The 284,719-nt window shown below is 42.9% G+C and overlaps 3 protein-coding genes across 4 annotated transcripts; all 3 read right to left on the reverse strand.

Moving 5' to 3' along the window:
* Nucleotides 1-1,232: 1,232 nt before the first annotated feature.
* On the reverse strand, nt 1,233-155,309 carry KIAA1549. Of its 2 annotated transcripts, none has more exons than XM_081286368.1 (20): nt 154,910-155,309; nt 88,224-90,899; nt 84,604-84,692; nt 83,411-83,588; nt 74,758-74,888; nt 72,528-72,711; nt 70,281-70,340; nt 68,985-69,133; nt 64,901-65,078; nt 60,780-60,964; nt 52,076-52,272; nt 49,958-50,073; nt 44,096-44,301; nt 42,707-42,930; nt 41,563-41,716; nt 30,142-30,462; nt 20,032-20,078; nt 15,583-15,740; nt 9,530-9,675; nt 1,233-7,686 (listed from the first exon to the last, which is right to left on the reverse strand). In XM_081286368.1, exons 1-20 carry the CDS (start codon nt 155,058-155,060, stop codon nt 7,432-7,434), a joined length of 5,805 nt encoding a protein of 1,934 aa, XP_081142494.1. In that variant the 5' UTR covers nt 155,061-155,309; the 3' UTR covers nt 1,233-7,431. The 2 variants fall into 2 exon arrangements, with proteins under 2 accessions (XP_081142494.1, XP_081142493.1); XM_081286367.1 differs by having other exon boundaries at nt 1,233-7,638; nt 154,910-155,196.
* A 31,945-nt stretch (nt 155,310-187,254) lies between these two features.
* ZC3HAV1L (ZC3HAV1 like) lies at nt 187,255-201,114 on the reverse strand. The gene is made up of 4 exons (XM_081284555.1): nt 200,328-201,114; nt 199,330-199,465; nt 193,307-193,568; nt 187,255-192,006 (listed from the first exon to the last, which is right to left on the reverse strand). The coding sequence occupies exons 1-4, from the start codon at nt 200,699-200,701 to the stop codon at nt 191,876-191,878; spliced, it is 903 nt and encodes a 300-aa protein (XP_081140681.1). The 5' UTR covers nt 200,702-201,114; the 3' UTR covers nt 187,255-191,875.
* A 6,754-nt stretch (nt 201,115-207,868) lies between these two features.
* On the reverse strand, nt 207,869-261,073 carry ZC3HAV1 (zinc finger CCCH-type containing, antiviral 1). The gene is made up of 13 exons (XM_081285435.1): nt 259,700-261,073; nt 240,979-241,114; nt 237,640-237,892; nt 234,519-235,274; nt 233,695-233,793; nt 230,180-230,303; nt 227,347-227,521; nt 220,433-220,553; nt 219,084-219,186; nt 213,032-213,128; nt 212,163-212,293; nt 211,677-211,807; nt 207,869-210,802 (listed from the first exon to the last, which is right to left on the reverse strand). Exons 1-13 carry the CDS (start codon nt 260,005-260,007, stop codon nt 210,540-210,542), a joined length of 2,697 nt encoding a protein of 898 aa, XP_081141561.1. The 5' UTR covers nt 260,008-261,073; the 3' UTR covers nt 207,869-210,539.
* Nucleotides 261,074-284,719: the final 23,646 nt, after the last annotated feature.

A 284,719-nucleotide genomic window follows, 5' to 3' on the forward strand; every position in this document is an offset into this window, starting at 1 on the left:
GTCTTCAAAGATTTATTTTTGGTTTTGTCAAATTTGCTTAAACTTCCATCACATCCTATTCTTGTTAGTTTTTCTTGAGCTCTTTTAACATCTCAAACATTCTTTAAGGTCTTTCTCATATTGCTTTATTTGCTCTAATTTTTTTCTGGTTCAATTTTCCTTTGGGTCGATCCCATGAGGGCTTATCTTATGCAAGACTCAAAACTGTTCATTGTGGTTTCAGTGATAGCAGGAGCTGTGTGTCCTGAGAGGTGCCAGACATTCTGGCTGTGGACAAGACCATATTATCCTGCAGCAGCCACATGGGATTTAGCAGGGACACATCAGTGAGAGAGAGAGAGAGAGAGAGAGAGAGAGAGAGAGAGAACGCATGCAAATGCACACTAAAGACCAAACACAGGGCTTTGTGATGCTGGGGGTCAAACTGAGGGCCCCTTGAATGCTAGGCACATACTATACCACTGAGCTACACCACCCAAACTGTTTTTATATTTTAAAATCACTTTAGGTTTGGAGAAAAGCTGCAAAAGTTATGTACAGAGTTTCTGTACACCTCCATAGTTTCCTCTAATATTAAAGTCTTAATAACCATAAACAGAACAAACCCAGTAAAATTCCCTTTCTTCAACTGTTTAAATTACAGACGTCCTTGGATCTCCCTAGGGCGCCCCCTCTGTTGGTGCCACTGTCCCAGGATCCTGTCCAGGGTTCCACAGTTCATTTCATTGCTGTGTTCTCCTGTGATCTGAGTTCCTTCTGCTTTTCTAAGTTGCCAAGGGTTCTCATTTTCTCAGGTTTCATCAACAACTCCAGGTTTACCCTATTACCTTTTGAGATTGCACGGACTTTAACCTTCTCCTTTCTTTCTAAATCTTTTAATTCCAAAATAAATCAGCTCTTAGCAGATGCATCAATTCCATCACTGGGTAACAGGAAAACAGCACAGAGTAGAAAGGCGTGGCACTAGCAACATGAGTGGAAACCGATCTGTCAAACTCCATGATGAATGGAATATGTTCAACTTAATTCCTTGGAAAACAAAGGCAGCACTAGGTGTTCTCACCAGGGACACGGAATTAGAGAACCAAAAGGTCATCTCACCCAATTTTTCATGTTTTACAAATGAGAAAACTATCGTGTTGCAAAGGAAATAAACAGAAAATATCACTTTGACACCAATTCATAGCATTTATTGACATTTCCATTTAAAATGCTAGGAAAGCTGTAAAAATTGTAAACATGGAAACCAAACACTTGCATAAATTATTTCAAAAAATCTACAGCACATTAGAAAAACAGTGCAGCTAATTGAAGGGTAGAAACATAACCGACAAATAGAAGGGAGGGTTCAGTTACTAAATCATATACCCATACTGAGATTTAAGTGCCGTTTGAGACCAGCAAACCATGATTGTCAAGTTCAAGTTGCAGTATTGATGCCACCGATGGCCCCAATTTTCTCTGCACAGTTTCATACAATAATATTCATGATCTAGGAAAGAGGGTGCAGGAAGAATCAGAACAGACCTTCACCGAGGAGACAAGTGGGCACCCCAGAGCAACTCTACGGGGTGACCCCTCCTGTTAATTCTAGCCTAAGCTCCAGGTCCCCAGGTGAAGCTCCAGAGGAGGGCCAAGTGGAGAGCATTCCTACCCCGACCCTCTTTTCTGAACTGATTTCCTGGAACTTAGAGCAACTGAGCTAAGGCGTAAGCCGCAGTTCCCCTAGTACCCCCCTCCTCTTTCCCCACATTTGCCAGAGGAGCAGAACCTGCACAGTTTGGAGTCAAGTTGTGAACACTTGAAATCTGGTGGACACAAGAAAAGCGCATCCATGATGCTCCAAGTAGTCCGGGAAGGTGGTTCTGGGCCATCAGGGACAGCGAGATTAGAATCATTCCCTCCCTTCTCAGTCCCTACTACCTTTTAAACACAATGTGGAGCCAGAGCAGAAAAACCCAGAGTCAGATGGCAAAGCAAGGAGCCTGGACCATTATCTACCCTGTGGGACCTTGAATTGAACTAAAGTGTTCCAGACGAAGACACCGATTGCTTCTCTGTTTCCTAATTGCTTGTTTCCAAAGACACTTACTATTTTTACCCTATACTTCAATGCTACTGTGTCCCCCACCCCTCATGGGGATTAACCCAGGAGTGTTCTATCACCGAGATACATCCCCAGCCTTTTTATTCTCTTTCTTTATTTTTGAGACAGGGTCTCACTGAGTTGCTGAGGCTGCCCTCAAACTTGTGATCCTCTGGCCTCAGCTTCCCGAGTCACTGGAATTACAGGCGCGCATCCCGGCGCCCGGCTCTGCTATACATTCTTGAGATAAATGATCAAGTGTGCTGTCACACACACAGCATGGAATGAGTGCCGTACCGTGTCACCATCATTCTTCAAGTCTTCTCAACAGTGGACAAAGGAGTTCTAGTTCAAACATCAACAATTCCCTCCAAAAATATCAAAAGAAACCTGAAACATGGGCCCTCCTTGCTCATTAGGTGACAAGTGTGAAGTCTATACATTTTGTGAGAACGTCACAGCAGTGGCTCATAGAAACCCCTCTCACCAGTTCAAAAAATTCTGCAGCATGTTGGAGTACATGTGAAAACAAAGTTCAACGGACTGACCCACAGGAATGTGTTGTGCTCACGCGGACTCTCTGTGGGCACCGAGGCAGACGTCCTTGTGCTCCTGCCTGGCGACCAGCTTTGGAGCCTTGCTCTGGAGGTAGAAATGACACGGTAAGAACTCCATGAGAGAACTCAAGTTAGCATGGGACTCTAGACCAGGAGTGCCTCTCCTCAAGCCCAGAACCTAACCAGCTGTCCTTCCAAGCGTCAAATTCATTCATGTCTAAGACTCCAGGGTGCGAGGGCCAAGAGAGGGGCGCTTAATGATTAACTCATGGGGTGCCGCCCACGCAGACAGCCTCTGGGGACTGGTTTGGTTACTGGAGTGCTCTCGAAGACGTCGCGCTAATGCAGTCAACACTGACCCTGAACATGAGAGACGGGAGACTCAGAGGGCGCAGTTACTCATTTCAGCCCAACCCCTCCCCAGTAGACCTTCCCCTGTGCCCTGCCCCACAGGTCTCATGCCCTGGAAAATCTGGTTAGCAACAACCCACTCCTTAAAAACCATGTGCCACCAAAATCAACACACACTCTGGCATTAAATAAAATTTGAGGAAAACGTGTAGCTATAAAAAAGGCAAATACATTTATTTAAAACCTGCTGTGCCCCACAAAGGATTAATGTTACTAAATGGCTAGCCATCAAGATCTGCTCTGAATCATTCTTATCACTATTTGCACACTTTACATTGGATCTTTAGCAGTTCTTGATATACTCCACTTCCTCCCCCCAACTGGAGATCTTCATCAGTAAATCTCCATCGGCTTGATCATTTGCTCACTGTGTGACAGAAAATGTATCCTCTAGCACCATTTCCTCCTCTTCTGAATCACCCTAAAGAGTGCGGTTTGCCATACTGCAGCTGATCAGGATCAAGTTCATTTTTGACGACAGCATACACTAATTTCTATATCCCTCCCCACTCGGGGCTCAGCCCACACATCTCACCCTTGGTTGGACAATTCCACTGTCTTCATCAAAGTGGGTTCTGCAGATGGTCTCTCCCCAAGATCTTATTGCTTCCAAATATGCAACTTCTATGACTTCAAGTACCCAAAGCACTTGTATACTCTGAATTTTATGGATCTTTAATCCATGTTATTTTTCCCCCTCTTCCATCTTTTATACCCATCTGTACTATCTGACTTAGATTCTAAGATTTCAGAAGATCGGGCTCCATGGCTGCTGACCTATTTGGTACCGGAAACAGCAGAAAGTCAGTAGCAGAAAGATGATTAATAGATGCCCTTTAAAAGTTGGTGGGAGCAGGGAGGGGGGGTGAGTTTAAAACAAATCAAGAGTGAGGAACACGAGTCACACTGGGTTTCCAGTTTTGTCTCTGGATACATACACGTGAACCCACCCACTGGCAGATCATGGCAGGTCACGTCATCCATCCCGGGGCATTCACACAGGTAACAGTTTACATTTTCACAGTGCTTTATGCTTGCTCCTCAGGGGATGCCTGCACACAGGAACACATCATTTCCTTACAATTTGAGATCCTGGGAGGAGGGCAGGGGAGGCGTGTTCTTGTGGATTAAGAGGAAAATGAAGTTCAGAGAAGGAACCTGATACAGGGAGTTAGTTATAAAGTAGACTGCAAAAAAAAAAAATCACTTCTCTAACAATCTCCTCTAAAATGCTGACTCCAATTTATAGTTTGTTACCACTAGAATTTCTAAAATAGGAAAAAAATTACAGACATAAAATTTAAATTTTAGGGTGCTCCAATAAATGGAACTCCAAAGTTATGCATGATCAACAGAAGGACTTTTTTTTTTAAAGTAGAAAAACACTAACCCAGTGTCTGAAGACCCACTGGGCGTGGTGCACCCCACAAGAGCCAGTACAGTGAACTTGGTGCCTGGTAAACTACTGCAGCAGGTGTTTAGAGGAAACAGGTGCAGACCAAGGGCGCTTCCCAACAATGACCGAGTGCTGGCAGCCCGCAGGACCCATCCATGCCACGCCACACACCACCAGCTCTTCGTTACGTGTCATCTTTGGTCTTGACTTCTGTTCAAAGGTGTATCAGTTTTAAGAATTCAGGCAGAATCCCCTTGTGGTAGCTGAAAGACATCCATTCTGCTCTTGCAGTCACACCCTTGAAGCAGAGACCCGTTTTTGCAACGCACAGAGGAGGTAACCATTTTTAGGACACATTATATGTAAAACACTTATGACACCAAGCAGAACCGTGAGAGAAAAGGTCATTTATTCCACCTGCTGTCACAAGATTTGAACTTACTATCAAGTGTCTACCACAAAACTCTGCTTGGGTATCTAAGTCTGGATATTCTGAGTGGCATGAAAAGAGGATCCATTTTAGGGACAGTCGGGTATTAAGCCAGGACCAAGAGGTTAAGAAATCAAGCCCAGAAGGGGGCCTTCTTTCCTACACTATTGGGAGCCTTTGGGGACTGTCTGACAAGAGGCTGCCAGTCCTTTATTGAATCAACTTACTGTTATGGTTTGGATATGAGGTGTTCCCTGAAAAGCTCATGTGTTAGGCAATGCAGGAATGTTCCGAGGTGGAATGATTAGATAGATCATGAGCTGTAACCTCATCAGTGGATTAATCCATTTGATGGATTAATACTTTGAGTTTGGCAATACTGCAGATTGAACACAGGGGGATTCTACCACTGAGCTATATCCCCAGCCCTTTTTATTTTGAGACAAGTTCTCATTAAGTAGTCCAGACTGGCCTTGAACTAAGGATCCTCCTGCCTCAGCCCTCCAAGTAGCTGGGATTGCAGGTGTGCACCTCCAAGCTCAGCATGAATTAATAACTGATGGGACTACTAGTTGGTAACTGTAGGCAAGTGGGGTGTGGCTGGAGGAAATAGGCGCTGGGGACATGCCCTTGAGGATTATATTCTGTCCCTGGCTCCTTGCTCTCTGCTTCCTGCCTGCCTTGAGCTGAGAAGCCTCCCTTCACCACACCCATCCATCATGATGTTCTGCATCATCTTGAGCCCAGAGCAATGAAGTCAGATGGCCATGGACTGAAACTGATGACTCCAAATAAACTTTTCCTCTAAATTGTTCTCATCAGATATTTTAGTCACAGGAACAAAAACCTGACTCACCTACTTACCTTCCTGCACCGTAGTCTTTCAGTGGCAGGCAGGTAAACAATGGCTATGCTTGAACTCCGCAGAATTGACTTTCCCTGTGTCCCCAAACTCTAACTCCATACCACAAGCTTAGCCAAGGATGGAGTAAAGCATGATTATGGAACCAATGACTGTACTCTGGAAGCTTGTTCTAGCTGTTTCCAGGTTCTTAAAACTTGATGCAGGTACACAGGTTTTGATTAAAACACAGCCCCAAATTCTACCTTGTTATCTGTTGTTTAATCAAAAGTATTAATTTATCTGATCAAAAGAGGCTCAGAGTGGGAATCTCTTCTGTAAGCCTGCATTTCCTCTGAGTTTCACTCAGGCACCAGAAAACAGAACAAGTCACTCCCTTTCTGACTCTAATGTGGGACATGGGGAAACTTCAGGAGCATGTTCTAAGAGAGATGACCCCCTCTCTCTGGCCCACAGTGCATGAGACAGTTTTAATAGTCACTCAACAAAGTAATAACACAATAAAATCAGAAATGAGGGGAAACTCTCTCCTTTCCCTTGTGGTCTCAAAACTCTTCTTGACTCTTCAGGGTCTGAATCGGACTCTGTTCCACTTCCAGGTCTTGAACACAGGGAACGGATTACTAGGGATGGATTCACAATAATTTGGTGGTCCTAGGAATTGTTTTCAATAATGTCTGCTTACAGAAGACTTCTCATTCAAACATAATTTGTGAGCAGATCATGAGCAAAGTGCAAGGATCTACCAGTTAGGACTTCCTGAAAGCCTCACTCTGTAGGACTGGTCTCCATGGCATGTGCTGAAATGGGATGCCATCAGGAGTTGCACCTGCCCAATTAAACAGCAAATACAATTAAGAAGGTAAATCTAAATTTTGATATGTATTTTGAATAACCAAATAAATATTAAGCTTTCTCCCACCACTTGGGAGTTGCTTTTCTTTTCTTTTTTTTTTTTCCCTCTAGAACAGAATGAAACCTTCAACCCATTCTTCCATTGCAAAGCCAGCGTTGCATTTCACAGACACAAAGGCGAAGGGGCCCTTGGGGCTGTAGCACCAGAAAAAGGAGGAAGAACGCAGGCGATGGCTTCGTTTGGAGTCTTCAGGCTCTTAAACTATCATTTGGTTTCTCACTAGTAGCTTTTTTTTTTTTTTAAAAAAAAATCTCCCAACAGTCTTAGTACTCTTTGTTGTTAATATTCCTATTAAAATAAGTTCCTATGGAGAAAAAAAGGGGAAATCAAGCTGTTAATAAAATGTCTTCAAATCTCTTCTTAGAAAACAAAGCAGCAGGTACATCGTACATGTCAATCTGAATCCCTTGGAATCGCTGGGTTCCTTCCAACCCGACACCACCTACACATTTGCATCTTTTGCCTTTAAAAAGGAGACTTAAACAAAATTGTTAGCTTAGGTTTCTGTTTTGTTTTTGTGAAGTGCTGCTGGCTTTTGGCCAAAAGTACATACATTTCAACTGAACCCAAGTGGCCACCAAATTGCCAATCTAAGAAAAGTGTCATGGGTGTTGTATGACTTATGGCATCTTCTAAAATTGTCACTTGCTCCCTCACTCAGGCAGCTTGCCCAGGAGATGCTCATTCTGCTTACAAACACCCGCTCAGTTGATTTCCTTTTGGTCTTGCTTCCACGGGAAGCAGATACTTGGCCAACCTGCGGGCGAGGCCCATCAGCTGTGGAAGTTCTGCACGGCGCTCTGTTTCTGGGAGAGCCGGAGGAGCTCCTCGCGGATCGCTTTGATGAGGGAGGCTGAGGAGTGGCTGGGCTGGAGGTCTTCCGTGGAGCTGGTGGGGTAACCCAGCCCAGGGCCTTGCAGTCCCCGGTGAGGAAGGTTCCCGGGAGGAGCTGAGGGCTCCCTGCCCGAAGTCCTTGGCACCTGAAACAGCGGTGAAGAAGAATAATCTTGATGTCCAAGAACGTGAGGCTGAAAAACATGGCAAACGTTACTGCACTTCCCACGCAGCAACCAAAGGGAACATCAAGTTCAAGTTGGCATTGGGAAAGCTCACAGGCTTCCTCGCCCACCTCCCAGGGTCACTCAGCCCTCCAGCAGGGCCCTTGTGGCCTGATCGCCTGTGCACAGGGTGTGGAGTGAGTGGGTGAAGCGGGTGTTGGTGTGGGACTCGCCACCACAGGACAACAGGCAGGGACCTGGGGAGCTGGAAAGGGAGAGCAGGCAAGTACCCCATGAAGGTGAGAGGTCAGAAGGCGACACTTGAGAGCAGAGGGAGGTAAGACTGGGGCAAAGGGGATGGAAAGAACTGCCTTAGCCTGGTCAGGAGTCCCAAGAGCATGTACCTGAGAACTCAGGCGGGACCATGGAGCCTGGGCCAGATCACAAGATGATCTTGTGCCTTATCAATCTGTGGTCTTGTTGTAGGGCTGAGGTTCAAACCTAAGGCATGGGGCCTGCTAGGCAAGCACTCGGCCGCTGAGCTGTGTCGCCTGCCTATCTATCAACAATCACCTACCAATCTCTCCATCCATCATCTATCTTCAGGTACTGGGTATTGAACCCAGGAGTGCCACTGAGCTATTTCCTAAGCCCTTCTCATTTTTTATTTTGAGATAGGGTTTAGGTCACCAAGACCAGCCTGCAATTTGTGATCCTACTGCCTCAGTCTCTTGAGTGGCTAGTATTACAGGTATGTGGCCCCAGGCCCAGTGTCTGTCCATATCTTTTCAAGTGCAATTTAAAGTTAAGTTATACACACAAAAGTAGACAATTGTTCTGCTGATGTCTGCAGAACATGGATTAATTTGGCATTCATTTGACAAGAACAATTATGCTTTTCAGTGATTTTTTTTCATTTTTAAAATATCCTTCATAATTTTCTCAAGTGGAAAAAAAAAAACTTCACATCCATGCACTAAATTAGTGTATAGGTCAGTGTGGTATATCTGTGTACTAAAAACCTTAATGCTAAAAGCAAGAGAAATGTGGCCTCCTAGTCCTGAATTATTTCTTTCTACATTTCATTCCTCCATAGAGCAATAAAGAAATCCTTCAAAGTGAACATTATTGGATTTGACTGGAAAACCTGAATCTCAGTAGAATACAATGAAGGCAGAAGAAAAAAATGTGTCAATAACTTTAAGCAAAGACCTGCAATTGTAAGTTTAACAAATGTCTTTTGGGGAAAAACATACTCTAATGTGAATTTACTTTCACTACATAAAGCATCTAACCATGACTGGGATCTAGCATAGCTGTTAGGAAGGTTAAGAAATTCAATAAAAGCTGGAGCATAAAGATAAGGATAAAACCTAAAGTGATAGTTTGGTTTGTATTTTCAAACTTCATTAATTTATCCCTCGAGGATATAAAATTCTTGAGAAAAAAACAGAGAAGGGCACTTGTAGAAATTAGCTGTTCCCACACTGAGGGAGGTCTATGCCTTGAAACCCTGCTACCTCTGAGCTCACTCCAAGACCATCTAGCACAGGGGGCATGGTGGAAATGACATCAGCAAGCCCCATAAAGCATATGGTGAGATCAGGGATGTTCATATAGTGATCACACCAAGACCACGTCCAGATTTTAGCTACCTTCAGGTTCAGACTTGCTACTTAAAGCCATCGAAATTTGCCTCAAGAAAGTACGTATGCTTTCCAAAAGTGGGAGAGAGTTTGCTACAAGCTACAGGCAAACACACAGCAAGGTGAAAACAGGGAGGGAGATTAAAAATGGATGCCCCAAGCAGCAGCAGTTAAATTTAAAGATTGTGTGAGAATTTTAACTGATGGCCCAAGTCCCAGATACTCACGGCCTCCCTTCGCCCTGCTTCCTCCTCCCCATATGCAGACCAGCCCGGTCCTCCATACTGGCCACCTCTGCTGGGCGGGATTTCCACGGGCTGGGCCCCGATTCTGCTAGCAATGCCCACCTGCGTCAGGTGCTGGATCTGGGAGCCTGGGAGGAACATGGTGCAGTCACTGGTCAGCATTTATAGGAGAGGAAGGTTACAGAGAAAGATACCGTCCGCTCTGACCACTGGCCCCTTTAAGGACAGGGATGATGAGCAAGGTTCAAACAGTGCCAGCGCTATCTCCAGAAATGGCCTGTCCCACGAGAACAGCCCAGGAACTGCTCTAATTCCCTTTCAATACAGGGGCTAATGGTGACACATCAAAGGTCTGAGGATGAAGGATCACAGAGGGCACTTCTGCTCTTTTCTGTAGGGTGACACCCAGGGTGGCCCTGCTGATTTTTTAATTATGCTGAATCAAAGGTTCTAGAACCATAAAGAAGTTGACACCTGGTTCTTGTTGCTTATAGCTTTGAGATTCACAAGGAGCAGAATATCCAATATGCCTTTTTTTTTCCCTGTTATTGGGGATTGAACCCAGAGGTACTTAACCACTAAGTCATATCCCAGCCCTTTTAATTTTGAGACAGGGTTTCACTACATTGTTTAGGGCCTATGCTTTTTTTTTTTTTTTTTTTTTTTGATACCAGGGATTGAACCCAGGGGACTAAACCACTGAGCCACTTCCCCAGCCCTTTTCATTCTTTGAGACAGGGCCTCTCTAAGTTTCTGAGGCTGGCTTTGAACTTGCGATCCTCCTGCCTCAGCATCCCAAGCCTCTGGGATTACAGGCGTGTGCCACTGAGCCCAGCTGCTTTTTTCTTAAAAGGTGGAAATGTGTTTGAATTCAGAATGTTGAGGCCCTTTTACTCACAGTGTTCCCATAACTCAGCCATAGTACAACCAACACCTCACACCTCACCAGTGAGGGACACTGAGGTAGACCAGCTGACTCTGTGGCACTAACTCCCATACACGGGAAACCTGTAGCCTTGTGTGGCTCGGATGGTCAGGTGTTAAATAACCTATTTCCTCGGCCACCAACTTTTGGTATTTGGAAATATCCCTACACTGCAAATTAAAGGAGGAAAAAAGCCATCTTTATTTATTTTATCTTATTTTACTTCACTTTTTATAGCATTTGGAATGGAATCCAGGGCCTCGTGAATGCTAGGCACGTGCTCTACCACTGAACTACACTCCTGGTCCTAGAATATGATCTTTATGTGCTGTGAAATGAAATACTTATTTCCAAATGCTCCCAGGATCATCAAGTTCATCCTTGATGCTCAGGTTCCAAGAGTTCACAGAGGGGAAGGTCCCTCCATCTGTAAGCCCACCCCTACCCACGTTATCTAGTTATCAGACCTTAACTCATCAGCTGCTTTTAAGAAAAGAATTCCCCTGGTTTTATCTGGATACACATATTGGTAATTGAGAGTCAGGAAAAATTGTCCAGGCCTCTGGCGGAGCAATGAACTCCACTGGAGCACTCATCCTTTACTGAGAACTCACAGCGGTATTGACATTATCTGGACTATCGGCACTGTCCACTTAGCAGGCACTGCCTGAGCAAATCTCGTGAGGAGCTGTGAATCTAGCCAGGTGTTCACAGTGGTTTCCAAGGTCCAAACAAGTGTGCAGGGGGAAAGCACACAGTGGCTGCCATCTTAATCCAGACATGATTCTGCTCCCTGCTTTGATCACTCAACAATACAGCACAGGCTCTCACCTGACTCTGCGTGGAGCTCAGAGTCTGTGCTGATTCCAGCTCAGCCTCTGACAAGCCCGCTCCTGTGGGCCTGGCTTTCCAACATCTCCAATGCTGTGAAAAACCCAATCAGACTTATTTCAAGGATTGGAAGATATGAAATTGATCAAGCACAAATGTGGGCAAGGCAGCAACTGGTGATTCCTAAACTCCTCTTTTCTTTCTTTTTCTTTTTTCTTTTTTTGGAAACAGGCTGGTCTCAAAGGATCCTCTGGCCTCAGTCTCCTGAGTACTGGGACTATGGAACCTGCCACCTTGGCTAGCACTTCTTTTCTGGCTTTTTATATTTTCATCTTAAATAGCTGTGCAGTTTACTCAGTGATGCACTTACTGGGAATCCTAAAAGCGAATACTTTTTTTGCTGTTATGAATAATGCTGTGATAAACATCTTGACACACATAATTTCCACCCAATGTTTTGAATTTAGGGGATTTCCTTTCACTTTCTAGAAGTGAAAACACCAAATCAAAGATTCATGAGTCCTATTATCAAACTGTTTTCCAAATGTTTTAATGATTTACACCACCACTGAAATAACATAATAGTAATAATAATAAAGGCAGCTAGTATTTATTGAAAATGTATGATATGCTAAGCACTATCTGGGGCACTTTACATCTTTTATTTTATTTAATCAGCAAAATTTTATCATACCACCATCTTCAGAAAATGATTCATGATTGTAGTTATGCCTCACTGTGGTTTTAATCTGTATTTCTTAAGCTGTTTTCAAGACTGGAACCTTTTCCAAGTTTTCTTTTATAAGGTACACATATACACACACATGCATATTTTTCTTTGTGTGTCTTTGTGTGTGTGTGTCTTTGTGTGTGTGTGTGTGTGTGTGTGTGTGTGTGTGTGTTTTTTACTGGAATTGAATCCAAGGCCTCATGCATGCTAGGCAAGTGCTCTACCACTGAGCTACAACTTCAACCCTTTTTATTTGAGGCAGAGTCTTGCTAAGTTGCCCAGGCTGCCCTTGAACTTGCAATCTTCCTGCCTCAACCCACGGAGCTGGGATTATAGGTATACACCACTACATGTGGTCTACACACATCTTTAATTTTTTTTGTATACCTGCCTTTATTTTATTTATTTATGTGGTACTGAGGATTGAACCCAGTGCCTCACACATGCTAGGCAAGGGCTCTGCCACTGAGCTACAGCCCACCCCCACACATATTTCTCTTATGAATTCTTTCTTTCAATATTTTGTCTATTCGTCTTTTGAGGCTTGCCCATTTGTCAATTTATAGGAGCTATTCTCTATAATAAAAATGACTTTGGGTTATAATATACCACAAACTTTCCCTAGGTAGTATTTCATTTTTGGTTATATTCAGAAATATACATGTTTGATAATTTTTTATAGCCAGAAAGATAATTATACTAGATCCTAACATTTTCTATTGTAAATTTTAATACAATTTCTTCTCTTACTAGAAATTGTTAGAATAAAACTCCCTCTGGAAATGAGTGACACATAGAATTTCTATATCCATCTAGATTTTTAATAAACAATTAATAAATCTGAATTTTGTTTAGTATTTATACTGTGCAGCAAGGCTCACATACTCAACATTTCACAAGAGAAATAAGACTCAGCACAAAGCCTAGCATCTGTAAAGGATGAGAAGTCCCATATCATAGCAGGATACTTTTTTTTTTCTTTTCTTTTCTTTGTGGTGCTGGAAATTGAAACTAAGTGTGCTCTACCACTGAACTATATACCCTTTTATTTCTTATTTTGAGACAAGGTTACCAAAGCCAGCCTCAAGCTTGTGATCTTCCTGCCTCAATCTCCTGAGTCACTGAGATTAGAGGCATAGACCACTGTGCCAAGCCATTATTTGTTTTGAGGACTAGCAGACAATGCAAGATATAAAAACATCCTGGAAGACTAAAATGGAAAAGCATCTCGCAATTATTGCGAATTTGGAATTGGCCTAAACTACTTTCTTCTTCTTTTTTTTAATCTTGATTTTGTTTATTGATTTTTATGTGGTGCTGAGGATTGAACCCAGTGCCTCACACGCAAGCGCTCTGCTACTGAGCCACAATCCAGCCCCCTAAACTACTTCCTTGATAACATTAGAATGATGTATGTTCAGAAAATAAGAAAATAAATTATTTAACACATCATGGCCTCTCATTGAAGCCTCAATCTTCCAAAAGGAGGGTGAAGAAATGAATGGAAAAAATAAAAGTGTGACTTTGAGGTTTTGTAATAGAACACAGTAAGATGATATTGAACTTAAAAAATTCTCAAAGAATAGAGAGCTGTGTAAGTAATAGGGAGAGCTCAGATCTTATACTACAGATGTTCTAGAACACAGAACAGCAGTAGAACACAGAACAGCATTCACAAAGAGAGCTTACACAGTATCAACCACTCAGAAGTTCAAGTTCTATTAAATAGAATGTTCATCTGTCATTTGGGGACAAGTCTGAACCACAGGTGAACTGATGGGGCAACCCTTCCAACTGCCATGAGGAAATTCCACTCAGCCCTGCTGGACACAGTCCACTACCAGCAGGTGCCCCCTAGGGGTCTGAAGGTGTTTTCTCAGGTGTTCCACTTGTACTTCTATTGGACCAGTTAGGGACATTGATCATAAAGTAGAGCTGTCTTTGAAAACTGGGAGATTTACAAAGAGTTCCGAACAAATTCTTCCCAAATATCAAGCATCTGCTGAACCTGAGGATGGGATCTGGGTTTGAAAATTAACATAAAACTTCCAGGAGGCTCTGAGACAAATGTATTTTTCTGTTTTTGCTTCTTAACTTACTTTCTGAAGATAAATTTGTTCCTTATCTAACTGTGATTATTGAGGTCTCTCAATTCAGAAATCATTTTTCATTCCTTTCTTTCTTTACTAAAATTCAGAAAGCTCCTCCTTTCTGAAACATTTACATGTGTCTCAAAACAGATAAAACCCAAGAACAGTTGGCCTATTAAAATACAGATGCTTATAATTCTTTCCAAAAAAGCAAAAATTAATACATAAAAGGAAATTTAATCACACTTCAATTGTGGTCTTTAAAAAAAAAACAATCTGTACTAAGTAAACCATATTGTGCAAAATGCTTCTCAAATCAATGAAATAAATATATTTTAGAAGGTTTTACAGTTTATTTTCTCTCTGGTTTCAAAATCTCCAGAAATTGAACACTTTAGCATATATTCGTTTAAGAACAGAAGTTGGAAGCTTAACTTCCTATGTGGAGATATCCTGGCATAGATTTTTATTTTAATTTCATCGGGTAGTTAAAACAGATGCTGTTTTCAGGGATTTAAACTGTAATAATGGTAGAATGAGAAAACAGGACTTCCACCACTGAATGAGGGTAGAAGTGGTACTGGTTACCCAGGAACAGCATTAGGAGAACTCTCTAAATGAGGACTTAAAGAGGGGCGGGCAGGTGTCCACACAGGGCTACGGTGGCTCCGACTTCCACAGGTGCTCTATCTTGTCTGAGACAGCTGAGGGAGGGCTTAGTCATAGGGTCACAAAAGTGACAATAAGAAAAGGGAAGGAGATAACAGGGTTTGCATTCTAATCTGAAGTCCAAAATGCTCCAAAGTCCAAAACTTTGACATGTCATTCAAGCAGTTTCCGATTTGGGAGCATTTTGGATTGGGGATTTTCTGACCAAGGATACTCAACTAGTAAAGTCTATTAAATTATTAAAACACACACACACAGAAACACTTCTGGTCCCAAGTATTTTGGATAAGGGATACTCAACCTGTACTTAAAAAGGCAGAAGGGAAAATGCTTTAGTTTCCGGGGACAGGGAGACTTGAGGAGAAAACGGTGGCTGAATGCTCTCCAAAAGTGACCCAATAAAACGAAATCTCCCTCTAGCCACTGTCCAGCAACCTGAGGGTTGTTCACTACAAGGCACAAATGCCCCTTCTTTTAAACTCAGTTTGATGCCGTCCTAGGGCTGCCACAGACCTCCCGTTCACTGGAGAATTTAGCCGTGCCTTCCTGGAGGGTGTGTGCCGCAGTTTCACTGATTCAGGAATCGGCAGACAGCAGCCTTGGAGGGGCTCTGCCACAGCCCTTCCCCTCCCCTGTCCTCATCTCTACCAGAACCTGAGAGAAAGGAGCTCTGGCCAGAGAAGAGACTGCTCAACACCAAGACACTGACCCTCTGGGAAGCCAAACTATAGCCTTTAAATTTATTCCCAAAGTAATTCCCCCAGAAATGTAAGCTCAATCGCCACATTACCTGTGGTGCCCCCAACAGGCCGGGGCCGGGCCACCGATGGCATCTCTTCTGAATAGATCCCTCGGGCAGCAAATGGAGCTTCCACTGACGACTGTGGCTGCTGGGGCTCAGGGGGTGCCAGCTCTGAAGATGGCAGCAATCCAGGGCCAAAACCCGGTCTGAAGGCAAAGCACAGGCATCAGGACTACGTTTCCCCTGCGCTGGCCTCTCCCTAGTCCACCCCACCCTGCAGAAAATGCAGACTTCTCTGTCTACTTGCTTATCCTCCTCCAGCTCCTGGAAGGTGGGAGAAGGAAACCGCTCCCTGAGGTGGATTTTATTATTCCATGGCCCTCTCTCAGTACTAAGCTGATGTTCACCAGTTTATGCTGGGTGATTTGGTATATATATATATTTCTTCTATTTAAAAAAAAAAAAAAGATGCTTTAGTTTCCAGACCAAAGAAAGACATAGATTTCCAATAAAGCTGTGATCCTCAGCCGTGGGTACCCATCAGCATCGCTGGGGGAGACGAAATCCTGGTGCCCACGCTGCACCCCAGACACGGTGTAACCAAGACAAGGGCTTTGAAAACACTCCACAGGTGTGTCTATCGAGGGCAAAAACCCATGTTCTAAGGCAATTTGATCTATTTTGTTCTCTGGATGTCTTTAAACTCATAAAAAGTATTGAGAAACTCACAAGAGTTTCTATTTATATGATTACATCTACCCACACTGATGGTATTATTAGAAATTAAAACTAAGAAAATGTTTCAATATTTTAAAAACTCATTTACAAAAACTACAAACCTATCACATGCTAACATAACAATTTTATGAATTTAATTACATTCTCCCATCCCTCCCCCTCAGATTAGTGAAAAGAGTGGCACTCTTATTTTATTCAGACTTCCTTAACATGGGACACCTGGATTCTCAAATATTTTATAATCAGTTGACACATGTTATTTTAGGAAGAAAATCTGCCCTCACAAAACATTTCTTAGAAAAGAAGAGTATTTTAATAGCCTTTTTAGAAAGTACTTAAATAATACTTCAGATATTCTTCTTGAGACCACACCAAAACTTAAGTGGTAATTCCTTAAGGATTAGTTGCAATGCAGGATCTGAAACAATATCAGATGGCTCTATCTTGACTTTGAGTGGATCTTCAACCCATGCATTTACCATTTGGAGAATACTAGTTCACTGAATTACAAAGACATTATGGACACTCACATGCCTAATTCTACAGTATCAAAAATTCCCCTGCTTCACTGGCACCACCAAGCTCATCCAGAAGATGAGGATGCTCTCAAGTTCAACATGGCAGACAAAAGGTTCTAGTCTTAAATTTTCACTTGAAAACTCAATTTTATCATTGACAAAAAGACTGTCAGTTGTTTTTCTTGAAGTAAGAAGTTCATTTCATTCATGTTCAACACAGTGATAAACTCCCAAGTCTGAACATGATGTTCATCAGTTGTTTAAATAGAAAGCGAGGAGGCAGTTGGTTCCATTCAGTCGCAAACAGCAGAGCAAGCGCTCTCCTCCAAGATCCCATATTCAGCACAAGGGCTTTATTTGTCCAGTCAGTACCTCCACTTTTGTCACACAGACTATGAAAGACTCAAGGGCCTAGTTTGAATAAAATTAATTTTTACTACTTCATCAAGAACATACTAACATAAAACTGGCTTTTAAAAAATAAACTGCATTTTTTCTGCAGCTACCGACATGAGATTTTTCTCCTTAGTTCCCTTTAAAGCAATGTGTTACATGATTTTTTTTAAATGCTAAATCACTTTCACATTGCTGGAATAACTCCAATTTGGCTGTAAATGATATTCTTCTGTACATGTTGCTGGATGTGTTTGCAAGTATTTGGTTTCATGTTCTTTCATGTCTATATTCAAGAGTGAAACTGGCCCTTAATGTTTCCAGTCTTGCAATGACCTTGTTCTTATGTCCTTGACCTTGAGGTCCAATGACCCTGGTCTCATTAAGTGATTTGAGGGTAGTCTTTCTTTTTTTTTAAACACAGACACCACCTTTTTTTTTTTTTTTTTTTTTTTTTAGTTTTCAGTAGACACAACATCTTTGTTTGTATGTGGTGCTGAGGATCAAACCCAGGCCGCACGCATGCCAGGCGAGCACGCTACCGCTTTTTCTACTTTAGTTTGTACAACATTGGCCTTTCCCTCCATCATGTTTGGCAGAGTTCACTGTTGCAGCCATCTGGACCTGGAGTTTCCTTTATGGGAAGAATTTTAATTATGATTTCCATTTTTTAATAATCATATGATGATTCAGATTTCCTCTTTCTAGAAATTTTTCCATTTCAAATTTATTAACAAAAATGTGTTTGTAAAATCTTTTAAGATTATGTTAATGTGTCTTTTTCATTCCTATTGTTGATTTGTTACACAGGTTACTTTATCAAGTTTGCCAGGAGATTTGTTTTCTATTTTACAGTCTATATTATTTCCTTCCTTCAATTGGATATTCTTTTTTAACTTCTTGAGATGTGTAGTTAGATTGCTGATTTCCAGCTATTTTTTCCTTCCAAATACATGTGTTAAGGGTAACAATTCCCTCCCCCAAACATTACCATAGCTGATCCTACAACTTTTAATATATTGTACTTTACTATTCATTTTAGAATGTTTTAAAATTTCTATTGTGATTTATAAGTGTATTATATGTTATTTAGCAGAGTACTGAATAATTTTTAAATGTATAAGGGTTTTCTAATTATCTTTTATTATTTCTTAATTTTACTAGAATGAACACATATATTTTTATTTAATTTTTTTGAAATTTAAGATTGGTTATGGCCCAAGATATAGTAAATTTTTCATTATTTTTGTGTGTATGTTGTACTGAGGATTGAATGCAAGACCATACATGTTAGGTAAGTGCTATGCCACTGAGCTATATGTCTCCCAGCTCGTAAAAAAAAAAAAAATGTGTTTTAAAGAGATATGCTGGGCATGGAGGCACATGCCTATAATCCTGGCTACTCAGAAATCTAAGGCAGGAGGATCACAAGTTTGAGGCCAGCCTCAGCAATTAAACAAAGCTCTGTTTCAAAACAAAATACAAAAGTCCAGGAATATAGCTCAGAGGTAGAGCACTTACCAAGAATGTGGGAGGCCCTGGGTTCAATCCCCAGTACTACCCACCCCTTAAAAAAATGGTGTGTTGTGCAGTATTGAACATTCCATGTTTTATGTATATCAATTAGCTCAAACTGATTAATCATGTTCAAATCTTCTATATCCTTTCCATATCTTTATATTTTTGACATGTCTTTCATAAGTCAAATACCCCTTTTTAAAAATCCAATATAATGATATTGGTCTTTTAATTAGAATATATAGCCATTATCATTTAGTGAAACCACACACACACACACACCCTTGAATTTAGATCTCTACCAGCTTATATTGGTTTGCTGTAAGTTCTGCCAATTTCATGTTCTTTTTTCTCCTATTTCCTATCTTCTTTTGGATTATTTTAAAATTGTTTTCTTTCTCCTTATTATATTTAAGCATTTTTCACACTGTTTTAGTTAACCTAAAAATTACACTAGAATCCTTGACTTATAATAGTCTAACACAAAGTGGTACTTTTATATATCTTCTCAGACAATAAAACTGAACTCCATATTAAGCATATTAAGTATAATTGTAAAATCTATGTTTGACAGCTCCAATATCTGGATCCCCTGTGGTTCTGCTTTGTCTGTTGCTCCTGATTTTATTTTCAACTGTGTTTTCTTTTCTTCTCATATGCCTGGTTGTGTGCATGTCCATGGGTACATGTTCTGTAGAAACAGTATAAGGCCTGGAGCGTATTAACCATTCTGAGGGGGGGACTCACATGTGTTCTGCCAGAGAGCAATCCCTCATTAAAATTCAAAGCTGAACATCAATCTCTGAAGGGACCAATCTGCCTATGACCCACCCTTTCTCCCAGGGCCTAAGGATTAGAACTCAAAACCTTGGGTGTTTATCAAGGTCCTCTCCTCCTCCCCCCAGCCCTGTACGCAGTCTCTTAGAGCTTCATCCACTTTCTCAGCATCTCAGCTGCCTCTTCTGGAATCAGCAGATGCCACTGGGAGAAAAGTGACCCCAAAGCAGGGCTCACTTCTCTGGGTTCCCAGATCTTGGTCCCACACTGCTGCACAGCTCTGTTAGCCCTTGGAGTTTAAAAAACAATTAATAGCTCATCTAGCTTTTCCAGGTGTTCCCAGCAGAAGGACCAGTTCAAACTCTCTAGCCCGTCATTACTGGAAGCAGAACTTAAATCCTAACTTTCCCCCCTCCTCTTCTGGTTAGATCAAGGGAACATATAAATCACTTTGACATCTCTGCTCATATTAGCTAAAAGACATGGGTTTACAGAGTTTAAAAAGAGCAGCCTACAAAACAAAGTCATAATACATTCTGTTCTGAAACCTTACCTTGGCAATGGGCCAGAAGGGGGAGTCATCCCATAGTCTTCATATCTCTGGAAGAAATTCAAAAGGACATGAAGACTAACATTCAGTACTTATTATAAAGTGACAACAGCAAACTTATAAACTTGGGCTTGCAGGATCAACTTTCAGGAGAATTATTTTCTCATTAAAGCTTAGCATGCTCCTGGGGCATTCTGCCATCCAGCAAGGGTTTCAGTTTGGGGAACAGGGCTACCAGGCTTTAGAGAAGACATAACTAATTTCTAGGTCTTTTCTATATCAAAAACTAAGACTGTGAACAATAGACAGGTTTTCTGTGCCTGTTCACCCCTAGTCTCCTTCTCTGTGAACTTTATCTTCTGCTAGAAGGTAGCTTAACTGGTCACAGTTAGTATGAAGCACACGTTCCCCGCCCCCAAATCCAGGGAGCAACCAGCAGCAATTCAAATATCTCCAAAACTAAACCATCAAATGCTGTACCACATTTAGGATACTGTAAAAATAGAAAACCAGAAATTAGAAGGAAACCCAAAATTAGAGACTAGAAGATGAAGGTGGCCCCTCTGTTTCTGACCATTTCCTGGGCCACTGTGAACAACTGCTTGCCTGAAATCAGGAACTCCCAGGCGTGGCTCCTGGGGCTATACTGATTCTAGATCTTTCTTTTTTAGGCTATAATTTTAGTTTTTCTCCAAAGTCCACGCTTTTCCCCCACTACGCTGTGCTGCCCAGATTTTCCCAACGGGTCTTTCCCCATTGGACAAATCTCTCCTCTTAAGAGGGAAAATAGAGGCCAGAAGGTCCTACGACATAAGGATGTCTATGATGGTTCTGGGGGGATTTGGAGATGGGAAACCGTGGTGGAACTGCGTCCCCTTCTGATCTTCTCTGACTCAATCCCCTGGGCAGCGGGAGGGAGATTAGAACCTTGTAGGTTCCCAGCTGAGGAAGATAAACTAGAGGGGGTGACAGAGAAAACGGAAAGATGGCAGAAGAGCAGTTTTGATTCCTTTTTCTGAATGACTGAAGAAAAAGCTGAGACTGGATGAAGATTAGCCATGGTGCCCACCCACCTCCAGCATGGCTCAGAGTTTTAAGACACATTTATATGCATGTTTGTTTTTTTTTTTTTTAAATCAAGGCTCATCACTCTACCTATCAGGATTTCAGGAGATCTGAGTGGTAAACCAACAGAAAAACTGTGGGGAAAAAGCTGCCCGTTTTTATCCATGGTACTAATTGTGGGTGAGGCATTTTAACCTACTGTCTTCAGAAAGAGGATGTTCTGTGCTGAGAGACAGGGCAAGTTAAAAAAAAAAAAAAATCCCTGACAGAATTACTGTGATTGGGTGTCAGTTATTTACTTTAAATGAGTCACCCTTATATAAAAGGCTTGGAGGACAAAACTGAATTTTAAAGTTTTAATCAGCTATGACAATACAAGTCTCATTTTCATTTCATTCTTAATCCATATAAAACACAGTCCAGTCAAATATGAAAGGCGAGTCAAGTGGCTGGGACAGGCCTGAGGTGGAGCCACCAGGCAGCAGAGTCAGCTTGTAAAAGACCTTAGCTGGCCCCAAGGCCTGCACAGTGGGTGACTCCATGAGTGGAACTCCACTCAGGGCAGCAGGAACACCACATCCCAGCTGCCTGACTCACTGCTGCCTAACCCACACCGCCCTGCTGGTAAAAAGGAGCAGAATGTCATCCGGCGGAACACAGAGGCTCACGAGGTGACTGAAGGCACCTTGAAACCCACATTCCTCTGGTTTTCAGAAGAAGCAAATAAAGGGTGGCTAGGTTCATCCTGGCAACAAACCAGTAACTTCACCACCAGTTTATCAACATGCTGAAATTTATATGATCCTGGTTTTCCACTAGATTAAATCAATACCACTCCCATTGAAAAAACATCAGGGTGACGTCAAAAAGTCCACAATTTATTTTATTTTTTTTTAAATCCACAATAAGAGATACTAGAATGCATTTGAATTCCTGGTTGAGATAGTAGGTTAAGGCATCATCATGGAATCTTTCATCTCTAACACCTAAGAGCCAGGAACAAATAATAAAAGTAGTAACACAAATCTGTCAAAAATTACTGCTAAAAATTCGTGCAAGTGAAGGAGAAGAATCATGCTATAAATGGAGAAAAGCAGTGGCCAAGGGAAAAAATGATTCTCACAGCACGGTGTGGCTCTTGACCCCACCCAAGAGCAAGCAGAGGTGTACCTCCACTCAGACAGGGGCTGGCTGGGGGGCGACCTGGCAGTCTGGGGCTGGGAGCAGTAGGATCAAGGAAAAGCCTGGGGGCAAGGAGACACGGTCAGCAGTGACCAAGTTCAGGTCAGAAAGTGAGACAAGAGCTTTCGTCTTGGAAATCTCAAGACTAAGCAAACAGGCTCTTAGCAGATCTTCCTCCTCATCCTAGGTCCCCTCCTCATCCCACAAATGTCTCCGAGGTGTTAAGTCCTGCAGCAGCTTGGTCTTCTCAACACCCCAAAACTACATTTCACTTGTCACCTGCAGGTGGAGCTGTCTGGGCACCTTCCAGACAGAGGCTGGGAAAGGATCAGGAAGCTCCTGAGATGATCCTGAGGACGTGGCGCCCACTAGTGGAAAGATTGGAGAGGAAGCACCGCTGGTTCTGTGTGCTCCCCAGGCCGGTTCTCTCTCACTCCTTGTTAGTGGGAGGGCTATCACATTTCAACTGCATCTCTCACCGCACAGCGCCTGCCAGGTGTCCCCTTGTCCCCTGATAGAGCCTTAATTCTGGATCAACCCCACTGTCTGCCTTCTCAGCCTCACACCTGGGTGTCCGATGTTGAACCACAAAGCCAGATGGAGAACTCTCACTTACACCACTATAATTCCCTGAGGGTCAACCTTAACAGGGACCTCAGGCTGTGTCTCCAATCTGTGATCTCAAATTCTCCACAACAGGCATTTCGAATCCCGACTCTCCCCCAAAACCATCAAGCCAGCCACACTTCTTCCCTCCTTCTCAACAGATGGCTCTGCCTTCCCCATGGGGAACACAGAAGCCTTGAGATGTGGCTCCTCAGCTTCATGCCACCCAACCTCTCCTTCCAGCCTCTGTTGAGTTGGCAGGAATACATCCCGTCGTTTCTAAACACAGTTCCTCCCCGGGTGCCCTCAACCCATGGCACCCTCTTTCCTGTGTCATCAATCTTCTTCCATGCTGGCTCAATGGGGCCAGCAATTAAACAGGTGGAACCTTCTGGATTCTTCCTCTCAACTCCATCCACACCAGTCTACTGGCTGGAGCCACTGACAATCACAAAGATTGCTCCACCAGCTTCCCAATGGTCCCCCTGCCTCTACTCTTGTACTGACATCACCCTGCAGCCCAACGTGGGACAAATCTTTCACAGTGGCTTACCTAGTTACGTCTCCCATCTGCTCAGAGCCCTTCAACGTGAAGGTGTCACTCTTGGGATGAGGTGGGCACTATGACTGTGGGCTTCTTGCTTTCTCTCTCCTGCCTCATGAACCACCCCTTCACTGCCCCTTCTGTATGAAATGCTAGAACCAATTCCACTGTTAAGAACACACGGTGACAGGGCTACAGGGTGCCCAGATACCTGGTTAAACACTATTTCTGTGTTTACTGGGTAGACCCAGTAAAGAAGGTGGCTTCCCCAGTGCAGCTGACCTCAGCCACTCCACTGACGGCCTCAGTAGAACAAAAAGGGGGAGGAAGGTGGGGTGGTGCTCCCTCTGCCTCCTGATTCCTGCTCTTGAAGATCCTGTTTTGCAGGCTTTCAGATTCAGCTCAGGCCTCAGAACACCCCTGGTTCTCCTGGTCCTCCAGCCTGCAGACAGCAGATCATGAGCTTCTCAGCTTCCATAATCAAGCGAGCCAATTCCTCATAATCAGTCACTCTTTTTATTTTTTTATATCGGGGATTGAACCCAAGGTCTTAACCACTGAGCCACATCCCCAGCCCTTTTTTATATTCTATGTAGAGATTGGGTGTCACTGAGTTGCTCTGGCTTTGAACTCATGATCCTCCTGCCTTAGCCTCCTGAGCTGCCAGGATTACAGGTGTGCATCACTGTGCCCGGCTATAATCAATAAATCTTAATCTCTCTCTCCACACACATGTCATAGGCTCTGTTTCTCTGGAGAATCCTAGCTAATATACATATCAAGCACACTTGGGGGAAGAAGTTTTTAACACCTTTATTGAGTTGTAACTGACATACAATAAACTTCACATATTTAAAGAATGCACTTCTATAAGCTTTGATGTATGACTGTAAGTGTACATTACCACCACAATCAAGATAATGAACATAGCCCTCACCCCCAAAGTTTCTGGGTGCCCCTTTATAATCCTTCCCACTGATGTCCCCACCTGACCCATCCCTGGGCAACCACTGATTGTTTTCTGTCACTACAGATTTGTATGCATTTTTTAAACTTGTATTTCAATGGAATTGTATAGTATATATTCATTTTCTTTGGTCTGGCTTCCTCTACTTAGCATAATTATTTATGAGAGTCAATTATGTTTTTGTCTGATTCAATATTTATTTTTTGGGGATGGTTCTGGGGATTGAACTCAGGGACACTCAACCACTGAGCCACATCCCCAGCGTCTCATTGAGTTGCTAAGTACCTTGCCGCCGGTGCTGAGGCTGGCTTTGAACTCAAGAGCTCCTGACTCAGGCTCCCAGGCTACTGGGATTACAGGCTTGAGCCATCATGCGTGGCTAATAGTTTATTTTTATTACTGAGTAGTACTCCATTATATGGACATACCACATTTGTTTTTCCATTTCTATATCTTCTTTAATGAAGTTTTTTATTGGGTTGTCTGTATAATTTGAATCTTTTCTATTTATTGAGATTAGCTTTGTGGCCCAGAATATGTTCCATTTTGGTAAAAATTCCACGATTGAAAGACCGTATATTGCGCTTTTGTTAGCTGCCCTGTTCTCTATATGTCATTTATTTCAAGTTGGTAGTGTTATTCAATTCACCTCTATCTTAGTGATTTTCTGTATACTTGTCCTACCAGTTATTGAAAGAAGAGTATTGGAAATCTCCAATTTTAATTGTGGATTTATATTTATGTGTAATTCTATCTGTTTTTGCTTCATGCAAATAAACATTTAAAATTTTGTCTTCATTTTTTGTTCTGTTTTTTTTTGTTTGTTTGTTTGTTTTTGTTTAATGGTACTAGGGATTGAATCCAGAGGCACTTAAACACTGAGCCACATCCCCAGCCCTGTTTTGTTGTTGTTGTTTTTCTTATTTAGAGACAAGAGTCTCACTAAATTGCTGAGGCTGGCTTTGAATTTTCAATCCTCCTGCCTCAGCCTCCCAAACTGCTGGGATTATAGGTGTGTGCCACTGTGCCTGGCTGAGAGTTTTTCTTCTTGATGAAAAGTGATGGGCTGGGGATGTGGCTCAAGCGGTAGCGCGCTCGCCTGGCATGCATGCGGCCCGGGTTCGATCCTCAGCACCACATACCAACAAAGATGTTGTGTTCGCCGAGAACTAAAAAATAAATATTAAAAATTCTCTCTCTCTCTCTCTCTCCCTCTCCCCGCCCCTCTCACTCTCTCTTAAAAAAAAAAAAAAAAGAAAAGTGACCACCTTGTTATTATGAAATGGTCCTCTATGCTGGATAATATTCTTTACTATAAGATCTCTTTTGGCTGATAGTAATAAATCCACTCCAACTTTTCATTAGTGTGGCATACCTTTTCCATACTTTCAACCAAGTTTGTACTTCTGTATTTAATGTGGTGTCTCGTCGCCAAGCAATTGTTTGGATCTTGCTTTTTATCCACTCTGACAAGCTCTGCCCTTTCAGAGGGATGTTTAGACCACCTATGTTTAATGTGACTATTAATAAGGCTGGACTGAAACCAACCTTGCTGGTTTCTGTTTTCTCTTTTCCCCACCTGTTCTTTGTTCCTTTTTTCTTCTTCTTCTGCCTTCCAGGGACTATATTTTATGATTTCTTTTAATTCATTTGTTGGCTGACAATAGGTTGTAGTAGGGTGCGTACTACACACCCTCTGTCCCTGTCTACTGGTCAGTGCTTTAGTCTACTCACATACAGCATAAGGCCATTAAAAGAGCAAACATCAATCTCTCCCTATTGGCCTTTGTGCTATTTTTATATATTTTCCTTCTATATAGGTTACAAACCCCACAATATATTGTCATTACTTTTGTTTTAAAGAGTCAATTGTCTTTTTAATATCTTTAAATAATGAAGTTTTTAAAAATAATTAACCACATATTAACATTTCCAGAGCTTTTCATTCATTTGCATTTTATTCATTCAAATATTCACCTGGCATCACTGTGCTTCTTCTACCTGAAGGACTTCCTGGAACATTTCCTACAAGGCAGAAGAGGGACTGCGGGGTCACATTGTAGTTCTGGTTTTAATTTGTTTAGGATCCGCCATCTTGTTTTCCATAATGGCTGTATTGATCTTTATTCCCACCAACGGTGCACTGGGATTCCCTTTCTCAACACTGTCATCACATTAACATAGGTGAGATCTCATGATGATTTTAATTTTAATTTGCATTTTCCTGATGATTTTTGAGGTTGAACACATTTTCTTATACCTGCTATTGATTTTTATGTCTTCTTTGGAGAAATTAAGTTTGTCTGAGAAATTAAATTCAATTGGTTTTTTGCTACCGAGCTATTAAGAGTTCTTCATAAATTTTGAATACTAACCCCTTCCCTATCAGATATGTAACTTGTAAATACCTTTTCCTAGTCTGTAGATTAACTTTTCATTTTTTTTAATTTTTATTTTAGAGAGAGAGAGAGAGAGGAGAGAGAATTATTTAGTATTTATTTTTCAGTTTTTGGCGGACACAACATGGTTGTTTGTATGTGGTGCTGAGGATTAAACCTGGGCCGCACACATGCCAGGCGAGCGTGCTACCGCTTGAGCCACACCCCCAGCCCCAACTTTTCATTTTGTTGACTGTTTTCCTGTTTAGGAGCTTTTTAGTTTGATGTGATCCCCTTTATTTATTTTGCTTTTGTAGCCTGATTTTTTCAATGTGATATTTTAAAAAAAAGTCATTGCCAAGGTCAACATCAAGGAGATTTTCCCCATGTTCTCTTTTAGGAATTTTATGGCTTAAGTCTTAATATTTTAAGTCTTTTATCCATTTTCAGTTGATTTTTGTGTATGATATAAAGCAAGGGTCCAATTTCTTTCTTCTGTATTTGGAAATTCAATTTTCTCAGCATCATTTATCGAGGAGACTATCCTTTCCCCACTGTGTCCTCCTGATGTCCTTGCTGAAAATCAATTGACCACATGTGTAAGGATTTATCTGGGCTTTCTGTTCTATTCCATTGATTTGTGTTTCTGTCTTCATACAGTATCATACTGCTTGGGTTACTGTAGTTTTGTAATATAACTTTAAAACAGGAGTGTGATAACTCCAGTCTTTTCTTTCTCAGTATTGATTTAGTCATTATTTCCTTAATAATTTTTTGTCTCTCCCACACTCTGAGAACTCCAAACGGCATGTGTATTTTTCCACTCGAAGCTACTGCACAGCTCATTAATCATGTTTGTGTTTTTCATTCCATTTCCTCTCTTTGTTTGACAGTATATAATTTTTATTACCATATATTCCAAGTCCACTAATCTTTTCTTCTGCAGTACCTAACCCGGCATTGATCTCACCCCATATATTCTTCCTCTCAGATGCAGAGTTTTCATCTCTAAGTTTAATTCATATCCTTTAATATCTTCAAGGTCTCTAATTAACATGCTTGATCTTTCCTCTAGCTTCTTAAATATATGAAACTACATTAAATTAATTCTTTAAATACCCTTGTTTGCTATTTTTATCATCCATGTCTTTTTCTTGTCTAGTTAGTTTTGATTGGATGCCAGACATTATTAATTTTACCTTATTGGATGCTGCATATTTTTGTTTCTATAAATACTCTTGAGCTTTGTTTGGATTCAAGTTTTATGTTTGTCTGCTTTGTTCAGTAGAACTAGAGCAGCTTTAATCTTTTCCCACTCATGAAGCAGAGAAAAACAATACAAAGGTGTGGACACCACAACTATGAGGTATCTCAACCTAAATTGCTCCCATACCCTTTAGAATATATGGAGTTGTTAAGTAGAAGAGCATTTACATAGAGTGTACTCCATAAGCCTCACTGTATACAAAACAACTGCCTGACCTACTAGAAGGACCCCACTCTTGTGAGACCTTCAGAGAAAGTGGGATCATGTCCTACAGGCACCTCTGTGAACTCTAGCTGCCTTTTCCTCCCTGGACTTTCAATCCATCTCCTCAGCTCAGGCAGTCCTCTGACTTCTGCCTGGTCCCCCTCCCTGTGTGGTGGTCAGAAACTCTCTCTAGGCATAAGCTGGAGCAACAGTAGGACTCAACTTGCTTCTTGGCAATCCCTGTCCTTTGTTGTCTACTATCCAGTGTCACAAAAACCCACATATTTCATTCAGTTTTTTAGTTGTTTCAGTAAGGAAGACATCCAGGACCCGTTCTTCCATCTATTCCAGAACAGGAAGTTTATTTACATGCCTTTATTTCTGTGTCTCTGCCATACTTCCCACTATGTGAAAAATTATTCTCTGACAACCACTAATTATCCTTTAGACAGCAAATCAGATGTCATTTTATCCACAAAAGTCTTCCTAAACTCCTCAAGATTCAGCTAGGTACTCTTCCACATTGCCTCCTCTCCATGGCACTGACAACAGTGTACTGGAATTACTGTTTTGGTCCCCACTGGAGTGCAAGAGCTAGAGAGGAGGGACCTGTGCTATACACCACGACATCCCCAACACCTAGCAGGGCCCCAGGCACAGAGGTACTCTGTAATGCACCTGAATGAAAATGCAAATGAGACCAGACAGCAACTGTACCCACACTTGTTTTATCACTGAGTTGTGTTCTGTATCAACCATTTCCTAAAAGATTATAACCACCAGATATAACCTTGAAGTAGTTTAACATCTATTATTAGAACAAGCTAGATTTTCATATTAAAAACAAAAACAATTACACTGAATGGTACCCTCCCCCTGCCCATGGTACCAGCTACCCATGCTGCAAGCACTATGTCTCCCAGACCTGGAAGGAAACAATCTATTACCAAAGGCCTGAAAATTCAAACCAATTTCAGAGTTAAATTTTTTTTTTATTGTCACTCAATGATGAGGGACCCATCACACCTGAATAAGGGAAACAAAACTAGAAGGAGCCAGGGCTGGGGCTGGGGCTCAGTGGCAGAGCACTTGCATAGCACATGTGAGTCACTGGGTTCCATCCTCAGAACCGCATGAAAAAATAAACAAATAAAACAAAGGCCTGCTGTCCATCTACAGCTAAAAAAAAAAAAAAAAAATAGAAGAACCCAGTATAACCTTTCCCAACTAATAAATTTAAGTTGTGGTCTATTAATTTCTCTCCAGAGTTAATGTCACCAATCCTCAGTCAAATCATTTCTTTTGAACTAAGCAAAAACTACATGAACATTACTTCCTTGAGTGTTACTCTTTCTCCAAGTCGTAAGAAGGCAAATTTGAAAGAACCAACCAAAAACGAAAAACATACACGAAGGGCGATGAAAAGGCAGAGGAAATGCTAAAACGTCAGCTCCCAAGATGGGCAGTTGACATTTGTGAACAGTGCCCATGCCTGGACCGCTGCCTATGCTTCCGGACCCTCAGGGGGCCTCTCCAGGTGTTTAACCTCATACAAGAGGTTAAACAATTTGGGTCCATTCCAAACTGCTCCAGTCTAAGCTGGAGACGTGAGTGCAAATATGTTTTGACAGTTAAACTACCTCCATTTCATAACACAGCAAGGAAGATGCTTCCACAAAATCCTCTGAACTGCTCCACAAAATATCAGAGCAGCATAAAAGAATGCTTCCAATATTAAGAATTAACTTAGCAGAAGATGATAAAAAGCAAGACCTATCATCCAAGTTTGAATTCTTATCAAATACAACTTGAGTTTTATGGGGAACCTGCAAGAGATGCAGTTAGGCAACAAAACTCCATTATCTTGCCCAGGAAAGAATTCTAGAAGGTCAGAACTTACACTGCAGGGATTGTTGGCTGTCTGGGCTGGGCTGTAGAAGGACCCCCACTGGGTGGCTCGCCTTTCCTCGCGGGAAGGGGTGCTGTTCACAGGCAGGCTGGCTGGGACCCCGGACACTGCACCTGCTGCACCGGCAGCCTGGCTGCTGGGGGCCACCAGGGCAAAGGCGTCGTCCAGGAGGGAGTGCATGGTCTGGCGGGCCTCCTCGATGGACGGCTGGGGTGGGATGTACTGAGAGGCCGGGGTGAAGGGCAGGCCCGGATACCTGCCCAGCTCAGCCGAGGATGGTGTCTGCACATCTGCTGGGAGATCAGGATCAGACTACAGTGGGGAAATAACACAGGGAAAAAAAACAAAACACAGACATGAGCTTTTGTGGTGGCCCTGGAACAAAACTACAAGGCCAAAACGGAATTTATCAATTCTCCTGAAATTGAGCAAAAGATTTATCATAAGAAAATGTTTTATTTTTTTTTAAAGAGAGAGTGAGAGAGGAGAGAGAGAGAGAATTTTTAATATTTATTTTTAGTTCTCGGCGGACACAACATCTTTGTTGGTATGTGGTGCTGAGGATCGAACCGGGCCACACGCATGCGAGGCGAGCGCGCTACCGCTTGAGCCACATCCCCTGCCCATAAGAAAATGTTTTAAATGACAGCCAAGGAATATGCATTACATTATATGAGGGATGCAGGGTTATATCAGAAAGAAAACAAAAATGTGGGAATATTCAACTCTTTTTCTTTCAACTAAACTATCTGAAATGTATTTTAGTACTTGAAAGTATACATTTTTACTGAAAGCCTAAACTGCCAATAAATATGATTCAAAGTGTACATTCTCTAAGAGACAGCACACCTGTACCACACACAACCTAATAGACTCAAACTTCATTAGTACATTAACATGAAGAACAGGAGAGACAAAAACCCCAAACCAGTGACCAGACTTTCAGTAGGAATAGTTATGAGGGGCCTCAGATCCCACTCATGGTATCCATTTCTATAGTAGTAGCAGGGAAAAATAATACAATATAATAATACAACAATAATACACTGCACCTACAAGGTATCTCCATCTAAATTGCTCTAATACCCCTTTAGAATATACACAGTTGTCAAGTCTAGAAGAGCAATTACATAGGCTACATAGGGTGTACTTCATATGCGTTGCTATATACAAAACAATTGCCTGACCTAATAGAAGGACCCCACTCTTGTAAGATCTACAGAGAAGATGGGATTATCACCCTCCAACACAGTAAACTCTGAATCAATGTACAATAAACATCACCAAAGAACCAGCAGGGAAACCATACTATGAAACACACTTGGACGACAACTCACAACAGATATCCCAGAACACTTTGCCAAGAGAAAGGACCATAAGGACCTGACATAAAAGTAGAGAGAAATCCATCCCAACAGATACACAAATCTCAACATAGGAATACAAAAAATATGAAAAAAAGGTAACATGATACCTAAAATTTGTAATTCAGCAGTAACTGACTCCAAAGATAGAGGAATGGATGAAAGAACAGATAAAGGATGATTACAAAATAGATCAATGAATTTCAAGAGAACACAGAAAACAACTGGATAATTTAAGGAAATCAATACAGGGTATAAATGGAATTCAAAAAAGAAATAGAGATATTAAAAAAAGAACTAAATAAAAACCTTAGAAATGACAGGCACAGTGAATCAAATGAAAATTCAGTTGAGAGTTTCTCTACATAATAGACCAAGTAGAAGACAGAATCTCAGAGCTGGAAAACAAAGTGGTTGGCCTTGAATATTCAAACAATAAAGCAGGAGTAGAAATTTTGATCAGAATATACAAGAATTCTGGGACATTAAGAGACTAAACTTGAGAATCATCAGCATCAAGGAAGGAATAGAAATACAGGTCAATGGCACTGACAAGTATTTTAGTGAAATGATAGCAGAAATTTTTCCAGACCTTGGGAAAGAAAAGAATGTCCATATACAAAAGGTGTTTATAATCCCAAATAGATAAGATCAAAAACATCCTCTCCATTATATGTTATAATTAAAATGCTAGATATACAGAGCAAAAATAGAATTTTTAAAGCCTCAAGAAAAAAAAGTCAGATTATATTTAGAGATGAACCAATCAAAATAACATCTAATTTCTCAAAACTCTAAAATTGAGGAGGGCATGGAAAGATGTGTTTTAAGCCCTGAAGGACAATAACTGCATAGCAAGATTACTATATCCAGCAAAGCTATCATTTGTAACAGAAGGTGAAGTAAAACCTTCGAAGATGAGCAAAAGCTTAAAGAATTCATGACTACTAAGCCAGTATTACAAAAGATACTTAAAGAATTCCTAAACACAAGAGAAGATTTCAGAAATAGCAGAGCTCAGGAAAGGATAAATCTCATTAGAAGACTATTTAAACAAATGAGACTTAGGATTGAATTAAACAATAGAAGTAAAGCAAAATGGCAGGAAATTCTAAACAGCTCTCTATAATAACACTGAATGTAAATGGTCTTAACTCTAATTAAAAGACACAGACTGGCAAATCGGATTTAAAAACAAGATCCAACAATATGTGTTGCACACAAGAGATATACACCTCTCAGGCAAAGACATCCACAGGTTGAAAGTTAAAGGATAAAAAGTGATATTCCCTGCAAATGGAGCCTGGAGCAAGCAGGAGTATCTACTCTTATATTGGGCAAAGCAGACTTCAGGGTAAAATTAATCAGAAGAGACAAAGATCACTTCATACTGGTAATGGGAACAGTCCAACAAGAAGACATAATGATAGTAAATATTGTGCCCCAAACATCACTGCACCTAATTACATAAAATAAACTCTACTCAACATGGGCTCAGATCCCAAAACAATAATATTGAATGATTTCAACACACCTCTCTTACCAATGGTAGGTCATCTGGATATAAAATCAACAAAGACACTTCAGATATAAAAAAAAATACTATAAATCAAATGGAATGGACTTAACCCACATTTATAGAATGTCATACCCAAAAGCTAAATACACTTTCTTCCCAGCCTCTCATAGAACTTTCTCCAAAATAGACCACATTTTAGGCCACAAATACACACACAAAAAAATTATTGACATAATTACTTGTATTTTATCAGATCATAATGGAATGAAATTAAGAATTAAGAGTAAGAAAAACTACATAATGAAATGAAATTAAAAATTAAGAGCAAGAAAAAGTATATAAACACATGGAGACTGAACAATGTATACTTTTTCGGGGTCAGGCAGTACTGGGAATTGAGCCCACAGGCACTCTACCACTAAACTACATCCCTGGCCCTTTTTAGTCTTCATTTTGAGACAGGGTCTCACTAGGTTGCCCAGGTTCACCTAGAACCTGTGAATCCTCCTCTCTCAGCCTCTTAAGTAGTTTGGATTTCAGGCATGCTCTACCACACCCAGCTGAACAATACACTTTTGAATGATGAATGGGTGATAGAAAAAAAAATCAGAGAAGAAATTTTTAAATTCTTAGAATCAAGTGAAAATGGAGATATGACATATTAGAATCCTAGGAACACTATAAAGGCAGTTCTAAGAGGAGAGTTTATAATTGAGTGTCAATATAAAAAAATTAAAAAGACCCCCACATAAACAGCCTAATGCTGCATATCAAAATCCTAGATAAACAAGAACAAACCAATCCAAAAGTAATGGAAGAAGGAAACAATTAAGAGCAGAGTCTAAATTAATGGCATAGAGAATTTAAAAACAATACAAAGGATCAGTGTAATAAAGAATTGGTCCTTTGAAAAGATAAATACAATTGATGAACCATTAGCCTAACTAGCCAAAAGAAGGAGAAAGGCCCAAATTAATAAAAATTAGAAATAAAAAAGGAGACATCACCACAGACATCACTGAAATTCATGGGATCTTCATTAGGGGCTATTTTGAAAACTTACACTCCAATAATTTGAAAAATTGAGAAGAAATGGGATAAATTTCTAGAAACATATGACCTACCCAAATTGAACCAAGAGGATCCCTAATGTAAATGGTCCAGCCAACATCAAGCAATGAGATTGAATCAGTAATAAAAGCCTTGCACCAAAGGAAAGCTCAGAACCAGATGGATTCTCAAATTCTACCAGACCTTTAAAGAAAAACTAATACCAACACTCTTCACCTTATTCCATGAAATAGAAAGGGGATGGGGGGGCACTTCCAAATTTATTCTATGAAGCCAGTATCACTTGAAACCTAAACCAGATAAGGACACATCAAGGAAAGAAAATTACATACCAATATCCTAGAAGAACATAGATGCAAAAATCTTTAATATTAACAAATTACATTCAACAACACATTAAGATTGAATAAAAAGATCAAGTGAGTTCATTCAGGAATATGATAGGTCAATATATGCAAATCAATAAATGTAATTCACCATGTAAATAGAATCGAGGACAAAAATCATGTAGCAATCTCAATAAATACAGAAAACTCAGCACAATTCAGTACCCATTCATGATAAAAATCACAAAAGAAACTGGGAATAGAAAAAAATGATCTCAAAATCATTTACGTTATACACAATAAATCCAAAGTCAACATCACACTTAAAGGGAAAAAAAAAAGAAAGAACTTCCTCTGAAATAAGGAACAAGACAAACATGTCCATTTCACCACCCCTATTCAATATAGTACTTTAAATGTTGGCCAGACTAATTAGTCAACAGGAGGAAATAAAAGATATGCCAATAGTAAAGGTAAAAGTCAAATTATCACTGTTTACAAAGGATCATATCTGATCCCATACTTAAACAATACAAAAAGCTCCATCAGAATACTTCTAGAGTTAATAAACAAATTCAACAAAGTAGAAGGATACAAAATCAACACAGAAAAAAATGGTAGCTTTTTATACAATAACCTGCTGAAAAAGAAATTAGGAAAATAATTCCATTCACAATAGCCTCAAAAAAAAAAAAAAAAAAGCCCCTGGGAATAAATCTAACCAAGGAGGTGAAAGACCTCTACAATGAAAATTATAGAACACAGAAGAAAACTAAAGAAGACACAAGAAGATGGAAAAACCTCCCTTGTTCATGTAAAAGGATTAAAATGGCCATATTACCAAAAGCAATCTTCAGATTAAATGCAATTTCCATCAAAATACTAAGAGTCTTTAGAGAACCAGAAAAAGCACCCCTAAAATTCATAGGATAGATTAAAAATCTCAGAATAACCAAAGCAATTTTAAGCAAAAAGAGAAATTCTGGAGGCATCACAATACCCAGTTTTAAATCATACTACACAACTGTCACAACAAAACAGCACAGTGCTGTCCTGTAAACAGACATGTAGACCAATAAAACAGAATAGAAGGCACAAAGACAAACCCACAGGATACAGTTATGTGATCTTTCACAAAGAAAGTAAAAACATACATTAGAGAAAACATAGTCTTGTTAACTAATGGTGCCAGGTAAGCGGGACATCCAAATGTAGCAGAATGAAACTAGGTTCTTATCTGTAACTCTGTACAAAAGTCAACTCAAAATGCATCAAAGACTGAGGAATCAGACCATAAACTTTACTACTGATAGAAGAAAACATAAGGTCAATACTCCAACATATACAAGCAGACAATAACCTCCTCAATAGAATCCCTAAAGCTCAGGAAATAATCTTAAAATAGGATGGAATGCAATTAAAAGCTTTTGCACAGCAAAGGAAACAATTAAGAGCATGAAGAGAGAGCCTACAGAACAGAAGAAAATCTTTGCCAGCTGCTCTTGTGACAGAGGGTTATATCCAGAACATAGAAAAAATAAGTTTAAAAAAACCTACACACACATACAAAAAAAAAAAAACACAATAAATGACCAAATGAACTAAACAGATCCTTCTCAAAAGAAGAAATATAGTCAACAAATATATGAAAAAATCTTCAACATCTTTAGCAATCAGGAAAATGCAAATCAAGACTACAGCGACATTTCATCTCAGTTCAGTTAGAAAAGTCACAATCAAGAATACAAACAATAATTAATGCTGATGAGGATGTGGGGAGAAAGGAAAACTTACTTACACACTGTTGGTGAGACTGTAAATTAGTACAAGCACTATGGAAATCAGAGATTGGAGATTTCTTAAAAGACTAGGAATGGAACTACCATATAACCCAGCTATACCAATCTTTGTATTCATACCAAAGAATGAAAAGTCAGCATATTATAGCAATACCTGCAGACTTATGTTCACAGCAGCACAATCCACAAGAGCCAAGTTACTGAACCTGCCTAGATGTCCACTGATAGATACAAGGATAAAGAAAATGTAGCATATTTATATAATGGAGCTTTATTCAGCCATAAAGGATGAAATCATGTCATTTGCAGGAAATTGGATGGATCTGAAGAGCATTACATGAAGTGAAATAAGCCAGACTCAGAAAGTCAAGGGTCATATTTTTTTCTCATATGTGGAAGCTAGAGAGGGGAAAAGGGTGGGGATCTCATGAAATAGAAGGTAGACCAGGGAAGTAGAAGAAGGAGACCAGAGAGAGGAAGGAGGAGAGGCCAAGGGGAGGTACTGGGGAATGAAATTCACCCAATTACGTCATATGACTGTCTGAACATGTACCAATGAATCCTACTATTATGTATAATTGTAATGCGTGAATAAAAATTTTAAAAACAATTAGCGTATATGCTCAAAAAACATAGTCAATCCTCCATAGGTATAGAAAACAAAAAGTGCAGCAGTCTATTGACTATTAACAGTAAGAAAAAATTGCTCTCTATAGTCCTTAAAAAAGGTCAAAGTCACCACCATTTTAAAACTATGTTCATGTTCATAAAAACAATTATGATACCTATTATAACTATTTGTAAAATAGCAATAATAAACAATTATTTAGAAGCCATTTGTCTTTAAATGGAGGCATCTCTGGATAACATGAGTCATTAAGAAAGGTTTAAATTATGTTCTATACCCTGGGTTAAGAGGCAGGAATCCAGGCAACAATTAAGATTTTTTGAAACTAAATTATTTCTCAGCATTGCACTATGAGCAAAACATGGTCATAGAAGACACTGCGAAAATTGTAAGAGACAAAACAGGAAACCTAAGGAGAGAGACTCCCCTTTGGTCTCAGAGGTTCCCAAGTCCAAACATCAGGGTTTGGCAGATGCATCGAGAGAGAAGAGGGTATGCCCCTGAGGCCGTGCGGAAGAGGGTCCACCTCCACCTAGAGTGCCACCTGGGCGGGTCGGATCACCCTCCTGAGGAGCCAAGGAAGACACTCCCCTGTGTGTCTGGGTCAGTGAGCCCATGACAAGGAAAAGCTCGACTCCACACACACCCTTCAGCTTGGCCAGCTGTCTGGATACTGCTTTCTAATGATCAAGCTCTGTCCCATGGAAGATCACAGGTCATTCCTACCAGCACCAAGGACAGCCACTGTTTAACTCCAAAACACAGAAAACTGAACTACAAGTTGGCAAACCCACAAATGGCCCTCAGACCTGCTCTGCTTGGCCTTTACTGTCTTTATGAAAATATATAATATTATAAAAATCTGAAAACTTCATGTGAATGCTCTAGTTTCTGGATTCAGACTCACACAGAAACAACCAACTACTGTTGAGAGCTCCGGCCCCCTTGAGATGGAGCAGATGCTCTTCTCTCCACAAAGTTCCATCGATGACCTCACTCTTATGCCCCTTACATGCCTGGTCTCATCTGTTTCTCTAAAACTACAATATCTCCATAAAGGCTCTACTAGGGATTCTAAGTAAGGCCCTAAAAGAGGCTTCTGGTTTATGATGGATCTGCCATTGGAGGGAACTGTGTTCTTTTCCTTATGAGGTGGGTGAAGGTCCACACTCACAGCTCCTCCACACTGGTCCATCACGATGTCCAGCCTCCTCTCCAGCCCAGACCAACAGAGTAGTCACCTCTGAAACTGTGAGCCCCAAAATAAAAATTTCCTCTTCTAAAATTGTTCTTGTTGGGCTTTTAGAAAGCCCTGTGAATCCTCCTGAGAAGGCCAAGAGTCACGGAACCATGACGCTGGAGCTTCTCTTCCTTGGTCACCTAGCTGTTTCCTCACATTTTCAGAACTGGAAAGCCAAGAGGGCGCATTCGTTTTTCTATACCCCAGCCCCTGGCACAGTGGTTCACATGGAGACGTTCCCTAGGAGATGAAAAGCTGGGACCTACACAAGTGGAGGCTCACCCAGAATCCCTAAGTCAGAATCCGAATTCCATTTCCCTGAATCCTGGTTTGATAATTGTATTAAGGTGCAATGTTGTTCCCTTTGAGCAGATACACATTTCTCTATCCTTCTTCAGAACTACACGCCAACCTGTTCACTTTTAGACTTCAAATATGATGGATTTGGGTTCCTATTTTGCAATCTTTGGTAGGCTATTCTAAGTGTGATCAGACACCCTGTTTTATTCAAGACAACCTTGGTTTACCCCTCTTGCCCCAGTTTAATAATTAACAGCATTCCCTTTTACCCAAAGCGTCTAGTTTGGATGATAAATAACATCAGGAGCCAAGAAGCATTTTTTTCTTCTTTTTATGAGATGGGGTAACATTTTTATGTTTCCCAGGCTGGCCTCAAACCCCTGGGCTCAAGTGATCCTCCTGCCTCAGCCTTCTGAGTAGCTGGGACTAGAGGTAAGTGGCACCACATCCGGCCCTGGCAAACATTTTCAGTAAAGCCAGATAATAAGTATGTTAGGGTTTGCAGGTCACAGAGTCTATCACAACTCTTCAACTCTGAAAAGGAGCCACAGATAGCACACAGACAAACAGGTGTGGCTGTCTTCCAATAAAACTTTACTGCACCTTCTAAAGTATGCATCTGTCTGGACTTGGCCTGAGGGCCACAATCCACCCGGCCTGGACTACACTGGCAGCCTTAGTTACAGGGAGTGAGGGGTATTTATTTCTCCAGTTTTAGGAGAAGAGAGACCTCAAGGGAAGATATTTTGAAGGGAAAGTGGAAAAGTCAAGATAACCCAAAGCCATGGAGGACCCGTATGGTTTTGAGGATGAAAAGCTACCTAAGAAAAGGTGAGTTCTGAGAGAGGCACTATCTTCCTAAGGATGCATTTCAGGATTTTTAGGGAGAGAAAGTAAAAAGTAAGCTCATCTGAGGAAGAGGAGTTTCCTTTGGGGAATTTTGAAAGAGGAGCCTCAGGGATACAGGCGAGCCGTGGTCTCCAGGCTGGTGTTCTCTCCAGCAGCTCCAGGAGGAACCTCTGCGCTTTCTGTGAAGGAAAAAAAATGAAGAAGAAAGGGAGGGTCCAAGCCAGGTGCGATGACATGAACGTGTGACATCCCAGTTCCTTGGGAGCCGGAGCAAGAGAACTGCATGAGCCCAGGAGTCTGAAGCCAGCCTGGGCAACATAAAAAGAGAAGCTGTTTCGAAAAATATTACTTATTTAATTAAAAGGAGGGTCCAGACCATCATGATGGAAGTTTCATTTGGGGGTCAATGAAGGTGAATGAAGAGATCAAGAGAAGAGGAACTCAGAAGGGCAGGGGAGCAAGGCTCTCCTGTGGGGGCCAAGCACCCCAGGCTGCCCAGGGAAGTGGAGGGGAAGGAGGAATGCCCCTGCTTCTCCTGTGGTCAGTTCCACACCTCAGGAAGTCCCTGCTTCAGACCGACAAAAGTTCCAGGTGGCTGGCAATCTTGGATCCCCAGGGGACGGTGAAGTCTAACACCACCAGCGTCCAGACACTTTCCAAAGCCCCTCTGCAACACAAGAGCACCATCTGCTGCAAGAAGGCCCGGGGATGGCTCCTGAGGAGCGCAGCATCCAGAAAGACCCAGAGACCAGGGGACTCAATCCCACCGAGGAGGAGAGTGGTCCAATTTACAGACCTTCCAACTCTAAAATCGCAGGATCCTCATGAGGAGGTTATGAAGGCCACAGTCAGTCGACTTAAAGGACACCAGAAACATAGTAAGCTTCCAAAGAAAACCCATTTCTTTCAGGGGATCAGGGTTCAATTACACTTGGGCTCCACGACAGTACAGTTCTCAAACATTTGTGGTATTCTATTGTCAAGTCAGTATTATTTGTGCAATTTAGGAGAAAAAAATAGAAACTTCAAGAAATGGCTGGTTGCATAAGTATCTAGACTGGTCATGTACATCACAAATGCCTTCCCCAAGGACAAGCCTTTTGCTAACTGCTCTCTAAACAAGGATGGCTCTGTCCTTTCGCCTGCAGAAGGAGGACAGGGCCTGGGGGGCAACACGGCAGGGCTGCTCCCTGGCACCAGGCTGAGGCCATTGTGTTTCCCGGCACTGCCAGAGTCAGCTGTGTCTGGCTGTCCCCCTCTTGTGTCTGTACTTCTCACAGCCCCTCAGGGAGGACGGCTGTCCTACTCAATGGAGCCTGTGTGCATGTGTCGTAATGCTAGCAATGTCTGCCTCCAACACTTTGAGCAATTCTGTGCCTCTTTCAGTAATTTGAGTGAATAAAGCACTGGAAAAAAAAAGTGTTCACTTCTTCGTTTCTTAATTTCTAAGTTCATTCTCCCATAAAAATAAGAAATGCATACATTACTGGTGTGAGGTGGAACACACCAATAATCCTCAGTTACTCAGGAGGCTGAGGCAGGAGGATTACAAGTTTGAAGCCAGCCTCAGCAAGTCAGTGAAACCCTGTCTCAAAATTTTTTTAAAAAGTCCTGGGGATGTAGCTCAGGGGCAGAACGCTTGCCTAGCACATGTGAGGCCCCGGCTTTGACCCTAATCCCCAGCACTGCAAAAACAAAAACAAGAAATGTATATAAAGGTTGAATATCCATAATTCAAAAATGTGAAATGTACCAGAATCTGTAACTTTGTCAGTTCTGCCCTGATGCTCAGTTTTGGATTTGGGGGCATGGCAGACTTTGGATTATCAGATTAGAGATACTCAACCAACAAAGTCCATGCAAATATTCCAAAACCTAAAAAATTCCAAAATCTGAAACACTTCAGAACATTTTGAATATGAGATACTGAAGTCAGCAAAGGCTCAACAAATACACCATCTTCTGAGCACTCTGAGAGCAGAAGGGGAGCACAACTCTATCACCAAGAAACCCAAACAACCATCTCACAGGGAGTGGAGGGGGAGACAAACCTGGACACATACTTCTCTCCCCCCCCCCCCAACCAGCTCCCATTCTGAAGCTTGAGGACAGGGCTAGTTTTTCAGGGGTATTACCCAGCAGCCTCAGGTTGACATGACAGGAGTGGCCTAGCCCCACCCATGTACTTCACGGCTCTGCTGCCCCCCTCCCCAACTATGTCCCATGGGGCAGCAGCCAGCACTGTTCATCATCCTTTCCTATCAGGGTCTTTTCCTTGAGCCCCACCCCATTTCCAGAGGGTTCGGCATTACGCACTGGGCATCCAGTGTAGGCTGAGTTATGCACGCCGGGAGGCCGTTTGTAGGTGCCATCGCTGTCTGTGGTGATGAGCCTGTCCTTCTCCGCATCAGCAGGGCACCCATTGACCTGGTGTTTCCGCCGGGGCTTAGGAGAGCGTTTTATTCGTGAGCTGCCAGAATAAACAGAAATTATCTTCATGGGAAATAAGCCTCCTGCCGCTGAGTTACCCCCTCCATACAATAAGTATCTTCTGAGGACCTACTATGTGCTAACCACGGTAAGATGCCCCGAGGAGACAGACAACATGGCAGCCCCAGTCCTACCAGACCCGACCTACCAACAATCATGTAATCAGGACACTATCTAGTGACACAGATGGTCAGAAAAGGGAGAGGTCAGGGGGAACTTAATACCACCATCAGCTACGGGGGCCTGAAGCAGATCTTGAAGAGTGAGATCTGAGGCTGGGCAGGGCCATGGGAAGCAAATGGGAGGCACAGAAACAGCCTCCAATCAACCAAGGCCAGAAAGGGGAAGCAGGGGAAGGTCTGAGGGAGCATGAGGGGCCATCTGCGGGGCAGCGGGAGGAGCTGCACAGAGAGGCAAGCCAAGCGCTCCAGAAAGATTCCACAAGGCAGGCGACAAAACCCGACTCCCATTGGGCACAGGAGACACAAATGAGAGCCGTACTTCAAGAACATATGTGAGCCAAGGGGCAGAGTTGGGAAGCCCAGGGGAAGGTGAGTCCCAACACTCTGCAGGAGGCTGTGGGAAAATAAGTGAGATCCACCTGGACAGCTCGACAGCAGTACCAAAGGGGAGGGGAGGGGAGGAAGGGCCAGGGAGGCCATGGAAGAGGCTGCTGGAGCTCAGTTTTGTGTGTGTTCTTAAGCCCAGAGGATCCGTGCAGAGGCAACCCGACATGCAGAGGAGAAAAACCACCGCAGCTTCCGCATGAAGCGCCCCAGGCTGACCTGGGCCTTCCTAGAAGCAGAAATAGCCCTCCTGGCACAACCCTCCTCAACTCATTCTCAGGAATTTCATGAAAAAATGGACAGGACCTTTTGTCCTGGGCCCTACAACACAGAGGGACATCCCAATCTGCCTGTGCTCTTAGGGCAAGTCCCCACGCCTCCTCCCAGGCAGGGCCCAGGCCCACCTCTTCCTGGGCTCTATGAACACCGAAGGCACGCTGGCCGTGGGGTCCAGGATCTTGTCGATCTGCATCTGTGCCCTGCGGTACACGCGGTGCCGTTCCTTGGTGTCGCCCGAGGACAGGTCGTCCACCACCGGGAACTCGTAGTGGCCGCGGCGCTTGGCGCGCAGCCGGATCTTGTTGCGATGGTGCTCGATCTCGGACTTGTGCCGCAGCGCCGTCTGAATCTGAGCAGGGGTGGCAGGGGGACGGCAGATGGGTGTTCTCAGAGGTCTCTGGACATGCTATCCACCTGGCCTTTTAGACATGCCATGCTCTCCCCAACCCTGGACTTGCTGTCTATGGGCTCCAGGCAGGCGCTAAGGGAGGTGACGGAGTGATGGTGAGACCCAACACTCTGAAAGAGGCTGGGGGAAAATAAATGAGATCCACCTGCAGGAAGGAGGGGCAGTGGCGTCCTCTACCCAAAGCAGGGGAAATGCCCAAACCTTGGAAATCGGCTTGTGACAACCCTTGAGCACACACTTGTCTGATCAAAAGTTAGGATATGCCCTGAGAACATAATAAATATTTTCCATACTCAATATTATCACTACTTTAGAGATTCTTAAAGTAAAACTGACATTCAAGGAAGGTATGTGCATTATACTGTAGAATATCCATTTATGGATAATTACCCAGTTTAGGGAAACACATTCCCTGACATGGGATCCCCTCCTCATAAAGAGTAACATCCTGAAAAATAGCAAAGGTCATCAGTGGCCATATGGGACCTGACCCAGAGCCAAAGCAGGATTTTCTGGGGGCAGCAGTCTCAGGGTTCCTGGGGTACTCCCTTCTGCACATCTGCCAATGTGTCTAAGAGTGTCCCTGATCAGCATCTGATCTTTAAAAAATAAGCATGTTTTAAATTGAGCACAGTTGTCAGCAGTTCATGCCTTTGTGACCTTTTGACACTGTATCTTTCACTCTTTTTAAAGCATTGACAAAAATCAGAATGTATTTTTTTATTAATATGCTTAAAGGGGGGGGGGCGGTATTAGCCAGATGGTGCATACCTGTAATCCCAGCTACTCGGAAGGGTGAGGCATAAGGATTCTAAGTTAGAGAGGCTGGTCTGGGCAGCTTAGTTAGACCTTGTCTCAAAATAAAATTTTAAAAGTGCTAAAGTGACTGGGCAGGGTGGCACATGCTTGTAATCTCAGCTACTCAGGAAGATGGGGCAGGAGAATCTCAAGTTCAAGACTAGCCTCTTCAGCAACTTAGTAAGGCCTCAAAATACATAAATAAAGAGGGGTTGAGGATGTAGCTCAGAGATAGAGTACCCCAAGGTTCAATCCCCAGTACCCCACCCAAAAAAGAAAGAAAATAGGGAGGGGGTGTTCATAATACCTCTTTGTTGATTTTGTTGGTTTCTGCCACTCGGTCAGCCAGGATGGGGTGCTGGACGGGGGGTGCTGGGATGGGCTGCATGGCAATCAGCTGGATCTTGTTGGGAACCCTCCGGCTGGCCTCTGAGGAGCGGGAAATCCTGTCCACGTGCTCAAAGATGGAGGCGGAGGAATGCTGCTCATTCCCTGAACTGGGCAAGGGGGGACCTAGCACAGAAAGAAAGAAAAACAAAGTCACCTTAAAGAAATTGAACACTCAAAATTATGGACCCTGCCTGAAACAATCCTCAGACAGGTCCTCTGGCTAAAACTATGTCCCCATGCTGATGGTGGCATACTTAAAACTTCTCTATTTGAACTTAAATGATATGGGTTAAACATTGTCTCTTTCAATTTCACTAAAAATTACAAACTCTTAAGAAAGATGTGATAAAATCATTATTATACTGTGTAAAAAAATTACTCTGTTTTGTCTAAATATGGTTCAAATCTTCAGTTTTAAAAAAAGGGTGGGGGAGGACAGAAGGATCCTCAAGTTGCTCAGCAGGTCAACAAGCAGTTTACAGACCTTCTAGGAAAAAAGCATTTATAGCAGTTCTGAGCTGACCTAGGAAGAAGCTTCCTAGAGTGATATTAAGTGAGTACCAACAGGGTATCAGTCCCAGGACCTCTATAGATATCAGAATCTGCAAACACTCAAGTCCCTTCCATAAAATGGCAGAGTGTTTGCATCGAATCTATGTACATCCTCCCGTATACTTTAAATGATCTCCACATTACCTAAAATACATAATACAATGTAAGTGCTGTGTAAATATTTGCTCTACTCTATCATTATTACTACTAATAATAAGAGTCTCTACATGCTAAATACAGATGTAATTTTTTTAAAAATATTTTCCATCTATGGTTGGTTGAATGTGGAACCCACGGATACAGAGGGCTGACTACACAATTGAGAAAATAAAAGACAAGGGGACTGTGAACGCTCAGGTATATACTATTAAAAATTGTCTCTCTTTCCCATCTTGATAAGAAAAGTTGAAGATGCTTGAGAAGAAAAACCTGCTGCACACAGGAAATCAAAAAAAGAGAGATTAAAAAGCACTTAAAAATGGCTAATAGGGTGCTGGGCATGGTGGTATATGTCTGTAATCCCAGCAGCTTGGGAGGCTGAGACAGGGAAGTGAGGTCAAAGCCAGCCTCAGCAATTTAGCAAGGCCCCTAAGCAACTTAATGAGACCCTGTCTCTAAATAAAATATTTTAGAAAGGGCTGGGGATGTGGCTCAGTGGTTGAGTGCACCTGAGTTCAATCCCTGGTACCCCCCAAAAAATGCTAAAAGGGTAAATTTTATACTATGATATTTTACTACAATAACTTTTACGAAAAGAATCTGTGAAATTGAAGAAATTTAAGTGTTCAAAAAAAGAAAAAAAAACATTTAAAGAGACTGGATCTTGGTAAAAATGGATGCCTTTCTTATATTTTCTGTAATGAGAGTTTTCTCTAATGAGTATTTTCTGAAGTAAGAATAATCCCAATAAATTTTCAAGTTTAAAAAGGAAAAGGGAGAGAGAGAAAGAGGAAGAGGAGCTGAGTAGATGGGAAGAGCTGGCTAATGACACTAAGATCAACTGATGCCTTCCTCTAACAGGCCAGGCTCACCTCTTGAAATTCAGACACTGCTTTAAAAATAAATGGCCAGTAGAAGGCATGAGAGCAGGGAGACTGTGTGTGTGTGTGTGTGTGTGTGTGTGTGTGTGTGTGTGTGTGTTTTAAGCCTAAGGTTTGAAACCTCAAGCAAAAGTGAAAAATGTAGAGGTTTCTCCAAGTGTAAAAAAAGATCAAGAGCAAAGCAGTGAGAAATAGAAGATGATTACATAAGGAATGTACATCGGTGGAGAGAGACTTTTGTACTTTCTCTCAATTTGAATTGTATTCACAGGTTATGCCAAGCAATTAGAAATCCTTTGTACACTCCGAGTGAGCAGTGTCTCTTGGTGAGGAGGCCCAGCTGTCTGACCCCAGCTGTTCTGGGGCATTCTTCCCTTACTGCACACCTTCAGGCAGCCAACAGTTTGTACTTCCTTTCATCCAGTAGCAGCTACTTCAGTTGCAGGCTTACTGCCTGAAAGGAGAGGATTACTTTGCCAGACATTCTAACCTTGCTGACCCAAACTTCTAAAGGGACAGCAACAAAGGGTAGTCCCTTAAGCTATTGATACCCAAAGGTGAGATCTCTCTACCCTAGGATGGTAGAGAGCTCAGAGATGCCTTTGAGCCTCAAGCCAAAGGTGACAGAAAGAAAAGGCCTCTCCCCTTTGTTCTGTGCTCCCTGCCCAGGTTCCATGGGCTCCTGCACAGGGCCCCAGCCCTCCCCTTCCCACTGCACTTGGAGATCCTTGCTTTGTCATCACCACCTGCAACCAGAGGAGCACAGGATGCACAGGCCGAGCTGAGGGGCTGTGCAGGAGAACAGAGTGGGAAGTAGAGAGAACCCTCCAGCTTCCACAGCTGGGTCCCAGCCTTTCAAATGGCCAAAAAGTGTTTTTTAAATTATGTGTAAAAAAAAAGTTGTTTGCTATGCATTACACAAATTAAAAAAACAAACTTCCTGGATAATATGACCCATGGGGAGTTCAATGAACACATAAGAGAATAATGCTAAGTGGCTTCCAGCCTGAGGGGACCCACACAGTAAGGACTCTGGATTAAAACACCATTTCTTCCAACATTTCTATCATTTTAAAAAACCATTTTTTTAATGATAGAAATTCAACTAGACAGATCATATATTATGGTGACTAAAATTAATTAATAACAATATGCTGTATATCTAAAAATAGCTACAAGATTAGATTTTAAGTATTCTCACCACAAAGTAAAAAGGTATATGTGAAATAAATCTTACCATCCTATAGTGTATGCAAATATTAAACATCATATTAAAGTTATATACATTTATAATTTTTAAAGGAAAGAAAAAATAAATTTCTTCATTTTAAGACAAAAAGAGAAAGAGCACAATCCTGGATCACATAGGATAAGGTCATCCAAGCAGAATGAGAGAGGAAAGGGCATTACTGAAATGCTGAAGCACCAGCAATTTGTATGGGAATACTACTCCACTATCTACAGATAAACACATGTACACTGCACCCTTACTACTGCTGGTGACCCTCAGTCACACACCACCAAGTGTGATCACACTTATCTCACCTTCTCCATTATACCCCAGCACCCAGCAAGCCCTGTTGCAAGCATGACCAAGTGAGTTGACAGGATGTTTCCTTGAAGAGGCCTCTGGGGATCTGCTTAGTGACAAGAGGAGAACTATATGATCTCAATCATTTCATAAATGGGCACTCTGATACTACTCAAAAAATCTCCATGTTATATGTAGTTGATCTGGTAAAGACTATTAATTTGCTTGGTGAATTCATTAGCATGTGCAAGAGTAAATATTGGCTTTGTTCCCACATAAGATTCCAAAACTTGGAGTTTGCGGAATTTAAATAATAAAGCTATGACTACTTAAAAGTCACACACTTACACAGCTGCAACCTAATAAGGACAGCATAAAAAAAAGCACTCAGCATTTCATAGTCCTTATCTACTTAATATAATTCTGACAATAAAGGGGCAGAGAGAGAAACTAGTCAGGCAGGGACACAGGACTGCAGCCCTGACCACACCCTGAGAATAGCTGCTGTCTCCCATACAGAATGCACAGTACCTCCTGCACCTTCACACCCTCAATAAAGGTGGCCTCCGTGCTAACGATACGGCTGATCTTAACTGCAGATCTGCCTGTACGTCATCTCTGAAAGGTCCCTGCATGGCAGTCCCCTTCCAAACAGCTGCACAGGAAATAGAGCACAACTCAAATTTACAAAAACCAAAGAGGTCTTCTCTGAGCTTCACTGCAAGTTGGGCCTCAAAATGCCAGATGACTTGGGATAGCCATCAAAAGCCTTGCCAAGAAGCCTAAAGAGAGCCAGTGGCTACTGAGGGGTGAGAGGCAATACTGGTCCCAGGACAGCAGTTCTCAAACAACCTCCCACCTTCATTACTTTTTAATTTCATTTGACTTACAAAAGGAGGATTTTTATGTGACACATAAGATAATTAAAAAGTTATGATATCAGCTCAGATTCTTTTTTATATTTAACAAATTTCTTTCTTTTTTTTTTTTTTTTTTTTTTTTTTTTTTTTTTTTTGGTACCAGGGATTGAATCCAGGGGCACTTAACCAGTGGGTCACAACCCCAGCCATTTTTTAAATATTTTTTTTTTAGAGACAGGGTGTCACTGAGTTGCTAAGTGCTTTACTAAGTCGCTGAGGTTGGCTTTGAACTTGTGATCCTCCTGCCTCAGCCTCCCAAGTCACTGGGATAACAGGTGTGCACCACTGTGTCCAACTTAGTTAACAAAATTCTATGCAAGCAAGACAATACCTCTGTAGAAAGCTATCTTATGATGCCTTTCAAGGAGAAACAAAGTTTTTAAAGTGAATTGCTATTGATAGTGAGAAAACCATCTTTCTAAAGCATGAAAATAATGCACAGACTGGTGTCCCTTCCAACTATGGCAGCAGCATCTGAGCATCTGCTGCTCACAGGGACATCTGATCCACCCCCTCCATCCAGCCAGCTCTCTGTCCCCCAGCTGAAGTGCTCTCCACTTGGATTCTGAATGCGTGATAAGAGTGGTGTCTGATTCTTATAGAATTCACTGGTTGTGACACTCTTGGAAGGAGTTAAGTGCAGGAACTAATAGCAAGATTTTCTGAGGTAAGCAATCAACAGAAATTGAGGAAATTTAGAGCTCTTTGATTTCTCCCCCCAAATGTTTCTTTCACAGAATCAAAACTAGATTTTAATCCCTTCTGAAATACAGCACATGTTACCATGGTGCTAAATAATTTTTAAGATTCTGAAAAACGGAATCCAAAGGAAAAAAAAATCTCTTCCCTTATTCTGGGGGCGGGGGGTGGTATTTCTTTAACATTATACGAAAACCAGCTGATAGGCATCTCAAGGATTGGCTGTTTTAGTCCCACAGGAGCCTCAGGGCCTAAGGGACCTGCAAAGTCACAGACATATCCGAGATAGCAGAGGCCCTTGGGCTTCCATCCAGAATCTGTTCATCTACCAATGCAGATCACTCTGTGCTACATTTTCATACAGAAAAACATGTGATTTTAAAAATATAAAAATTACTATTGAAAATAGTAGCCTGAGGCTTCCCAATCATCTCTGCATTTCTGAAACACAACAATAAAATATAAATAAATCTCCAGGCAAGACAGAAGCTGAATGGGCACATGTATTTAACAGAATCAATTAAACTAAAGTCAAGCTGCCTTGCCATCATTCCAAAAACTGCTCTCATGGCTGGGAAGGCCCTTGGGCACAGGTTCCAACAGGCATGAGTCTCATGGCACTGCCCCTTGGAATGGGAAGGAAATTCACTCCATCCCTGGTCTCCAAAGCTCTATCTGACTCCCAGTACAGGGACACTAAAACGGAGTCTGATCATACAAAAGGTCGAGGCACCGGACAAAGGAAACAGACAGGGACAGCTGTGAAATCCTCGAATCCTAAGAAAGTCACTGAATTCTGGGGATACTTTTTTGACTATGATTTCTGTGCAGTTCCTCCTTCTTGTCCTTCAGGCAGGAAAATTGCCTCCCTTGCCTCAAAGCAGACGCCACTGTAATGTTCAGAGGTGACAATGCTGAGAACTGCACCCCATTTCACGGGTCTTTTTTAAAGGCTCAGCATTTGAAGTAGGGTCACACCCTGGCCTACGGGAACCTCACGACTCCCTGTAACATGGAGGAGGAGGAGAGTCACAGACCGCTCTGTGGGGCTCTGTGGGCCTTGCTCTCGTGGACCGCCGCTGGCGTCTTGTCCCCCACATCCCTCTCACTGGACTCCTCGCTGACGGTGGAGTCGGCATCCGAGGGGGAGACTCTGCAGGCACAAAACAAATTGCAAACATCAGAAGCAAGAAGGAACAAAAGAAAAAGGTCACATTAATTCAGTCATGGAAATCAGGCTTCCAGGCAAAACCGGGAGAGATGAAACCGTCCAAGAACCGGGACAACACTATTCAGTCACCATGTGCTGAAGACGAGGGATATGTTTACTAACTGGCTTGGAGGTTGCAATTCAACAAAGGCTGGAAATAAGTGCCACAGTGGAGGACAGTCCCACAGCTACTGAGGCCTACGACTAGCTCCTGGCCCTGGCTCAGTTCTAGACAGGCAATGTGGGTCTAACACAAGTTGGATCAAAGAGCATCTGGGGTTTGGGCCTGCTTTAGGGTCCACTGGGGCTAAGAATCCCTAGGAGGCCAGGGTAGTTCTGCAGCTGCCTCAGTTGACTCTAGAGTATGTAAGACTCCTAAACTCACAACAGCAGGAATGACAAGCGCTACTGAGATTGGTTCTAAAAACAAACATCAAGGGTATCACAGCACCCAGGCTGCCCCAGGCTGGGGAAAATCCTTAACCAGTTAGCACACTGCCTCTGTGGGCTCCCTGGCTTCTACCACAACATGAAGTGTCAAGACATTCTGGTGCCCTGAGGGATGCTAAGGTATACTCTCGCCCCTCAGTATCATGGGGCGTTGCTTATAGAATCCCCACGGACACCAAAATCCATGGTACTCAAGTCCTTGACATCAAATGACACAAATCTATATCAAACCTATGCACATCCTAAGTTATCCATAATCCCTCTTACAATGTAAATGCTATATAAATAGTTGTCATACTAGATTTTTGGGGGGGAAATGATGATATGAAAGGAAAGCCTGTACAAGTTCAATACAGATGCAGTATTTTTTCCTGAGTATTTTTGATTCACAGTAGTTTGAATCCATGGCTATAAAGCAACTGAGATGATAGGACTAGAAGTTTATGAGGAGGCTACTGGGGAGAAAAAAATATCCTGCCAAGCTTTAATAGTATATTAAATCATTTTTAATAATTCAATTCATTCTTAGCCTGGAAAATAATTAAGCAAGTAGCATGTCTCTGCATAATTCATTTTCTTTCACAAAGATCATGCACTTACATCCGTTGCATTCTTATAACCAGGCCAGACACCTGGAGTGGGTTTTCTGATCAGATGGAAATGATGGCATTGTTTTGAATGTTGGTGTGCCACAGCTAATTGGGAGTTACAGTCCGAAGCTCAGAGGCCGGCTGGTAATCTGAGGCGTCAGTAGCCAAATCCTGGTGGTGCTATGACCTCAAGTCAGTCCCATAAAACCTGAGTGTGAACTTGGTCTCCTGCTACATGACTCCAGCCCATCTCACAGGATCAGAGGGCAGCCATGGACTTACTGGTAGTTTGGAAAATTAAGTAATGCTTCATATGCTTGATTGATTGATTGATTGATTGATAGGAGGTATCAGAAATAGGAATGGTGAGCTGGGAGGCTGTGGAGAGTCCTGTGCATTGTGCTAACAAAGGTGACAGCGTGGGGAGCTAGAGAAAAGCAAAACTCACTGGAGGACGTGATGAGGGTCACCTGCAGACAAAGCAGTGATGCAAGAGCAAAGAAGCCTGCGCTGGCCAAGTGTGTAGGATGGGCTGTGCACTTTGTGCTTTGTATCCATCCTTTGCTTATGATCACCAGAAATGCCTCCCACGCTCACCTAGAACAGACACGCTGGAGTTGGCCTGTCCCTAATCCAATCTGAGGCCACTACTGCCAAAGTGTCACAGGTGGTGATTCCTAACCTTGAATAACTTGAGGAAATAATTGCACATCCTCCTTTGGTAACCCTGCAGAGCAGGCGAGAACACTCCCAAGTCCGTGTGTGCCTCCGGGCAAGTCATCAGGATCCGAGGCTTCAGACACTGGGCGATACTCACCCTCAGCCCTGTTGAGACTGGCAATGGACAACCTGAGAACAGAAACACGCTCTGCAACAGAGAACAATCCAGAAAGCCCAATAATAACCTTCCTCTGTGGCGGACGTTCTTGGCAGGGATCTTCGACTTGGGGCTTGGCACGTCTCCATTTTCAGAGGGCGTGGTGTGGTCCTTCACAGGTCCTGGCAGTGGTGCTGGCTCATGAATAATCAAGATGTCATCTTTATTGTGCTGACCCAGATGCTGCTTAGCAAAATCGAAGCCCTTCACGCTAGGGATCTGCAGCTAAAACACACACACACATACAGGCAGACACACGATCAAGGTGGTTACTGTGAAATCTGAGCACTGTGAAGAGAGGTTACGAGGGCTTGACAAGACAGCACAACCCCAACCCAAGACTGTGCCACCCATGCCACCGACCCAACCCCACAAGCGTCTCTATGACATTGACTGGGTACAAGGTTCTGTTTATTCCTAGAATTTGTGACAGATGCCAGCAAAGGATTAAACAAGAGAACAAGGATTAAATAGCTAGACCGTAATAGAAAAGCCATTCCAACACAGCACCTGCCCCCTTGTCACAGTGGACTAGCGCGAGAGAAAGACAAGGTGACACACTCTTCATAGGGAAAGAGGGACTTAAGGCAGGCCCTGAGGACAGGCAAAACTACAAAGAGCATGTTCCTGATTATGTCAGGGCCAGAGAATCCTGAGGCCCAAAGAGGTGACATCAGCTGCTCTAGAGGGGCCAGGATGTAGAGCGGGGGAGAAGGAGAGAAGACAACCTGCGAACACACGTCCCCAAGTGCCAGCTCCTGGGCAATCAGGAGACCACTAAATGTTCTAAGATCCAAGCAGAAGGACCCAAGGGACTAGCAAGAGGGCCCCGTGATGCCAGTCTTGAGCCAAAATCTTTGCTAAGAAAATGGGAAGGGCTAGGTAGCAGCAGGATGCAGAAGGAAGGGGATGGAAACCAGACGGACACAAGAGACGAAGGGAGAGCAAACAGACCAGCGATGGCCGGAAGTTTCAGACAGGCCATCCCAAACGGCAGGGGCAAGCGGCGAGTCCTATGGGAATGACGACGGAGGGGATAAAACGACGCGCCTCAAACGGGCTAAGCGGAGATGGCAGGAAGGTCCCAGAGGGAAGCAGCTCAGTGCAGCTGGAGACAGAGGGCAGTGGCTTAGGGACCCGTGGGCTGAGAGGGAATACTGAACGCCACCTGTCTGGAGGTGGCATGCAGGGGAGCTGGGGCCTTTCAAAATGAATCCAGGCTCTACAGATACAGAGTTGGAGAACATCTCCTAGTGTGCAGCTAAGAAGAGAGAAGGAAGCAGGCAAGAAAACAGAAGGTGGCTTCCGAAAAAGAGAAGAATTTGGAAAGTTCAGTGGAATCGAAGCCAAAGAGTAAAGAATCTCCAGAAAGGAATGGTCGACAGAAGTAATGGGAGCACAAAGCTGAAGGAGGAGGGGGTCTTCAGGAAGAGTCCACACTCACACCAGTGGGGGCAGGAGCACCCCCCCCCCAGGCATATGATAACAACGGACCCAAAACCTACAACAGACCCATAAGCCCACACCTCAGATCCGGGCCTCAGTTTCCGGGCCTGTGATGAGGTAGGAAGGGCATCTGAGGTACCCAGAGATGCTTTCTTTTTCAGGGCTGCAGATGGAACTTAGCCTCGGGCAAGCTAGGCAAGAGCTCTACCACTGAGTCGCACCCCTAGGCCCAGGGCACCATTTTTGATGACCCTATTTTCATGATACTCAAAGAGCCACCAGGATTATAGGGAAACAAACTGCCTGAAGAGTCACCCTGAGCAGTGTCCTCAGCAGCAACACCACAGGAAAACCAAAGTCCTCCTGGGCAGACTATCCACACCTGCAGATAGTCCTAGCAATCAAACGACCGTCCAAGTCTCCGGAGTGATTTTAGACAACATACTACAAGTAGAAGCAAAAAGTTTTGTCATATTTGTGTTAACTTTAAGCACACCAGTGACTTAGGGGTGTCACCTAATGTCTTTGGTTCCTGGGGGTTGAACTCAGGGACACTTTTCTAGAGAGCTACATTCCCTGTTCTTGTTTTTATTTTGAGATAGGGTATTCCTAAGTTGCTGTGGTCTTACTAAATCTCTGAGGCCAACCTGCAACTTGTGACCCTCTTGTCTTAGCCTCTAGAGTGGCTGGGATTACAAGCATGCATGCACGGCTTCTAATGCTAGAAATCTAGGATCAACGGTAGAAAGAAAGCGGTCTGCAATAATGATCTCTGCCAGCAGAGGGTGACAAAACTTACTGTAAAGAGAGTTTACAAAGAGTTGCTTGGAAACAAAAGGCGCAAAGACTGACAGCCCGCATTCTATAATTCATAAGATCCTGTTACAAGACAGGCCCTGGGCACCACACGCCTAGGCTCAGGAGCACTGCTTTGCAAACCATGAACCCAGACCTACCACTCCACAGCCTCCTCCGCCCCCATAAATTATTTTCTTCATCCAGGAAACTGGGTTAGCACAGCAATCTTGAATTGGTCTACCAGGGGACCCCTGCAGTGGACAAATGTTTTCCTAGGAGCAGGATTCCCTTTTTTCCTACCTCACAGGAGAGACCCCCGCCTCTAACCCCCACAGGAGCTTCCTGGGGTGCTCTGTGTAGAGGTGAGGACATCAAATGAAAAGACAACAGGGTGCTTGGCAGATCCCTTTCACTGAATCACAATAAACCTGTGGCACGGCTGCCTCATCCCCATCTTGTATGTATTTCTTTAAGGGAGAAATGCAGACAAGAAACAGGATCATCAATCCATGTCCAGGATGCTCTGAATTCAGACATTCTGCAGAGGGGGCCACAGGTTGCTTCTATTTAACAGCGTCACCTCTAGCACCTCCCAACCATCAAAGATGCCTCCCTCCAGTGGAGGAATCAATGAGAACCAAAAGGACAGCAGGAAGAACTCCTGAGGCACTGTCTCATTTTGTCCCAGGGACAAGCTCACGGCCAGGCCCTGTGTTTTGTGTGTCTAGCTCAGAAGAGGATAGTCAAGATCTATTCAACCTTCTGCAGGGAAATACAGAAGCGCCCTGGGGTACATGCTGACCACAGCTCACGATCCTCAGCAACTAAAGAGCTCGCCAGCACCTGTGCACGGGCTTTCCGGGTCCTAATGCTGTGTTTTGCATCAAAAGACAAAGGAGTGAAAATTTCCACATTCATGTCTGAAAGATCAAAATTACAATTTCAAACTTAAAAAAAAAAATCAGTAGAGCTAAGATAAGGCTGTACACCTTCCTGAGCATTTATTCAGACTTGCAGGTTAAATTTTCATTACCTTCTTTCAAACAACTAGTGGATACTGTGTTCAGCTCACCAGTGCAAGTCTCTTGTTCACTGAGCCTCGTGATCCCTCCCTGCTTGTTTGACATGCCTGTGTGCTCATTTAGATTAACTACACAGCATTGTGTTTGGATTCATAAATAATGTACTTAGCAGCCATCAGCTACATGCCTTTTGGAAACCCAACAGTTACCACCAGTCTAATGCTTTTTCCTCACATGCTGTGAATTTCCATAAAGATTCAACTGTACTCTTAAAAGTGAAGCATCTATCTATGGGTGTATAGATACATAATAGATAAAGAGGAAAAATTAGGAAAGCCAGAAGTTAACTTCTAAACTTTAAAAAATCTAGTCCATTGATTAGGATGGAGTTCCCTCTCTTGGGCTTTGAAACATCCTAATTTATGAAATACATAATTATAAATATTGCTTTCATCTTGAAATGAAAGTACAAATCCACCTATATAATTCCTGAGCGTCCATCTGTCGAGCCTTTTTAAGATAGCCAGAAAATTGAAATTTGACACCGATTGCTCATAGCTGATGATAAAAATCCTAACGTGGGCTTGGGATTTTACGGGGTTGCTTTACTCCAGCTACACCTCCTTTTATCTTCTTAAACAAAGTGCTCCTAAGCAAAAGAGTAACAGCATCAGCAGTCATCCACCCGCCACTGCCATCATTTCATAAATCTTGCTAAAATCCTTTTTGATATATTTCCCAGTAAGAAAGTGCGTGCCTCTAAGAACTGGGCAACAATCTCTTTTACACATTCCGGGGTTTGCTGTAACAAAGCAAGGGCCTCCGAGGGGACTGATGTAAAACACAAACAGTGCTGGTCTCTGCGTGCTGCATGCACAGCCCCAGTGTAGGCTCTAAACGCCTTCCCTGAGAAACCGCCAGGCTCGTGCAAGGAGCAACCATGAAAATAGATGTGAAGATACTTCGTAAATGCCAAAGTGCCAGGCGAGTGAGACTGACAGCATTATTATAGCTGTTGGTTGATGAAACGTCAAGTAGTTAGGGTAAACAGTTGAGTCCTCAGGTACCAGATAGTTACAGACATAAATTTGGATATAATGTTTTGTTAGGTCAGCAACAGGACGTGACACAGGACAGACCCTCAATAAATATTTGATGACTTAATGAACTTTAGAAAGGACAGCTGAAGCACCAAACTTTCTGAATTTTATGAGGAATCAAGAAAAGGTTATATGTCATAAATGAAGTATACAAATCCCATTGGCTTACTGTCAAATCCAGCTGACATTTTTAAATATATCCGTTAGATCCTTGCACTTTTCACCAGCTGGGCAAGTCACCATCTTCAATGACAACAGAAATGGGACAACTAATCCATACTTATATACAAAAGCCATCCTCACACAGAAGGAAAAAATTAAGAGGAGACACACACACATACCCAGTATGGTACTCACTCCTTTTGTTTCAACCCTATTTTCTGGATCATTGTACCTAGTTTTTTCATTTCTTTTTTTTTTTTTTTAAAGAATCTGGAGTTCAGTCTGGCTGGCACTGCATGCCCAGCCTCACATACCAAACAGGCTCCACTCCATGTTTTATAAAAGAGGAGTGGAAATTAATTAGTCTTCAATATGCATGTTAGGGCTCGGCTCTTTCTGAAGAAGGAAGGCTCTTGTTCTTTCTTTCTTTCCTATTTTATGGAGGGAACAAGCCACATTGTCTGTGCCCCACTGGAACACATCACCAAGGAGTCAGGGAGGTCTGGTGGAGCAGGTCAGCCAAACAGCGAGACGCCTGATGAATCTCAAGACACGTGGGTCATAAATATAATAAGACCCAGATGTAACAAGACACAGTGAAGTCCCCAGTGCTTGGGTTAGCCTGTCCCCCTGGGAAGGGGCAGTTAAGATGACAATAGAAACCACAGAGCAAATCCCAAAAGTGTCTGAATAAAAATTTGCAATCATGTAGAGAGTGCCATTGCAAGCACTGGTTATTTGACTTATATAATTTGAAAAAAAAAAAAAAAAAAACCTAACCACCATGCTGTTTCCACTTAGAAGGCAAAGCTGTTGCCATCTGTTTGTCTTCAGCGTAGCCAGCATGGGGCCATGGAAACCCTGGGCCTAGGAATTGTTGGACAGCACCCAAGAGTCTCCCACCCAAGCCCAGGACAGGTCACACTCAGCTGGTGGGGTGAACTGAGTACCTGTGCACAGACTCCAGGCCGCCGTGGGGCACAGGCTGACCAGCAGGAGGGAAGCAGCCCTCAGCCAGCTCCTCCTCAGGTCACTCATTCTACACTGCTTTCCAAGAGACCTCAGCTAACGGGAGCTTGTCCAAGCTGCTGGTCCTGCTGAGAGCCCTGAAGTCACTGCCGACTGTCTACGGTACCTGGTACCTTTTAGAGTCCCTCCATGTCCTGAAGCCCCCCAGCCTTGACTGCACCACCTGGGTCTGAGTGGCTTTGGGCTGTGCCTTTCCTTACAACTTTGCTCCAGCTTGCCTGAGCTGCTCATATTCCTTCTGCAGCCATGTCACCTCTGTCACCTCTCAGCTGCAGCCCAGTGTCACCTGCTCACAAAGGCAGAGGCAGCCACCTGCTGGAGTGGTCCCTCTACAGGACCTGCTTGTACTGTCGTGTGTCAGCTTTTGGGAGACTGCTCCTCCCCCTCACCAAGGCCCTGGAATGCAGTGATGACATGTTATTTGTGTTTGTAACTTAGCCTGGCCCGCCTGGCCCAGAAGTTTGGTGAGTGTACAGTTATGGTCTGGGGCAGCTCCCTCTGGCGGCCCCCAGTGCAGACCTTAGGAGCAACCCAGGTGCCAATCACTCAGGAGCTAGGATCTGGGCAATAACTAGGATCTGAGCTAATAACTGGGTGTGGCTTGTCCCCATCAGAAGGAACAAGTTTCCCTGAGGCCCTGCAGCATCTAGCCAATGCCATTCAGGGTGGAGAGGATCTGAGCAGCAGCTTTTCAGGTGGTAGTGATAAATGATGACTTAGGACTACAGATTAAAGAGATTACAGATAAAGGACAGTTACATGCATTTTTCCCTTTATTATTAGAAATAAGAAAGGGCCCTGCCTCAAAACACGACAGAACAGCCTCTCCCTGTTATCATATTTCAAAAATAACCTACTCCCAGACAATCTGAAGAGGTCATCTTCTCATTATAGGGGAAGGGGGTGTGGATTGTAGATCAATGGATTTATTGTCTCCAGATGTTTGCAGTTCTGGGATTCGCTGGAAGACTCTGGAGAGCTGGAGCAATGGCCAGTGAGTAGAATGGAGAGAGAAAACAGAAGGCCACAGGAAAAGGAACTTGAAGTACCAGGGCAGGAGAGTGCCCCGCAGGTCACCCAAGAAACAGGCTATGGCCATACAGGCTTAGAAGGAGCACCAAGGAGGTAGACAGGTTTGTTTTTAAACTAAAGAAAGGTCATGGTTCCCTTCTTGCAAATCCATGACCACATCGGCAAGGTGGGTCCTTATGCCAGCAAAACAAGACCCACGGCCTGGCCTCCCGACAGCCTGTGCTGGCTGCGACGGTTCTCCCCAGCTCCTCCCTGCAGAGGACCCTTGTCACAACAAGGCTGGCGACATGGATTGCACGTCCTCACACCACCTTGAAGGGAAAGAGCAGCCCCCAGGGCCAGAAGTTCTATCTGAAACTCTGTCCACTTGATTCACAATGTGGTCTGACACATGAAAGTATTTCAGAAGTAAAATGATAGAAGGAGAAAGCTGGGGGACTATTCTTTTTTTAACCCAAGATGCAGTGACCTCTCAGTTTCTTGAAGTAACAGAGAACGGTGGGTTTCCACAAGGAGTACGTGCGTCAGGAGATATGGACCAGGAAAGACCTACACACACAGCTCTGCTGCTGAAACTTCCCCATTATAATCCTTTTATGAGAAGAACAACACCTCCCAAACCATTGCTGAACTTATTACAATGAAATTCACACTACGAATCATTCAGGTGTCGTGTGTTTTTTCCATGCCATTCACTGGTATAACAACAGAGCAACCCAAGCAGACCATGTAAATAATACATGGAGATGAGTGGAAATATAACATTTACATATGAAATGATTCTAACATAGCCATAAGCTTGATATCTAATTAAGATTTTGCATTTTTTGCTGAACTCATAAGGGAAAAAATGGACTATTTTCATTCACTTTTACAAAACTAAAATAAAATTTAAAATAAAACATGTTTTTTCTTTCAGCAGGTCAAGGTTTACAAGAGGCAGAACTACACTGAGATCATCAGAATGAAGTTAAAAGCTTCTCTAATTCCTTGTTCTTTTGCCTTTTGCTTGCCTGTTTTTAATAAGAAGAATAAGTACCATCAAAGTGGAGTGAGTCCTCTAAATTTGTGAGATCCACAGAGGGTAAAAGTTAATACAGTAGACTGACCACCACCTTCCACTCCCTAAACACACGGATATTCATGCTGAGGTGAATGTCTGTGGTGAGTTCTTCCCTAGGACTCTGGCATATGAACCAGACACTGACCCAAAGTCAATTTCTTTGCTCTGAAATCTGATGTGACTATGAAGATAGTATAGAACACCGCTGAAACATACATGTGAAAAGAGAATTGCTATTTCTATGAAAACTAAGTTGAGTGCTTTGGAAAAGACACATGTAAAATGGGCTGCTAAAAAAAAATTGCTGTCGAACTAGGTGTAGGCGAATCAACTTTAAAAAACTGCAAAGTGGGGTGGGGGGGTGGAGGGAGGCATAAAAAAAAAATCAAGAAATTCTGCACTTAGATTGCCTTGCTCTTCTCAAAGAAAACCAAATTGGAATCCACAGCATATACATTATGGGTATTGTTTATTGCAAGAAAAATCATATAGTATTACTCTCAGCAGACCAATACTCAGAACAACAACAAAAAGAACTGATAACACTGAAAGAATACCAAATAAATGTCTGCTCGTATATTTGAAGTTAGAAGTTTAAGGCATGTATTTACAATTCTGAATGATGGAGTGGATAGATGAGCATCCAACATGGCGGACAGAGAATGAAGGAGCTGTCTGGTGGAGTTGTGTATGAAAGAAAAGATACATCGATGTGAGAAAAATTTCCTTGGCCCCTCTTCTCTGAAAATATCCAAGGGTGAAAGAGATCCAAATTCATACAAAGGATGGACATGATCCTCAACTGAAAAGATCTTCAAATGACTCAGGATGAATATGATCTTCAACTGACTCTCAAAAATGAAACCACGGAGCTCACTTCACCTCTGAGCCTCTGCAGCCTCACCTTCCTGGAATGTGTCCACTACAGAAGAACTGGGCTTTCAGTTATTCAGACACGAAGGCAGAGGACACCACCCCTGAGCCAGAAGATGCCTTTAATAGCTCTCTCCCACCTTTCAGTATCTAGAGCCTGGACCCATCTCTGTGCCACAAGGTTGCCCAAGTGATCCCAACCCTTACCTTCTGCCGCTGCTGAATGTTGGCCACAGTGTCAGGCTGAAAGTCCAGCTTGTCCGTGCGGCAGAGCTTCCAGTAGAGGATGACAATGATCACCATCACCACCAGCACCGGGATGACCACGCCAACAGTGACCCACAGGTTGCTGCTCTGGGACTCCGGAGATGGCCTCTTCACCCTGTCCAGAGCTGTGGATAGGAAGACAGTCTCTCAATAATGCCTTCTTAGCCCATGCACCGGACTGAATGTGCCTTCCTCCACCAGGAACTCAGAAAGTCCCCAGACCTTCTACTCAAGACAGTAAGTTATAACTTCCCAATGACAGGAACCATGAGCAGGCAACATGGAATGCCCCCTGCAGGGGACATCAGCAATCACGATGACACATTGGAGGTTTCCAAAGGCCTGGGGCTAATTCAATGGCAAAGCTCAGTTGGTTCTAGGTCTCCTGACTTCTAGTTTATTAGCTCATCTCTGAATTCTCATGGCAGTACATTTCCACACCAAAAATGGTTCTGTAAAACTTTGATCAAAAGTGAAAAGCAGGGTTGAGGCTGTAGCTCAGTGGCAAGCGTTTGCCGTGCACATGTGAGGCACTGGGTTCGATCCTCAGCACCACATAAAAATAAATAAATCAATATTTTTTTAAAGAGAGTGAAAAGCAGCTGCTTATACAGAACACTGCTGTGCCCACAGAACTGGCACAGCTGGAATTCACACCCTCCCAGGTCTGAAGAGAGCACAGGAGCCCGACTAGGAGGCTCCCCATCTCTTGCTACTCAATAATTTTTCCACTTTTTCTCAAATTTTATTTATTTATTTATTTATTTAGTATGAGGGATTGAACCCAGGGACACTTCACCATTGAGCTACATCCCAGCACTATTTATTTATTATTTATTTACTTTGAGATAGGGTTTTGCTAAGTTACCCAGGCCAGCCTCAAACTTGCCATCCTCCTGCCTCAGCCTCCTGAGCCATCACAGGCATGCACCCCAGCATCTGGCTCCACAAGTGCTTATTACATGTGCCAGATGCAGTTCTAGAGGAGGACACAAGGATGGACAAGAAGACAAAGGCCCCAAGGAGCACAGGTTCAATCAAGTAAATGAATCTCGAAATAATGTCATGTACTAGGAGTGCCGTGTACCGAGAGAAATAACTCATGAGACCCAGCAAGAGCACACAGGCCCATGGTGATTTTTCCTTCAGCAACTGAAAGGTGATACAGACGGTGCTGTTCATAGTGGCATCAATCATGACAGCCACAGGAGGAAAGAACCCAAATACCCATCAACAGGTGAATGGATAAGCAAAATGTGGAACGTTGATACAGTGAATATCATCAACTGTTCAAAAGGAAGGGGAGCTGGCACACGCTACAACTGGATGAACCGTGAAGACACGCTAAGTGAAAGAAGTCAGGCCCCAAAAGCTGAGTGTCGTGATTCCACCCAAAATGAGGCTAGTTTATAGACAGAAGAACAGAGTTTGCCCGAGGATAGGGGTGGCAAATGAGGAGGGATTATTTAATGAGTAGAGTTTCTGTTTGGGATAATCAAAGAGCTCTGGAAACGGGTAATGGAGATGGTTGTGAACACTGTGAATCTAGTTAAAGTCATTGAATTATACACTTAAATATGGTGAAAATGCAGGACTGGGGAATGTGGCTCAGTGGTAAGGACTTGTCTAGCATGCACAGGGCCCTGGGCTCAATCCCCAGCACCAATAGAAAAAAAAAAAAATGGTAAATTTTATTCTACGTATATGTTACCATGATATTTTAAAAATGATAAAGATGATTCTCAAATTTTTCTAAGGTGTGCACCACTGTGTTTGGAAACTGAAGCCTCAACACATGGTTATGCTGCCGCCTTTACTTCCTCATCTGGGACGCTCCCTGAACCCTTGGGTCTTCATTAAAACTCTTTTATTTAAGCTATCAAGTGTCAATTTTTGAAATCATATTCAAGTAAATCTTACACTTTGAATGTGCCACTCCTCGACCATGTCGTGCCCACCCACCCTACCTCAGCCCCCTCTTCTTTCACACCTTGGACCATCACACTTCAATTCCCCTGGACCCCCAGTTTCCCTCAGTGGCTCCTTGCCTGACCCAGACTATGCTCAATGCTTCTTCCACTCAGATCCAGTCAGGGAAACCCAAATGCCCACCCCTCTCACCCCAGAGAGCTGCCTCATAGGGACCTCCCTATGAGGACACTAATCTCTCCCTGGTCTAAGTTCTTTTGTTCTTGTTGTCTTTGTTTTGCAAATGGTGCCTCATTATTCTTTTAAAATGCCTCTTATTATATAAATGTACCAGCTTAATACACTGCACACTCTGCTCTTCAATCTGGCCAGGATCTTGTCTTGTCTTTTCAAATCCATTTTAGTAGACATGGGCAGGGACTGAGTCCTAGGCTCCTTCATATCATATAACGGCTAATACCTGTGGTGGGATCTAAAAGTATCTGCTCAAAGATGTAATAACAAAAGATTCTTGGGTTAGGTTTATGTTTGGGTTAGACCCCTGACAGCAACAGGGAGGGAGCAAACATTCTAAATCAGATGGACTATGAAAAAGGCCCCGGCAAAGCAGACACTGCAGGTGACATGGGGAAAGTAACAATGGGTCAAAACTTTGGATTTTAAGATTTAATGTGAATATAATTTCTATACGTAGCTCACTTTGCATAAAAACAACTGACAACAGAGAAGCAATGTCAGCATCTACCAAGGAGCTGAGAGATCTGGACACTCCTCTGAGCTCCAGCCTGGTAAACCACTGGAGAGGCAGAGGCTGAGCAAAGCCACGTCGACACCAGTGTCCCAAGGCCCCTGGGCTGGCCCTGGCTTCAGCTGAGGCCTCCTTCACCAACTCTGAAATCCCAAGACTGGGGAAGGAGAGGCCCAAGACCAGACAGAGGAAGGCCTAAAAGGTGTGGTATCCTGCTGCACTCAACCTATTTTAAAATGCTAAGTGCGTGAGCTGCCCCTCCTGCCACCACAAATGTCACATGTAAAGCCACGTCAGCAAGTGCTTTTGCTCCCATTTTCTCACTGCCTTGAAACAGAGGGCACTAGCATGCAGTCACATCTCAGGTGTGCCAGCACAGCCTACCTGTGGTTACGGCTCACTCCGTCCCACCATCTTCCATCAAATGGAAAATGTGCATTCAGAGCCCTGTCCTGGTTAGTATCCAGGGACAAGATAGACTTCACAAAGAACCTGATGCTACCAAGGAAAATTTCAAAGCCATCACTTTTTGAAACTGCTCTGCCTCCCATCTACACTCTCTAAGGAGTTTTTCAGCATCCTCTGGTGCTAAAACACTTCCTGATGGCTTTAGTGCTGGAGCAAATCTCCCCAAGCTCTTAAAAGGACTCTCTGGATCACAGAGGAAAAACATCCCCATTAAAAGAGTCTGATTTGTAAAGGTCTATTTGGAAAACAGACCTCTCTTTTTTTTTGCCTCTCCTTTTCCTTCATTTTAAATATGTACCCAAAATCTGAGAGTTGGAAAAGGGACACCAAGAACAAGCACAGCCAGGGAGCAGGAGCCAAGGACTTTCCAACAAAAACAAAGATCAAAATACCTCTTTCTACACTGTGGAGTGGTGTGAGGATAGGGTGGGAGAGAGACAGGATTGAAAAGGGTAAGGATCAAGGACTTCTTTGTGTTGAAAGACCCTGAAAGGAGCCAACAAATCCAGAGGGCACCTCCCTGCTTCCTGCGTGACTCACGGTCCCCACCAACGTTCAGAACATGACATAGGAGATTTTGGAATAATAACAAAACAAGCACACGAATTTGCCTAAGACAAAATTTTTAAAAAGAGAAACAGCACAGGAGAAGGGAGAAGGACATGAGCATTGATGTAAGGTGCTGTAACCCACTCCAACACCAGGAAGAGGAAATAGGCAAAGCAGCGGTATCCGCCACAACTAGAAGACCCCAGAACCTAGAACAAAGGGGGTCTCGGCAAATGAGCTTTAACAACTGGCATCTTATATAAGTGTCAATTCATAATAAGGGCTTAAGACACAAAATCTACTGCCCCACATTGGAGCTTATATCGAGAGAAGCCTGGTCTGGGGCCCCAACACAGTTGGGACTTACGCTGGGCAATAGCGCCTTGGATTCGGTACCCCAAGATAATCGCAGCTCTCTGAAGGTCTATCTTGTTAATCAGATCTGAAGACTTGACGGCACTGAGTCTCTCCCCGTCTTGATCCTCCACAAAGTAGATGAGCTGCACGGGATTGTCATCTCCCTCCAGCCTGGACACATTGACCACCTGAGAGAACAGAACCCATCAGCATTGCAGAAGCTCACGTTTCCATCCTCAGGCCACCTACCCCTGACTGTGACCCAGGAATTTACTCCTCACAACAAGCCCCTGCCGCTGCCCAGAGCCCCACATCACCATGGTGCTCTCTCTTGATGGGAAGAGGGATTAAAATGTAAGTTCCTCCGTGCAGAATGTCAAGTGTACTTTGTTGTGCTCAATATCTCTGAGATGTCAGGGCCAGCAAGATACACAGGACTCAGGGCTTACAAACCCTGGCAGTCCAGAAGTGTTGCCAACAAGTTCCAACAGGCTCACCAAGCCATGGGGGCCACTCCTGACCTTCCTGTGAAGTCTCTTCTTGAGTCAACTAGCATTCCCTCCTCTCAACCTTAGCACTATCGACACTTGAGGCCAGTATTCTAGGTTGGTTAGCAACATCCCTGCCCTCTACCCACCAGATGCCAGTAGCAACTGACTCTTGGCCTCCACCACACAAAGTGACAATCAAAAATGTCTCCAGACATTGCCAAATGTGCCCTGGAGTGGGAGTGGGGCAAAAGCACCATCCACTGAGAACTGCTCATTTAAGAATAATAAACCTTGTAAATTTGTGATTTTCCATATCAAATAAAACCTGGACATGTCCCAAAACCTAACTTCCTCTGTGTCCTAGGACAGCCCCTTCCCATCCATACTTATGCATCTTGTCCACTTGAGGTATCAGGGTATTGCACTCATACAGGTTTGTTTCATTGCTATTTCTGTTAATAATGTGCAACTATTTTATTGCCCTCTTAGCCTTCAGCAAAGCACTAGGTTCCTATCCTGAGAAAAAGTTCAATGAGGGCCTTGTTTTACTCGTGCACTTTGAATTTTTGCTCTGTACTTTTGCCATTGCTAAAATGCAGCTGCTACTTCTCTATCCACGTGTGTGGCTTTGTGACATTGTCCTATGTTCTGGGTACCACAGCTGGACTCCTTCACCTTGGGAAACTTCTGAAAAACCAATGATTTCATGATTTCACTGAAAACTCCTTTCTCTAAATCATCTCCAAAGATCCTTAACAACCTGGGTCCAAACTCTCACCCTCTAAGAACATCTGTTAACGGCTGGGGCTGTAGCTTAGTGGCAAAGTGCTTGCCTAGCACATGTGAGGTCCTGGATTCAATCCTCAGCAACCACATAAAAATAAACAAATAAAATAAATAAAGGCATGCTGACCATCTACAACTAAAAAAAGAAATTTTAAAAAAAGAACATCCATCCTATTTGATCCTGAGAAGACTTGTCTGTCCTGCCCTCTGCCTGCTGTCTGGAGGCCTGCTGACTGAGCACATCTCCTCCCCTGTCACCTCCTCCTTCCCAATGACCATGCTGTGGTGATTGACTTTTTATTAGCCTGTAGTATGGAATGCTATCAAAGGGCTGCAGAAAACCATGCAGATTATGTCCACCTGTCCCTCTTCTCTATATGCATACATAACCTATATAAAAGTTTGATAAGGGGCCCGGGTTGTGGCTCAGTGGCAGAGCACTTGCCTAGCACATGTGAAGCACTGGGTTGGATCCCCAATACCACATAAAAATAAAAATAAATAAAATAAGAGTATTGTGTCCATCTACAACTAAAAAGAAAACTTAAAAAAAAAAGTTTGATAAATTTAGCATGATTTCTTCCTGTAGAAGAATGTCCAGGGATGTCCAAATGTCCAGTGATGCCACCCTGATTAAAGCCTCTCACCAGCTTGTCCAGTCTGAATGTAATGGTCAGAAGGTCTGGCTCCAGCATCCCTCATCCCCCAGCTGACGGCTACTTGGACTGGGTCTGGAACCATGATGAGCCTGGTACCAGAGACCATCACTTTGGGTAATATTTTCAACTTCATTTTAAAAATTAGTTTCTGATTAAAATCACATGTACACTATAAAAATCATATGGCCCGTTGGCAAAATTTCAAAATTCACATGTAAAAAAGGTAAAAAATAAAATTCAAATCTCCTGAAATTCAACCAATTGAAGAAAACCAGAGGAAACTTTTTTTTTTTTTTTGGTCCGGGGAGGATTACCAGGGATTGAACTCAGGGTCACTCGACAACTGAGCCACATCCCCAGCTCTTTTTTGTATCTTATTTAGAGATAGCGTCTCCCTGAGTCGCTTAGGACCTCACTAAGTTGCTGAGGCTGGGTTTGAATTCTTGATCCTCCTGCCTCAGCCTCCTGAGCCGCTGGAATTAGTGGGATGCACCATCGCACCTGGCTCCGAGTAAATTTGATATATTTCCTTCAATTCTTTTTTCCCTTGAATTCTATATTAATATTTGGATTATATCATATAGGTCTTTTTTAGTCTCTTTTCACTTAAACATCCTTCTGTATTTCTAATTTTAAAAAAATAATGGCAGCATAATATTCCAACAAATAAATATTTGCTATTTATCCCCAAATGCTGGACATTTAGGTTTGTTCAACTTTTTCACATTTACAAATTAAGTTCTGGTGAGGAGTTGTGTACTCCTGTCTACAAATCCTTGACTACATCCTCACTGTTTGGCCACTTGAAAGGGGAAGAGAAGCAGAACGCTTTATAAGCCACCTGTATCAGACAGCACCATTAACATTAGGTAGACCAGTTAACTTCCACAAATTAATATTCCTACTTCAGGACCTTGCGTATCCAATTTAGCACCTTATTTTTACAGTTTTATGGTGCTCCTAATTGCTTTGTGTGCATAAATCAACCCACACTCAAATCTTTTTTTTTTAATTTTTAATTTTTTTTAAAGAGAGAGAGAGAGAGATGAGAGAGAGAGAGGGAATTTTTTAATATTTATTTTTTAGCTTTCGGCAGACACAACATCTTTGTTTGTATGTGGTGCTGAGGATCGAACCCGGGCCGCACGCATGCCAGGCGAGCGCGCTACCGCTTGAGCCACATCCCCAGCCCCCCACTCTCAAATCTTGAACTCTATGAAGCCAAGGGCTATAGAACAAGGCAAAGGTTTTATAACTCATTTTAATTTTTATTCTTTGTTTTATGCTTATTTAATTTTTATTAGTTTTTAAATTTCTCTCTAGTTACTGCAATTGACAAAGGAAGCACTTTAGAAACCTAAGAATCACATTTCTGGGAGCTTACACAGCAATGCCAGGAGGCAAGCACTTGGTCAGAGTGTCAGGGACCAGGATGCCATTTCTCAGGAAATACGCCACCCTCATCCTACCCCATGCCATGTGCACATCTTCTCTGATGCCTCCCACCCCGCTGGCCAGCCCCACACCTGCACCTCTGAGTGTCATCCTAGTTTCCTTTTTCTGAAATACAGTCATTCTAAACAGCCCATTTTCCTAGTGGTTGGTAAAGAAGAAAAAGCCCACATCATTCACCTAGAAAAGGAACAAATAACAGCCCAACTCCCAGTGTCTTATGAGTCTGTGCATTTAAAATGGGTCACCCTTCAGTTCAAACCAATCTATTGGAATCTGTCTGCCAGTTCACCAACATGAACGAGACTTGGGGTAACACAAGACAACCATGTTGGTGGGAGACAGAAAGAGACCCTCTCTCCATCTCTTAAGGTCTCTTCCAGATAAACAATTCATGTTTATAATGAATTCCAGCCATAAATACATTTTTGGTAATTAAAAAAAAACACTCTTCAAAAAAGTAAGCTCTTGCATTATTATGACAATCCAGTAACAATCCTTGTGCTCTGCTCCCCAGGTCAGTGCTAGACCACCCACGTACTAGGAGTCGGTCAACGCTACTTGGCCCCCAATGCTGCTGCATTAGTTGCTGTCCAAAAGAGCAATCAGTTGAAAGCAGAATTTTTTCCTTGCATTTCCCATTTGCACATGAAGCACAGGGTTTTCAGTGGCTCCCCCTGTCCCTCCTCCCTCCCTCTACAAGTACCTGCACCACGCTGTTCCCTGCAGCCACGGTGGCCCTTCTCCACATGCGCCTCCTGGTGGGAACCTCACTGAGCAGCTGGGCCAGCTTGCGCTCCATCTCAGCTTGAAACACCTCATTCTGGAGCTGCTTCTCCACAACGCCCAGGAGGACTGCATGCAACAGGAAACACGCAGCCCCCAACAAGTCAGAGGCAGAAAGGGTGGGACTGCATGGGTGTGTATGTGTGTGAGGCCGAAATTAACACAGATTACTACAAATGCTGATCCTAGAGAGGAGACGTTAGGAGTGGGCAAAATGGACACGAACCGGGTGAGGGTGGACCTGGCAGTGCTCTGATCTTATCTAAGTGTTCTGCAGACGGGTGGCCAGAAAACCTGGGAACGCAGCATAGTAGGAGCTCTGGAGCAAAGAGCATCTGTGCGAGATCCAACCTTGTGTCTGTCTGCACTTATCTCAAAACTTCTGGAAACAGTGTGCATCCTTATCTTTTCTTAAGACTTGGACTTTCAAACTCACTTGAAGAAAGGGTGTCTGGCTGCCTTCTGATATCTACTTTAGAGGAGATTATCTATACAGACAATCAGCTTATCAGCATGGTCCACAGGGAAGCACCATGTGCTTTCCAGCCAGAACTAGTTTCAATCCTCTGTGAGATACAACCTTAGGCAAGTCACTCAATCGCTACAAAGATCATCTAGAAAACAAGGCCCACATGCCATGCAAAGAGGCAGGCCCTTGCACGGCAAGCTGTATGTTCAGTAAGAACTGGCATCCCGTAAACGGTGATGACGCTGCTTGACATACTCCTTACCTGTGCCAATCACATGCTGCTTGTACTCTGGCACCAAGGGATGTCTAACTGTTGGTTAGACTCGTGGACCTGGTTAGAAAGTCTCTCTCTGTGATGCCCTCCCTCTAAATAGCTGCTGTGGGCCCCTGTGGCAGTTTAACTATCTTACTTGTCTTTCTAAACCAACAAATAACAATTTTAGGAAAAAAAAAGATCCTCACTTCTGAACCTCATCTTGTTCCAGGTCGGGACATTGTAAGTTCTGGTTAGATTCTGCCCTGGACTTATGTATAAATTTTAAAGAAGGCCAATCCTTTTTGTGCCACAACTCAGTGGGACACTTTCCCATAGCCCAATTTGAATCCCTTTCTCATTCATTCTCTGCCAAGAATTTAAAGTACATTTTGTCCTCAATTTAGGAAACAGGAAAGGCATCTCATTCTCAATATGCCCACACAGACTTCTCATTCTTACAGTTCCCAAAACATTATGCCATTTCTACTCACCCGTTCTGACCCAGGAGGACTTCAGTAACTGAGATAGGTTGAGCTGTGGGTACTGGAAGGCTACAAAAAGGAAAGAGATGGGGAGGAGAGACTCCGTAAGAAACACGTTTGCAACAGTCAGAAAGGCCAGTGCCCTGGAGCACCAGGTGAGCCATCCGGAGCATCCCTGCCATGCCACTGCGCTCTGAATAAGGGAGGACACGGTGCCAGGCCAGTGTGATGACCAGACGGGAGGCAGCTTCTGGGCATGGTGTTCTCTAGGAGAGAGATGGTCAACAGAAACAGCGGGCCTTCCCCAGCCCCAACACAGGGCACTGCTTCCCAGAGAGACGCCCCTCAAGTTCCATGGAGGTCACTGTTCCAGGCAATGCGTTCCCACTATGCTCTCAGAGCCCTGGGCTTTCCCAGCAGTGACCCAGGGCAAAGTGACCATGTGTCCTGGCTTGCCTGGAACAGTCTCAGCATGCCTCTGCTGTCCAGCATACTTATTATTTTTAGCTGCTGTATAATATGCGCAACTGGAAGTTGCTATATCCCTGTCTACTTCTTATTTTATACATTATTCTTTTGAACTTAATCACCAATAATCTGAAAAATGTGAAGTCCTTAGGCCGCTTGGCAGCTCCATTTTGAAAAAGAATCTGATACTTTTTTGTCTGACTTCAACTCTAGAATGTATCATTTTTGAGGTAAACATTCTCCCTTCCTCACCATCACCTCCAAAGGCTCTATGAACCTTATTGCTTCAGTTTTGTTTTCACTTATTACATTGTATCTTTTGTTTTGTTTTCACTTATTACATTGTATCTTTTGTTTTGTTTTCACTTATTACATTGTATCTTTAAATTAACACACAGTAAAATTCACTCCTTTCGATGTCCAATTTTATGGGTTTTGATCCATATGCACAGTCACGTGGACACCAGGGTGGGGTACAGACAGTCCCATCACTCCCTAAACCACCTCCTGCCACGCTGCTATAGTCAGACTTCCTCCCACACCAGCCCCGGACAGCCACAGGCCTATTCCCCATCATTATACTGCTGCCCTTTTCTAGAACTAGAGTACTCTTTAATGTACCCCTTTACTCTCAAAGTCACAGAGAAGCCCAGCACGGGAGGAGGGCTCTGGAGAGCCACCTGGTTAAATTCTGAGATGTTCTGATTTTATCTGATTTATACTCTGGAGTTCAGTCAAATATTTCCTTTGAAAAGGAAGTCCCAGTGAAACTACTCTGTTCGACATTACAATGGTATAGACTTACCACTGTACATTTGCCCAAACTCAAGAACACACATCACCAAGAGGGAGCCCTGACTGCAAATTGGTGCAACCACTCTGGAAAGCAGTATGGAGATTCCTCAGAAAACTCAGAATGAAACCACCATTTGACCCAGCTATCCCACTCCTTGGTATATACCCAAAGGACTTAAAAATCAGCACATTACAGTGACGCAGCCACATCAATGTTTATAGTAGCTCAATTCATGATACCTAGACTATGGAATCAAGCTAGTGCCCTTCAACAAATGAGTGGATAAAGAAAATATGGTATATATACACAATGGAATGTTATTCAGCCATAAAGAAGAATGAAATTATGGCATTTGCCAGTAAATAGTTGGAACTGGAGACTATTATGCTAAGTGAAATAAGCCAATCCCAAAAAAAACAAAGCCCAAATGTTCTCTCTGGGGAAGGACAGAAGTTCATTGGATTAGACAAAGGGGAATGAAGGTGAGGGAGGAAGGATGGGAATGGGAAAGACAGTAGAATGAACCAGACATAACTTTCCTATGTTCACATATGAATACACAATCAGTGGAACTCCACATCATATACAACCACAGAATTGGAAATTATATTCCATGTATGTATAATATGTTGAAATACATTCTACTGTCATGTATATCTAAAAAGAAGAAATAAAAAATTTTATAAGAAATATTTTTTTAAAAAGTCAGCTCTGACACAAATTATGGCATCTGAGTGGTAATGGTGTGTCGATATAGGTTCCTTGACTGTAACAAATGGACCACTCTGGGCAGGTATTGACGGGAGAGACTGTCCATGAAGGGAAGGGGTATGATAGGAATCTCCATATCTTCAGGTCATATTTGCTATGAACCTGAAGCTGCTCTAAAAAAGTAGTCTCTTTTAAAAATTCAAAATATTTTTAAAAACTGGTCCACCAGCAAAAATGTCAGCAGCCACTTCCCCTGAGCCTCAAAAGCATGCGGTACTCACGTTCTGCGATCTGCAGCACTGGGTACCCCAGGTAAAAGCTGAACTCCACCACGCTCAGGTTCCTGAGCAGCTCGCTCACCTCTGACCCATTCAAAAATCCTTGTGTGTTTTTAACAGCAAAAATAATATTCACCGGGCCCCGCCGAGAGGCCATCCTTGAGGAACCAACAGTGACGTTCAAGATCTGAAAGAAGAAAAGTCAGAAGCAGCTTCTAAAATAAATTAAAACATTCATCTGCAAGCTGGACGATGCGTTCTCTCTCACAGCTCTGACATCAATGTTTTTAAAAGAGGTAAAGTTATCAAAGGAAAAATATCTGGCTTGCTAACCTGGTTCCCTTTTGCAAGACTTTAAACACTCCGTTTATTGAAAATGCTTTTTACATTAAATGATGCACTGAGCTCATATATTTATAATCCTTCCCCGGCTCTGCCTCCCACCCAAATCCCACTGAAATAACAAGAAGCTGAACAAAGGGGAATAAATCCACAACAGCAACTGAGAATAGGGGAATCCCAGAGTCTGTCAAATTTCTGGAAGATAGAGAAAGGACAGGTTCATGTTGAAATAAACCAGAACAGAGGGAACTGAGACCCAAAACCTACACAGGCAGAGCGCACAGCAGAGCCATTCCCCAAGGAGGACCTAGAGAGAGACACCCCGGGGAGAGCAGAGGAACAGAGAACAAAAGCAGGCCAGAGAGGTAATCGGGATGATTAATTAAAAGATCTGTGCCAAAGAGCTGCCCGGATCCCTTCCTCCTCCACTTCTCAATGCCACACCCAGGCCAGCACAGGCCAAAGAACTGCTCCCAGAGGAAAACAAGTCCCTTATGTAAGACAGAGGGCAGAGACAGGTAAGTCCAGGGCATGCGAGAGAAAAAGGAAAGAAAGCTCCGTCCTGCCATGAAAAAGAGGTCAGTGCCTCTCTGCCTCATCCTGACAGTGGTCCCTTCTGCCCACCTCTGACCACGTGCTGCACTGGGAAGCCCGCACCAGTATGTTCTGCCCAGCTGCCAGCACCCTGGGAATCCCCCGTGAAGAGGCAGGGCGGGCACATGGCTGTAGGGATCTGCACCAGCCTCCAGCATTAGCAACCTGGGCACCTCCAGAGACAGCGCAGGGGCGAAGGAGCAAGACCAGCACGCAGAGCAAGGAACTGCAGAGAAAGCACACACAGCTAGGAAACAGAGGAGAAATTTTTAAAATTCAAATTAACATCCTCAGAGACTCTCAAGGTGACCCTGCACTGTCATTCAAGACGACCTGCATCGTGGAAGGAAAGGCTACTGTGAAAAAGAAGCAAAGAAAAATGGAAATTAAAAAAAAAAGAGAGAGAGAGAGAGAGAGGTTTGCTAAAGAAAACGTCTACAGGAGGATGAATAACGCAATGTCCAGAGAGGATGACTGCATTAGTGACCTGGAGGGACCGTTTAGACAATCTGTAAAAAATAGAGAATAAACAGACATGGAAAATGTGAGGGAAAAATAAGAAATATGAAAGGTGAATCCAGAGGCACCAAGATCTAGATAACAATGTTAGAACAAAGAATATGAAGGGGGAAAAAATCAAAGAAATGTGAAAACATCAGCAGTTTCCATATGATCTGTACAAAGCGAATCCTGGGATGTGAAGCCACCACCTCGGCTTAGACTGAGGTGCTGCACTCAGGTATCCCATAACACAGGCAGAGCCTCCCTAGCCTGAAAGCTCAGGTGCTCCAAAATCCAACACCGTTTAAGAACCAGGTTAGTACTCAGAAAGTTCTGGGTTTAGGAACATTTCAGATTTTCATTCTCTGGGAAACTCAATCAGTAAAGTCTATACAAATATTCCCAAATCTGAAAAACTCTGGAATCTGAAACACTCTTGGTCCAAGCATTTTGGATGAGGGATACACGACATTTAGGAAAACACCAGTATGTTGAGGCACTCCCCCTTGGCTGTTTAGACGGACAGCATTGCTTTTCAGAACATTCTTGAATTTCCTGCCCATGGTCATGTCCTCAGCTCACCACACCGACTCCCTGGTTAGCAGCTACTCTGCGGTCTCCAAGATACTCAAGCCGTGCCTACCAGACTCCTGCTGTACTATAGGGAGATGACCCGGGGACACATCACCTGGGTCTCCCCCACTGGGGGCAATGAGGGTTCAGCACATGAAACACTGTGGGGCAGTTTCCCCTCTACAGGATTCGCATTCAGTTCTGCATCCAGGGACAGTCTCACCTGCACCGTGAGGTTGTACGTCCCCTGGTGCTGCTTCCTCACTTCAAAGAGGGCTGTCATCAGGCCTTTCTCGATGCGCTGGGTGAAGTTGCAGAAGCCAGTATCCACGCTTGGAGGCACGAACTGAAGCACTGAAAACAAGGACAGCAATCAAGTCCCATGAGTGAGGTGCTTCCTGAGGATTACGGAATGAAGAGAGTGAAAAAAATAGAACCCAAATCAACAAATTCACCCATAGAATGCGATCAAGTGCTGTGGTGCTTTATTTCTCTATTTTTCAAACATTCTTTAAAAAAATTTTTTTATTAAATTTATTTATTTACTTAATTTTTGGTTCCAGAGTTTGAACCCAGAGGTGCTTAACCACCGGGCCACATCCCCAGCCCTTTTTATTTTTTATTTTGAGACAGGGTCTCACTAAGTTGCTTAGGGCCTCGCTAAGTTGCTGAGACTGATGATAAACTCTTGATCTTCCTGCTGGGATTCCAGGCATGCACCACCACGCCCAGCTTATTTCTCTTTTTTAATATAAACTTTTTAAATAGATTTTTGTTTTTAATTAACACATAACGATTATACATATTTGGGGTAGGGCATATCATTTCCATGCATGTATACAGCATATAACTATTAGATCAGAGTGACTGGCAAGTCTCTCCCCTCAAGCATTTATCATTTCTTGGTGCTGGGATCGTTCAAAATCCTCTCTACTAGTTATTTTAAAAAGAGACAATTAATTGTTTTTAACCATAGTTATTCTGTGCTACGGAACATCAGAAGTCCTCTGCAGCCTTCCTTCCCCACCCACATCCCTTCCAGGCTCTAGTAACCACCAATCTACTCCCTACTTCTTTGACATCAGCTTTTCAGCCTCCATCTGTAAATGAGAACATGTGGTATCTGGCTTTCTATCCCTAACTTATTTCACTTAATGTCCTCTAGTTCCATTCTCGTTGCTGCAAATGACATAATTCCATTCTTCTTTCTGCCCAAATAATATTCCATTGTGTATATATATATATATATCACATTTTCTTTATCCATTCAACTGCCCATGAAGGTCTAGGTTGAGTCCCTGTCTTAGCTTTTGTAAATAGAGCTGAAACTACCCATGCAAGTGCAGGTGTCTCTTCAACATACCAATTACTTTGGACATATATCCAGTAGTGCTATTGCTGGACCATATGGTACCAAACTTCTAGTTTTTGAGGAACCCCCATGTTTCCTCAAATGAATATATGAATGTTCTTTTCCGTAATGCATATACAAATTTACACTCCCACCAACAATGTATGAGAGTTCCCTCTTCTCTTCATCCTTGCCACGTTGATTTTTTTTTTTTTTCTGTCTTTTTGGTATAGCCATTCTGAAGTGAGACGATCTCTCACTGCGGTTCTGATTTGTGATTCTCTGATGCTTAGTGAGGCTGGGCAATTGGTGGCCCTTAGTATATACCTGTTGGCCACACATATAATTTCTTTGGATAAATGTCTCCCATGGTCATTTATTCATTTCTTAATCAGATTGTTTGGGGTTTTACTGTTGAGTTCCTTACACATTGTAGAAGAGAAACACTTGTCAGATGCAGAGTTTGCAATCACTTCTCCCCTCTGAAGACCATCTCTTCACTGTTTGACTCCTTTGCCTTTCAGAGACTTTTTAATTTGATGCAACCCCATTTGTCAATTCTGCTTTCGTTGCCTGTACTTTTTGGGTCATATCCAAAAAACCTTGCCCAGACCAATGTCCTAGAGCATTTCCACTATATTTTATTCTAGTAGTTTCATAGTTTTCATATCTACTTTGAGTTGACTTTTTTCCTTTTGTCTGTGTGTGTGTGTGATACTAGCAATTCATTGAACCTAGGGCCTCACACATGCTAGGCTAGGCAAGCAATTTACCACGAAGCTACACTCTCAGCCCCTTGAGTTGTTTTTTTTTTTTTTTTTTTTTTTTTTTTTTGTATATGGAGAAGAAATAGGGATCTAGTTTCTCTCTTCTGCATGGATGTCCAGTTTTCCCAGCACCATGTATCGAAGAGAACATCCTTTTTTTTTCCAATGTATGTTTTTGTGAAAAGTCAGTTGGCTGTAAATACGTGGATCTATACCAGGTTATACATTCTGTTCCACTGGGTTACAATTCTGTTTTTGTGCAGTACAAGCTGCTTTGGTTATTATCACTGTGTATGTTTTGAAGCCAGGTATTGTAATTCCTCCAGCTTTGGGGGTTTTGTTTGTTTCGCAATGAGGATAGAACCCTTGAACACAGGATCATCTATCATTGAGCTACACATTGAACTAATTTTGTGTTCTTATTTTGAGCTAATTTTTTATTTCTTATTTTCAAACAGGGTCTAAGTTGTTGAGGCTAGCCTCAAACTTGAAATCCTCCGGCCTCAGCCTCCCATGTAGCTGGGATTCTAGGTATACACCACAACGCCCAGTCAGTTCTGCTCTTTTTGATCAGGATTCCTTTGACTGTTCTGGTTCTTTCATGGTTCCACACAAATTTTATAAGTTTTTTTTTCTACTTTTGTTAGGAACATCATTGTTATTTTCATAGGAAATGCACTGAATCTATAGATTGCTTGGGTACAATGGACTTTTTTTATATTTATTTTTCAGCTCCAGGTGGACACAATATCTTTATTTTATTTTTATGTGGTGCTGAGGATCGAACCCAGTGCCTCAAGCATGCCAGGCAAGCGCGCTACCACTTGAGCTACATCCCCAGCCCCATGATGGACATTTTAACAATATTAATTCTTTCAATCCTTGGACATAGAATATGTTCCCATTTTTTGCTGTGTGTGTGTCCTCTTTAATTTCTTGCATCAGCATTTTATGCTCTTCATCGTAGAGACCATTCACTTCCTCAGTTAACTTATTCCCCAGTGCTTTCTTGTTGTTCTTGTTTGTTTGGGTAGCTATCCTGAAGGGGATACCTTCTTGATTTCTTTCTCAGGAGTATCAGTACTGCTGTATTAAGGCACTACTGATTCTTGCTTGTTGATTTTGTATCCTACAACCTTGCTGAATTCATAAGATCTAACAGGTTTTTTTTTTTTTTTTTTTTTTTAGAGTCTTCAGGTTTTTCTAGCTATAAACTCATGTTGCTGCAAACAGGGACATTTCGACTGCCTGGCCCTTTGGCATCCGGCTGCTCTTTATTTCCTTGCCTGTCAGCTCTGGCCAAGACTTCCAGTACCGCATTGGATAACAGTGGTGACAATCGATAGTGTTGTCTTATTCCAGATATTAGAAATGACAATTTTAATTTTTCCCATTCAGCAAGAGGTTGGCTATGTGTTTCTCATATGCAACCTTAACTATGTTAAGTATTAGGTATTTAATTTTTGAGGGTTTTTAATCATGAAGGGATGTTGACTTTTATCAAACACTTTTTCTGCACCTGTTGAGATGATTATATGGTTTTTGTCCTTTATTCTTTTGTTGTGATGTGTTTATTGATTTACATATGTAGAATCTTCTTTTCCTCCTTGGGATAATCCCACTTGTTGATGGTGTATAATTTTTTTAAATTCTTTTAAATTTTAATTTGTTACATATGACAACAGAATGCATTACAATTCATATTACACAGATAGAGCACGACTTTTCATATCTCTGGTTGTACATAAAGTAGGGTCACATCCTTCATGTCTTCATACATGTGCTTGGGGTAATGATGACCAAGGCACTGCACTGTCTTTCCTACCCTTATGCCCCCTCCGTTCTCCACTCTCCCCTTTTCCCCTTTACCCTATCTACAGCTCACTTAATCCTCCCATCCCCTGTAATTTTTTTACATATTATTAAATTCACATCACTAGTATTTTATGGAGAATTTTGGCATCTATGTTCACCAGAAATATTGGACTGTAGTTTTTTTTATTTTTTATCATTGTCGTGTCCTTGTCTGGTTTTAGTATCTGTATAAGGTGGCGTTGAAGACTCTGTTTGGAAGAGTTCCCTAGTTTTCAAGGCTTTGGAATAGCTTGAGAAGAACTGGCGTCAGTTCTTCCTTAAAGAGTTTATAAAATTCGACAGCGAAGCCATCTGATCCTGAACTTTTTTTTGTTGAGAGACATTTTATTACTAATTCAATCTCATTACTTGTTATTGGTCTGCTCAGGTTTCCTACATATTTGTGGTTCAATTTTGGTAAGTTACATGTGTGTAGAAATTTATCCATTTCTTCTGAGTTTTCGAATTTGTGGATATACAGTTGCTCCTAATAGTCCCTCAGGATGATCTCTCATATTGCTGTGGTATCAGCTGCAATGTCTTCCTTTTCACCTCTGAGTTTATTTATTTGGGCTGTGCCCACCCCCACCTTCTCTCTCTTCTCTACCTACCTACCTTCCTTCTTTCTTCCCCCTCCTTCCCTTTCTCTCTCTCTCCCCCTCCTTCCCCCCCCTCTCTGTTAGACTAGTTAAAGATTTGTCAATTGTATCTATCTTTTAAAAAAAAAAAAAACTCAACATTTCATTGATCTTTCTAATTGTTTCTTTCATTTGTATTTATTTCTCCTCTGACCCTTGTTATTTCTACTAATTTTGCATTTGGTTTGTTCTGGCTTCTCTGGCTAGTTCTTTAGTTGTAACATTAGGTTGATTTGAAATTTATCTTTAACTTTTCTTTGATGTAGGCACTGATTGCTATAAATTTCCCTCTTAGCACTGCTTTTGCTATATCCCATTGGTTTGGGTATGTCGTTTACATTTTCATTTGTTTTAAGAAGATTTTAATTTCCTTTTGATTTCTTTGTTGATCCACTTGGCCATTCAAAAGAATGTTGTGAGGGCTGGGGATGTGGCTCAAGTGGTACGTGCTCGCCTGGCATGCATGTGGCACTGGGTTTGATCCTCAGCACCACATACAAATAAAGATGTTGTGTCCACCGAAAACTAAAAAATAATATTTAAAAAAATTCTCTCTCTCTCTAAAAAAAAAAATGTATTTGTACAATGTCTAAATTTGCTATGTATTTGTACAATGTCTAAATTTGCTCTTGTTGATTTCTAGTTTTATTCCATGGTAATCAGAAAAGACATGAGCTATGATTTCAATTTTTTTGAATTTGTTAAGACTTTTTTGTGGCTAGACATATGGTCCATAATGGAGAACATTCCATGTGTTGACAGAAGAATGGTTTTCTGCAACTGGTGGGTAAAATGTTCTGTAAATGTCTATCAGGTCCATTGGGTCTGCAGTATGGTCTAACTCCAATGTTACTCTGTTGATTCTTTTGTCTGAACCACCTGTCAGTTGATGAAACAAGGGGCTGAAGTCCCCAGTGTTATTGTAATAGAGTCTCTCTCCTTTAAATCTTTAAATAATGTCTGCTTTACATAACTGGGTGCACCAGCATTGTGTGTATATATAATTGTTGTTTCTTCTTGTTGAATTTATCCCTTTATCATTATAAAGGGCCCTTCTTTGTCTCTCTTTACAGTTTTTCACTTAAAGTCCATTGATCTGCTATAAATATAGCTCCTTCAGCTCACATTCGGTTTCCATTTACATGGTATATCTTTTTCATTGTTTTTCTATCAGTCTATGTGTGTCTTTTGGGGGGAAGTGAGTTTCTTGTAGGCAGCATAGTCATTTTTTGTTGTTTTGATTTGATTTTTTAAATCCATTCAGTCTATCTATATTTTTTGATTGGTGAATTTAGTTACCGTCAAAGTTATTACTCATAAGGAAAGCCATATTTCTGTCAACTTCTTGGTTTTTTTTCTGGGTGTTTTGTAGATCTTCTGTTCCTTTCTTCCTCCCTTGCTGTTTTGGAGGTCTGGGGGCTTGGACATTTTGTATACTGATTGACCTCTTCTGTGTATCTGCTCTACTAGTGAGTTTTAGACTTCCACAGGTTTCATGGTGGTAATTATTACCCTTTCATTTCCAGTGTGGGGCTCTCTTAAGCATTTATTGTAGGTCCAGTATGGTGATTATAAAATCCCTCAGTTTTTGTTTGCCTTAAAAAGAGTTGATTTCTCTTTCCTTTCTGAAGGATAGCTTTGTAGCGTGTTCTTCGTTGGTAGGGGTTTGTTTCGTTTCTTTCAGCCTCTGACTGTGTCATTCCATTCTCTCCTGGACTATAAAGTTTCTGCTGCAAAGTCTGTTATTAGCATAACGGAGATTTCTTTGTATGTGACCTAACTTTTTTTTTTTTTTTTGCTATCATTAGAATTCTACCTTTGACTTTTGATGATTTGACCATAATATGCCTCAGAGAGGATCTGTTTTGGTTGAATCTGCAGGGGTTCTTTGAGCTTACTGGTCCTGAATATCCATCTTTCCTAAGTTTTGGAACATTTTTAGCAATTATTTCATTGAAAGATTTTTCTATGCCTTTTCTCCTTTGGAATAACCACACTGTGAATGTTTGCTCACTCAACGGTGTCTCACAGTCTCAAAGGCTTTCTTCATACTTTATTTTTGTTGTTTTTTGGTCTCACTAAGTTATTTTAAAAGACCTGTCTTCAAGTTCAGAAATCCTTTTCTTCTGCTAGATCTATTCTCCTGTTGAGGTTCTCTACTGTGTTTTTTATTTCTATTGATTAAGTTCTTTAGCCCCATGATTTATGTTGGGCCCTTTTTTATGAAATGCTAACTTTTTACTGAATTTCTCTTTTCTATCAGGAGTTACCTTTCCTAATTTCACTGAACTGTCTGTGTTCTCTTGTATCTTATTAAGTCCTTAAAAAGTCATTATTTGGGGGCTGGGGTTGTGGCTCAGAAGTAGAGTGCTCACCTAGCATGCATGAGATACTGGGTTCTCATAAAAATAAAATAAAGAGAGCTGGGTTGTGGCTCAGTGGTAGAGCATGTGCCTCACAGGTGTGATGCATTGGGCTTGATTCTCAACACCACAAACAGATAAATGAATACAATAAAGGTTCATCAACAATTTAAAAATAAATAAATAAAATACAGGTATTGTGTCCACCTACAACTAAAAACAGTTTTTTAAAAAGTCATTATTTTGTATCTTTTTCAGGAAATTCACTGATTTCCTTTCATTTGGGGTCTATTGCTAGAGCCATGCTCCTTTGTAGGTGTCTCGTTTTTTCATGCTTCTTGTGTCCCTACATTGACATTGGTGTATCTGGTGGATCTGCTGCCTCTACCAACTTTATAACATGCCTTTCATAATAAAAGACTTCTCCTGACTGCATGTCCTAGGATGGCAGTTGGAAAGGCTGCACTGGCTTTGGTTCTAGGTGGGTATTCAGTGGAGCTTCTTCAGCTATAATCAACAACAGCAATATCTGTATAAGTCTCAGTGGCCCAGGCTGCACGGATTATAGTCTTGTACCACCATCTGTGGTGCACATGTCAGTTTCTCTGAACATTGTGTAGGGGCAAGACCATTCTGGTGGGCCCAGGTGGATGCACTGAAGTGCCTGGTAGTGGGGCAGGGTACCTATCAGTGCCTGCAGTGTCTTGCCTGGGAGCCAGAATGTTCTGGTGGGATCGCACAGGGCACCCATCATTATCCAAGAGCTGTGCAGGGCCTCCAGGGGCCAACGTGCTCAGCTGCTTCCCAGGATAGATGGTGGGTCAGCATGTCTGCCTGTCTGATTTTCAGGCCCTCAGGGGCCACACTTCTGAGGACTGGCAGTTCAACTGCTTCTTGGGGCTGCAGAAGGATAAGCAGAACATCAAGTTGCTTCCTGGGCCCAAGGGCAGAGAGTATTATTTCTATGGATCATGTCATGGAAATGCAGAAAGCCAAATTTGTACCAAATAAATATGTGCAATATGAGGGTGACTGGTATTGTCTTAAAATGGAAAAACACCTAAGATAACAATTTGAGCATCACAAGGTACTACTGACAAAACACTTCAAAGGTATATAAATTCATTAGAGATGAATTCTTAAGTATTTATGGGCAAAATGACATAATATCTGTCATTGTCTTAAAACACTCTGGGGTCCTCAAAAAAGCTGTGGAGGAAAGATAAAAAGAACTGGTAAAATTATTATTTTAAGCTCAGGATGAGCATATATAATTCTACTTTAGTATACATTTAAAAATGTCTATAATAAAAAAAAAGTATGATATTAAGGAACTACTGTTAACTTTAGGGAGTGAGATAATTTTGTGGACAGATATATACGTATGTGAGTGTGAGTGTGTGGGTGTGAGCTTGTGTGTTTAACAGGCCTTATCTTTCAGAGGTATAAGCTAAAATATTTACAAGTGAGATGATACAATGCCTGAGATTCACTGCAAAATAATGTGACAGGTGGGAAAGTGAATGGGGGTATAGATGTAATGAGTCTGGCTAGAAGCTGAACACTGTGGAAACCATATGGTAGGTACACGGGGGGTATCAAACTAGTCTGTGTACTTTTATATATGCTTGAAGTTTTTCCATAATTTTAAAGATTTTCTAAATTAAATAACAGAGTCAGGTGCAATAGCACATGCCTGTAGTCTCAGCCACCTGAGGGGCTGTGCGACAGGAGAATGGCTTGACTAGAAGTCAGAGTGTAGCCTGAGCACACAGCAAGACCCCGTCTCAAAAAATAAACAAATGAATGAATAATTTCTAAAATAATCTCCCATTTTTAAAAAATATAAAAATAAAATGAAATTCTACTTACAAATCAAAACAACTATGCTCAGTTGTCTCACCTGTTTGGACTTGGAACCTGGACTCTGGCACGAAGAAAGAAGGTTTCACAGACAGGATTAAAGGAGTTTGGTCACGCACAAGTTTACTACTAATAAGCACATTAATGACTGATATTGCCGTGTAAACAAAAGGACCGGATGTTACCAGAAAAGTGAAGTCAGTGAATAGTTCATAAACCTAGGGAAATAAAAAATACAAAAGACAATTCAAGCTGAGAGGAAGTTGTACTGGGCAGAAAGATAATACATTAAATTTAAATATATATATATATATATATCAGTATTTTAAATGAAAGGGTAGTGCTTCACAGAAAATCAAAATTTTTAGTTATTCTTATATTCTTTCAATCTTCTCAAAAACAGCTCAAAATTACCAGAGCAGCAGGAAACAATAGCCAGTAATATGAACTGAATAACGAGCTACAGAGAATTCAAGGTGTTCATCATGTTTAAACCACACAGAAAAGAGCACTTTCTCTATATTAAGCATTCGATGTCCAAAATACAATGGAAGCCACTTAGACAATTTTAAGATTTCTAGAGACCACAATGAAAAACATAAGATTACTGGAAATTCATCTTAAATACACCTTACTTAACACAACACAATATCGTTCAATATGTGGTCAATACAAAAAAAAATTATAAGGGAGATATTCCCATTCCTCTTTTCACTCTATTCTTAAAATCTTGAGCTCCACCACACGGGAGCACACCTTAGGGCACATCTCAATTTCTGACAAGAGCCCCATTTTGTGTGCCCCCAGTCACCTTGTGGATGACTCCCTCAGCTCATCTAGGAGAAGGGGCACTGGGGGGACTGGTGTAAAAGATTCAGAAATCCGTCTCCGTCTCACTCAATGTACTGAAAGATGTGTATGTACTCACTCTGAGATTTAATTTAAACTCAAACCCAAGTCCTTTAATGTAAATCAAGAGAAGCAAAAATTGTTAAGGTCATCACCAAAAGTGTCACCTCTGGTCTGAGAGATCCTCTGTCCCAACTCTGCCAAAATGTCCCCCCAATGAACTCAGCTTGACCCTGTCTGCCATCAGGAGAGGCTTCCCCGATGAAATGACATTGAGAGGAGATGGAGAGGATGAGCAGGAAGGAGCAGCAGAGGGGTTAGAGGAAGAACTGGCAGGGCCTCATCGCGTGCCGTCGGACTCCACCGCACGTCCAGCCGGCTCACCTTCAGCTCCACCGCACGGTTGAAGTGAATCCTCAGCACTTCCTTGATGGAGGTGATGATGTACTCCTGCACTGCTCTTCTGGCCAGCACTAGATCAAAGACAACCACCGCGTGCATCTGAGCATCACTAGGAATACCAAGCTATGCCAAAATGTGTTAGCCAGGGGACAAAGAGCTTCCAGTTCCCGTTTCTATCCCAACAAACAGCAGGTTGTCCCCTGGCTATGGCCCTAATGGCAAAACACCAGACTTTAGAAGCTCTCAAAAGCAATGTTTTTAAAGGTTTTAAGATGCTGCTCGACAGAACTAGAAGACTTTTCCCTTCTCGGGCCTCCTCCCTCTTCAAAGCAGCAGGTGAAGAATGTTAGCCACTGAGGGTGGGGGAAAAACATCATCCCAATTCCCATATTTTAAATTTTTGTGCAGGAGATAAAATATTTCTCATACTACAGCGTAGTTAGCCTAGTTCTGTTGAACTTTTTTCACATCTAAAAAGTTCCATTTAAAAATTCATGCTAATGTGTAGGCCTGCTGCCCTGTGCCTACTGAGTATTTAGTAAGCTTGCCCTCCCTTCCCCCACCATTTTTTCCTTCCTCTTCCATCAACTTGCCATAGCACAAAATTAGGATGCAGTTGATATTATTATTCCATTTTTCATTTCCCTGATCTTAATTTTTAGAAATGGAGAGAGAATCATTCCACATTCTTTATTCTTAAAAAAGTGTGCCCATCAATAGATGAACAGATTAATAAATCATATGTATGTGTGTGTGTATGTATACATATATATATTTGCAACAGAGTTCTACCCAGCCATAAAAAAGAATGAATTGTAGCATTTGCTGGTAAATGGATGGAGATGGAGAATATCATACTAAGGAAAATTAGCCAAACTCAAAAACTCAAAGGTCAAATGTTTTCTTTCACACTTGGAAGCTAGAGTGAAATAAAGGAAAAGAGGGGGAAGGATAAGATTACATAAAGAACCAACCAAATATAAATTAATAGGCAAGCAAAAGGAAGTCTAGTAGAGAAAGGAGGATGGGAGAGGGAAGGGGGCACAGGAGAGAAAGGGAGGGATCATGAACTGAAGCCGACTTCCATGCAAGTGTGAGTTTGTCAGGACCAACCCAGCTACTAGGTATAACTATAAAGCTCTAATAATAATTTTTTTAAAAAAATACAAGTTACATTTGATTGTTTTTCCAACAAATCAGTGACCCGGATATAAAATGGTAAGAGGGACCACTCCTTTAGCTCATGAGACGATTAGGACAAATCCATTACTTGGAGCACCTTGCTGGGTCATGCAGGTGCTACCACAGTCTGCACAGGCTCCAAGTGGATCAGAGTGGACCGTGGATCTTAAAAGAGAAAGACAGAATGAACAGGAAGGAGAAGGGAGAATGGAAAGATGTCCTATTTAAGAAAGGAAATAAGGAGGGAGGACTAGAACAGACTGGGGACGGGGAGAGGAGGATAGGAAGGGTCTCCAGAGCTAAGGTTGGGGAAGGACAGAAGACAGAAAGTCAGAAACAGAAGAACCATCAGGGGAAGCAGAAAGCAGGTACTGCATGTGACTCCACAGCCAGGTGCTGCTCTACATGGTCCCACAGCCACCATAACTGCCACCTGCTCTAAGCAATCTGAGGAAGATATTATAAAATGAACATTGAGATGTGAGAACTACAGTCTCTGGGGAGAAAAAGAATCATCCAGAAACAGCTCTTACAGTTATTTTGCCAACTATCTATAGTTTCCCCAGAGCCAGCAGAAGAGAGGTGAGGAGCCCTCCAGAAGAGGGCATGGGTCAGGAAGCATGGTCACCCCCTCTGGACACCTGTGGTCAAAGGTCTCCCTGCAAGGACACCAAGGATCAAGAGCACCTAGAGTGGTTCTACCTTCTTACAGAACTCCACTGCAAAGAACCACCTCGAACCCCACTCCAGACTCTCTCATAGATAAAAAGAAAGCAACCAAGGTCAAATCTAAACCAGCACTGGAGTTGATCTGATCTGTCCTCTCATCAAAGGCCTTACTGAAAGCGAGAGATGGCATCTACCTCCCCTCCAAACGCAAAGTGACAACAGGGTGCTCTGCACAGCTGACAAAGCACACTCGTAAGAGGTGAATTTTGTTCCAAAAGGCAGTTTAAAAACATAGATACCTAATAAAGGGTGTCATTAAATGTATACCACATATGAAAGTTAAATTTATCCTATATGGTGCCCAGTGTTCTCAGAGGTACTCCTAAAATGGTTTCCAGTTGTTTGCAGAAAAATTTTTAAAGATACAACATTGTATCATAAATATCCTAGTATCTCAGAGATAAAGATGCTTTCAGTAACTCTTTTAATAAGCTCCTTACATCCAACCACTCTAGAAAAAAAAAAAGAATGAAAATATTTTTGTCAATGAGAAACTCCTCTCACAGCTCAACTGCCTTCGTCCTACAGATTAAAGTGTCTAATTTTGTTCCAACCTCATTTCCTACCAGTCACCTCCTCCTCCCATTACCTAATTTTCAGCCCATGGCTCACCGCCTGCCCTACCAGGCTCTAAGACCATGTCTTCCTTGACTCTATCCCTCACAGCCTCGAGAAGGACACACACTTATGAAGTGCTCAGTAATGATTTGTCACCTGAATTGCAGAGGTTACTGTGGGGTGAGGAGAGCAAAGGGTGCCAGGGTCCCAGCGCACTGCAAGGGTGGCGGCTCTGTCCTGGTGGTGGGCAGAGGCTCCATGGTCCACCGCACTCGGCATGGGGGAAACGGACCAGGCATGCTCTTCTCTGTCCTCGCCTGCACCTTTTCCCGTTCCTCTTCCTCTTTATCCACTCCACTCCACTTCTTCCCTACTTCTCCTGCCATTTTTCTCTCCCTTCTTCATCAAAACTATCCCCACCAAAACCAATTCACAGAGCCAGGATCTGTCACGTTAGGCTGGAGGCGAACACACACTCATAGCCCACGAGACGTCATGTACGTCCAAGTCACTTCTCATGGAGAGCTGATCGAGCAGGCCTCCTCCCTGGACACTGCCCTTGAGATAAGTCGGCCTTGTACAGCATGTCCCCAGGTGGGCTGCAGCCCAATGTGGCTGGAACAGCCCACAATGCTCAGGACCCTGGAGCTCAGCTGGCCACCAACCGAGGCTACAGGCAGGGCAGAGGATCAAAGTCTATGACTACGTTCAGAGGACATTTATTCATTCCATTTTTCTTTCCTTGGGATCCAAATGACATTTACAGGAATATATAAAAGCAAAAGCAAGAATAGTAAATCAGTGTAAAATTGCAAAGTTTACCCTTATGCAACTGCCCGACTCTGCTTGAACTAAATGAGAATAGGCTTCCTTTCAACCATGTCATCCATGTGCCCACTGAGTTATGAGCTTTGAAGACAAAGACCCTACCAAAAGCTCCATGGTTCATTTAAATCCTCTATTTGCTTTTATTGCAAGTACTAATAGGTAATCTTCAGGGTGCTGCTCACTGCCAGGTACTGGGCTAAGTATTTTACATACATAGATGCATTTCAGGTCTCCCGTAAGCACTGCTCATGAACACCTTAGGAAAAGCCCCCTCCCCAGAGAGGCGACCGGACGCGGGGCCTTACCAGTTGTGATCAAGTAGGCATCGGGGACTGTAATATCACACACATAAGGTGGCTTGGTGGTGGCCGGTGCTGGAGTACTCACTGTCACTTCAAGAGTGGAGGTGGTCACAGGGTGGAGGGATGGCAATGGAGGGGCCACACTGCCCTCCGGGGGGCTCGGACTCCCAGTGCCACTGCTCAGGTCAGTGTCCACAGTATGGGCAGCAGTGCTGTTGGGTGTGCTTGGCTCAGGGGATGTGTTCCCCAGTGAGCCTGTGAGCGTGGACGGTGGCTCTGTGGGCAGGGGTGACGAGCTCCCACCCGGAACAAGTGAGGACACTGTTGGCAGATATGCGTCGCTGACTGACATTGGACGGGTGGGAATGACTTGGGAGGAAGAGGGTGAGACAGACGTGTGATAGTCTGTAGCACTGACCGGGTCCTCCGAGGGTGTCAGAGTCGAGGACAGAAAAGCCTCGGTGAAAACAGGTGTCAGAGGGGAAGCAGGGGACGGTGACCAGGGGTGAGTCGCAGCAGTCGAGACGCTGAGGGTGGGCTCGGAGCCGGAGGGCACTAGCGTGGCGACTGCAGAGCCGTGGCGGGTGGGCAAGAACTCAAAAGAGGAGGTAGTTCCAGTGAGAGCCGAGGTAAAAAGGGCGTCGGAGTCCGTGGGCGCGACCGTGGATGAGCCAGCAAGCTGGAGAGGATCCGAGGAGAAGCTCGGCAGCACCGGCACTTCAGAAGGACCAGGGAGAGAGGTGACCGTCCTTGAAGGAAGGTCCGCACTCGGCCAGAGCTGAGGAGATGCCAGGTCTGTGGAACTCGGAGCAGAAAGAGGCGGTGAGTGCAGACTGGCAGGGTCAGGCAAGGCCAAGGTCACCACCCAGGCAGAAAGGGACTGAGACGTGATGGGGGACAGGCCACTTGGCATCAGAGATGGGGCAGCAGGGACCTGGGAAGAGGAGGGGGCCGGGCTGCCTAGGTCCAGCGGAGGCATGGAGGGGAGGCTGGACGCCAGATCCAGGACAGTCAGCCACCCCTGGGCAGAAGCCCCCGCGGGTTCCTGGTGGGAGAAAAGTGAGGGCTCTGCCGGAGGAACCAGAGTCTCAGAGGGGGGCAGACTCGCGTCTCTGACCCAGAGGGATGGCGTGCTTTCCTTTACTGTGACAGAGAAAGCTGAGTCGAGGAGGACGCTGGCAGTGACCGAGAAAGACACAGCGGTCACACTGGATGGCGTTCCTTGAGCGTCGGCCACTGGGGAGAAGCCAAAGGCAGGCCCGAGGGACACTGGTGCAGAGAGGTGGTCAAGAGAAGAGTACACCTGGGCGCTGGTGACGCTGCTCGTGCCCACCTCGGCAGACACACCTGGGCTGGTTTCCGAGACCCTCAGGGATGGAGAATCGAGGGAGACCACGGGCCTGGAGGGGAACAGGGTGTTATATTCTTGAGGATCCTCCTCGAACTCAGACAGGTCGGTGGCCTCGCTACTCCACGGAGAGGGGCTACTCGCTGCCAGCGTGGCCACCGTCAGGGTCTCAGGCCCATCCCCTGACCCCACGTCTCTCTCCACAGAACCTGTGGCCAGAACGTGCCGAGGAGATGCCACAGCACAGGACGTGCACCAAGTGTAGGGCCTGAGGGAGGCCGCGGGGCTCAGGACGAGGGTATCCGCCGTGTGACTGGGGACCACAGGACTGCCAAGCAACTCTGACGTGTCGCCAGCATCTCCAGGAAGGAAGGGGTCGTGTGAAGCATCCACTGACGGAGTAGAAAAAGACACAAATGCAGGACGGGCGGAAAACGAAGCAGCCTGTGTGCTCCTGGAAGCAAAGGCCGTCTGTGATACGGTGACAGTGGGGTCCAGCCTTGGAAAGACAGTTTCTTCCAGACGCTGACTCCCAGCAGTGGTCACATCGGGGTGTCTGCCTGTGCGTGTGGCCAGGACCTGCTGTGGAGTCTGTGAGACCTCCCCCGGGGGCAGAGATGGCTGTTGGGGACCGCCATCACCTAACGGCGGAGGCAAAGAAGACCACAAACCCAAGGGCAGGGCCCCCGCGTCCTCTGTGACTGGAGCCACTGTCTCTGGCCAAGTCCTACTTGGTAACTGGCTGTAGGTTCCAGTAGGATAAAGCACCAGGTTCCCATTAAGAGTTGGAATTATGCCCTCAGAGGTGGGAAAAGCTGACCAAGAGGTGCCAAGATGACTGGGGGACTCCACGTAAGTCGCTGGTAGCTGGGCTGAGCTCTGCCAGGCTGATGTCACCTCTTGGTCCTGTAGGGAAATCGTGGGTAGTGATGGGGTGGGCTTGAGCTCGGGCGTTTCTCCAGGCAGCTCTGGTGGGCTGACCACGATGGACTGTGTTGGGGACACCATCCGTGCAGAAGTCCAGGGAGCATCTGGCAAAAAGTTATCCATGTCATCGTCACCGAAGGCCACCTCATTACTCGTCACAGACCCATAATTTACCACAAAGACACTGTGATCTGCTGTACTTTGGGTCTGCTTTCCATGGTTTAAAAAGGCCATATCAAAACTAGTGGCAGATGGAGAGGACGTGGGGAGAAGAGACCGGCTCAGCTGGGACTCCGCCGCAGTCTCTGTTAAGGCCACGTGTGCAGCGCTGGGCATGGTGCTGGTCTCCAGCAAGAGCTCCGCAGGGAAGGAAGAGAGGCCGTGCTGCTCCAGAGGGAGCTCATCTAGCAAGAAAACCAGAGCTGGGTTAGCTGCAATGCCACGGGAGTCGGACTGCTATGGTTTCCTTTCAGGCATCCACAGTTACTCATTCAGCAAACATCCACTCGCGGTAGAGAGCTACCATTCACAGCTACTCGGAAGCCAGATATGGCCAGAATCACCACGGGAAATGAATCTTCAAGTACTCAGAAACCTGAGCACCACCTTTATGTAAGCTGGCCTCTGGGTGTACACATTTACACGCTTTCTCTTGCTTTCTGACAACAGACACTCGTACCCACAAAACCACAACACAGGAAACAGGCTCTGGGAGGTTGTCTAGCCATTCTCCCTCATTTATCACACGAGGAAGGAGGTTAGAGAAGGTGGACAAGTTCACTACAAGATCTGCCTGGAGGGAAGCCAGCATCTAACACAGGGCTGCCCTGACCCCGAGCCCACGGTTCTCTCTTCCAATCACAAGCTGACTCCTGCGAGGACAGAGTGCCTCCTGGCAGCACCACTCAGGTCCTGGTGACAGTTCCAGGCTTTTCCAGTGGTGCTTCCAAAAGGTGAGACCTCCAGGCCCACCTTTCACCCCTGTCAAGCTCCACAACTATGCTCTGGCCAAATAAGTACCCTGCGGTTCCCCAAACCCAAATCTGCTCTGGCCTTGGTGACCTGCATCTTGATGTCCCCATTCCTGATTGCCCCTCCCTGGCTCTCCACCAGGCCTTTCCAGTCCTTCAGATAGCACACAGCTCTGGCCTCCTCCCTCCAAGCTCTAGTTATGGGTCACTGCCTCCCCCTGGGCTTCTACCTGTCACGCCCCTTACCATCAAACTACCTGCCTACTCATTCAACTGTGAGCTTCTGGAAACAGGGACACTTCCTGTTTTCCTGGTAGCCAGAGCAGTGAGTGATATTTTGTAGGAACTCAATAAACACCTGCTCAAATGAAGGAACGAACAGTGTCAGAGGATACCAGGTTCTGACATGTGTCCAAATCATCCCATCATCTGCTCAAACTCTGCTCTTCTTGATCCTGGGACAGCCGTCATCATTTTAAAAGTTCAGGTGTCTCCACCTGTAATTTAGATATGTTGCCCAGAGAAGTTAGGTGGGTGACAGCCCAGCCACTGACAGAGGCCCAGAGTACTGTCCACTGCAGCACAGCTGGGGACAGGGCAGCAATCACAAGCAGGAACAATACCTTCCACTTGTCCCAACTGTGTGTGAAATACTATAAAAATTACCCTTAACTCAATCTTCCTTATGATTCTTATCCTCATTTTAGAAAGGAAATTTGCACACACACACACACACAGAGAGAACACCTGTGAAGATGAAGGAAGATCAGGGCAATCCTCCTAAAAGATAAGGAATGTCAAAGACTACCAGCAAACACCAGCAGCCAGGAGAACCCCTGGGCAGGGCTCTCCCTCACAGCCTCAGAGAGAACCAGCCTGCTGACCCAGTCCTTGGACTGCTGGCCTCCAGAAGTGACCCAGCTAAGTTCTGTTGTTCAGGCCAAAAAAGAAAGAAAAAAAGAAGGAACGAAGTAAGGAAGGGAGGGAAGGAGGGGGAGAAAAGGAAAGAACAAATGTCTATCTCAACCCTGGCTTTGTGCAGCAATTACACAAGTCTCTCTAAGTTTAGAACCTATATTATTTATATGGTCCTAATAACTCTGTGCTAAGAGACCTAATTTAAAGTAGACCCAGTATAGCTGGGTGCAGTAGCGCACACCTGTAAATCCCAGTGGCTCAGAGGCTTAGGCAGGAGGATCATGAGTTTAAAGCCAACCTTGGCAAAAACAAGATGCTAAGCAATTCAGTGAGACCCTGTCTCTAAATAAAATACAAAACAGAGCTGGGCATGTGGCTCAGTGGTTGAGTGACTCTGAGTTCAATCCCTAGTATCCCCTCCCAAAAAATAAGCCCAGTCTCCAATGTCTGTCAGAATCTAATATAAATGATCCCAGGCCAGCATGGTAACACACACTTATAAACCTAACTACAATGAATGCTGAGGAGGTTGAGGCAGAAGAATCAGAGCCCAGGAGTCTGACACCAGCCTGGGTAACAGAGTGAAACCCTGTCTCAAAAAGAGAAAGGGAAAAAAAAGTTGTCCTCAGAAGAACACACTCTCAAATCAAATACTCCCACAGCTACAGTTCCAACAAATATGAGCACAAAATTCAAATGAAAAACACACAGGAAAATAAGGTACCATGAAAAGTCAAGCGAATTCCATGGAAAAGCCAAAAGAAACTAAATCAAAGTAATCTCAGATCTCAAAGACTTCAGATATTCTGGGAGACATTTTTAAAATATGTTTCATTCATCTAAAATAATAAGTGGGGATTAAAAACATGAGTTCTGAGCAAGAGACTATGAAAACTGACCAGAAATATTTGAAAAGCAAACAAAGAACACTGAAAAATGAAAATATTGTAATTAAAATTTAAAAACTTAACACACACATCAAACAGCAATTTAGACCCAGCTGAAGTAAGATTTAGTGAACTGAGGGGCACATCTGAAGAAATCACCTAGAAACAAAGAGATGCAAACATAAGAAAGAAGACAGAATGAGACGTACCTTTGATCAAAGTTTTAGAAAAACGTAATAAAGGGAGTCACAGAGAAACAATATTCAAAGAGATAACACTAATAATTTTCCAAGACTAAGGAGACACAAATCCTTCAATTTAGGAAAACCAGGAAATCCCAAACAAGGTGATTTTTTTAAAACCCATACTTATAATATTGAGCCACAGGTCACCAAAGACAAATTATGAGGCCTAGGGCTGTAGCTCAATGGCAGAGCACCTGCCTAGTGTGCATGAGGCACTTGGTTCCATCTTAGAACCCCATAAAAGTAAAATAAATAAATAAATAAGATTTTTTTTAAAAAAAGACAAATTATAAAAGCAGTCAGAGAGAGAAGGATGTCGATTACACAAGCAGAGAACTAGTCACAGAATAGAAGCTAGAGGACTAGGGAACAAACTCTTCAAGGATTTGAGAGAAAATATCTGACATCTCAGACTTGAGCAAAAACTCCTCATCAAGAAGACACATATGGTTTGGTACATGTAATTCCAACTAGCCAGCATGCTGAGGCAGAAGGATCACCATTTTGAGGCCAGCCTGGGCAACTCAGAGGGACTCTGTCTCAAATTAAAACTGGGCTGGGGATGTAGTCCAGAGGGAAAGTCCTTGCCCAGTGTGTGCAAGCCTCTGGGTTGGACGCCCGGTACTGAAAAAAAAGAGGAGGCAAGGGGAAGAGGAAGAGGAGGAGGAGGAAGCAGCAGCTACCCCCACCACCTCTGAACAAGGACATCCTTCAAGAACAAAGATAAATTATCTCAGACAAAAGGTCTGGGAAATGGAAATAGAGAATAAGTAAATGACAAATAGACGGTAACTCTAAACAAACATTAATGGTACAAATGAATAACAATACTGCTATTTAATTTGTGAGTAAACGAAAGATGCATAAAATAGTATAGCTGCCTAGAAGGTGAAAGGAGGACAGCAGAGGGATCTGTGACTCACCGGTTGAGATGAGAATCAGAGTTAAGAGTTAAGACAGGGGCTGGGGCTGGGGCTCAGTGGTACAGAGCTTATCTAACACATGTGAAGCACTGGGCTCAATCCTCAGACCACATAAAAATAAATAAATGAAGGTATTGGGCCCATCTACAACTAAAAATATACACATTAAAACAAAAGTTAAGACAAAACTTTGTGAATAGATTTTGTGTAAATATCCTAAAATCTGTAAATAATGCTTAGTCCTATAGACAACATATTTCTAGCTGGTGCCTTTAACATATGAAAGCCACAAACCTCCATTCTCTTTTCTCTGGGACATGACTTAAAAGATGAACACAGGCTAGGGATGTAGCTCAGTGGTAGAGCACTTGCCTAGCATGCCCAAGGCCCCGAGTTCAATCTCTAGCACTGCAAAATTAGTTTAAAAAAAGAAAAGAGATACACGGTAAAAGGACACAATTTATTAAATAGAGATTTTAAGTTGTTTCATATGATGTTATTAAATGTTTTTTGCCTTCAATACAACCTGGCCCTAGGATTCCCTGTGTACGTGCTTTTATGACTTACCTGTCTCAGTCCAAGCATGGGTGAAAGAGAACATGATACTTAATACCAATCCAGTAAAACAGCAGCTGTTCTTCTCTGCAGTAAAGGTTGAAAGGCATATATTCAAGACGTAATACAAATCACAACTCTGTCCAACTGTATAGCATATAAATTTGAAAGTTTTCCTAAGGATGAGTCATTTTATGTGTCTGTTTTAAAACTCTGCTATGATATAACTTGTTTTGAAATGTAAGAGCTGAACAAGGAGTGAGATCCCTTTTAAAAGAAATCAGAAACACATTTCAAGTGCACCAGAAGGCTGAGAGAGAGAAAAGTGATGTTGAGTGGCTAATTTATGAACCAGATCTGATGCTACACTTGATCTTAGCCAAAAGGCCAAGAAGAGATCCAGCTCTGATGAAAATGAGAATTAAATCCACCCTGCCTTCAGAGGATAAGGGAGCAAGAAAGGCAAAGTCATCAAAAGGACCAAAAAAAAAAAAAAAAAAAAAAAAAAAAAAAAAAAAAAACTCCTAACTAGGAAAGCACAGGAACAAAAAAAAAAAACAAAACTTCACATTGAGAAATGTCAAGCGTGCCAACCTGGGATTTTTTTTTTTTCCTTTTCTGCCAGGCCCTGGGGGAGAGACAGCAGCTGCAATGCCATGGGGAATTACTTCTGTGGTTAATTCAGGAAGAGGTTAGAAAACCCAGGTGAGTCTCTTTTTTTCAGCATAAAAGGCATCAGGGACTCTCATCTCAAGCCCTGGGGATCAATTTCCGAGCTCTAAAGCACTAGATCACAAAAGAGTAAAAGGTTCTCTCTTTGACAACAGAGAGAAAGGAACGGGGTTGGGGTGAGACCAAGTGCTTCTCAGACAGTGATGTGCCCGCAAATGATGTGGGGACCTTGAAAACATGCCACCCCTGCCCAGCAGTTCTGCGATGGGGCCTGGGCTTCAGCTTCACTCCAGCTGACCCGGGTGTGCCACCCCACTCTAAGTAGCCAACATTGAGGCACCTTCTCTCCTTGAGCTTGCATAAACACATATTTATCAGGCACCCCCCCCACCTGGCCATGCCATATGTCACAGCCCAGGAACTGCCCAAGTGCTGCCTCAGAGTGATTAAAAGTCAGTGATGAGGATCCCCAACTATCTAAGACTCACACAAATAAGTATCTTTTTAAGTATCTATTTCTCTATCTGGAACGCTTCCCTAAATGTAGTGATCAATCATGGACTTTTCAAGCTAAATGGATCCCTTAAGACCAAGGCCAATTTCCTTCTGGGGCACATGAGACTCAGAGTTGAAGCTGACTTGTTGAAAATAGCACATGGGGCAGAGTCAGCCTGCAAAGACAGGTCCCTGTGTTCTCAGAGGTGGAAGGCTCTTCACACCTTGTTAAATTAGCCCATTTTCTCAAAATAGTTGATAAAGTAAATTGAAAAACCTGCCAGATTATGTCATACGATAAGTGAGTTGAAAGCACACACTAAATTTGGTTAATGAAACCCACACAAAGGCATTTTGGACTGTGAGACCCCAGTGACCTAGCTCAAGGGTGCTGGAAACACAGGAAATCCTCTGAGGACCAGGGAACCCCAGGGAATGGCAGTGTCGAATGTCTCTAAAGAGCTTCAATCCAAATGGAGCTACTATTTTTGCTTCTCTGCTAAATTGTAGTTTTCAAAACATGATGAGTCATTTCAACTCTGTGGATATTAAACCTACAAAACAAGACACACACACACACACACCCCACCACAGAATTTCGAAGAGTCTAAAAATAAAAGCAGTCAGATAACTAAACTGCTGCCCAACTTGGCAAATCTTTAGCAACTTTTCTTCTTGTACTGCTCAGAATGTCCTATGGAGGTTTTTTGTGCCATTATAAAAACTTCCCTTACCCAATCCTCACCTTTCATTTTTCTACCTGGTTTAAAAAATAGCATTTTCCCTTTCTTTCTCCAACCCCAACATACGCCAGTATCTTCCCCCAGGTCACCCTCTCCTCCAACTGGTACTGGTGTGCTACTATCAAATATGAAGTGTATGTGTGTATATGTGTACATACACCACACACACACACACACACACACACACACACACACACACACCAGCTATATAGATAATACCAACATGTAAGTACCCCCAACCCAGTTTAAGAAAGAGCACTCCCCTTACTTTGAGGCCCTGGTATACCCTTTCCTATCACCTTCCCTTCCCCCTGAGATAACTATCTCTTAGAGTTCTGTATTTTTCATATCCTTGGTTTTCTTTATAGTTTTACCACACGCATGTACGTTTTCAAACTTTATTCAAAATGGAACTACACTACCTATATTCTTATTTTTTAATTTATTCTGATTTGTTATACATGATGGCAAAATGCAATTCATTTCATATTACACATATAAAGCACAATTTTTCAAGACACTGATTGTACACATAGTATTTTCACATCATTTGTGTCTTATACAGGTACTTAGGGTAACGATGTCTAACTCATTCCACCATCATTCCTACCCTTTGCCCCTCCTTTCCCCTCCCTCCCCTTTGCCCCATCCAAAGTTCCTCCATTCCTCCCATGCTCTCCCCCACAATCGCCATTATGTGTCAGCATCCTCATATCAAAGAAAACATTCAGCCTTTGGTTTTTTGGGATTAGCTTGTTTCACTTAGCATTATATTCTCCAACTTCATCCATTTACCTGCAAATGCCATGATTTTATTCTCTTTTAATGCTGAGTGGAACATTATGTGTATGTACCAAAGTTTCCCTATCCATTCATCTACTGAAGGGCTCTAGGTTTGTTCCATAATTTAGCTATTGTGAATTATGCTGCTATAAACATTGTCCTGTGTCCCTGTAGAATACTGTTTTTAAGTCCTTCAGGCATAAACCGAGGAGTGAGGAGTGGGGATAGCTGGGTTAAATGGTGGTTCCATTCCAACTTTTCCAAGGAATCTCCATACTGCTTTCCAGATTGGCTGCACCAATTGGCAATCCCACCAGCAATGTATGAGTGTGCCATTTTCCCCATATCCTCTCCAACACTTATTGTTGTTTGTATTCTTGATAGCTGCCATTCTGACTGGAGTGAGTTGAAATCTTACAGTAGTTTTGATTTGCATTTCTCTAATTGCTACAGATGTTGAAAATTTTTTCATATGTTTGTTGTTTGATTGTATAATTTCTTCTGAGAGGTGTCTGTTCAGTTCCTTGACCCATTCATTGATTGGGTTATTTGTTTTTTTGGTGATAAGGTTTTTGAGTGCTTTACATATCCTAGAGACTAGTGCTCTATCTGATGTGCTTATGGTAAAGATTTGCTCCCATTCTGTAGGCTCTCTATTCACCTCACTGATTGTTTCTTTTGCTGAGAAGATGCTTTTTAGTTTGTATCCATTCCATTTATTGATTCTTGTTTTTAATTCTTGCACTACAGGAGTTTTAATAAGAAATCCGACATGATCCGACATGATAGAGACTTGGGCATACTTTTTCTTCAATTAGGTACAAGATCTCTGGTTTAATTACTAGGTCCTTGATCCACTTTGAGTTTTGTGCAATGTGAGAGATAAAGGTTTAATTTCATTTTGTTACATGTGGGTTTTCAGTTTTTCCAGCACCATTTGTTGAAGAGGCTATCTTTTCTCCAATGTACATTTTTGGCACCTTTGTCTAATGTAAGAAAACTGAACTTATTTGGGTTAGACTCTATGTCCTCTATTCTGTACCATTGGTCTACAGGTCTATTTTGGTTCCAATACCATGCTGCTTCGTTACTACTGCTCTGTAGTATAGCTTTAGGTCTGGAATAGTAATGCAACCAGCTTCACTCTTCTTACTAAGAATTGCTTTGGCTATTCTGGGTCTCTTATTTTTCCAGATGAATTTCATGATTGCTTTTTATATTTCTATAAGGAATGCCATTGGGATTTTGACTGGGATTGCATTGAATCTGTATAGTGCTTTTGGTAGTATGGTCATTTTGACAATATTAAATCTGCCTATCCAAGAACACGGAAGATCTTTCCATCTTCTAAGGTCTTCTTTAATTTCTTTCTTTAGCATGTTGTAGTTTTCATTGTAGATGTCTTTCACCTCTTTCATTAAATTTATTCCCAAGTATTTTTTTTGAGGCTATTGTAAATGGGGTGGTTTTCCTAGTTTCAGCAGATTTGTCACTGATACACAAAAATGCCTTTGATTTGCTTGAGAAGATGGCGGCAAAGGGAGTGCATCACCCCAGTGCGCCGCGTCACTGTGCGGGAGAAAGAGGAGGTGAAACAGCTGAAGGCTATCTTGTTGGGAATTTCCAGTGAAATTGAGGTGCTCCATGGGCTGGGGATGTGGCTCAAGCGGTAGCGCACTCGCCTGGGATGCGTGCGGCCCGGGTTCGATACTCAGCACCACATACCAACAAAGATGTTGTGTCTGCCGAGAACTAAAAGAACAAATATTAAAAAATTCTCTCTCTCTCTCTCTCTCTCTCTCTCTCTCTCTCTCTCTCTCTCTCCTCTCACTCTTAAAAAAAAAAAAAAAAGAAATTGAGGTGCTCCAGAATCTAGTGGACAGATTTCCATCGCGCGAGGTTCGGCTGCAGGGGCTCGGACACGGGCGATTTCTCCGCACGGAGGGTCGCGCCCCGCAGCTGGAGTCTGCGGCGCACACTGGGAAGCGGCGAGGTGCTGGAGCGGGGGTGCAGCGATGCAGATTCTGGGGGCTCCTGCCAGTGGTTCAATGGCCGTGCTTAGTGCTGAGTCGGCTTTGAGACAGAGGAGAGAAGCGGTCCAGTTCGGTTCTCGACACCGGTCGGACCATGGAGGAGGACAGCAGCTGCCATCTTGGAGAGCTGATGTAATCATCCCTGTTTTCTACTGATCTCAGCTCATTCAGCTACGGAACAGGTGATTTCAGGCTGGTATTTGCCTGCGTCTCGCAGACAGATCGCTCAGGCTCGGGGCTAGAGAACCAGTGGAGAATAGTCCTAGGGGCTCGCTCCTGGCAAGGCGTGCGCCGGGCTCTGAGCGGCCGGAATCTGGTTCCTGGGGCTGCTTTGGCCCAGGGCTGGGGAACCTGCGGAGACTGCGTGTTGAGGCCAGCTCCAAGTGGAGCGTGCGCTGAGCTCGGGGCGGCTGGGTTCTGACTCCCGAAACAGTTTTGGCCCGGGGCTGGGGAGCCCGCGGGGACTGCGTCTTTGAGCCTGCTCCCAGCGGAGCGTGCACCAAGCTCGGAGAGCTTGAAGCGGCCGGGCTCTGGCTCCCGGAGTTGCTTTGGCCTGGGGCAGGGGAAACCGCGGGGGTCGCTCCTTGGAGCCTGCTCCTAAGGGAGCGTGAGCCGGGATCGGAGAGGCCGGGTTCTGGCTCCTGAAGCTGCTTTGGCCCAGGGTTGGGGAACCTGCGGTGACTGCTTCTCGGTCCGGGTCCTGCTGGGTGCTGTGGGGGCCAAGGAGGCAAAGTGGAGCTGCCGCCTGCGCCCAGAGCAGGCCAAGTGACCCACCGGCGTGGTATCACGACACCCCAACTGCAGCTGGGGCGGAAGAGAGTAGCCGCCCACACCTAGAACAGGACCAGCGACCCGACGGCGTGGTAGCCAAGTCACCCCATTTGGAGTAGGGGCTGTGCAGAGCTGCCGTCTGAGCCTGCAAGGTAGGCAGACCTGCGTCCCACTGGCAGGACAGGCCCAGTAGCCTGCCAGCGTGGTGGACATGTAGCACCGAGGCAGTCACGTCACACTGGTTGGAGCGGGGGTGGAGCAGAGCCGACGCCCGTGTCCGGAAAAGGCCCAGCGACCCGTTGGAGAGGCAGTCAGGTACCCCCATTGGGAGTGGGGGCTGAGCAGAACTGCCGCCCGAGCCCACAAGGTAGGCAGACCTGCGACCCACTGGCGGAACAGGCCTAGAGGCCTGCCAGCATGGTAGACACGTCACACCAATTGGAGTAGGGGCCAAGCAGAGCCGCCGCCCACATCCGGATCAGGACCAACGACCCGAGGGCGTGGTAGTTACGTCACCACAATAGGAGTGCGGGCAGAGCAGAGCCGCCACCGCGCCCGCAGGGTGGGCAGACCTGCGACCGACCAGAGTGGTAGACAGATCACCCTAATTAGAGGAGGAGCACAGCCACTACCCGCCCTGCAAGGGAGATTTCCCAACTATACAAGAGCAATATAAATAAATAGGGGGAAAATTTCAAAAACACAACAGTTTCACCAAGCAGAAAGAAACGCGAGCAGTATGAAAAGACAAGGAAAGAAAGGACCACAAGCAATGCAGGTCAACTCAACTTTAGAAGAGGTAATAGCTGCAACAGATGGAATGTCAGATAAAGAATTCAGGATATACATGCTTCAGATGATCAGGAGTCTCAAGGAAGACATTAGACAGCAAAATCAGTCAATGAAAGATCACTTCAACAATGAATTACATAAACAAATCCAAGAAGCAAAAGATCAACTATACAGGGAGATAGAGGTAATAAAAAACAAACAAATAGAAATCCTAGAAGTGCAGGAAGCAATAAACCAACTTAAAAACTCAATTGAGAATACTACCAGCAGAGTAGATCACTTAGAAGATAGAACATCAGACAATGAAGACAAAGTATTTCAACATGAAAAGAACATACAGCTCAGCAAGACTGCTAAGAAACCATGAGCAGAACATCCAAGAAATATGGGATAATATTAAAAGACCAAACTTAAGAGTCATTGGGATACAGGAAGGCACAGAGCTCCAAACCAAAGGAATAAACAATCTATTCAAAGAAACAATACGAGAAAACTTCCCAGACTTGAAGAATGAGACAGAATCCCAAATCCTAGAAGCCTACAGGATGCCGAATGTGCAAAATCATAAGAGATCCACACCTAGACACATTATAATGAAGATGCCCAACATACAGAATAAGGAGAGAATTTTAAAAGCTACAAGAGAAAGGAAGCAGATTACATTTAGGGGTAAACCAATCAGGATAACAGCTGATCTCTCAACACAGACTCTGAAAGCTAGAAGATCCTGGAATAACATATTTCAAACACTGAAAGAAAATGGGTTCCAACCAAGAATCGTGTATCCGGCGAAATTAAGCTTCAGGATGGAAGATGAAATTAAAACCTTCCACGATAAACAAAAGTTAAAAGAATTTGCAGCTAGAAAACCATCTCTTCAAAAAATCCTTGGCAAAACATTACAGGAAGAGGAAATGGAAAATAACAATGAAAACCAACAGTGGGAGGTAGGACAGTAAAGGGGGGAAAGTAATCAAAGAGGAAAACAAATCAGGTTTAGTAACATTAATAAACAAATATGGCTGGAAGAACAAACCATATCTCAATAATAACCCTAAATGTTAATGGCTTAAACTCACCAATTAAGAGACACAGGCTAGTTGAATGGATCACAAAACAAGACCCAACAATATGCTGCCTACAGGAGACGCATTTGATCGGAAAAGATATACATAGACTGAAGGTGAAAGGTTGGGAAAAATCATACCACTCATATGGACTGCAGAAACAAGCAGGAGTGTCCATACTCATATCTAATAAAATAGATTTCAAGCCAAAGTTAATCAAAAGGGATAAAGAGGGACACTGCATACTGCTCAAGGGAACCATACACCAACAAGACACAACAATCATAAATATATATGCCCCAAACAATGGTGCAGCTATGTTTGTCAAGAAAACTCTTCTCAAGTTCAAGAGTCTAATAGACCACCATACAATAATCATGGGAGACTTCAACACACCTCTCTCACCACTGGACAGATCTTCCAAACAAAAGTTAAATAAGGAAACTATAGAACTCAATAACACAATTAACAACCTAGACTTAATTGACATATATAGAATATACCACCCAACATCAAGCAGTTACACTTTTTTCTCAGCAGCACATGGATCCTTCTCAAAAATAGATCATATATTATGTCACAGGGCAACTCTTAGACAATATAAAGGAGTAGAGATAATACCATGCATCCTATCTGATCATAATGGAATGAAACTGAAAATCAACGATAAAAGAAGGAAGGAAAAATCTTGCATCACTTGGAGAATGAACAATAGGTTACTGAATGATCAATGGGTTTTAGAAGACATCAAGGAGGAAATTAAAAACTTCTTAGAGTTAAATGAAAACACAGACACAACATATCGGAATCTATGGGACACATTGAAAGCAGTCCTAAGAGGAAAATTCATTGCTTGGAGTTCATTCCTTAAAAAAAGAAAAAACCAACAAATAAATGATCTCATACTTCATCTCAAAATCTTAGAAAAAGAAGAGCAAAACAACAGCAAAAGAAGTAGAAGGCAAGAAATAATTAAAATCAGAGCTGAAATTAATGAAATTGAAACAAAAGAAACAATTGAAAAATTGACAAAACTAAAAGTTGGTTCTTTGAAAAAATAAATAAAATTGACAGACCCTTAGCCATGCTAACGAAGAGAAGAAGAGAGAGAACTCAAATTACTAGCATACGGGATGAAAAAGGCAATATCACAACAGACACTTCAGAAATACAGAAGATAATCAGAAATTATTTTGAATCCTTATACTCCAATAAAATAGAAGACAGTGAAGGCATAGATAAATTTCTTAAGTCATATGATCTGCCCAGATTGAGTCAGGACGATATAGACAACCTAAACAGACCAATAACAATTGAGGAAATAGAAGAAACCATCAAAAGACTACCAACTAAGAAAAGCCCAGGACCGGATGGGTATACAGCAGAGTTTTACAAAACCTTTAAAGAGGAACTAACACCAATACTTTTCAGGCTATTTCAGGAAATAGAAAAAGAGGGAGAACTTCCAAATACATTCTACGAGGCCAACATCACCCTGATGCCTAAACCAGACAAAGACACTTCAAAGAAAGAAAACTACATACCAATATCTCTAATGAACCTAGATGCAAAAATCCTCAATAAAATTCTGGCGAATCGGATTCAAAAATATATCAAAAAAATTATACACCATGATCAAGTAGGATTCATCCCTGGGATGCAAGGCTGGTTCAATATACGGAAATCAATAAATGTTATTCACCACATCAATAGACTTAAAAATAAGAACCATATGATCATCTCGATAGATGCAGAAAAAGCATTCAACAAAGTACAGCATCCCTTTATGTTCAAAACTCTAGAAAAATTAGGGATAACAGGATCATACCTCAACATCGTAAAAGCAATCTATGATAAGCCACAGGCCAGCATCATTCTGAATGGAGAAAAATTGAAGGCATTCCCTCTAAGATCTGGTACAAGACAGGGATGCCCTCTCTCACCACTTCTGTTCAACATAGTCCTCGAAACACTGGCCAGAGAAATTAGACAGACGAAAGAAATTAAAGGCATAAAAATAGGAAAAGAAGAACTTAAATTATCACTATTTGCAGATGACATGATTCTATACCTAGCAGACCCAAAAGGGTCTACAAAGAAACTATTAGAGCTAATAAATGAATTCAGCAAAGTGGCAGGATATAAAATCAACACGCATAAATCAAATGCATTCCTGTATATCAGCGACAAATCCTATGAAACGGAAATGAGGACAACTACTCCATTCACAATATCCCCCCAAAAAATAAAATACTTGGGAATCAACCTAACAAAAGAGGTGAAAGACTTATACAATGAAAACTACAGAACCCTAAAGAGAGATATAGAAGAAGACCTTAGAAGATGGAAAAATATACCCTGTTCATGGATAGGCAGAACTAACATCATCAAAATGGCGATATTACCAAAAGTTCTCTATAAGTTCAATGCAATGCCAATCAAAATCCCAACAGCATTTCTTGTAGAAATAGATAAAACAGTCATGAAATTCATATGGAATAATAAAATACCCAGAATAGCAAAAACAATGCTAATCAGGAAGTGTGAATCAGGCGGTATAGCGATACCAGACTTCAAACTATACTACAGAGCAATAGTAACAAAAACAGCATGGTACTGGTACCAAAACAGGTGGGTGGGCCAATGGTACAGAATAGAGGACACAGTAACCAATCCACAAAACTACAACTATCTTATATTTGATAAAGGGGCTAAAAGCATGCAATGGAGGAAGGATAGCATCTTCAACAAATGGTGCTGGGAAAACTGGAAATCCATTTGCATCAAAATGAAACTGAATCCCTTTCTCTCGCCATGCACAAAAGTTAACTCAAAATGGATCAAGGAGCTTGATATCAAATCAGAGACTCTGCGTCTGATAGAAGAAAAAGTTGGCTATGATCTACATACTGTGGGGTCGGGCTCCAAATTCCTCAATAGGACACCCATAGCACAAGAGTTAACAACTAGAATCAACAAATGGGACTTACTCAAACTAAAAAGTTTTTTCTCAGCAAAAGAAACAATAAGAGAGGTAAACAGGGAGCCTACATCCTGGGAACAAATCTTTACTCCACACACTTCAGATAGAGCCCTAATATCCAGAGTATACAAAGAACTCAAAAAATTAGACAATAAGATAACAAATAACCCAATCAACAAATGGGCCAAGGACCTGAACAGACACTTCTCAGAGGAGGACATACAATCAATTAATAAGTACATGAAAAAATGCTCACCATCGCTAGCAGTCAGAGAAATGCAAATCAAAACCACCCTAAGATACCATCTCACTCCAGTAAGATTGGCAGCCATTATGAAGTCCAACAACAACAAGTGCTGGAGAGGATGCGGGGAAAAGGGTACACTTGTTCATTGTTGGTGGGACTGCAAATTGGTGCAGCCAATTTGGAAAGCAGTATGGAGATTTCTTGGAAAGCTGGGAATGGAACCACCATTTGACCCAGCTATTCCCCTTCTCGGTCTATTCCCTAAAGACCTAATAAGAGCATGCTACAGGGACACTGCTACATCGATGTTCATAGCAGCACAATTCACAATAGCAAGATTATGGAACCAACCTAGATGCCCTTCAATAGATGAATGGATAAAAAAAAATGTGGCATTTATACACAATGGAGTATTACTCTGCATTAAAAAATGACAAAATCATAGAATTTGGAGGGAAATGGATGGCATTAGAGCAGATTATGCTAAGTGAAGCTAGCCAATCCTTAAAAAACAAATGCCAAATGACTGCTTTGATATAAGGGGAGTAACCAAGGACAGGGTAGGGACGAAGAGCTTGAGAAGAAGATTAACATTAAACAGGGATGAGAGGTGGGAGGGAAAGGGAGTGAGAAGGGAAATCACATGGAAATGGAAGGTGATCCTCAGGGTTTTACAAAATTGCATATAAGAGGAAATGAGGGGTAAGAGAAGAATAATACAAGTGGAAGAAATGATTTACAGTAGAGGGGGTAGAGAGAGAAATGGGGAGGGGAGGGGAGGGGAGGGGGGATAGTAGAGAATAGGATAGACAGCAGAATATATCAGACACTAGAATGGCAATATGTAAATCAATGGAAGTGTAACTGATGTGATACAGCAATCTGTATACGGGGTAAAAATGGGAGTTCATAACCCACTTGAATCAAACTGTGAAATATGATATATTAAGAACTATGTAATGTTTTGAACGACCAACAATAAAAAAAATAAAATAAAAAAATAAAAATAGTTTCTTAGCTGTCAAAAAAAATGCCTTTGATTTATGGGTGTTGACATTATATCCAGCTACTTTGTTGAATTCAATTATTAGTTCTAGGAGATTTCTGTTGGAATGTTTTGGGTCTTCTAGGTATAGAAACATATAATCTACAAATAGTGATGATTTGAGTTCTTTTCCTATCCGTATCCCTTTAATTTCTTTTGTCTGTCTGATTGCTCTGGCTAATGTTTCAAGAACTATGTTAAATAGAAGTAATGACAGAGGGAATCCCTGTCTTGTTCCAGTTTTTAGAGGAAATGCTTTCAATTTTTCTCCATTTAGAATGATGTTGGCCTCAGTCTTAGCATAGATAGCCTTAACAATGTTGAGGTATGTTCCTGTTATCCCTAGTTTTTCAAGCGTTTTGAAGATGGAGGGATGCTATATTTTTGTCAAATGCTTTCTTAGCATCTATTGAGATGATCATATGATCTTTACCTTTGAGTCTATGATGTAATGGATTACATTTATTGATTTGTGTATGTTGAACCAACCTTGCATTCCTGGGATGAATCCTATTTGATCATGATGCACTATCTCCTTGATATGTTTTTGTATTTGATATGTTTTTGCCAGAATTTTATGGAGAATTTTTGCATCTATATTCATTAGAGATTTTGGTCTTAAGTTTTCTTTCTTTGATGTGTCTTTGTCTGGTTTGGAATTACGGTGATATTGGCCTCATAGAATTGGGTTTGGAAGTGTTCCCTCTTTTTCTATTTCATGAAATAGGTTGAGAAGTATTGGTGTTAGTTCTTCTTTAAAGGTCTTATAGAATTCAGTCGTGTATCCATCCAGTCCTGGGCTTTTCTTAGTTGGTAGGCTTCTGATGGCATCCTCTATTTCCTTGCTTGAGATTGATCTGTTTAAATTGTGTATATCATCCTGATTTAGTTTAGGTATATCATATGCTTCTAGAAATTTGTCGATGTCTTCAATATTTTCTATTTTATTGGAGTACAGATTTCAAAATAATTTCTAATTATCTTAATTTTTACAGTGTCTGTCATAATATTTCCTTTTTCATCACAGATGTTAGTAATTTCAGTTTTCTCTTACCTTTTCTTCATTAGCATGGCTAATGGTTTGTCGATTTTATTTATTTTTTCAAAGAACCAACTTTTTGTTTTGTTAATTTTTTTCAATTGTTTACTTTGTTTCAATTCCATTGATTTCAGCTCTAATTTTAATTATTTCCTGTCTCCTACTGCTTTTGGGGTTGATTTGTTCTTCTCTTTGTAGGGCTTTGAGATATAATGTTAGGTCATTTATTTGTTGGCTTTTTCTTCTTGGAAGGAATGAACTCCATGCAATGAACTTTCCTCTTAGCACTGCCTTCATAGTGTCCCAGAGATTTCAATATGTTGTATCAATATTCTCATTTATTTCTATGAATTTTTTAATCTCCTCCTTGATATCTTTTCCAACCCATTGTTCATTCAATAGCATATTATTTAGTCTCCAGGTGTTGGGCTAGCTTTTATTTTTTATTTTATCCTGATTTGTAATTTCATTCCATTGTGATCTGATAAAACACAGTGTAGTATCTCTATTTTTTTTTTGTATTTACTAAGATTCACTTTGTAGCATAACATATTTTGAGAAGGATCAACATGCTGCTGAGAAGAAAGTATATTCACTCATTGATAATAATATACTTTATATGTCAGTTAAGTCTAAGTTATTGATTGTATTATTGAGTTCTATAGTTTGTTTAGGTTTTGTTTGGTAGATCTATCTAGTGGTGAAAGAGGTGTGTTAAAGTCACCCAGAATTATTGTGTTGTGATCTATTTGACTCTTGAACTTGAGAAGAGTTTGATTGATAAACATAGATGCTCCATTGTTTGGGGCATATATATTTATAATTGTTATGTCTTGTTGATGTATGGTTCCATTGAGCAGTATGAAATGTCCATCTTTATCCCTTTTGATTAACTTTAACTTAAAGTCTACTTTATTTGATATGAGGATGGAAACCCCTACTTGCTTATGTAGGCCATGTGAATAGTATATTTTATCCCAGCCTTTCATTTTCAGTCTGTGGGCATCTTTTCCTATGAGATGAGTCACTTGAAGGCAGCATGTTGTTGGGTCTTTTTTTTTTTTTTAATCCAATCTACCACCCTATGTCTTTTGATTGGTGAGTTTAAGCCACTAACATTTAGGGTTATTACTGAGATATGATTTGTATTACCAGTCATTTTTGTCTATTTTTGGTGTTTAGCTTGACTTAGTTTCTCCTTTGGTTGGCTTTTTCTTTTATTGTAGTTCTTCCCTTTGCAGATTTTCATTGTTGTTTTTCATTTCCTCCTCATGGAATATTTTGCCAAGAATGTTCTGTAGTGCAGGCTTTCTTGTTGTAAAATCTTTTAGCTTTTATTTATCATGGAAGCTTTTTATTTCATCATCAAACTTGAAGCTTAATTTTGCTGGATATAAGATTCATGGTTGGCGTTCATTATCTTTTAGAGCTTGGTTGAAAAATCTGCTCAGATCTGAATTGGTATTCCCTTATAAGTAATCTGACTTTTCTCTCTTGCAGCCTTTAAAATTCTATCCTTATTCCGTATGCTAGGCATTTTCATTATAATGTGTATTGGTGTAGATCTGTTGTAATTTTGTACATTTGGCCCCCAGGGACCTTGATGATGTCTTATAATGTCCTTATTGTTGTTATATTTGATTTTTCTAAGTCATTCTTCATGCTTAGGAAAGTTTCTGATATTATTTCATTGACAAGACTGGGAATTCCTTTGGTTTGAATTTCTGAACCTTCCTATATCCCAATAAATTTTAAATTTGGTCTTTTGATGGTATCCCATAATTCCTGGATGTTCTGTTCATGGTTTCTTACCATCTTCTCTGTAAGGTCAACTTTATTTTCCAGATTGCATATTTTGTCTTCATTGTCTGAGGTTTGTCTTCCAAGTGGTTTAGTCTGTTGGTGATGCTATCTATTGAGTTTTATAATTGGCTTATGGTTTCTTTCATTTCAAGGATTTCTGTTTGATTTTTTTTTCAGTATCTCTATTTCTTTCTTAATCTCTTGCAACCTGTATTTGCTCTCTTAACTCTTTGTTGGTGTGATCAATGGCTGCCTGAATTTGTTCTCTTATCTCTTTGGAATGATTCATTTTTGTGTGTATCTGCTTACTTAGGTCATTAATTCCCAAATCATTTTAGTTATGTACATTCTGAACTCTTTCTCTGACATTTCACCTACTTCACTATCTATGGATTCTATTGTTGTAGTGTCTTGGTTTGTTTGGGGCACTTTCCTACCTTTTTTTTTTTTTCATGATGTCTATGTATCATCCTCTCTTACAGTGTAGATCTCAAATATTACAGTTTCTGCCCTATTGTCTTATAGTGTGCCTACAGGTTACCAATATCTCACATTTAAAGAAGAGATCAAGGGCTGGGGATGTGGCTCAAGTGGTAGCGCGCTCGCCTGGCATGCGTGCGGCCCGGGTTCGATCCTCAGCACCACATACCAACAAAGATGTTGTGTCCGCCGAGAAATAAAAAATAAATATTAAAAATTCTCTCTCTCTCTCTCTCTCCCTCCTCTCACTCTATCTTTAAAAAAAAAATAAATAAAAAAAATAAAGAAGAGATCAATATTATAGCACTCAATGTACCCAACATGCAACCATATATCAGTTAGCTTCTATTTTTACATTTACAGTTTTGTCACTACACTCAGAAATGATGAGTTCAGTTATCTTATACTATATAGTCAATAGGCTTGCATGATGGTTTAGTTTCTGATGGTGGAAGGGGAGACTGGGTGGCGGGGTGGGGGGGGGGTTGGCTGAGATGTTTATGATGTAGGATGTGAGAATATGGAAGTATTAGATTATATGACTAGTGAGAGGATAATTATAACAAGTTGGCTGTTAGTAGGAGAAACAAGAGAAAGGCAACCTCTTGTAAAATTCCTTGTTACCTCAGCAACAGGGTAACTGTTAGCACCCCTAGTAGAGTTACTTTTGGTGCAGCCAGGCCCCCAGGAACCTTGATGATGTCTTATCATGTCCTTATTGTTGTCCCATGATACAAGTGGTGATATCCCAGTTTCTTAGCAGCCTCAAGACTGTATGTTTCCTGATGTTGGGCTATGGAGCCATGCTTTGGTGAATAAGGACCCCAGCACAGGGTGGCTCTCCGCATGGGCACAGGAAGTGCGGGTGGGCTCTGCCTCCAGAACTCCGGGCCATGGTCCTGCTGTGGTCCTGCTCCTATCTTCTATCATCACTAATTTTTTTCACTCCACATTCTTTTTTTAGATTCATCCCTCTTTTCATGTAGCTATAAGTCTTTATTTTCATTTCAACATAAATTCCATCACAAGAATAGATCAAGTTCATTTATCCATCTACTGTGGATGGACAGTTGGACTAGTGCCAATTTTTGCTAGTGAAAACATTTCAGACATTGATTTTCTTACCTATATTCTGGTACACATACATTCGTGAAAAGTATGTATGTATGTACACATATAACTCTGTGGATATTAAACTTACAAAAGTTGGTGTGTGTGTGTGTGTGTGTGTGTGTGTGTGTGTGTGTGTGAGTGTGTATCTAGGAATAGGAAACTGGCTCAGAAGGCATGTTCATCTGCAACTTTACTAAACACCACCAAGAAGTTTTAAAGTAGTTGAGCCAATTTACACTCCCACTAGTAATGCAGGAGAGCATGACTTACAAATCCTCACCAATACCTGACACTTTTACCAATCCTGCTGGAGGGAAACCTTATGGTCTTAATTTGCAGAGAATTTTTGCATATCTGCTGGCCACTCATGTAGCCTCTTCAGTGTCTTGTCAGTTCTGCAGACCATTTTCCCATTGAGTTATCCATCGTTTTCATTCTGATTTAGAGATTTTGGCATATTTTGGATCCTAATATCCTGTGTTAGTTATAATTTCTCCTAATTTGTGTCTTGTTGCTTGGTTCTCTTTATGGTATCTTTTGATCTCAATTTTAATAGAGTCAAATTTATCAATTTTTACCATTATTGTTTGAGATTCATGTTGTATCTTAAGATGGAAGTTTTAAGAAATCATTCTCTGCACCAAAAACTGTGAAACTCTTCTGCACTACTTCTTAAAATTTTTTTAAAATTCTGCTTTTTAAATTTAGGGCCAAATGTGCAAAATATGGTCTTTAAAGTTTTTGTCACTGGTTTTCAGTACTGAGATAAAGTGCTTAAGCCTGACTATCAATCAAGGCACCAGCAGCAGGCAGTGTGGCCTGTCTGGGCTGAAGGCAGGATCTCCATGATGCCCAGTGGCAAAGGGGCAGGATTGGTGATAGAGCCCACAGAAGGCTAGCATGTCTGGAAGCAGCGGGGAAAAGCTTTTAAAAAGCACCAATAAAGCTGGGCATGGTGGCACACACCCATAATTCCAGCAACTTGGGAGGCTGAAATGGGAGAATCATGAGTCCAAAGCCAGTCTCAGCAACTTAGCAAGGCCTTCCGCAACTTAAGAAGACCCTGTATCAAAATAAGAAAATAAAAAGGGCTGGAGATGCGGCTCAGCAGTTAAGTGCCTTTGGGTTCAATCCCTAGCACCCTCTTCAAAAAAAGAAAAAGAAAAACACCAAGAAGGGATTAGGAGGAGACAGGGACTAGAATACAAGCAGAGAAGCCCCGATGTTGAACAACACCAGGAAGGCCACAGGAAGCCATTGAGGAAGTCATTTAAAGCATGAGAACGACACAATCAGAATTTGTGTTTGGGTTTATTTTTTTTAAAGCCCTTCTCTGTGCTGCTCTGTGAAGAACAGGTTAAGAGGGGCAAGAGGAAATGAGAGAGCGCCATTGTGCGGCCACAATAACTGAACTTGAGATGACAGAGGCTTAGTTGGGGTGGAATATTTGAACTTGGCTACCCAGGCTGGTCTGCGGACCACCAGCTTCACCCGGAAGAGTTTCGGAACTGTCGCGTCATTTCAAGCCTGCGTGAAGCCACTTAATCAGAAACCTGCTTCTCACAAGATCCCCAGAGGACTTGAGTGCCCATGATGGTGTGAGAAACTCCAGAACGATGTGTTTTAGGGAAATCCATGTGGTGAGATCAAGTATGCAAAGGGATACACGAGCTCAGGATAAGCCTGCAAAAGTGAGGAGAAGTCAGAGGAGGGGGAAAACAGAAGAGTAAAATCAGGAAGGGGTCACCTCGATGAATAAGCCCAGGAGACCAAGAACAAAGGGCTGGAGAGCAGCTGTGAGACAGGATGGCAGGTGCTGCGTGGTGGCAGGAATTTCACAGGCCAGGCTGCCGTGAGTTGAAGAATGATGAACTATGCCACACAACATTTCTGAGTTTAGCTGCGTAGGTCAGGGAAGGATGAGAGCCAAGTGCAAGAGTCCAAGGTCACGGTTCTTAGAGCTGGTTAAAGATACAGTTTTATAAAAATACAAAATCTCAATCTAATCAGGAGAAAAACATCAGACAAACCCAGCAATGGTATTTTATATACCAACTCTCCAAAAATGTCAAGGTCATAAAAGACCAGAAAAGACTAAGGAGCTACCACAGACGGGAGACTGGGGAGGTATGACAACTAAATGTGCGGTGGGATTCTGCCTTGGACTCCAGAACAGAAGCAGAATCTGATGAAACCAGTACAATCTGTAGTTTAGTTCACAGTATGACACCAATATTGATTCCTCAGTTTGGATGACTCTCATGAGGTTAACACTGGGGAGAGCTGAACAAGGAGCACATGGGAACTCTGTGTATTAATTTTCATAATTTGTTAAGGTGTCTAAAATTCTTTCAAAACAAAAACTAAGATAGCTGTGTGCACGCACGTGTGCATGTGCCCACAATGTTACTTTGGAACCTATGTTTTATCTAACACCAATTCAAATGCAAGTGCAAGAGCCTTTCATTGAAAAATGCTGGGCTAGAGCAACGCCGATGGAAAAATCCAGAGGAGAGGAAGACATGAAGGTGGACAGGGTGAGGGATGAACCCAGGCGGAGAGGAAAGAAGCAAGTAGAATTGAGGGCGCGTACAGAGACCAGCAAATGGTACAACTTAATGGTGAGAACTTAAGGGAATTTTGACCAGAGGGGCTTCTCTCTCTTTTTCCTAAAAAAAAAGAAAAAAATGAGTTCAGGTCATCCACTGAGACCAGGGCCCAAGTGGGGAGGAGGCAAAGCCCACCAGGAGGGTTGGGGTGAGAGAGAGACCTAGGGAGCAGGGGGAGGGAGCTGCCCACAGAACTGAAGCCAGAGGGCCGGCTTCACCCTGAGAGCTGTACCCCAACCAGAAGGCAGGCTTCCCTGTCATCCTGCATGAGCAAGACCTGCTGTCCTGGAAGGTTTCAGGATCAGCTGGCTGTGGGGCCTGAGAGAGCCACAGAAAAGCCTCAGCCTCAGGGAGAATGACAGTAACCGATTTCCCCCAATATTTTAAGTTCACATCTATTTAAACACTTCTTTTTGAAATCTTCCTTTGATATCTTTTGTTACTTGACTTTTACTAAGTCACAGGTAACATTAAAACATCTGTTGCCCTATTTCACGTCCCTGGTTCCTGACTCACACAGGAGGCATGTGATGTAGCAGAGACGGCTGGACACACGAGCTTCGGGTCCTGGCTCTCACCTGGCTTCACCGTGAGCTCATTAACTGCTGGCCTTGAACAGCTCAATTCACTCATCTGCTAACAAGAGTCAGCATTCCAGAAAATTGTTACCTGAAAAATGGGTGTTGAAGTTTGCTTTCCAACTAGAACTGAAATATGACCCCATATTTATGCTAGAAGGTTCTCTCAGCCAGGGTCCTCTAGTGTTTGCAATGGAGACAACTCTGGCTACAGAGTTCAAACAGCAGCCACGAGCTGAGCGAGGCTGCAGCTGGAGAGCCAGCTGGGGTTTTGTGCGGAGAGAGTCCTGGACGAGGCCGGAGCCGGCTCGACCCAGCACAGCAACCCAGCACAGCCGGCTGCACCCTCAGGATCCAAAGTTCAGATGGGGTGTCTGACTGGCCAGGCCTAAGTCACATGCCTTCCTGCTCCATCAATCCTGTGGCCTTCTGACCATCACATGGTGGAGAGACTCCCCAGATCTAAAGAGGGGTTTCCCAAAATAACAATGGCCACTTCATCAACAGCTGGGGGAGCTTCATTTTTAGCTAAAAAGTCCCAGCTAATAAAAAGCAGGGCTCTTTGGAACTGGTGTAGCACAATCCCTTCCAAACAGGGAGATAATGGGGCCAACATCTCCAGAACATCCCACAGAAAGAAGAATCAGGCACCACTCTATCTCCAACTTGCACAGGTCCCCTGGAGAAATCCCCAGTCATCGGTCACACCTTCCACTTCCTCTAGAGATAGGGGCCCAGATACAATTAGTGACTTCACCAGAAAGAATACAACAAGAACTAAGAGGAATTTGAAAAACATCGGCCATGACCAAACAATACTAAAATAATGGTACTGCAAAGCTTTTTGTAAACTCAAACCATTATGGTTAAAACATCAGCATAGGCTTCCTGGTTGGGATGTGGGGAGGCTCTTTGCATGATGTGCTTATTCGAGGAGTAGAGATATTAAAATGCTGGTGTGATTCAAGGTACAAGAGTATCATTTGGAAGATGCTGTGCTTTCTCTTTGCTTGGTTTTATTCTTTCCTAAATAAAATTCAGCCCTCTCTTACCAACCTGGAAAGCAAGACTGTCAGCACTTTAAGTAACCAAAATAAACTAAATACTCAATTCACTAAGAACAAAGGCAAAAAAAAAAAAATTCTCTGTCAGCCATCTGTTTCTAAAATAATTTAATTCAAAACACAGTCCCACAACAAGAGGGAAAAGGACACCATCATCTTCAAGATAATCTTCTGTCTCCAATTACACTGGAGCTCGATGGCACACGACATGCCATGACAGAGCATGAGGCGGCACTTTCCCTGGGGGACCCAGGGACAGCAGCACTCATTTCCACACCAGTGCACCAGCTGGAACAAGGCGACCAGGAGACACTGCAGCCTCCCCAACTGGGTCTAATTCCAGCAAACAGTAAACAGCTTATCTACAGGCTTAAGACCTTAATTCAGCTCCAAATTAAGCTTTTCTCTGATATCAAGTGAGCAAGGAGGCTTAAAAGAGAGAGGGGTCACACTGGTGGGAAGCGCCAGCAGGGGTCAGGGCCCCCAGCCTGGTGGATGTGGGATGCGTTTGCATAACACCCAGCAGCAGCTCCATTTGCTTGGGAAGGATGCTAGAAAAGCTGGCTCAGGAACCAAAAGAGAATGTCCACAGACAACCAGGTGCTGTGGGACTTTCTGAGCAAAACAGCCCTTTTAGCATCATTACAGTGCAGGGTGGGAAGAAGGCCAAGCAGACTCCACCCTACACCACATGGACAAAGACCAAGGGGGCAATAGTAAGAAGGGAATGGAGCAGAGTCCCAAGTTAGAGACCACCTGAAGTTTAGACACGGCAGCTGACAGTATGGTAGGGCAAGAGAGAACCATCAAGGTGACTCGAGGCTGGGCACTGTGGCACACCCTATGGTCACAGCTACTCAGAAGGCTGAGGAGGATCACTTGAGCTCAATCTGGGCAGCACAGCAAGATCACATCTCAAAAAAAAAAAAAAAAAAAAAAGAAAGAAAAGAAAATGTGACTTGGAGTCACAGTTCCACCACTACTAGACAACTCCACGGAGTACCTACAACAACCCCATGCTCTCCCTCAGACCCATCAAGGATGCATGCTCACAGCAAGTTCCCTCTGCTGTTAAGTCCCCCCTCCTTCCTCCCCACCACCTGAATCTGCTGAGAGCCCTGCCTTGCACAGCTAACAGGAGATGGGCTTCCCAGGGTGCTGAGCACAGGAGGTGCTTCTTGGCCCACTCTGGGTGCAGTTCAAGAACCAGGAGAGCCCAGAGCACCCAGCAGCAGTCCTTCAAATCTCTTCTACAGTTTCTGGAGTGGACCTAAGCCCAAGAGCAAAGGGCAATGGCATGAAACTTCCCTGCCCTGTACTCGGTCACTGGAGCTGTGGGGCCACCCTCCATGTGCCCCAACTCCTGAGGCTGAGAAAATCTGCAACTGCAGGGGGCCTCCTGGCCATGAGCATGAGCATGAGTCAGGGCTGTCTCTTGCCATGAGCCCTAACCCATCTAAACTCTGATCCACCTCGAGTTTTCTAACATGCAGATCTGCTCAATTCGTGGCAATATGCCTGCAATTTACCTAAAGGAAAAAAAGAAATGACCTTACCAGGTTATCTCATTCTTAAAATCCTTCATTGAGGGCTGGGGTTGTGGCTCAGTGGCAGAGCACTTCCTAGCATGTGTGAGGCACTAAGTTCAATTCTGAGCACCTCATATAAATAAACAGAATAAAGGTCCATCAAAAACTAGAAATATATATATATATATTTTTTTAAATCTTTCATTGGTTTTTAATGGCCTCCAGAAATCCAAAGCCCTCAGCTGGTGGACAAGAGCCCTCATCTGCCACTTACTGCGTGTCCTGCTGGGCACCCTTCCCCACAGCCTGCCCCTTCCAGCCACCCCACCGCCATGGTTTCACAGAGGCTGTTCTCTCCGCCAGACCTTCCTCCTATCAGATCCAGACTCCCCTGTGCTGTCTTCCCCAGATGCCTGCCCAGGCGTTTCTCTCAAATTTAAGTTGTATTACTGGTTTACTCCCGGCTTCAGTAGAAGGCCCTGAGCTCCTTAGAGGGAGAGGCTGTATCTTTCATGGGTCTGTCTCCCAGGCCCAGCCCAAGGCCTAAAGCATCTGTTAGAACATTCTAAGTCCCATAATTCCCTCCTGACCAGGGTAGCTACAGGCAAGGTACAAAGAGTTAACCAAGGCAGAAAGGTCCCCTGCTTGTGGACCTTACTGTGAAGGAGGCAGATGATGACAGACAAGAGGACTGCCTAGGAAATGAGCATGGAGAACGACAGAGAGGGACGGTCAGGAAAGGAGGAGGAGCCGGGAAGACAGCAGGAGGCTGCTCCATCAGGGGGCAGCAGGGGCAAAGCCTGAGGTGGGAAAGCATCTAACAGACGTGTGAAGGGGCGTGGCCGGTGTGGAGGGGCGTGGCCGGTGTGGAGGGGCGTGGCCGGTGTGGAGGGGCGTGGCCGGTGTGGAGGGGCGTGGCTTGAGACGGGGGTGTGGCCAGCAAGGGAAGCCTTATACAGCAGAGCTTGAGTGGAAGGCAGGGAGCCAGCTTGGGGTGGACGGAAATGGGATTCTAGTGCCCAAGAGAGCATTTGGGCTCATGGTGATGATCACTGAAGTCGACAGATACCATATCAAGGTAGAAAAGAGGGGAAAACTTGTGACTCCCAAACCCCACAATGACACATTCACTTGAGGGGAGGACTCAGCTATGCAATCATATTGCTATCCTCGGAATGTTTGTGCCACTTCCCAAAATTCCTGTACTGAAACCTAAACTTCAACGTGACTGAATTAAGAGATGGGCCTTGGGAAGGTGATAAGGGTGGAGCCATAAGTGCGACTGTCCTTATAAGGGAGGCCTAAGGAAGCTTATTCCCCTTATCAGCCCTCACCAGATACGAACTCCTGGCACCTTGATCTTGACTTCCCAGCCTTCAGAATGGAGAACAATAACTTTCTATTGTTCATAAATTACCTACTCAAAGGTATTTTGTTATAGCAGCCCCAAAGGACTAAGACACTATTTACATATACTTCTATGATTCAATTCAGTCAGTCACACAAATTATTCTCATTCTTACTTAATTTATTTCCATTCACTGGCAATCTTTCCCAAACCCCCTCTTCTGCCTGCTTATTGGTATGAAGAGCCTCCTGATTAGCAATTATCCATAACATTAACTTTCTAAGTATCTATAATTATGACTTTTCTTGGTTTATTTAAAGGCTCCTTGGACTCCAGGATGAGGAATAACACAAAGTTAATATAAAGACTAATTTGCCAAGAAACTAACCAGATCAAATGTATAAATAAATAAGCCAAAAGGCAATTTTTCTAAAACAGAAGTCCTACCAGCACAGGGGATTCCATGTTATGTTTTTGCTGTTTACAGTAAAACATTTAAATACTGCCAACAAACAAATTTTGGCATTTTAAACTTTTTATTATGGAATGTTCAAACATATGCAAAGGCTGAAAGACTAGAAAGCATTGCCCAGCTTCGACAATTTCAATGTTTCTAATGAAAGAAAAGCAAATCCCAGATATTATTTTTCACTTCAATGAGCACCTTCATTAACTCTGATAAGAACTCATTAACAATCATAACCACAATATAATTATCACACCCAACAAAATTAAAAATAATTCCTAATATCTTCCAATTATCCACTTCCTTCTTAGTTTTCCCTGATGGCTTCAAAATATTTTTGTATAGTTGCTTTTTCATATCAGGCTCCAAACAAGGCACACGCCGCTCTGGTTCATGTGTCTCTTAAGTCTCTTATACTTTATAAGTTTTCCTGTCCCGTTCTTTTTTTAAGCACTCACTATTTACTTGTTAAAGAAAATAGGTCATCTGTCCCCACAGACAACCTACATTCTATATTTGGCTGGTTATAGTCTCATGGTGTCATCTAACATGTTCTTCTAACCCCCGAATTGCCCATAAACCTCCAGTTAGATCAAGAGGCTCCCTCAGGTTCAGGATGGATGCTCTGGGCACAACACTTTTCAGGTGGTCCTTGAACTTCCTATTGCATCGCAGCAGAAGGTGCCTAATTTTTGGCTGTGCCACTTTGAGGAGTGACACATATACCAGCAGCTTGTGTAGTGACAGCCTGCTTCATCTATCAAAAGACCCCCCATCTACTACTCACCTAGTGATGAGGCCATCACCGAGCACCACCGCTGACATCCGGTATGGCATTAGGGACATTGGGATCTTAAGCTCAGGTTAAGGACATTCCAAAACTCAAAGATACAATTATAGAAAGAACAAGAATTATTTGGAATCTGAATGATAACATGTCTGTGCTTATTTTATTTTTTTTAAATATTTATTTATTTATTTTTTAGTTTTCGGCAGACACAACATCTCTGTTTGTATGTGGTGCTGAAGATCAAACCTGGGCAGCGCGCATGCCAGGCGAGCGCGCTACCGCTTGAGCCACATCCCCAGCCCGTGTGCTTATTTTAGAACATTTTTAAGTTGCTTATTTTAGAACATTTTTAAGTTGCTTAATGAAGAATTGAATACAAAGTTGCTGAAGTCTGTTCTGTTCTTTAGAAAAATTACAGATTAACCACTGGCTCTAAGAATGTATTCGAGTAATGCTGGTCTGTCTCTAGCTCTCTCCCTGAAGTTCAAAGTTCCCAAAAGAATGAATAAAGAATAAAGCAGATCTTGGAAATTATGACATTTATAAAGAAGGAGGGGAGGAAATAGATATGTTAGAATATTTCCAAAGCAGTACATTTATTTTAGTCCCTTTCCAAAGGACAGATTAATGAAGTACTAAAATTACTTTAAAACATGACGGCTAAATAGTTTCAATTTCCTCTTCTTCCCATACCCCTTAACTAGAGTTTCTAGAAAAAGACAAGAAGACTCTGAATCCTTTTCTCCCCTATTCCATACTCAGGGAAGTGTTAAGAGACAGCATAACACCTGTGTAAAACAGAAGGCAACTCTCCCCCAACCTCCAAAATCAGAGGCCGTTTAATGCCTTCTGCATAATCACCTAATGACCTGAGAAAGCCTCTATGAATAGCCAGGCCTCAGGGGGCCCGCAGGTCCCCAGGGTTAAGGAAACTCCAGCTGGCAACAGCTGGGAGCCCCACTGACTGGCACCAGCCTGGCACAAGCAGAAGGTGGGAAGACGGCAGGGATGACCTTCAGGTATGGTAAGAAGAGGGCACCTGCACTCCAGGAGAGAAATCAGGGTACCATAGGGCAGTTTCATCTACGTAAAACCTGGAAAGATTCCATCAATACACAATTCTTATTAAAATTAAATTTTTAAAAATTAAGGACACATTACAATGGATGCCACTCAGCTGTATGTTTAAAAATGATTCAACTGCTAAGTTTTATGTATATTTTACCACATTAAAAAAAAATGTGGGCTGGGGGTGTAGCTCAGTGGAAAGCACCTGCCTGGCATCTGTGAGATCCTGGTTTTCACCACTAGCACTGGGGGGAAAAAAAGGAAAAGAAAAGAAAAACAATGTTGTGATGTTTAGTTTCAAGGTGTGCAGGCTCATCTGCACAACACCACCCTGCCAAGAGTTGGGCTCTGTTCTTCTCACTTTTTATCAGTGAAGAAACTGAGGATCCAAAAGATTAAGAAACTTTTTCAAGTCCCACATCCAGTAAGTGGGGGACCCAAGATTTGAACCCAAATCCCTCTGCTCTCAAAACCTCTTGCTCTGACCATAGTATCACACTACTGAGACCTCACAGCACCACCAGGAGAGGCTGCTGAGAGTTTTCCAGGGAAATTTTAGACAAGTGTTTTTGAGTAGCAATGCACAAAACTTTTCCTAACTACAAGATAAACAAAATTCATGTGCATATACTGAAATCGGTTTCAAATTTTAAAATCTATGCTCACTGCATCTCGCCACAGACCTACCAACTTGGAGACTTTTAAACAGCATTTAAAAGAGCAATACATAAAAATAACATTGACTACTAATTCCAAAGGAAATTGACAGCATGTGGGTGCTTCCCCCAGAGGACCTCAAACCCAGTTAAGGGTGGGTGGCCCCAAGGGAGGCCCAATGAGAACTATGAACATGCAGGGACTGTTCCCAGGGACCAGCTCTCCAGGCAGCTCATAGGAACATGTCCACTACCTCGCCTGCAAGGGTAAGCTGAAGGCTGGGCTGGGAGCAGGAAAACTCAAGTGAGGAACACAACAGAGCAAAGGACCTGCCTGCTACCCCCAGCAACCTCTTAATGGCTACCCAGGGCACTGCACAATGGACACTGCCACAAGCACAGCTCCATCCTCCCCAGCTGAGGAATCCTAAGGCAGCCTGAGAGACCCATAAGCAATAGTGATGTAACAACAGATCTCCTTTGTGTGACAATGGCTTCATGCCTGGATGCCTCTCCGATAGCCTCAGGTCTCACAAAGCTCCTAGTAGACATGCTATTTTTGACACATGCTGCCTACGACAGGGCGGGCAGGCACAGTGAGTCCTGGTTTGCCCAAGGCCTGGCACCCTGGGCTGCCTGCCCCAGCAACTGCAGTCTCCGCCACGCCATACAAGACTAACTGCTATGGTAAGAAACACCACCTATGGGAAAAGTGTTTACTATTCCTTTCCTTATTCTTTTATTTTTAAAACTGATAAATAAATAAAATTGTACCTATTTGTAGTGTACAACATGATGTTTTGATACATGCAGAAATTGTGGACTGGCTAAGTCAAGCTAATCAACCTCGTGTAGTTATCGTTTTGTGGTGAGGACACTTAAAATTCACTCTCTTAGTATTTCTCAAGATTAAAATAGATGGTTACTAACTATAATCACCACGTTGTACAACATATCTATTAAACTTGCTGCTCCTAAGTGAAATTGTGTACCTTATGGTCAACATCTCCCTACCCTGCGCCCACCCCCTGCCCAGCACCTAGATAACTTCTAACTCAAGAGCAATGCAGTTGCCAACCAGTACGTGGAAAGATGCTCCACCTCATTCATTTTTAGGGAAATGCAAATGAAAACCATTGTAAAATGTGAAATCACACCCACAGGATGGCCACGGAAGAAAGAAAATGGGAAGAGCTGGTGAGCAGGTGGCGGGGTCAAAGCTCTGACCCCTGCTGGTGGACCCACTAGGGGAAGGTGGGCAGTGTCTCAACAAGTTGAACAGAATTATCAGGAAACCCAGCAATTCCACTCCCAGACAGATAGATATCCCAAGCCCTTAAAACAGGTGTTCCAAGAAACATTGCTACATGAATGTTGATAGCAGCACTCTTCATAACAGCCACCAGATGGGAAAAACCCAAATGTCCATGAACTAATGAATAAAAAAAAATGTGGCATAAGCAATAGGGATGTAAAACAGATCTCAATGTTCAATGCACCAGAATTCAACCATAAAAAATAATAAAAGACCAACCCATGTTCAACAGAGATAAGTCTTGAACACGTTTGCTAAGTGAATACCACCAGACATACACACAGAAAAATTCATGATTCTATTTATATGAAATATCCAGAATAGGCAAACCCATAGAGACAAAAGCAGATTAGTTGGGAGCCTGGGGGAACCTGGAACTAGGTGGTGTGAGGGCTGCAAAACATTGTGAATGTTTAATGCCACTGGATTGTACACTTCAAAACAGTGACAGTAGGGCTGGCAGTGTAACTAAGTGAGGGAGCACTTGCCTAGCACAGGAGGCCCTGAGGCCTCCAAAAATTACATTAAGTTAAAAATAAATAAAATGGTAAGTGTTATTTCACCAAGGAATTTTCTTCCATAATTTTATTGGTGCATGGTGCATTACAGTTGAAAATAATGGTGGGATTCCTTGTTACATACCCACACATGCACACAATAATATAATTTTCATCAAGAAATTTCTGAAGACAGTTAACTGAAGGACTCAAATACAAAAACTCCTCAGTACAACTAAACATGCTCATGTCCATTTCATTTGGGGAAGCTATTATTTTTCTAAAGTTGACTTTGGTTTTCACCAGTGCAGTGTTTCTTGAAGAGGGTTCCTTACTCAGAGCTACCTGAAGATCTTTTTAAACTATGGATTTTCAGGCCTCTTCCCAGATTCTGTGAAGGAGCAGGTGGGAGTGCACATTTTCAACCTCGCCCCAGGTGTTTTAAGCATAGGCTGTGTTAAAGCCGTCCCCTGGCTGAACTTGTAGCCCATTTCCAGACCTCAGGGAAAGGAAGGTACCATTCCACCTCCTTAGTGCCTGATGCATACATGCCCACAGCTGCTGTCCAGGTTCAGCCCCAGCGCATCTCCAAGCTGAGCACTCCACCTGCCAGGACTGACCTTGGCCCCATAACTATCCTGCACCACCCTACCACGTCTGGTCCACCAAGGTCACGACTTGTCCTGGAGATGAATTAGACTTGTTGGCTTTCTCTGTTTGTATTTCATCCATCAATTTCAGGTATTGAAAGCATGAAGTCACTCATGTCATCTTGCCCAAAGACTGTGATTGACTTCTGACCCCCTCCTCTCTCAAATCAGGTTTCTAACATGGTTTAATGTAGGCACACTGAAGTCATCCACTAGTATTTTTCAAGAATACCATACACAGTCAGCCAAGCATGGTGGCACACATTTGTAATTGGCTCAGGAGGCTGAGGCAGGAGGATCAGGAGTTCAAAGCCAGCCTCAGCAACAGTGAGGTGCTAAGCAACTCAGTAAGACCCTGTCTCCAAATAAAATACAAAATAGAGCTGGGGATGTGTGGGCAAGTGCTCTTGAGCTCAATTCCCAGTACCAAAAAAAAAAAAAAAAAAAAAAACCCATACATGCAAACACGGTCATTAAATACAGTGACCACTTTTAAAATAAGATTACAAAAGCATTGCTCTTCATATGATAAATTTAAAAATATATCCACAGGCTAAGTCAATATCAAGTTTGGCAGAGAAAGTATTTAAGCTGGATCTTTCCTCTGGGTTTACTAACTCTCCCCTTTCACCTCCCTCCCCACCCTCAATCTCCCTCCATCCTTTGCTTCTGATCTGTCTTCTCCCTTTCCTCCTTCACTGGTTTTAATGTATCATGATAACATAAATCAAATAATACACTGTATTTATTGTTACATTTACAGAGGGAGGCTTTTTATTCTCTACTTTTAAATGCCAGTTATAACTTGTTCTTTAAAAAATGGACTTCTGCCTGTGTGTAAGCCTTAGTTGATTTCTCCAGAGAATCAGTGGCCTTTACCAGAAAAAGGCTCTTGATTACTGAGGCTATTTAAGTAAGAAACACAGGGCATCTTCAGCAAGAACTTGAAACCACTCTACTGTCGTGATACAATTACTCTTTCTTTTGCTTGGCGATAGGGACAGGAAGAAAAATCGCTCACAGACCAAAGATATTCTAAAACAGAACTGTAACTTAGAAAAAAAAAAAAAAGCCTAACAGCAGTCCTACACGGAGGCCTCTAGAGGTCCCCAGTTCCTTGGACCCCTGACCCCACCACTGTCTGTAATGCCCCCAACACACAGACAGACAGACCCGGACACACACACACACACACACACACAGGCAAAAGTGCCCCTCAGGCATTCAAATTGACCCTGGTGAAGAACAGTGGAATGAATCTGACTGAACTTTCGTATGTCCACACATGAACATACCACAGTTTCCAACATCAAGTACAGCCACCAGACACTAATTTAAAAACAAAACAAAACAAAAAAAACATAAATACACTGCAGAAAGATCAGTAGAGCAAAGGAAAGGAAGCTGAGACTGCAAGTGCTGGGACTGGAATATGAGCAAAGTCCATTCCATGCTTTTGTGACTATGTAAAAATGTATCCTAATGTTATACAAAACTAAAAAGAACCAATCTTTAAAAATGACCCTGCTCAGCTGAGAACCACTGGGGCTCACGCATCTTTACTGGGGCAGCCCAGGGAGAGAGGATCTGGGGAACAGGTAAATACCCCAAGTCCCCGCGGCACCGCACTGTCAAGGGGTGTAGGAAAACCTCAGAGGTGCATTCACTTGGATTTTACTTATCAACATGTTCACGCCGAGTGGGAGAAAATAAAAGTAAACTCACACCCAGTTCCACACCCATCTTGCTGTTTACTTAGTCCATTCCTACAGAATCATCGTCCATCCAGCTGAGTTTCTTGTGAAATCTGTTGGCCCCAAACTGAACAATTTCCCCAAGATGAGACAGTAGATAAAATAAGCTACTGTGGAAAACAACAAAAGCCAACCTGCTAACATCCACAATAATTTATATTTACTGACTGCCAAGTTCTACACTGAGCATCCTTTGAAAATTAAATCACTTAATTTTCCCCAACAACCCATTTACAAATGAGGACCCCAACCACAGAGAGGGAAGGGAACCTACCAAGTCCACAAGTTAATAAGAGGTGGAGATGGGACTTAGACACAGATGACCCCACTCCTCAGACAGCCCAGGTGCCATCTCCAAGCAGATTGTGTCATCAATCATCAAAAGCATCCCTAAGCGCACCTCCAGTTGCTTTGTTTACAGCCTACTGTTCCCATGTTGAGAGTCTTATAAATCATACACAAAAGCAAACTTTAAAATACTGAAGTGGCCGCGCAATAAATAGCTCAGGACACTTGCTGAACATCTAAAGGCAAAAGCAGACTTACCTGAGCTTCCCTGATAAAAACTGGAGGTAGGAACGATTCTTCCAGCCGTCCTGATGAATTCCAATACTCAGAGACCCAACTTACCACATCGGATTAGATGGTCTTACAAAAGGAATTTTATTCCATACACACAAAAAAAGATCTGTTGAAGTCCTAAACTGCCCTTGCTGCCATCTCAGTATGTGACCTTATTAGGAAATAGGGTCTTACTATAGGCAGTAAGTTAAAGTGAGGTCTCTAGGGAGGGCCCTAATCCAACATGACCCGTGTTCTCTTAAAAGGAGGACAGACGGACATATGCAGAAGAGGATGGAGACACACAGAGGGAAGATGACGAGGAGACAGCCGTGTGGTGGGGGTGATGGAGCAACAGGCCAAGGAAAGCCAAGATTGCCAGCAGATGCCCGAGCAGCAGGGGACAAGCAAGGCCTTCCCAGAGCCATTAGAGGGCACGGCTGACTCAGGACTTCTGGCCTCCCAAACCCGATGCAAGTCAACTCACTGTTTTTAGCCACCCAACATGTGGCATTGTTACACTGCCCTCACGCACTCACACAGGCGCGGTCACTGCTTCCCGATGCACTGGGCTGACAAGAGCCGCTACAGGAGTAAGAGTGCCGCCATTTCTCCCCAGCTGGTGGCTGCACTATTAACATCACCTCCACCCAAGGGCTTCTACCCCCTCAAAAAGAAAGGGAAAAAAAGCCATCTTAGGTCATTTGTACGCTAAGGGAAATTTTGTTCATATGAAATTTCAAAATATTTATATTATTTGAAAATCTGCAAAATGAAACACTCATTACCTCCGTCCATCCCAAGTCCCTGAAAGACAACAAACAGATGACAAACTTAACCCCTCCACATCATGGCATTCCTGCTTGTCCTCAGGTCTCTTTACTCTCCATATGTGACACAAAACCTCTGTCACAGAGACCAACTGAGGGTGTCAGGGTCGACCCATATACTAGATATTAGTAAAGCAATTTTTATTTCTATATACAAAATAGATTTTTCTATAAAAGTACTGAGAAATTCTAACGTTTTCACACACCCCACTGTGGGGACCAAATGCCTATTCCGCCGTCTCTCCCATCACACAGTTAATAAAGAGACAGGTTCTAGCGCAACCCTGCAGAACCTTGCTAACAACTTACCAGCACGTAAAGGTCAATCAAATCAACCAGGCTCATCAAGTCAGTATTTATTATCTACTAGGTCCCAGGAAAATGACAAGTGCCACAGAAACATAACAGGAGAGGCACAAGGAATGTATCAATTTGGGGGACGATGATAGTGTGGTTGCAAAGGCAACGGGGTCTCCTCTGGATAGCATGAGACACGCTGAGGAAGGTCTTCCCAGGTGAGCAGAACTCAGGTCAGTGATGGATGATGGCTGGGACCAGCAGGGCCACTGCTGTGCTCCAGGACCCAGCGGGGAGCAGCATGAACATCAAGCAACTGAGAGACAGGCTCTGGGCAGCAGTGGAGCGCTGGGTGGACGCGAAGGTTCACACCTGACCCCGAGGGCCCGAGTACAAATTATCTTGGAATTCTCTTAGAAGCACTAACATACACAACAGAGTGTGAGGAAGCTCCTCAAGTACCGACATGGAACAGTGTCTAAGATATGTTGTTAAAGGAAGAAAGGAAGGCTACGGAACAAGAGCACAGTGAGCTGACACATTTTGTTCGTATCTGCATTAAGTATTTTGGAAGGCAAATGAAGACCCTGAGAAGGGGAATTGGGTGGTTGGGTAGGAGGGTAGGGTAGGAGGAATGCTTCACTATTATAATTTTATGACTTGTGTACTTTAAACAATATGAAAGTCTGACCTATCCAATAAAAGATGAATACATAAAAATAAAGACATAATACAACCTACGGTGCCTCTGAATCTGGATGGAAACTTGAGATCCCTGACTTAGAGTACACAATTGCCGGGTCCTGTAAAAACCCTAAGGCAGGGAGGTCTATGAAGTCCTGGCTCTGTGGGAAACTCTGAAAGCACAAAAGCTGAGAGGTTGGGGAGGGAAGAAGCCCGGGAGCAAACTTTGCCAGTAAAGGCCCACATTCAAGGACAACAAGCTGTAGGATGTCAGCAAAGTGGGCCCCAGGGACCGGGTATTCAGTTATTGCAAAGGAAGACTCCTCATTTTTAAATGTTGGCAACTCTATCAAATTAAAAATAAATAAAAGACTGAATCTGTAAGCCAAGTGACCCACTTCTCCAGACTCAAGCTTCAAAGAAGAGTACCAGGATGAGTCTGCCTCAAGAATAAGTCCCTGAAGTCACCTAGCACTGGCTTCATAGCCCAGACTGACTGCAGAGTCCAGGCACCCTGAGGACCTTCCAGAGATCCCAGGACGGCCTGCGACCCACTAGGTGCACAGGGATTCATGGGTGGGTCACGCACACGGAGACAAGCAGATACACCTGTGCCAATCCCCAGAGGGCACAGGGCATCCGGAGCAGAGCCACAGAAGCAGTAAACACCCCTGACTTCAAAAGACTATGCCAAGTACCACCTTCCCCAGGAATCCCATATTTTCAAGTAGATGACCATGGCCATCTAACTCCAAGATCTGCACAAGAACAAGCTGCCCCAGCAACCAAAGCTACTGGTTAAAGTCTGTGTACACCAGGATTGCACACACCAATTTCATATTTCAGCTGTAGAAGCCAGGAAAGCCACTGTCCTAGGGGAGATGACTGGCTTCTAAGGGGCAAGTAGCATTCTACCTCTTCATCTTGGTGTCACAGGGCTGTAATCAGTTGGTGGAAATTCATCACAGAACATCCTTACAAGAAGTTTTTTTTTAATTTTTTTAATTTGTCTTAATTAGTTATGCATGACAATAGAATGCATTTATGCACTTTGATGTATCAATATAAATAGGGCATAATTTCTCATTTTTCTGATTGTACATGTTATAGAATCACATTCAGTCATGCAGTCATGTATGTAGATAAAGTAATAATGTCTGTTTCATTTTACTAAACTTCTAGCCCCATATCCCCTCCCGTCCCTTCACTCCCTCTAATCTAAAGTAGCTCTATTCTTCCCTAGCATCACCTCTACCCCTTTATTGGGAATTACCATCCACATATCAAAGGAAAACATTCAGCCTTTGGTTTTGGGGGATTGGCTTATTTCGCTTAGCATGATATTCTCCAGCTCCATCCATTTACTGGCAAATGCCATGATTTCATTTTTCTTTAAAGCTGAGTAATATTCCACCAAATATATACACCACATTTTCTTTATCCATTCATCTATTGAAAGGCACCCAGGTTAGTTCCATAGTTAAGCCATCCTGAATTGAGCTGCTATAAACATTGATGTGGCCATATCACTGGAATATGCTGATTTTACGTCCTTTGGATATAAACCAAGGAGTAGGATAGCTGTGTCAAGCGGTGGTTCCATTCCAAGTTTTCTGAGGAATCTCCATACTGCTTTCCATAGTGGTAGCACCAATTTGCAGTCCCATCAGCAATGTATGAGTGTGCCTTTCTCCCACATCCCCACCAACATTTATTGTTCCCTGTATTCTTGATAATTGCCATTCTGACTGGAGTGAGATGAAATCTTGCAGTAGTTTTGATTTGCATTTCTCTAATTGCTAGAGATGTTGAACATTTTTTCATATATTTATTGATCAATTGTATTTCTTCTGTGAAGTGTCTGTTCAGTTCTTTAGACCATTTATTGATTGTTCGTTTGTTTGGTGTTAAGTTTTTTGATTTCTTCATATATCCTAGAAATTAATGCTTTATCTGAGGTTCATATGGTAGAATTTCTCCCAATCTATAGGCTCTCTCCTCACATTATTGTCTCTTTTGATAAGAAGCAGCTTTTTAGTTTGAATCCATCCCATTTATTGATTCTTAATTTTACTTCTTGCGCTTTAGGGTCTTGTTAAGTCAGATCCTAGGCGGACATGATAAAGATTTGGGCCTACTTTTTCTTCTAGTAGCTGTAGGATCTCTGTTCTAGTGCCTAAGTCTTTGATTCACTTTGAGTTTCATGCAGGTGAGAAATAGAGGTTTAATTTCATTTTGTTACATGTGGCTTTCCATTTTGCCAGCACCAGTTGATGAATAGGCTTCCTTTTCTCCAGTGAATGTTTTTGGCACCTTTGTCTAGTATGAGACAACTGTATTTGTGTAGGTTTGTCTTTGTATCCTATTCTGTACCACTGGTCTATATGTCTATGCCGCAGTCTTGGCTGGGCACAGAATCACGAGCCACCACACAGCTTTGTAGATTCAAACAGCAAATCTTTATTCCCGAACTCACACCGGCCTCCACACACGTACTGGGGCAATCCCAGTTCTGCTGCCACCCAATTCACCTACTCCACGAGGCTTTTTTCCCAAAGTGCTCTCTGAATCTCAGGAGAACTCAACGGCAGCTCAGGCAGGAGGAACGCCCTAATTCCAGCAGCAATAATCCTCAACATCGAACTTCCCTAAAATCCAAGGTCTTAAACTGGGAACGCCCTTAACCCAAGGACCGGGATACTTCCTCAAACCTGATCAGCTCTAAACCCGGATCCGCCTTGGTCTTTGAGCAAGGTCACCTTACATGCAATGTCAACAGCGAAATCATTAACATGGGGTACGCTAGCAAGGAAATTTTGATGCGTCATTTCTACTTGGTAATGGCCCTCAGCATGTCTATTTTGGTGCCAATACCATGCCGTTTTTGTTACTATAGCTTTACAGTTTAAGTTCTGGTATAGTGATGCCTCCTGCTTCACTTTTCTTGCTAAGGATTTCTTTGGCTATTCTGGATCTCTTATTTTTCCAAATGAATTTCATGACTGCTTCTTCTATTTCTATGAAGAATGTCATCAGAATTTTAATAGAAATTGCATTAAATCTGTATAAAGCTTTTGGTAGTATGGCCATTTTGACAATATTAATTCTGCCTATCCAGGAGCATGGGAGATCTTTCCCTCTTCTGAGGTTTTATTCAATTTCTTTCTTTAGTGTTCTATAATTTTCATTATAGAGGTCTTTCACCTCTTTTGTTAGATTGATTCCCAAGTATTTTATTTTTTATAAGCACTTTTATATAAATAAATGCATATGCTTTGATTTTAAAAGTTAGAAATTATTTGTCATATATATTTTCAAAACCTAAATGTCTATCAAATTCGCAAAATTCTTAAAACAGTTTTCCTAACAGATCCCCGCAGCTGGTCACGAGGAGAACCTCTCCTCTGCCCTTAATCCTTCCTCATCTTGGAGAAAGGAGCTCGCCCGCGCCTCTGAGCCCTAACTTGTGTGATGAGAGGAATTCCTGAAAAGCTGCCTGGAAACCAGCTCTGGAATCTGAGTTATATTTAAGTGCCTTAGGGGACCCTTGTCATTTAAAGACTATTTGGTACAAGAATAATCACTTCTAATTTCTGTTCCGCACGAGCGGCAACCCTCTCGAGAATTCAGTTTGCTCCAGAAGGGACACATCTTCCTCAGCTGCTGCCAGGCACTGCTGAGGCGAGAGCAGCCACGGGCTCCGGCCCAGGCCTGCTGTTCATCCCTGACCACACACTCCAGCAGTCTCTCTCCGGCTTTGCTGAAGTTATCAGCACCGCCTCACCTCGGTCCTCAAACACCTCCATTCTCATTAGTCCCCACCTGCCATCCCTTTGTCCCCTCCCCCACCTGCACGCACACCTTCTGTCCTGAGTCTCCCAAATTCCACAAAGGAATCGCAGAATGCAGGGTTCACAGATGCTTCCTCCCACCCTCGTCTGTCCCCCTCCTTAGTTTCTTCCCTCTGGCTTTCAAATATCAGAGTCTTCTCTCCCCTGATCTCTAACTCAGCCTTCCCCGGGTTCCTGTCCTGGCATCTCCTCGACTGCACAGCTGGCCTGCCTTCCCTGTGTATCCCCGTGGAGAGGCTGGACACAAGAGACTGTTTCTGTCCCCTCTGCAGCTCAGTGAGCTGCTCCCAGATGAGCGACTACGCTATCCATGCACCGGGTGGATGGGAACACCTGCTTTCCCCACAAAGCAACCGATTCAAAATGAGCACAGACTTTAATAAAGCACCCCAAACTGAAGACATTCACCGAGGATCATTCTGCGACAAACCTGAGTTCACAGAATGCTAATCCGACAAATCCTCCTGAACCAATGGAAATTCTGACATCATGATAAGCAAATGATGGGAGAAGAGTACCCCACAGACATGTCTGCGCAGGATCCAGGATTTAAAAGCGCTTCGTGACCTGAGGCAGTACTGGCTCGAGAAACTTTATAGAACATCCCTGCTCTGCCTTCCCCCAGCAGCCGGGCTCCAGGACAGCACAGGCACATGGAGAGGATCACCCCAGAGCGTGCACAGACTGGAGAACCTCCACGAACCCCAGAGCAATCAATCCTGTCCTTGATGTGCCCTTCTAGATTGAGGCACATCATGAGGAAAAAAGGAAAAGGACACGAGATAATCCAGGAAAGGGATGGCTGCGTCAAAGCTTTCCTGACACCTGGACCCCACTCCAAGAAACCCTGGCTCAATTTGGCAGGGGGTGATCTGGATTTCCAAACTGCCCCAGTGATTCTTTCGTGCACGAGGTCAAGAGCCACCAGGCGAACATGGAGTGAGCTTTTAGGAAAAAAAAAAAAAAAGCCAGCTATTAATGTAATCATCAATAACATTGCTCAGAAAATAAGAATTTGAGGTTCTAGGATGAAACAACATGGGACTCATGAAAGACCTCAGGTTAAGGCAAGAGAGTAGTTTAATAATCAGAAACCAGGGCACACAAAAGTAAGCATGCCTTCACGCTTCCGTACTTCTCAGCTAGTGAAAAGAGGAGAAAATGCGTTCCCAGGAGTGAACTGAGGACGCCGCGTATCAAGGGATGTTCAGGGAAGTCACTCATAACAAAGCAGCGTGAGTCGTAAACTGCTGATGTGAACTAACAGGACTTGACGCTCCGATCAGCTAGTATGACAATTGCCCAACAGGCCTTCTCTAGCAAAAATATTTATACTCTGGCTCTCAAATGTATTTATTTTCACACGTTGAAATCTGCAATTGGACTTGGAGACCCTTGCTCTTGCTCTTATCACTTCTGCTATTTTTGTGATCATCTTGAGAACATCCCAAGGAGCAGTTCCAGAGGTTCTAGAAGGCCTGTAAACCACTGAACTTCCCTAATGAGCTGAAACTGTTGGTGAGCAACATTCAATAAGAGAAAGGAGAAAGCCTGGTGAGGAGAGCACGTCCACAGTGCATATCTGGGTAGAAACCAAGGACCAGAATGATAGGAAGAGCAGGACCCATCAGGGCAGATGATGAGGAGACAAGATCAAAGGTCGCTGCTTTGAAGTTCCTCTCAGAATCACTCTTGTTTGGAAAGCAGCTTCATCTTAATTTCTTTCAAGTACAATGGTAATAGGAAAAACAATCATAAAAATAAAGAATTTTTTAAAAAAAAGATTTTAAAAAACCGAGGTCACCCTCCTACATGAAGCATGGCCAAAAAACAGCCCAACAGACAAGCTGAAAGTCTTCAGTGAGAAACAAAAACATGAAAGGAAATGAGTGAAATAAAATGAATAAAACTTCTTTAGATGGGGACATGCACCAAATAACTTTTCATTACTCCCTTAAAAAATAGAGCTTAACCACTTTCTAGATAGCATTTACTATGCATTAGGTATTTACAAGTAATCTGGTGAGTATTTGAATTTTTCAGGAGAATGGGCATAGGTTTGTGCAAATAACTTGAGAATCTGGGATTTGGGTGTCTCAGGACTTCTGGAACCAATACCCTAAAGATACGGAGAGTCAGCACATTGCACGAGCACTATGTTAGCAAGGGCTGATGACCTAGTTATCTAGTATGTATAAGAAGTCAGATTAATAATAATAAAAATCAGCTTCTGAGAAGAAACAAATGAGTGGAGTAGAGAGAAACTGCTACAAGGGTGTGAAGCAGAGTATGTTTCTGCACTTGAACTCTATCAGTAAAAATAGCAGCTGAACTTTGTTCAGCAGAGGGCCAGAAGTTAGGAAACTGGGGACCTGGGCAGGTGCTGCTCCCTTTGGAGAAATAAGCATGCATAAGATGTTAAACAGGCGTATAGCACATGCCTGTGATCCCAGGAGCTCAGGAGGCTGAGACAGGAGGATCATGAGTTCAAAGCCAGACTCAGCAATTTAGCAAGGCCCTAGCAACTCAGCAAAATCTTGTCTCTAAAAAAAGGGGGGGCGGGGCTGTGGATGTGGCTCAGTGGCTTAGCACCCCTGGGTTCAATCCCAGGTACCAAAAAGAAGAAAGAGCACAGGGGGCCTGACAGGGCATGACTGTGGTGCAGAGGGTGCAGCCGTGGAGGGATACTGGATGGAAGGGGGAAAGACTACAGAGGACAGGGACTGCCCCACTCAGGATCCTGGACTGTGTTGAACAAACCGGACTCCTTCACATCCCCCCTGCTCTCTACAGCCAGGGCAAACTGTGCAGACTCTTGCCCTCTACCTCAGTGTCCCCCACCCCCAGTGGATGCCACAGTCCTCTTTCCGCCTCAGGCTGCTGTCTCAGCCCACCCTCCCTGGCTCACGGGCACCTCGGCCTCCCTGGAAGGTAGGTGGACCCAGCCAAGCTCCAGCAGCTTTGGGTGAGGGTGACACAGTGCCACAGCTGGGGGAAGACATGTGTGCTGCAGAGCCTGGTGGTCAGGACTAGGTGATCAGGACTGAGGTGGTGGCAAAGAAGAGGAAAGCAGCAGATGGGAGACCCAGGGACTGAAGACAAGAGGGACAGAGACAGCTGAAGTCACAGTGTGTTGATGGCACCACAGAGAGCAACAGCATTAAGTCACCACACACAGCCCTCCTCTGAGGTGTCCCTAGGTTATTCAACTCTATATGCCAGAGACAGCACTAAATATCCAGGACCCAGAGACAACCAATTGCTGTCCCTGCTGTTCATAGTCAGGTAGTAAAAATAGAATTAAAAATAAATTGCTGGGGACGTAGCTCAGTGTAGAGTATTTGCCTGACATGTGCAAGGCCCTGGGTTCAATCAGCAGTGCTACAAAATAGATAAATGAATCACTATAATGCACAATTGCCAAAAGGTGAAAACCCACGTGTCCATGAATGGATGAACAAAATGTGGTCAGACATACAACAGAATATTATGCAGCCTTTAAAGGAAATTGTGACTCATACTACAAGGGTTAACCCCAAAGACATATTAAATGAAATGAGCCAGTCACAGAAGGACAAATAGCATACGATCCTACTTATCCGAGAGAACAGAGGAGTCAAATTCATAGAAACAGAAAGTCAAATGGTGGTTCCCAAGGGGATGGGTAAGGGAATAGGGACTTGATTTTTAATGGATACAGAGTTTCAGGTTTACAAGATGAAAAGAGCTCTGCAGGCCGGTTACACAGCAATAGGAATGCACTTAACACCACTGAAACATATACTTAAAAATGGTTATGATGGTAAATGTTATGCTATATGTATTTAACCACAATTTTAGAAATAAAATAATCACTGTAATTCAAGTTGAGAACTAAATACAGTTGTGGCATAAAGGGGGGTCGGAAAAAGGCACTTCACAAAGCAAAGACAGCTTGGCTGGGCTTTTACGGAGGAGCAGACTCCATCTGGACACTGCAGGTCCCTGGCCTTTTGCACCAGGTCATGCCACCAGTCTCTAGGACACCACCATGCAGCTAAGATCCCCACTTCCATCCACGCCACCCTCCTGGCTCTAGATCTCCCAAGGCTTGCAGAGGGTAGCGAGCCTTCATGGCCAAACAAGCTCACACAGAGATGAGATGGAACGAAACCAGACCCCAGGGCCAGGAAAACCAGAGTCTGACCAGGTGTTCTAAGGAAAATTACTGAAATATGCAAACTATAAATCTGTTTCTAAAATCCCAACACAGGGCAAAACTTTGAATGCTAGAAAGCATTCTGATTCACACACACATGGCTTTTTTTTTTCTTTTCCAGTCTACCCTTTTTCAACTTAGCTACTCTTCTTCTTTCTACCTATCCTAAAGGAAATAACCAGAAGTTCCAAAATCTATGCATAAAGAGGTTCATCATAGCATTGCATAGGATGGCATGAATGAGGACCAAGAAAGACACCAGATAATTACAGAATGGCTTAGAAATTCTGCTCTACAGATGAATTTTTTAAATTAAAAATATTTTAAGGAATACGGAAAATGCTTATAGGAAATAAAAATAGCAAGATGCAAAATTTTATGGATAGTATGATCCCATTTTATGAAAAAGTAGAGTCAATTATATATGCATATAAAAAGGAGTACTTTTTTCATAAAAAATAGTCTATTACATATGTATATTTTTTAAAAGACCAGAAAGGCATATGTCAAACTGTTGATAAACAGTCATGGCTACGTGGTAGAAATAAAGATGGTTATTTTCTTCTAAATATACTTTCATATTTTCTGAAGTGTCCACAAACAAGCATCACTTATAATCAGAGACTAATAAACTTCCTCTCAATAGAGGGAAGTGCAGGGAACTCAGTGCTGACGCTGACGGCTAGAATGACAGCTGCCCGTCCACAGAGGCCTAAGTCCACGGGACAGGTCTGGAATGAAGACGAGTTTTGAGGTCCCATCACACGAGGTGACTCCAGAGACCAAGAGAGTGACTCAGATCTGAAGAAAGAAGAGGGGTGTGAACCGGGCATTTCAGAGGAGGTACCAGTAAGGCACAAGGACAACAAAAGAAGCCAGCCTTACAAAGCAGCTGAGTCCAGAGAGACATCACCGACACCGTGAACTCCCCCACTCGGTGCTCCGGTCCTTCCATCGTCACTGTTATCGACCCAGGCCATGTTCACGTGTGGCCCATTCCTTCCTCACTCGTCCGTTCAACTACTCAACCCATGTTCACTGAGGACCTGCCCTGAGCCAGGTGCCAGCTGGTGAGGACACAGGGCCAAGAAGGCAAGACCTCCCACTCTCGAGAAGTCTCCAACCTAGTTAAGGACAATGACGTACAGTGGCCAGGACTAAAATAAGATGCACATGGACAGAAGGCACGGAAACCCTTCTGGGGGAGCCGGAGTCTTCCTGGAGGAGGTTATGCACGGGTGGGATTCTGAGGAAGGCACAAAATCAGGCAAAGGAGGAGCAGAAAGAGCATTCCAGGAATAAGGAACAGCAGGCACAAATTAACAGTCCAACAGAGCTCCGTGGGGAAGGCCACCCCAGAGCCCTGCAGGCGGAGAAGAGGAGGCAAAGAGGCCAGAGGGGAAGAGGCTGTTCCACTCATCCAGGCAGATGGAGGGAAGTAAAGACAGAACAAATCAGAGACAGAGATCAGACTGGCTTAGTGAACACACTGGCAGGAACACAGCCAAGAGACCCATCATGGAACACAAGTGGGGACCCAAAGTCTCATCATGAGTCTTAGCCACTACTTTGTTAAAGCATGTGGACCCATCTGGTGCCCCACGGTCACATGCTGGTCCCTCCTGATCTCTATACCCCCCTACTCTCTCCTGGATCACCCTCTACTATTTAGCCTTCCTCTGATTCAAGCCCAAAGCATTATGTTGAGTCCAAATGGTTTTATTTGCATTGTAGTTGATTATTACAGCAGCATAATATTATTATATTGCTGTTAACCTATATGTTTGTGCACACCATACTTTTGTATACACTGTGTCTTTGTGATTTGTAATTTTCCGTGAAAATGTCTGTGAATACGTATTTCTGCCTCTCCTCTCCCTTGTACATATCCTCCAGACACATGCAGGTTTATCAGTGAGTGTGTGCATGCACAAGGCCCTGTGCTGAGCACAGAGGACACGTGACCCCAGGAGCAGGCTGTGGAGTGCACAGCTGCAATCCTGCCTGGTGCCCACTCCCCCAAGTCCTGCTTTGGGGAACACTGCCTCCACCATAGCATGTGATCCAGATACCGCCCACTGTCACTCAAGATGCCCACTCACTCCTGGGTGAGGGATGGGCACCATTCCCAAGTCCTTCTCTCTTCCCCGGAGTTTTAATCTCAAACAGAATAATAAAGAGGGTGAAATTCATCCTGTTGGTTATGCACTGATGAAACGGTCTCCAACTCAGCCTGAATCCTGAAGCTATGGGCCCTGGGGCATCTTGTCAGAGCCACAGAAATAGGAACTGATATGAATATTTATATAACTTCTCGGCTGTAAAAGTTGGTATGATTCAGGAGTTAACAGTCTCTCATATACCTCCCAGAACAATAGAGTCGCCTGAGATTGTTGTTTAAAACTGTGCATCTCTCCAATTCAAAGCCTTGCTGTTCTACTTTACCGTATCAGCGACTCTTCCTCTCCCAGACCAGAGGTGAGTGGCTTCATCCTAACAGTGGATGGCAGGTACTTCCCCCGGATCATTCAGCAACAATCCAAGATAATCCAAATAGACTTATGGCACAGAATCTGTTCCTGTACAAGTAGGCACACATATTACACAACCTGAGAAATAACCAATTTTTTTTTTTTGCACTGTGGCCCAGAGTTCTCATACATAATGTGTTTCTAACCTCACGACCTTCATATTGGGTGCACACTAATTCACTCCCTCTTAGCAATTAATCCAGTGCCCAAACTAAAAGACCCATCACAACTAGAAAAGACTTTAAGACTTGAAGAGTACCTTAAGAAACACCCAATTAAAGATCCAAAGACAGAGTTGGTGGTGCACACCTATCATCCCACCGATTCAGGAGGCTGAGGAAGAAAGATCACAAGTTAGACGCCAGCCTTGGCAACTTAGTGAGACTTTCAAAACAGATATAAGACCCTAGAGATGAAGCTCAGTGATAGAGTACTTGCCCAGCATGCGTGAGGGCCCTGGTTTCCATCCCCACTACCACTTTAAAAAAATAAAATAAGGGGCTGGGGATGTGGCTCAAGCGGTAGCGCACTCTCCTGGCATGCGTGCAGCCTGGGCACCACATACAAAGATGTTGTGTCTGCCAATAACTAAAAAATAAATATTAAAAATTCTCTCTCTCTCTCTCTCTCTCTCTCTCTCTCTCTCTCTCTCTCCCCCCCCCCTCTTAAAAAATAAATAAAACACAAAGTCTGTGGTGTCTATGCAGGAAGACTCTTGATGTTCTTTTTTTCCCAAATCTATTATAAAAATGCTACTTTGGGGGAGCTACTTGGGGTAAACTGTGACACAGAGGCCATCATGGAAGCTAAACAGAAAACAGATCTATCAGACTTTTGTCATGGACTGAAGGGGCCGCTGAGGGTTCAGCCCCATGATGGCCACAGGGCAGATGGACCTTCTCTGCCCTAATATGAGACAGCCAAAACCTATAGCTGAATCCGCCATAGGCTAGGACGGTGCTGCTGCTTATGAACGGTCTCCAGCTCCTCCAGGCTCTGGACACTCAACCATCCTTCTGTTGCTTTCTGCTCTGGTCCTTCTCCTGAGCCCCAGGTACTAGAATTATAAACCACTTGTTTTCATGGAGCCCAAACTCTTGCAGTCCCATCTCACATAAGAGATGACATGTCCTCATCAAAAGAAAAAAAAAAAAAAACAGAAATCACCATCCTCAATTGCAGCCTCCTCCCATCCCTACCTGCATCAGCCCACACCTGGACTCATTCCTCCCTCCTTCCCACCTGCCGCAGTGGAAGACGCACCGTTCATTCTCTCTATCCAAGAATGCTCTGGAGTTTGAATTCCTCCTCTCTCAGTTACTAGCTATGTGACTTAAAGTCAATAAGGTGACTTACTTCCTCTCCTGATATTATCACTTTCCTCACCTGTATGAGGTTAATAACTGTACCTGATAGATGGGGTTGTTATCAGCATTAAATGGTGTAAGACAATTACTACATGCCTAGTGCCTTAAGAATGCCTGGCTTGGGGTAAGTGCTCATCCCATTTTAGTTAGTTATCACGATGCCTATTATTATTATCATGTGTTCCTGCCTCCTCCAAGAACTTTCTCCAGTAATTGTATCTTTCTTTCCATTTGTGATGTATCTATCTGTAACTGTATTTATCTTTCTTTTGGAACATTTTCCACTCATGGTGGCAAGTCTCCAAAGATAACCATCATCCAATCCTAAGTGCATACTATCCCTCCTGCCCCTTGGAAGCGGGGCTGGCTTTGTGATTTGCTCTACCAGAGTCACCGTTCCGGTTGCTTCTTTCAGAAAACTTCAAGCCCGGGATCTTAAGAGGACTAGCAGCTTCTGCATCATCCCTCTAGGCAGCCACCTGCCCATCACCAAGTCCTTTATCCTGAGACCACTTTGCTCCAGGGAAGCCCAAGCTGGCCACATGGGAAGAGGGAGGGTGGACCTGTGGGAGAATGCCAGGAGACTGGACATGGGAGGGAAACCAAGTCAGACCCCACGGCTCAGGTCAGGTACCAGCCCAACACAGCCACGTGAGAGACCCCAACCAGGTTCCTGACCCACAGATTCATGAGAAATAATAAACCACTGTGGTTTTAAGACATTCCATGTTGGAGCACAGCCATAAATAACTGAAACAACACTCCCCTGTGGCATTGAAAGACCACTCCATCTTACCTCCCTTCTTAAAGTATCTCCACATTGCCGTCTTTTTATCTACATCTACTGCCAGTTCTCGGGCCTCTTTCCATCACCACAGCAGTCCCCTTATTATACCACTTGGTACACTGTCTGGCAGTTACTTATACATGGAATGCTCTCTCCTGTGAGACTGAGCTCCTTGAGGGCCACGTTCATCATAGTATCTCAACATCCAGCACCGTGCTCAGCACGCGGCAGGGAGCACTCAACAAATGAATGCCACGGGCGCATGCACACAAAGCCGCCTGCGCACAGCCGCCTGCCTACACATGTGCACTCTGGAGCTAGAAAATCCAAGATGACAACGGAAGAACAAAGCACAGGTGCCAGGTTAGCAAAATTCCAGAAAGAGACAAAATTCAAAAGGCACAAGACAGACCCCACAGGGGAGTCAGAAGCCACCAGCTGAAGGAAAGCCCCTGGGACTTGGTTGTTTCTGTGCAGCACTAGTTGACGCTGCCTGACACGGTGCAGATGCCACAGCAGGTCAAGTTCTCCTCTCACGGGAGTGGGACACTGAATAGGAGGAGGGAACAGAGGAACGTGGAGGCTGTCAACGAATAAAGTCAACGTAAACTGCAACAGAAAAATCAGAACAGTTACAGGAATAAGATTTCTGGAAATTATTGGGCAGGTTAAACTTTGACACCAGATTCAGGCAAGAACTCAGAGCATTAATAAGGTGTGTTTTACAGAGAACTGAGGAAAAGCTCAAGAGGCACAGAAAGCCACGGAAGTAGGACAGCTTCCTCCGCTGGCTGGATTTTGAACAAGGGACCTCTCTGAAGGCACTGCCTTCCTCCCAACAAAATTTCTAGTTAATGAGAAATTGATTTTAAACCAATGGCATACGCTAATTTACGAACAAAGAAGATGAAGTACACCACACACTCTGCTGCCAGGAACAAACCACAGAGAAACAGAGCCATCAAAACAAGACAGAAACATTACCAAAGCCACAAGCATACGATCCAGGACACAGTGAAGAAGAAACGCAGAAAGAAAATGTCATGCAGCATTAAGAAGAAGATCACCTTCCACGCTGGAAGACACAGAATATGGCTCATAACATGAATCTTAGCTTTCTGCCATCTTTTATTTATGTTAAAATGTTTTATCTGCTGAAATAAGACCGAAGGGCACCTCCATACAACTTTCCAAAATCCACTTCCTTCACTTCTCTTAAATAAAGTTTGGTGAGCACCTTCTCAGGGCCAGTCCTGAGGGTGCCTTCAGTCAGGGCTTCTGCGATGGGCAGGGCTTAGATCTGGGGCCACAGAGCTCATTTGCCCAAGCAAGCAAATCTGTGAGCAGGCTCCTCAGTGGGAGAGACCATGAGGTCATTCTCTAATACGACCCAGACCAGGGGAACCGTGGCTGCGGGTGGCACACTCATCCACAGAGTTAGGAGGACTCCTACTAGCTGTGACTCCTTATGCAAACTAGTGAACTTCTCTAAACTTTGTCTTCCTCATCTAAAAAATGGGTATCACAGTAATATCTACCTCATATGATTGTGTAGATGAAACAAGAGACACTAGCCTCCCAGGGTGTTTGGCACAAGGCAAGCTCTTTGTTACTGTTAGAATTCTTCCCAGGTCAGTCTTGAGATTTCTGCAGAAGACGACTAGAGAAAAAAATGCAAAGGAGAGCTCCAATGAAGGATCAAATGCCAATAAACAATCGAAGAAGTGCAACTGTTAAGGAGATAATTCTTGCCTAGGAGTTTGGCAAAGATAATAAAGATCAGTAACAGGCTGTATTATGGAGGGTGGAAGCAAAATTGGCACTCTGATTCATTGCTAGAGAGAATATAGATTGCTTCAACCTTTCTTGAGAGCAATTTGGCAAAATATATCAAAATTTAATATGTGCACACTGCCTAGTCCAGCAATTCTATTTCTGGGAATTTATTCTATGGCAATAATTAGAAAAGTGTGTAAAGATGTATGTACAGTGATGCTCAGAACAGCAGAAAGCGATATAATTATTATCCATCAACAGAGAACTAATTAAACAAAATACAGAACCTCCACGGTGTCGGATAATATCATGATGCGGATCTATATTTCCCGACAACATAAAGATTCCGTGATAAAGTGCGAAGTGAAAAAAAAGCAAGTTGCCAAACCACAGGCAGAGTGTGATACTACTGCTGTGTGTGTATGTGTCTGCTTCTGTGTGTAAAAAAGTCTGGAAAGAGACACCAAAATGTCACAGCTGAATGGCAGGATCGGGGGTGATTTTTGCTTTCTAAAAGCCTTTATACCTTTGTGTAATCATCTACATTCATTCAATGTGCAACGGATTTTACATTCCAAGTCTCAACACATCACCCTCTGATCAAAACCCACTTCTTTCACACCTGAGGCCCCGCTCCTCCCAGCACTCTGGCCTCCTCTCATCCCCAGAGCCAGGTGCCCTTATACCTTTCGAGGCCTCTGACCTGGCTACTTCCTCTGCTAGAAACATGGATGCCCCCTTGCCTCCTTCAAATCCTGGTTTAAATGTCACTTTTATGAATCAAACCAAATATTCACATGAAGTCCTACCCCCTATAATCTCAGAATAGGACGTTATGTAGAAACAGGGCCGTGCAGACGTGATTAGGATGAGGTCATTCAGAAGAAGGGCGGGGTCCTAATCCAGTAGGGCTGTCCTTATAAAAAGGAGAGATTTAACCTGACACACAGAGAACACCATGGGAAGACTGCACCACAAGCCAGGAACTGCAGAAGCCGGGAGAGGGGCCCGCCAGGCACTGTTCTCAAGGCCTTCGGAGGGAGTAAGGTCCTGCCACACCTTGAGGTCAGACTGCAGAACTGGGAGACAACAGATTCCGGTCGGTTAGGCCACTCCATTGGTGGAGCTTTTGTGACAGCAGCCCTAATCTCTCTCAATGGGGCTTCACAAACCCCCAGATTAAAACTGCAAATCCTGAGTCCCAGCTACTTACCTGCTCTCTTCACCACAGCACGTCCCATCTAGGAACACGTCATGTGATTAATGTTGCTCAGGGCTGGACCCCAAGGGCCCAGCACAGAGCAGGCACTGGAGGAAGACTCGCTGCCTTAGTGGGCAACAGCACTGAATGAACCCTGCCCTGACCGAGCCTACGGTCTAGTGTAGGGAGACAGAGTAGACGGCCAGAGTTGCATAAGATGACAAGAGTCACCAGGCAAAATTAAGGAGGCAGGATCTTAGGGATGAAGGCAGCTCCTCACTTTTTAAAACAGCATTAGAGGGGCTGGGGTTGGTAGCTCAGTGGTAGAGAGCGCTTGCCTAGCACTTGTGAGGCACGGGGTTGATCCTCAGAACCGCATATAAATAAATAAAATAAAGATATTGTGTCCATCTATAACTGAAAATATTTTTAAAAAATAAAAAGCATTAGGGAATGCCTCTCTGAGAACACCAGATTTGAGCAGAGACCTGGAGGAAGTGGAGTAACCCATGCAGATAAAAATCTGAGATAAGAATGTTCTAGGCAGAGGGAACAGTAAGTACTAATTATTGCAATGAATGCATATTGTTTTTCTAATCTGGAAAAAGCCAATAAAGCTATTGTAACCCTCAAAAGGCATAAAAAAATATTTAAAAGTCCAATTCCAAAGGCTAGGAAGAAGAGTCTGATTTTACAAATTCTTAAGCCTCTATCAACTCGGGAGACTGAAAGCAGGAGGATCACTTGAGCCCAGGAGTTCAAGGCCAACCTGGGCAATATAGCAAGACCCCGTCTCAAGAAATAAATAAATATTTAAAAAATAAAGACCATACAAGGAAAAAAAATAAATCAAAAAATAAAGATTCTCCTCAGCCTCCATTCAGGCCCAGGTTGAAAACCCTAACCCCTTTCTCCAACTGCCTTCCCCAGCCCAGACCCCAGCAAATAACCCTCGACAACTTGAGGCCTGAGACAGGAAGGGATGGGAAGAAGCAAAGCTGTCCTGAGGGGGAGAGGCCTGGAGAGCCTCGCTGCTGGACCATGGACACCCACTGAGACCACCGTCCTGCCCCGCACCCCACATTCCATCCAGACCTTGCCTGTGCTGGTCCACATAGGTGTTCCTCCCTCCCAGCCCATCACCTGCCTCAGCCGGCCGGCTCCCAGGACCAACACCTGTCAGGGGCTGCTGCCCTGCACCCTGACCACTTGGCTCCCAGCTCTGACCAAAGTCCACTCCTGCTACCCTACCAGCTAGGTCCCACTCCACCACAATGGTTATTCTTTAAAACAACTGTGGTTAAAAAAAAAAAAAAAAAAAAAAAAAAAACATGAAATTTGCCCTCTGAACCATTCCCAGTGTACAGTTCAGTGGTGCCGAGGAGATTCACATGGTTGCGCCACCAGTGAGCTCTTGTCACCTTGTAAAACTGAAACTCTGTACCCATTAAACAGCCCTCCACTCCTCCCTCCCCGGGCCCTGGCAATCACCATTCCACTGGCTGCCTCTGTGGTTTGCCTATTTTAAGTGCCTCGTGAAAGCAGCAGCATAGGGCATCTGTCCTTTGGTGTCTGGCTTATGTCACTCAGCATCATGTCCCCAAGGCTCACCATGCTGCGTGCATCAGGATTCCCTTCCTTTCTAAGGCTTCGTGAATGTTTCATTATATGTCTGGACCACATTTTGTGTATCTGCTCCTCTGCTCCAGGACACCTGTTTGCTTCAACGATCTGGGGTGCTGTTGTAATCCTAGGTAGCTAACCATCCTGACTCCTGCTGAGATCCTTCAGGAAGACCAGAATTGGACAAAAGGCTTGGGGACATGCGGGGACCCTGTGGGGAAGTTCAGAGCAGGAGCAGGTCTGTGAGCACATCCAGACACCAACTCAGCTCTGAACCTGCCCTTGGTTTTCCCAGTCAACTTGAAACCTGGGCTAGAATTTGACACGTTAAGACCCCCACTAATTAGGTAGCAACCAAAAATCTCTCGAACACACCCAAACTCCATGAGAAACTGCCTAGGCCAGAGTTTCCCAAATCCTAGTGTGCACATAATCACTGGAGAGGCTGTCTACAAGTAAATTCGTTCAGGGGACCGGGGCGGGGCCTGGGTACATTTCCAACAAGCTCCCAGGTGAAGCTGACGCAGCTGGTTTCAGGAGCTCACCTGGGGCACAGCAAAGCCCAGCAACTTCCCACTAGTTCCCACCTGTCTCCCAGGCTTTGCCTCCCTACACATACACCCACAGCTGGCTCCATGAGAATACTTGTTTTTGTATGTTTTAGCCTCCCCTCCCCTTGCCCGGCTTTAAAGCTCCCAGCAATACTTACCCAGCATTTTTAAAGCGGCCCTTCAGACTGTCTGGCTCCAAAGTTAATCCCAGCACCCAAAATGCTAAGTGATGCAGGGCTCCTTCCACAGGCCCAAACAAGAGGCCAGAGAAACAGCAGCAAGGAGAGTTTCCAGATGACTGCACAGGGCTGGGAGCTCCCAGCCCATCACCGGCAACCAGGAGCCTCCCAGTGTCCTTGCCCTGGACAGCCCAGGAAGGCTGTCGCCTCTCATTCTCTCCAAGGCTCTAGGCCATCCAGGGTGGCTGAGGAGTGAATAGAGTACCCCCCTGGGCCACTACCAAGACTGGCCTTCCAACTCCCTGGGCCCTGTCCACTGCCTGGCATCTCTTTCACCCCTCTTCTTACTCTCCTCCAGAAACCTGCTGTATTTTCCCCAATTCCCGATTCCATCCATGCTGACTATATACACCTTTATTTTATTTATTTATTTTTATGCGGTGCTGAGGTTTGAACCCAGTGCTTCACGTGTGCTAGGAAAGCTCCACACTGAGCCACAGCCCAGCCCCTGACCTGCCACCCTCCACAGTCACAAGCTGCCCCTCCTGCATCTCCATGGCCAGAGCTCCGGCCCGTTCTGCCTTCCTCCTCTCCAAAATCATCCCTCCACTCTTGCCGTGAGTCCCCATCCATTCACACCCAGGAGGCTCTGCCCTGCGCTTTTTGCCCCCCTCTCAGCAACACCTGTCTCCTGCCGCCCCACCCACAAGGGCTTCTTCCTACTTCCTCACCTCACAGGGGGCCTCCACCTTACTACTCCCACTTCTACCATCCCTAACTCTACTTCAACTTCACTCCTTGAACACACAGCACCCCAAAGGACACCGGCCCTCTGAAGGGCTGGGCCCTACTCTGTCATTGCCACGTCTGTCAACTCAAACCCACACTTCAGGGTTGAAAAACAGCCTCTCCACTGCTAGGCCTCAGTCTGGGGTGGGCCAACTCGGCGTTCAGCTGTCCCCCACCTCTGCTGCTGGAGGGACGGTGCTGGCCCCCTGCAGCACCAACATGCTGAAAACCTGGCACCCACTGTGTCCAGTCTCTCCCTTCCCACATCCCTTCTCCCCCCGTCCCATACCCAGGGCGACAGGGCACGGGCTTGACTCAGGTGTGGAATGTGATGAAAGCCACAGCAGCTGTGACAGACTCAAGAAAGGAAGCATGTGACCCACTGGTCCCTCCAACTGAAGGTGGAGGATGAACTGGATGGAGCCAGGCCACATCAGTGGCCAGAGAAAAGATGACAGGAGCTGGGGTGGGGACAGTGGGAGTGGGAATGACAGGGAAGAGTGGACAACTCAAGATAATTCCTCCCCATGGTGCACGATGCTCAGGTCTCTCCCTTCATGCACTGCGTGTTTGAGGCCCAGCTTACGGCCCTTCCCACCCTGCTCCTGGCAAGTTCAACATACTTGGATGGTATTATCCACCCAGATCATTCCACATTCCACTTCAACAACTAACTCCTGAACTACAGCTACCTTGGTCATTACCCAGGACCAAAACCAGAGTCCATGCACTCCTGAAATACCACTCACCGACCCCTCCCGCCCTCTCTCCGCCTCCCTCCTCATACTCCTGCCTGGGGTGCCTCCTGGACCCTTTCTCCCAGTCCTTTTCCCACTGCTCCATCCAATGTTCACTTCCTTCCTCCTCCAGGCCGGACCCCACACAGTGCCCTTCATCCACCTTGGTCAGCTTCCTCAATTCCCACTGGCACTGCCCCGATGTCTCAAGCCACTCAATCACTCACCTTTCCCTGGCCACCACGGAATGTCAAGTGCTGCAGAACAAAATCATGCAGCATGGGTCCTGACTCATTATCGATGTCTTCCAACCCCTTAGACTTCACTCCCAGGCCCCCTCCAATTCTTTCTCCCAACCCCCTTCTCCCCAACCCTTCTTCTGCTGATCCTGCCTTCCCACCTGAACTCCCCACTTCAGGTGAGTTGTGCATCTGTCACGCCTGCCCTTCCTTAAATTTTCAACCACTGTCTCTTTACCGGCTCCTTCTTGTGGCTTATAAACATGGTCAAGTCTATAATATGTTTTAAAACTTAAATCAATTCCATGACGCTAGCAGCCTACTCTCAGGAATAACTCAAACCTCTCCAAGCACGAGAAAATCTTAAAGAGCCTGTTGAACATTGCAAAAATGCAAACGCTGCTTCAGCAGATCTAACTTGACCATGCATCAGGGTATGTGACAAGTATCCCAAGAAATATGGATCAGGTGGCCCTGGTACCCTCATACCCTTGGAGGGCTGGGGCTACAGCTCAGTGGTAGAGTGCTTGTCTAGCATATAAAGGGTCCTGGATTCACACCACACATACAAAAAAGTACAGTAGCATAGCATTTGACATGATGGATCACTCACTCAAATAAAAACTCTCCCCCACCCGCATGCTTTCACAGCACCATCTAGTCACAACAGTCCCTGTTGCTCAGGGGCTCTTCTTTCTCTTCCCCTTTTATCATTAGTTTCCTGGGCCTTGTCACTGGTGCCTTCTCCTCTCATGCTCTCCCTGGGTGGTGTCTTCCACATCTGTGACTTCAGCTACCATCAAATCACCATGTGACATACTTTTTCTAAGGACTGAATCCGGGACGGATGAATAAACAAGTGAATGTCCACCACAGTCCACACAGTTCTCAGCAGGTGGAGCATGAGCACTGACTAACAGAAGGGAGTTTATTCTAAGTTCATGGGCAAAAGGACTTGAAGAGACAGATAAAAAAAAAAAAAAACATACAAGTGACCAAGAAGCACATGAAAAAATGTTCAGCACTGCTAATCCTGAGGGAAATGCAAATTCAAACTACAATGAGATGCCACCACACACCTATGGGAATGGCTTTTATCAAAAAGACAAAAGCACAGTCCTTGAAGCAGCTGCTAGACTGAGCATTAACCCTCCAGTTGCTGGATCTTGGAGAAGTAGGAGAGAAGAATCCTGAGGGAGGGTGGGAGGAGAGGGAGGCTCAGGGCACTAGGGGATGGGGGCAAGGGAAGTTCAGCACAGCAGCTGTCTACCAAGGGCATGGCAGTATTTCAGGCTGTAACCATTAGCCAAATGTTCGTAATGAATGAATAGGCGGCAAATCAAGGCAGCTCTGGAGAGCCGTCCCATACAAAATGGAATAGGGCTTTATCAGTCCTAAAAGCAGGTATGTCTCAGGGTCTCTTGAACATCTGGATTAGCTGCAGATTTAGACTCGGACTCCAGCGTTCCAACACTACTTAGTCCCAGAAGGCTGGGTCAGAAGGCATGGCCTCACCCAGGGCTCCTCACCAGGGCTTCTCAAACTTAATATGCATGTGAAATCACCTGGGGATCTTATCCAAGGCAGATTCTGATTCAGAAGGTCTAGGGTGAGATCTGGAAATCCGAATTTTCAACTACCAGACGACAATGATGATGCAGGTGTGTGGACCCGTGAGGGTGGCAATATTAGATTTTTACTAATAAAGAGAAGTAACACCTGAAGCTGTAAACCACAGCACACTGCAGCATTATCAAAGGAGATGGAAAAATGGAAGAGACAAAGAGTGGGAAAAAAGAGAGAAAGCAAAGGATGTGCCCTGGTGTAGGCATGCAAGAGTAAAGAATGAAGGGTTTTGGTTTTTTATTTTTACAGTTCTGAGGATTGGACACCCGGGTGCTCTACCACTGAGCTATATTCCCAGCCCTTTTAGTTTTGGGGGGTTTTATTTGTTTGTTTATAATGTGGTCTCTCTCAATTGCCCAGGCTGTCCTTGAAATTGTGATCCTCCTGAATAGCTGGGATTATAGGCATTCCCTACCATACCTGCCTGGAGGAGTATTTTAAAAAAGAAGAACTCAATGCAATAGCAAGAGTGAACCTCTCCTCAGCAGGTCACCAGCATAAACAATTACTGGGCAAAGAGAACTGACAGGTGCAGAAACCCTATAGGAACAGAATCGATGCTGCCTATAGTAAGCATCCAAGGCACCCAAGATGAGGCTTGAAACAGCACTGAGAGCACTTGGAGGCAATCTATCTCTTTCATCCCCTTTTAACACTGATGGGGAAACCTAGGACAAGGCAACTTGCCTGTAGTCACAGAGTAAGCTGTGGGCAGAAACGTGCACACCCAAGTTGTCTAACTCATTATCCAACAGATCCTGCTGCCTGAGCACTGGGAAGAGAAACAGCATCCTGGAGAGCTCCAGATGAAGGGTGGGTGGGCACAACTTGAAATCAAGTGAGTCAGAGCAGGGACTTCCTATCTGGGAAAATTCACCTGGTGTAACCATGACAGTAATGAGCCAGCTCCGTCACCCAGGGCACTGACAGAAAACCCCTGGTTCTCAGATCCCCAGTGACTTTCAACCACTCCCTATGGGGCTCTGCATTCAGGCCTCAGGGAGACACTCCTGATCCAGGCTGTAGAAGGCAGACTCAGCAGCAGGCTCTGCACTTCTCCTGGAAACCCTAAGAAAACCCAGAAAATCACAAGACCAAAAACAGTTACAATCAAACAAAATAAAGCAATAGTTCTAGCAATGAAAACACAACAGCAAGATGCTAAATGGTGCATCTCCAAAGCACTATAGTTCTCAGTTCCAGGGTGCATAGTATCCACCTCAGTGGTTTTGAAGTATAAAATTTTGACTCTAAACTTGTCAAAATGAAGTTCCCCAGGCACCACTACCAAACATTTAAATTTAGGACAAGAAGGAACCCTGAAATCTAAATTCTTAATAAGCACCCCCAATCCCAAATGATGTCGATGCTGGAGGCCCCAGACCACCCTTGCCTAACATTTATCTAAGTCTTTGCTCACAGGATATGAAACCATCACAAAATATAAATACAATGAAAAAAATTGTAAAAAGAAAAAACAGATTTTGATAATCAAAATAACTCCAAATTCCTCATTTCAAAATTTTATAAAATTTAAAAGAAAAATCCACTGGAAGAGGAAGTACAGCAAGTAGAAACAACAGTGGATGCTATCCTTATATTTAATATGTAAAGACTTAAATACATACCCAAACTGACAAATGAACAAAAATACAGAAAAAAAATCACAGGATATAAATACAAAATAAACAACAAAAAAGTCCAACACTAAAGAAATTTAAAAGATGCAAATTAAAACAATTATTACAAACATACCAACACAGGTTTTTAAAATGATATCCAGTGCAGGTGATGACAGGATGCAACTACCCAATCTCCAAGAGTTTATTTTATAATTACAACTTTGAAAAAATTGATGCATTCACCCACAATCTGAGCACTTACTACACACCCAGCACTCTACACAAAACATGAAGAAACACAGCCTGATTGGCCTGACAGTTTAATCACATTCTAATTCCAAAAAAGACCCACACATGCAGAAAAAAATATATAGACAAAGCTTATCTCTGCAGCTATTTATCCATGTCATTTTTTATAGCCACTAAAAAAAAAAAGGACTGGAAATGGAAGAATAATTAAATTATTAGGCTAGAAAATTGCATTTTCTAATAATATCTAATGGATAGGAAAATGTTGAAGTTAAACGTTGAAAAAGTCATAAATACAATTAAGCATATAATTTGATTCTCACTTTTTTTTAATGTTAAGAAGATTAACCTAGGGGCCGGGGTTATGGCTCAGTGGCAGAGCGCTTGCCTAGCATGCCTGAGGCACTGGGTTTGATCCTCTGCACCACATAAAAATAAACAAATAAAATAAAGGTATTGTGTCCATCTACAACTAAAAACAAAAAAATTTAAAAAAAAAGATTAACCTATTTACAGTATCATTGATGGGTTGTGGGATTGTGAGTAACTGTTTTCTGTACCTTTTAGTAACTTCCAAATTCTGCAGAGCTATCTATCAATTTCATAATGACTATTATTTTTAAAAAAGACTTATCTCTGAATACGGCAAAGGATCAGGGCATGATTCTTTCTTTTTATATTGTGGATGGCGAATTGCCTAAAAGTACTGCATTCAAAAGAAAGTCCAAAGTATTACAAGTTGTTTCCACAACAGTGAACAGTCAAAACCAAACTTATAAATGTTTTCTTTAAGGAAAAAAAATCAAATTCAAAATGATGAATGAAATAGAAATAAACAAGAAATCAATAACACAGAAGTTTAAAGATCATAATAAGGATGTCACCTGGAAAGCAGACTATTGAACAGAAGTTCTAGAGAAAAGAGAAACCTACTAAAGGAGAGGAGCATGGTCAGATGGTCACAGAGGGGACTGCTCCCTGGCAGAGGGACTCCAAAACAGGACCAAGGCACACCATCTTCTAACTAACACTGCTTACTCTTCAGAGAAAACACACCACCACAGCAGCATTGAGCAAAGCTTCTTCCCGCTGCTGGTCAAAGTCCAACACTCAGGACTTAGCAAAGAGGTTCTAGTGGCAGAAAGAAGACACAGGCCAAATAACTGTGATGCCACCTCTTCCAAAGATGAACAGCTATTGGCCAGGCCCAGGCATCCCACAAGCAACCCTGCTATATCAGGAAGCTACCCTCTGCCAAGGTCATCCCCCACATGGGGATGGGGGTTGGAAGAATGGGGGATGTAGCTCAGGGGCAAAGAGCTTGACTAGCATGGCAAGGTCCTGGGTTCAAGCCCCAGCACTGCAAAAGAAAAAAAGAGAGAGAGGAAAAAAAAAGGAGGATCAGGATCAGGGGCCACTTCCATACTGAGGAACCCTGCTAGTATGTCCCTCTCTGCCTTTTGTCTTTCCTTACCCTAAACAGTGCATACAAGGATCTGTGCTTGCTCACACACTGCTTTGTGTTTCCAATTGGATCCTGGAGGACCAGGTCCTTGTAATTGGGTCCTCTATTTCTTAGTTCTTAGTCTACCACCCAGCCCCGAAGCAGTTGTGCAAACCAGAGAAGTCCGATACACAAATTAGTGAAAGGATGACGTCTCTGCTTCCATGACGTCAGCTCTAGGTTGGAAATGTAATTTCAGGTCACTGTTTGCATGTTTGGATTGGGGGTGGAGGGGAACAGAAAAGGGCTTCTAAAGAAGAGAAATTTCTGGAAGGATAGTCCCAACTGCTCTACTATTTAATTCATCAAAAGAAGAACTTCTATTCACCACAACCTGTGCAGAATATTAAATATCATATGTACATGGGGAAGCTATTGAGAACAGAGTCTGAACTAACCACACCTCAACTCCTGAAGCCTTAGTCTCCTCCTCTGTGAAGTGGGAACAGTAATGCCTAATTACTAGCATGATTGGATCGTGTATATAAAATGTAGCACCTGGCACACAGGACACTCTGTAATGGAAACAGTTTGCTGTGTCCCATGACATGAATCCATTAGTATCACAGGGCTTTCTTTGTTGACTAAAGCCAAGCACTCTGCAGGATTATCACCTCTCCTCTCTTCTCTTCTCCTCTCCTCCTCTGAGGGAAGAGAAACTCAGGGTTGGAACTAGCAGGCGGCAAGACTGGAGCCTGGTGGACTACACTGCGTGAAGCCATTTGCACTAGCTGTATGCTTCCTAAAAGAGACCCACTCCGTCAATGCCAACTATGGCGTGGCTCCCTGAGACAAGGCCCCACCCAACTAGGGGAAATTTTTATGGAGGCTTCAGACGTGGACCTTGTCTGTGGGTCAAGAGCAGTGGGGAAGGGAGGTTTAAAGTGATGCCTCTCAGGGGCTGGGGATGTGGCTCAAGCGGTAGTGCGCTCGCCTGGCATGCATGCAGCCCGGGTTCAATCCTCAGCACCACATACAAATAAAGATGTTGTGTCTGCCAAAAAATAAAAAATAAATATTAAAAAAACTCACTCTCTCTCTTTAAATAAATAAATAAATAAATAAATAAATAAATAAATAAATAAATAAAGTGATGCCTCTGCACCAGCTAGCCTGTGACCTTGAGCCAGTCACTTCTCTGCCTTAGTTTCCTCTTACATGCAGAGTGGTCCCATTCTATGATCCCTAAAGTCCCTTCCTCTGTTTCTATTGCACACGCCCTCCATCTCACCAGTTATAATGCTGTCAGGCCCAAAGGAACACCTTCAAATGTTCCAATTTTGTCCAAAGCCACTTGGCAGTCCGTTGGCCCCACTCCCACAAGAAGGGAGGATTCTGAGCAGCTTCCATGGCTCTCTGTTTTTTGTTCAGTGTGCAGAAGCTCTCCACCCCTAGCTGCTCATTCCACCTTCCCTTTTCCACCCACAAAGTGGCCAAGTGTGTGTGCTGGGGCAATCACTGGTTTGCAGTGTGTGCGCTCAGACCCTGTCTCCAGGCGGTCCTGTGTGTACACTCAGGGTGGACAAATAAACATTTCAGAGAAGCAATATGAATTAAATCATTTCCTTAACAAACAAAACCCACCCACATGCTTCTTCATAAATCATGCCTCTTAATTCCATGCTGATGAACAGTCACTAAATTGCATCCATTATAAAAACAACCCTTACTCCTTTCATGCCCTGACACTTAAGAATCAAAATATTTTCACACTCCATTGTACTAATAATGCCTTTGCAGAATTAATATCAATAGCTATTTCCCTGGAAAGACCCATAGCCAGGGCGCTTTCCAAGAGATTTTCTTTGAATGTTCTTTGTGTCCTGGCTCACTGGGGGACACCACCAGCCTGCCTGCATCTGGGGGACGCTGGCTGCTCACGGCAATGCCATACTGTCTTAAAGCCCGTACCGAATGTACTCCTTCGCCCCGACAATAAAGTATCCCCAAACATTCGACATGTCACATTCATACAGCCATGCACACATACAATTTCAGTGCCTGCATTCTGCAGAAAAAAAGAAGGCACATTCGGTTGATGGAGCCACCAGACCCGCCTCAGGCTCCACGGTTCACAGAGGATGGCTTTGCAGACCTTTAGCAAGACTGGCCAGAATCCGCTCGCTTTTTCCTTTTATTTATTTATTTCCTCCGTGCCTTTATTTGCTGGGCCCAAGAAGAATGGAAAAGCATCTCCAGAACGGAGGGCGAGGGAGCCGTGGAGAATAAAAGAGGATGGGCGGGGAAAGCCGGGGTTTGGAAAGATCGGCAGTACCGGCCGGCAGGGTCGCGGCCGCTTACCGGGGGTCTCGGCGGGGCTTACCTGGGGCGCACGAGGCCGGCGGGGCCAGCAGCAGCAGCCAGAGGCCAGGGAGCAGCAGCCCCGGGCGGCGGCGGCGGGCGCGGCGGGCGGAAGGCCCGCGGCCGCTCGGCCCCGGGACCAGCGCGACCCCGGCGCGGGGCTTCCCCTCCATGGCCGCGCCTCGGCGTCGGCGCCGCGCCCCCGGCACTCCCGGCCGGCGCCCCGGCCCGGCCTCGCGGCTCGGCGCGCTCAAGCCGTGGAGGGGCGGCCGCTGCGGCTGCGGCTGGGACGGGGCGCCGCGCACCGGCGCGGAGGGAGGCCGGCGAGGCGAGGGCGGGCCGGGGGCCGGAACCGCGGACAGGGGCCGCCAGCCGCACGCCGGCCTCGCCGCTCCGCCCCCTTCGGAGCCTCGGAGCCGCTGCCCGGCAACGCGCGGGCCCGGGCGCGGGGAGGCGAGCACCACCTCCCGGCCGGCCCGGCGCCTGCCTGCGGGGCGGCCCAGGCGGCGGGCGCGGGCGCGGCGGCGGGGCCGGTGCCCAGCCCTCCCCCAGGACCCGCCTCCCGGGAGGGGACGCGGGGGACGCGGGAGGCCTGGGCCGGGCGAGCCGCGGGCGCCGCCCCGACCCGGCACCTAGCGCCGGGTCCCGCCGCCCTGGCTCCCCCGGGGCGCCTGGAGCGGGGAGGCCCGCGAGGAGGGGGTCGGAGCCGGGGGACCTGACCAGCCCCGAGGGCGGCGGGCCTCTCGCTCCTCCTCTGCCACCGACTCGGTGCGGGCAGCAGGTGTGCGCCGAGCGCCTGCGTTCGAGGGCAGCCTTCGGGGCTGCAGAGCCGACAGAGCGGGGAGAAGTCGGGCTCCCGTCCGGAGAGCCCAGCGTTCAGTAAAAGGGTGAGGAAGCGCGCGCACAGCTCTGCCCATCCTTCCTTTCTCCCTCTCGGGTCCTGAGAAGACCCCGGCCCTCCACTCCGCACCCAGCAGGCCTTTGAGAAGCGGCCGGTGAACCGAATGGATGCAGAGCTGGAGAACCCCCACCCAGCCGGGCCCTTGGGGGGATAAAACAACCCCCCTGGGAGGTGAAGGCAGAGTTTGGAGGTTAGATTTCTTGGGGAAAGGAGAAACTTAGAAGGAGGCTGACGTTTGTCAATCCCCGTGTGCCAGGCTTCTAACTCTGAGGACACCGGGTGGTTGGAAGGACTTGGAATGGTGAAACGGGTAGTTTGGGACGGTTGCATCCTGTTGGAGAACTTATATCAGCCAGGGTCCTAAAGCTGTGCATAGGGGTTGGGGCGTGGGGAGGGGCACTATTTTATTGTCCAAAAAACCATGACAGACAGTGGAAAATGTGAATCATCTCTACTGACCAAAGGATCCCTCCAGGTTGCTCTTCAGCCAGGTTCCCCCTAATAAGCCCTGGGAGGGGGAGGTCCCACCCAAGACTGAAGCAACCTGTTCTAAGTATCAACCTGTTAGTTTTCAGGAAAATGGGTGAAAATAAAGTTTGTTTTGAGGTCCTTGATTTGGAGGGGTGTTATGCACATCATGAACAATCCCGGCGTGGCCCCCTGTCCTGGCCCAAAGGGACTTTGCATACCTTGTCTCCAGCATACACACTCAGGTAAATACCTAAGAGTGTGTCTGGTCCCTGGATGTGGTGGCCCTAGATGTGGGACCTCTTGTTCATGGTTCTCATGGTTTTTCTTTTTGTTGAACTCATTGTATAAACACCTCCTTTTGTCCCCTGCTCAGCCAGTCCTTTAGCTCATGCAAGAAAGAAATCAAAACAGCTAACAAATAGAGGGTTAGAAAGACTCATTCATTGCATTGATTAGTAATGCCTACCTCATAGGAAGAGTAGCCTGACAGCCAAGCAGCCATTCCACAGAGTGGCAAGGAAGGCAAAGGGTGAACAATGTTAACAGAGTTGTGGATCAGGAATTTGCATATTCATAGTTATGCAGCAATAGTCATGATTATGTTGCAGTCTCTTACTGTGACCCGTGCACCATCTTGCACAAGATCAAAGATGTGTCTAAAATTGGGTTAGGTCTCCCCTTGGGTATATCTTTTAACATGGAAATGAATTTAAATGAGGGTCCCATCCCCTCTTACCTTGGGTTTAGAGGTTACTTCCAGGCAAGGGGGTGTGGTTATACCTGCTTGCATAGGGTTTGGATGTTTTCTTGTGTCTTGAACAGTGGAGGTAGTTGAGGAGGCCTTTTTACCATTCACTTTAAGCATATAGCCAGCACTGATTTTCTGTCACCAGCTTAAACTGTAACCTGAGAGTCCTGCCTCAATTTGACCACAAACCACTGCTTTGAGGCACCCTTTTACTGCCCACTGAGCCCTTGGGGAAGGGAACCTGACTGGTTTTGTCATGTTGTATTATTTTATCCTTTATGAGTTTGTGCTTTGTCTCCCCCATTAAATTAATATGAAGTTCAAATATAGTGTCATCCTGCCTTAGGATTTCCCATGGTACCAGTAAGCCCTCTGTTCAACTCAGGGCTGCAAAAGCCCTAGCATATTATTTGTGATCCCAAAGAAAGAACTTGGAGGACTCATGGAAACGGTTTAGAAATTGTATTACTCCTGTGCTTCTCCATGGCAGCAGAGGGGGAAAATGTAGAGGACCACACTCTGCCTACAGACAAGAGGACTATAGACAGATAGGTTGTGTGCCAGTTGCATGTATGGGTTTCTTTAGATGTTTTATGATTAAATACGTTTACTTCTCAACCAAGGTCATTCTGCTTTGATCACCACCTAAAAATTGGAGATAAGGGAAATAACGGTCAGTTTCCCTCTCCTTATCCTTTTTTTTTTTTTAAGTTGTCGATGGACCTTTATTTTATTTATTTACGTGCAATGCTGAGACTCAAACCCAGTGCCTCACTCATGCTAAGCAAGCGCTCTAACCACTGTAACTCCAGCCCCTCTCCTTACCCTTGCTAACACATTCTTAGAAATTCTTAGTTCACTTCCAGAAGCAAGTCTTCCTAGGCACAGACCCATGTTCAATGCCAGCACCCTCATTATACATTTATTGGGGAATATCCACTCCCCAGTGAAGAGGTATATCTTTCAGATGTGGCCTCAGTCTTCAGTAAGTTTCCACTTGCATTAGACCTCAGGAGGTCAGAGAAAGGAGCCTCCCTCTCCCTCCTCAGCCAACTCAGACAGTGAAATGTTTGTCCCACCATTAAGGAGTTGACATCAGTTAGAAATAAAAATGAAAATGCAACTTTTAGCTAATAGAAATGATTCATGGGCACAGGCTGTTTAGGGTGAGAGACTTAGGGTCTTAGTCTCCCCAGTCTTGAAGATGGAACACCAGGACCTCTGTTAAAATTCAGAGCATTCTACTGCAGTGTCTAGGAAGATGTCTCCTAGGGCTCATCTGGTAGGTGGTATGTCAAAAAATGAAACAGGCTAGGGATGTAGCTCAATTGGATTCAATCCCCAATACTGGGGGTGGGGGGGGAGAGAGAAATAAAACAGGAGCTTAAAGGGATGTAAGAGAAAAGAGGGAAGCTGAGGCAGAACAAGAGGCCTTAACTCTAGACTCACACACCTACACACATTTGTATCTACAAAAAGGGATTAAGATGAAGCTTTGAGGCATTTGTAGCAAATTATGCAACAAATAAGTCAGTAGACTCTTGAGCACCTACTACAACCTGTTGTAATAGGATGTAAAGAAGATAAAAAAATCAACTTTAGAGATTATATCATCCAATTCTCATTTTATAAATATACAAGCCAGAGAGATTAATTTATTTCCCTAAGGCTCAACTCCCAAGTGAAATTCTCCTGTTTTCCATCTGATACTACACAACCTCTGGGACAAGGGAAGAATTAGCCTGGGTCCTCGAGAGGTTTCCAGTCTGGTTTGGGAAGGGGGAAAGGTCGGATGGGGTTTCCTTCTATACCAGGCAAAATGGGCCCCATCTGGGCCCCCTCCGACTGCAAGGCCAAGGGAACACCACATTTTCCCCAAGCTGGAGAGCCCAGGACTCCAGAATTCCTTCCCCTTGGCCCCAGGCTCTTCCTTAGGTGTCTCCACTCAAGGGTGGAGCAGCAGCTGTGTGTCTGATCCTGAGGAGTGACCAAGCAGTAGCTGCTTGCAGGGGAGTGTGGAGCTTGCACAGGCAGGTGGGGTGGCTACAGACACGCACGTGAAGTCTGCTGGAGCGAAGCAAAGAACCACAGTGGGAAGAGAAGGCCAGGAGGGCTTGATGTTCACAGGGCAGCGGCTGCCACATGCCTGCCCACAACTCCAGAGTCTGAAATTCCACCTTGGAACCCAGCCCAGCAGGTTATTAGGAAGGTTTGTATGGTCACGGAGGAAGCTGGGTGCCTCTTATTTGATGGTAGCTTGTGTGGCCTGTCCCTGCTGACACTTCACTGCATTGTGTGTGCACATACGCTTACACACTTGACTCGGACCCCTCTACCCTTAGGGCTGGGCCCGGGTACAGATGGGAGGGAAGGACTGACCAGCAACAGCTAGAGGGTAGCTGGAAGGCAGAAGAAGGGCTGAGAGCCCTGGAAGAGGAATCGGACTCCCCAGTTCTGCACTCCGATCTGTCACATGAAAGTTTGTGGGTGTGGACCAAAAGCTTATCCCTATTCTCAAAATTCCATCTTTCTTATCTGATAATGGGCTTGAAATGCCTACCTCAGCTAACTATGGGTTGTTATGAGAATTAACAAAATAAGATAAATGTCCATAAAGTTAATTTGCTAAGTTCCATCAATATTTCTTGAGCACCTATATGCCAGGCACTGTAGTGGGCTCTGAGGGGGGTACAACAGGAAACAAAAGAGAGGCCTCTCTTGGTGGAGCTTATGTTCTGGGGAGAGAGACATGTGATATACAAGTCACAAATACACAGCTGATGACAGCTATTCAGGAACTAAAAAAGGGAGAAAGGAGTGTGGTGGGGGACAGTGATACCATGTTCACTAGAGCAGTCAGGATGATCACTCAATAAGGTCCAGTGGGGACAACTGGAGAAGAGGGCCCCAGGCAGGAGAAGCAACTGTACAAAATGAAAAATCAACTAGAATAAACATCCAAAAAACATTTACTGAGCTCCTATTGAACAAATGTCCCATAAAGTGCTAAGTAATGAGTAAGATTAACTAGCTACAGTTATTCAAAGAATTTAACAATCTTACAGGGGGAAAAAAGTAAATAAAAAAATTATGGCAGGGCTGGGGATGTGGCTCAAGCGGTAGCGCGCTCGCCTGGCATGCGTGCGGCCCGGGTTCGATCCTCAGCACCACAAACCAACAAAGATGTTGTGTCCGCCGAGAACTAAAAAATAAATATTAAAAATTCTCTCTCTCTCTCTCTCTCTCTCTCTCTCTCTCTCTCTCTCTCTCTCTCCTCTCTCACTCTCTCTTTAGAAAAAATTAAAAATTCTCTCTCTCTCACTCTCTCTCTCCTCTCTCACTCTCTCTTTAAAAAAAAATTATGGCACAGCAGAACGTGAAAAATGTCCAGAGGGAAGTTATAAAACTGATCAAAGGAGCCGGGCACAGTGGGGCACACCTATAATCCCAGGTGTGCCTCCCAGGCTCAGGAGGCTGAGGCAGGAGGATCGCAGGTTCAAAGCCAGCTTCAGCAACTTAGTGAGGCCTTAAGAAACTTGGTGAGAACTTAAGAAACTTGGTGAAACCCTGTCTCTAAATAAAATACAAAAAGAGCTGGGGATGTGGCTCAGTGGTTAAGCACCCTGGGTCTCAATCTCTGGGTTAAAAAAAAAAAAAAAAAGATCCAAGGGAGCAGAAGTGTTTGATAGAGGGGCTCAAGGAAAGCTTCACTGTGGAATTGCAAAGGAGCTGGGCCTCAGGGGGGTCCTCGAGGGATGAAGTGGATTTGGAGGCTATAGAGGACTGAACGGGTATTCCAGGTGGAAGGACAGACAGCCTCAACAAAGACATGAAGGCAGGAACATGTGAGACTGTTCTAACTAGTGTCACAGTAACTGGAAAGGTGAGTGGGTCACACCCCTGGCTGCATGTTAAAATCACCTGGGCTCCAGAAAACAAAGCAAAGTACCCCCCAACCCAGGCCACACCTCGGAATGATTAAATCCAAACCTCTGCAGGCAAGATTGAGCAACCCTTTCTGTAGAGCGCTCCCCAGGGTTCTGCTGTGCAAGCACATATAGAAACTCTCAAGCTGTAAATCTGAATCAGAGATAAAAACAGTCGTGCACCTGTAATCCCAGCCACTGGGGAGGCCTAGGCAGGAAGACGGCAAGTTCAAGTTTAGCCTCGGCACCTTAGTGAGGTCCTGTATCAAAATAGAAATTAAAATGGGCTGGGGATATAGCTCAGTGGTAGAGCACCCTTGAGTTCAATTCCCAGTAGCAAAAAAAAAAAAAAGCGAGAGAGAGACAGACAGACAGACAGACTGACAGACAGGTGCTTAGAGGGGTGTGAGAGAGAAGAGGGAAGCTGAGTCAGAACAAGAAGAGCTTAACTCTGCAGCCAGAGAGTCTGGACCTAATTTGTTGGCAATGAAGTGTCAGTCAAGATCTTTTTGAGATAGTATTAGGACTCAGCACAGAAAGATTAACAATATATAAGATTTAGATTTAGAGAGAGAAAAGCCTAAGTGGGGAGACCAGTTGAGACAAGATCTTAGCACCACATGCATGAAGTATCAAGGATGCTAACATTTTCCACCATCATATAGACAAAGCTTTTAAAATTTTGATTATATCCATTGTGCAAAAAGCATAGAGAAATAGCCACTTTCAAATTCTACTGGTAGGAGTGTAAATTGGTGTAGCCATTTTGGAAGACAATTTGGCTTTATCTATCAAAATTTAAAGTCAATTCGCTATTTTCCCTGAAAGTCCACTTGAAATATATATGCTCTTCCTTTCTTTCTCTCTCTCTCCTTTCTTTTTTAAGTCGAGTTTATTCACCCAGATAAATTCAGCCAGGTAATTCAATCAGAGAAATTCACCTTGTTAAAATAGTCAATGAGTTTGACAAATCTGTGAAATCTTATATCGCCCACCACACTTAAGATATGAAATATTTCCATTGCTCTAAAAAGTTCATTTCTGTTTCTTGGTAGAATTTCGCTGAATGGATACATAAAATATGTCTACAAATTAGGTCCAGACTCTGGCCACAGAGTTAAGGCCTCGTTCTAACTCAACTTCCCTCTTCTCTCTTATACCCTTATACCCCTCTCTAAGCACCTGTTTTGTCTCTCCCTCCTCCCTCCCCCTCCCCCCACCCCACCCCCAACTCTTTGCTACTGAGGCAGATATCTTGGTTCACACCTGTAATCCCAGGAAGCTGAGAAAAGAGGATTACAAATTCGGAGCCAGCAACCTAGCAAGACCCTATTTTAAAATAAAATATAAAAAGGCTGGGGATGAAGTTCAGTGGTAGAGTACTTGCCTGGCATGTGCAAGGCCCCGGGGTTCAACACCCAGGAACACACACACAAGTTCCTTTGCTATCTGTCCCTTGCCCCTTCCCACCCCCATTCCTGATAACCACTGATCTGATTTATTTTTCTACTGCTTTGCTTTTTCCAGAATTTCATATAAACAGAATCATGCAGTGTGTAGCCTTTTGAGTATGGTTTCTTGTAGTTAGCATAATGTCTCTGGTTCATACAAGTTGTTCCATATATTGTTCCTGTGATCCTTTCTGTTGCTTAGTAGTATTTCACTGAACAGATATATAAAATTTGTTTATCCACTTCACCAGTTATAGGCATTTGAGTTGTTTTCAGGCTTTTGGCTATTACGAATAATGCTGCTAAAACTGTTTCCAGGCTTTGTGTGAACATTTTCATTTCTCCTGGGTGAATACCTAGGAGTCAAATTGCAGAGTTGCGTGGTAACTGTATATTGAGCTTTTAAGAAACTGCCGAACTATCTTCCAAAGTGAGTTGTATTTTGCATTTCCACAGCATTGTATGAAGGTCCTAATTGTTCCATGTCCTGGTTAACACTTGATTTTGTTGGTCTTTTTAATCATACCATTGGAGTAGCCGTGGAGAGTCAGCTTGTCGTAGTCTCGTTTGCGTTTTCCCAATGACCAGAAAGGTTGTGTACCTTTTCATGTGTTTATTTGCCATTGATGTATCCTCTTTGGTGAAGAGTCATTCATATCTTTTACCCATTATATGTTTGGGTTAATTCTTATCTTATTACCAAGTTGTAAGTATTTTAATATATTCTTAATAAAAAAATCCTTTCTCAGATATGTGTTTACAAATATTTTCTCCTATCCATTGCTTGTCTTATCAATCTTTTTTTTTGTTTTTTGTACCAGGGATTGAACTCAAGGGCACTCAACCACTGAGTCACAACCACTGAGTCACAGCCCTATTTTGTATTTTTACTTAGAGAAGGTCTCACTGAGTTGCGTAGCACCTCACTATTGCAGAGGCTGGCTTTGAACTCACAATCCTCCTTCCTCAGGCTCCTCCCGCTAAATTGCTGGGATTAGAGGTGTGTGCCACCGTGCTCAGCTTCTTTTCATTCTTTCAATGGTAACTTTCAAAAATAAGAATTTTTTAACTTCTATAAAAACCAATTAATTATTTATTTTCTTTGTTGGCTCATGCTTTCTGTGTCCTGAAATATATATGCTCTTCCTCTAGGAGAGGCTGGATTAGGAGATCAGATGAAGCATCTAGCATTAAAGGTGCTGCTGTTCTGTGCTTAGCACACACCCGGGGAGCTCTGTTAACATGAGCAGTGGTAAAGAGGAGCCGGGGCTTGGAGGATGGGGCTAGAAGGCTAAAGATACAGATATGGGAGCTATTGGTGCAGGATTATTAACTAGAAATGTGAGAAGACATCACTGTGCCTAGAAAGAGAGGAGAGAAGGAAAGAAAAGAGGACAGGGAAGGGCCCTCAAGAAAGACCAAAGACCAACCTTTTGGAGAATCCGAAGAGGAGTCCTTGAAAAAGGTGGAGAACCATGCAGAGAGAAAGTAGAGCATCATGCCAATGAGATGTCACCAAAGGCCTGGGAAGAAAGTTTTGAAACAAAGGGAACAGTCAATGTCAAGGACAAAGGGACCCAGAAGACCTCTTAGAACTTGACGATCTGGTCATTAGGAGATTTTTCTCTCTGTGCCTGGCTTATTTCACTTAACATTATGTCCTGCAGGTTCATCCATGTTGTCATGAAAGACAGGATCTCCTTTTTATGGCTGAATAGTATCCCATTATAAACCCCACATTATTAATCCCATATTTAAAATTCCATTATAAATCCATCCACCCATTGATGGCCTCTTCGGTTGCCTCCGTGTCTTGGCTGTAGAGAAGAGTGCTGTAGTGAACCCAAACGTATACAGATCTCTTTGGCATATGGATTGAGTTTTCTTCAGTAGTGTCATTGCTGGATCATATAATGATTTGTTTCCTAGTTTTTAAGGAACCTCCACACTATGTTGAAGTGGGTGGGAGACAAATAACAAGGAGCAGGTTGGGAAACAGTGGAGAATGGCAGGCAGTAAGGCTGAGATGCTGTCAGGATAGACAAGACTGAACTTCCTTCTAGTTTTAAGAGGTGTCCAAAGGTAGTGAGAGAATAAAATGCAGAAGGTCATCACCAGAGCACACTCTCAGAGCTAAGAGGAGATGGAACTGAGAGCAACATGAAATTCTTTTGAAAAGGTGGAGTTCGAAGCCCACGGCCTAGTGTCAAGAGAGGCGCTTGATAAATCACAGTGGAGTAAGAGGCGGTGTTGAATTTCTAGTGCAGTAACTGAGAACACACACAGGAAGGGTTTGGGTTATGTTAAGTGGGGAAAACTAATACCAAATGATTTATGAGCTAATATATAACACTAATCGACTGGGAAGGAAATGTGACCATCTTAAAATGGTTGCATGAGAATACTGGGCTTACAGGCATTCTTCCTCTGGGTAATGCCACAATATTCATCTTTTTTAATTAAAAAAAAAATGGACACCAATGCCATCCTCCCAGAGAGGAGAGAAGAAACAGATGAATCAAGGTAGAGGCCTTCAGTCGTCTCTAAAGTTGATTTCCCCCTCTTTAAGATCATCAGTCACAGCACTAGATGGCAGGACTTGGGCTATGAAAAAAAATCCAATGAAGGAACAGATCAGCTAGTAGTAGGGAAGGTGTCCCTGAGCACATGGGGCTTGAGCTGGGTCCTAAACCACAGAAACAATGGTAACATTGGTTAAAGGAAGGCGAGGAGGAGGAGAGAGCCTTGCAGAGAAGAGAAAGATGGGAAGATAGGAATGAACAAAGCCTGCCGCAGGACGGGGCTCTTGCCTAACTGGAAGAAAAGCTATATATTGGGGACAAAAGAGCAAATTAGTAAGACAAGTTCAGATTTTGACCTGCCTCGATCTCAACCAAATAACTACTTCAGTTTACCTTGGTCCCTGGGAAGGACTTTCTGTCCATCAGAATAAAAGCCAGTGGAGGGAAAGACATCCTCAGAGAGCCCGTGACCACAGGTACAAAGGTCAACCAGGATCCCTGCCCAGATGGATTGGCCTGGAGATGTCGCTACTCTCGCACAGTTTGGTAGCAGCAATGGCGCGTGAGAATGTTCCTTAGGTAGGTTCCAGGCTTGCTCTCTGTTCCTGCAGTTTCCCTCACCACCTCTTCCTCCAAGACTCCGCCTCCCATCACACAAGCTGTGGAGATCCACCAGCTCAAACCTCTGCCTCCACTCTCCAGGGTCGCCTCCTACGGAGCCCCAAACCCACGGCAGCACTCTTGAGGCAGCCAGAAACCCACATCAGAATCATGGCAACAGTTGGTGAAAGCTATTTTTAGGATCATTCTTCTCTGGCTTGATACTAACTCCAGCTCGCATATAACCATGTTCTAAAATTCAACCCCGGCTCAAGCTCAGAATAGCACAGTGATCATAGTCTTGCTCAGTTTCTCACTCTTCCATCTTGTCACAAGTTCAGATCAATTACATGAATAAATGAAGCCAAACCCAGAGAGTAGCCATCTATCTGTCTAACTGCCTTGATTCTCTAGAAAACTCCTCTACTGCTCAAATCTCGAGAGGCACATCTTTCCTAGGATTGAAACCCCTGGTGTTGAGTCCCCGGGTGTCTTGGGCATCAGTCCTCCAAGAAGCCCCCCCTGACCTCACCAAGGCTGGGCCTGCTGCACGTCCTCTGGGTTCCCACAAGTCCTCAAGAGACCTCTGTCACTTCATTTTCACATGGAATTAATTCTGCTCCCCCACCAGCCTGTAAATTCTACAAGTGCGGGACCTTGTCCTTTTCATCTCTTCCCTCCCCAGTGCCCTGTGTTGGTTAAATGAATAAATGGAAGTACAGAAACAAAGACACGGCCAGTCTCTTCTCTCACCTCCTCCTCCCCTCTCCCCAGAGGGAGTGAATTAACTTAAGAGAAGCATGAGGTTGTCCATCATTCTTTGGTACCAGGCCCAGAAAGAAGGTACCTTGGCATGTACTTATCCATCCTCCCACTGATAGAGTAGCTGATCAAACATCAAAGGATGTCAAGAAATGCTGGATTCCTCTGCCATGCACATGAACATCAACGAGAGATCACTTGAAAATATAAAAGCCTGCTTCAGATAATGACATTGGCTTGGCCTTCTAAGGAGCTGGGGAAGCTGTACTAGTTGACACCAGTAAACATTTATTAAATTTAGTGCACTAAGGCTCTTGACAGAAATAGAGGAAGAACACAATCTCTGCCCTTTAGGAAATGGCAATCTCCAAACAATAAAATAGGCTTCAATAGTGAATCTTGCTCAATATGATGCAAAACTGAATTTTATAGGCTCTGGGTGACAATTGTGAAACACTAGATGACAAAATTACCTACCATGAACAACTCTGTGTGGAATCCACCCACCATTTTAAAGGGAAAATCAAGAAATTTTCTGGACCAATATGGTCCAGAAGAACTTTGTAGAATGATGGATTTACTCTATAAATCTGTGCTGTTCAATGAAATAGCCACTAGCCACAAATGGCTATTAAGTGCACAGAGTATGGTTCGGGCAACTAAGGAACTGAATTTTTAATGTGATTTAATTTTAGTTAATTTAATTTTAAATATCCACATGTGGCCAGTGGTTTCCATATTGGACAACATAACACTAGACCATGAATAAAAGTGTGATCACCGCCCTGGGGATCTGGAGAAACTGGCAACTTATAATGCACCACGCACCCCATGTAGTAATAAGCACCTCGCCAAATATACAATGATAATTATCATTGCTCAATTCTTTGCTGGAATTTCATTTAAGAGTTTTGTAACTATGTTCATAAGTGAAACTGGCTTCTAATGGGATTCTTAAGAAATCTTCCTTATCAGTGTTAAGAATAGCACCTACTGAACTCACTGAATAAATCTGGGATCATGCCATCTTTCTCATTTTTCTAAAAAAAAGAACTTTAATTTTTTATCACACATTGTAGGAAAAGCATAAGATGTAGAGCAGCAAAATTCTGAATATTAAAATTATCTGCAATCTCACCTTCCAGAAGAAGTATTATTAACAGTAGATGAATGCTCTTCCCAAACTCTTTAAATGCATAAATTTCACACACACGCAATACTGATTTTAAAAATGGGGCCAGACTATATGAAAAATCTTGTTTCACTCAAAAATATATTATGAACGTCTTTCACCTTTATAAATGATACTTCCAAAATGTTCCTTTTACTGGTTCTATTGTACACCAAGATATCAGCCTATCGTACGTCATTTAACATATTCCCTAATGACAGGCACTTAGTGGCTTCTAATATCTTACCACTCTAAGCAAAGCTACAGAAAACACTGGGCTAGATCCTTTTTTTTTCTTTTCTTCCCCACCGCCCGCTCCAGTGCTTGGGATCACAACAGAGGCCTGGCACATGCTAGGCAAGTGCTCTACCACAGAGCCGCACCCCGCCCAGTACCAGGTCTTTCAGTCAGCCCTCCATCCATCCACTACCCTTCTGCTCCCCATCTGCTTGGGGAGGCTGATCTTCGTAATCACTGGACCGACTCTAACATCACTGAGCTTCCTCTCCACTGGCTTCCTGTGGGTTGAGCCCAAGACAGACATCAGTGAGAAATCTGATGATGGGGAGAAAAGGGAGATCCAGGGACCAATCCCCTTCACTCCCTCCCTGACTACTGGCTGACTGAGTCCCTGAACTGAAGACCCCACACCTAGTTGGGGTTGTCTCCCGTGGCCACTTTCCTTGGGCTCCCAGAATGGCTCCTTCCCCTGGCCACCATCTTTTGCTGGCTTCCTTTAGCCCTGCCCATTCCTTTATAAATGGTCCTTCATTCAACTGTTCCTAATCTTCCTGTTTGTGTGTGCGATTTGCTTCTTGCTAGGGACCTAACAAACATAAAAACTTGACAGGTAAAGTTCTCATTTTGTATTATTATTAATAATTACTATTTTAATAATCATTTTATTCTCACATGATAAATCTCTGCAACTGGAATTATTTGATCAAATGGCATGCATATTTTTAAGACCTTTAAAACCTAGTCTTCCAGTGTAGTCTTCCTCCAGCCGTGTATGAGAGTTTTCAGCCTTCAGGCCCTTTATCCAACTGGGTACTCTCATTTCTTTTCATCTTTCTTTTTGTGTGTTTATAAGCATGTCTGTAATATGAGGAGCATCTTGTCTTTGCAAGTGTTTCAGGACTGGGAAGACTGTTAATTGTTGCAGTCTATTTGTTTTAATGTTTCTTATACAACTTTCAGCTTTCCTCTGCTATTAGCTGTTACAAATTGACTTGCTAGCCCATACTTGGCCTTTAGGAATTCATTAGAGCTATAGTGTGTACCTATATTCCCAGCAACTGGGGAGGCTGAGGCAGGAGGATGGCAAGTTTGAGGCCAGCCTCAGCCATTTAGAGAGACCCTGTCTCAAAATAAAAAATTAAAATGGGCTGGGGTGCAGCTCTGTGGTAAAGCACCCCTAGGTTCAATCCCAAGTACCCTCCCCCACTAAGAATCTAGCCAATTTCATCTTATTCATTTGGGTGGGGGCCTTCTCTTTTCGCCATGCTCAGCTAAAGGTGATACAGTTTGGTATCACATCGCTGCCTGCACAGCACTGTCACTCTTTGGATTTCAGTTAACTTGATTACCTTGTGATCGCAGTTCTTTTATGGACTCAAGAATATGATTTTGTAGACCATCTGGTTTGTCCTTGATTTTCTGCATCCTGAGCTGATGTGAGACTTCCTTTTTAATTTTTTAAAAATGAATTAAATCTTAAAAATATTTTTTAAAAATACTTTTATAGTTGTCAATGGACTTTATTTATTTATATGTAGTGCTGAGAATCGAACCCAGTGCCTCACACATGCTAGGCAACACTCTACCACTGAGCCACAACCCCAGCCCTTAAAAATATTTTTTATAAAACACAAAATCATATTAAATTCCACATGCAGTATGAAAGAAATTTATATCCTATCCTGCATCTCACATGTTCCGTGCAAGGCTACTTATCTAAATATTGAAGAATCACACGAATTGTTTCATGGCACATAATACCCCACAGCTGCCTTGACCACTGTGGCAAATACTACTCAATTTGTGACTATGTCCAGAACTACTGATGGAAAACAGAAAGGAGGAAGGCAAATGGACGCTGGAATGACTGAGAGAAAACAATTCATCTTGCAAAGCTATCTGAGGAGTTAATGTTCTTCTGCCTACCTGCATGTTTCCACCACTGACATCCTGTGCAAAATCCAAACCCTTGTTCCTACATCACACAGACCTGCAGGGCATTTAGATGCAGCCACTTTGGTTTAGAGGACATACAATAGGAGATGTTGAGAAGCATCTCCCTGAGTACTGAGTGGTACATGTCATGAGCAAAGACAGCCCTTTAAAGCACACTGATGTCTATCTTGGGCCAAATCCACAGGAAGCCAGAGGAGAGAAAGGCCAGTGACGCAAGGGACCCTCTTGCCCAGGTGTGAGGGTAGGACCAATCTACCTCATGACTGTTTTGGCAACTACATGAGGTGGTATACCTAAAGGACTTCACCCAAGCCTTGTCTCATTTAGTAAAGCTGCAAGAAACAGAAGCTACTATAATTACCAATATTTCTCATCATTGATGAGTAGTATTAAGTATCTTAAAGATACTGATTTCAGTCTCTCTGCATTTTCATTTGGATTACAAGTTCCAAAGTAATTTTATTTGGTATCTCTTTAAATGTTACTAACTGCTTCTTAGTTGTATGAAGTTCTGGATCAATGGTAGAGTATGAATTTAGCATATACAAGGTCCTGGGTTCAATCCCAGCACCAAATTTCTTTTGAGTGGGGATACCAGGGATTGAACTCAAGGGCACTCAACCTCTGAGCCACATCTTCCCTGTTTTGTATTTTATTTAGAGACAGGGTCTCACTGATTTGCTTAGCGCCTCACTTTTGCTGAAGTTGGCTTTGAACGTGTGATCTTCTTGCCTCAGCCTCCCAAACTGCTGAGATTACAGGTGTGTACCACCACACCTGGTCCCAGCACCGAATTGTGTGTGTGTGTGTGTGTGTGTGTGTGTGTGTGAGAGAGAGAGAGAGAGAGAGAGCAAGAAAGCATTTAGGTTTCTTGTGATATTTGATAGAGCCCTGAGTATTTTGAGTTTCACACTCAGTTCATTTTTCATTAGCAATTTTAGAAAACACCCCTCTCCTACAACTCTGATTAAGCTATTAGTCTACTACACTTCCTTTCAATGTATAGTTGTACTTTGTGCTCCGTTCCCTAGGTCAAAGCAATATGATTTTGCTGCTAATATTATAATCCTCTACTTAATCTTTCTGGGTTTTTTTTTTTTTGGTTTTGTTTTGTTTTGTTTTGTTTTGTACCAGGGATTGAACTATTAAACTCAGGGGCACTCGACCACAGAGCCACATCCCCAGCCCTATTTTGTATTTTATTTAAAGACAAGGTCTCACTGAGTTGCTTAGTGCCTGGCAGTTGCTGAGGCTGGCTTTGAACTTGCAATTCTCTTGTCTCAGCCTCCTGAGCCGCCACCTCGCCTGGCAATCCTTCTGTATTTTGAATTTGATTTTTCAATTAGTCTTTGGTATCACTGATTGGCTACACTGTCGATTTGATTATAAAGTCCCAGACATTAAACAATTAAGCATGAAACAATTACGTATTATATTAATCTCTATAGCACTTACACATGCCTCACTTTTGCTGAAATTGTTTTCATCCTAACCTATTTTCCTCTAGTATTTTCATGAGAACCAAGCAGCCCTAAAATACACCTTGGAGTTTGTATTTCTACAATTGATTCTGGTTGCTCTCTTTGTGCTATAATTTCTAGAATTGCTTTTGAGCTAGTTCTCCCCTTTCTTCATTATTCTTTAAATAATTCTTTTTCTCCAGATTGTGTGTGCTTCTGGAGCTTTGTGCATGCTAGGCAAGGACTGTATTACCGAGGCACACCCCAGCACTCCCCTGATTTTTGTTTTGTTTTGTTTTGTTTTGTTTTTTCTTTTACTCCTCTGATTTTTTTTAAGTTTTATTTTATTTTTAGTTGGTGGACAAAATATCTTTATTTATTTATTTATTTATTTATTATGTGGTGCTAAGGATCGAACCCAGTGCCTCACACTTGCAAGGCAAGCGTTCTACCACTGAGCTACAGCCCCAGCCCTACTCCTCTGATTTTTTTTTATTGGTTGTTCACAACATTACAAAGCTCTTGACATATCATATTTCATACATTAGATTGAAGTGGGTTATGAACCCCCAATTTTACCCCAAATGCAGATTGCAGAATCACGTCGGTTACACATCCACAATTTTACATAATGCCCTATTAGTAATTGTTGTATTCTGCTACCTTTCCTATCCCCTACTATCCCCTCTCCCCTCCCCTCCCATCTTCTCTCTCTACCCCATCTACTGTAATTCATTTATCTCCTTGTTTATTTTCCCATTCCCCTCACAACCTCTTATATGTAATTTTGTATAGCAATGAGGGTCTCCCTTCATTTCCATGCAGTTTCCCTTTTCTCTCCCTTTCCCTCCCATCTCATGTCTCTGTTTAATGTTAATCTTTTCTTCCTGCTCTTCCTCCCTGCTCTGTTCATAGTTGCTCTCATTATATCAAAGAAGACATTTGGTATTTGTTTTTTAGGGATTGGCTAGCTTCACTAAGCATAATCTGTTCTAGTGCCATCCATTTCCCTGCAAATTCTATGATTTTGTCATTTTTATTGCTGCATAGTACTCCATTGTGTATAGATACCACATTTTTTTATCCATTCATCTATTGAAGGGCATCTGGGTTGGTTCCACAGTCTAGCTATTGTGAATTGTGCTGCTATGAACATCGATGTGGCAGTATCCCTGTAGCATGCTCTTTTAAGGTCTTCAGGGAATAGTCCGAGAAGGGGAATAGCTGGGTCAAATGGTGGTTCCATTCCCATTTTTCCCAGGAATCTCCAAACTGCTTTCCAAATTGGCTGCAACAATTTGCAGTCCCACCAGCAATGTACAAGTGTACCCTTTTCTCCACATCCTCGCCAGCACTTGTTGTTGTTTGACTTCATAGTGGCTGCCAATCTTCCTGGAGTGAGATGGTATCTTAGGGTGGTTTTGATTTGCATTTCTCTGACTGCTAGAGATGGTGAGCATTTTTTCATGTACTTGTTGATTGATTGTATATCCTCCTCTGAGAAGTGTCTGTTCAGGTCCTTGGCCCATTTGTTGATTGGGTTATTTGTTATCTTATTGTCTAATTTTTTGAGTTCTTTGTATACTCTGGATATTAGGGCTCTATCTGAAGTGTGAGGAGTAAAAATTTGTTCCCAGGATGTAGGCTCCCTATTTACCTCTCTTATTGTTTCTCTTGCTGAGAAAAAAACTTTTTAGTTTAAGTAAGTCCCATTTGTTGATTCTTGTTATTAACTCTTGTGCTATGGGTGTCCTATTAAGGAATTTGGAGCCCGACCCCACAATATGTGGATCGTAGCCAACTTTTTCTTCTATCAGACGCAGAGTCTCTGATTTGATATCAAGCTCCTTGATCCATTTTGAGTTAACTTTTGTGCATGGCGAGAGAAAGGGATTCAGTTTCATTTTGTTGCATATGGATTTCCAGTTTTCCCAACACCATTTGTTGAAGATGCTATCCTTTCTCCATTGCATGCTTTGAGCCCCTTTATCAAATATAAGATAGTTGTAACTTTGTGGATTAGTCTCTGTGTCCTCTATTCTATACCATTGGTCCACCCGCCTGTTTTGGTACCAGTACCATGCTGTTTTTGTCACTATTGCTCTGTAATATAGTTTGAAATCTGGTATTGCTATACCGCCTGATTCACACTTCCTGTTTAGAATTGCTTTTGCTATTCTGGGTCTTTTATTTTTCCATATGAATTTCATGATTGCTTTATCTATTTCTACAAGAAATGCCGTTGGGATTTTGATTGGCATTGCATTAAACCTATAGAGAACTTTTGGTAATATCGCCATTTTGATGATGTTAGTTCTGCCTATCCATGAACAGGGTATATTTTCCATCTTCTAAGATCTTCTTCTACTTCTCTCTTTAGGGTTCTGTAGTTTTCATTGTATAAATCTTTCACCTCTTTTGTTAGGTTGATTCCCAAGTATTTTATTTTTTTTTGAGGATATTGTGAATGGAGTGTTTTTCCTCATTTCCGTTTCAGAAGTTTTGTCGCTGATATACAGAAATGCCTTTGATTTATGCGTGTTGATTTTATATCCTGCCACTTTGCTGAATTCATTTATTAGTTCTAGTAGTTTCTTTGTAGACCCTTTTGGGTCTTCTAGGTATAGAATCATGTCATCTGCAAATAGTGATAATTTAAGTTCTTCCTTTCCTATTTTTATGCCTTTAATTTCTTTCGTCTAATTGCTCTGGCCAGTGTTTCGAGAACTATATTGAATAGAAGTGGTGATAGAGGGCATCCCTGTCTTGTTCCAGATTTTAGAGGGAATGCCTTTAACTTTTGTCCATTCAGAATGATGCTAGCCTGAGGCTTAGCATAGATAGCTTTTACAATGTCAAGGTAAGTTCCTGTTATCCCTAGTTTTTCTAATGTTTTGAACATAAAGGGATGCTGTACTTTGTCGAATGCTTTCTCTGCGTCTATCGAGATGATCATATGGTTCTTATCTTTAAGTCTATTAATGTGGTGAATAACATTTATTGATTTCCGTATGTTGAACCATCCTTGCATCCCAGGGATGAATCCTACTTGATCATGGTGCACAATTTTTTTGATGTGTTTTTGTATTCGATTCACCAGAATTTTATTGAGGATTTTTGCATCTAGGTTCATTAGAGATATTGGTCTGTAGTTTTCTTTCTTTGAGGTGTCTTTGTCTGGTTTCGGAATCAGGGTGATGTTGGCCTCATAGAATGAATTTGGAAGAGCTCCCTCTTTTTCTATTTCCTGAAATAACTTGAAAAGTATTGGTATTAATTCTTCTTTAAAGGTTTTGTAAAACTCCGCTGTATACGCATCCGGTCCTGGGCTTTTCTTGGTTGGTAGTCTTTTGATGGCTTCTTCAATTTCATCCATTGATATTGGTCTGTTCAAATTGTGTGTATCCTCCTGACTCAGTCTGGGCAAATCATATGACTTAAGAAATTTATCGATGTCTTCACTATCTTCTATTTTATTGGAATATAGGTTTTCAAAATAATTTCTAATTGTCTTCTGTATTTCTGTAGCATCTGTTGTGATATTGCCTTTTTCATCCCGTATGTTAGTAATTTGAGTTCTCTCTCTTCTTCTCTTCGTTAGCATGGCTAAAGGTCTGTCGATCTTATTTATTTTTTCGAAGAACCAACTTTTAGTTTTATTAATTTTTTCAATAGTTTCTTTTGTTTCAATTTCATTGATTTCCGCTCTGATTTTAATTATTTCTTGCCTTCTGCTACATTTGCTGTTGTTTTGCTCTTCCTTTTCTAGGGCTTTGAGATGAAGTGTGAGCTCATTTATTTGTTGTTTTTTTTCTTTTTTTGAGGAATGACAACCAGGCGATGAATTTTCCTCTTAAAACTGCTTTCATTGTGTCCCATAGATTCCGATATGTTGTGTCTGTATTTTCATTTATCTCTAAGAATTTTTTGATTTCCTCTTTTATGTCTTCTGGAACCCATTGATCATTCAGTAACATATTGTTCATTTTCCATGTGATGTAGGATTTTTCCTTCCTTCTTTTATCATTGATTTCCAGTATCATTCCATTATGATCAGATAAAATGCATGGTATTATCTCCACCCCTTTATATTTACTGAGGGTTGCCCTATGGCATAATATATGGTCTATTTTTGAGAAGGATCCATGTGCTGCTGAGAAAAAAGTATATCCATTTGATGATGGTTGATATATTCTATATATGTCAGTTAAGTCTAGGTTATTGATTGTGATATTGAGTTCTATAGTTTCTTTATTCAACTTTTGTTTGGAGGATCTGTCCAATGGTGAGAGAGGTGTGTTGAAGTCACCCATAATTATTGTGTTGTGGTCTATTTGATTCTTGAACTTGAGGAGAATTTGTTTTATGAATGTCACAGCACCATTATTTGGTGCATAAATATTGATAATTGTTATGTCTTGTTGGTGAATGTCTCCTTTTAACAGTATATAATGTCCTTCTTTATCCCTTTTGATTAACTTAGTCTTGAAGTCGATTTTATTCGATATGAGGATGGCCACCCCTGCTTGCTTACGAGGACCGTGTGCATGGTATATTTTTTCCCATCCTTTCACCTTCAGCCTGTGTATGTCTTTTCCAATCAGATGTGTCTCCTGGAGGCAGCATATTGTTGGATTTGTTTTTTTAATCCATGATACCAGCCTATGTCGCTTTATTGGAGAGTTTAAGCTGGTACAAGAGACCTCAGCTGTCAGCACTGGTGGGAGCAGTAGTTCTGCGCCGCGGGTCCCGCGCCACCTCTGATTCCCTCGGTCTGGCTATCGTGCTCATGGGAGAGCTGGGAGGGGCCCTTAAGGTTTCCCCGATGTGTGGAGAGGGAAGGCTAGGGAATTACACACCTGTAGCCGCAGGTTTCAATGAAGTTATCTCCTCCTCCGCAGTCTGATGATGTCAGTTCTCTGCCATGGTGGTATCTCTTGCAAATGGCGACAGTTCGTTTCCCTTTGCCGGGCGACCAATGCAACGGGTGGGTCCTTACTGTCTCTCCCAAGCCCCATTTCAAACCTGTGGCCACTACCTATGAAGGCTCGGTAGGCATTTACCTCCGTAGGATGAGAAGGGCTGACCAGTTGTTTCAGCCGGATGGATTAGTGCTGAGTCACAGCTGTTTGTCTGCGGGAAGCAGGCGAACGGGAGCTTGAATTCAGCCGATCCGGGCTCAGTGTGTGTTCTGAGAGGCCCAGACTGTTCGCCCCAGATCCACGTCAGCTCAGCATTGCCTAGTGATCCTGAGCAAACAGATTTAGGTTGTTTACAACTCCCTATGCCTGCACAGCTGAAGAGGTCAGAGACTTGATCTCTCTGCCCCCGCCACCATGTTGGAATCCAGACTCCTCTGATTTTTTAATGTTTAATTTTTTGTTTAAGATTTTTTTCTTTAGCATTTTATCTGTCCTGGCATATAAAGCAAAAAACAAGCAAACAAAAATCTTACATTCTCAAATCATTCATCAGACCTTAGAGACAAGCTCAGAAAATGAAATATAAGCTTAAAGTGGTACATGCCAGTAATTCCAGCTACTCAAGGGGCTAAGGCAGGAAGATCTCAAGTTTAAGTTCAGGCTGGACAACTAAGTGAGAGCTTGGCCTGTCTCAGAATGAAAAACAAAAGGGCTGTAGGTGTAGTTCAATTATAGAATGCTTGCCTAGTATTCATGAGGCCTTGGGTTCAATCCTCAGTACCTCTAAAAAAAAAAAAAAAGTAAATTTATAACTAGGGCTTCAACCACATTAGAAACCCTCAATTCATGAATTGCCTTGATATTTTTAAAAATTGTAACAGTGCTAGGGCATAGCTCAGTGATAGAGTGCTTGTGTAGTATACACAAGGCCCTAGGTTTGATGCCCAGCATCACAAAAAGAGTAAATAAAAAATAAAACAATAGCAAAATCATTAATATATTTTTCTTCTCCATGACACACTAATTATGTTAGTATCTTTATTTATAAATATTTTTAAATTAAATGAAATATGAACCAAGAAGCAAAGCTTAACAGTTATCTTCATTTTGGTAAGGAAAAGGTTTTCAATTCTTTGTAAGAAAAGACGGAGTTTCCTAGATAATGTTTCCTAATTATTACATTAGCTGGCTTCTCATGCAACCTACTTTAATAATAGTCTTACAACTGGGAACTTCTATCAGCAATCAGTCAGCTATCAGATTGGTCGGGCTGAGATAAATCTGTGTGCTATTTGTGAATGTCCAGCTCAACGTGCTCAGGAAACAGTGGCTGCCAGCCTCACCAGAATTCTGGTTTTGTTTTTTGTTTTTTAAATATTATGTCATTTTAAATTTTTCTTATTATATCATCAAAACAATATATGTAAGTAGTAGTTTTTTAAAAAAATCATAGAGATCCACAAGCTTTTAACAAATACACCATCTTAATTCTCTATAATTGTTTCTTTGTGTGTGCATGGACGGGAGTGCTGGGGACCAAACCCAGGACCCTGCACATGCTAGGCAAGTGCTCTATCACTGAGCTACCCCTGCCCTTCTTTTTGTTTTCTTTTGAGACAGGGTCTCGCTTAGCTGCCTAGGCTGGTCTCAGCCTCCCAAGTAGCTGGGATTACAGGCATACACCATTACCCGAGCTCTAATTGTTTCTTGCTTGAGGCGGTAGAGATTATCATGAAGGGGGAACAGTCCTCAGCACCTGCATTGGTTTTCCTCTGCTAGACAGCTGAACTGTTCCCATCACAGCCTTCCTAATTGAGCTATGACTCATTTCTATATTGCAGTATCAACTCTAAGGATTGTCAGTCCAAAGTAATTTCAGCACTTCCATTCCCATTATTATTTCATTTACTTCTCATGGGCTTTCTAAATATAAAAACTATTTCTATTCTATGTGATTTTACATATTCATAGATTTCCCATCCATGAAGCTGCATTTTCATAAATATTGACAATCAGTTTCCTGTTATCGGGGTATATTCAAAGGGTCATCATTTTTCCTTCATCTGCTTCTCTCTGCTGTTTTACATAATGAGCTTACCTTCTTGCCAATGCTCCTGGCTCTGATGTCCACATTTCTTCTGTCCCATCACATCCTCTCCACATTCCTCAGGCTGGCTCTAAAAGTCTTTAGTTTTTTTCAAATGGTAATATTGCTGCATCTCTCTCTACCCCACACAGTTTTCTTAGGCAAATATTTACCTTCCTTTCTCAGGACATTTGATTGTATTACAGTTATGTATATAAAATACAACATGCCATCTCTGCTTTTGTCTTGGACCATTCGTTCCCTGTACAATCTTAAGATAGCCTAGACTTCTAAGAGCAGGTAGAATTAATTCAACTTTACACCTGATAAAATGACTCAAAGAGACCACATGAACCATCAGAAGTTATACAATAAATTGAAGACAGAACCTCAACTCAAACTCCCAGTCCAGTGCCCATTATATTAGACTATATTCCCTTTTATCCACTAACTAACTTTATAGGTAAAAGTATTAAACTTGTGTTGTGCCCTTGAAGTTAGTTTTCCTTGGTCTTTACTGAGTTTGCCCTAAGCAGAGTGATGAGTGAAAATACATACAACCCACAAAAAGGTTTCTTGAGAATTCATAGTTCCAACAAAATTTTATCTGATCCCTTGAATTCCAAAAATCTTCCTTGAAGTTAGTTTTCCTTGGTCTTTACTGAGTTTGCCCTAAGCAGAGTGATGAGTGAAAATACATACAACCCACAAAAAGGTTTCTTGAGAATTCATAGTTCCAACAAAATTTTATCTGATCCCTTGAATTCCAAAAATCTTCAGTCTGTACCCACCTGAAAAGAATTTACTAATACACTTTGATAAGTACCATATGAAAAGTAGTCATTCCCTGAATTTTCACCAGTGCTCAGAGTTTTAGTTAACTATGAATTCATGTAGAGTGATTTTCAGGATAAATTGTTGAGTGAAAACAAATGAAGTACAAAAGAATAGACAATAGACACCCTTATTCATGGTTTTGCTTTCTGGGGTTTCACTTATCTACAGTCAACTGCAGCCTGAAAATATTAAATGGAAAATTCCAGAAAGAAACAAATTGCATGCCATTCTGAGTAGTGTGATGAAATCTTGCAATGTCTCAGTCTGTGAATCCTCTCTTTGTTCAGCATATCCACACTGTATACACTACCCATCCGTTAGTCACCCTCTTGGTTATCAGACTGACAGTCATGCTATCACAGTGCTTGTGTTCAAGTCTTATTATTTTACTTAATAATGGGTTCAAAGCTCAAGAATATAAACGCAAAGGAGGCTGCAGGGTATAAATCATGGAAGGTATATATCATTGATTCTAGATGGCAATGCTGTAGGGCACATAGGAAAACCAGTATTACAGAGTTTGGTGCTAGCTAAAATTTTAGGCACCCACTGGGGATCTTAGAACCATTAAAGGGAGACTGTTATTTTATTATGTTATATTTTATATAAGAAAGAAGGGAAATAAGACTTTAAATATATAGACATCTATTTACATATATATGTATTACACATCATATACATGTATGTATATAATGTTACATGAATCTACCAAACAAAAAACATAGGAATCTCGCCAGGTGTGGCACTCCCCAACTAGGGAGGCTGAGGCAGAAGGATGGCAAATTTGAGGCCAGTCTCAGCAACTTAATATGACTGTCTCAAAATAAAAATTGGAAAGAGCTGGGAATGTAGCTCAGTGGTAAGTCCCTGAGTTCGATCCTCACCAAAAAACAAACAAAAATCCTGCAGCAAACTAAAACAGAGACTTTTGAGATTGGTTCTACAGTTAGGGACCAAATTAGGTCCCTGAGAATTCATGTGCCGAAGCCCTAACTCCCAGTGTGACTATTTTGGAGATAGTAATTAAGGCTCAACGAGGACACATGAGCCTCTAATCCAGTATGATTAGTGTCCTTATAAGATGAAGAAGAGACTCCAGGGATGTGTGCACATGGAGGAAAGACCATGTGAGGACACAGGAAGTAGACAGTCGTCTGCAAACTCAGGAGAGAGGCCTTGGGAAGAGCCAAAGCTGCCCACACCTTGTTCTTGGACTTCCAGCCTCCACACTGTGAGAAAATAAATATCTGTTGTTCAGGCCACTCAGTGGACAGTGCTTGTTACAGCAGCCCTCGCAGAGGAACACAGCTACCTACAGAAGGTGAGTGGGAAGAAGAGAGGTGGGTGAGGACATTTTACTGAACAACCATTTTTGTTTAGTCCTTATCCTTGAAACCACCTTCATATTTCATATCATACAAAAAAGAAAAAAGGAGAGAAGAGAAAAATCAAGGATAGGGGCCATCCCCAAAATTAAAACAACAGAAGCAAATGAATTAAACCATATTTCAAGTGAATAACCTAACTAAACTGACCATGGGTGGAGGTGGGGACACGGACCCAAACCTAAGTAACTTTTTTTTTTTTAATTTTAGGTAGACACAATATCTTTATTTTATTTTTATGTGATGCTGAGGATTGAACCTAGAGCCTCTACCTCTGAGCCACAACCCCAGCCCCCTAAGTAACTTTTGAACATGCTGTTTGGTTTGTATGACCCCAGTTTAAGGATAAAATAACCACTAATCCAATATTAACTCTAGTTAGTAGAATTCTAGAGGTGTTTGGTAATTTTGAAACTTCTGTACATTCTAGAAGTGAACAATTACATAAATATTATTGTGAATAATCAGAGTGTAGTCTAATGTCATGGGCAATGGACTGGGAGCCTGAGTTGAGGTTCTGCCTTCAGTTAATTGTGTAACTTTTGATGGATCATATGGTCATCTCATTGTTTAAGAAGCAATTTACAAATATGGACAGGAAGTAGGAGAGAATGAAGCTTTTGGAGTTGCATTAGATCTGAAGGATTCAATGTGAATTCAAGGGTTTTAATGTACCTATAAATAGCACCACATATAAATAAATATTAATTGTGCAGATATGTGTATATGTGCATAAATGTATATATGCATGTTTGTGTGTGCACCCATTTCTGGGTCCGTAGCCAAGAGAATAAGTGTCCTCTCCCCAGCAGTCAAGATGAGCACATCTTGCTTTTTATATGCAGATCTTGATTTTAAATGTTATTTTCAGCTAGGGGTCTAACTCAGTGGTAGAGGGCATGCTTAGTGTGCAGGAGGCCCTGGTTTCAACCCCCCAGCACCAAAATAATAAATAAATAAATGTTTCTGCTAAAGATCAACAGGGTGGAGAAAGGTTGGAAGTGGTTGATAATGTTTTGTATTTAATTTTTTTTAGTTGTAAATGGATCTTTCATTTTATTTATTTATATGCGGTGCTGAGGATCAAACCAGGGCCTCACACATGCCAGACAAGTGCTCTACCACTGAGCCACAACTCCAGCCCCTGTTGATAATGTTTTTAAAAAACAGTAGCTTCCAGGGCTGAAGCAGAGAGAGCATAAACGAGCCTCACAAAGTAAAAAAATGCCCAAAGAATGAAGAGGACATGTCAAAAGGACGGAGACGCTAGCTTGAATGGACTCCTACTAGACAAATAAGAAACAATTTGTGCAGCAAAATAAATAAAGATAGAGCTGGGGACATAGCTCTGTGGTAGAGCACTTGCCTAGCAAGTAAATAAATAAGAGAAAACTCTTCTCTCCCACTAGGAAGCCAGCCACTAAAAGTATAATAAATAAGGGAATTAGAAAATAACCCCTTGGCAGCCATCCCCATAAGTGATTCTGACAGGAATCATCCAGAGATGCTACAACAAATAGATGAAAGTTTGAAGAGGAATGGAACTTTTATATTATCTCAAAATATTACCCCCAGAAAATAATTAATGTGTACTTAACTGACTTCTTATCTGAAAAAGGAGTATGAAAATCCGTAGGGCTGGGATTATGGCTCAGCGGTAGAGCGCTCCCCTAGCACGGGTGTGACCCGGGTTCGCTTCTCAGCACCACATAAAAATTAAGGCTTTTTGTTATGTCCATCTACAAAAAAAAAAAAAAAAAATTCATATTCTCTCTCTCTCTCTCTCTCTCTCTCTCTCTCTCTCTCTTAAAAAAAAAAAGAAAGAAAAGAAAATCTCTAAAAGGTCTCATAACCTGGGTCGGATGAGTAACCATACTAACAGAACCTTATTTGGGAACTGTGTGTTTGACATAGAGTTATCAGGTAAAGAGATGGAATCAGAGCCTGTTGAAGGCTCCTGAACCTCAGGTCTCCCTACATTAGTGAAATGGAAGAGGTGGTAGTGAAGAAAGCAGGCCCAGGAGTTAGATTTCAAAGGCCATCTCCACCACTCACAAGGCACGAGACTTTCTATGTTAAGTACTCCGTGCCTCCATTTTCTTATTTATAAAATAAGGATAATGCTAATAACAATACCTATCATATTGGTTGTGTTCTCACATGTAAATGAGATAGGTATTGTATCAGTCAGCTTCGGCTGCATAATAAACCACCCCAATCCTGGTGGCTTAAATCAATTAGCATTTATCTGTCATGAGGCATCCTTGGGCTCTGTGTGGACTGTTGCGCATAGTAGCCTCCTGAGGGGATAGGCCTGTCGTTGTGAACTCCCTGTAGCTCCCCCACAGGGACTGATCACCTGATGCAGGTGAACTTCCCCCTCAAGCTCTGTCTGAGATCCCACACAGCACCTGAGATGGGTGTGACCTGCCAAAATGTCAATCAATCTGCTGACCACAAGACAAAGCAAAACTCTGCTCTTGAAACCTCACCCTTACCTTTGATGTACTCCCTTAAATAAACCACCAGAGCCATTTTTGGTTTTGTCTAGTTCAAGAACCCATGTGGACTAGATCTATCAGGGGCTTCATTTTTGTAAATATATTTCTGAGTGTGTTTTATTATTTGTTAATTATTTGAAATATTAAGATTAGAGTGGCTATTTAGGGTGGCTTGGATTCCACTAGGCAGAAGAACCCTCCATTTTCCCCTTGAAATTTATCATTGCTCATAAATCCGCAGGTCTACTGGGCAGTTCTGTTGGTCTCAGATGAGCTCACTCATGCACTAATGGTCAATTGCAGGTGCAGGAGGTGACCCTGCTGAGCCCTTGAAGTGTTTGAGTGAGGGACAGCAAGCAAGAGGCTGCCATAGGATGCCCTCAGCCTGGACAACTGGACTTTCCTCATGGGAACAGGCCAGCCTGGGTTTCTTAAAATGGGGTTCAAGAGAATGAGTGGAAATGGGAGAGGGCTCTCCAAGAAACTTAGATCTGGCATACCTTCACCTACCCTGCATTCCATTTGTCAGAACAAGTCACAGGGCCTGCAGGGGTTTAGGAAAAGAGGCTCCATCTTTCCATAAGAGGAGCTGCAAAGTCACCCAGCTAAGGCTGTGGATATTGAGCAGGATATTGAGCTACTTCTGTAGCCAAAATGCCATTGAAGGTGCCTCATACAAAAGGATGACCAGGCAGCACATCCAGAACCCAGAGACTACCAGGGGGTTTGGATCTAGGCAGTGGTCAGTGCCAACCCAACCCTGCCCAGAACAGGATGGATGTTTAAAACATGGTATCAACCACATGTTCCAGTTTCTGTATCTGAGGTTTTGACGCCTTTGTCCTTTCTGACCAGAGAGGGACTGTTCCTCCCGGAATTATGAGATTCCTAGAGACAGAAAATGAGTGAGCCTTTCATATGCAAATCAACCAGTCCAGAGAGTCTACTCCTCCTCCATCCAGCCTCCCCAGGCTCTTGCACTGCAGGATGCTCTTTGTTCTGCTCTGATCTTTGCAAGACTAGGAACAGACAACTAGGGGCAGCCCCTGAACCGGACCCTGCTCAAGCTCTTCTAACTAGCCAATCCTAAACCCGCTTGGCCTGCTTACCCTGCCTCACCATTCTCACCAACCCTCCCCACCTCCCACCTCCTGCCATTTACCTGCAGGTGGCCCTGCCTGGCATGGCATGGCCCCCTCTTCTCAGGAACCCTAATAAACTGCCTTTTCAGTGACAATCGTCTGCTGGTTTGCTGGTCTGCTCACTTCCCAACACCTGATTGAATTAACAAATGGTGTTTGCCTCACGTGCAGAACAGGGCTGGCTCAGTCTTCAGATGGGCAGGCACCTGAGTGGACTTCAGGTGTGGGCAACCAAAGAGGCTGCCATTGATGATAAATTAGGGGCTGAGCAGAGGCGGCTAATAGGATCGCTATGGGAAACAAGCAGGAGTTTGATCCACACAGTCTAGAATAACAGGAAGAATGACTGATAGAAGTTAAGAGTAGCTACCAGTTGGAATAAAAGTTATCAAAAGTTAGGAATGAAGGACCCAGATCAGGTGTAGAGCATCCGGAGCAAGTAATGAGGATTGTGTTGTGAGGCAGCTTAGCTTATCCTGGCTAGTTGCTTCTCATCTGGGATTTCTTGAATATAGCTACCAGCAAATTCTACCTGAAGGCTCTTAGAGACATCTGGTAAACACAGACACAGGCAAAAACTAGGAGGAGGGGTTGCCAGGTGAGTGAAGTTGTGAGCAGATGGGGTTTAGCGCTTTAGTTGAATTCAAGATGTTCCAGAGGGAAGAACAGATACAGATGATCAGCCTTGGACCTGAGGGGCGTAGTTCAGCACAGAGCACTTGCCCAGCATGCCCAAGGCCCCATGTTCAATCCCAGCACCTGGGGGAAAAGAATGCTAAGAGGACATAATTTGGCTGGTTTTGTTTTGAGCATTTTTATTGTTTTGAGTAGGTTTTGCATGCTGGTCCACCCCAGTCCCAAGATGCTGTGACTGTCACTCCCACCACAGTAGTGCTGGGTCCCCAAAACTGAGCTGAAATACTGTCCAGGAGTGAACACTATTAATATTTTTCCTATTCAACTATTCTTTTGTATATCTGATGTCATATTGAGGATGAAACTTTTTATTCTGGTTTTCTTTACCCCATTTACAAATATTGTAAGAATATTTGGAAAACCTTCCACCCACTTTTATTTTTGTTACTGGGGATGCTTTACCTCTGAGTCACATCCCCAGCCCCCACTCACGCCCCTCCCCCGACCGGACTCCCTTTTATTTTCTTTTGAAACAGTTACTGAGTTCCTTAGGGCCTTGCTGAGTTGCTGAGAATGGCCTTGAACTTGTGATGCTCGTATTTCAGCCTCCCAAGTGGCCCTCATCCCTTTTAAAAGTAAAAATGGGGGAAATGTGCATAATGACATTGGGATGCTAAAGTAATGGAATGCGGAATGCACCTGTCACTCTAAATCCTTCTCATGTGTTGGAAAAGCCTGTCTCACGTGAGGCAGAGCCCATTTCTTGCTATGGAAGCAACAAATCCAGACACTCACACTCCCATCGCCCCCTGTAGCTGGAGCATCAACAGGTGACACAGATTCTTCCCCCTGAGGCTGCACTCTCTAACATCTCACTTTGAATCAGAAGCTGGTAACCCAGAGAAACAAAGTCTGCACAGAATCCATCTGGATGGTGGGTGGCATCAGTTCAGTTTTGGGGACCCAGCATTACTGTGGTGGTGGTGACAGCCATAACATCTTGTGCCAGGGGGAGGTGGGGGAGCAGTGATGTGTTCATGGACCAGTTCTCAAGCACAATTAAGGGTGTGGTTCCACGTGTCACAGTCTCCAAACTTTCTTCTGCAGTTCCTTCAGAGCCTGTGAACTATCCCATACTCTTAGTAAATTCCTTTACTTCCCTGTTTTGTTTTAGAAATAGGGTCTCACAGTATTGCCCAGGCTGGTTTTGAAATCTTGGACTCAAGTGATCCTCACACCTCAATCTCCTGTGTAGCTGGGACTACAGTCATGCACTAATGGGCCTGGCCAAATTCCTTTACTTTCTTAAACTAGAATCACTTTCTATAAGTTGCAATTAAATACTGATTGATAAAGTGCATAACTAGGACATTGTTCGATCTCATTTTCTAATGCAACTGATAGTAAAGTTTTAAATGTACAAACTTACATAATTGGGAGATGCTTTAGTCATTTTTACTATAATAAAATACCTGAATATGGGATGCTTTATAAAGAGAAGCATATTGAGCTCACAGTTCTGGAGGTTCAAGGGCATGGTGCCAGTATCAGCTTGGATCTGGCGGACCTCATTGCTGATGGCAGCATGGCAGCAGGAGCACATTCGAAAGGAAGATATTATGTTGGCCAGAAAAAAAAGCCAAAGAGCAACTGGAGTCCCACATCCAAAGGCACATCCCCAGCTGATCTAAGGACCTCCTGCTAGGTCCTTCCTCCTAAAGGTCACATACTACCACCTTGGGACCAAGTTTTCAACACACAAATTCTTGAGGGACAAACTCAAACCACAGCTATGTTTAGTCCTATTTGTTACCTTATTATTATTTTGGTACTGGGGATTGAACCCAGGGGTACTCAACCACTGAGCTATGTCCTCACCCCTTTTTATATTTTATTTAGAGACAAGGTCTCGCTAAATTGCCGAGGCTGACTTTGAACTCGTGGTCCTCCTGCTTTAGCCTCCTGAGCCTCTGGGATTACAGGCCTACGCCACCATGCCCACCATCTGTTACCTTATTTTGGATGCTCTGCTTAGTTCTGTCATTGTTACTAAGACTGTATACATGAAAAAGACTAAAAAGAAAAAAAAAACTAATAAATTAAGTGCCTTTATACATTGGTATTATGGGTGATTATTAGTTCCTTCTTTTTAAAAAAAAAGTTTGGGGTATACAGAACCCAGGGCCACTCTACCACTCCCTGCATCTCCAGCCACTGCCCCCCCTCCACCTTTTTTTAGACTGAATCTCACTAAGTTACCCAGGTTGGCCTCAAACTTGTGATCCTCTTGCCTCAGCCTCCCAAGTTGCTGCGATAACAGAAGTGTGCTGCCATGCCTGGCTTATTAGTTCCTTCTTAATATATTCCTACATTCTCTTAAAACTTCCACAATGAAATATTATTGTATTTAAAAAAAAAAACTCTTTGGAAGAATATTCTCTACTAATGACAGAGTAATTTAAAAATATAAGAATAATTTTTTTTAAATATTTCAAATCAATTTACAAAAACGCTAAACAGTAGTTAGAATAAAATTTATGCTTTAACCATATAAATAAAGAAAAAGAAAATTACTACATACACATATAAAATATAAATGAATTTTATTTATGAATGTATAAATGTATACCAAAGGGGGAAGTACGTTAAAAGAACATGTACCATAATCAGGTAGAGTTTATTTCAGGAATTTAAGGGTGTTTTAAAATTATGAAAACTTTTTATATAGTCAATCATTTTAGGGATTTAAGTGATAAAATAGGATTATATTAAAAGATACCAATTCATCTTATCAAGCTTTTAGCTTCAAACAAAGAAGAAAAGATGTTATTCCTCTTATTCTAATAAAGAACATTCATTTAAAACCAACAATCAACTTTATATTTAATGAAGAAATACCAAAGAAACTTTTTAATCACATTTGTTTGTACTTAACACAAAATAATAAAAATACATAAAAAACCATTTTGCAGCTATAGTTTTATTTTTAGAAAAAAAAAGCATTCTACCACTACTGGAACAAAAACAATTCAGCAAAAGATAAATATTTTTAAAATTAACAGCCTTCTAAAGATAAAGATTTCCATGCTGAGTAGGAACACAGATATAAAATACTCAAGAAAGAAGTAACATAATAAGACCTAGACAAAAATAAGAACAAAGTATAACAAAACAACATCAAGAAACACATTAATAACAGACAGACTAAATCCTTGATGGAAAGAATTAGCATCATAAACAAAAGTGTTACAGAGGGATAAAAAATTCAAATGGAAGAACTGAAAGAGATGTTTACTTTACTTATCCCCCCATTGGGGGGGCTGTATTTTTGAATATTAAAGAATATAAGTGGGGATAAGAAGACCAATGAAGATATATACTGATTCAAACAGATTCCAATACAGCATTTAACTCATTGTATGATTAAAAAAAAAAAAAAAAAAAAACAGGTCTTAACTTCCAGATGGAAGTTAGAATTAACAAGAACGATTCTCCCCAAAGCCAGGGACTAAAAACACAAAGCACCGTGATATAATGTGGTAAGTACTAGGGTAGCGCTACAGGAAGTGGGCACAGAGGCTCACGCCAGTGATCCCAGCTACGCCAGAGGCTGAGGCAGGAGGATCACCAGTTCAAAGCTGGCTGGGGCAGAGAGACTCAGCTCAGTGGCAGAGCGCCCCTGTGTTCAATCCCCAGTACTGCAAGAAAGAAAAAAAATTCTACAAGTGCTTCCTCTCTAGGGACCAGGAAACGCTAACATTTTGAAGATTGTAACTGCCAGGTTCTGAGGCAGGCAGAGGGAAGAAGGACTGGCACTTGTAAAAGAGGGAACATCTTTTACAAATACAGAGTCACAAGACAACAAAAGAGTACATTTCAAAAACTCCAAGTGGGTCAGCAGAGACACTCTTAATCTATATTTCTAAAACTCAATTAGAAGCCAATATTTAAAAATCAGAAAATTTCTCACAAAAAAAAATTGGATTTCTGGCTTCTTTAGAAAAGCAGACTATATGACAAACTGGGTCCACATTCCCAGATGGAAATCAGGGCCGTGCACATTGCAGTTGGGAGAGTTTGCCACAGGATTTCCTCTGTGCCCCCTTTCCCTGCAGAGAGTCCACTCGATCTATTTAACTCACCTTCCTGGTCCCTGTAGGGGGGGAGTTTATGACTTGCCTTACGTGAAAACAAAGCAACAGGATTAGATTTGCTTTTAAAAGATTAACCCGACAGCTAGGTGCAGAAGAGAGGGACAGTGAGGAGATGGATGGAATCCACAAAGGTCTATTACATTAAAAATTAAAGCTACCAGAACTGAAGTGGGGGAAGGTGCCTACCTAGCACCTTCTACTAAAAACTCGCACCACATATAACTTGAAAAACACTGAGTTATGTCCCTGTGGGATACATAAGATGGGTGATAAAGGTGTGAGCCAAGGAATTGTGTAGGGGTGGGAAGAAAGGGGCAGAGAAGGATGAGCCTTTGAGAGGCTCCTTAGGAGCCAAACATCTCCAGCGCTGGGTGACCAATGTGACACAGGGAATAAAGACAAAGAAGAGTACAGGGCTTAAGTCCAATGACTGAATGGGGATAAGCATCCAAAAATAAGGAAATAAAAGGAGAAACAACCCTGGAGGAAAATGAATTCATTCAAGTTGAGGTATGTTGAGCGTGAAGAGCCTCATGTTCACCTCATGAACTCCAATAAATTAACAAAGAAAACCTATCTCCAGCTCTGACATGAGAAGTCTAAGAGCTGGACCATCAGACGGAAATAAAAGACAGATTAAGAGGCGTGATCATGAAGCTGAGCTTAAGGATGTTTTCGTCCATTATCGAAGGTTTATAATAAGTAACTAATTGAAACCTGTTTTCACCAGGAGTTTGGCAATCACCAAGAGAGACTAGTGGCAGCTACCCACCTCGAGCCTGTCCTTTGTGTAATATGTAACTCATCAGTGACAAGAATAGTCTGAGGAAATAATGATCTATGCTTTTGAAATTTGCAGAACTGAAAAACATCTCATGACCAGGCAATGAGGATCAGATGTGCCTCATTTGGCCCACCCACTTGGTGAGACAGGACCCACCAATCAGGGAACACCCATCATCCGGCTACATAAGCCACCCCCAAGTCAGCTTCCCAGGAAGATGAGCTTTGGGACAGAGTCCCTATCTTCTCATTTAGCCAGCTTTTTTAATAGACTCTTTGCCTCCATATCTTGTCTCTTGACTTTACTGGTATGTAGTGGGATAAGCAGTCGGACTTGGTCCAGTAAATTACATAAGATAATTTTATAGAATGATTATCAGCAGAACCAAAATTGAAATGGAAGATGACAGAAGTGAATAAAACATTGCAACAAAGATTACAGAGGGCCTTTACTTATGTAAGATCACAATTATAAGATATATAAAAAGAACACAATGATGTGAAAGTCCACCAAGTCCCTCAGGGTAAAGCATACGCCTTTAGACCCTCATTCTCTCCATTAAGGATGTAAGATGGCTTAGACAAAAGTAAACATGGTAAAAGGATAAACTGGAGATAGTCATAATGATTAAATGTAAAATAATGATTTTACCTTATGTAAAATAAATGTAAAATAAAATTTAAGTTAGCACCAGGGCTGGGGTGTAGCTCAGTGGTAAAGTGCTTGCTTAGCAAGCACAAGGCCCTGGGCTAGATTCCCAGCACCACAAAAAAAAAAAAAAAAAAATAGCACCAGGAAAAATCAGAACTAGGAAAAAAATAATAAAGAAAGAAAAAATATGCAGAACATCAGGCTTTTCAGAAATACTGTTGTTGACAACAACAGTAAAAAAAACTATCATAAGTTATATGAATCATATTGCCCTTTTAGGAGAAAACACAGAAATTTATCACTTGAAAACATTTTTGCATTCCCCCATCTCAATAGAAGAGCATTTCAGTTTTTCTCAAAATGAAAACATAAGTTTTCTCAAAATTAAATAAATTTAGTTTTATAAAAGCTACTATATTGTCCCTTTTTCTCACATTGTGTTATTGCAAAAAAAAAAAAATTAAGAAAGCACTTTACACAAGGACATTTGGAAATATGACTACAATACACACAGCAAAGGATTCATACACCTGCCTCTGTGGTACCCCTTGATAAAAACAAAGAACGTGACATGTACACGTAACTGGATAAAGACAGCAGGATACACAGGAGAAGACAGAAGAGGGAACGGGGAGGAAGAGGGAAGTCCACATGAAATGGGTGAAGCAGGTAGATTTCTCTTGGTCCGTCTGCATCCACAGAAAGAAGAGTTACAGAGTAATGGATGAACTACCCATCCTTCAAACTATAGCAGCTGGGCTTAGCAAAAGCTCAATAAAAGATAAAAAATAGACAGGCTGAGGTAGAAATCTTTGACAGGAACCCAAAGGTTACATACTCTGTGGTGCAGGCCAAGGATGGATGCACAAAACTTGGACATCCTGAGCACAGTATGGATGACATTCTTTTATGAAAATCACGGAGCTCCATGTCGGCCCAGAGGGCCCAGCAATAAAAGGCCACATATACAATACACAAAAGAGAACCCACACAAGGCAGTTAATACTATTCACTCACATACATTTAGAGAAATGCAAACCAAAACACATTATCATTTAGCACCTATAAGCTAAGCGAAAGTAAAGCATGGCTTTATAAATTCAATATTGTGTATATTTTATAGAAAGATAAATTCAAAATTTGTTAGAGTTGAAATATCCCAGAATAAGGGAGGTAGATGAACTATGATATATTAATGTATTTGTGCAAAAAAAAATGATTATGTGTGATCAATGTGAACAAAATGGAATGATACTTATGAAATGCCTAAGTAGAAAACCGTGCAAAGCGTATGGATCTATGTAAACTGATTACATGGACAAAATCATTGGTCAGACCACAGAAGTCAGCAGAAATTTACCACTTGAAGAGCTCCATCCGCCCAGGCTGGGGAAGATGCTCAGGAACTGCAGAAGCTGCATCTTCAGGATTTGCCCTGGACTGACCCCTCTGCGCTCAAATTTTATCTTCTCTTTGCCTGCTTCATGTCCAACCTCATCCCCAGCCACCCATGCCAAATTTTATCCTCCCACCTTTAGCTCTCACAATAAGCTGTGAGGTAGCTATTAATGACCACTATTAAGAAATGACTAAAAGAATGAATGGTCACAAACTGAAGCTCAGCAGAAGACTTGCTTTCAGGTCTTCCAAGATGAACAAGCTTCTTGCTTCACTGGTGCCCTTCACGGTTTACCTGGGCAGGGCTTCCTGGCTGACTGAGCAGGGAGGGGGACCAGCGGCCTGCCTTCTCCAGCCCTGGCCTCCTGTGTTCTCTGTTTTTCAAGGCCCTGTGAACACTCAGTAGCTGAGTTATCTAAAAGAAAGAAGAAAGGAATAAGCTTTCCAAAAATATTCTTTGTATTACTCTTTAAGTTTCATTTTATGTTGGTAACCAGGTCTCAGACAAGACTCGTAATTCACTCCCAGGGTTTGGAGAGTTTGTGCCTTCTGAATTAAAACAGGTAATTGTTATATTAAAAATATAACAATAGCAAGCAGAAAGCCAGTATTCCATAGTGAGAAGAGTCCCAGTAAAAATGACCAGATGACAATAATAATAGGCACTACATCAGAAACAGAGTAGAAGGTCCCTTCTCTCCCTCAGAGTTCCCTAGACAGCCTGTGACACTGGTATTCTGGAGTCCCCCTTACTTTCAAATTCATAAAGTCTGCCACTAACATTCCGACATAAGAAAACTTCAGGATGTCTCAAAACTTAATTTTTGTTTTTGTTTTCACAAAAGAGCTGGGGAAGTTTCTCAGTGGTAGAGTACTTGTCTGGCATGATATTCAATCCCCAGTACTGGGGGGGAAAAAAAAAGAAAGAAAGAAAACTGCACATTAAAAGCTTAGTACTGGTGGCTGGGTGTGGCTCAGTGGTAAAGCACTTGCCTCCCACATGTGAGGCACTCCCACAATCCTCAGCACCACATAAAAGTAAATAAAGACACTGCATCCACGTACAACTAAAAAATATTTAAAAATAAAATGAAAGCTTAGTACCTCTGACTTTGGCAATTAATTAATTACCTTTTCTCATCAACAATTCTAAACCCACCACTAACTGATTTTCAGCTATAAGCAAATTTAATAAAATAAATAAGCAAAACACATTATAGTTAAAAGAACATTTACACAGTAACAGGACTGAATGGCCTACAATGAAGTGTAACAATTATTACCGTTTAGAGTGAGGGGAATCACATGCAATTTTTATTTCTAGTTTGTGCTCCAAGTTTTTCTATAATGTGATTACAATTGCTAAAAAATGAAAAAAAGAAGACCCTTTAAACCACTTCATAAAAGAAAGCCATCCCTATGTTATCCTCACCTTTCTCCCTCCCCATCTCCCAGCAAGTTGTTAAGACTGCTCCTGCCCCCAACTGGCCCAGGAGCTACTCTGTTCAAATACTATAAACTCAAAAGTCTTCTGAAACCCTTCAATATTGTCACTTGTCCACTGTCCTAAACTTTCTAACAACAAAGCTTCAATTAACATATGAAGTGGTTTGGTCCTCAGACTCACTTTCAAGTCACTGTTCTTATTTCTTTACTGTGAAGATTTTGAAACCACCTCACCATTGACGGTTCTTGTCTGCCTCTGCTAGGCCTACCTTTGTTTTCAAGCATCTTGTGCAGCTCCATATGCTTGTAGGCAGAAATGATCTGAAAATTAACGACACTTGGAATACTCAGTCCTTGCTCCTGGAGCAACTTCAGGGCTGTAGCATGAATGAGCTGATGGGACCGTTTGCAGGTCTGCAGCTTGCACTCTCCCCTGACAAAGGCTTTGCACACGTGGAACTTGGTGCATTTATCCTTGAGGTTGCAGTAACCATAGAGGGGATCCCCACCTTTGTTGTACAGCAAACAGACCTGGTACAGAAAGAAGGCAATACCTGAATATTAGTTCTCACCATATCTTTATTTACTTTGCAGTACTGGGGATGGAACCCAGGAGCACTTCATCACTGAACCACATTCCTTGCCCTTTTTTTAATTTTTATTTTATTTTTTTTTTAGTTGTAGTTGGACGTACTACCTTTATTTTATTTATTTATATTTATGTGGTGCTGAGGATCGAACCCAGGGCCTCGTACTTGCTAGGCGAGCACTCTATATTGAGCCACAATTCCAGCCCCCCCCATCCTTTTTATTTTATTTCAGGATGAGGTTTTGCTAAATTGCCCATGCTGGCCTTGAACTTGTGATCCTCCTGCCTTAGCCTGCTGAGGTGCTGGGATACAGGTATGTGCTACCACAACCGGCTATTGTATCTTTTTCAGCCAATAAACAACAGTTCCTCCTACAAAACTGGAGATTAAATGGTATCTTTTTTAAATTAATATTTTAATTGACACACAGTAATTGTACATGTTACTATGTACCCTGTATTGGGGTATAGTATGGCATTTCAATACATGTATACAATGTGTATTATACTATGTATAAAGATCAGATGAGGGTAGTTGCCATGTCTGTCACTCAAACATATGTTTTTTCTTTGTACTGGAAACATTCAAATTCAATTAGATATTTTGAAATATTCAATTAAGTGTTGTCAACCATTGTTATCCTACAGTGCCATAGAACATTAGTAGGTTACTCTTGCACTCCTGGCCCCATCAACCATCCTCTCTCCATCTTTCCCTCCTTCACACTGTTCCTTCCCAGGTTCTGGTAACCACTATTCTATTCTCCACTTCTTTTTTTTTAATATGTATATTTTTAGTTGTTGATGGACCTTTATTTTATTCATTTATTTATAAGCGGTGCTGAGAATCAAACCCAGTGCCTCACACATGCCAGGAAAGTGCTCTATCACTGAGCCACAAACCCAGCCTCTATTCCCCACTTCTTTGAAATCACCTTTAGTTTCCACTTGTAAGTAAGAACATGTAATATTTGTCTTTCTGTGTCTGACTTACTTAACATAATGTCCTCCAGTTCTAACCATGTTGCTGCAAATGACAGTTCATTCTTTTTAGGACTGAATAATATTCCTGTGTGTGTGTGTGTGTGTGTGTATCTTTATCTATTCATCCATCAATGGACACCTAGGTTGTTTCCATATCTTGGCTATTGCAATCAGTGCATAGCAAACATGCCATGCAGATGGCTCTTCAACATACTAATTTCAATGCCTCAATATATGGTAGTTAGATATTGTTTCTTCCTTGCTTGCTTGTTGAGGAACCTCTGTACTGTTTTCCATAATGGTACATTAATCTATATTCCCACCTACAGTGTATTCCCCCTTTTCTGCATCCTCATCAGCATTTATTTTATTATTTATTTTTAACAACAGCTATTCTAACCAGGGTGTGATATAGTGCTTTTGATTCGAAGTTCCCTGATGTAAATGGCATCTTCTGATTGTCAGCAGCTGTTAAGATCTTTGGTGAAGGGCTGAGGGATATCAGTGGAGCCCCGCCCTGGACTCCCCCAGACAGTGTGCACACTGGCTCTCTTACTCCCTCTCTTACTTTGGACCCTCAACTGACCTGCTCTCCCCCAAACCCTGTAGCCAATGAAGGACATACATGGAGGTACAAAAGCCTGGCCCCTTGCTCCCAGCTAGAACAATTCTTCAGTGCAATTTTTATCCATGGCCCCATGAATCAAGTCAGGGCCAGACTTCCCCGTGCTTGTAGCCTTTTTTCCTCTATATCCTGCTTCCCTTCCTCCCCTACTGGTTTTTCCTAAAGAGCCCTCCCTCAATAAATCACAAGACCCGAATCCCCACTTCAGGTCTACTTCAATGAAACCCATCTCGACAGGTTGCACTACCATATAATATGAGAGTCAGGCAGAGAGCAGGGGAGCACTGTTAATGATTACTTGGGGACAGCTAACGTGAACTGGTCTGCTCCAGGAAAACCAAGGACATACTCTCGGGGAGCTTTATAACAATGGATCAGGCTGTCAGCTCTGAAATGGCCAATCAGACTTCACCTCACACACACAAAAGATGGCAAGATGTTATATGATCCCCCATGTGGTACAACAAGAAATACCATTATGAAAGTCTGACATTCCAAGACACCCCTCCACTCCCAGGCAAACTGGAATGTTAAGTTACCCTAATAATGCACCACCTATAAAAATATTCTTGCTATAAAAAAAAAAATCAAACCCAAATCCCATCAAACCTCCAGTTCTATTAGTTTACCATATATTCAAGAAATAGAGGAGCATGTTAAATGGTACAACAGGAACACCACCAATCAAGCTAAAACATGGGTAATTTTACAGGACATACATAACCTGCTTTAAAACAAAAGAGCATCCCAATCTACAATTGTGGTGCCAATTTTCTAAAATGAACTTATAATTTTAATGCAATTTTGACCCTCCTAGAGTCAAAGAGTTCCTAGAAAATAGTTTTAGGGGGCTGAGGATATGGCTCAAGCGGTAGCACGCTCGCCTGGCATGCACAGGGCGCTGGGTTTGATCCTCAGAACTACATAAAAAAAATAAAGAAAGATGTTGTATCCACCAAAAACTAAAAAATAAATATTAAAAAATTCTCTCTCTCTCTCTCTCTAAAAAAGAAAATAGTTTTAGGAATTTAACTGATTCTAAACTTTATCAGAAAAAGGAAACAAGAACTGATTAAACAGGGGCTGGAGATATGGCTCAAGTAGTAGCACGCTCGCCTGGCATGCGTGAAGCACTGGATTCGATCCTCAGAACCACATAAAAATAAAATAAAGATATTGTTAAAAAAAAAGAATTGATTAAACAAACAAAAAACTTAGAAAGAAGAGTAATGGGTATAGAGACTTGGATTATCATATATTAAAATATATTATAAACTATTTTAAATAGTAGGATGCTGGTTCAATAATGTACAGAAGATCAAGGAAAATAGACCCCATACCTAGCCCAAATATTAGAACAATCTGTTCCTTAAAGATGTGTTGGAACTTGGGGGAAGAATGGGGAGATGCAGGTGAAGGGGACTGAAGTTTCAGTTAGGATGAATCCATTCTGGAGCCCTAAGATACAGCATGGTGTCTAGAGTTCAAAATAACATATTCTATGCTTATAAACTACTAAGACAGTAGATCTTAAAAATCCTCATCACTGGGCTGGAGTTGTGGCTCAGTGGTAGAGCACTTGTCTGGCGTGTGTGAGGCCCTGGGTTCAATCCTCAGCACCATAAATAAATAAATAAATAAATAAATAAATAAATAAATAAATAAATAAAATTTCAAAAAACCTGCTTTTAAAAAAAATCCTCATCATTGGGGCTGGGGAGGTGGCTCAAGCCGTAGCACACTCCTCTGGCATGCGTGCGGCCCGGGTTCGATCCTCAGCACCACATACCAACAAAGATGTTGTGTCCACCGAAAACTAAAAAATAAATATTAAAAATTCAAAAAAAAAATCCTCATCACTCAAAATTTTAAAAAAGATGACTTTACGAAGTGATGATATGTTAATTAGCAGGATTATGTTAATTACGTCACATGTAAGCATATGTCAAAATATCTCATTGTATGCCATAAATACATAATTTTTATTTTTCAATTATGCTTAAGATGCAAAAAAAATTGATAGAAAGCAATGATAAAGCTATGTAAGCCTGATGTTTTCTTATAGAAAACTTATACTTCAGGGTTTGTTTAGTGCTTTTATTTTTTAAAAAAATATAAGGCTCTTTTGGCTTTCCATTTCTTCTTGAATCAATTTTGATTTGCCCTATGTCTCTAGAAATGTGTCCATTTCATCTAAATTTTCAAATGAGCTAGCATGGTATTTCACATACTATCCCCCACTGTCTTTTTTCTTGTGTGCTGTGTCTGGATCCTGCACTGTACCTTAGGAGAGCAGTGAAAGGAATCAACCAGGCACCTTCATACAAAAGACAGGAGGCATCATTCTCACTTCATCCTCTGTGCTTGTCTATGGCCCCTGATGTCTAAGTGGCCATGTTTTGTGCCACACACACCTCTAGGTCCAACTTTGGGCCAAGGGCAGCCTCCCACTATAAGGGCTAAAAGAACACTGAAGCAGTCTAATAGGACAAGATGAGGCTAGGCCCAGGTCATCTAGGAAGAGCCACTGTTATGATTTCCATCTGAGGTATCCCCCAGAAGCCCATGTGTGAGACAATGCAAGAAAGTTTAGAGGTGAAATGAATGGGTTGTGAGAGTCTAAACCTAATCAGATTATTAATCCCCTGCTAGGGATTAACTGGATGCCCACTGTAGGCAGGTAGAATGTGGCTGGAGGAGGTGGGTCCTTGGTGGCATGCCTATGGGGTATATATTTTGTCCTTGTTGGGCAAAGTAAAGCTCTCTGTTTCCTGATCTGCATGTCCTAAGCCACTTTCCTCCATACAGTCTTCTGCCATGATATTCTGCCTGACCTCAAGCCCCCAAGGAATGGAGATGGCCTTCTATGGATTGAGACCTCTGAACTGTGAGCCCCAAAATAAACTTCTACATTTGTTCTTGTCAGGTCTTTTAGTAACACTGAAAAAAAGCTGTCTAACATAGCAATAAAGAAAAAGATTCAATGAGCTTAACAATATAAAACCATTAAACTTCTCTCTCTCTTCCCCCTCTCCTCTTCTGCTCTCTCCTCTCTCCTCTCTCTCTCCCTCTCACCCTCTCTTCCCCCTCTCCTCTCTTTTCTCTCCCTCCCTCCCTCTCTCTCTCCCCCTCTCTTCTGCAACTGGCCGATACGGTCCTGCTAATAAAATCTCGGACAGGTAAACAGTTGTTTAAAAAAAAAAAAGAAAAAAAAAGCCCATTAAACTTCTGCTAATCAAGAAATACTGTGAAATTAAAGGGCAAACAGCAGCTGTACTGCTCCTTCCCTCTAATAGAGGAAGGTCTGTTCCCAGCTTCACAGTTGATGCCACCTTTCAACCCTTCCTGTCAATAATCTGCGCCAGCTTCTGGGTGAATCTACTTTCTGTAACATAGAGGGATGCACCTGTCTCACAGAAAACCTGCTGCAAAGGTTTCAGGCATTTAAAATGAGATGGATGCCAAGAAGAAACCTTGCTTCCTAAGATCCCCTCCAGGACTGCCTTGGGTACAGATTCGAATGTACTCGAGGGAGGCCTCTGCCATCTTCTGCACCAAAAGCTCCAGCTCACATGTTCTACCTCACAACTTTCTTTCCCTTTGGACCCTGTTACCCTAGGATCATCCTGGGCTGGGGATATAGCTCTGTTGGTGGAGTGCTTGTCTTGCGTGCACAAGGCCCTGGGTTCAATCCCCACCACCACCACACACACACAAAAAAAAAATAAAAAAAGAAAGAAAGAAAGAAAGAAAGAAAGAAAACAAAAAACAGGACCATCCTGAATGGTGGTCTCCTCACTCCCCCACCTTCCTCCTACCCCTTTTCTGGCAACATGAAAAAGTCTATGATAGAATCATGGTGCCAGATTACAAAATTCTACTTTTAATTGGTAGTCTCATAATATTTTCTCTTGGGATTCTCACTATTTTGTTGAAAACAATTCTTTATGTATGGCTAAACAGAAACACACATGCGAATTTTGTCATTATAGGAATTAGAAAGGGTCCTTTTAAGAATCCGAAACCAAATCATACTACTTCAGAGCTATTATGCTACAAAGCCAGAGAAGGCAATGAACTCCGTGGCCACTCACCTCTGGCAAAAGGCAGGGGTCATTCTGCAAAAGCAGGATCCGAAGCTGGGCTTCATTGAGGCCAAAAATCCCGTGGTTTTTCAGGACTTGGATGTTGACAGGTGTGTGGATATCATGAGAAAGAGAACAGGTAGACCTGGGGAAACACAAAGCTCTGGGTCAGAAGCCCAGGTGAGGAAGGGCCAGTGGGTGGGATTCTTGCCTTAGACAACTTTCAACTTCAGTGGGTCAAACAATTTCCCAGGCACTGATTGATAATAAGAAAGTTGGTTGAAACTACTCCCTTCCCAGGGTCATTTTCTTATTCATTAAGGATGCTTTCGAGCCAAGTGTACCTCCCCCAGTCACCTCCCTGGACAGGCTGCACATCTGTTCTGCCCATGATGGTACTTGGCCTTCTCCACCCAGAGAGGGACCGTCTTCCACGGTCTACTAACGTTAGAAAGAAAGCGCCTCCACATAAACTGGGGGTGAGGGTGCGGCGAGAATGCACTCCCGCTGAGGGGGTGCGGAGGGTAGGTCCTCACTCACAGCCTCCAGCCCTGTTTCGGGGGAGGGGGTGGGTCAGGCCAGACAAGGATTTTAAAGCCCGAGAGCACAGACCCGCTCCTGTAAAACTGGAGTTAGTGGGGAGTGGGCGCAAAAGGCCCATGGATCTCACGGGATCCTCAGACGTCCCCTGGAGGCCACTTTGAGGGGGGTCAACTCAAAAAAAGTTCCTGCACGATTCAACCCAGGCGCGTAGCGAAGGCACCTTGGCAGGACAGCAGTTTGGGGGGCGCGGGCGACTGAGGACTCTGGGCCGAGGGACCTCCCGCTTCCCCCGCCCCCCGCATCCAGCCGCGAGGGCAGACGAGGCCTCCCCGGAGGTCGCCATCCCACCCCGCGCCCGACGAGGACCCGCCTCCACCATTCTCTGGGCTCCGGCTTCCCGCTGGACCTCAGACCAAGGCCCTCGCCCCGCGCCCTCCTCCCGGCCCCCGGCGCCTTCCCCTCACCAGCAGTCGCGGTGGGGGCACTTGCCCAGCATGTGCCGTCGGCAGAAGTGCAGCTGGTCGCAGGCCTGGCACTCCCCGCGCTGGTAGCGGGCGCAGAGGCGCGCGGAGGACACGGCCACCACCCTCCAGGCCGAGGCGCCGCCGCCGCTGCCCGCGCCGCCCGCGCCCGCCGCCGCCTCTGCCTCGGCGTCCCAGAGGCCCTCCTTCATCTCCACCTCCTGCAGCAGGAAGCGCTCGGGCCCGGCCCGCTGCAGCACGTCCCGGAGCTTCGCCTCCGACAGCTCCACGTGGCAGCGCAGGTCCTGCAGGAACATGCGGCCGCCGTTGGCGCACAGCACCTTGGTGAGGAAGGAGCACACCGTGAGGTCCGCCATGGCCGGCGGCCGCGTCCCCGTGCGCGCCGCGCGAAACCCGAGGAGGCCAGACTCCTCCCAGTCACGTCCACGGTTTCCAGCCACATTCCAGGGACCCGCCTGGGAAAGGAAGGGCGAGGGCAGCCCCGGAGGGTGAGAGGACGGCCCAGGTTCGCGATGCCCGCTGGGCACGGATTCAAGAAGGGATGGACGCTTATTGAATATCTGTCCTGTCCTGGCACCATTCAGGGTGAGTCCTTGTCACAAAAGAGACAGGCAAACCAGAGCTTTGCGAGTAAAACTAGTAGGGGCTGCAAAGCAGATGAAATAGGTAAGGCGGTAGGAGGTGAATGGCTGGGCTGCTTTAGGTCCTTGGTAGGGGACCGTCGCCAAGGAGGTGGCCGCAAGCCACGGGTGGCTACAGAGCACTAGAAATGTGGCCAGTCCCAGCTGAGATGCGATGATGCGATGGGTGAAATACACACACTGGATTTGGAAGATTTCAGATAAACAAAGAATGTAAAATAGCTCAACATCTTTATATGAATCACAGGTTAAAAGGATACTACTTTGGATATGTTCCATTAAATAAAATGTAAAGACAGTTGCATCCGTTTCATTTACTTTTCTAATGTAGCTATGAGGAAACTTTACACACGTGGAATGCTTCTTCTCTTGGACAGCACTGATCTAGATCAGTACATTTATAATGCATCTAAACTTTTTGCCCAATATGCCATTTAACAAACATTTATGGAGCTGACTCCTAATGCAGAGACAGAGTGCAAAGATGAATAAAGGTAAGGGGGACTCAGCCAGTCTACTTGCTGTCTTCCTGGTGCTTGTGAGTATGTAAGAGTTGATGTCATGTAATGTAAAAAACTAGAGGAAGGTAGCTGGCCTCATGCTGTAAGACTTTTCTCTGCCCTGTTCAGAAATTTGGACTTAGATCCTGAAGTCTTTGGAAAACCATTGAAAGAAGCATTTTTCAGCTGGGGAATGAAGTGGTCTCTCTGCCTGTACGTTTGCATAGATGTGTCCTTTGTGTCATTCAGTTCTGGTTTTTAATGTGTTCTTTTCAAAAATGCCTTTCTTGACCTCCCAATCTAAAATAGGTCTCCAGTCTACATGAAACATATTTTTCTTCTTTCTTGTTTATTTCTATATTTGCAGAATTTATGCTTTTGAAAGCAGGAATCCTCTTTGTCTTGTTCATTATTATATCCCCACCACCTAAAAGACTGTCTAGCATATTGTAAGACAGGTATTTATTTATCTATTTTTTTCATAATTTTTTTTAGTTGTAAATGGACACAATACCTTTATTTATTTATATGTGGAGCTGAGGATTGAACCCAGTGCCCCATGTGTACAAGGCAAGCACTCTACCACTGACCACAACCCCAGCCCCTATTTATCTAATTTTATGCATGCATGCATGCATGCTGGGGTCAGACCCATCACCTTGTGTGTGCTAAACAAGCGTTTTATCATTGAGCTACACCCCCAGCCTAGGACAGATGTTTTAGAAAGACCTCTGGAAACAATAAGAAGACCAGATTTTAAGAAAGCAAGACAAGGTAGGGAATAACAAGAGAAAAGGCTTTAAAAGACCCTCAACCCAGAGCTGGGGTTGTGGCTCAGTGGCAGTGCACTTAACTAGCACGTGTGATGCATGAGGCACTGGGTTCAATACTCGGCACCACATAAAAATCAATGAATAAATAAAATAAAGGTATTGTGTCCATCTACAACTAAAAAATATATACGTTTTTTAAAAAGAGAGACTTTCAACCCAGTTTTTATTGAGTTTTGTTTGCAGTGGACAATCCAAGGTAAGGTTCTCAATACACACACACACACACACACACACACACACACACACACACACCTTAAGGGAGATGAGAAGGGAAGGGTATAGATTTGAGTGACATCATAGTGACTGAAGCTGTGAGAGCTATGGGAGGGTAAGATCTTGGGGAATACCACCATTAAAGAAGCAGGTAGAGGAAGAGAAAAATCAGAATAAAAATGGTAGTAGCTTGTGTCCTTTTGGCACTCAACATTTTTACCAGGATTCTCTGCCTAAGGTCTTTTTCCAGCCAAAGGAGCGAGCTTGCTGGCAATAGACAGGCTGGAATCCCCGAGGAGTTCAACAGGGATTTTAGGGAATTGGCAATGTGGGGACCCACTTGGGCCCAGAGTATATGTGAGGACTATTTTAAACTAAAGATATTTGAGATTCAACAGATACAGAAAGAAATCTTGTTGGAGCTCTCCTTATCTCACTGAAAGCAGAAGTTTCTGAAAGTGAGCTTACATGGATCCCCTCTCTGTGGGACTTTTATGGAAGGAAAGAGAAAGGGAGAAAACCCTCCCACACTTAATAAACAAGCATTATCCCAAACTTTTCTCCATTCTGTTACCCTGGAAACCCAACTGCTCTTCCCATAGAAGCCATTTTGCCCTCCTTTCTCCTCTTTAACTGGTGTTTTTGTTTTGTTTTGTTCTGGTACAGGGGTCTGAACCCAGGAGTGCTGTTTATATTTTACTTAGAGACAGGGTCTTGCTAAGTTGCTTAGGGCCTTGCTAAATGGCTGAGGCTGGCTTTGAACTCTGGATCCTCCTGCCTGGGCCTCACACTGAGCTCCTCTTCAACTATTTAGAAGCCACTTTTGGGTGCTCCATATGCACATGAATAAACTTTGGTGTTTTTTTTTTTTTCCTATTGTCAGTCAATTTTACACCTAAGAGGGGACAGATATCCCAGCTCATCATTCTTCCATGGAACAATTTGGAGGTGTATATTTCATAACCTCCCACAGGTTCTTCAGTGGAATTGAACGCCCTACCCTTGGCCATAACCTGCCTGTTACTGCAGCCTGCACCATCTGCCTTCCTTTCCCTGCTTCCTCTTGCCAGTGTTCCTGGGACCAACTTCCACATCAACTGCTTGCTTTCAATCCTTCTCTCTTTGCTTCGGGGGGGAACCCAGCCTAAGATATAAGCTGAGAAAGAGTGATTAGAGGAAAGTGTAAGTCATGTGTAGACACAAAGAGAAGACAGGTGAAGGAGAAAGTGGTCAGCAAGGGAGTCTTGCTATAAGGGCAAAAGCAAGTTTATTTCAGACATTTGGCAAGTGCTGTTCCACTGAGCTGTCATCCCCAACCTAATAACAGCATACTTCTGTAGATTAAAAATGAATGGGGAAATCCAAAACATACTTTTTTTTTTTTTTTTTGCCATGCTGGGAATTGAACCCAGGGACTTATACATGCCAGCTAGGCAAGCCCTTTACCACTGAGCCATACCCTTAGCCTTATATGCTACTTTTATAAATATTATTTGAAAAGGAGATGATATAATAATAATTAGAGGAATACACAAGTATCAGAAGGATTTTATTATAGGCGAGACGAGTACGGTTCTATACTAAGTGGAACGGGCTAGCAGGGAGGAAAGTTGAAAACACTGGAAAGAAGATGGCTGGTCGGGGCTGGGGATGTGGCTCAAGCGGCATGCGTGCGGCCTGGGTTCGATCCTCAGCACCACATACAAACAAAGATGTTGTGCCCGCCGAAAACTAAAAAATAAATATTAAAAAAAATTCTCTCACTCTCTCTTTAAAAAAAAAAATAAGAAGATGGCTGGTCAGCGAGTGATGTCCATAAAGCAGTGACAGAAAATTGGGACCCAGTGGGAGAATTAACCTCAGACAGGAGAAGAAAGACCTTTTCCGTTCAGACAAGAGGAAAGGAAGCAAGGATGCTGGCACATAAAGTTCCTCCCAATAGTTTTTGTTTTGCCTTTGTAAGTATGACACAAGCCCAAGGATGAGTGGGAGGGGTCCCTTGAGACTATAAGGGGTTGGCAAGGCTGACTAGAGATAGGGAGAATGCTGACAGGGAGGGTGGCAGTGGAGGGCCTTGGCGAGAGTGACAGCCACGGCTGTACAGTGCACCCCTCCAGCAGCTCCATTGTTCTCCCTGGATAGGAGTAAAATCTGACTGATCCTCTTTTAGGTTTTGCCAAGTAGAGGAGCAGAAGGTTAAAGGTTCTGGGTGATTAATTGAAATTAATTGGGTATTAATGGAAAGGGGTCAGGGGTTGAATAATGGACTCACGGCTAAATAAGGACAGAAATGAAGATGGGAAGGGGCTGAATGTGTGGAGAAGGTAGACACAGGGGTGGGAGGAGGACTGAAAGGGCAAGCTATGATCAGGGATGGAAAACAGTTTAGGATTTCAGAGAGAGCAGTTAGTTCTAGAGTGATTCTGACTAATGGCAGTGGGGTTATGGATGTGGGTGCTCTGATAGAGCGAGGATGAAGACAGAGAGGGTGAAGACCGATAGGCTGGGGCTGTTGAGTGGATCATTCACAGGAATGTTGAGAGAAGATGGGGGATTGGGAGCAGAGAAGACTGTGAGCCATAAAAAATGTGGAGGAGAGACCAGAGGATGTGCAGGGAGAGGGTAGAGAGGTGAGAGGAAGAGGGAGACCTCCTGCAGAAGCAGCGCAGTAGCACACCTCATCTATGGGCTCTGCAGCTGGCTTCCTTCACTGTGACACCTTGCACAAGTTATTTGAGCCTCAGCAGAGGTACAGATCCAGGAGCCCCAAATGTGTGATATTAGGAGTCAGCCTCCCATTATTGTAACAAATGATTGAGAAAAATCAACTTAAAAAGAGAAAAGGTTTGATTTAAGGCTGAATTTGGGGGGTTTCAGTCCATGACCAACTGGTCCTGTGGCAACACAGTACATCATGGTGGGAGCAGGTGGTGGAGTAAGTTGCTCACCTTGAAGTGACTGAGAAACAGGGTGAACAGGACCAGCATGGGGAACAAGTCCACCAGTGACCTAAAACCTCCCAGTGTGCCCCGCCTCTTAAAAGATTTCCACCACCTCCCAGAAGTGCCACGAGGAAGATCAAACCACTAACACACAGGCCTTTGGGGGACATTCCAGACTCAATCTGTAGCATGTACCACACCTGAAGTCTGGGAATAAAAAAGATGATTCCTGGGGAAAGGCACAGAGGGAAACAAACCATCCTAGTCGACTACAGAGGTATGGAAAAGAGAAGCAGGAGGTTGAGATTGGGGATGGCATTGTAGGCTTGGAGCTTGAGCATGTAAGCAGGTCCTTGAAAGTTCCCCCCACCGGATTTTGAAGCTCATGCTTAAGCTGACGGCACTTCCAGGCACACTACTGGAGCACAGGTTCTCATCATTCACTCCAGGGACAACACTGATACTGCTGACATAAATTCATCCCCTCTGCCCTTCCTGTTGGAAATGAAACCTGCCCGTTATCCCTCATACTTTTTCAAAGCCACGTCCTGGAACATAGCCCCAGTGGCCCTAACCACACACTTCCTGCTGGGCATTCATTGCCTTTCCTGATAGCTGTCCAGCTAGGAGCAGGAAGTGGTTGCTATTTAGCTTGGCTTCCACCAAATGCCGGGCTGAGGAGTCCACCCCAGAAACTAGATAATTGCAGATTTTATTGTGAGCATGCTATGACAAAGTAAATAAACACAGGGAAAAACAAAAAACCTTCAGATATCTGCTCTTGCTTGGTTCCGCAGTATTTTTGTGTATTTGAATGTGGGTGCCTTTGTACAGCAAAGGGTTTGCTATTCATGGTTTTACTTGTACTGAGGTTCCAAATCAAATGGCAATGTACCTTCCCTTTTCAAGTCTATGCTGCCATATGTATTGCTCTCCCTCACCTTCTCTCTCCATCCAAAGCTTTGTAATTAAAAAACAAGTGGAGGGCTGGTGAGGTAGCTCAGAGGAAGAGTGCTTCCTTAGCATGCATGAGGCCCTGGATTCAATCCCCAATGCTGCACAAATAAAAGAGCAGAGAAGGGTTTTTGAATTCTGCTGATGACCAGTTACTGTTTAACTTGTATGCCTCAGCCTGGCCTTGCTGCCCCTGAGGTGCCAGAGGAGGAAAGGTATAAAAGTTATGTTCCCAGCTTCCAGCCCTTCCCTCCCAACCAACAGTGGGCTTTTCCACCACACCTCCTGCCATGCCCTGGCAGCAGGTTCCTAGGTCAGAGCCCCAGAGTGATAACCTGGAAGGGATATATCACCTCTTGCCCCCACCCCACCCCTTTGAATAGACTAGTGTCTAAAATTGCCTTTTTGGAAATACCCCACACACACACACACAAAAAAAAAATGCAACAGAACAAAATTATTCTTTTCTTTTTATTACATAGTCTCAAATTAAGCATACAAGAACAAAAAGCAGTATTACTCAACTACTATAACATAAATAGTTGAGCTTATTTATTCATTAAAATCTATCCAGCGTATCAATATATCAAACGCCCGGCTAGGCTGGGCATCAGTGGTAGCAAAACAAATTAAGACGGGTCGACTCAGCCCTTGGGGAGCTTACAATCTATCGCAGGAAGCAGACAGTCTCAAATTCCATAGATGCCAAGAATAAATAAATCAATACACAAAGTATTCTAAAACCTCGGGGGAGAGGAGCAAGGATGTGACCTATAGGGCTCTTTCCTGATGGAGGTAACAGTTGAGTGAATCTAGGTCAGTGGAATGTGATGAGTAGTAGTTGGCTTCATGATAATTGGGGACTCTAAGCGGCACTGAGTAGATGCAGTCAGGGGTAACAGATGTCCTTCAGTGTGTGGGTTCGTCCCACACATTGAATAACTATTCTGCACCCTGTACGACCTGTCTAATGTCCTTCTGGACATTTATGCAGGACCTACAGCTTGTCTGAGAGAAAAGAATCCATGTTCCTCTGAGACAATCTGCAACTTGTCTTGTCCTATTATCCTTACTTCAATGAAGGTAATTTCGCCCTTTCCTTTATCATAGACAGATAAGGTATATGGTCTGTTATGACTCACCCTAATACTGGTCCACATTCTATTGTCACCCATAATGCTGATCTTTCACTTTCCTGTACTACTTTACAGGAAGTAGCCCCTAGCTAACTCTTAAGTAGTCATGCCTGAGCATTCACATATTGAAATTCACCTTATTTTCATTATAAATTTCTTTTTTTCTTTTTTTTTTAAATATTTATTTTTTAGTTCTCGTCAGACACAACATCTTTGTTGGTATGTGGTGCTGAGGATCGAACCCGGGCCGCACGCATGCCAGGCGAGCGCGCTACCGCTTGAGCCACATCCCCAGCCCCATTATAAATTTCTAATTTTCTATATCCAATAGTAGAATTGAGCCATCAAGTTAATATATGAAGAAATTCCTGTGTGTAAGTATGTTGCATAATCTATAAATCATCTCAGGACAGCCAAGGGGATGTTGCAAAACATTGGTTCTGAAAAGGGTGAACAAGTATGATAGATTAAGTGGTTGCTATGATAAAGGCTGGTGGGGCACTACTGGCAACCAGCACATGAGAACCAAGTATGCTGAGCATCTTGCAATACGATGGACAATTTCTCACAGTGAGAAATTATCAGAAACCCCATACGGATTTTGAATGTCTAATGTCTCGCTAGACATTCACATATAAAATCTACAGCTCGTCTGTAAGAATATCGTATTTTCTTTCTGTTTCGACAATCTGAAAATTTTCTTGCATAGCCTTTCTCTTTCAATGAAGGTTATTTCATTCTTTCTCCTATCACATACACACAAGTGTTATCACATGCAAGTAAGTTGTTGTATTACTAGTTTTTATTCTAACGTCCACTCATGTCTCTGTTGTTTCATTTTTCCATGCTTCTTTGTATGCCATAGCTTCTGATCTACTTTCAAGCTCAAATTTATTTGTTATAAGTAGAAATGAGCATGTGATTACTTCATTATGCCTCCTAGAACTGTAAGGTTGTGCCCAAATTATGGGCATTGTTTGCCTTTTATATTAATAGTAATATTACTTAAATTTTATTGTATTTCCAGATTGTGTGTAGGTAGAATATATTACCTCAACAAAATAGATGTTGCAAAGTATTTCTCTTTTTGTTGTTGTTGTTAAAGGCAAAAGTACTCGCTAGGAACCACTGAACTAGATGAAGAGGGCACCAAAGAAATGTGTAGGAGCCAGGATGTCTCACGTAGAAGAAATAAATGATAGGAGGGTAGGGAAGGGAGGATCGCATGGGGCCATGATCATGCTTTTGAATTTCATCCTAAAGGTAAAGATCAGATTTGTGTTTGGAAAGAGAATCACTAAGTAAATATTTTAAAATATGGCCAATCTTGCTGCTAACTAGAGAACAACTTAGAAGCGGACCAAGGGATATTAAAGAGGTAAAATGGGACTTGGGGAAGACTTGGATATGTAGTGGGAGGGACAGCAAGAGTCGAGGATAGCCCCTGGAATTCCGCATGGGTAGATGGGATCCAGTGACACTGTTGACTTGGGGAGGACTGTATTCCTGTGAGGGAGGCAGATGGGCATGTGCAGCTGGAGATGCCTGGAAAATAGCTGACTAGAGCTGCCTAACGGGCATGTGGAAAGAGCTGGATAAAGGGCACCTCGACAGCACAAGGGTCAAGGTCAAGATAGGAACTCTAAGTGGCTTCATTTAGAGTGCCCATTCAAAATCACGATCAGAGTGAATGAAAACAACTGCTCGTTCGAAGCCTTACAGAAAATAACCCTATTGTTAAAAAACAAAACAACAACAACAAAAAAACTACATGTTATGAGTGGAAACACTTAAACCAAGCAATTATGAAGCTTTTTATACTAATCTAAAACTTAATATGAAATTTTGGCAACTGATATGGAATGTTGACAAAGGAAAATTGGAAGGAAAAAAAAACTCACTCAAAATAAGGAAGGAAGATATTGGTCCAGGCACCTCAAATGCTCTAAAAATGGACTATACTACAGTACAATTCACTATTTTTATAAAAAGAAGCCCCAGCAGGCACAAGGTCCCTGCTTGGGACTTTATTCTCTTTGTTCAGATTCTGTGCTCACCAATAAACACATCTCACCTCATAAGAGGCCCATCCTTAGGAATGTCCTGCTCCTAATTCCTTGGTGACTCTCAACTCCAGCAAACGACTACAATAGCACTCAGATTTATCATTCCTAGTTATGTGAATATGATTACTGCAGTCCTTCTAAAATACAGACATCTTCATGAAAGCCTGGCATGCAAAATACCTTCTCTGTAATCACATTAGTTAGAACATAAATGTCTACTTGGTCCTCACTATATAAAGAGCCCAAATGGACTTTGAGCTCTAGTTGCTTGCTTCTTTCTGAGACATACTTGATGGCTCTTATTTATTGCATCCCAGAATCTTATTATGGAGTCTGTCTTCTAAGTACAGGCAGAGACAGATAAACGTGTCCCCAAATTAGTTTCATCACATGGTACGGTATAGTACTGCGGTTATGTCTATAATAGCATTTATATTTAATTTCTCCCCCTCAGTGTGTCCCTAGGCACTTTTCCCGCAGCTGTTCATAATCTTCCACCCACCTATGCTTATTTGCATAGGTATTATTAGATTTCTCTCAAATTTCCCATATTAATTTTCTTTTAATTTAACCAAAACGTAACTGTGCTATATGTAAAACTCAAAGCAATTAGAGAGATTAATATAACTGTAGAAAATTTAGAAATGAGCCTTGACCAGTTACAGCTAAGACAATGCAAACTTTCTAGCATGCTGGAATCATTTCGAGAGCTATAAAAAATGCCACTACTTGGCTGTCACCCCTGGAAAGAGTGATTTTATCAGAATGAGGCGCATCGGAATTTTTGTGCAGCAAAATTTGGGTACCACTGAATTAAGACATTAGGTAACTTGATAAGAAAATATTAAAGTCTAACTATTACCGGGACAAGTTGGTCCCACATGTGAACAGAATTGGTGTGCATCCTTCCTAACAAATCACGCAGGCTTTATCCATCTCAGTGTATTCAATCACATATTCTGGGTACATCTGATCCTTATGAAAGATGACAAAAACGGAGGGATTCACAGTGTTATCCACACAGCTGTCACTGCCTGGAGGAGGCGTCGTATACATCGTTTTTCCCTCGGAAACATTTCTAACCAGGACTCGGGCTACAAACATAACCGGGCTTTGAACATCATTCTGGCAATTTTTATGGGAAGAGAGGGCTTCTTTTGCAAAGTGATTTCCTAGAAATAATCAGAAAAAGTTTTGAGAATTATTATGAAGAAGGTACATAGTATATAAAGAAAGGATTTTTTACACAGAATCAGATGATTGGGTGCACTAAGCATATGTCAACAGTATCTTAATGATCTATAAACCCACCTTTGTAAAGAAGGGTAGAAAAAAAGCCACTTAAACAAATATCTATGACATGAGTATCCTTAGATAGCACAGCACCCCCCGAAATAACATCTGCTATGGATGAGGCTCACAGTGATAGGGAGAGCCAGTAGGTGCAATGACCATATGGTGACAGCACAGGAATCCCATCCAAGCAACTCACACAGGGCGAGTTGGACGAATTAATTTGGAACCCATGAGCCAGAGATCCAGTCCACACGCCATACATTTTTAGGAACAAAGGTCAATTACTACTGATAGATAGGTCTTGGAAAGTGTCCAAAGAAGGGCAAGAAATTAGCCCTGACAAAGATTTCCAAAGAAAGCTGATGCATCATCCTAACTTTAGAACACCCCAGATGACCACAGAGATTTCCATACCCAGCAGATCAACAATTTCCTGACAAGAGAAAATTTCCTATTTTCATTTTATGAAAATTTTTAGAAATTTTCCTATTTCATTTCTTTTTCTGCCATTTTAGCTGGGTGACTCCCAGAAAGAACAGAAGATGTCAGGAGCAAGGCTAAGGCCCCTCACTCAATCTCCAAGTCAACTGAACCATTCTAATCTGTGCATTTAAGGCTACTGTGAGCTTATTTTCTATGATTACTAAAGCCTGGACATGCTATAAAAACAATTACATACACCTCTTACTAGAAGCACTTAGAAAGTCTGATTATGACTCTACTAGTTAGCATCTCTGTTCCAGCACACACCTTTTCCATATTTGATTTCATGAGGTCCATGCAGAGACCAGTCGAAATTATAAGAACAAATATAATCCACATTGGTACGGCTTGTTGCATAAAACAGCAATTTTTCATCACTGCGCATCTCCGATTTCTTCCTAATATTGGAAATGACAAGACTTAACACCAAGAACATTCCTCTCCCAGTCTATTTCACAACATTAATCCCAACTGAAGTCATTTAAATTTCATTCCATTCTATTTCAAAATGGAAAACTTAGGCAGTGGCTATAAAATCATAAATTTATGAAGACATTTAAAGAATAGACATAGAATCATTAAACTGTAAAATTGGAAAGCTGAGATTTTTAGGCAATGAAAAAAAAAAAAACGAGACCAAATATTAGAGTAGTTATGTGATTACTAAATTAAACCAGCAAATATACATTTTGTCAGATCAGAACCAATCCTTCCAAATTCTATGGAAAGCAGTATGATCACATGGCCACCAACCTTTCAAACTCCTTCTCGAGCTCTTGGTTATGGATCTTCTTTATCCTTTCAATCTTGAAATTTTTCATGGAAGCTTTAAAATAGTCACTTATGTTGGCATATTCTGCGCTTAGGCTGTCAAGCTCCTCCAACTAAAAAAAAAATTTTTAAAATATATTAATGTGAAGCAGGAAACATTGGAAGCATGGTACATCTATCGGTGTGGCCCCTATGCAATAAGGGTCATTGCCAGTTCCCAACAGCTGGGGGATAGCCTGGATCGGGGGTTCATTCCAGGTGTGGACACCTAACTAGACAGTGGGCCTAACTGTTCAGGTGACTTCAGGCCAACTAAGCACTATACCTAAGGACAACGGGATGTCCCTGGCACTGATTTAGCCTAGTGGCTTTACAAGTCCCTTGCTTAAAGCTTCAAACCAATGCAGTGACAGAGGAATTGAAGGAATCCAAGCAAACTCTTCTGCGCCAGGGCTGAAGCCAAACATGGAGGCTCAAGTCTAGGAACAGTCTCTCCCCTATCAGGCTAGTGGCAGAGTGAAGCCCACTGAGCCAAGTCATTTGTATTCTCTGAGCTGGTCTTCTCATCTGTAAAATAGAGGTATTAATGTCTACCTCACAGATTGTTGTCAGGAGCTGCTCAGATACCATCATGGGTGGCCAAGCCCCCAAAATGATGAGGCTCCCTATGGAGGTTAGTTGTCCTCTGGGAAAGTGACACGATCACATTTAGATGTCTGTCTTTGAATCTTGACCCCAGAGTTTTATGGAAGCAATTCATTCATTCAAATCAACAAACACACATGGTTGTAGCAAACTATTTTCTCCCACCTTTAAAGGATTCACCCACCAATCAAGTAAAAAGCAAGTACCTTATATTTACTTGGAGGGTGGGAGCCAAGGTCCCGCTGAGGAAGCGATTTCGAGGACATGGTCAAAGCCTCTGCTGCAGTCTGTGCCACCTGATGGCTACAAATAGAGAATGAAAATTCACTTGGCTTTACGTTTCTCATGTCCAAGTGACTGGCTTGCTTTCTTTCTTCCTTTTTTGTGGTTATTTATTTGAAAAATAACATTTCAAAAAACAGCTTATTGGGATGGGGATGTGGCTCAAGCGGCAGCACGATTGCCTGGCATGGAGGTGGGGGGGGCTGGGTTGGATCCTCAGCACCACATAAGAAAATGAAATAAAGATGTTGTGTCCACCGAAAACTAAAAAATATTAAGAAATTCTCTCCTCTCTCTCTCTCTCTCTTTAAAAACAAAAAACAAAAACAAAAACAGCTTATTCTTTTTTAAATATTTTTTTAGTTGCAGATGGACACAATACCTTTATTTCATTTGTTTATTTTAATGTGGTGCAAGGGATTGAACCCAGTGCCTCACACATGCTAGGGCAAGTGCTCTACCACTGAGCCACAACCCCATCCCTCAACCTTATTCTTTTTTGTTTGTTTGTTTTAGGTGGACACAATATCTTTATTTATTTATATGTGGTGCTGAGGATCGAACCCAGTGCCTCCTGCATGGCAGGCCAGCACGCTACCACTTGAGCCACATCCCCAGCCTTCAACCTTATTCTTAAATGAAAACTCTTCTGAGATTAAAAGACCATTTTCAACTAATAACACATTTACTTTCTTTCCTTTGCAGAACTGAGGATGTAACCCAGGGCTTCCTGAATATTGGGCAAGAGAGGTCTACCACTGAGCTACATCTCCAGCCCAGATCAAAATGTTTGATAATTAGACTTACAAAAATTTGAGAAAATAGGGATTCTTGTACACTTTTGGTGGGACTATCAATTGGCACAATCCTTAGAGAAAGCAATTCAGCCACTACCTGTCATAAATTAAAACTGTACAAATCTTCTGACTTAGGAATCCAATTTTATCTTAGGGTAACTCATTCATGCACAATATGATCTATGTACAAAATATTAAATAGAGGCAATGCTTATAATTGCAAATGACTGCAAATAAAAATGTGTCAGCAAGCAATATACTGCTATATATTCACACAATAAAATCTCTTGTAGTTTAAAAAAAAAAAAAGAAAGAAAGAAAAGCCATGTGCAGTGCTGCTCATCTATAATCCCATCAGCTCAGGAGGCTGAGACAGGATGATGGAGAGTTCAAAGCCAACCTCAGCAAAAGTGAGGCACTAAGAAATTCAGAGAGACCCTGTCTCTAAATAAAAATACAGAATAGGGCTGTGGATGTGGCTCAGTGGTCTCCAAGTGACTTTCTATCCATAACTTCCTAGAGAGATGCAGTGCTTATTTATTTTTCTTTGAAGTACATCCTTGCCTATCCCTGACATAGATGTATCATAATCATCCTTTTTTAAAAAAATTCAGTAACTATTCACAATTTAGTAAGTAAAATGCCATTTCTCCACTGACTTAAAGTGTAAACATATGGATTTTTTTTATATATTTTGGTTTAAGCTTCAAAGATCCTAATATGTTAGAATAAAGCAAGTATCAGTTATACTCTTGGGTCAAATGATAGACACTTAAGTACAGCAATGGGTTGGGGGAAAGAATGCTAGCTCAGCTGCATTAACTATATTTCAGGATAACCACAGATGAAGAAAAAGATTTTTTTAGATGAATCAGAGCCAATAATTGCAAGAGAATCAATAGAATGAGAAAACCACCATTTGTAATACTTAATGGTATCCGCTGGACTTAACCAGTGACCATCAATAGCTACTAAGACAGATCAGATGGAGAATTGACAGATCAGATGGAGAATGCTATGATGGAAGGATCAGATTGAAGTGACCAAAACCTCTCCTTACTCTAAATCACTAAAAACAGGACAATCTAATGGTGCCTGACTCCTTAATAAGATGTGACAAGAAGTAGAAAGCATTCCTTGTAGGGTATTCTCTACCAAAAACCTGATACTGAATCTAATCAGTCCTCAGATCTCATCATTCATTTACAGAAATGACCCATCCATCCATGAGGATACAATTTGCTACATTTTGCATGGGGGGAATTCTATAGGTCAAATCACAAAGTTTCTTTTAAAAAAATGAATAAATTGCATGAAAAAAAGTGGAAGAGGAGACTATAATAGAGTAAAAGAAACTTAAGAAACAAATCAACTAAACACAATGTCCAGACCCTGTTTGGATGCGGATTGAGATAACTCAACTGTAAAATGTCACTTATGTGACAACGGGAAAACAGGACACTGCTGAGTATTTGACGATGTTAAGGAATTACTGCCAATGGTGTTAGGTAGGTAAATACTATTGTATAGTGTTCCTTATCTGGGACTGGGGATATGGCTCAAGTGGTAGCACACTAGCCTAGTATGCATGAGGCGCTGGGTTCGATTCTCAGCACCACAAAAAAATAAAGATATTGTGTCCACCTTAAAAAAAAAACCTCCTTATCTGTTAGAAACATGCATAAAATATTTGCATGACAACAAAGGTGTGATTTACATTCAAATATTCCAACCCCCCCCCCAAAAAAAATCTCAGGTGATAGTAAGAACAGATGAAACATGGTGGTAAAACAGCGACAGCTATTGATGTCAGGTGTTCAGTACCCAGTAGGTTATCCTTCAATTCTCTCTACTTTTGCTAGTGTTTGAAATTTAACATGATTCAAACTATCACATTTAAAAATTAAATGCATTACGGAAAAATCGTTTAAAGATCCTTTTGAATAAAATGAAGACTTTTAGAGAATGAAAAAAATCAGCCCCAATTTATCTATATTTTAAACTCAGATTTCCACTCTGTGCTTGTATCTGTAGTGCAACTGAGAACGTGCAGGTTAAGATGCCCATAGAGAGCTGGGGGTGTGGCTCAGTGGTAGAGCGCTTGCCTAGCACACGTGAGGCACTGGGTTGGATCCTCAGCAACACATAAAAATAAATAAATGAAGATATTGTGTCCACCTACAACAAACTAAATAAATAAATAAAATAATAGATGCCCGTGGATTACGGAGTGTGCTGTATTTCAAATCCCCAAGCGCTGCACAGGCCCTCACAGCCCTTGTCCTAGTCCTACAGAAGCTGTGTCCCTACTGGACTGGGGACAGCAGTATTAAAGCTCCTTCTCTGCATGACCCCCCCGTGACACCCTTTTTCTCAATCCATTTCATTCATTTACTCCCTTCACTTTTCGTGTACGTCCATGAATAATCCAAAACATTTCAAGAGCTTTGAGGAGATGATAATTGGGTACTGGAGGGGAGAGAAAGGGCAGTGAGCAAGGGCTTTGCTAGGGATGACATTTACCCAAAGAAGGACTTCAGTCATGCACTGTGTGCTGAGAAATGCATTGTTAGGCCATTCTGCTGCAAGGACCTCATTGGAGGGATTTGCGTAAGTCCGAGGGGTACAGTTCACTAGGCTAGGCTATGTGGGTTGGCGGTTGGTGTGTGGCTTGTTGTTGACCAGAACTTCCAAGTCCTTGTGTGGCACCTGACTGCAGCTACTTAGGTATTATCTCATCCACAGAATGTAAGCTCTACTAGGGCACGAACTAGGCTGTAATATTTTTAACTTTATTAATTTGAACATTACATATACTGAAAGGGGGTCTTAGATTAGCTAGATTGATATGATTCTAACTTTTTAAAAAAATTTTTTAGTTCTTGATGGACCTTTATTTTCTTACTTATTTTGTTTATATGTGGTGCTGAGAATCAAACCCAGTGCCTCACACATGGTAGGCAAGTGCTCTTCCATTGAGCCACAACCCCAGCCCCTAATTCTAATTCTTGAGAAACTGAATTAAGAAATCCAGAGCAGAAGCTGGGGATATAGCTCAGTTGGTAGAGTGTTTGCCTCACATGCACAAGGCCCTGGGTTCAATCCCCAGCATCACACACACACACACACACACACACACACAAAAAAAAAAAAGAAACTCAGAGCAGGCTAAGCATGGTGTTGTACGCCTAAAACCCCAGCTACTTGGGGGTGCTGAGGAAGAAGGATTGCAAGTTCATAGTCAGCCAGGGCAACTCAGTAAGGCCCCATATAAAAAACAAAAGTGGATGGGGATGTAGTCCAAGCCCAGTGGTAAAGCACTCCTGGATTACATCCCCAGCAGTGTATTTTTTTTTTTTTTTTAAGCAAGGCAGGAGGAGAAATTCAGAGAATATTAGGCTACTAGTTGCAAAAGTTTGGAACTCTGAGGTTAGAATTCAGTCAATCATGCATGTAGTAGTCCCCTCTTACCTGAGGGAAATATATATCAGACCAACATCCCACAACAAGTACCTGAAACTGCAGGTAGTTCTGGACCCTATAGGTACTGTTTTTTCCTAATTTATCCTACATATGATAAAGTTTAATTTATAAATTAGGCCCAGTGAAAGACTAACAATATTGTAAAACAGAAGAATTATATATACTGTGGTAAAAGTTATGTGCATATTGTTCTCCCAACATTAATAAGTCAATAATAAGTCAGTGGGGGAAGGTACTGGGGATTGAACCCAGAATGTTCTACCACTGAGCCACATGCCCAGCCCTTTTCAGTTTTTTTGTTTTGTTTTTGAGAGAGGATCTCAATAAGTTGCTTAGAGCCTTGCTAAATTGCTGAGGCTGGCTTTGAACTTGCAATCCTTACCTCAGCCTCCCCAAGCCACGCATGTGCCACTGTGAGTAGCTAATAAGTCAGTATCTTATTGTACTGTACTCTGTTTTCAGACTGGTTGACAGGAGTGTATATATACACATGTTCACATGCACACACACATAGTCAATGAGTCTGTTAATGCCATGGGGAATAAAAATAATAAGCAGAGATATTAGTACGTAGTTAACACCTTGAACAGATCCCCACAGCTAATAAGCAGTGGGCAGAATTTGAACTTAGGTGATTTAGAGCCAGCCTTTGACCTGGTCACAGGCAAGGACCTGTGATCCCAGACTACTCTGACTCTTTGGCAAATGAGAACTAACTCCCATCCCTGGGCCCCAAACCCGTCCTGGATTCTCTCGGGATGTTATTTTCTATATTCTCTCATATTCATCCTTCCCTTTCTAATGAAATACCTTCAATTCCTACAACCAAAGGAACCTAATCAGATTACCTTGATTTTATACCTACCTTGAAACCTGTTTGACAAATCCACACATTACCAGTGGCTGGGGGGGGGGGGGGGAATTCTAGTTCAAAGTGAATAAAGTAGATTTTACTGAGGACTTCATGAGCAATTAGAGTGAATCCCCTATAGCAAAATTTCCTTTGAATATCCCCTTTAATATAAGTCAGTGTAATTATAATGTTTATTAAAAATAAATTAAAACAAAACAAAAAACTTCTTTAACCAACGTCATCTTTCTCCTAAATCCTTGCTCAAGAACTACCCTGTCCCTTTTTCCTCTCCATCTCTTTCTCCGTGTCACATCCTCTATAAACCACAGAGCACAAACAGAGATACAGAGAAGAAGTCACGGCAAAACAAAACAAAACAAAACAAAAAAACAGTGCTTTTGATTATTTCCTAGGCATATCCCCATTAATCCAGCCATTTTTGAGATTGTAGGCCATAGCAGGAAAAAACTGAGGCCCAGGATACTTAAGAGACTTGGCTAAAATCCCTGTGAGTTAGAGGGAAACGCTGGCCTCCTGGTTGTTTATTATTATTATTTATTATTATTATTATTATTATTTTCTGTGCTGAAGATGGAAACTCGGGTCCTCACACATGCTATGCAAGTGCTCAACCATGGAGGTCTGCCCTCAGTCCTCTGGTCTACTATTCTCTCACTCATCCATAAGTAAAGGGACTGTTCATAGATAATGCAAAAGGGAATTGCAGGGGAAAGCAAGCGGAAGCTTTCCAAGAACACAGGATCCTGATGCATGAGGGATTGATGAGATCAGGGCAGGAACATCTCACACATCTGCCTGCCAGCCATGCTTGACCACACTTACTCTGGCTCCCTTCTCATCTGCTTCGCATCCTGGGAAGAAAAAAATGTCGGCCTTCTGACGACATCCTTTTGAGTCTTGGAAATTATGTTTGTCTGAATCATCCCTTTAAACAGAAAAAAATAAAACAAACAAGAATCAAGAACCAGCCCCAGAAAATGACTCGCTTTTCAGAGGCTACTTACACAGCAGATGTTCACGATGGAAGTGTGTATGTATGGGATTTGGATGAAAATTGCCCATGATTAAAAAAAAAAAAAAACTTGTATCCCTCACTGTCCTTTTCCAAAGATTCAATAAGGTCTGGGGACGCAATTCAGTGTACAGTGTTTGCCTAGCATGCTCAGGGTCCTAGGTTCAATCCCCAACACCACAGCCAGTATAGTGGTCCTTAAAAAACACATTACTAGCCAGGCACGATGGCGCACACCTGTATCTCAGCAGCTAGGGAGGCTGAGGCAGGAAGATCCGAAGAGTTCAAAAACAAGCTCAGCAATGGTGAGGCACTAACAGCTCAGTGAAAACCTGTCTCTAAATAAAATACAAATAGGGGTGGGGATGCGGCTCAGTGGTCGAGTGCCCCTGAGTTCAATTCCTGGTATCCCCCCCAACACATACACACACACAAAAAAAACCCACATTACTTAGTGGACACTAAGCGGTACAGGACTCAAACGTCAGGCACTACCTGAGAAGTCAAAGATCTGTGAGAGACACTTCCTCCAAAATACCTGCAGGGCTGGTCCTGAAGGGCAAGTTTCTGACCCGAGCAAGGGGTGCCTCGGGAGTGTGCCACTGGGGCAGTACTTTCAGAGCCAGGGCAGCTCCTGCCCTGTTTTCTTACTAAACATAAGAAGAGTAGACAGACTGGTGAATGCTAACCAGAAGAGCCTTCTGGGGTGGTTTAAATAAATATGGCAGAAAGCAAAGGGCTTCAGTCAAATTGATGGATGAAACCATTGATCTAGTGATGAAATCTCAAAGGAACAGAGTTTCTAAAACTCTGAAGGTGTCCAAAGGCGCAAGACCTCAATTGTAGCCATCAACACCTGAAAATTCAACTGCCCACCCAGAATCAGAAACTCAGACCAAATGAGCTAAAGAATCCACAAACTTAGTCCAAACTTCTGACTTTCCAGATGAGGATCCGGGCCGAGGGGCACTTTCAGGGTTGCACAGCTGGTGTTTGCCAGAGCCAGGGCTCTAGAACATAGGTCCCACTGCTGCCGGCTGCCACTCCCGCTGGACTGCTCACCTGGCTACAAAGAACCCTGACCTGGGCTGTTCCTGCCCCCACATGTACAGGTGTGCTGGGTTCCAGCCACACAGGACCCTGCCAGACAAAAACTCACCTTGGAAATTCAGCTCGTAGTTCCGTGACCCCGCCTGGAAGGGCACCACTCCTCTGGGGTAGGACTGGAACATGGACTCCAGATATGTGGAGTCGATGTTGGAACCGGGCTGGTTGTTGCTCTAGTTTAAAAACAAAACAGGTAAAGACTTCAGAGTAGGCTTTTAGGAAATCTCAACTGTTAGACCTTAAATGGTTTTATTTTTAGACATGCAATTTGAACAGGAGGGCATCTTGTTCCCAAGCCAAGTGGCAAGGTGGAGCCCAGTCACACTCTTTTGTGGTCTACCCCCTACATTGAAAATTCCCTTGGATTTGTCCCTGACGGGGGATATTAACAAAGGCGTGAGGAATGCTCAAGTAACATGAAGATCTGATTTCAGGCTTCAGGGATATGTGAAGCATCTGACAGCATAACTGGGTAAAGGGGAGTGTGCTGATGCTGCAAGGGAGCCAGCAAGGCCACCCTTCCACGGTCCCCACCCCAGGGCAAGTGCAGCAGGCAAGGGCAGACTGGATGTGAGCCCCTAACAGCAGGGCTTCCCAATATTTAATGGAGGTGAAACACTTGTTTCTTGTGAACTAACACAGAGGGGCTAATGACACCAAAATCCTGCCAGCAGCCCATGGTGGAAAGCTCCTGCAGGAACGTACAGTCCCTGTAATGACACTGCAGACTCCTGAGCTGTCAGCTGTACCCACTCCCTTGCTCATCCCTAATGGAAATGCCTACTGGATGAGAAGGGAGGGCACCAGAATGAAGGCATCCAAAGAAATGTCCAGCATGGAGAAGGGCCAGAGTTCATCCGTGTAGCTTTGGAGAGCATGTCTGAGCATTCACGCACTTGCACATAATGCAAAGTGAGATTAAATCTGAATGTGTTTCAGGAGGTGGAGCAAGAACAAAGGATAGAAGATGTTAGAACTTTCTAACCTGCAGCATACAGCAATGAAGTCAGGCCACGAAGGTGTTTATTGCAGTGGCACTGAGATGGGAATGATTGGAAAAGAGATCGCTGCCATGATGATAAGCCTGATAAACCATACATTTTTAAAATATTTTTTAGTTGTTGATAGACCTTTATTTTATTTATTTATATGCGGTGCTGAGAATCAAACCCAGTGCCTCACACATGCCAGGCAAGTGTGCTACCATTGAGCCACAGCCACAGCCCCACCATGTACATTTTTTGGACCCAAAAACCAACTTAAGTTGGTCAGGCAAAAATATCTGTGGGCCCGAGGGCTTCCCAACTGGCTAGCTGAAGTCTTGTATCTAGCAAATCCCTACTCAGCTTTGTAGAACACACCCTGTTCCTAGCTGGAAAAGCCAAAGCCTTTCCAACTTTGATTTACATGTGAGTCACTTAGGAATCTAATAAAAGCACAGATCATGATGAAGGATTTGGGGTTCCACATTTCAACAGCTCCGAGATGATGTTGACGCTCTGGTCTGTGGACTTCACTTGGATTTGACAGGCTGAAGGGTCTAGACCAGTGCTATTTACTAGAATATTCTGCAATGATGGAAATGTTCTCTGTGCTGTCCTATATGGTGCTATAGGGAAGGCAAAATCTTGCTTTTACCCTTTTATGGTAAAAGCTGGGCCTTAGAATTAAACCGACATCAGAAAAAGCATACAAACTTATTTAATGCAACTTTTACATGGTGTGGGAAGCCTTCATAAGGAAATGATACCCAAAGTGGCCTCAGAGATAAAAACTTATATGCTGAATTCAACAGAGTAGTAAATTATAAACATGTGACACAGTAAAGGCGCTTGGCCTGGGGTAGTGAAGTGGGTGGGAAAGTCGCCAGGAGGATGAGGTTTGCACATTTGTAGATTTCCCTCTGCCCCCAAGCCCTGCCCTTGATAAGAACATGACCCTCCTTCTGGTAGGGGAGGGTCTTTCACATAGAATTTTGTCACAAACCGTCTGTGGGCTGTGTGTGGACTATTGTGCATAGTAGCGTCGTGAGGGGATAAGTGGGGCGCTGAGAACTCCCCATGGCACCCCCCACAGGGACTGATTGCCTGAAGCAGGTGAACTTCCCCCTCAAGCTCTGCCTGAGATCCCACCCAGCACCTGAGATGGGTGTGACCTGCCAAGATGTCAATCAATCTGCTGACTGCAAGACCTCAGGAAGCAAGACTCTGCCCTGGAAACCTTACCCCTGCCTTTGATGTATCCCCTTAAATAAACCACCAGAGCCATTTTGCCTTTGTCTAGTTCCAGAACCCATATGGACGACATCTATCAGGGGCTTCACTTTCTGTAAATATAGTGCTTTGTCATTTACTAATTATTTGAGATTGTAAGCTTTAGGGTGGCTTGGACTGTCCTGGGCAGGAAGAAGAACCCCTTAATGAGATGCTGGCCATCATCCTCCCAACAGAATTTCATCTCCTGCTTTAAGAAACAGAAGGGAGGGCTGGGGTTGTGGCTCAGTGGTGGAGCGCTTGCCCAGCATGCTTGAGGCACTGGGTTCGATTCTCGGCACACATACAAATAAATTTTAAAAAATAATAAAGGCCCATCAACAGCTAAAAAATATTTTAAAAGAAAGAAAGAAAGAGAAGGGAGGTCAGACTGATCTTTCTGTACCTGCTGTTTTTCAAGTGCCTTAAACTCACAATAGCCCATATTCCAGAGTGGCTTATTTTTAACTCCTTCAGTAGCCTAGCTCAACGTGGCACCGAGCATTCAAGATGCGACTAGTGCCATCCACTGTGGAGCTGAGGTCCTGATTTTATTGCTGAGGTCCTGATTTTATTTTTAAGTTTAATTTATGTAAATTTAATAGCCACATGAGCATAGAGGCCATCCTACTGGACAGTACCATCAAGTCAATGAGCTGGCTTGTCACCATGCTGACCTTCTTGGGCCTTGTCCACACACTGTACTTGTGTTTGTGCGTCATGGTAAAGTCTCCAAGGGTGACATTTCCCTTCAAGTCAGTCCACACCCACATCCAAGGTGATACTCAGGCACTGGTTGATGCACGTCCGCAAGGGAATCAGGAGGTCATACAGTCAGCTGACCAGGAGGGGCTCTGTCCAGAGACAGCTCTCAAGGCCAGAGCGTCTTTCTCCTCTCTCACACCTGTGTCCTGTCCAGGTCACCTGCCAGGTGTTGCTTTCGTAAGGGTTCCTTAAGCTTTTCAAGTATGTGGTCTAAGTTTGCCCTAGCTCTTTGGAAATCACCAGACAGTGTTGTCTCATGCTCCTAAGTGGCAGGCAGTGACAACTTTCTGAGACACTTCCATTAGTCCTAGCTGTCAATTTAATGGCCATCATGTGTCCTAGAGTGTTCTACGGTACTGCAGTTCTGCATCCATGAGGAGACGATTGAATAAGGTTGGGCCTTCAATTATTTATTCTTCCAGAAAACTTGAATTTATGTCTCAGTTGCAGTGACCAGGTCTTGGCTTCTGTCCTGTGCCTCAATTTTTCCTGAAACCTAGGCTTTCTAGAGCTATAGCTTGCCCTGACTCTGAGCAGCCCTCTCAGGCCTGGAGCCCCTGCCCCTCTTCCATGTCTGCTTCCATAACGCCCACACTTAGCTAAGTTCTGGTAAGCATCTGTGAGCAACTGCATCTGTACACTCCACCTGCTGCAAACCCAGTGATCACCGGGCTCCACTCTCCTGTTATAACTATGTCCTGTTCTATTGTTACCCAACAGCCCAACTGTTCCATCATCACCTCTAACACCACAGCATCTCCCAGTCCACCATCTATATACAAGTCCTGATTAAGCTCCTCAATTTCCCTAAAAGGATATCAATTCCAGAAAAATCATACCAACCCTTTGTTAGTGAAAAAAATCATATCAACCCTTTGTTAGTGAAAATTTCTGCACCCCAATTTCCTAGAGAGGTACTCTCGGTTGCCCAACTCTTATTAAATATTTAGTTATAGCCAGGTATGGTGTTGCACACCTAGAATCCCAGCTACTCAGGAGGCTGAGGCAGAAGGATCACAAGGCTTAGATCAGCCTGGGCAAATTAGACTGAGATCCTGTCTCAAAACAAAACAAACAAACAAACAAAAAATGAAAAGGACTGGGAATGTAGCTCAGTGGTAGAGCACTTGCCCAACATGTGCAAGGTCCTGGGTTCAATCTCCAGTATAAGAAAGAAAAATTTAGTTATAAAAAATAAAACCTGCAGGGCACATCTAAAGACAACACAGTGTACTTTCTCCTCTGAACATTCCAACTATACACTGGATCAAAATCTGAACTACAGTAGAGATATGAGAGACACTGAGCTGCTCATTGTTTGGAGTTCAAATCTCCTAGAACTGCCATTTCTATTTGAATTAGACAGCCAACAGGGAAAACACTAAACCCAGGAACTGATTCTTTCCCTTCTTTCTTTTTTTTTTTTTTTTTAATAACAGAAGAGGCAACTCAATGTCACATAATGATGAGTCTAATGAAGAAGAAACGATAGGAACTTATTCACATCTTCAATGAATATAAAACGTGTTTCAGATTAAATGAATTCAACATTGTATATACACAGATAAAAAGTTATAGTCTAAAAACTTTGCATTTAATGCAGACTGAACTCCTAGAGAATTTAGTGTTAACGAGCTCAAAGAAGTTTCTTGATGTTTTAATAGGGAACAAAATCTATCAAAAACTTATGTAAATTTAGTTACTATCTATTCCCCACTGAGAGTTCTTTTTGGTCTCTAGGACCATGATGTTACCAGAAAAAAAAAAAAAAAATGTTTTCTAAACGTTCTTCTTTATCTTACTAAAAATGGCAAGGACACAGAACTCTTAAGATTTATAATTTACTTTTATTTTGACCAAGGCCAATTAATTCAGGTTTCTAATTTCTATTCCCTCAGGCACTTCTACAGAATCTGTGCAGAGTTCAACATCATAGGGGTTTCTCCACACCACTCAGCAGAACTCTGTTCCAAGAGACACTACCTGGGCCATGGTGGAAGAGAGCACCAAGGGCTCAGTTGTAGGTGGACACAACACCTTTATTTATCTCTATGCTGTGCTGAGGATCCAACCCAGGGCCTCACCCATGCTAGGTGAGTGCTCTATCACTGAGCCACAAGCCCAGCCCCCTCATTTAGGTTCTTGTAAAAGATCACTTGATAAAATGTTTCTGCTAATTAAAAAAAAAAAAAAGCAGTTTGGAAAGCACTGTAGGAGTGATGGACAGCAGGACTGTTTACTGTAGAACTCTCCAAGGCACACGGGCTGTCCCCTCCCAGGCCCCGCAGGTTGGGGAGAGAGCAGGGGATTTTGTAACAGATGGTGCTTCTGTTTGCTGTGGCAGCTCAGAGCCCAACGGTCACTGACTTGTACCTATGTAGAACCCGAGGCCCCGTTTCCCTTTCCTTACTTTATTTTGTTTACTTCATTATAATCTCTTGTTTCCGTTTTGTTTGATCATCACTGATTTCATTACCTATTAAGACCTTCTTCCCCTTTCTTCTCTGCACTCCTCTTTTTTTTTTTAAAGAGAGAGTGAGAGAGGGAGAGAGAGAAAGAGAGAGAATTTTAATATTTATTTTTTAGTTCTCAGCGGACACAACATCTTTGTTGGTATGTGGTGCTGAGGATCGAACCCGGGCCGCACGCATGCCAGGCGAGCGCGCCACCGCTTGAGCCACATCCCCAGCCCCTCCTCTTTTTTTTTTTATGCTGTGCATCAAAGGAGAGAGACACGGGACAGAAGTTCAGCTTATCTAAACCTCCAACTGCTGTTTTATGTCCCCTCGGTGGGTTTGTCAGCCTAGAACCTTCTAGTTCCAGTCCTTCAAGTCCATCTGAATATAAACTCTGGATACTAGTGACCATCTATACCAGACGAGGCTTCATTGCTTGGGCAAAATGATACATTGCCTGGTACCACTAACCATCCCATCCTCTCCATCATTCTTCCAGCTTCTCACTCTTGCTCTTTGCTGGCTCAAAGAAGTAGCCTCAGTACATTTAGTATTAATATACATAGAAAGCTATTGGGAGACCCACCCATCCCTAGTGAGGAAAGAGGGGCTGACTCGTGTCTTCAGGGGTTCCTTAAAAATGACTTAATACAGCCAGGTGAGGTGGAGCACGCTTGTAATCACAGTGGCTTGGGAGGCTGAGGCAGGAGGATTGTTGAGTTCAAAGCCAGCCTCAGCAACTTAGCAAGGCCCTAAGCAACCCAGGGAGACCCTCCCTCTAAATGGGCTGAGGATGTGGCTCAGTGTAGAAGCACCCATAGATTCAATCACCACTATCAATATATTATGTAAATAAAAATTGCTGGCACAGCCTTGGAATCCCAGCAGCTCAGGAATCTGAGGCAGAAGGATCACAAGTACAAGGGATTTGTATTAATATATATGTATATTATATATTATATGTAATTATATCATATAAGAATATTATATAATTATACTATTATATATAATTATATGAGAATGTTATTATATAATAATTACATAATATATAATAATATAACATATAATGTATTTTTTATAAATACAAACTGCTGGTACAGCCTAGTAATCCCAGCAGCTCCGGAAGCTGAAGCAAGAGGATCACAATTTCAAGATCTGCCTGGGAAATTTAACAAGACCTTGTCTAAAAATCAGAATTAAATAAAAAGGGCTCAGTGATAGAACTTGCTTGTACCAGACCCTGGACTCAATCCCCAGTACTGCTTTATATTTTTTTTAAAAAAATAGTAATTTATATTTTTGTTTCTGATTACAATAGGAATATATGCTTGCTGAAAAATGTAAATATAGCTATGTAAAAATAAAAGCACCATTTCCTCCACAAAGTCCACTCTGCATGGCCAGGCATGTAGACTTCAAATATTTTATTAATAGATTTCCCCCTTCAATTGGCAAGTTTAAGTAATAGCCTCCACAAGGGGAATGGTACTCACCTCCTCCCCATATTCAATCCATTGGTCAGATTCATTCTTCCAATACCAAACCCATTTGGTAGCAAAGACAGAGTTGGCCAACGTTGTGACAGATGAAGGAGTGGAGAGGCGTTGGATGGGACTCGAGTTACAAGTCATATTCTCGAAATTGATTTTATCATTTCCTACAAAAAAGCTGAGAGAGAAAAACTGTAAAGGAAACACTTCATTGACCTGTTTTCTGCACTCTGGTCTCTTCCGTAATGAGAGCACAGAATTAAAATTTTAGGAGCCAGGTGTGGTGGTTCATGCCTGTATCCCAGTGGCTTAGGAGGCTGAGGCAGGAGGGTCACAAGTTCAAAGCCAGCCTCGGCAAAGCAAGGGGCTAAGCAACTCAGTGAGACCGGTCTCTAAATAAAACACAAAATAGGGCTGAGGATATGGCTCAGTGGTTGAGTGCCCCGAAGTTCAATTCCCAGTACCAAGAAAAAAAAAATTAGTGCTGAAAAGGATCTTACACACAGAAGAAAAACTGAAATACAGAGAGATAAAGTAACTTTCCTATGCCACATATTTAACAGCATTACAAAGTGTATTCACTTTTTTTTGAGGATTTTTTTTTATATACCATGGACTGAACTCAGGGACACTCAACCACTGAGCCACATCCCCAGCCCTATTTTGTGTTTTATTTAGAGACAGGGTCTCACTGAGTTACTTAGCACCTCGCTTTTGCTGAGGCTGGCTTTGAACTCCTGATCCTCCTGCCTCAGCCTCCCAGGCCTATGGGATTACAGGTATGTACCACCATGCCCAAATTAAAGTTTTTAAGTTGTAGACGGACACAACACCTTTATCTTTTTATTTGTCTATTTTTATGTGGTGTTGAGGATCGAACCCAGTGCCTCACACATGCTAGGCAAGTGCTCTACCACTGAGCCACAATCACAGCCACAAAATGTATTCATTCTTCCTTCAAAAGATATTCTAAAGTAAAACTGCTCACAAAACAACTAATATGTTTAAAGATACAAAGTGACTCAGGTGGGTATGATGGCACATGCCTGTAGTCCCTGTGTCTTGGGAGGCTGAGGCAAGAGGATCACGAGTTCAAAGCCAGCCTGAGCAATTTAGCAAAACCCTAAGCAACCAAGTGAGATCCTGTCTCAAAGTAATAAAAAGGGCTGGGGATGTGACTCAGTGGTGAAACGCCCCTCAGTTCAATCCCTTGTACAAAAAAAAAAAGGTGGAAAGTGAATGGCTCATAGTAAGCCAGTTTTGAAAATTATTTATTATTAATTAATAGTTACCAAAGTTTCATCTGAGACCCTTTGAAAGAGCTGATAAGGCCAAAATTACTTTCATAATTATATTAAGACATTTGATTGTTTGCTTTTCTGCTTGCAGGCTTACATAAGGGCACAATGGAGTTTTCTGGAGGCTACATGATTTATAATCTCACAACAGATTAAATAAAGAAGCATATTAGAGAAACTAATCTTCTATAATGACTGACATTATAGATATTTGCAAATATATAAAATGATGTAACTCTTCTTGATAAATTGTTTTGGAAAACAGTCATGGTTATAGTTATCTATATGTAGTAACCTACATAAGGGTATATAGTTATATGAATATAATTATATATAAATGTTAGTTATGCTAACCTGAGTTTATTATTGCATTTGTGTAGTAGATTTATAAATAAATTATTATTTATTTAAATAATAAATAATAAAGCCATATGACAAACAATGATAGCTGTAAATTCACAGAAGCAGAAATTCTTTGGAATCATCAATACATTTTAAGAGTGTTGAGATGAAAACATTTGAGAATGGCTGCTATAAGAAAGATGTCTTAGATCAGTCAGGGCATCTCACACAGGACCAATTTTTAAACCCAGGGACACTTGACAATATATGACTTTTGAAAATAATCTTGGTAATCACAATTGGGGTAGGGTAGGGAGAAGGGAGGATGAGATCAAGAACAGAGAGAAAGCCAGGTAGAGTATCACAAGTTCAAAGCCAACCTCAGCAACATAGCAAGGACCTAAAAAACTTAGATCTGTCTCAGAATATAAAAAGGGCTGGGGCTGGGGATAGGTGATTAAGTACCTACCCCTGGGTTCAATCCCTGGTACCAAAGAACCCCCACAACAAATAATCATCTGGCCCAAAATGTCAATAGTTTCAAGGTTAACAAACTGTCCTAGGGAGTCAAATATATAGTTTCTAGAAACAAAAATAGCTTATGCCACCTCCTAGTGACAATATTCAGCAACACAGAATCTCCACCAAATATTTAGTCAATTCTGCAGAGGATGAAAAAAGAATGCATACCCCAACCCCCAATCCTGCCCAAAGAAATTCCTGGTAAAACTAGACTGCATCTTCTATCTCTGAACATCACAGGTGAGTGTGGTCATGCAGGTATTACCCATTTCAGCCCTGACCTAGCAGAAATGTAAAGTTACCTCCAAGATAGAGAAAAAACACAAACACAGAGGTTAGAAAATGTTAAGCACACACACAACAAACTTCTGCTAACTACATGAGGCTACTCAAATCATATTTTTAAAACATGAAATGAACCCAAAGACTCATTTGTTCTAAATCGTTTGATACTTTTAACAATTCTGCATCAAGTTGGTAAGACTAAGAGCCAACCTCCACACTATTGTTCTGCAGAACACCTTGACAAATAACCACTGAACAAATAATCCCATCACTGTTAACTTCACTTGAGTTAGCAGACATTTCCAGACTCCCTAGCACTAGGCAGGCACCTAGCCTTAGGCTTTCCTTTGATGAGGAACTCATGAGCCAGGGTATAGTCATCAACTTACATGTGGGTTTTGGGATCACAATAGGCCTCCTCAAGCTTCTCCATGTACGGAATGTCCATCCAAGTGTCTGAATTGAATATCTGCCATCGGTAGGGCAGGGGGAAGTGGATTTTGTTACAGAGGCCTACAAAGACAGAGAAGAGATAACATAACCTAATCAATAAATGGGCTAAGGAACTGAACAGAAACTTCACAGAAGAAATGCAATCAACAAATATATGAAAAATATTCAACATCTCTAGCAATTAGAGAAATGCAAAACTACTCTAAGATTCCATCTCACTCCAATAAGAATGGCAATTATCAAGAATATAAGCAACAATAAATGTTCATGAGAATATGAGGAAAATGGAACACTCATATGTTGCTGGTGGGACTGAAAATCGGTACAACCACTATAGAAAGCAGTATGGAGATTCTTCAGAAAACTTGGAATGGAACCACCATTGGACCCAGCTATCCCACTTCTTGGTTTATACCCAAAGGACTTAGTGATGAAGCCACATAAATATTTATAGCAGCTCAACTCACAATAGCTAAACTATGGAGCCAACCTAGGTGCCCTTCAATAAATGAATGGATAAAGCAAATGTGATATATTTATACACAATGGAATATTACTTAGCCTTAAAGAAGATTGAAATGATGGCATTTGTCAGTAAATGGATGGAGCTGGAGAATATTATGCTAAGTGAAATAAGCCAATACCCAAAAAAAACAAAGACCGAATGTCTTCTCCAATATGTGGATGCTAATTCACAATGGGGGGGGGGGCTAGAGAAGAAAGAGGTACTTTGGATTAGGGAGAGGAGAGTGAAGGGAGGGGAGGGGGTTTGAGGGTAAGAAGGATAGTAGAATGAATTGGACATTATCACCCTATGTGCATATATGACTACATGACCCGTGTGATCCTACATCATATACAGCCAGAAGAATGAAAGTCATACTCCATTTATGTATGATGTGTCAGAATGCATTCTACCCTCACATACAACTAATCAGAATTTTTAAAAAGTCAGGATGTCTGTAGGTCCACACAGGGGGAGTCTAAACAATTCAACGAAGTCTACTGCTGACTCTCCCCATCAGGGCTGCCTTTCCTCCCTGCCAGGACTTTGCCATCTGTACCTTTGCTCATATTGGTCCCTGCTTGCACTGCCCCATGTCCCCTATTCAGGTTCCTTTATTCTCCATGAAAATGTAACAGAAAACAAAAATCCCACACTCCCCCTAAACTCGCAGATTTATAGTTACCCTTGAACCCTCCCACTTCCCACATGCATACATGAAGACAAAATGCTCTCCAGAGTAGGCAACCATTTGAGATTTCCTTCATGTCCTGGCCTAAATTTTTATTTTTTTCAGAAAGAATCCCCCACAACCTCTCTCTCCATTCCCATCAGATTGTATTCCCTTAGCAAGTCCCCAAGGCTTTACTTATTTATGCAGCCTCTCATCTGTGGGTGTTTTGATGCCCCCACCTTGTTGCATTGTTCTTTATCTTACCTCCCCTTTGCATAACTGGCACAGGGCTGGGCATGCAAAACAAAAGGTCGTTAAATGAGTGCTAGCTGACTAACATCAATGTTATAAGCCATAATACAGGAATACAGAAAACAGTTCTGCTTTTCAATTTTTTCATTATGTGCTGGGTACGGTGGCTCACACCTATAATCCCAGTGACTCAGGAGGCTGAGGCAGTGGACTGTAAGTTGGAGGCCAGACTGGGCAACATGGTGAAACCCTGTCTCAAAATGAAAAAATAAAAGGGGTTGGGGGATATAACTCAATGGTAGAGTACTCGCCTAGCATGCACAAGGCCCTGGGTTTGATTCCCCAGTAATGCAAAAATAAATTAATTTAAAAATTTTCACTATGTTCTATTTAAATCATTTTTAAATGTTTTATTAGTTGTAGATGGATACAATATTTTTATTTTTATTTATTTACTTTTAGATTTTTTTTATTTTTGTAGCTATAAATGGACAGCATACATTTATTTTATTTGTTTATTTTTATGTGGTGCAGAGGATCGAACCCAGTGCCTCACATGTGCTAGGCAAGCGCTCCACCACTGAGCTATATAACCCAGCCCCTATTTAAATCATTTTTTAAAAATATTTATTTTTCAGTTTTCGGTGGACACAACATCTTCATTTTATTTTATGTGGTGCTGAGGATCGAACCCAGCGCCCCAAGCATGCTACCACTTGAGCCACATCCCCAGCCCTTAAATCATTTTTGAAGTGTTCAAAAGATGTGTGACTATTTAAAACAAAATGGCACCACAGGTGTTATGGTTTGGATCTGGAAGTTCTCCCAAAGTCTCATGTGCTGAAGGCGTGGTCCCAATGCAGCAAGGTTCCTGAGTCGGGTGTTTGGGAAACTGCTGAGGTGTTTGGGAAACTGCTGAGAGCCATTGCCAAGTAGGAATGACGCATCGAAATTTCCTTGCCAGCGTACCCCATGTTGCTTAGAGGAAGGACTCGTGGAAATGGACTTGCCTTGGACATTTGAAGTGACATTGCATATATGTTTGAGAAAGGTGACCCTGCTCAAGGACCAGGGTGGATCCGGGTTTAAGAAGGATCCTACTGGATTAGGGAGGATCAGATTTTAGGGAGTATCCCGCTCCTTGGGTTTAGGGAGGTTCCAGGTTTAAGGTGTACCCTGCTCGGAATAGGGCGTATCCTGCTGCCTCAGGCAGGCCCCGCTCCCAGAGTATTCTGAGAGAACGTGGATTTCCCCAGAATGTGTTTGTAGAGGGCAGGTGTGAGTTCAGGAATAAAGAATTGCTGTTTGAATCTACAAGGCTGTGAGTGGCTCCTGATTTTGTGCCCAGCCAGACTGTGGCAGGAAACAGCTGGATCATGGGGGCTTGGACAGCATCGGTGGGTTCATCCATTAAGGTATTCAGAATTTGGTGGCATTATTGGGAGGCGGTGGAAACGGTAGGTGGTGGGACTTAGTTGGAGGAAGTAGGGCATTAGGGACATGCCCTGGAAGGGTATATCTTGTCCCAGGACCTTCCTCACTCTCTTGTCTGCCTCTGGCTGCCATGAGGTGAGCCACTTTGCTGGGCCAAGACCTTGTGCTATCCTGTTCTGCCTCATCCCAGACCCAGAAGCAATGGAGCCAGCCAACCACAGACGGAAACCTCTGAACCCAAGAACCAAAATAAATCTTTTTCTAAGCTGACTTTCTCAGATATTTGTCACAGCGGTGAAAAGCTAACATAAAAGGCAAACCCAGAACGGACAGCTTGAGGATGTAGAAAAATTTGAACCCTCATACATTGCTAGTGGGAATGAAAAGTGGTATAGCCACTAGAGAAAATGGTTTCTCCAAAAATTAAATGCAGAATTACCACACAATCCAGAAATTCCAAATCGGGGCATTTACCCCAAAGGCGTAAAAACAGGGTCTTGAGCAAATAGGGGCATACTTATGTTCATAGAAGCATTATCACAATGACCAAAAGGTCAAAGCTTGAAAAAAGTCCTTATGTCACTCACTATTAAGCTGACAGCTCTTATGCAGATAATCTAGACAAATTTCCTTGGAGCCATGATCATCCATCCTAGAAGAGGTGCTTGCGACATCCAATATGGAATCTGAAAGACAAAACAAAAGAGGACACATGCACGCTGATCTCCATGTTTGAATGAAAACCAAAGATACCAGGCCTATCAATGGGAAATAGCACCTACAATGCAGCCCTGTCAAAATTCTTGAGATTCATGTGTTGACTCCTGAGAGCCCAGACAGCCACTCCATAAAATAAAGTATGGACACCAGGGCCACACGAGAGCTATGATTATTTCTGAAATTGTAGTCAAACGATTCTAATTCTCAATAAACTCAGCAGCTTATTCCATGTGGTTCTAACGTTTAGTCCTTGCCTGTCTTCATACAGTAGGCTTCTTCACCAAAACCTCTAATTCTAGCCCCGTTAAAGGAAAAACTACAGCCACGGGCACTCTGCTGCAAACTCAAGATACGGGTCTGAGTGACTCTGATGAGTAACTTAGGCTGAGCAGGCTAAGAGAGGCCTAGCAGAGTCATGACCATGGGTCCCCCAGGACACAACTCTGAAAGGTGGAGGCGACTGAGGCAGACGGCCAACTCATAAGGGGGCAGTGGTTTCCCCAGATGGGGCTGGGAACTGGCTTCTCAGATTCTGACTTCTAGAATATTCACCCAATGGCTGCTATTTTTAAGCCAAAACCAGCAGCACCAGTTTTGTCTACATTAGTAGTTTCATCCATTATTTGACTAGAGCCCTTTGGTGTGATAGACACAGATTTACTACCCCCAAATGGGTCCCCTCTACATTTACCATTACAAAATGCCACTCCTGGGTCATTTCTCATTCGGGCAGTGCTGTGCACATCTTGGGGAGCAGTTCCATTGCCCTGTTGATTCCTAGCTACCGCCATCTCTCTCTGGCTGCCGGTTGTGGTTCCGTGATTTAGAAATCTTGCAGAAGTTATATCCATGGTTGCTCCATCATAATTATTATTAAAAAGAGGGACATGTCGCTGAGTGTCCTGAGTCCCATTCTTGCCCTTGACATTCACAAGGTCTGGGGAGAGGATGGCACTGCTCTTTCTGGTAGTTACGGTTTCAGGTGTTTTCCCCAAACCAAGAGAAGAGCCCACAGCAGCTTGACCTGGAAAAAACACATTGTCTCTCCTGGTGCCTTGGTCGTTCTGCCAGGTTGGGGACCCCTTCTGGCTGGAGGACGGCGTTGAATCTGAATGATTCCTATAAAAGAGGCGATCTGAACTTCCATTCTCTGAAAAATTCTGGCTTGACCCCACCTGACCTGGTCCTCCGAGACCAGGTGCCTTAGACAAGAGGGAGGAAGGTGGAGTGAGATCCTGACTCCCCAGATACGAGAACCTGTGGGTGAGGTCACCGACCCCCACGTCCTTCAGGAAAAGCCTTTGGCCAACAACATCTGGACTGGATGTGCGGGAATTCTGAGCAGCCGCTGAGGCAGATGGAGGAAATTCTTGGCTCTCCGGCAGGAATCTGTCCCTACTCTTGCTTCTACCTCTAGTCATCCCAGCTCTACGGTTTGGGGTAGGAGCTGCAAAGAGAAAAGCAAAATGAAACAAAACAATGAAAATTCATGTTCATTGCTGAATGATTGGGTTCCTACCTCTGCTTTCCCACCTTGATATTCAAGGTGTATTAATCTGCCTGTCCTAATTTGGTGCATGAAAATCTTGAGGAAGAGTCCTTAAGGATGAAGGGAGGCTCCTGATGTGAGGGAGGGCCTGGGTTTCTCTCCTGGGACTCAGAGGTAGACCTTACTCCCCACCCTCCAGGTGGCGCTGTGGGCTGCTCTGAGTCAGCCAGTATTGCTAGAGTGAATGCAAAGGCGGAAAGGGACAAAATCAGCGAGAAGTTTCCAAATCATCTAGATTTCGCCCACATTGTAATACGAATGTACCCGATCATCTAAGGATTCATAATACTAAAACAGAAAACCACATTCTCAAGGTAGGATTCATTTAAGCTAGAAAGTTTTACAGATTCCTTCATTAGCCCCCCCCCCCAATGCCTAAGCTTAATAGCAAACATAAAAGTTGAGCCAGGCTGGTGCTGCACCCCTGTAATCCCAGGGACTCTGGAGGCTGAGGTATGGGGGTCACTAGTTCAAGGCCAGCTAGTGAGACCATGTCTTAAAAGGTCTGGGGATGTAGCTCAGTGGTAAAGCATCTCTGGATTCAATCCCAGTACAAATAAACAAACAAAATTGACCAAGCAGTGGCTTTTCTCTAGAACTAGGATGAGTCATATCCTGGATGGAGCAATCATGTGTTTGTGAGTGTGCATGGAGTGTGTGAGATATACATGTGTGCCTGTGACAAGTGTATGTTTGTGTGTGTGCCTGCATGTGTATTTGTGTACATGTGACAAAAAGCTATCCTCTGTTCAGGCAGCACTGTGGTGTGAGAGAAGAGCATTAGGTATGGAATCAGAACATGTGAGCTCTGCTACTCTCTGGTGGTGTGAGGGCTCAAACGTGCCTTTTAAATATATATCATCTTACTTTTCATCCTTTTTAAAATGATGTAAGGCTGCCTGCAATAAAGGTTGCTTAAAAAATTATCATCTGACTTACTACCTTATGAATAAATATCAAAGTTTTTTAAAAATTCTAAGCCTCAATTTCCTTACCCCTTATGTGAGTCTAATAAATAATACATCTACCTTTCTTCATGATTTTGCTGTGAGGCACAATGAGGTGCTTTGGGTGAAAGTCCCTTTTGTAAATGATAAATCATTCCCAGATATAAAGAAGTATAATTGCTCATTACTTTTTACAGGGTCTTAGACTCATGTATCCTATGTACTTCATAAAATTTACTTCTCCTACAGCTAATTCATAAAGACCAAAAAAAGTTGAGATTAATCCCACTACATAAAATAGAAAATGCTTAAGAAATGGTCTCTCCACACCCATGAAGATGGCCATTGTGTTAAAAAAAAAAAAAAAAAAACAGACAATGACAAGTGATAGAGAGGATGTGCAGAAATCTGAACCCTTGTGCACGGCTGGCAGAAAGGAAAACTGGTGTAGCTGCTGTGGAAAACCACATGGCAGCTCCTCAAAAAATTAAATGCAGGATTACCATAAGATCTAACAAGCCTCCTTCTGGTTATAGTCCCAAAAGAAATGAAAACAGGGTCTTCAAGAGATACTCATACATCCACATTCACAGCAGCATTTTTCACAATAGGCAAAACTAGAAATAACTCAGATGTCCATGAACAAACAATTAGATAAACAAAATGGGGTATATCCAGATGACAGGATATTATTTAGCCTTAAAAAAAAAAGAAAGAAAGAAATCTGACCCATGCTCTGACATCGATAAGTCTGGAAGACCTTATGGTGAGTAAAATAGCCAGTCATAAAAGGGCAAATATCCTAGTAGCTCGAGAGGCTGAGGCAGGAGGATTATGAGTTCAAAGCCAGCTTCAGCAAAAGCGAGGTGTTAAGCCACTCTGTGAGACCCTGTCTCTAAATAAAATACAAAACAGAGCTGGGGATGTGGCTCAGTGGTTGAGTGCCCCTGAATTCAATCCCAGGGTCCCCCCACCCAAAAAAAGGGCAAATATGACATGCTTCCACCTATATGAGATACCTAGAGTTGTCCAATTTATAGAGACAGAAAACAGAATGCTTGGGGGAGGGGTGTGGGCGTTAGTTTTCAAAGACTGAGTTTCAGTTTTACAAGATGAGAAAGTTCTGGAAATGATGGTGTGAAAATAATTAATATTACCTCAGCAAAAGGAGGCACAAAGTAACTGTCAGTGAGACCCTGTCTCTAAATAAACAATAGGGCTGGGGATGTGGCTCAGTGGTCAAGAGCCCCAGAGTTCATTCCCAGGTTAAAAAAAAAAAAAAAAGTGTACACAGTTTAAAAAGAAAAGGTATTTACCTCTCGGCCCAGAAGGGTTCCTACGGGCATGTTTGTTGTTGCAGATGTCCTGGATGTTTTGGACCACATCTGGGCTCAGCCCATGCTCCTTCATGATGGCCAGCACCTTTCTGTCCATCAGGTTATGGGACCTCAGGCAGTTGAGGTAACTACAGTTCCCTCGGGTGAAGTGCTCACAGATGTGGAGTCTCTCGCATGGTGGCTGCTGGCTACAAATCTGCTTTCGACCTTCTCCTTTATAACTTTTGCAAATCTGCAGAAGGGAAATACAACAGCCAGAGACAAAACATCTTTGTATATCTGCCATGCATTCATTAAGGAAAGTTCAAGTGCACAAATATTTCCAAAGCAAACAGATATGCCAAGAGGAGGAAAATCCATGCATATCCCATAATCTCTGATGAGGTGCATTCAATTGATGGCTTATTTGGGACAGAAAAAGGTCTGCAAACTAATTATAAGACAGTGATAAATTTGATAATCCTGGGCTGGGGATGTGGCTCGAGAGGTAGCGCACTCGCCTGGCACGTGCAGGGCGCTGGGTTCGATCCTCAATACCACGTAAAAATAAAATATTGTGTCCACCTAAAAAAACTAAAAAATAAATTTTTTTTAGAAATTTGATAATCCTTGTTGGATGGTCAACTGCAACAGAGTAGTTGAGCTCTGCATTATGAAAGAGCCCAAAGACAACAGTCTAAGTTTTGCATATCAACTTACTTTTTTTTTTTTTTTTTTTTTTTTAAAGAGAGAGAGAGGGGGGGGAGGGAGGGAGGGAGAGAGAGAGAGAATTTTTAATATTTATTTTTTAGTTCTCGGGGGACACAACATCTTTGTTGGTATGTGGTGCTGAGAATCGAACCCTGGGCCGCACGCATGCCAGGCGAGCGCGCTACCGCTTGAGCCACATCCCCAGCCCTCAACTACTTTTCAATTAAAAGGACATGTGTTTTACCAACAACTGTAATTCAGAATTTGGTCTATAATTGGAAGAATGTGAAGTATCTAAAATGACACACTAAAGAAGAAAAGTCCTGCATTTTTATCTAAACAGATATTATCTACATATCTTGGTCTACAGGGATGGAGTTCCTAGTGAGATGCAGAATACTGTCACTGAGGCCCAGTTATATGATGCAGGACTAAAAGATACCAGTGTAAAGTGTGAGCTCCTAGAAGCAGCTGGAGGACTTCAGGGGACCCACCTACCAGTTCCTGTTTTCTTTGCTGTAACGGATTGAAATATTTGCCTCATCTACCTAAACTGCACTGTTAAGTAGTCAAAGCAATATGACTGTGTTGTGCAGAATAAAGTGTGATACAAACATAAGAACCAAGAATGAGAAAACTGATAGGATTAGTAAAAATCCTGAATTTCAGACATTTTTAAAAATAAAAACATTTATAAGATGCTTCCATGAGCTCTGCACAAAATAGATGAACATGTTTTCCCATAATTTGTCTAGACAGATACCAAACCCCAGGAACAGTCATTTAGCCACATAGCTTCTAAAATCAGATTCAAGGATTCAAATAGATATGATCGCTATAGAGTCTACTCTCCAGATTCTAGGCTCTCGATCCCTAGTTCTCAAAGTGTGGTCCTTGGATCAAGCACCATCAGCACCATGTGGACACCTGTTAGGCTTTTCCCCATATTTACAGTTAGAACCACCATCGATGGAGCCCCCGTATCTGTGTTTTAACAAATCCTCCAGGTAGTTCTGATACATGCCAAGTTTGAGAACCAGTGTCCTGGAGGTTCTAATGAAAAAGAACAACTAGCAACTTGAGAAATGATGCTTTGGTTTAACATTCCTGTTACCATGCTGATCCTAAAGCAAGAAGGCTCTGGCCTTAAATATGCCAGAACAAATGAAGTCATTCCTTCCTTTAATAAACAAAGTTTTACAACGATGTGTTTTATATGATTAGTAAAAATCCTGAATTTACATACCAAGAAGTCAGATTTGCCTGATGTTTTCATGTTCTCATGGGTCAAGACTTAATGGAAAAGAAGGCTATATTAAGTATTTTAGGACAGATATTATGTCTTGTTCACTTCTGCCTTTAGGGAAGGCACAATGTCTGACAGTTGCACTTCTAAATTTTAACTGAATAAATGTAAAAAAAAAATTAAAACAGTGATACCCAGAGGGTTCAATGCCTTCTCCAAGGTCCCACGGGTAGTTAAAGGCAGAATAAAGTCTCAAGAGATGTCAGAGGGCTGAAAACATTCCACCGTGGCCCTCTCAGGTCCCTGTCCACCTCTCCCAGCCACAGCTGATCCTCTACACTCCCGCTCGTGCTTAACTTAGCCCCTCTTTCATGTATCATGTATCATCCAAATTACAGCTGGGCATGGTGATGCAAGCCTGTATTCCCAGTGACTCGGGAGGCCGAGGCAAGAGGATCATGAGTTCGAAGACAGCCTCAGCAACTTCAGAAGGCCCTGTGTAACTCAACAAGACCCATTCTCAAAATAAAAAATAAAAAGAGCTAGGGATATGGCTCAGTGATTAAGTGGCTAAGAATGATCATGTGATAAACTCTGACCAAGAGGTGTGAGCAGATGTGCTATTTACATTGCCCATGTCACATCTTTTATAAAAGAAACTGCCTGCCTTCCATGTACCACCTCTCCACCTTCCCCCTGGCTAGAACATGGTGACCAATGGGAACAGCTGTGTAACTAGAGGAGAAAGACCACATTTTGAAAGCAACAAAGCTGACCTACTGGCCTGAGTCTCTGGATGACACTGTGGAATCCAACTGCCTGACCACCCAGGTTACCTGCCTGCCCATATCCAGGCAAGAGTTGGCAAACTTATCTGTAAAGGACCAGATTTTAATATTTTAGGCTTTGAGGCCATCCAGTTTCTGTTGCAGCTACTCAGATTGCCCTCTCAGAATGAAAGCAGCCACAGTGACAGACAAATAGAAGTATATTTTATTCAAGTCACTGCAATGGGAGGGGAGGGTCTCTGTTACAACAGCTTAACCTCTTCTTCCCCATCATTTCCTCAGCCTCTCTGCAGAGGCCACCCAGGTGGAAAGCATCCACTGGTCCTCTGACTGACTATCCTCTCCAGCTCATCTCACTCACACAGGGTTCCCCAGCAGCCTAGCATCGGAGGCATCCCAGAGCCAAATGCTTATTAAGACTTTGAATAGGAAGGAAATTGCTGGAATCTCTGAGGTCACTCAGCAGCAGCCCTGGCTGCCACCCAAAGAGCCCTGGTGTCAACCATGAGTGTCTTTCTGCCCCTACCCAACATGCCCACGATACGACACTGCCAATAATACTCTCCCTGCTGTTCAAGAGGAACTGTAACTTACCTCAGGCATAAAAAACGGGTCGCTTTGGAGGAGGAGTACAGCTAATTGCTCTTGGTTAAGTCCAGAGAGCTCATGGTTTTTCAGGACTTGGAAATTCTTTTCTGAGAGAACCTCATGAGAATATTTGCATAAATTCCTAGAAGAAAACATGACAATCGTCAGTGTTTCCACTTCACAAACAGTAAGAAAAAGAAATCATCCAGCTTGCAGAAGACAAATTCGTGTGTGTGTGTGTGTGTGTGTGTGTGTGTGTGTGTGTGTGTATGGTGCTGGGGATTGAACCCAAGGCCTTATGCATGCAAGGCAAGCACTCTACCAACTAAACTATAACCCCAGCCCCCCAGAAGATAATTTTGAAAGATAAATGTATGAAGCACATAGATTAGCATGTATTATTCATAAATTATACATGTGTACACACATGCTGACCTTAGTTATTGTAATACTTCTCTGAATAGTATCTCCTGGTAATCATTTGTGTATAGTTCAGAAAAGTGAAGAGGAAAAAATGGTAAACAAACAAAAATCAATCTATTAGAAATTATTACCCATTGAGAAATGGAAAGATGATAAAGTTAAGAAAATAAGAGAGGTTCATTTACTTAACTTTTTTGTGTGTATGTGGTACTGGGGATTGAACGCAGGAGAGCTTAACCACGGAGCCACATCCCCAGTCCTTTTTAATATTTTATTTAGAGACAGGGTCTCACTAAGTTGCTGAGGCTGACTTTGAACCTACAGTCCTCCTGCCTCAGCCTCCCAAGCTGTGTGCCACCACACCTGGCTGCATTTACAACATTTTAATTATGTGAAATTGTTCATTGATTAATCTGTTCTGGTTTATATATCAGTGTATACCTCTATTACTTGTGACTAAACATGAATAGAGGAAGCTCTTTATATTCAAACTACTCCACCGAAAAAGATGGAAAAATCTTCTTTTCTTTAGGTCACTAATGAATTATGTCAGCAGTGTCCAATGCAACATTCCAAGATGATACAGTTGACCTACAATCAAGATTTTAAATATTTAAGCCATGCATGGCAACTGAGCACTTGATATAATCACACTGAAGTCTGAGAATTGCTGACTTAGAACATGGAGAAACCCAAAGAACACTGGTGCTCGCCTCAAACAAGCATAATTTGACAGTTATCAATGTCCACTTATTCCACTTCTTAGTTTACATATCCCTACATATATCATGGAAATCCTCAGGTTTATGGTTTTAATAGTTATTGATATGATGGTCTATTAAAATTTTCTAGTTTGGACAGCCATAATCAAATTGACAGACAGGTAATGGCCCAGACTTTCACTATTTAAGTAGAGGGAATACAATTATCTGTGTACAAACAGCCCTCGTTTTTTACATTATTCCCTTGAGAGCTATTCCCTTGGGAATATTGCCTCAAGTGATACAGTAGTTTTCTTGACAGCTTATGTTTCACTTTGATCCATTGGTCTCTGTAAGACATGCCAGCCATTTGGCAGTGTCTATTTCCCCACAAGCACATTAACATAGACTTTTATCAGTTCTACTACTTCAGTAGGTATAGAGTAAACTTATACTTTTACTAATACCCACTTTTATTATGAGCAAGACTGAAATATTCTTTTTTTTTTAAAGGGGGGGGGGAATTTTTTAAATATTTATTCTTTAGTTTTCGGCGGACACAACATCTTTGTTGGTATGTGGTGCTGAGGATCGAACCCGGCTGCACGCATGCCAGGCGAGCGCGCTACCGCTTGAGCCACATCCCCAGCCCCTGAAATATTCTTAAATGTAGGTGTGAAGCTTGTGTTTCCTCTCATTAATATTTGTTTCTATTCTTGAACTGTTTACCTAATTAAGATACTGATCTGCAGATTTGCAAAAGTTCTTTATGTTTCTTTAATATCCATTTTACCTATCTTGTTGATTTCAAATAGTTTTGCATTTCTTTTTTCATTGAGAATTGATTAAGGTTGTCATTGCTAAATATTGATACAATCAGATCCTCCCCATTCACCACTCATAATTTAGCCTATTGTTTAACAGTTGGGAAAATAATTCATATGTACACCATTTTTCTCTCTCTCTTTCTCTCTCTTTCTCTCTCTCTCTCTCTCTCTCTCTCTCTCTCTCTCTGAATTGAACCCCGTGGTGCTTAACCGCTGAACCGTATCCCAGCCCTTTCACTAATATAAAGTTTAGAGACAGGGTCTCACTGAGTTGCTTAGGGCCTCACTAAGTTATTGAGGCTGGCTTTGAACTTGTGATCCTCCTGCCTCAGCCTTCAGAGCTGCTGGGATCATAGGTTTGCGCCACCATGACCAGCTTAATACTAATTCTTTAAAATATCTGAAACTTATTAATGACAAAGATTGTCAAAGGGGAATATATGTGTTTTGTATCAATTTTTCAATAACTTCTATTAAATGATTCCCTTGTTGTTATCCTGGACTATTGTACATTAATCTTTTATAAAGTTTAAAACTACTGGAACCCCTACTGTGTGTGTGTGCACATGTTTGTTTTATCATTCTGCCATTTTACTTTGAAAGCAATACCATAATACCATATAATTCAAAGGTCTTTTATGCTATATTTTAAATTGTCAGAGTAATTTAGGATATTGTTAGCTCACTCCTTTTTGCTTCAGTGTGCTTAACTGTTTCTCCTTAAAATTTTATCAAAGATGGGCTGGGGATGTGGCTCAAGCGGTAGCGCGCTCGCCTGGCATGCGTGCGGCCCGGGTTCGATCCTCAGCACCACATACAAACAAAGATGTTGTATCCGCTGAGAACTGAAAAATAAATATTTTAAAAAAATTTTTTTATCAAAGTTTTGTCAACTTCCACAAAACAGCATAGCAGAGATCTTATTTCTGTTAACCCTATAAATCCCACTGCATATTAAACATGTCGTGTTAACTACCTTAAATTTTCTGATTCAGGAACCCAAGATACCTCTCTACTGCTTCAAGCCTTGTTCTGTTTTCACAACTTTTAATTAAAAATTTTCCTTTAATAATCGTCTCCTTTTTCCCAAATATTAAATATTATCTGATGCCACTATTATTTTTAGTTGTTTGTCGCTGATAAACAGAAATGCAAAATGACCTTATTAAAATCGGTGATTTTTCAAAAATGTAAACATCTAGACAAAAGTTATTTTCTAAGCATTAATTGTTAAAGGTCACTTATCCAAATATTGCCTGTGTGTGAAACATTTCTGAAACCCTCCGGAATTGCCTTCAGATCTAGCAATAGAACTTCTAACAAAAAAAAAAAAAAAAAGCCACAGAATCAACAACCCTGTCAGCCACCTGCTGAGCTCTGGTGCCCTGGCCAGCCATGCCATGTACCATGATTCATGAACAGCTCAAGGGCAGCTGGTCAGTCTCTGGCAACAGCCTCTACCCAGCCATTTTCCCAGGTAAGGCTTCTCCTTGCTTTCTCCACCAATGACGTTGGCTTTCAGCATGTTTCTGGCGCTCCTTGATAAGGCGGACCTCAACTATCTGCTTACTTCTGGATTGGGCTCTGTGGTTTCAGATAACTGCTCCCCACCAACCTCCACCTCCCCAAACCCCCTGCAGCTGGGCTGACTCTGCCTTATCATTCACTGCCCCAGCCCACAGGTAGTCTCCTGCTGCCTCCAGTCAAAGTAGAAATGGCTCCATCATATCTTGACCAGACCTTGTGAGGCATCTCACTCCCTGGTTCTCAGAACACTGCCATCAATGTTCCTGTTGATATTGATCTGAAAATGATATCACTAACAACACTCCCATGGACAGACTAAGGCTCTGCCATCTGGCTCTGAGACATTGATTAACTGTTGGCCACTGGAATAAGGAATCCCTACTTTCCCTTGGGCTCCAGTCCACACATCCGGAACATGGAGCCCAGCTGATGGCATCTCTTGCAGGTCACATGGAGATGCAGGATTGGTTGTGCCTGTCCTCACCAAGGACATGTCACTCCCAAGGTCCCTGAACTCACCCGCTTTCTCTAAAAACCCCAAAACAGCCAGGCAGCTTAATGGGGATCTGCCTGGAACCCTGAGTGTCTAGGACTTTCCCAGCCCACCCAGGTCATTTGTGTCTGGAGGAAGAGTCACACCTAGCATGCACTGCACTGGCTGGAGTCCCCGACATTACCCCAGTGATGGCACAGTTACACTTCTCGTTTCTTGTCTTGGGCCTCCAGCAAACTACTTATTCCTTCAGATTCCATCTACTTAAAACCAGTTTCAAACTGCAACATGTATGTCTAGCCTTGGTGGCCCTATATCTGGTGGCCCACTGTTTCTCCACATTCCCCAGACGTCCCCCAACTTTTATCTTTGCCCTAATTGCAGCACATTGATCAGCCACCAAGGAGGGGCAAGGTGTACTCACATTCTACTTGGGGGCAAGCACAGAGTGACAGGAACTTTCATCTGTTATTAATTTAGCCATCAAAATAATCCTACTTTGGGAAACCTAAGAAAGATGAGAAGTTAAGGGTGACTCAGATAAGGGGAGATCTGATTGTTAAAACAAACAAAACAGATCTGAGACTTTTCTAAATCAAAAAGAAAAAAAATTACCATTTTGGATTATTGAAGCCACTCTTCCTCTTTACTGCCTTTTTTATTTGCGGGGGGGGGGGGGGGGGGGATACCAGGGATTGAACCTAGAGGCGCTTAACTATGAGCCACATCCTCATCCGGTTTTGTTTTATTTTGATAGTGTCTTGCTAAGTTGCTTAAGGTTGTTGATAAGTGGCTGAGGCTGGCTTTGAACTTGCAATCCTCCTGCCCCTTGGCCTCTTGAGCTGCTGGGATTACAGGTGTGCACCACAACGTGCCTGGCTCTACACTGGCCTCTTGAGGACTAATACTTCTCATAGTGTGGATCCTGGGTACAGCCTCCTCTGCATCAACCTGAGATTGTACAAGAGCAAATTGTGGGGGTCTCCTCCCAGACCTACCAGGTGATATTAAATACTTTTAGCATTCATTGGGATCATGTAGAGGATTTATTAGAACAAAACAACCAGGTGCAGTGGCATACGCCTGTAATCTCAGCAGCTTGGGAGGCAGAGGCAGGAGGATTACAAGTTTAAAGTCAGCCTCAGCAATTTAGCAAGGCACTAAGCAACTCAGTGAGACCCTGTCTCTAAATTAAAAAAAAAAAAAAAAAAAAAAAAAAAAAACAGCCCCAGAGTTTCTGAACTACTGGTTTGGGGGCACTACTCAGAACTGACATGTGTGGCAAGCTCCCAGATGATCCACCGTGCAAGTTCTGGGGCACACTAGAGTATCAGGGGCTCAAGGGTGCCTCCCACAAGGGAACAATGGGCCCTACAGAAGGTTGGTTAGAGCTGCAGGACTCCCTGATTCCCAGAGTTGCCCAGGACAAAGCAAACACTTGCAAAGTTCTGGGTGTATTTGGAGCAGATAAACTTCAAGCAAACTGCAGGAGATGGGATAGGAAATGGTAACTTTTAAACAAAGGACTAGAGATGGCCTTGAAAGAGGCAGAATAGTCCCTCTTTCAGGAATCCCAGGCCCAAGACCTAAAAACAAATGACCGTTTCACTTTTCCATTTCAAGCACAGGAAAAAAAAAAGTTATTTTAAATCAGGCAAAAAATGTTCTTCCCCAACACCCCCCCCACCCCGCCCCAGGGTGCCAACCAAAAAGCCAGGCTCCACAGGACTTCTTATCCCAACAACAGGGGTCATTAACTAGACAGTGTTTAAAAATACCTGACCCTGGGCCACACCCTCAGACATGGGTTTAATCTGAGCAGAGCTGGACCCCAGATGATTCTAATGTGCAGTCAGGGCTAAGAATCTCTGATTGGGCTTGTCACATCTGATTCTGGGTTAGGCTCCTGAACTGGATGTTTGCCTCTGAGCCCTTGGGCTTTGCAAGTCAAGTAAACACAGGGCCAGCTCAACAGCAGACCAAGCAGAAACCAAGAGAATCTGGAGAGTAACTGGTATTGAAATACCCCTTTCCTTTCTCCTCCTCAACCTTCTCTTCCCCCATACCCAACGGGTGGATGAAAACAGCCAACTTCTGTAGAAAACAGGAAATAGTTCACCATAATATAAGCCAGGTAGAGAAAGAACCAGGATATGTGGAAGATAAAATCTACAGAACATTATTCTAATGAATAAAATGTCAGGGGACTAGGGGTGGAGCTCAGTGGCAGAGCGTTTGCCTAGCATATGTGAGGCACTGGGTTTGATCCTAAGCACCACAATAAATAAATAAATAGATAGATAAATAAATAAATGAAACAAAGTTATCGTGTCCATCTACAACTAATAGATAAATAAATAGGAATAGAATGTCAGGAATCAAAAAACAACCCTACCTGTTGATTCCTGTAATTCCAACAATTCAGGAGGCTGAGGCAGGAGGATTGTGAGTTCAAAGCCAGCCTCAACAATTTAGCAAGGCCCTAAGCAACTTAGTGAGACCCTGTCTCAAAAGAAAATATAGGGGCTGGGATGTGTCTCAGTGGTTAAGTGCCCCTGGGTTCAATCCTCAATACCAAAATAAGTAAATAAAATAACAACAACCCTAATAAAGTACCATTTTAAGGCCACTACTCTCTTTATGTTGGTACTTCTCATGTTCAAGATTAGATTGCTGATGGGGGGGGGGAGCATGGGGAGAATGGAAGAACTTTGGGCAAAGGGGAGGGAGAGGAGGGGAGGGAGAGGAGGGGAGGGAGCCTGGGGACAGGAAAGATGGTGTAAGGGGATGAACATCATTACCATAGGTACATGTATGACTGTACGTGTGGTGCAACCTGTAGTACCACTATATATATATATGTGTACAATCAGAGAAATGAAAAATTAATTATGCTCCATTTGTGTACAATGAATCGAAATGCATTCTGCTGTCCTGTATAACTAATTGGAACAAATAAAAAAATTTAAAAGTTTTTTTTAAAAAGATTAGATTGTTGTCTTATGAAAGTGTCAGGATGGTTCACTGCAGCTGGAACCCCTGGGAAGGCAGGGAGAAACAGAGTGGCCAAGACAGAACCCGACGCCATGGAGGGGAGACAAAGGGTGGAGCTGGGAGCACTGGTGCAGTGGCCCAGCCCGAGCTGCAGGTCTCTGCCTGGGAAGAGGACTACACCAAGGAGGCCAGAGACTGCAGAGGGCAACAGGAGGGGATCCAGGCCCACTAAGGGTGGGGGTACAGGTGCGGGGTGGGGACAAAAGGCTCAAAATCTGTGCAGGTTCCACAATTGCACCAAGAGTGGGACAAATAGCATTGGTGCCACCAAACATCATCTCTGTTGGGGACAACTCCCCGGTCTGGACATTTCTCTAGTGGTTTGCAAACACTGCTGCCTGGTACAACGTTTTTTTTTTTTTTTTTTTTTTTTTTTTTAAATATTTATTTTTTAGTTCTCGGCGGACACAACATCTTTGCTGGTTTGTGGTGCTGAGGATCGAACCCGGGCCGCACGCATGCCAGGCAAGCGCGCTACCGCTTGAGCCACATCCCCAGTCCCCTGGTACAACGTTTTTAAAATGTAGCTCGGTGATAGAGCTCTTGCCTACCCTGCCTGAGGTCCTGGATGCAACCCCCAGCACCACAAAGAAATGATCAACAAATAATAAAATCAAGACACACACCCCCGCCCCGTCCAACTCATCTGCTAACTAAATCACAATGTCTAGGTGCAGGAGCCAGACATCAGTGTTTTTGAAAGTGTTTGCAAGTGACTCCAACATCACCCGGAGTCTACAGAAGGACTGAGAGAAAGCCTAGGAAGGGAAGAGAGTAAAGGGCAGGAGGTGGTGGCAATGTTGCCAGAAGTCTGGATGATTAGCGAAAGTAGGTCACACAAGCCTCCTCTCCTGTCACATGTCTCTTCTCCCCACCCAGATATAAATTCCTTTGAAAGCTAAGATTAATAATAAAACAAACTAGAGAGGAAGATTAATAACTAGTTAAGGGTATTTGAGGGTTCCATTTTAGCGAGACAGGAAGGGGAATGAACACTTGTTGCCGGCTGGCCAGAATGCCAGAGGTTTCCTGTGTGTCTTAGTTATGTCACATAGAGTAACAGGTAGGTCACCTTAACATTTGAGAAAGCAATACTTTTGAATCTTTTGTTCACTCTGCTCCAAACAAATCATTTCTCTTTTACTTCCTCAAGCTGGGAAAGCATGTAACACTGCATTAGCAATCAGCCAGAAAGCACCTCTCAGGGTACCATTTGTTTCTGAAAGTGTGGTTTGGACCCCTGCAAAAGAATCCTTCAGGGCTGCACCCATCCCTTCTGAACCAGAATTTCCCCTGTGTTACTCAGGAGCCCACGATTCAGTAAGCTTCCCACCCGGTTCACAGGCACATGGAAGTTCGAGAAGCACAGTTTGAAAACTGAGCACCTGTACACCTGGACATTATTCAAAACAATCTGTCAGGGAGAGGGGGAAATGCTGCAGCTCATTATATTTATTTTTTTTAATCTAAGAAAACAGGAAATCATGGCCTGGACTGAAAGAACTGGTGGGGGTGGGACATTAACCAGTTAACTGAGAAGAGGCACAAGAAGACCTTTAGGGCTGATGAAAACACTCCATACCTTTTCTTGCAGTCTTGCCACATGGTGTGTGTCCACTTGTCAGGACTCTTTACACTGTTCACTTTAAAATGGTATATTTTAGGGCTGGGGTTGTGGCTCAGTGGTAGAGCGCTCACCTAGCAAGTGCGAGGCCCTAGGTTTGATCCTCAGAACCTCATAAAAATAAATAAAATAAAGGTATTGTATCCAACTACAAATAAAAAGTAAATATTAAAAAATGGCATATTTTATTCAATATAAATCTTACCTTGATACAGTTGATTTAATTTTTTTTCTTTTTTTTTTTTTTTTTTTTTTTTGGTACCAAGGATTGAACCCAGGGGTACTTACCAATGAGCCACCTCCCAGCCCTTTTTATACTTTATTTAGAGACAGGGTCTCACTAAATTACTTAGAGCCTCGCTAATTTGCTGTGGATGACTTTTTTGGGGGGTGGGGCAGGGATTGAACTAACTCAGGGGCACTCAACCACTGAGCCACATTCCCAGCTATTTTGTGTTTTATTTAGAGACAGGGTCTCACTGAGTTGTTTAACTCCTCACCGCCTCACCATTGCTGAGGCTGGCTTTGAACTCGCAATCCTCCTGTCTCAGCCTCCAGAGCCACTGGAATTACAGGCCTGCACCACTACACAGGGCCTAAAAGACCTCTTTTAACTTAGTGCAGCAAGTTGGTCTGAAACATTTAAGTTCTTTTTGTATGGAAAATAGTTAAAAGATCAAAAGCTGGGTCTCTACTTTCTTCCCTAACACTGAGTCGCCTCTCTGCTCCAACTGGGTTTCTTTTTTTTTTTTTTTTTTTTTTTTTGAGAGAGAGAGAGAGAGAGAGAGAGAGAGAGTTTTTTTAATATTTATTTTTTAGACACAACATCTTTGTTTTTGTATGTGGTGCTGAGGATCGAACCCAGGCCACACGCATGCCAGGCAGCGCGCTACCACTTGAGCCACATCCCCAGCCCCCAACTTGGTTTCTGATTTCTCACTGGGCCTCAACTCCTAGGTCCTCCTAAAATCTTTGATTCCTTTTCCACACTCATTTGGTGCCTTGGCTATTTCAAAGTACCTGCAGGCAAAGATCACAGATTCCTGTTTGAAAGTCAATATGGTCAAAAGAGTTAAGAAAATCAGACCCATTTTACGGATGGGAAACAAACATCACTTATTTTAAACATTTATTTTTTTGCCATTGCTATATTATTGCAAAAAGTAGTATTTTGTTATTGGGTGCTTATTTGTCACTACTTAAGATTTCATCATGGTTCACAGTACCCCTTACAATCCCATTGAATTTCTTAGCTTAATTTCTGCAGAACACCACAGACATTGAAAGTCAAATATGATCACATTAAAATGAAAAAAAAAAAATTGAAGCAATCCTGAAAAGAGAACAGAAATTCCCAAATGATTCTTACAAGGTATACCCCTTTGTGTTATGATATTGCAGAAAACAGCATGTCTCCAAGGCTCCCACCCTGAGAGCAGGATTACACAGACAGTGCAAATTGGTAACAGAAAGAATTTCCAGGAAGATTCCTGGGTAAATACCTTCACACAAACAACAGGACTGGGGCTGGGGATGTGGCTCAAGCGGTAGAGCGCTCACCTGGCAAGCGCACGGCCTGGGTTCCATCCTCAGCACCACATACAAACAAAGATGTTGTGTCTGCCAATAACTAAAAAATAAATATTAAAAAAAAATTCTCTCTCTCTCTCTCTCTCTCTCTCTCTCTCTCTCTTCTCTTAAAAAAAAAAAAAAAACAGGACTCACAGGCAAGTAAAATGCATACCTTGAGGGGCTGGGGTTGTGGCTCAGTGGTAGAGCGCTCACCTAGCACGTGTGAGGCCCTGGGTTCAATCCTCAGCACCACATAAAAATAAATAATAAAAGTATTGTGTCCAACTATAACTAAAAACTAAAATATTAAAAATAAATAAACGCACACCTTGAAAATGTCATACTTAGAAATAAAACAGGCTCAAGAGGACATATATTAAGTAATTCCATTTATAAGAAAAGTTCAGAATCCATAGAGACAGGAAATAGATTGAGAGGTTGGTTGCCAGGAGCTGGGGAAGGAGGAGTGATGGCTGATGGGTGTGGGGATTCTGCTGGGGGTGATGGAAATGTTCTAGAATTTGAAGTGATGATGGTTCCACATCATGAATGTGCTGACTGATACTGAATTAATCATTTTAAAATAGTTTTAGCTATTTTTTAAAATGGCAAATAAATAAATAAGGTTATTACAAACAAAAATAAAGAGAGCACTAAGATGACCAAAAAATAAAATGCAAAGAAGCATTATCAAGTAAGACAATTAAAAAAAATTGTAGTTGTAGATGGACAACATGCCTTTATTTTAATTTTTATATGGTGCTAAGGATTGAACCCAGTGCCTCACATCTGCTAGGCAAGCACTCTACCACTGAGCCACAAGCCCAGGCCGCTGTGGGCCTTTTTAAGGCATATTACCTGCTTTGTAAAATTATCTTACTTGGGCTGGGGCTGGGGCTGAGTGGCGTGGCAGAGTACTTGCCTAGAGTGCGTGAGGCACTGGGTTTGATTCTCAGCATCACATAAAAATAAATAAAGGTCCAACAACAACTAATACAATATTTTTTTTAAATAAAGGGCCCAGAGCCACTAACATATTAACAATTAAAACTACATTGTGCCCATCTGTAATACCAGTGGCTCAGGAGGCTGAGGCAAGAGTATTACCAAGTTCAAAGCCAGCCTCGGCAACTTAGGGAAACCCTGTCTCAAAATAAAAAATAATATGGGCTGGGGATATGGTTCCGTGGTAAAGTGCCCCTGGTTTCAGTCCCTGGTACCAAAACAAACAAACAAACAAACAAACAACAACAAAGTACACACATTGAGATACAATTTCATATTCCCTGAATTGGCACAAATTTTAAAAGGCCCATGATACCACTTGGCAAGACTGTAAAGCAAGGATGTGTGATATTGGTCAAAGTATATTGTTAAATTGTGTATTATATACATGTGAAAATATGTAACAACAAATTCCATCAGTATGTACAACTATAACACACCAATTTAAAAATGTGGGGGAAAAAGAATATAAAGCAGGGAATATTCAGATCTGGTAAAAATTCTACTTGGCAAACACACTTTGGAAAACAATTTGGAATTATCTCATAAAACTTATGGTAAGTATGGGAATTCTACTACTAGATAGGAAAAACTCCAATACATGTACATAAAGAAACATATACCAGAATGTTCATATCACCATGGTCCAGTAGCAAAAAGTTAAAAACAATCTCAATCTTGAGAAAATGGATATGTAAATTGTGTACATTCAAACCAAAGAAAACTTCACATTTCAATGAATCAGAGTAGTCCCGTTCTAAAACCTGTAGGGCCCATAGCAAGGCTACAGAGGCCTGCCTACAAATGTTTAAATATCCAATAGTAATAAACCAAGCTAAGAAAGTGCTAAATCGAACACATTCTTGCTTCCTATTTTAACAAATATGCTTCGTGTGATCAGGATGGCCAACTAGAATTCTTGGATGGCTCAGAGTTTTATGACAGAACATAGCAGAGTGGAGAAAGCCAGCCCTGCTCCCAACTCCAGTCCACCACTTCTTTCTTTTCCCACCTGAGCTCTGTCCTAATGCTAATGCTGTCATCCAGAGGCAAGGGACATGCCAGCCTGTGCATGCAAATTCCTTCAACCCACATGTAGAGACGCAGGAAAGAAGTATACACAAGCCCTGGAAGTGGGTTTGAGAATTCCAGGGACAAGAGAATCCAGTGTATGGCGTAGGCTGGAACCCCAGGTTCAAGATGGGCATAATTCTATGACTCCTCAAAAAGTAGGTAGAGATACAACTGAACAGAGATGGATCTGAGGCCTATCAATCCCAGGGCCCAGAGCAGAAAAAGGTAGAGAAATAGAGCACAGTATAGCAGGGGTGAGTCTCAGAAGCATCATATTGAGCAAATGACAGCAAACACAGCAAGCACAGTGTCATTGGGTACCCACAGGGAATCTTGTTTCAGAACCTCCCCAATCCATGGATACCCAAGTTTTTTATAGAAAATAGTGTAGTATTTGCATATAACCTATGAATATCCTCCAATATATTTTACATCAGAAAATATATTTAGAAAATAATGACGAGCAGAAAAATGGCTACATGTGGGCTGGGCTACAGCTCAGTGGTAGAGCACTTGCCTGACATGTGTGAGGCACTGGGTTTGATCCTCAGCACCACATAAAAAATATAAATAAATAAATAAATTGTGTCCGTTTACATCTAAAAAATATATATTAAAAAAAAGCAGGTACATAATCAGTTTAGATACAATTCCACCCTAAACCCTCAAATATGTTACATCTGCACTTTGTGGAATCCACAGATGGGGAACCCATGGATATAGAGGACTGATAACATTTGTACTCTCAATATGAATACCATGTACAGGTTTGCAGATTTGAAAACAGTCAAAACAATCCTAAGTATTGCTTATAAATACAAAATATGTGGGAAAATAATACATGCATGAGAAAAGTAATCAACAAATAAAAAACAACATTTACCTCTAGGAAGGGAGTAATGGTCAAAGAAGAAAATTCAGGAAGATGAAAATGTGTAATATCCTATTTCTTCAACTGATTGGTGGGTACCAGATCTTCACTATATTCTTTACATATTTTCTAAGACTTAAATATCACATAATAAAATTTTATTTTATTTTATTTTTTGGAGAGGGAAGGTAGAGGGAGTATTGGAAATCAAACCCAGAACCTCATATACCTTAAGCACATGCTCCACCACTGAACTACATCCCCAGATCAAGAAAATTCTTCTTAAAAAGAAAAGAAAAATCTTCTTAAATTAAAACAATAGCATTTCATACCCTTCCAAATGGCATATATCAAAAAAAGTCTGATGGGCCGGGGATGTGGCTCAAGCGGTAGCATGCTCGCCTGGCATGTGCAGGGGCGCTGGGATCGATTCTCAGCACCACATAAAAATAATAAAGATATTGTGTCCACCTAAAACTAAAAAATAAATATATATATAAAAAAAAAAAAGAGTCTGATAATACCAAGTGTCATTTAGCCAGAAAATGGAGAAACTGGGACTCTCAAACACACAAATATAGATTGGTATAACCACATTTAATTCTGATTTGTCAGAAGAGTTGAAGCTGTATAACCATTCAACCCAGCAATTCTACTTCCTAATGATCTACTCTAGGGATGCTGTTGCCATGAGCACCTAGAGACCCATGTGTATTCCTGGCAGTATGGTTTGCTGGAGCAAGAAACTGTAAATATCCATTGCCAGGGGAATAGTTAACTGAACTGTAGTGTAAGTCATATGATGAAATGCTATTCAGTAGTTAAAAATGAATTAAAAGGGCTATATATGTAGCTCAGTGGCAAAGTGTCCCCGTGTTTAATCCCCAGTACCAAAAAGAAAAAAAAAATAGAAGAAATTAAAAGTGTAAACATTCATTCTGAGAGATGTTATAAGCTTATTAGATTATATATCCTTTTTCAAATTTTTTTCTAATTAGTTATAGATGACAGCAGAATGCATTTTGATTCATTTTACACAAATGGAGCAAAATTTTTCATTTGTCTGGTACACAACAGAGTCACACCTTTCATGCAATCATACATGTACCTAAGGTAATGCTGTCCATCTCATTCCATCATCTTTCCTATCCCCATGCACCCTCTCCTTTATATATCCTCTTATATAATTTCTACTACATATTCAGAGTATGTATACTATGATGCTTGTCATATTATTCTTTGTGCATTTCAGTATTTTTCTTTCAATATGAAACAGCCAACGGGTCCTTCTCCCATCTACCCACCCCCACCCAAAAGGGAAAGGCAAAGGCATACAAACAGGAAAGAGCACAGAGGAAACACCCACATTGGCAGAAACCACAAAGCAAGTCGAAGACTCAGACAGCCTAGTTTAAACAGTTAAACAGAAGCCATGTTTGCAAATAATAACTTAAATTAATAAAAGGTCATGCTTCATACAGAAACTGGACAATGGAAAGAGGGCTGGGATTGTGGCTCAGAGGTAGAGCGCTCGACTACCATGTGTGAGACACTGGGTTCAATCCTCAGCACCACATAAAAATAAAGATATTGTGTCCACTTATAACTGAAATATTAAAAAAAGTCATACAGATCAGGTTCAAATAATTAATTCTTCCAAAGACCTCTATGTCCAAGATTCATAAGAGGGGTTTACGGGCTGGGGATGTGGCTCAAGCGGTAGCGCGCTCTCCTGGCATGCGTGCGGCCAGGGTTCGATCCTCAGCACCACATACCAACAAAGATGTTGTGTCCGCTAAAAAATAAATATAAAAAAAAAAGAGGGGTTTATAATATCTACCCTAGGAATTACTTAAAAGGCAAATTAGAATACTAGGGGCTGAGGTTGTGGCTCAGCAGTAGAGTGCTCCCCTAGTAAGTGAGAGGTGCTGGGTTTGATCCTCAGCCCCACATACAAATAAATAAATTAAACTAAGTTAATAAAAAAATTTGAATACTGTCTCTACTGTGGCTTTCATAGAGCTTGGTACATAATTATTTGTTCAATAAATAATAGTTACTGTTTGTGTCAGAACTGGGATTTGAACTTCATGTATGGGAATATATTTCAGCAAAACAAATAGAAATATTCAAACTGATGTACCAGAACAAATAATTATACAACACTTAATCAAGCCCTGCTATCAACTAAAATGCATGGCTCAAAGCAATGCAAAAGGAAAGAGAAACTACAGAATAGGAGAAATCCTATTTAAAACAGTAGTACTGTAGAGGAAGTTTTATCCAGCAAAAGGCAAATTATCTCCTTGTAAACATAGAGCAGTTTACTGAACTGAATGGTAACCTCAATATGGGTATTGATTGATTAGCAGAAGTCATTAGCCAATGATTCACAAAGAAAATCCTCAAACTTGCAAGTATCACTTTTTAGAAAACAAAGTTCTATGTAATCCCTAAATTCAATAGCAATATAAAAGGAAATTTTAAATATAGTTAAACCAACAAATGTAAGAAATAAGATTTTTATCACTCCATTAAAAAAGAAAAAACAGATCGTGTTTTTTCCCTCTTTAGAGGGACCATCTAAAAAATTGTACAGGCAAAATAGTCCCTAAATTATAAATAATGTTTTAAAATACAGAATAGTGCAGGTTACCAACACACTTTAGGAGTTTAACATGGTTTTCACATTTCAAACAAGGTCAAAAATTTTTTTAAAAAGATAAAATAAAAAATATAAAATGAAAAATCCTAAACATATTGTGTACAACAAATTGAAACAAAGTGTCTAAACACATTAGATTACATAATATCTCAAAACAATTATGGATTTGTATGTATAGGTTTGTTTCCTGGAAATACAAGTTGGATTTATAAAACAATCAAGGAAACGTGAATACCAACTTGTTTTAGATGATAATAAAATTATAGTTTTTAGTAAAATGTGATCATCTTGCTGTGATTTGTTAATAAAATATATTTCTTATCTATTAGAGGTATGTAAGTCATTATGAAACAAATAACTGCAGGAATTTGCTTCAACACAACACATCGGAGACAACTGTGGAAGACTGAATAAATGAAACAAGACTAGCCATATTTTAAACTGTTGAATCCAAAATGATAGGTAGGAACATACATGGGGCTCATCAGTCCTCTCTCCACTTCTGAGTATGTTGAAAAACTCCAAAGAAAAAATTAAACTTAAAAAGTCAATAAAAACTAGTGAAGAATTTTTCATTACAGAACAGATAAGAACAGAAAAAAAAAAAAGATCACAAAGCCTTCCAATCCTGTTATTCAGGATGGTTCTAGAATGTTCCTTCCTTTTCTGTCATCTACCCACTTCCCCTCCTCTCATCCTGGGTGATTTCTTGTTGCTGGTGACTCAGATGACTGTCTCTAGACAAATAAATAATTCCCCATATCTCAGAAGCAGACTTTCAAACTGTTGCCTCACAACATACTAAGTAAATATTTAAATAAGGGAGCACATATTCAAGCACTTTTTAAAAAAATTTAGAGTGAGCTGAAATAAACAAATAAAATTAAAAAAAAAAAAAAAACCTCATCAACTTAGTCCATTTGAAATACACCTCCTTTGCCTGTTTTGTTACATGTTTGAGGGGTTTTAAGGAGCAGTGGCCACAGGCATGCTCCGCAATGTCTGGATGCAATTGATAAGGTCCACATCTATAGACATTGCCGAGCATGCCTGTGGCCAGTGCTCGTACAGAAGTGCATGACTAGAGTATGTTTTACTAGTAAACGCATGACCAAAGTTTAACAACCACCATTTTGGACAACAAGTACCACTTACCATTTTTAAGTACGCCAGTGTGAAAGTACTCTATCAAGAAAAAATAATTTAGCCGGGCACGGAGGCACATACCTATAATCCCAGCAGTTTGTGAGGCTGAGACGGGAGGATGGAGAGTTCAAAGCCAGCCTCCTCGGCAATTTAGCCAGGCTCTAAGCAACTCAGTGAAACCCTGTTATCTAAACAAAATACAAAAAAGTGCTGGGGATGGGGCTCAGTGGTTGAGTGCCCCTGAGTTCAATTCCCAGCTCTCCCTGCAAAAAAAAAAAAAAAAAGAAAAGAAAGAAAGAAAAGAAAAAAGAAAGTAAAGAAAAAATAATTGAGTAGAAGTACCTAGGGACAGAAAAATTCGGGAGAAAAATGCGGCCTTAAAAATCATCATTAATTCAACAAGGCATTCTTTCGGAAAAGACAGATGAACTGAGAGGCAATGAGAGACTTCACAAAAAAGGGTTTGGTGCTCTAGTATGTGAAGAAAGAGGATTAAGAAGTTAAGGGGGACTGGGTTGTGTGGCTCAGTGGTAGAGTGCTGGCCTAGCACATTGGAAACCCTGGGTTCCATCTTCAGCTCACATAAAAGTAAATAAAATAAAGTTATTGTGTCCATCTACAATTAAAATAAAATATATATTTAAAAAAAAGTTAGGGCTGGGGTTGTGGTTCAGTGTAGAGCGCTTGCCTAGCACATGTGAGGCCCTGGGTTCAATCCTCAGCACCACATTAAAAAAAATAAATGAATAAACTAAAGCTATGAAAAAAAATTAAATTAAAAAAAAGTTATGGGGAAAGTCGGAGAGCCTGCCTGGAGGGAGTTTGGCCCCAGGGCAGCTGTTGCTCAGAGGCAGAGATGGAAAAACTGGATTCAGAAGACAGGTCTGGGCAGTGGATACATATTTGGAAGCCATCTTTATAGATATGACAGCTGACCCCATAGGAGTGAGCTCTCTTAGGGAGAGATTTGGAAGACAATTAAATGGGTTAAGCCCAAGGTTATATATTTATAAGCATATAAATATATATATATTTAGAAGGCATAAAAAAACAAACAGAAGCAGCAACTTGAGAAGTAAACCGCACCATTTCATAACTATTTGAGAGAGCGATCCTGAGAAAGGGTGGTAAACGTTTTGGGCCACCGCGCAGACGGTGGGAAAGGAGGCTGGGCGAGGTAGCCTCCAAAGGGACCATTCAGGCCAGGTGGTGTGGCCACGCTCCAGATAGGAGAAAAGCGGTACTGAGGGCATAGAAGGGGCCGGGAATCGAGGACCAAGTAGAGCCCTGCGGCTCCCGCCAAGGAGCCGATCCAGGTGCGCAGCGCGGCTGGGCTGCTGGAAGACACAACCTGTCCAGAGAGGAGGGAAGCAGAAAAGAAAAAAAGTTTAAAGACGCCAGAAAGCGGTGGTATTTTCCTACGTTCCCAAGCCTGCCTTATCCAAAGTCTGTATTATTAGGATTCAGGGCAAAAACAGGGCAGCGGGTGAGCCTCGTCGCCACTGGGCAATATCGCTTTGGCCCTGTTCAAGGAACGGTCTGGGGGCGCTGGAAGGAAAGGAACCGCAAGGGTGGGATCGCGGGCGCAGCAGGGGCTCTCCACCAGAAGCAGAGAAGTGAGAGGATGAGGAAGAGGCCGAAAGTTGCAGGGCCCTGTCAAGGTCGCGCCTCTCCGGGAGCAGCGGTCCCCACGGTCCGGCGGATCAGGGCCACCGGGAGCCGCCCCTCCCTCCTCGAGCACTCACCTCTCCGACTGCGAATAGTGGCACCGGCCCAGCAGGTTGAGTTTACAGAGATGCAGGTTTTCGCAGGCTCTCTGGCAGTACTTGCGACGGCAGACCCGGGCTCGAGTGGTGGCCACCACCGACCGGGTGACGCCGGCCCTGCTGCCGGTCTCCAACACCACGAAGCGGTCGGGCCCGGCCGCCTCCAGCACCTCGCAGAGCTGCACCTCGGAGAGAGCGATCTTGTCGAGCAGCGCTTCCAGGGACATGCGGCCCCCGTGGGCGCACAGGATTTTGGTGATGAAGCAACACACCTCCGGGTCAGCCATGGCGCGCTCGCCTGCTCGCTCGGTGCGCTGGCCTGGCCGCTGCGCGGGACTCGGCTCCGGGGAGAATCGAAACTTACAAGTGTGCCGGGGGCGGCCGCGGGCGGTGCCGTACGCCGAGTCCCGCGGTTTCGGTTTCCAGCTGGGCTCTAGGGTCAGGAGGCCAGGACACACCGACGGCGTCCTCGGTTCGGTTAGATCTGGGTCAGATTTAAAGTCAGCGGCGGGCGATCGAGTGAACAGCCAACAAGCGCTGGCAGATTTACTGGCGACGCAGCAGCGCGAGGGCAGTCCCCTCTCGGTTCTAGGTTCGACGAGGGTCGTTCCCCAGCTGGGTACCGCGAGGCCTCCTCGGAACGAAGAGGAAGTAAAAATGGTCTGGGGCTCTGGTGGGGGTTTTTATAAACCAGCCCCAAAGGCGATGACGCGTCTCGATGGCCCACTTGAAGCGTCCTCTGGTTCTCTGCCCCACCCATCCCCGGAAAGAGCTGACCTTAGAGAGCGCTACTTCTGGGCTGTACCTCCGGTGATAGAGAATCTTCGCTACCACTCCAAGATTTAAAAATTATTTTCCTCACTTTGTACTTGAGAAAGTAACTTGAGAAATACGCACTGCCATCAAGTGGAGCCCGGAGGACACCGAGGTTCCCAAAATCTGGCCCCGGGGGCCCAGATCGCCATGCGCCTGATCTAGGACTGATGTGCACACTTTTTCCGACACCACCGACCCCTCTTAAAAGACAGCGATTATTACTTTTTCTTTCATTCATTCATTCTTTCTGTGTCGAGGACTTTGTGAAGAACCACTTTTGACCCATTCTGGTCTTCCTATGATCGCCAACCTAAGTGCCCCACACCGCTGCTTAATCCCCCACAGCAAGAAGTCACAAGTGGGCGTGCTCAGACACGTAAAATCGGTGACCTCCCACCACCCATCTCCCCAAACTTGGCATGGATTTTTTAAGTGAAAGCCTTTGAGCTATAAAACGTGCAGAAATAACTCTTGCCTTAACGTCTACCCTTATCTGACTGAAGCAGAACCTCCGGAAAATGCAGCCATTAACGCCCCAGTAAGAAGTTTCCTGCGTTCTCAGCTGCCTGGGAGACACTGCACCCTTCCATTAACATTAAAAATATAAATAAATAAATAAATAGCCCAAGAGCTTTTTTCCACAATCTCTGTTGAAGCCCTAACCCCCATTCCTGCTTTTGTTGTATAGAGATATGTAAATCTTTACCTCAGAATAGTCCTTGAATTTCTCCTCACTGGAAGCTTCTGAGAGTACTTGTGAACTATTCTAATTTGCAGGGCCCCAGTGGGCTCAAGTTAGAAAAAGAAAAAGGTTTTCCTCCCATCATCCCAAAATAAAATAACTGAACCATTGATCAGAGAGGAAATAAGCCCTTTAAAAAAAAAAAAAAAAGATAACAACAGTAAGAAACTCCTTGTTGCCAAATTAGAAATTCTTCAAAAAGACAATTGGGAAATCTCAGTATGAAACTTCATGATAGTGGAACTGTGTCTCAGTGTACTATGGTATAAAAAACAGCCAAATTGGGGCCCACATAGGATCATCTGATTTCTCATTGCCTCTGGCTGTTGCTTCTATAGTTGTGTTTTAATCCACTTGGCTTTATTTGTGGTCTGACAGGTTCCCAGGAGCCTTTTATTATTAAATCAATTAAGTCAATGTGTTTACTATCTATCTACTTTGGGGCCTTTACATTAGTTAGTTGCTCTTATCATGCAGATATCTAAGAAGCAGCCTTTGCACCCAGGGTGCATGTATTTGGGAAGACTTGGACAAACTTTAATAGTAAGGGAGTTGAGTTGAAAGTGGTGGTACACACCTGGAATCCCACATACTGGGGAGGCTGAGACAGGAGGATAGCAAGTTTGAGGTCGGTCTCTGCAATTTAGCAAGACTCTCTCTCCGAATAAAATTTTTAAGAGAATTGGAGTTGAAGCTCAGAGGTAGACTACTCCTGGGTTCAAACCCTAGTAAAGAAAAGAAAAAGACTTATAATCCCAGTGGCTTGGAAGGCTGTACAGACAGGAGGATCTCGAGTTCAAAGCCAGCCTCAGCAAAATGGAGGCCCTGAGCAACTCAATGAGACCCTGTCACTAAATAAAATACAAAATAGGGTTGGGGATATGGCTCAGTGGTTGTGTGCCCCTGAGTTCAATCCCTGCCCCTCCCCCAATAAAACATAAAGAAAGAAAAAGAAAAGAAAGAGAATCATCCTGATGCGATGGGCAGACAGGAGATTAAAGAATGAAGAGTCCAGCTTGGTGAGAGTGTTTGGGAGCACAGATATATAATTCCCTTCACTTTGAAGTCATGAAAAACAATTTGAGTTATGGGAAAGAAGGACAAGGGAAACATTTAGAGAATTTTTTAAATATATATTGTCACGTGTCAGCTTCTCGGAAATGAGATACTGACACTGACTCGATGTGCAGAAGATTTCCTGGGTGTCACACCAGAGGAAGCCAAGGGGGGAAGTGAGAGCCCTCGGACTTGCCTGCAGACCTCACAGTCTGCCAGCCCAAAGGGGCGCTCAGGAGCCAAAGCTCAGCCTGGGGCAGAAAAGGCTGGGCCCCTGTACCACTGCCTTCCTGTCATGGGTGGAGGCCACCAGAGAAGATGAAAGACCAGGACAGATCTGCAAGGAGCTGAAGCTGCAGGCTATGAGCTTAACATGCTCCTCTGAACCGGGCTGCAAGCCCTGGGTTAAAGGGCAACCTGAGTGACACACTGCAACAGCAATAGTCGATCCTTTGTACCACATGGCTTTCCTTCTCCATTTGTATTTAGGGAACAGCTATTTCAGAGCTTTACTTTTCACTAGAAAACTTAGAAGAGGACAGTTAATGGAATGAACTATGGTGCATGTCACCACAGTGGGTCTCAAGGCCACGACTGGTCCTCATCATTTCCTCATCAATTCCCCTCACCCTGAGCTACCACTCAGCAAATCTCAGTAGCTTACCAGATCAGGTGTCTCAATCCTCATTCCTATGCAATGTGAGCACATTCTCCAGCCAGGGTTGCTAATCTTGTCCTGTCCTTCAACAGCCACAGTTAAGAAAAGGAGGACCAAGAAATAACCCAGCTGGGTGAGGCGGTACACCCCTGTAATCCTAGCGGTTCAGGAGGCTGAGACAGGAGAATAGCAAGTTCAAAGCCAGCCTCAGCAAAAGTGAGGCACTAGCAACTCAGTGAGCCTCTGTCTCTAAATAAAATACAAAATGGCTGTGGATGGGGCTCAGTGGTCAAGTGCCCCTGGATTCAATCCCTAGTGCCAAATGAAAAAAGAAATAACCCATAACCCAAATAGGCCACTGGAGTACCACACGTATTCCACCATGCCCATCGCATAACAGCAGTTCTACTTCCTTTGCTGACCAGCATCAATCACCTCTCATAAAATGGCCATTCCTTTTCTTACCTGTTAATCCCAGTCACTGGAGTTTTTAGGGAAAGGACCCCAGTTCCATGGGTGGTAAAACCAGGCTCAGCCACCCACTCCAAAACACCAACCCAAGCCACACAGTAGCAAAGAGTGGAAAGGAGCTCTGATTAGAGGGGGCATGGGGGAGGGGAAGAGGTGACCTAAGAAGTCTCTTCCAGGGGCTGACCAGGACTTTGAGGTTTTACAGAAAAAAAGAACAAAAGCATGGCTCGGGGGCATACATTGCACAGCAGGCCTAGAGGGTAATCTTGGTCAGGTAGAGTGGATCGTTATCTCAGGACTGGTTCTGAGAAGCCCCTGGACAGCCACCATGGCTTGAAGGGGTGATTGGGTTCTCTTAGTGAGAGGATTGCTCCTGCTTATGGGGGCTATATCATGGAGCAATCTGTTCTTCCAGGCTGCCAAGGCTTCCATTGCTGGGGGTAGTTTTGATCCTTTGTCACAAAGATCCTTATCTATCAGAATTGTTGTTCCTGGAATGCAAGGTAACTGCCGGAGAGAGAGTGGCTCAGAAGGGAAAAAGTTCACAAAGCAAATGGAGTCAGAGGGACAAAATGGAGGTGGTTAGGTCAAGGACTGGGCCCTCCTTTCCATTAGGAGGCCCAGTAGCCATCACTTGTAGTCCAATTGGCTGTGTCTCTGGGCAAGTGTGTCCCTCTGGGGAACCAGGACCTCTCACTCTGTGGAGTCCAGAGTTGTGGGAACGGGAAAGCCCAGTGAGTCACTGGAATGATGTCCAGGGAAGCTGTTTGTACTTCTACACATTCTTTCCAGATCCATATGTCCTTTCTTTTGGGGACACACACTAGAATCCTATCTGATTCAAGGCATATACAATCATGTCCTGGAGAATGCCATCAGCACAGTGTGTCACCTCCACACTGCCACTTCTGCCACACGCTTAGCTGGCTAGTCATCCATCTAGGAGCTTCTGTTTGGTGAGGTGAATGACCAGTGGATACCATGCTCATAGGCTCACTCCTAACCAACTCCTATGCCAAGAGTGCTGTCTGGTGCGCTCCTGTGTCATGTGAGATTCTTGTCTTTGAATCAGGCAATCTTTAAGCCTTCAGAGAGTGACACTCTTGACACCTGCAGATAGGAAAGGCAACTCCATATCCACAACAAAGCAAACTCCTGGTCTTTCCAAGACAAAGGGGACTCCATGCAGTCTACAGATTACCAAATAGCCTACTGGTGTTCTTTTTTTTTTTTTTTTTTTTTTTTTTTTAAATGGCTCTGAACTTTTCTTTTCTTTTTTTTTTTTTTAAATATTTATTTATTTTTATTTTTTTAGTTTTCGGTGGACACAACATCTTTGTTTGTATGTGGTGTTGAGGATCGAACCCGGGCCGCACGCATGCCAGTCGAGCGCGCTACCACTTGAGCCACATCCCCAGCCCCCTACTGGTGTTCTTAAGGAGAATTTAGCATTGGTCTTCATGTCCAGCAGATTGAACCTCCAAAGGTGGCAGCAACTATTTTCATTTTGGCAGGCAGTTGTCTATGCTGATAGGCTCTTGCATTCCCTCCATCTCTCTAACCATGTCATCTTTATTTGGGTACCCAACCAATAGCAGTGGTGGAGGAGACCATCACAAAAACTGGGAAAAGCATTATCCAGCCTAGTGATTTTGTCTGATTGGTAGGTGCATCTTCTGTGGTAGGCACTTACTAGTAAGCTCAACAGGGGATACAAACATCTTTCCATTTGAGATCCCCCCACATGGGCCTGTACACCAGACCTTCTTGTCTCTGATTCTCCAATCTCTTTCTTTCAGGCCCTCTATCCCCACAGGTAGCCTTCCTTTGTGAACCCAATTGCTATGGTTTGAATGTTGTTTTAGCCAGCTTTTTCTCTGTTGTAACCAAAAGACCCGACAAGGACAATTTTATTTTTTTTATTTTTTTTTAATTTTTATTTTATTTTAATTTTTTTTAATATTTATTTTATTTAGTTCTCGGCGGACACAACATCTTTGTTGGTATGTGGTGCTGAGGATCGAACCCGGGCCGCACGCATGCCAGGCGAGCGCGCTACTGCTTGAGCCACATCCCCAGCCCCCGACAAGGACAATTTTAGAGGAGGAAAAGTTTATTTGGGGGCTCACAGTTTAGGAGGTCTTAGTCCATAGGTGACTGCCCATAAATCACTTTTATTCTAACCTAAGGCCATTTTTCCATATCATGGGTGTGATGAGTACACTCTAAACTCCTTCCATCAGGGAGATTATCACTTATCACCTTTTTTACAAGGCCTTCCTTGATGACACTGTAACATGGCTTCCATCCATTTTTAGCAGGATGCATGTACTGGGCAGACCTCTCCATCACCCAACCTTGGTCTTTTCCCTTCCTTCTTTAGAGGTTTATGGAATTCCCTCATGAAGTAGGACAGAAGAGGCTGGGCACCTGAGGAATTTTCAGGAAGCAGGTTTATTGACTGCAGAGTTCAGAGGTGGCTCTCATCTAAGAATTCTTCCTCTGAACAATGAGTCTAGAAATTCTTTGACTTTATACCCAATGGAGGGTGGGGTGTCTAGGAGGTTCATATGATAATTGCATCATCCTCTAGATAGACAGGGGTTTCATAAGTTTTTTTTTTTTTTTCTGCAAACCTGGCATTTATAAACACAGAGGAAGCTACAAACCACAATGCCTTCTGCAGATTTTTGCTGGTAGCTATTATCAAAAATCTCTCTGATAGGGGCTGGGGTTTGGGCTCAGCAGCAGAGTGCTCGCCTAGCACATTTGAGGCCCTGGGTTCTATCCTCAGCACCACATAAAAATAGATAAATAAAATAAAGGTATTGTGTCCAACTCAATTAAAAAGTAAATATTTAAAAAAGGGTATTGTGTTCAACTACAACTAAAAAAAAAAAAAGCTCTCTGATGAAAAGAGGAACTAACATGCCATAAATACCGTGGACATTTCTGCTTAGGAAGGGGATGTGGGGCAACTATAGTCAATCACATGGAAATCTGGGTTACTTACTCATAAAGCTTGCTTGGACCCTCTGGTCCTGCTTGTGTTCAACCTCAGATGTACCAGATTCATCCAATGATGCCTTTAATACTGACCCTGCCTGATTTATGACTTGATGTGTCCAGCAATATCTCACTTATCATGATGGTCAATTCTGAATTCATGGTCACTTGGTATTTCTGCCAAGGCCTACCAGAAGCTAGGAGCTGTTTTTCTTTTCTTTCTTTTTTTTTTTTCCTGCTTTTTATTTATTTATTTATTTATTTTTGTATTTTTTATTGGTTGTTCAATAGGAGCTGTTTTTCAAAAGGAGCTTAAACCTTCAGTGCAGGGAACGTGAACTTGCTCTATAATCTTAGGGAAGTATATTGTGATTCTTCTATTGTGATCTGCCACAGATGCCACCCTACATATATATGTTGTTTATTACTGACACCTGTACTAACCACACCTGCCCAGTTGTGTGGTCCAAGCTCAAGGACTGTTTGTAACAGGCTGGTCCTGCTGCAGAGTTCTTTCCTGCTCTGGGCCCCACTCAAAGTTGGCAGCTTTCCTGTGTGAACCCAATTGCTATGGTTTGAATGTTGTTTTAGCCAGCTTTTCTCTATTGTAACCAAAAGACCTGACAAGAACAATTTTAGAGGAGGAAAAGTTTATTTGGGGTCTCACGGTTTAAGAGGTCTTAGTCCATAGATGACCGGCTCCATTCCTCAGGGCTCCAGGTGAGGAGAACATCTTGGCGGGGGCGGGGTGTGTGTGTGTGTGTGTGTGTGTGTGTGTGTGTGTGTGTGTGTGTGCTGCTCTAGACATGGAACCAGGAAGCATAGATAGAGATATTCCACTTAGAGTGAAGTGGCACCCCCTTTCTCCACAGAAAAGCCATCTTCACCATGGCTGATTTTAGGACTCTCAGCAAAAGAGTCTCTGCAAAAGAGTCCAATGTAGACAAACTTCCTATTTTCGTGTCACCCTGTTTACTTGGCCACTAGCCGGGAAGATACCAGCACTCCAGGTCCTGGACAGCCCCTTACTAGTTTTCACAAACGTATCCACTATAGTAGTTTGAAGAAATGTGCAAACAAGGCCTCTGGCCTTGAGCTGGGCTTCACAGAGATGTCTACATTTTTAAGATAAGTTACAATTGGGCTTCATGGTAACAGCTGGCAGGGGGAGGAAAGAGAGGGGAGAAGAAGCTCTCCCCTTCTCAGGTGTTGTCCTTGAAGGGCTAACTGGTCCAGAACAGTGAAAGCAAAAGCTGCTTTTATGTGAACTTCTGCAGGCTGTGAACTTCTGGGCCCCTCCCCTTACACACTGGGTAAAAAACTCTGAAACTCCCTGAACTCAGGGTTCAGGGGATTGATTACAGCAAAGGCTGTACCCTCTGAACCTGGCTGCAGCCAAATAAAACTGTTTCCTGCTATCTTCGGTGCCTTGCCTCATTTGTCCCTACAACAAGAGGGGAAAAATACATATAGGCCTCAAAAGCACGCCACCAGGGCTGGAGCTCAGCAGTAATGCACTTGCCTGGCATGTGTTAGGCACTGGGTTCAATTCTCAGCACCACATATAAGTAAATAAAAATAAAGGCCTATCAAATATATATATATATATATATATATATATATATATATATATTTTTTTTTTTTTTAAGCACACCACCAATGATGTACCTGTCCTCCAGCCACACCTTACTGCCTTCAGTTACCACCAGTTAATTGCTATCAGAAGGTGAATACACCAATTAGTTAAGACTCTCACAACTCAATAATATCACCTCTAAACTTTCTTGCATTGTCTCACACATGAGCTTTTGGAGGACACCGAATCTAAACCATAACAAATGTTTACCCCAAAAGATCATGTGTTGTGAACTTAATCCTCAAATTAATATGTTAGTGGTGTTTGGGGGTGAGGTCTTTGGAAAATAATTAGAGTTAGATGAGATCATGAGCCGGGGCCCCCAAAATGGCACTATTGACTTTATGAAAAGCAGAAGAGGGGATGGGGATATAGCTCAGTTGGTAGAGTGCTTGCCTCATATTCACAAGGCCTAGGTTCAATCCCCAGCTACACACACACACATACACACACAAAAAAAAAAAAAAAAAGCAGAAGAAAGATCCATAACAGCACAATGGTGTTGGATTTTCCAGCACCATGTGCCAAAAAAGCTTTTGTGTTTTTAAATTACTTGATCTCAGATTATTTTATTATAGCAACAGAAAATAGACTAAGATGCCAGTATACAGGCAGCAGTGGTATTCATTGCTGTGAAATGTGTTTCCTCAAGAACCCAAAGATTCCTAATAGGTTATATGCTCCTTCTTCTCAGCAAGGATATGAGATACAGAAATTTGTCTTTTGTTTTGGAAGGTACATCTGAGCACACTGATAGCCATGGAATTTGTACATATTTTAATGAAGTGGCAGGCCAATGAATCTTCATAGGATTTAGCTCCCAGTCTCTGAAGCCCATGTGTCACACCGAGGTCTGTAACTTGCTCTCCACCTGTTTCTCATCCTGCCTCACCAATGCAGTGAATCAGTGAGATGCCAGGTGGGATGATCAAATGCTCCAGTTCCCTTTAGACTATATTATGACAGAGCACCAATGAGTGAACACAGCTCTGTGGTCAAACACTTGTAAACACTTGTTATCCATTCCATGTGTGTTGGCACCCCAACTCCTGAAGTCGTGGAGAGTGCACCCCAAAGAATCTGAACACGGAATTCCTGTTTATTAGCTGAAACCAAGGAGGCTGGAAGGTTGATGGTAGCAGGACAGCCGTAACTCCTCACGGTAGCTAATTCTTGTGAGGCAGGATGAGCCTGAATCAGGAGAAAAATAAGGCCCGACTGTACCACCTGCTATATACTTTAGGTGCATGTTTCCTGGCATTTTATGAGAACATATTCTGTTTTGTTACTGGGAAAATGTTTTCTTAGTACTAGCAAACAAGTTAGTTGTTTTCAATATGTTATGCCACAGTTAAGATGTAACCTTACACTGCCCTATAAAAAATGAGCTATGCAAGGACAAGGCAGTCTGCAGCCTTACAGGCGCCCCAGCTCCCCCCAATAAACACACTGACAATTTTAGGATTCAGAGTCTTTCTACATAATTGCGAGACCGACTGCTCGCTCAGCAGTAGTTCATCCGAGACACATGTGAATAGGAACCTTTGCTAAATGGGGTAGAACCAAATGCATTCACCAAATCAATGGCCACAAACCACAAACTGTAGGTTGCATAGATCTGCTCTGGCAAAGAACCTATGTCCAGCACAGCAGGTGTGACCAGGGCGACTACTTCCTTGCAGTGGTCAGTAGTCATTCTCTAGGAGCCATCCATTTGCTGCAGGGTTCAAGTCGAACAGAGAAATTATAGGGATCATACCTATTCATCCTTCAGATGCTTACGAGTGGCACTGATCTTTGCCATACTCCCTATCCTGGCCAAGAGGACAGGGGGCAACCTCAGATACCTTCACGTTGGCTTCCCTGTTATGATAGTTCCCACCCTACAAGACCAGAGTAAATGTGAGGATTAGCCCACCTCCAAGTATGTCAACCTTAACCCTGTATTTGAGGATTAGGGCCATGACAGCTGGTGAGTCCAAGGACTCAAGCAACCCACTACAAGCTAGAGGTTAGTCAAGACTCCATTTATCCCTACTGTAATATCTAATGTGGGGGGGTCATCCGGATGCTTCAGGTCTCTGGGGCATCAGTTGACCTCTGACCCTGTGCCCAACAGTCACAAAATGCCAAGGTATTCCTCTTTCCATAGTGTTTCATCATTCTAGAAAATGCTGTTGATCTCTTTGGAGAGAAGGATTGGAAAAACTATGTCAGTACATCACTGTAGTAGTGTTAAAGGTTCTTTTCTGTGGGTTCAAAGTAGGTTCTGAGTCTGAACACTGGTTCAGGTATGGAAACTGGTAAAGAATTGTGACTTTTCATTGGGTGACTGTTCTCCCTATTGCCCTGCTTATTAATTTCTGTTCTTTCCAGATGGTACACATTACACTACTTTGTTGACAGCCTATTTTCCTTCTAGAGAAACTCTGTTCTGTTCACAATATCCATGATTCTTTACAAAATTATATGTATAACTTGCCCCTTGGCTGTCACTTTGACTTTGTCATTACAAATGTCCAGCTTCTGCTGTTGAGTGTCATCACTTGGTGTTGCACTAGGCCCCTAAAGTCCCCATTGCTGTCAGTGAGCCAAGTGCTGGCCCAGCTGTGACCTTCCTGCTGTGAAGGCATCACTGAACTCCTTGGTGATGCTGGTTGCCCTCACACCTGTGTGTTCCTGGTGGCCCTGATGAATCCGATTCCTTGGAGCCACCTTGTGGGGCATAATCCTCTGGCACGTGTACTGGTCTAACATGTATTTCACTGTGCCACTTTTGTCCTCTAAGGTCTGAAGTGGAAATCTAGGTACTTCAGCCTCACTCTTCAAGTGCAATCACTTTACCAGGTATCGAGAGTCATCCTGGTGGCAATTCTGTACCATCCCCCGGACCTTGTATGATAGCAGGCCCTTAACAGATTCTCCCCTGTGCAGTCTTGCATTCCAGTTCACCTGACAGAGCAGTTTTCTTAGAATGGTAAGTTTGGAAATCAAGAAATAGAACAATTAAGTACAGATCATTTATTTTAGACAACTGATAAGGGAAGGAATTGATAGCCAAAGGGAGAATCTTATAGTTTGATTGTTCATTGCTTTCATTTTTGTTGATCCCTCTTGGGTTTTTATTGTTATGGTTCATGATTGTTTTACTGGGAGATGTGAGCATATTGATACATGTCCCTCGGAGATCAATAATGGGTTCTTGTTCCCTGTGTTGCAGAATGAACGACAGAGAAACACTGAGACAAGCAGAGAGAACAAGTTTTACTTAAGAAAGTGATAGATGAGGCTGGGGTTGTGGCTCAGAGGTAGAGTGCTTGCCTAACATGCGTGAGGGTTCGATCCTCAGCACCACATAAATATAAAGATATTGTGTCCACCTATAACTAAAAAATAAATATTAAAAAAAGAAAGTGATAGAGATAGACTCCTCCAAAAGGGAGGGGCCTCAGAGCCAAAAGCCTGTGGAAGGGGTGGGATTTGCTTTCTTATAGACCCCAGAACCACTCTCTCTATTTATTGTCTTTTCTTTCTTCCCCATATATATGACTGGGAGCAGGGGTGCAGAGGGTAATTGTTAGTAACCCAGAGTGCCAAGGAGCATGATCTCTTGGAGGTTAGCCATTAGCAAGCCATTATTCTCTCTTTAATAACCTGCCATCACCCTCTTTCCCCCTCTCTCCCTCTTTCTTTTTGGTACTGGGGATTGACCCCAGGGGCGTTAACCATTGAGCCACACCCCCAGCTGTATGTTTTATTTTGAAACAGAGTCTTCCTAAGGACCTCACAAAGTTGCTGAGGCTGGCATTGAACTTGTGATCCTCCTGCCTCAGTCTCCTGAGCTGCTGGGATTACAGGGGTGCACCACTGTGTCCAGCTGTCTCACCCTCTAGACCCCTACTATTCCTGACCTACAGTGACTGCCTGACCTTTGCCCCTGTCTCAACATGTGAGAGTTTTAAAGAGACCAATCTGAGGAGAGTGCAAAGCTGGAGCTACAGGGGCACATTCTATAATATCCAGCTATACGGAATCAGTTGAACCACCAATTAGAGAGGATAGCAAAACACACACAGGCTATGATGAGTCAACTATGTGAAGTCATAGAAATGAAAAGTACATAAACATCAGAGGGTTGAGTCAGGTGGAATGTCCAAAGTCCGTGCCAAACAGGTGCTCCCAGCAGACATGGGAGTGGGAGAGGAATTAGTCAAGTGATAAGACAGCAGGACAGAAGCCACTGGCCTGGCTGGCACAGGGGTTTCCCCAGGTTGGACCTGCCCAACAGCAGGGTTCCCTGGAAAGAACTGATCGGGGAAGGGATGGAGTTGTAAATGCAGGTGGAGGGTAACTGGTGAGTGGCCAAGGGCCCTATCCCTCTTTGAGGAAAAGTTTTGATGGTGTTGATGAGGGATACTGGGAATGAGTTCAAGGACATTTTCCCTAAGTTTTTGTCACTTAAAATCTCAGGCCTCAGCCAGAGTGAAGAAACACAAAAGGAACTAGCACTTGACTGACACCTGACCACCCCCCACCCTAATGGTCTCCGGATCTCAATACGTTAAGCCCCAGCAAAGTCCCTATTCACATTCCTGTCCCACCCTAATGAGTCAGCTTACCTCAATACAATGAACTACCCCCAAACTACCCTCCTGTCCTGTTGAGAGCCACAGCTGAGTTGGGATGGCGCCTGGCATTTTGCCAGAAGGAGTGGTTGACAGGTGATTGCCAGCGAGCCATTAAGATGATAATTAAGTTAAGCTGTGTATAATTGCTGTGACTGGATGATGCTGGATTGAAACAGGCTGTGTATTCAGTTGTATATAGACCCCTGCTGTCCGGCAATAGGGGGGTTCCTGCTGCCTGGGGCGCCCGCTACTTTTGAGTTCTAAGGGAGTTCCCTTTGAGTTCTCGCTGAGTTCTCGTGGGGCCCAGGAGAGAGCTGGGAGAGTTCCCAGAGAGTGTTCGTGGAGTTCTGGCAATAAAGTAGTTCCTGTTTGAACCTACATGTGCCTCCTGGCGGCTGGGTTATTTTGTGCCCAACCAGACTGAGGCACTGTCCCACCCTAAACAAGCCTATATAGCCCAGCCCCTTGACTCAGTCTGCCACCATTTTCTGCCCTGAAAATGAGCCCGTGCTGAGTGTTTGACTGATTGACTCTGCTGCTGAATCCTGAATAGAGAAAAGCTTGCTGATCTGAGGTTTGCTTCCCAGATCCACCTTGGTCACGTGGGCATCATTTGTGGTATCTAACATTTGGTTCCCTCATCAGGAATGGGAGTAGGTAAAATTGACCCTGTCCTTTCTCCTCCCTCTGCAGTTAAGTTAAACAGCTAATGACCTGGGAAGTGGCCTTTGAGTGTCCGGAATCCCCAGGGATCTCTGAGGTCAGGGGAGCCCCCAGCCACTGCTCATACAGTGAATCCCTAAACTGACTGCATTTCCCTACCCCGTAGGTCCTTTCCTAAGTAATTCTAACCAATTCCTGTTTTTATAGTACTTTAGCCAATCTAAGCTTTCCAAGTATGTTCCTCATCATTGTCTTCAGTGCTTTTCCAAGTATTTTAAAATATCAAAGTACATATTTCATATTTCATTATCATTCAGCAGCATGAGAATAAGCTTTAATATAGCATACATAGCTGAAACTCAAAACATTCATTTCTGGGCTGGGGATGTGGCTCAAGGGTAGCGTGCTTGCCTGGCATGTGTGCGGCCCAGGTTCGGTCCTCAGCACCACATACAGACAAAGATGATGTGTCTGCTGAAAACTAAAAAAAAAAACAAAACAAAAAAAAAAAAACATTCATTTCTGTCCTTAATTTCAACATTTAACTCCCATCTGTTCTTCTCCCTTTTTTCTTTCATTTCCCTGTTTCTGTTTTTCCCACATGCTCTGACATTAAAGTGGTTGCACTGAAAAGACTGCCCTTTTTGAGGTACACACCCTCTGCTTTTTTTGAAACTGGGAAGAACTCAAAGCAACTGAAGGCCCCTGGCTGGGGCAACTCCCTAGTGATGCTCAGACATCCCTGAGGGGTACCACATATCAACCACCTGCTCAACTTTTGCGGGTTTATGCCATGTGGACAGTAAAGGGATTTGACTTTAAAAAAGGTCTACTTCTACGCCCCCACCCTTCCCTTCCCTTGCACACCCAGCAAATCTCATGGATCAGAGCCTCCTTGCCATATATATAAGAAGTTTAAAAATGTTACCCACTTTAATGTTTCCTTTCATAAGGAATTCTATCTCATAGCATATGTGTTAAATCCTTGTGTTTTATTGTCTGAACCTATTCGAGTACAATATAATGCCTCACAAAATATGTATTATGTTAAGTGGGAGAGCTGTATACTACAAAAATGCGTCAATCCAACTATATGGCAAAATTCAGTACAGGAGCTGGGGTTGTAGCTCAGTGGTAGAGCGCTCGCCTAGCATGTGTGAGGTACTGGGTTCGATCCTCAGCACCACATAAAAATAAAATAAAGGTATTGTGAACACCTATAACTAAAAAATAAATATATTTTTAAAAAAATCAGCATAAACTGTTTGATTCTCAAAGGGCCAAAAGCCACCTGGCTCCTTATAAAACTGCTAAATGTTTTAACTATCAGGTAAAACCCGATAGTTGAAACATTGTTATCTTGTCTGGGATAATTGTTTCTGCATCTACATTTCAGCAATTTCAAAAGAATGTTGAAATGTTGGCAAACTCAAGTGCATATTGATCAGGAAATTTTAAGTGATATTCAGCAACTAAAAGATTATCTATTATATGGCTGGGAGAAAAAGCACAAGATTTCCCATGGGCTCTATGTAAGCACAAAATAATGGGTGCAGACCCCCAAAGATTCAGGGACACGCCCTTTATTCATTTGCGTGGGGGAGGCATCTTAGGGTCTCATGTTTTGGATGCAAAAATGGCCTTCAGTTGCAGAGATTTGGTTTTATAGGACACAGTTAGGGTAGTTTCCTTGGAACTGTGGGGGTGCTGTTCCAATAGTCAGGGGTAAACTTTAACACAGGAGGGCAGCTGTAAAAAAGGTTGAAACTCATTGTTACTTGGAGAGATAGGAGCCCAGATTGAGAGGGATGGGTATTTAAATTTGCCCATTGTTTTCCTTTCTCTGGGATCTATTGTCTCCCAGAGGCTCAGTATTTGCCTCCTTCCTTCAGGGCCCCTGTTATCAGAAAAGGACTTACTGGGAGGTAGTGCTGGCTACTGTCCCTCCCTCCTTCTAAGCTGCATTGTTTCTCTGCTTTTCTTTGGGGGCTGTTTTGTAGAAATATTATTTTCCGTGACTCTTCACTCAGAGACTTTAGTGTTATTAACATTACCCAATTTTATGTTACTAGAGTTCCATATAAAGATCCTGAGATTCAATGGGCAAAATGTAAGTGACCACATGATGATCCTTTTTTGTACTGTCTTTGGATGTGTTGAAATTACAATCTCAGGTTCTAGCCATGGTTGATGCAAAGGTACCTGCTTTTAACAATTAATTTTATTTCTTTTTTTTTTTAAAGAGAGAGTGAGAGAGGGAGAATTTTAATGTTTATTTTTTAGTTTTTGGAGGACACAACATCTTTGTTGGTATGTGGTGCTGAGGATCGAACCCGGGCCGCACGCATGCCAGGCCAGCGCGCTACTGCTTGAGCCACATCCCCAGCCCAATTAATTTTATTTCTTAAAAAATTGTGTCCGCCGCTGAGAATTAAAAAAATAAATAAATATTAAAAATTCTCACTCTCTCTCTCCTCTCTCACTCTAATTAAAAAAAAAGATTTTCTCTCTCTCTCTCTCTCTCTCTCTAAAAAAAAAAAAAAGAAAAGAAAGAAAATTAAAAAAAAATTTTTATGTGGTGCCAGGGATCAAACCCATGCATGCTAGGCAAGCACTCTGTCACTGAGCCACAACCCCGGCCACCCCCCCCCCCCCCAGCCTTTTAAAGGCTTTCCTATGCATGTAGCTGGGTTTAACTATACTGTTAAACTTATCACTGTTCTTGTTTTGCATAGTCTGTCAAGCAGGATGGAAATAATTAAAACATCAGGAAAATACAGTTCCAAGAATCAAATTCTTAGGGAGGGACCTGTATAACAGTAAGGAGCATCTGCCATAGATGCCATAGACAAGCTGGGACACGCTGGGCTCATTAAGCGGATGGCCATAAGGAACATCAGCCATTGAACTGCTTAGTCTGAACATTTCCAGTTGCAATTACATCACCTCATTGGACATAACCAATGTTATTGGTTATGCACACCCAACACTTTTTGCATTAATTGTTTATATTTGATGATTGGTGTGATCCAATATACGTTTGCATTTAAAGACAATCTGTCTCTGAGAAATTATTAATAGCACCAACTAATTAGTAATTGCACAGTTCACCACACCAACCCAGGCCGCCTCCCTGGATTTATCTCCTGTCACGCCCATTGCCTGACTTTAAAAAGGAGGACTTCACTCAGGACAATCTCAAGGCTCCTCCCACATATACCCTTCTTCAGCATCAACCATCAGGGACTCTGTGTTCTTTTCCAGAACTCTGAAAGGGAGAGGTCCCTTATTTTGATCCCTCTCAGTACAAAGCAGCCAGATTTGATATTGATGCCCCAATTTACCCCAAATCATCATCCCCTTTCCAAGTCTGGAATGAAGGATATAGGGAATAAGTCCAAGGACATTTCCCCTAAGCTTTTGTCATTTAAAATCTCAGGCCTTAGCCAGAGTGAAGGAACATAAAAGGACTGGCACCTGAGCCCCTACCCTAACCGGTGTCCTATCCCAATAAAATAAGTCCCAGGAAATTCCCTATTCACCTTCCCGTCCCACCCTAATGAATCAGCTGACCCCGTACAAGGAACCCCCAACTACCCTCCTTTCCCACCCTAAACAAGCCTATAGAACCCAGACCCTTGCTTCAGCCTGCCACCATTTTCTGCCCTGAAAATGAGTTCATGAGTGTTTGACGATTGACTCTGCTGCTGAACCCTGAAGAGAGAAAGGCTTGCTGATCCGAGGTTTGCTTGCGGTCCCTTCATCACTGTGTGCTGTGTGCGTCATCTGTGGTAACACTGAAACAGGAACTTCAGAAGGCTGCAAACCTTCCCTGGTCACAATAGGTGAGAGCAGAGGACATGAGGAGGAAGGAGTCCAGAGGTGGGGTTGACTTGTAATGATGGCCTCGTGTGGCCCACCAGCTGGCCTCCAGCGAGTTTTGCACCCTTGGGTTAGCTCCTAGAATGAGCTTACTAGGACTGACGGGTGTGATCAACAGGATGTTATAAAACACAGTGGATTGAACCCAGGGGTGCTTGACCACTGAGCCACATCCCTGACCCTTTTAAAAATTTTTTACTTATATCTATTTTTACTATTTCACTTAGAGAAATGGTCTCATTAAGTTGCTTAGGGCCTCAATAAGTTGCTGAGGCTGGCTTTGAACTTGTAATCCTCCTGCCTCAGCCTCCCAAGCTGCTGATGTTACAGGCATGCACTGCACCTGGCAACAGTGTGACTTTCAACAAAACAAAACAAAACACCATGGTTCCTTTCTTTCTCTCTCTTGGATTCTTTGCTCTGGGGAAGGTAACTGTTAGGTTGTGCGGACACTCAAGCTGCCCCACGGAAGAGACCACATGGCAAGTCACTTAGCCCTCCATCTGACAGCAGGCAGTATCAGTTCGAGGGAGAGACACTTTAAAAGAGAACTTTCAGCCCCAGTGAAGACATCACCTGACAGCAGCCTTCAGGAGAAACTCTGAGCCAAAACCACCCAGCTCAGCCACTCAGCAGAAACTGTGAGATAAGAATGTTTATTCCTTTAAGTCACTCAGTGTGTGGACAGCTGGAGGACACTGGGTAGGTTATCATGGTCAGAGGCGAACTGAGAGAACCAACCGCAGAGAGGAAAGGAATTACAACAGGTGCCAGGCTGTACGGGGCTACAGGAAGCTAACAGAGATCCCATCCGGGCAGGACTGGGTCTGGAGGCAAAGAGGGCCAGCAGCAGCTAGGTGGCCTTTCATAGCTTGGCCTCTTCCTTGAATTTTATTCCATCCAGGGTAAATGGGATGGCAGCTGTGCCTCAACTGCAACATACTGGGCAGAATGCTAATAGCACCACCATGCCCTGAGCACCCACTATGTATCATGTGCTTTAAATACAAAAACTTAAACAAATGTGGCATGTCTATAACATGGAATATTATTCAGTCATCAAAAAGGCTGGAGTACTGATTCATGAACCTCAAAAACATGGCGACTGAAAGAAGCGAACTTAGAGATGTGTTATATGATTCCATTTTAGGAAATGTCCAAAATAAGCAAATCCAGAGACATAAAATAGTTGCCAGAGCAGGAGGGAAATGGAGAGAGAGCGCTATTGTGTACAGGCTTTGTGAGCAAGGATAATGAGAGTGTTCTAAAATTAGATTGTGGTGTTAGTTGTACAACCTTGGGAATATACTAAAACTACTAAACTGTACACTTTAAAATGCTAAATTTTATGGCATGGAAATTATGTTTCAAAAAAAAATAATATGAGGACAGAAACATATGATAACACAATGTGCCCGATGCTATTCTAAAAGCTTTGTGCATATTATATACTTAACTTACATAAAAAACAGACATACCAGGTAAGCACTATTTTTTATCATTTTATTTGTACAGATGAAAAAACTGAGGCCCAGAGTGGTTAAAATGACTTGCTTAGGTAACACATGAAGCATGTGATAGAGCCAAGAAATGAGATAGTCTTGCCAGACTATCTCCAGAGGATGCTCACATAACGTGTTCACATATCTATTGTAGTGCTTCTCACTTATAAATGATCTCAGATGCACCTATCTTATATTAGAATATTTTTTTAATTGTAGATGGACACAATACTTTTATTTATTTTTATGTGATGCTGAGGATCAAACTCAGCGCCTCACACATGCTAGGCAGGAACTCTACCACTGAGCCACAACCCCAGTCCCTTAGATGCATCCTTTTTTTGTTTTGTTTTGGTTTTTATTTCTCTTTTATTTTTCCACATTTTATTTATTTATTAACTGATATATAATTAAAAATCATACATATTGATGGGATCCCAGGTGATGTTTCAATACATGCACACTTTGTGTAATGGTTAAATCAGATTAAACATATATATCTCCTCAATATTTATCATTTCTTTTTTTTTTTTTTTTTTTTTTTTTGTGGTGCTAGGGATTGAACCCAGGGCCTTGTGCATGTGAGGCAAGCATTCTACCAACTGAGCTATATTCCCAGCTCCATTTATCATTTCTTTATGGTAAAAACTTTCAATGTACTTTCTTCTAGCTTTTTTAAAAATTGCTTTTATTTTTTAAATACATGACAGCAGAATGCATCACTATCCTTATTACACATATAAAGCACAATTTTTCATATCTCTGTATATAATGTATGTTCACCAATTCGTGTTTCACACATGTACTTTGGATGATGATATCCATCACATTCCACCATCATTGCTAACTCCCTGCCCCCTCCTTTCTCCTCCCACTCCTCTGCCCTATCTAGAGTTCCTCTCTTCCTCCCATGCTCCCTCTCTCTACCCCACCATGAGTCAGTCACCTTATATCCAAGAAAACATTCCATTTGTTTTTTGGGGATTGATTATCCTAAATCAATCAGTAAGGAAACAAGATTCAAACTCCAAAGTACACAAGCTTACTTGGCCCTCAGTCCACACTGCAGCCTGGGGGCTGCCATAACCAGGCCCTCCCAGGATTCCTCACCTCAGCAGGTGGCTACCGGGGCATTCCTCTCAGGGCTCAGTGGCCTGAAATGCCTGAAGTTTTTCCTGTTTACATCACATGTTTATATGGTTTCAGACTTCTCCACTATCTTTCCACCAAGTAAACAATTCGCAATCAGAACTTGAAAATTTTTTCTCACAGTATCCTCACATAGAGGAGGCCACCCAGTTTTGTTGTTGCTGTTGCTTTGTTACTGGGGATTAAAAACAGGGGTGCTTCACCCCAGAGCTACATCCCCAGTGCTTTTTATTTTTTGAGACAGGGTTTCATTAAATTGCTTAGAACCTTGCTAAATTGTTGAGACTAGTCTCAAACTTACAATCCTCCTGCTTCAGCCTCCTGAATCGCTGGGATTACAGGCATGTACCACCATGCCAAGCTTGTTAAATCACTTTCTGAAAAGCACTGGTATGTTTAATAAATGTTGTTTTTCTGTGTAGTTTACATTTTCTTCATTTTAATTCTTAGTATCTTCCAAAATTCTCATAGTGAATATGTAGTACTTCTGAATAGCGTCATCATCATCATTTAAAATAATTGAAAAATGTATTTCCTCAAGGAGTTTATTTTTGAATGTTGAATCCAGGAACCATTCTTGTACTTGTTTCAAATGAATCATCCATCAGTCATCCTCTCCCCATATAGCTTGCTAAGAGGGAGTTGTCCCAGGTGAACTGGGCTGCACAAAATAATCACATAGAGACAGACACACCTTTTATTTGGGTCCTGTGATGGCTCCTCTGATCTTAAGGGTCCGAAGAAAGAGAAAGAGAAGGCACAGCATGTGCTGAACCCTTTTGTTGAGGAGAAGCCATTCAAATGAGGCAAGGGGTCAGGTTTGGGGGGTATGGAGTCTAGCTTCATGATGTCTGCTGTCAGCAGGTTGATTGACATCTAGGAAAGCCACACTCAAAGGCAGAGCAAGAGAAGGGGACACACTAAGGGTCTTTCCATTGAATCTTCTACCCCAAACAGGGCAAAGGGGTAGGGTTACAGAGGAATGGGTGAGTGTAGCTCAACTCCTTTGGTGACACGCCTACATCTGAAGACACGCCCTCAACTTCCTGAACCTGGACATCGCCCAAGTCACTAGTAGTGATCAGTCAGAGCCTCTCTTCAGGGTGGAAGGCGCAGATCATTCAGAGTGGCTCCCCACAGGGAGTGGCATAAAATTTGGTTTCTAAGGCTTTTTTTTTTTTTAATGGTAGTAGTGAACAAAAGAATGAAAAAAAGTAACAGTACTCAGAACCAACGAATAGAGTTACTAAGATCTGTAGGAGAGAGGTGGAGAGTTCTTTTCATGACTTTTATTTTTTCTTAAAAAAAAAAAAAGATCAACCTACTGAGAAATGCCAAAACATTTTTTTTTTTCCTGTGCCCTGTATATGTGAGGCATGTGTTCTGCTACTAGGCTACCTCCTTAGATCCTGCCCAAACTTCTTAATGTCTCAGTATTTCCTTAGCAATTCATGGACCTGGTGAAGGACAGGGGCATGATTTCCAATGGTTTCTGAGGAGTTAATATCACTGTGCATTACTCCAGGGTGAAAATGGAGATTCAGTGACTCAAGAACATCACTGAGCTCAGAGCTGGATTGCCTTTAAAACAAACAAATCCAGATTGAGTGAGATACAATTTTACATAACATAAAACTTGCTTGTTTCAACTGTACAAGTCAATGATCTTTACTAAATTGACATAGTCATACAACCATCACAATCTGGATTATTATTTTTAATAATTTCTCAGAAACGAGTGTTCTCTTGTTACTACAATATATTGCAAGTTCCAACCGGCTTTTGTAGGATTATGTATGTTATTACATATTTCATAACACCTAGGTGAGTGATTCTTAGAGCTAAAGTTGGGAGGACTAACATGTCAAGCACGCTCAATGCTATATTCTGTCCTTCATAATCTGGCTACAGTTCAAACACTCTATATCAGGATTCAGAGATCTAAAACAATACCCCATACTGCTGGAAGTCAGTGATCATTTCAATTGATTTAGCAAATCAATTGGTGTCTATTGCATTATCAGCAATACTGCCTTTAGACCCTGTTGAGGGGGCCCTTCTCAGAGCTCTGCACCATGAATGCACCCTAACCCAGGTACAGAGTCCATGCGGCTAAGAGGTTCTTGAAAATTCATGCACCCCCATCAGCCGTGCCATGATGCTTTGTTCCTGCCCATAGAAATCTCAATCCTGTTTCCATACCTGAGCAGGTCTCTCCTCTGGGTCTGCCCTCCCTTTAGGCCAATCAGAAAGTGACAGCACAAGGAATTGGGTGACTAGGACTTGGATATGTGGGTTGTTTCCACACACATGCACAAAGCCCTCATGGTGTGGGAGAGAGAAGAGTTGTGGGCTGAGGCTTGAGGCTAGATTTCTCTGCACTGCCACATCCAGCCCAGAATTCTGAGAATTCAGAATTGGAGCCTGAGCTTCTTCATGGTGGTATATCTGTAATGTAGAAAGATAAAACATTTTATTTAACAATTTGTTAAGCTGACAAACGTTTTTAGTATTTAGACATATGGTTTCCTTGTATGGTTTCATTTATATGAACTATCCAGCATAGGCAAATCCATACAAACAGAAAAATAGACTAGTGATTGTCAGAGTCTGGGGAGAGGGCTCAGAACTGGATTGCCTTTAAAACAAATGATGAGTGACTGCTGATCGACAGTCAAGTTCCTTTTGGGGGTAATAAAAATGTTCTAGAATTCAATTGTGGTAATGGATACACACCGTTGTGAATGTACTAAAAGCCACTGACTTGTACATTTTAAAAGGGTGAATTTTATGGTTATTTGAATATCTCAAGTAAGCTGTCACAAAAGGATGTAGAACAACTTGCTGCTATAAAGAGGAGTTAAAATATTTTGTTTTAGGGCTGGGGATATAGCTTTGTTGGTAGAGTGCTTGCTTCCTATGCACAAGGCCCTGAGTTCAAGCCTCAGCACTAAATATATATATATATATATATATATATATATATATATATACACATACATATATACATACACACACACACACACACACACACTACTAATTAATTAATTAAATTTAATTAAAGTCTGACGCATACCTGTAGTCCTAGCAACTCATGAGGCTGAGGCAGGAGGAGGATCCCAAATTCAAGGCCAGCCTCAGCAATTTAGTGAGAACCTGTCTCAAAATAATAAAATAAAATAAAAGGGGTGGTGATGTGGTTCAGTGGTAAAGGGCCCCTGGGTTCAATCCCCAGTATCAAAAAATAATTACCTACAATTCAAAATAAATATTAAAAAAAAAGGGGCTGGGGTTTTAGCTCAGCGGTAGAGCACTTGCCTTGCATATGGGAGACCCTGGGTTTGATCCTCAGCACCACATAAAAATAAATAAGTGAAATAAAGATATTGTGTCCAACTACAATTCAAAATATATATTAAAAAAATAAAAAATAAGTAGAATTCAACCAAAAATATGGATATTTCTGAAAATTGCAACCAAAATAATTATAACTACAGTTCTGGTAAATTTTGTGCATGTCTGAAGTCTCTGTATGCACCTTTCTGTGTCTCCATATATCCATGTTTATATAAAAGAATAATTTTCAGTGAATTAAGATAAGTAATTGTTCATTCTTTTTTTTTAATATTTACTTTTAGTTGTAGGTGGACACAATACCTATATTTTGTTTATTTTTAATGTGGTGCTGAGGATCAAACCCAGGGCCTCCAACGTGCTAGGCGAGCACTCTACCGCTGAGCCACAACCCCAGCCCTAAGCATTCATTCTTAAACCGATTCAGGGAGTGACAGGAAGGACTGTGGCTGGAGCAGGAGCAAAGGACTCTAAGAAATCATACTTACCTTCCATGAGTTTGTGGTACACTTGAATTTTCACAGGACTGGTTATTCAGGGAATACTTTACCACACCCAAGTTAATAGTCACTCAATTTGTTAGTTAACTAATAATATGTTAGTCCTTTAGTCTGTTAATTTGTATGTGTGTACCTGCGCGGACACACCATAAAGATTAAACCTAGGGGCTCCTTATTGCTGAATTATATTCCCATTCCCCCCCCCCCTTTTTGGTACTGGGTATTGAACCCAGAGGCTCTTTACCACTGAGCCACATCCTCAGCCCTTTTTTATTTTTATTTTTTTAAATTTTCGAGACAGGTTCTCACTAAATTGCCGAAGCTGGCCTCTAACTTGAGATCCTCTTGACTCAGCCTCCCCTGTGGCTGGGATTACAAGTCTGCACCACCACGCGAGGCTACTTTAGTCTGTTAATTCTAAGAGGTTGGCTGGGTGTCTGCTAAAGTGCCTGCCAGCTCCAGCATTGCATGGTTTGGTGATTTTTGAAGACTACTTTTGCTGCCCTGCTAACTGGGTTCGGGAGTGAAATACCTTTGGGGACGCATTATTGGGATTGAATAGAGGTGCACTTTACCACTGATGCACATCTCCAGTCCTTTTAATTTTTTATTTTGAGACGTCTCCCAAGTTGCTTAGGGCCTTGCTAACTTGCTGAGGCTGGCTTTGAACTCGTGATCCTGCTGCCGCAGCCTCCCCAGCCACTGGGAGAGCTGCATGTCCCACAGAGCCCAGCCAGGAGCAAATATTTATCACATTTCCTTATAGTGTGGGGGCGTAACTAAGCAGATAAGAAGCGGTTTGGGTTCTACTTCCGCGTCCAAATGTCAACGCCCTCGGTTCTCCTCCCTCCCTAGCAGGAGACACAGAGAAGGTGTCAGAGCCCAGGGTTGCTATGGAGCCCAAATCCAAAACGGAAGTGGTCCTCGGAAATATAT

Source organism: Spermophilus citellus (genome assembly GCF_964194105.1).
Source record: "Spermophilus citellus genome assembly, chromosome: 3".
Taxonomy (NCBI): domain Eukaryota; kingdom Metazoa; phylum Chordata; class Mammalia; order Rodentia; family Sciuridae; genus Spermophilus; species Spermophilus citellus.

What these genes read in the sequence shown, in the direction of transcription:
- KIAA1549 (XM_081286368.1), bottom strand. Translation starts at nt 155,060, where the DNA reads ATGGAGGGGAAGCCCCGCGCCGGGGTCGCGCTGGTCCCGGGGCCGAGC. An exon ending in GCCGGCCTCGTGCGCCCCAG is followed by an intron (nt 90,900 to 154,909) that starts GTAAGCCCCGCC and finishes TTTTCTTGCTAG; the next exon opens with ATGAGCTCCCTCTGGAGCAG. An exon ending in CCAACAAAATCAACAAAGAG is followed by an intron (nt 42,931 to 44,095) that starts GTATTATGAACA and finishes ACCCCTGCTCAG; the next exon opens with ATTCAGACGGCGCTGCGGCA.
- ZC3HAV1 (XM_081285435.1), bottom strand. Translation starts at nt 260,007, where the DNA reads ATGGCTGACCCGGAGGTGTGTTGCTTCATCACCAAAATCCTGTGCGCC. An exon ending in CACTATTCGCAGTCGGAGAG is followed by an intron (nt 241,115 to 259,699) that starts GTGAGTGCTCGA and finishes GTTTTCTTCTAG; the next exon opens with GAATTTATGCAAATATTCTC. An exon ending in TAAGAGCTGTCAGCTTAATA is followed by an intron (nt 230,304 to 233,694) that starts GTGAGTGACATA and finishes CTGTCTTTGTAG; the next exon opens with GCCTCTGTAACAAAATCCAC.
- ZC3HAV1L (XM_081284555.1), bottom strand. Translation starts at nt 200,701, where the DNA reads ATGGCGGACCTCACGGTGTGCTCCTTCCTCACCAAGGTGCTGTGCGCC. An exon ending in ACCCCTGCCTTTTGCCAGAG is followed by an intron (nt 193,569 to 199,329) that starts GTGAGTGGCCAC and finishes TTTCTGTACCAG; the next exon opens with GTCTGTTTGCTGTACAACAA. An exon ending in CAAGATGCTTGAAAACAAAG is followed by an intron (nt 192,007 to 193,306) that starts GTAGGCCTAGCA and finishes TCTTTCTTTTAG; the next exon opens with ATAACTCAGCTACTGAGTGT.